This window comes from Chrysemys picta, chromosome 11, assembly GCF_011386835.1.
Source record: "Chrysemys picta bellii isolate R12L10 chromosome 11, ASM1138683v2, whole genome shotgun sequence".
Taxonomy (NCBI): Eukaryota; Metazoa; Chordata; order Testudines; family Emydidae; genus Chrysemys; species Chrysemys picta.
In genome coordinates this window covers 26,900,752-27,189,109 of record NC_088801.1, presented here as the reverse complement: position 1 = coordinate 27,189,109, position 288,358 = coordinate 26,900,752, and the positions used below count along the sequence as shown (strand labels likewise).

General features: G+C 40.8%; 1 long non-coding RNA gene across 1 annotated transcript; it reads left to right on the top strand.

The window, feature by feature from the left end:
- Positions 1 to 58,958: 58,958 nt before the first annotated feature.
- On the top strand, positions 58,959 to 69,885 carry LOC135974246 (uncharacterized). The gene is made up of 3 exons (XR_010591471.1): positions 58,959 to 59,023; positions 67,197 to 67,239; positions 68,909 to 69,885. It is a non-coding gene; the product is annotated as an uncharacterized LOC135974246 (long non-coding RNA).
- Positions 69,886 to 288,358: the final 218,473 nt, after the last annotated feature.

Genomic DNA, 288,358 nt, shown 5'->3' with positions numbered 1-288,358 from the left:
AACAAATCCAGAGGCTTTCATATCTAGTACTGAGCCCCAAGGAAAGCCCTTTCAGAATTTCTGCCAGGCCATGGGCTCGGCATGTACTGCCCTGTCCACTCCAAGCCAATGTGCCAAAAAATAAACGCTTCACAACTAGGTGCCTGTAAATCATTGGAAAAAAGAAGAGGAATAAACACACTTACTGGTATAACACTTAAAATATGGATTGTAAAGAGGGTAGCTGGAACTCCTGGGTGATATTCCATGGCTTATTGTTATTAATCCAGTGTTATGCAGTGCTCAATGCAGGTACAGAGCATTGCATGTATAGGCACAAGGCAAAAAGTGATGGGCAAGGCAGGGGGGTGCAAGGGAACCCAATCCTGCACTAAGGTGAGTGCTGCTGCATGATCACCAACTGTCTTCTGCTTAGGCGCAGGAGTAAGGCCTAAGAAGGAAATGCATAGCTAAGCATTATGAGGCTTATGCTCAACCCATACCCTCAGACACGGCCATCTCTGCCCATTTTTGACCTGCACACCTGTTAGTCAGGGAGCGAGCAGTAGATTTCCTGCTGCTCCAGTGCTCAGGACTATTCTGAGCATTAAACCTATTTGTGCTAACTCACATCCTGGTCTTCCTCTAACTATCCTCCACTCAAACTTACTCTGGAGCACATCAGCCTTGTTCACTATGCTGAGCACTTCACAGGGACTTTTGGAATCAAGACCCAGTTTTAATAATCAGGTAGCATGTCTAGGAACTTAACTATTCTTAGTTTCTACTGGCAGTATAACATGCCAGAGCCACATCCACAGCTGGTGTAAGTTGGTATAGTTCTGATGAAGTAAACTGGCATGACTCCACTGACATCAGCTGCAGCTCTGCCTTTAGTTCAAAATACAGTTTAAAAGAAAAAAAGATGAGATGCATTTGGATAAAAAACATGGAGCTGTCTGAAAGAATGCCAGACTGCCATTCCACCTAACCCAGTGTTTTTCCCCACCCTCCCGGCCCCCTCCTCTCCCTAATCATATGTGTACAACTTCTTCTATTTTACTACTTTAATCCCCACCCTAACGTGTTCTGTTTTTGTTGCATTGTCTGGTTTGTATTGTCTGGTCGTGCAGCTTTGACAAGTTGTAAAACTGCATCATTCTATTTGAGACCCCATGAAGCATGCAGTATTTGGAAACACATGCAAGCTGTAAGTCATTTACCTTTTTGTACTTTTCATTATTGGTTTCTTTATTAAGGAAAAATAAATAAATGCTTGTCTTCCAGCACTTTTACTGAAGCATGGATTTCAGGACCGGTGCAACCCATTAGGCGACCTAGGTGGTCGCCTAGGGCGCTAGCATTTGGGGGGCGGCATTTTGGGTCCTTAGGCGGCGGCCGGATCTTCGGCCGCCCCGGTCGTTGTCGGTATTTAGACGGAGGGAGTTGGGGCAGGAGGGCGCGGGGAGGGCTGCCTGCAGCAAGTAAGGGGAGGGGCAGCACGCAGGGGAACTCCCCGCCCCAGTTCACCTCTGCTCCGCCTCCTCCCCTGAGCACACCGCCCCGCTCTGCTTCTCTCTCTCCCAGGCGTGCGGTGCCAAACAGCTGATTGGTGCCACAAGCCTGGGAGGCGGGAGAAGTGGAGTGGCAACGGCGTGCTTGGGGAGGAGGCGGAGCAGAGGTGAGCTGCGGTGGGGAGCTGCCGCATGGCTCCCCGGGCTGGGGGAGCTGCTGCGGGGGGCACCCTCAGGGTGAAGGGGGGGAGCTGCTGTGGGGGGGGGGCAGGGAGCTGCCACGGGGGGGGGGGGCGCCTTAGGGCAGGGTGGGGCGGAGAGCTGCCACAGGGCTTGGGGAGAGGGTGGTGCAAGGTGGAAGTTTCGCCTAGGGCGCGAAACATCCTTGCACCCGCCCTGATGGATTTTGATGTGCCCTATATACTTCAGCCTTCCTGATACTATTGTGAAGGCAACAACAGTCTGTGGTGTTGTGACTACAAATGCATGACTACTGAAAATCAAGTGAGGCGTCACTAGATTAAATACTACACAGTCCAGACATATTTTTGCAGCTATGGTTTGGCATAGATCCTGCTGTTTGATAGAGCAGAGATAATTGTGTGAACACATCCAATGTTTCAATTTCTGACCCTTACATCCAACATATAACACTCTTCCAAAGTAGCTGAGCAGTCCCTTCCCCTCCCCCATCAATTAATAAGAACTTACATTTCTGTCAGTCAGACTCCCTGTTTCCCAGAACTTTCTGAATAACGCACACTTGAGAGATTTAAGCACCTACACTGCCAAAGCAAATGAGAGAAGTAACAATTTTATGGCCTCATTTATGTATAGTGTTGACAGCCCGGTAGGGTTGTGGTGTTATTTACATACAGAATAGACAGGCCTTAAGGAGAGTAGTATTATTTACATACAGAGGAGACATCCCTTTAGGGGTGTGGTCTCACTTGTATGCAAAAACTACAGGGGCTTCTGGGTGTGGGCTTATGTATGTACAATTCCTTCTATATTCTCAAAAGCATATTTGCCTTTTTGATGCTCCTCCTCCTCCCAACAGTAAATTCTACTGCTGCTAACAGCAGGTGTAATTTCTTCACTCAGAATAACTGTTTAAGACTTGAGCTATATCTTCTTTCCCATTTTTACAATATATGTTTTCCTTCAGATCTACGTTTGGTATATTCTAGGTGTTTGGCACCTACAATGATACTGCACAAACACTCAATAATGATGGATCTTACACCATGAAATGAACCTTTTAATGCAGATTAAAATATGCATCTAGTACCTGAACAGCTATAAAGACAGTGCATTGTCTGCTATCCTGTCATATTTTATATGGGGAACCATGTGAGAAAAAATGTGGAGAGCCCCCAAACCTGTTTATAAATGTTGTACTGTATATCCAGTGAAATTTGCATAGATCTTAAGACTTGTGAACATGGATAATAGATCCACCCATCTGGTATAGCATATACATGCTAATAGGAGTTACATGGTATTGGCTAAGACTTTTTGCATGTGGGCCTAGAAGAGTCTGAAAATCTACTTAATTTCTCTTTATTTATTGCTTCCCTTTTCTGTTACAGTCCCTGTTTTATTTATTTATTTATTTATTCTTACATGTAAAATGATCCTCCACTTTTGCTGCATTCCAATAATAGCCCCTGGTCCTTATGCACAGACATTGCCAAAGAAATACAGAAGTTACAAATGGGAAAGATCTGTTAGGTCATTAGTCAATCTCATTGTCATTGCAGGATTGTTTCAATAGATTTTTAGATTATTGTGTCAATAGATTTTTGACTGGTTTTGTCCAGTTTAATTTTAAATGAAAAAGGCCATGGAACTGTGATCATTTTCTTTGGGAGACTATTCCATCTCCGGCCTAATACATAGATATCATTGTCAGATCAAGAAGTTTTCCTTGATATTCAGCCTAAATTTCTCCTTATTAAATTTCATCTAGTTAGTCCTTGTTTCCATTAATTCTGCTAAGGCCATGTCTACACCTTCAGCTGTGCTGGTGCAGCGCAAGTGGTGAAGATGCTCTATGTCAACAGGAAAGAGCTCTCTCATCGGCATAAAAGAAACACCCCTGTGAGTGACATAAGCTACGTCGGTAGGAGGAGCTCTCCTGCTGACATTGCGCTGTGCAAATTAGAGCTTATTTCACTATAACTTATATCACTCTCGGGGGTGTGTGGAATATTCACACTCCTGAGCGACATAAGTTTTGCCAACAAAGGCGGTAATGTAGACATAGCATAAGTCAGGGTGTGACAAAGTGAGTCATTAGCCAGTGCATTCCCTCATGGCTGGGTGCAGCATTGTAAGGTTTTTTCCTCTCTGTAGCCCCACACACTGACCATTCAGGTCTGCTGGTGGTCCCCTTTGTTTTGTGACTCAGCCCCCCAGCCAGGTCATGTTTAGTTTCACCCTTTTCAGGGTAAGTCAGAGTCCAGTCCAAAAACAGTCTGGCAGCCTTGTGCCAGGTCAACTCTAGGACCACTACTCCATAAAACCTTTGTTTGGGGCCTTAAGCAGACCTTTCCTGGATGTTTTTAGGGGAACCTAGTTCCTCCTCTCTAGGTTCCAAGCCTAGGGCCCCCATGTAGCAGGTGATTAAGGTTTGCTATTTTCAGATCTCCTGCTTCTTCCCTAGACTTCTGACTATCATAGCCTATCTCTAGAACTTCTTCCCCAACCCTCTTCAGGCCTCAGAGGAAAGGCAACAAAGGAAAGGCATAACACAAAATATAATCCATATACATCCCTAGCTTTCTTTCTTTCATGAGATACCTGACGAGCCATAGCCCAGCGTAGTGTCCCAAGGACTATCACACAGCATTCTCTAGAACCCAGGCAGTTTTGCTCTCCATAGTGTCGCTTTCTAAGACATAATGGGGAGAGGTCAACCCACCACACATGCTCTTCTGAACTGGGGCTCTCCCTTCTAAGGCTCCTCTTCCAAACCTGGTGTGCCTTACAGGTGCAGTGGGGATCCAAAGCTGTTCTTTAACTCCTTCCTGTCTGTGGTGGGGTTTGTATACCCCAGCACAGAGGGGTTCTCACACTTTTCTGTGGTGTGGACCACATCCAGGAGAGAGATTGGTTTGTGGATCACCTCTGCTCCAATCTGTTACTGTGAAACCTACTTCCCTCCCACCTGTCATTGCAAAACTTTTAGAAGATGATAGAGCACTCACTGTTTTGTACTTTATGAAATAAAGTCAATTCAATTTTTTTTCTTGGTTTCATATCCCTGTCAGACTGAAGCAATGAGGAGGGCTATATGACCAGTCAACTCTCCACAGACTACCAACAAATGGTCTGCATTGGTCTTTTTTTAATGTCTAGGTCAGGGATCGGCAACCTTTGGCACGCAACTCTCCAGGGTAAGCACCCTGGCAGGCCGGCTGGTTTATTTACTGGCAGGTTCCCATTGGCCGCGGTTCGCTGCTCCAGGCCAATGGGGGCGGCAGGAAGCCGCGGCCAGCACATCCCTCATCCCGCGTCGCTTCCCACAGCCCCCATTGGCCTCGAGCCACGAACCGCAGCAGTGGGAGCCGCGATCAGCCGAACCTGCAGATGTGACAGGTAAACAAACTGACCAGGCCCGCCAGGGTAAGCACCCTGGCGAGCCGCGTGCCAAAGGTTGCCGATCCCTGGTCTAGGTCATGACACATGCATTAAAGAATCAGTGTTGCAAGTCATACATATTACTTTTGTTTTTAAATAATGTGAATAATGTTACTCTGTGGAACATATTTCAGTATTTATAATTTTTAAAGCAGTATATTTACTATGATCCCAGACTGACTAGAAGAGAATGTGTTGCCCTAGAATTCCCTCTAATCCTTTTAAAGAAATAAGATAAAATCCTCTACATTTTGCTCAATATTTTTGCAGATTTCCTTTGACATCGGTGAAATGTGTATCTGTGGTGCTTAAGAGATGCACCAGTGACTAAAGTTTCCCTAGGTTACCAGGAGCCTGAGGATTGCAGTTGCCCTCACTTTTAATTTGGATCTTTCTGGTGCGAAGTCCACTGGTCTTTTGCTTGGCTCAGGACAGAATAATTCATGCTGAGAGAGTCACTGTCTACACGACCATGTTAAAGAGGAGTGTGCCATGAACTGCACTGTGGAACTCTGTGGGCTGTGTTTGGCTTGTCTGCCACATTAATTTTAAGTGTAGAGATCTTTGGTTGACATCAGCTGATGTGTATATTTTTTTCTGCATCAATCAGTTCTAGTGCACATTCAGTACTCCCACCAGACTTAGCACCAAAAATAAATAAATAATTTGATTCCTAGTACCAAAGAGTTAGAAACCTCTGCACTTTCCCCCTTTGCCCCACCAGGTGTTAGCTTAATACAATTTGTGATGCTTGCCATTTACTTCCAAACAGTAACTAAAATTACCCTCACTAAGTCAATATTATATCAAGAGTCTGACAATTTCCCTGAGAAGGCTGCTGTATTCCACTAATGAGCCTCAAGATGGGCAAATTGCATTGACTTCTTGTGGTTGCTGGCAAATGAAATATAAAGTTCCTTTGATAGCCCCTACTAGTGTTTCTTAGAAGTTTTCATACTTCCTACAACTTTACGCCACCTTGCACAGCATTGTTCTTCATGCAGTGTGATTCTTCTTTTTAAAATCTTTACCTTGGGCAGTCACTGTAATCCAGTTAAATTACAGTGGCATATTGATTTGTTTATGTCAGGAGAAGTTAAATCAGGGCAAATTAACCTTGATCAAAGCAGGAAAAATCCCATAATCCTGTAAAGTTCCAATTTAGGCAACAAAGAAAAAAGAATTTCAAAATCATCTAATTCACCGAAAAGTATTTTTTTTTTTTTTTTTTTACACAGGATGAATTTATCTTAACAGATCTGGACATGGCAAAAGAGTTTTCAAGAAAATAGTTCTATCCAGTTTAATTGGAACATTCAATTTTGCACAAAAATATTTATTTGTCCAATAATTTACTGTCTCCAAATTGTAAATCTGGGTAAAGTAAAACTGGGTAGACAAATACTGATGCTAAATGCTCATTTCAATATTTTTCACCTCTTAACCATGTCCCTAAAATTCTGGTGACGTCTAAAAAATAGTAGGTAAAATTAACACTATAGCCTCCTCCACATCACCACTGAAACCATGTTAGCAGGTTGATAATAGGATTATCGGGGGTAAACAGTGAGGTGGCAAAATTTTCAGAAAATACAAAATGACTCAAGATAGTTAAGTCCAAAGCAGACTGCGAAGAGTTACAAAGGGATCTCACAAAACTGGGTGACTGAGCAACAAAATAGCAGATGAAATTCAATGTTGATAAATGCAAAGTAATGCACATTGGACAACATAAGCCCACCAATACAAACAAAAGGATGGGTTCTAAATTAGCTGCTACCACTCAAGAAAAACATCTTGGTGTCATTGTGGATAATTCTCTGAAAACATCTGCTCAATATACAGTGGCAGTCAAAAACGCTAATAGAATATTAGGAACCATTAGGAAAGGGAAAAAATAATAAGACAGAAAATATCATAATGCCACTATATAAATCCATGGTATGTCCATAACTTGAATACTGCATAGTTCTGGTCACTCTATCTCAAAAAAGATATATTAGATTTGGAAAAGGTACAGAGAAGGGCAACAAAAATGATTAAGGATCTGGAACAGCTTCCATGTGAGGAGAGATTTAAAAACTGGGAATTTTCAGCTTGGAAAAGAGATGATTAAGAGGTGATATGATAGAGGTCTATAACGTTGTGACTGGTGTGGAGAAAATGAATAAGGAAGAGTTATTTGCTCCTTCACATAACACAAGAACCGGGGGCAGCAGGTTTAAAACAAACAAAAGGAAATACTTCTTCACACAACGCAGAGTCAACCTGTGGAACTCATTGCCAGGGGATACTGTGAAGGCCAAAACTATAATGGGTCTCAAAAAAGAACTAGATAAGGTCATGGAAGATAGCTGAGAGGATAATTCTTGGGGTCATGGAGGATAGCTATTAGCCAAGATAGTCAGCAACCTCATGCTCTGGGTATCCCTAGCCTCTGATTGCCAGAAGAGGACAGGAGGGGATAGATCACTCAGTGATTGTCTATTGTGTTCATTCCCTCTGAAGCACTTGGCATTGGCCATTGTCAGAAGACAGGATACTGGGCTAGACAGATCATTGGCTTGACCCTGTATGGCCGTTCTTATGTTCTTATGATTGCTGCTGACATATTTAAACATGGTTTGCTTGTTCATGCATGCCATTAGTAAAAGCACATTTAAAAAACATATTCTAGACCTAGCCTAGAACCTAAAACACTGTCTTCTTATCTGAGTATAGCTGTGTTCAGAGCCAGTTTACAGCAGCAAATTAAAAAAAAAATCATATTACTTGACTCAAGATAGGTTAGGTTAACCAGCCTTGTAAAATTCTAATTGGCCACTTGTACAAGGGAATTACTCAGCTTTGCCCTAGTATCTGGTGTTTTGCAAGGATGGACTAAGACTATCCTGAGGAGCCGCCATAGGCCATTTATTCACTTTTATTCCTCTCTCTACTCCAAGTTTCCATGACCTGCCCTCTAGCCAAGGTGGGCTGGATGTGATTCTACTGAGCCAATCGCTGCTGTTTACAATGGCTACAGTGTTACATGGTAATCTCTCCTCTTCATGGGCAGGATGTGCTGCCTCTTAGTGCTGACACCCACAGTTTATCTATCAGTCCCAACCACTGTTGCTGTGCTCATGGGAGTGGTAAAGCTGCTACCCAACTCCTTCCCCAGGGGCTCATAGCACCCCAAATTGGGCAGGTGAGAGAAAGACCATAGCTCCATGCTCCCTGTGTTTTGGCTGCCTCCCTGCAAGGGAACAAGATGCACTACATCAAGTGAGACAGCAGCGAACACACTGTGTGAAATCCTGGCCTCACGGAAGTCAATGGGAGTTTTGTCATTGATGTCAAAGGAACGAGGGATGTCAACCTGTGCATGCCTGGGAGCTTCAGCAGGCATCCTGAGGCAGAATGCCTCTCGGGGCTTCTCCTCTTGAATGGCCCCACACTGCCCCTAACACAAGGCTGTGTCTTCCATGCACTGCTGAGACCTTTGCTTCTTAAAAATGTGTTAAAATGTGACACATGAAAGCTGTACTTGAGTTTTACTAAGCCACTTATTATAAAGAGCTATTTCCTTTACTGTTTGTGGAACACATTACTTAATAAAGAATTTGGCTAGACATGAATAGCTAATGTCATTCTACGATTTGTGCATCAAGTTCAAATCAAATAAAGCCATCTGATTAACTGAAGATTAGAGAAGTGCGTGCAAATATACAAATAGTTCAGAACACAGCTAATGATGTCCATCCAAGACTCTTTAATGTTTGTTTTTTCCAGTACTCAAAAGCATTTTTTTGGTGTTGGTGGTGGAAATAACACAAATAATCCATGTATAGGGTGGGGGGAAGAGACACTGGTTCGTTTACAAGACTGGCAAGGTATGGAACCTGCCATCTTTAGGGTCCTGCTCTAATACAGCTCTGGTTAGTATGGGTCTGAGTTATTACTATGTAACATATGTTCAGTGGCCTATGAGAATAGAGTTTCATGAAGCAAGTGTCCAAGCTACAGTTACCCTTTCACACTATATGTGAGTCTCAATAGAAAGGCCAAGACTGAGTGTGAACACTGAAATCCAACTATCACAGCATGGACTCTTCCACCACAGAGCTGCTTACATGCAGACAAAACAGATGAAAAGGCCAATTTTCCACAAACTGCTATAAGTCCATTGATTTTAAAGGAGTTAACAACAATTCACACTAGTGTAAGGGAGGGGAGAATCAGGATCTAAGCAGCATAGATTCAACAATCCCTTTTGGCACTCAAAGAGAAGCACAACATCCCATCCACCCTCAAGTGTGGTCTACCCCCATCAAACTGCTCCCTCTTCCTCTTTTTATATCTAGCAACTGAACCTGATAGATTAGTGAGGCCAGTTGCACCACACTCCTCAGCAGCTGCTTTTAGACCCATATAGGGATGGGGCTGGCCATGTGGAGACATGGCCCAATCACCTAGGGGTCTCATGGAATTCTGATTGGTCATCCCTACTGGTGGCCCTTCAAGGAGAGTGTTGAGGCACATTGACAGAGCACCAGAAGTGGGGAGGTTTGCACTACTGCAGTGTGAGAGGAACATTTTCTTTAGACAGAGGACTTCAGTTTCCTGTGTCAATAGCCTGGCAGCATTCACAAGAATTCAGTAAAAGGGAAAACAATTACTTATGTATTAATTGAGCCGACATTTTAAAAATTAAAGACATCTATCTATCATTTACATCTATCATATATGTAAATGAATTTGTGGTATCAGGCACTTTTCAGTGGATGAAACTTTAAAAATGTCTATATTCTTTGGTTCATTTGGGCCTATGTGATAATAATATAATTTGGTCTCCCTTGAGCAGATGGAACTGAACCATGTTTTGATCATGTTATTGAAACGTGGTATGGGCTAGCGCTGCAAAGTTTGGTCCTGTCTATCATCAATGTAGTGTCATAGCAGGTTCCCAGCAATTCTATGTGCCTTTCAAGATGGGCTGTTGTTAAATCTGTTAAAAATAAAATTTGGGGTTACTTCACACATCTTGGGAACCTGGCATTTTGGTAATGAGAGAATAATACATGTTTATATAAATATGGGCATGATTGCTGTAAGGATTAATTAATGTTTGTACAATGAATTAATTTTCACAACATCCCCATTTTATGTTTATTTTATAGACTAGGAAATTGAGGCAAAGAAGTTAAGTACTTGCCTGAGGCCACACACCGAGCCTGATTCACACACCATGCTTTCAGCCCCAAGCATCCAAAAATCATGAGTCCAGTCTCCAAAATATGAGACTGGCTTAAAATCATGAGATTTTAAAAATTAATTTGCAGTTCTTTTAATTTGCCTTCTAGGTGCACACTTTCAATCTTTTTTCTGCAACCATGAGGAACAAATTTTTTTTTAAAAGGGTTCTTATTATTCACATTAATCCAGAAGCTGGGGCTTTAAGAACAACCTCAAATGTTGGTGTAACCTTTGGGTGAGCTAGAGTTTACTTCATTGCCCTTCTCCAGTGCCTAAAAAAACCCACTCAACTCTCATAGAAAAACACCTGGAGACTCAGAATTTAGTCATTAAGGATTTTCAGCAAGGATTGCACAGGGCCAACCTCCTCACAATCAAGTCCAAAAGAACAAAAGGAAAGAACTTAAGAATTAAGTATTGACTTTATAAAATCTTATGATAAAGAAACATAAATAATAACTTAATTTCTACAACATAACATGGCTACTTTATAAGATACATACATTATCTTCAGTTATACATAAACATACCTAAAGAAAACAAATTAAATCTAAACAGGTCAGTCTCCACAGAAACACAGTGAGAAGAAACTCAGAGTTCCCAAAAGCTTAGGTTGAGTTCACATGAGTCTCAGTTAGAGTCTTTGATCACTAAATCTATAAAGTCCGCTGAGTCAAAAGCACTTGCTTGTATAAATTTTCAGCTGGAATTCATGCAGTCTTCCTTTTCCTTTGCTGAAATCACTCAGTTAGCTAGTCAGCTAACCAATTAACCAACCACTCAGTTAAGTATGTGGATTTAAAAAAAAGCCTGCTGCAAAATGCTTCAGAGTTAGTGAAAGCAGCCTGCTTGCTTTCTGCTCCTGGGCTCAGCCCCTCCCAACCCACATGGCCCTTTGTAAACCAACCGGCTTGCCTTCATGGAGTCTGAGTCCAAACAGGGAACCTATTGCATACCCAAAACTATCACACTCAATTCCAGAAACTTTTGAGTTGTGGAGAGCTAATTGTGCATTTGCCTAGCAACAATGACCCAGACACAATTTGTTCCTACCCGCCCCCATAGATTTCTTAAAGAAATATTTCTCTATTAGGCCAGTGGGTTAGTTACATTGGCAACACTCAAGTTTTACACTGGTTAAATCTACTGAAGTCAAACTGAGGTAACACCATGGTGAATCAGTTCCACTCTCCTTAGTATTTTAGGATCCAAATACACTCTGGCAGCCAATCAAAACAATGGGGGGACCTCCAGCCATGTACACATACTAGTACACATCTCAATCACTTTGCACCCAAACACAAGTCATGACCCTGAAAACTCTGACTCACCTCAGTATTCCTTACTTATGCCAGTAGTGCTTACTCCCCCGATAGCAGGGGTCTGCAACCTTTGGCACGCGGTCTATCAGGGTAATTCGCTGATGGGCAGCGAGACATTTTGTTTACATTGAACATCCGTAGGCATGGCCCCCACAGCTCCCAGTGGCTGCGGTTTGCCGTTCCCGGCCACTGGGAGCTGCAGGAAGCAGTGGCCAGCACATCCCTGCGGCCTGTGGCTTCTCGCAGCTCCCATTGGCTGGGAATGGCAAACTGTGGCCACTGGGAGCTGCAGGGGGCCATGCCTGTGCATGGTCAATGTAAACAAAATGTCTCGCGGCCAGCCAGTGGATTACTCTGATGGGCCGTGTGCTGAAGGTTGCTGACTCCTACCCTATAGTCTTCAATGACAGTGCACTAACATACATAAAGGATACTCATATGAATACAGGTTTGTATAACTAGGCCCATGGTTTTCATAACAAACATTTATAAATGGGCTTCTAAATAGTGAAACCTCAAACAACCTTTGTGATAACAGACAGTCCCATTCCCTTCACTGTAGGAGACCTATAATAAGTTTCCTTGTATAAATCTATCTATATATACCCCATTCACTGCCTTCATTAATTTTCAATTGCTGGCCCACTGTTTTTGAATTTTCTTGCTCTGTTGCTACCCGTGACACTTGCAGCACCATACATCCTTTCAACACTCTGCACTGCATTAGCCTCAGAAATATCAGTTGCCCAGCTGGTGTAATATAGTGACAGACAAAATGTGAGAAATTTTCTTCCTAATGACTCGCAGTGAAAATTCTCTGTGGTAGCAAACTAATCACTTCTGATTAATGGACAAACAAGTGTAAGTTTGTTAATAGCGAGATAGTAGTTTATATCGCTGTATAAATCAGGCATGGTGATGTTTTAGTGCAGAGTTTGCACTGTAGAATAGTCAGATGGAATTAGAATAAGGGATTCAAAGTTATAAAGTGAACATTGAAAACCAATCAATACCTCCATTTCCTATGAGAACAAGGGCTCATTCAAGGGAATTAATGGTTGGTAAACTTAAAATACATACAACAAAATGTTTCTTCCAAATCGGCATCCCAGCACCTTGCTCAAGGAGCTATAGTGGGTGTTAAGCAGATTCACAGTGGAAGCTCATATGGAACAGGGGAACACGTAGGTGGGGCGCAATACATCTTGTGAGGTCAGCTCAGACCCAGCTCCACCTTGAGCTTCCTCATCTGTGGAGGAGAGGGCTCAGTTTGCCCCATAATGAATAGTCAGCCTGTGGAATTCACTGTCACAGGGAATGTTAAAGTTTTAGGCTTAAATTTTCAAAACTGCCTAGGGGATTTAGACATCCAGTCCCCATTAAGGTTAATGGTAATTGGTAATCCAAATAACCCGCTGACTTTGGAAACCTCTACCATAAATCATTAATTGCTATAATGGTTTTTGCTGCAAAAAGTTGTGGCATTTTTTAAAGCCTGTTTTTGATCATTTGGGTCAGATTTTCAAAAGCAGCCTCTAAATCTACATATCCAAGTTCAGACTTGCTGCAACATTTGTCCATCTCAAAACTCAGATTTGTTCCTGCAGATAGCTCTGGTGGGTTCAACCTGAACTTTGGGGAATTCAGAAACCTAGATACCCAAAATTGTTCTCCCATTGCAAAGCTGCAATAATGATACCAGTTTGAAAATTTTTGACAGGCTGCTAAGCAAATTTTTCTCCTCATGTTAAGAAATAACACTTTTAATGTAGAGAAAGTGACATTGTGAATGAAACTTTATTGGCGTTCTGACAAAAATACATCGCTGAGATGCCCGACACACTCCTTTTTGGAAACTTTCTGTTATTCAGCACACTGTGTCTCATTTTCATAACTTGCTTATTTTGTAGCTATACCACATTAGCCTTACTCTGCAGGTTGCTCTGTGTAATAAACCATATTGCGGTCTTAGTCACATAAATGGGAATTAACATCATAAAAGAAAACAAGGAAATTAAATATAAAACATGGAGGTGTGAAAACTTATGGGCATGGGAATAATTATAAATATTATACTACCCACTGCTGCATAACTTGGACTACATTCTACACATATACCATCTAAATTCTCTCTCCAACTATAGGCATTTCTACAGTATCTAGCACTGTAGTAACTATAAGAGAAATTATTATGTGAATCATTTATATGAGAGGATGAATCAGAGAGACTGGTTAACCTCTAAAAAGGTACCCAATAGGAGTTGGATAATGCAGGGAAATGGTGATGGAATAGGTTGGCTTTTCACTGCTAGGTTAATGATTTAAGTCCAGCTCAGCCTAATAGGGACTGAAAGAGTAACTGTTACCAGATGTGGGCCCAAACTGAAACGTAGGATCTGAAAATGCCACAGACTTCTGTCTAATCAGTTTATCTTAGCTCTTATGTTGTACCTCTCACTGAGTTATCTTTGGACACCTCAGTACAAGGCTATCCTTTCTTGCTATGGGGCAGCATTGCACCTCTTGCTATCTGTAGACTCTAGCCTCAGTGACCCTCTCTTGCAGGAGGAGGCTGAGGAAATGTAAGGTTGTCATAATTATAAAGGGAAGGGTAACAGCTCTCCTGTGTACAGTGCCATAAAATCTCTCCTGGCCAGAGACTCCAAAATCCTTTTACCTGTAAAGGGTTAAGAAGCTTGGGTAACCTGGCTGACACCTGACCCAAAGGACCAATAAGGGGACAAGATACTTTCAAATCTGGGTGGGGGGGGGGGAAGACTTTTGTTTGTGCTCTTTGTTTGGGAGTTCGTTCGCTCTTGGGACTGAGAGGGACCAGACATCAATCCAGGTTCTCCACATCATTCTAAACAAGTCTGTCCTATTTCAAACTTGTAAGTAAATAGCCAGGCAAGGTGTGTTAGTTTTCCTTTGTTTTCTCAACTTGTAAATGTACCTTTTACTAGAGTGTTTATCTTTGTTTGCTATACTTTGAACCTGAGGCTAGAGGGAGGTCCTCTGAGCTCTTTAAGTTTGATTACCCTGTAAAGTTATTTTCCATACTGATTTTACAGAGATGATTTTTACCTTTTTCTTTAATTAAAAGCCTTCTTTTAAAGAACCTGATTGATTTTTCCTTGTTTTTAGATCCAAGGGGGTTGGATCTGTATTCACCAGGAGTTGGTGAAAGGAAGGAGGGGGGATGGTTCATTTCTCCTTGTTTTAAGATCCCAGGGGGGTTGGAACTGTATTCACCAGGGAATTGGTGAAAGGTTTCTCAAGACTACCCAGGGAAGGGAATTAGCATTGGGAATGGTTGCAGCGGACCAGATCTAAGCTGGTAGTTAAGCTTAGAAGTCTTCATGCAGGCCCCCACATTTGTACCCTAAAGTTCAAAGTGGGGAAGCAGCCTTGACAAAGGTTCTTGCAGGTCATTGCATTGGGATGTGCCTCTCCCCACAACAGGAGACTCCTCAGGATCTGACCACAAACATGGGGGAATCCCAAGGGATCAGCAAGAGGCCACAGCCATGTGCACGTAAGCCCAATGCCTCCACAATGGTCCATTGTCCCAGTGGAGCCATGCAGGTCAGGCTACTGCAGCTGGCAACTTCCCCAGAGAACCTTTGTTAAGTGGGGTCGCCACCAGGGGATGCAGGAAGAAAATAGAGCCTTGGGCTGTATTTTCTTTCTCCTCTTAGTTTCGCTGGACTCGAGGGAAGAGGGAGGGATGATTGGATGAAATGTGTGTTCTCAAGTCTTAACCCCAGCCAACTCACTCCTCCCCTAGCCCACCCGTTCCCTCTGTGGATCCCCAGTGCCATGGAACTGTGGAGATATAGGAAGAAGGGGACACACATCAGGGCCCAAATGGGGCTCTGGGTGATCGCTACTTCCCACCACCCAACACAGACAGAATAGGAAAAGAAAAATTAAAGACCAGCATTGAATAAGGATTAATATAAATGACAAATTATATTGCAAACAAGCACAAGTACAAGTAAACTTTTACTACTATTTTTAATACTGCAGCATTAATATAACCTGAGATCAAATTATCCCAACACTACCATTCTTAATATTATAGTGTCAGCACAACTTCAGATCAAAACAGCTCGAGCAACCCAGACTTCTTTACTCCATTACCTTATTTTGCATGTAACCTGACTTTTTCTTTAAAACCTTACCCTGCCAAGATACATTACCCTTTAGTCGACCGCTCTTTGCATTGGCCAGGTGCAGATAGTTGGTGCAGTTCAGGTTTCCTCGGTTCAGGGGGTGCGGGTCAGACCGATCAAAGAGAATAACTTCTTAGTCCAAGACACACACACACACACACACCGTCCTGAGGTTCTACACATTTAATCTCATCTGCCCGCCGTGCTTTGAAGCAGGTCAACCTGGTTAGGCCAAATTTAGTGTTCTCGCTTTGGCTGTATAATTCATGCTTACTTATTTTCTTGTAGCCAATTATTGTTTTAATGTTATAAGTTATGCTCAAGGAGATAGCTTATTTCTATATAGCCCACTGTCTCGACTGTGGTTTCCCTTAGTTTTCTAGGTAACTTACCTCTAAATGGGCTATTGGCTTGATTGTGGGTAAGGTTATCTTGATGACCTATGCCTAAAGGCCTAGCCCATCAAACCCACATAGGAATCAGTTCTTTGGCTGCAGCGTCTCTTGACCACAAGTTGTAGCTTCATTTTGCAAAGCTTGCTTTTTAAAGATAATTTTGCAAAGCTCATTTTATAAAGCTTCCGGAAGTTTTAGGCCTAACGCTGGCAATATTGGTGTTCATCTTAAGCTTGACAACAATCTTGCTCAAATTAATCACAGGAACATCTACCAAGGAATTTGGAGGAAAACAGGGGTGCTGCTGTGGAGGCGGTTAAAGCCCCCTCCATTCTGTGCATGATGTGTGTGACCTGAGAATGGATCAGGCAGCTATGACTGAACTGGGCCCTCTGTGGGCCTACTTTTCAAACAGAGGCATCTTAACAGGCTGTCCATTTTATGGATTTAGTTAATCAGATCTTCAATTAGGTGTATAGATGACTGCTATTTAAGACTCCTAAGTGCATACTTGAGAACTCAAATGCAGAATCTGGACAGGCTTAAATGCCCATATTAAACTGTGCACCATAAAGTCTACAGAGATAGCAAGGTGTGCAGGGCTGCCCCATTACAGCTCTATAATGTCCATTTTTAATTAGTCTCTTAATTATTTATATTGCTAAATGTGTAACAACTAATCTCTCACCCTTTCCCTCTCTTTTCTATTGGGCATTGGACATTTCATCAACTATTGAGCAATATGAATTTGTAGAGTGGATGAGTAGAAAGCTACATGCCATGGGTATTTCAGAAACTGCCATCATCAGATTAGCTTCCCAGTAGCCCTGGAGCTCACTACATCCTAGTCTAGGGGTCTACTATTAGTTCAGTGAGCTATCATAAAGAATGTTAAGGGCTTTTTTTTACATCCACGTGTCTTTGTTTCTATAACGATAAAAAACAGTTAACTAAAAAGATCAAATCCCAAAGTTTTATGAGGCTGCATCAAACCTGGTAGTCTCCCACACTTTGCCCAGGTACATTTGATTACCTCCAGCAAACACAGACTGTGAGATACCTGTGTGTACCTACTCCCAAGTTATTAGGTGCTCTTCAATGAGTACATGACTATTCTTGGTGCTAGACACTGGAGAATTAGGCCTACAGGTAGCATGCATAGTGTAAAATGGAAGGTTCTAGGCAGTGGAGAATTAGGGCCATATATATCCTAAAATGGATTTGTTTGCTGAATTTTCACTTGTGATATCAGTTATCTGAGTTAGGAGCATAGTGTCTTCATCACTGGAGAGAGACTTGAACCATACTTTCAGATCCAAACCTTTATATCTGTTGAGAGGGTCAAGACCCGGTTCAGGACTATGTGGCTTCTGCCCATATCTACTCTTATCTATCAGAGGAAAAAATTTTCACAGGGTGACATGAGATGGGTGAACACTAAAGAAGGAATGTGCTGATCAAAAGCCTGTTTTAAGGTTGCCATTCTCTGTCCTTCCTGCCATTAGGGAAATAAGCAAATTGCATTGGCTATCGCATTCATGAAAGCATGAGATTTTTTGACCGGGGACTGGAATTTGGTTCAGATACAAAGATTTGACCATTATTTTCCCCCAGGCATGTCAGATTGTTATTTCGTATCTATGCACAAGTAACAAGATGGTCAGTTTTCTGAACATCTTGTCAACTTGGTAAATTCTACATAAAATTAGATAAAGTTGCAAGATGGCACAAAAAAGACAAAAAAAAAAAAAAATCTTTCTACGAGTTATTCCATCCTGTGTTGGAATGACCCTTTATGGCAGACATTGGAACAGTGGGTGATCTTATACACCATACGTGCAGCAATGTAATCAAAGGGATGAGTGAAATGTAATTGCTTTGTTTTTATTGTCTCTTAACTTTATTGTTATTTTGAGAGGAATTTTTTTTTTATAATACATTTGGACTATCTTCTGTAGTGCTTGCTTTCCCCCTTGAGGCTGTTAACTGAGGACAATAGTTGGCAGCAATGTAGCATTTTGAACTCACACGAAGTCCATTAATCTGCACCCAGAGATTATTACCTCCATAGTGAACCACAAAACACATATGCTTAGATAAATAAAACCATTAATGGGATTTTCCAGAGAGCTCCACAATACCAGAAGTATCTCTGGAAAACAGGACCCTGGCTGACAAGTCAAGTTATGTGAATTAGGCTTTTTATTATTATTTCTCAATCTATAATACAGTGCGATCATCTGTCAGATTACTAGGCTAAGCCTGGCTGAATGCCTTGTTAGTATGTGATATAATGTTACCCCCCAAAACCTGTGTTTAAAAGAATTGCATTGTTCAGCTCAGTGCTCTGATATATCACAAGGCAAGGAGCCCTTTCTTCAGTTTATATGTATTAAATGGCATTGATTGTTATTTATATTACAGAAGTGCACAAAATCTCCAAGCAGGATCAAAGACTCATTGTTTCACTTGCTCCACAACCACAGAAGTTGGGGTCCGTGCCCTGGGGAGTTTACAGCCTAATTTCAAAGGAAGCCGATAAGATAAAAATTGCTGGGTTAGGGAGGGTTTTTCTCCCATTACAGCCTAAGTAAGGAGGTGAGTGGTGCTTATGTGGGTATGTCAGGGTGGGAAGGCAGGAACCCTCTGTCTGGCTGCACCCTCTGTATGCCCCAGATATCTCCTACCTTTTCTTTCATTTTTAGCTATAAGACATTCCTGTATCCCAGACATGTTGTCTATGGTGAGTGTCAGCTGAGCTTGTGCACATTTGTAGTTTTCTTTGACAGGAGGCCACACATATGCCCTAGGAACAGTCGCCACTCAATGCAAGGTTTGAATAAATAAAATATCAGTCTTTCATCTAGCACCTTCCTAGGCAATTTGTTCCCGTGCTTAACTACCCTTATAGTTAGGAAGGTTTTCCAAATGTCTAAATCTCCCTTGCTGCAATTTTAACCCATTTCTTCTTGTCCTGGCCTCAGTGGTCAAGGAGAACAATTTATCACCTTCCTCTTTATAACAAACATTTACATACATGAGACTGTTATCATATACCCCCTTAGTCTTTTCCAGGCTAAACAAACCCATTTTCCCCCTATTAGAGGCCAAATGATTTAGGAACCCAAATTCCTTCTGTGTGATCTGCACATGCATGCGTGTTGTTTTTTTTAAGAATCACTGGCACAAAAGGAGATTTAGCCTCTACAGCATTTTGCTAGCATATGAAACCATGGCAACTCTGTGTTCGGAGCATTTGTAAGCAATTTAATTTGGCCTACACCTTTTAGAGGCATTGTTCTGCCAGATATTTTTTGATACTTACTTTTTATATTTCAATACCTTTCAGTAATATTTTATTGACCCCCCCCCCTTCCCCCAACTGCCCAAAAAGGAATCCCTTCGAGCTTTGTGATGTATCATTTGATATTCCTTCTTAAAGAGCCTGTAGGTAGAAAATAGCTTACAATTTACCAGGTCTTCAGAACACTTGCATTGCATGACATTTTGTTTAACCTTTGAAATCAGGCTGAAAGAACTCAAGCTAAGACAGGGACAGGAGCCCACGCTAACTTTTGTAGCAAAAGGGCCTGATCGATTTCAATAGGAGTTTGCAGGATCAGGTCCTTAATCATAATGCAAATTGCACAGTTTCTTTTAAGTGTGGCACAGTGCTGATAGTCAGTTAACTGTCACTATTCAAGGAGGAAGAAAAAAAGCACAAACAGGTAAAACAGGAACTGTTTGCTGACTTTTGCGGAGGCGTTTCTCTCTGTTTTTTAAGGCATTACCTTAAAGAGCCAAGCAAGCCCATTTAATTTCAAGTTTAATGACTTTCCACCGTAGCTAATTTTACCTTTTCCGAGTACATTAACTGAATTATATCCAGATTGCTAGAAGGGTGTCGTCAGGTAACAGACTGAATGTCAGATGTAAAAGCTTAATAAGTAGCATGCTTTACATTCTTGGTGCAATCAGAATTTAAAAGCTTCCACTCAGTTAAAATTACTAGAGGTAATTTCAGCACATCTGTCAAGCCTTTTCCTAGAAATGGAAATTTTCCTTAATGCAATTTTACTCAGATTCAGGTGGAGCCATTTCTGATTTAATTTTCTTCAAGTGTGTGGGCAGGAGTGGGAGGAAGGAAATCCTGACATTTTTGTTGAGAAAATAGTTACCAGGGCAATATTTTCACTTTGTGTGTCTAAAGATAAACCTCTACATTCAAGCTTTATGAATGGAAATAAGAGTGGCCTGATTTTTAGGTGTTAAGCACCTTCATCTACCTATGACTTCTGTGGGAGCTCAGCATCTCTGAAAAACCAGCCACTTTTATTTATATGTCTAATTATTATTTCAGGTGCTTAACTTTAGATGCTCACATGGAGACCATCAGGCTAGGAACTTTTTCAAAGTTTAAATTCCCATTATCTAGGAGGGCCAAGGCACCAAAATCAGCCTTCCACCAGAGAGAGAGGTGATCCTTCTTTCCTTGGAGCAGGATTCACCATTGTTGATACAGAGCTGATACCAATAGACCTTCACTCTCCCCCGCTAGAAAATTCCTTCACCCTCCTCAGGCTAAACAGTTAATAGAATTCTCTTGGCTCTGCCTTGTTCCTCTTCCTGTTGAGGCAGGGGAATGAAGGGGGACTTCCTCCTACTGTCTTTGAAAGCCCCAGTACTGGCTTTTTAAACTAAATGATGTCACTAATCTGAAAGCTATTTTCCAAGCAAGAATAGATGCAAACATGGGGCCCTAAGAGCACACTGCTATTGGATTACGCCAAACCTTTTCTGTCACTGAGGGCATGTCTACACTGCAATATACACCCAGGGTTTGAACTCAGGCTCAAACCAAATCCCCTCTTCTATCTATACACAAATTGCTCGGACCCAGGCTCCCAGGATCCCCTGGGGGTGGAGGGTCCAACCCTGAGTCAAACTGGGACCCAAAGTTCAAGCTCTATGGCTTTGCAGTGTAGACACAGCCACAGTGGACTTGTGCTCTGGGTGTCTACTGAAAATATCCCACAATTACACAGGCTCACTTTCTTTGTCCTCTGGACAGTCAAGGTTTCCCACAATGCCCCACAAACAAAGGGCTATAGTGGCCAAGTTTCGGGATGGTGCAAGGAAGACTTCAGTTTCCTAATGCCCCAAATGAAACCTTTGTTTTATAAATATGTCATTTGATCACAGCCTCAGGATTTATTTTTTAAACTTCAATATGGAATGTAGCAGCCAATCAGCTTGATTCTTTATTGTCCTGCACCTTGTGCGGTCATCTCCCCTATTCATGCATTTTTTATTTTGTCTTTCCATGAAATGTGTAATATCTTCCTCAACCATCTGTGATGGACAAGCTCGAGTCTCTCTTTGTTAGCCGAGTCTGTGCTCTGTACAGTAGCATGCTTATTACAATTGCATGGTATGATCTAACCTAAAGTTTGGTGTGGAGATGTCTGTTTGACCAGATGTTGTTCATCCTTCCACAAGTGGTGCTTGCTTTTCCTAATATCGTATGAATATCTATCACAGTCACCTTCAAATGCCATCACATTCCCCAGACAGCAGAACTCTTCTACCTGTTCAATTTCTTTCCATCCATGTGCACCTTTGCATCTGTTGTCCAGTTTCTTACCTTCATAATCTTGGTATTCTCTGCATTTGTTTTCAATCCAATTTTTGTTGCTTCCTGTTCAGGCCATTCTATGTCACACATGGTAAAACAATGTCGTGGGCAAGTCAAGGTCATGCAAATCATTTCCGCTAACCCATTTCATACAATCCACAATGCTTTTTGTTGCCTGCTTCATCTCTCACTCTATTGTTAATGCAAAGAGGACTGGCGATAACACACACCCTTGTTTCAGAGTAGCAGCCGTGTTAGTCTGTATCCGCAAAAAGAACAGGAGTACTTGTGGCACCTTAGAGATTAACAAACACACCCTTGTCTAATTCCAGTCACAATATCGAATCAATAGTTACATAATGCTGATCTTACACCTCTGCTGGGTGAAACCTTATTAGGTTTGGGAGTAGTTGTGCTGCAGAGGTCAGGCTTAGGGCTCTGCAGATCTACCTATGGATCACCTAAGATCTGTAGAGTTAGCGGGGTCAACCACCTGCCTATTTTGAGAGTGTGTCAGGCCCCACAGGTCTCGAACCTGGGTTTGTGGGAGTCATCACACTCCAGTCCCCTACCCAACAGGTCACAGACAGGAGCTGGGATCAGGGTCCATGAAGCCCAACTGGGGCACAAGCCCCACCCCTACACTCTGATTGGGAGAGCTCCAAGGCTCCTGATTGGGCTGCAGACCCTATTTAAGCCAGAGGAGGAAACAAGAAGTTGTCTGTAGAACTGGGCTTCACCCTACCTGGACTGCTGTTTTTGCCTTCTGATCCTGGTATCCTGACTTGGCCTGACTTTTGGTAATTGACTCTTGATGCCTGCTCTCTGGTTTGTCTCTTGAGTCTGACCTCATGGTATTCCAACCCACCCGGATTTCTGGTAATTGGCTCCTGGACCTTAGGACCACACCCAGTGCTCACCCCTAGGCCAGGCTGCCCATGCCCTGGCATTGACAGAGGGATGCTAAAGCATGTTGTCTGATGGAATGATGTACAGGAAACACATGGCATTTTCTATTGCATACATGAGTGTTTCTTGTTCAGAGCACGATGTGGCCCACGGAGTGCTATTGTAGTAAAACTGTGACATAGACATATTGCTGCAATCAATAAAGTGTTTATTCATGATTCAATGTACTCATCTGTGCACCTACTAATTCCTCCCTAAGCTCTCCTTTCTAAGCACTGGTACTGGCAAGCTTTTTTATAATAAGCAACCCCTATGTTACCTCCAATATGTCAGAGAACTCAACAACCTCTATAACCACATCTTTAATCAGACTACATTTTATTCCTCCCACCTTGCAAAGTCAATAGAGGGGAGGATAACTTCTCTTCAGCAGCATTCAAATGGGTAGATCAGAGTAGACAGAGATACAAATTATTATATCATTGAACCAATTCTCCTGCCCAGGGCTGGCTCCAGGGTTTTGGCCGCCCCAAGCAGCCAAAAAAAAAAAAAAAAAAAGCCGCGATCGTGATCTGCGGCAGCAATTCAGCAGGAGGTCCTTTGCTCCCAGTGGGAGTAAGGGACCGTCCGCCGAATTGCCGCCGAATACCTGGATGTGCCGTCCCTCTCCGGAGCGGCCGCCCCAAGCACCTGCTTGCCAGGCTGGTGCCTGGAGCCGGCCCTGCTCCTGCCACACCAAGATGTAAACCTCAAATAATGAATATATCAGATGTTAAATCCCCAATCTTAGTCAATGTCTTGAGGGAGATCTCTTCTCCCTCCCCCACAAAAAATATCGTGTTCAGGACCCCATACCTAATCCATATTCAACTGAGTCAGACTCCACTTGGGCTTACCTATAAAATTCTCTCCTCTTCTATAACAGACCCATTATGTTCTTGAGGCTGAAAAAACTCCACGTGCACTGCTGGGGCTTTTTTTTTATTGGCTGCCAGAGCCCACCATCAACGGCCAGGATGAAATCATTTTATTTTATTTTTTTACTTCATCGTTGAAAACTCATAATGAGCCTTCACAGTAAATGGAACCTTCACATCCGTAACTTGTTTTCTGAATAGTTGTAAATATTAGCCCAATATATATTAAAAATGAGAGAAAATGCTGTGAAAATATACAAATGTAAGCCATTTCCCACACTCTAAGGAAACCTCCTATCCAAGCACTCTACATTATTCCCTTTATGAGACCCCTGAAGAAAAAGGCTAAAGCAAAAATCAATCCAAATGTAGAATGTTTATAAACCGCTGGGAGCTACAAAGTAAAAGCCTATGTTCTGGCCTACAATTTAGGGGCAGAGAGAAGAAAGGAGAAAAAAGCCATCATAATAAATAGCATTGCCCATTATAATTTAATACAAAGAATGAGTAACGATATCCAGGGGTGCTAGCAATGCCTTTCTTGTAAATACCTGTTAGCTCTCTGCCATCTCAGGGCACCATTTGCCTCCCAGAAAACAGCCCCAAGAGGAGCTCTGGGATTCATTGCGACTCAGTCAAACATGGGCCCTATGGTGTTCCAGGAGCCACCTGGGGAGCACAGCCCATAATATGCCTTGTGCTTTCTTTCATGTTTGGCTGGTGTGGGAGGGAGGGGCTATAGTAAAAGGCCCTCCACACCTACGTTGGAGACAGTAGGGCTGACAGTGGCACACCCTCACGCAGTCTTGTCTTCAAGGCAACAATAGGGGTACCATTGTGCCTGGCCCCCATGGGGGTACCTAGAGAGAAGGAGGTTTTCTGTGTATTCTCCGGGCTATTGTGCATAAGGCCAAGCACAACCTTTTCCTCAGTTTGCAGAGGCCTCAGTAACAACTCAGAATAAGTGGGGTTGAAAAGAGGGGCTTTTAGGTGAAAAACATGTGGCAGCTCTAACTAAAATAAAGCCAGTGATGGTTTGAAAGGGGCTCCACTCCACAGCAAGAGGCCATAGTGTAGTCAGAGCTGCAGTATGTTTTTTACCTGAGTTAAGTAAGGGCTACTGAGATTGATCCTGCTCCTACTTAAATCAAACAAAACAAAACTCTCAGTTTGTAGCACTGGTCCCAGTAAGGCTCTTGAGATATCCAGGAATAACCAGAGCCTATTGTTGCTGTGGCCTGGCCCCCATTGTCATCAGCAAGATGTGGAGTTGGCAGTGTAGAGCTGTTATGCTAGCTTCATACCACCTGGGGATTCCCTTTATGTACAGGAAATTCCCAACTGGCTAGATCCACCAGTTCTATAACCCTTTGTGCCTGCAGAGCAGTACAAAGTCGCCAAGAATTGGGCCTGGAATGTATATTTTACTATAACTTTGCTAATAAATAAAATCCATCTAACACTGAAATTAAGAGGAACAATGCATCCCATTTAATAGTGCCCTATAGATCTCGTCCGTGCTCAGCCAGCACACAAACTGCCAAGTGAGGATGGATATGTTGCAATTTAACATCACACAATTATAACAAAAGCTAGAATGCTTTGCAGTACTGTAAATACAGTTAATATAATGCAGATAGTGCAAGAAGGTAAAACACCAACTGTTTTTTGGAGATTTGGAAAATCAAAGCTGTGGTTTAAATCCAGAGTAGCTGTAATGTGACTTACGTGAGTTGTGTTGATGGTCTCTGTCCAGAACCCAGGATAAATGGTTGCACTTCTACCTCACAAAAACTGCCATTTAATAGGCCTTCCTCTTAGTTGTGGAGTGATCGGGTACAGACAGCAAAAATTTTCCTTTCAGATCAGGTTTGAAACACACTGGTGGGATGGGGGAGGGAGCCTGCAGTGCCACTTCCTAGTCTGTGGATGAACACAGAACTTCAATCTACCGTGCTGTCACCGCCTGAGCACTGAGTGCACTTTAGCGAAGGACAGAGAAAAATTAGCACAATATATCAAGGTTCATTTTTTCCTATCAAAGTACATAGAATAGACGGTAATACTAGAAAATCAGTCTTGGTGCTATTTTAGACAACTGGAAACATCCCCAGTGAAAATGTTCGAATTAAAGAGTTTCCTTTTGAATAGTATGAAGGTACTAAGTTCCTTGGAGGTTCATCTGCTGCAGCTTCTAACAAAAGTAGTAAACATAATCCTCTGGTTTTCAGTTTCCATTCCTTTCTATAGGAGTAAACCATCTAACTATGTGATAAACATAAATATTCACCATCTCATCATCAGTTTCTGGATTTTTTGGTAAACCTTGATAAACTCAACAAATTATTTGCAGTAAGAAGTCTGATCCCTTGTCCAGCCCATTTGATTACATATAGTGGTCCCATACATTGGTCCAATACCATATCAATCAAGTTTGTCTGTATGGTGTGAAATTTCTAAGTAGGGGCCAGATCAGCATCTTCCCATGGAAAAACTCTCAGCATGGGCCTAGTGGCTGAGTGAAGCCTCTGTTAGATTTGGTTTGAAGAATTTTTCACGTTCAAGATGATCAGCAGGAAACAGACTCCGCTTTTCAGTGGAGAGAAGAGCTGTCCTAGTGGAGAAGTGTCTGCTCCACTAGCCCCTTTTCCCTGGGAGTATCGTCATTGTCTGGGACCTCTGTGATTACTAAGGGGACCCAGAAGGACACAATATAGCTCCAAGATATATTATCTCCTGCTGGAAATCCAGGTTCACAGTAGGGGAGGGTGCTGTGGAGAGCAATGCCTCCCCTGATCCACATTCTCTCAGCCCTGAGGGACATCCTGTGAGGACCAGGGTGGGAGCATGAAGCCACTGAAGGGACATGCCTTCCACATGGGAAGGAAGAGTTCCACATTTGGAGAGCTCCTCCCAAGCCTGGATCGCTAGGATATGATCTGGGTCTAGATTAGGTATGTTTAGGTGGAGCATGCCAGCGAGTAGGAGGGCTGGGGATTCAACCCATTAATACTCTGTTTAGCTACCTAATTTCCTTTCATACTGAGGTACACTATATACAGTTTTGTTTAGTGTGGTTTATACAGTACAATTGTAAAAATAATTACATTTGCTGTGGACAGAAAAATTGGATGGATAGGCTCTTCCCTTGGACTTTCATAATTTCCCTGTCTGTCCAAGTGATTTTATAATACAGCTACTTCACATAAATCTTGAGGATAAATCTTCCACTGCAGTCCTTTCATACTTTGCATCTTTTCCATTTTCCATTGCTCCTGACTTACTGCATGCAGCAAGAAAACAGATAGAAATTGCAAAAGAGCAGGGTGCATCTAACACACTTTTCTTGTGCTTGCTCCATTTTTAGATGGTTCAGTTTGCTTTCAGCATAACATGGGTCTCATTTCAAAAGCAATACATAGTGAGTGTCTATTTGCATTCAGAACCTCCCGCATGGGTTTGCTTTATAAAAGTCAATACATGAAATGTAAGTTGTGTGAGCCATTGAGAGTAAAATCTGCCAGAAGCTAATATTGTAGAAAAGATCACAAATCAGAAGAGAAGCTTGCTTGTTTAACACCACACTTCAAACATCTGCCAGGTATCTGACCGGCAGTAGTAAAAAAAAGACAGATAAGGTCTTGAAGTATCTGGGGTTTGGAATATGTCTGCTGAAGTTATACCACTTTATACAACACAAGAGACCTCATTAGGATTATTGTGTGCAGTGCTGTGCAGTATAAGTTAGGAGGGACATTACAAAGATAGGAAAGATGTGGCAGAAGGCATAATGATCAATCCACTGGGGTCAGAGTTATATGAGTGACTAATCAATTCTGGACCCGTAAAGCTCACTAAAAGGGAGACAAAGGCATATCATTAAAATATTAATAAGTAGCACTTTACAGCTTCAAAGTCCGGAACAAAACTTCTTAATTATTAAGATCACTGAATGAATTATTTCCCTCTTACACCCCTGCTAGGTCAATAAATAAATTATAATCCTATTATATGGAGAGGAAAATTTAGATGAAGTTGGGTTAAGGGCCTGATCCAAAACCCACCAAAGTCAATGGAAAGACTTCTATTGACTTGAATGGGCTTTGGATCAGGCTCCATGTGACTTATTCAAGAGAATCCACCCAGGGAATCAGTGGTAGAGATTGGATTAGAACTCAGAAGTTCAGGCTTCTAGTTCCATGATCAGTCCATTAGACCTCATTAAAGTAGTCTAAGATCTTAAAGTGGAAAATACTAGATTTGGGAAACAAGCCATTTGTGATAATAATAACTCAGTTAACAGGAGTGGGGAGGCAGGGACTGAAATCTATCAGAACCCAGAGTCAGAATTTTAGTTTACAAAGTATGCTTACACCATGGAGCAAAATGGACACAATATTAGTGGGGTGGGCTCAGAATGCGAGCTATTTAATATTGTTGTATTTGAATTCTGATATGGCTGGACATTTGTACAAAACACAAGGTCTAGGCCCTGAAGATTTTATGATCTAAATAAGACACTGGGACAGAACCCACCTTAGGTTGAGATATGCTTAGTGCTGGAGAGAAGAGGGGTTAGAGAAGGCTCCTTGATTCTCCCCTTGCCCTAACTCGAGTTTATGATGTAAATTAGAGCAGTCTAGGGGCTGCTGCCTATGGTCCCTAAAAGATAATCATAGAATATCAGGGTTGGAAGGGACCTCAGGAGGTCATCTAGTCCAACCTGCTGCTCAAAGCAGGACCAATCCCCAGACAATTTTTTTGCCCTAGATCCCTAAATGGCCCCCTCAAGGATTGAATTTATAACCCTGTGGTTATACAGGCCAATGCTCAAATCACTGAGCTATTCCTTCCCCCATAATATGTCAACTGGGAATGCCACAGAGCTCCATTCTGCCTCTCCCGTCTCTTTTTTTCTGACTTGCCCCCTTTCTGCTATAATACACACCCTCTATACAACAATTATAAACAAAAGTGTGAATGGACAGCACACAACACATGTGCCTGTTTTAAATTAAAACAAAATAATTATGGAATATACTCAGTATAGGCAAATGGACAAAAAACATTCTCTAGAAACTAATATTAATAATTACATAAGGTGCACCTTGCTGTCTGGGTTTCCATAGAAAAACATTTTTTTTTTAATTTAGATAAATTGATCAGGACATGTCATATGCTAAACAAAAACCTATGATCTGTATGTAAGCAGAGTCAGGATGAGCTCTACCCTGACATCTGGTGGTGAATTATGGCGAGTGTGGAAAAGAACTCCAGGGGCTGATCTTGTTTGCATAGGCACACCCACTCGCCTGGCATGAAACAACAGCAACTCAAAGTGGTTACTTTGGCTGGTGTGGGATCCCCAGTCTTCTCTGTTATTGGGGCAGGAAGAATAAAGTTTTGTTACCCTGATTCTGTGAATCAAGGGCAGTGAAACTGTTGTATGACAGAAGGACTGAGTGAGTCCTTCACCATTACCTAAGTAGCACTTGCTTGACAAGCGGCATGGGTTACAAAACCCAGTTAATAGAGAGAGGATGGGGACAGGTATTTGTACCTGATGGTATGGGCCCCTCTCTGAGGGGTTGAAACACCAATTGCACTACCTTCTCTCTCCACTGTTGAATGTCAGAGCTAACTTTGATTCCATTCAAAGTCTAGTTACAGACTGCTGAGCTGAATTCACTTTGGGCCAATGGTGCACTAGCACTGGGGCTCCCCTACTATGAGCTGAAATTGCTAAGAGCTGAAGTCACAGAAGAGCTGAGATCACTGAGGCTGTGTTAACTAGTGGGGGAGCCTGAAGCTATATTGCTAAGCGGCTGGCGGAGCAGCTAGCAGAGTGGAGCCTTGCGGGACGGTTGGAGTAGAGCTGAGCGACTCACAGGTCGGTGAGCGGAGCGGAGTGGCTGGAGGAGCAGCTAGCAGAGCGGAGCCTTGTAGGAGCGGCCCAAGGGATGGCTGAAGTGGAGCAGAGCTGAGCGGCTCACAGGTCGGTGAGCAGAGTGGAGCAGCTGCCAGAGCAGTTCGTGGGACGGCGGGAGCAGCTCACGGGACAGCTGGTGGAGTGGAGCGGCTCGTGGTGAAGGCTGCGGCGGAACCCCGTCAGCCTTGGATACGTAAGGTGCCCCTTAACACCCTGTGTGCTCCCCCCCCCCCCGAACTCTGGGGCTGCACTGACCAGGGACAGAGACTTTGGGGGGTTGTTGGACTTTTGGGACTTTGGTGATCCTTGGGTTGCTGGTTTCAAGAACCCAAGGGAAAGGACACAGCCCAACTTGCTGGGGGGGGAGGGGGTTTGCTCATGGTTTGTGTTATGAATCCTGTTTGTGGTGTTTTTCCAATTTAATGCTGATGTCGTTTACCTCATGTTATTAAACATTTTCTGTTACACTCAGACTCCGTGCTTGCGAGAGGGGAAGTATTGCCTCTTAGAGGCACGCAGGGGGTGGTATGTAATTGTCCCAGGTCACTGGGTGGGGGCTCGAGCCGGTTTTGCATTGCGATATTGAAACAGAACCCCTAGATACAGAACCCGGCCCTTGTTGCTGCCAACTTAGATGGGCAGAAGGGTTACATGTAGATGTCAAAAATGTCTTCTGTTTTTCAAACCATTTGACTGGTGGCCATCTACTATGACCAGTATTTCATGCAGATATTTTACTGATCAGTTGTTTTACTTTTTGCAACTGACCTGCACACATTTCCTTGCTAAAGTCAGAGGAGCTATCTAAGTGGTATTTAAGAAATGGAGGTTTCATTGATTTCCCCATTCCATTTTCTTCTTTTGGTATAAAGAGATATAATAGTATTTTCTTGAAATGACTATCAGCCAAGAATAACAATTCTCAAAAATCAGAGCCAAGGACGTGGAAATTTGTACAACAAAACATGCAAACATCCTGATCAGTCTGGACAATAAAATAACAGAAATATGATGACAATCAGAATAAACGCACTGGCATATAATGTATTGATGAATGCCTGTCCAGTTATGGCTTCTTAGCTAGTAAATAACAGGACAGCAATAACCTTTCACATCTGAGGTCTGGAATTTGTGTTGCTTGGTTTATTTTGCTTTTAGCACTTGGAAGTATAGGGATACAAATTGCAAATGGCTCATATTGTATTCTCCTGAACTGTTGATGACATTTTTTAGTATATATTCCCCTTCATGACTTAATTAAATGAATTTACATTGAAAGCGAGTGTACACCAAAGAGAAGCTGCTTAGCTTCAGTAAAAGAGGCATTATATACCAAATCCTGCCCTCACTAATACCCGAGTAACCCTACTAGCATTAATGATTCAGTTCTTTGTTTCTTACTTACTTGCGTGGTCGTTCACTTACCACACTACTATAAAGCAGACTGATACAGTTTCATAATATATTAAGTTTCAGAGTAGCAGCCGTGTTAGTCTGTATCCGCAAAAAGAAGAACAGGAGGACTTGTGGCACCTCAGAGACTAACAAATTTATTAGAGCATAAGCTTTCGTGGACTACAGCCCACTTCTTCGGATGCATATAGAATGGAACATATATTGAGGAGATATATATACACACAGACAGAGAGCATAAACAGGTGGGAGTTGTCTTACCACCTCTGAGAGGCCAATTAATTAAGAGAAAACAAACTTTTGAAGTGATAATCAAGCTAGCTCAGTACAGACAGTTAGATAACAAGTGTGAGAATACTTACAAGGGGAGATCCATTACAAACATTGAATCTATCTCCCCTTGTAAGTATTCTCACACTTGTTATCTAACTGTCTGTACTGAGCTAGCTTGATTATCACTTCAAAAGTTTGTTTTCTCTTAATTAATTGGCCTCTCAGAGGTGGTAAGACAACTCCCACCTGTTTATGCTCTCTGTCTGTGTGTATATATATCTCCTCAATATATGTTCCATTCTATATGCATCCGAAGAAGTGGGCTGTAGTCCACGAAAGCTTATGCTCTAATAAATTTGTTAGTCTCTGAGGTGCCACAAGTCCTCCTGTTCTTCTTTTTGCATAATATATTAGTCTACTTTCATAATGCCGGTGTTAGCAGCTTTTATATTTCTCTGTCTCTTTAAAAAAAGGAATGCACGAGTAGGAAGGAAAGATGAGAACTATAGACTTTGCCTGTTTGTGCACTCTTTGCAGTTTGTAAAAACCGTAAGTGGCTGCAGGATCGAGGCCCATGTGTGATGTGCATTATAGTTTTTGTCTTGTTTTTTTCCACTATACTTACAAAAGAACAAAGGAAATGTTTCTTCACATTTCTCAAGGTTTCCATTTGTCTGTCTTTCCTCAATTGATCCAGTGTGGTCCTGAGCACCTGCTGTGAAATGCTGATGCCCCTTTATTGCGGATTGTCTTCATTTGGAGTTGAGGGCACTCAGCACTCTCAGCTCAACACTTTGCAGGATTAGGGCTTTAAAGCAGCTACTCCCAGACAACCTACAACCTTACAATGGCTTTCATTTCCCCTATGAACTTTTCACCTAACCTTTCGCTAACCCAAGTATATTCAATGGAGCATGTAATTATTGCACCACATATAAACAGTTTGGAAAAAAAGCAAAAAGCATATGTTTGATCTTTGACTGCATGTCAGCCATAAATGGGCCACAGCGGTGTTCAATTTATTCTTCATTACTTAATAGCTCCATTGTCTTTATTTAAAAGAAAAATTTAAGCACTCTCCTTTCTTGTATAAAAATACTATGAAGGTACAAATGCTATATTCAGGGGATAAGATTCTAGAAAATTGAAAGTGTTCATATTAAAAAAAAAAAATAGGGAAGGAATAAAAAGAAATCCAGGATTTTGTTCCAATGTTTCAGATATCTGATCAAGGTTCTGAATAATGGAACGTGTGAAGTACAGCATCTCTGAAACACCTCCCATTTTTTTCATCTCATGGAGGGAAAGCAACACATAGATCCCAGCCCTCCTAGTATATTGAGATAAAAGCAAGGGCAGGGGGCAGCGGGAGGGAGGAAGTCTTATTGGGATTTCAATTCTGATCTCACTAGCAATCCTGCTGGATTGAATCTAATGATGTAGGAACAAGAAACCATCATCTTTGTGATAGAAGGATATTGCTAGTCTTTACTATTTATGTCACTTCAGGATAACTGTTTCCACCTGGCCTCTCAGAGATTAATGCTATAGGTACCAGCAGAAAAAGCCCAAATGACAAGCCAATTTTACTACAAATATATACAGGAAAAAACAACCTAAGAAGTGATTTAGCATTTACGCTAGGTTATAATATTCAGTAATGAATCCCAACATTTAAAGCCCAGCCATATATCTTCAATGCCTCTATCCCGATGCAAGGAGTATGGGGAACAAGCAGAATGAACTGGAAGTCATGGTATATGAAGAAAATTATGACTTAATTGGCATTACGAAGTGGGATAACTCCCATGATTGGAGTACCAGCATTGAGGGATATAGCTTGTTCTGGAAGGATAGGTGTGGGAAAAAAGGAAGAGGTGTTGCATGGTACATCCAGAATGTATGCACTTGCTTCAAGGTCCAAGAGGAAGTGAGTGACAGACCTTACTGAGAGGCTCTGGGTGAGGATAAAAAGGTAAAAGAATAGTAGCGATGTTATGGCAGGGGGCTATTAAAGTTGGTGGCTACACTTTGAGGCCACCAAAAATTTGTTGTACTAGAGCAATGTATAAAAATACAGTTTGTGAATACCTGGAGGGCCTTGCTGAAGTCCAGGCATATTATACAAGGCTTTTGATACAGTCCCACATGACATTCTGATAAATAAGCTGTAGCACTGTGTGCTTGGCAGAACTACCATTAAGTGGATACATAATTGGTTAAACAACCACAAACAAAGAGTAATTATTAATGGAATGGTGTCAGATTGGAGGGAGGTCTCAAGTGGGGTTCCACAGGGATCTGTTCTGGGTTTGTTGTTGTTTATATCTTTATTAATGACCTGGATGTAGGCACAGAGAGCATACTGATCAAATTTGCAGATGACACAAAGCTAGAGGGGGTTGCCAACGCTTTGGAGGATAGAGCTAAAATTCAGAGGGATCTTGATAAATTGGAGAACTGGGCTATAGACAACAAAATGAAATTCAACCGAGACAAATGTAAGGTGCTACTGTTAGGGAAGAAAAATCAAATGCATAAATACAGAATGGGGGATAACTGGCTTGGCAGCTGCACTGCTAAGAAGGATCTGGGAGTTGTGGTGGATCACAACCTCAACATGGGTCATCAGTGTGATGCTGTTGCAGAGAAAGGAAATGTAATTTTAGGTTACATTAACAAAAGCATAGCATGCAAGTCATGGGAGGTGATCGTACCGCTCTACTCAGCAGTGGTTAGGCTCAGCTGGAGTACTGTGTCCAATTTTGGTCACCGATGTGGAGAAAGTGAAAAGGATCCAGAGGTGAGTGACAAAGGTGATCAAAGGGATGGAACAGAAGCCATAGGAGCAAAAGAGGAACGAAGGAACTGGGTATGTTTAGTTTGGAAAAGAGGAGGTTGAGGGGGGACATGATAGTGGTCTTCAAATACTTGAAAAAAGTTGGAGAAAAGTTGTTCTCTGTTGCCACAGAGGGCAGGACAAGAGGCAATGGATTCAAACTACAGCACAGCAGATTTAGATTAAATCTCAGGGAAACCTTCCTAACTATAAGAACAGTAGGACAGTGGAACAGACTGCCTGGGAGGTTGTGGAAATTCCTTCACTGGATGTTTTCAAAAGGAGGCTGGATGGTTTAGACACAACAAATCCTGCATCTTGGCAGGGAATTAGGCTATATGACCCTTGTGGTCCCTCCTAACCTTATTGTTCTATGATTCTATCTCAGCTTGCCAAAGTCCAAAGGATGTTGCATGTTCCAAAGACCCCAAATGAGGGACTCAAAAACCATTTAAAACAGGAAGGATACAAAGCTGTGGGATTTGTTCCCTTAATGTTAATGACTCTTTCCAAAAGCTGAGTTTCATGGCTTTTCAATTCTGATGTAAATAATTTACATCAATAAAAATGAGGTTCCACTGTGTGAAACAGGCAAATTTGAGAGTAAAAAAAAAAAATGAGGTCCCTGACAGACAAAACTGGGTGAATAACTGAATTTTCAGTTCACTGGCAGTTAAAATATAAATAATTTAAAAAACAGTGTTAAACCGAATCTGAAAATTCGATGTTGGAGAGTTCTGGTTTCTTTCCCTCAACTGGGGGAGCAGGGAAGGGAAACCATAGATAACTCTCTTGGCCTGGGGGAGCAGCCATGGGGAGGAATTGTGGGGGATGGGGGTATTTGTATGGGAGGGAGAGATGGAGAGTACAGATAGCTGTACTTTCCTTGCCCCCCAGGTATATCACTTAGGGGAATGTGCCCCATTCCCCTCCTCCCCCCTCCCTCCATGGTTCTTCTATGTCAGTTCCTCTGAGCTCCTAGAGAGCAAAGGCCCCTTGCATTAATTGTGCCAGAGCACAGTCCTGAGGGGTGAAGGTTGGCAAAGGGGCAGATACCCCACCCTGTGCCCTCCCACTTCCCCCCTTGCACTGCTGCAACAGCCCCCACATTCCCTTGTCACTGCGCTGACCCCTTCCCATATTCCCTGCTTCTGCACCAAAAAAGTTGTAAGAATCTGAAAGTGTTACGAGCAACTCATATTAGAGGAGCTGTGTATCAGGAACCCTTGACCAAATGATCCAGTGACTTTCTTTTCTTTGATCATGCTCTGTTCCATTGTTCAGAAAACCTGTGAAGAGTAAGAGTCATGATAACATTAAGCTAACTGCTTAGTAGAGCCTTTCATCTTCTCTCTATTTAATTAATGCTAATTTCCCTTACAATACTTCTACAGTAAAATCAGAGTCTGCATGTGGGTTTATAGAGCAATTTAAAATATTGCTCTTCAGCCAGAAATTTTAGTCTCAGGGAAAAACTTCCAAAACAAGCTTTGCAGAATGTAGGCAGAGGACCAGCTACAGGCATAAAAATGTATTATTTGAAAGCTGCCAAGGGGAGGGCTCAAATTCTCAGTGTAGGGATATAGACAAGGTTCAGTGACTAGCAGATCATCACAGGCCACGTAGCTTCTACAAAAAGAGGCTTCCTGCAAACCATCTGGCTTCAACAGAGTACTAGTCTTGCCACACATGTGCATTTCACTCTTTGGTTTGTCAGTTAGGCTCGAGTAGACCTCCTGTTTAAACTTTGCCCTCAATCTCTTTTCAGTATTTCTTCCCCACAGGGGAAAATCCTGAGCACCTGAGATCCACTGGGGTAAGATTGGAGCCAGAGTTTGAGCACAAAATAATATTATAAGTACCTGGTGATTTTGTAAACATGTGATTCTTTAGGGAAGCTATATTTTGGAACCCCATGCACAAATGACTCCAGATTTGGTCCACTAACCCCCACTCCACAATTCATTGAGACACAGCAAATTTCAAGACAACTTGATTCTGCATGTGGCTTTTAGAGCAGTTAGAATAGTCATCTTTAAACAGTCAATGACTGAACCTTAATTACAGCAGAGCACTCTCCTGTAATGCCAGGCCAATGTGAACGGCAGAACAGATATTTTATTGTATGGGCTCAACCCAAATCCTTCTATGTAGGTGCTCATTCAGAAACTATAGTGATGAGTACAATTTAAAAACCCAGATAGATCACACGTGTGTGAAAAATGCACCAGGGGCCTTAAGACATTTTTCTGACATTTATTTCTCTACATCTTGACATGATGTGTGCCCGGAAAACTCCTACTTTAATCTATTGGTTTTCTCTTACAACCACGAACTTCCCACTACAAGGTTTTAGTGTCCAATTGTTGGTCTAGCTTTCTTTCTATGGCACTCAGGGTGTGACAATGCGGTTCTGGCGGAACCCAACTGAGAGTGCCAACTCAGGACAAATTGCTCAAATAGGGCAGTTATAACCCAAGGCTGGGGTTTTTCCACCTCTAAGGCAACCCAAACCAGCCAGACTAAGACTTCGGTCTCCCCCACTGGCTAACCACAAGTCTCACAAGCAATCTCCTTAGACACTCCAGTTTCCCAGTATTACCACCAGTGCCACACGTTATGGGGACAAATAGTTATAAAAACCAATACCCCAGTAAAAGAAAAAGGTTCTCCTGATCCCAAAGGACCAAGCCCCAGACCCAGGTCAATGTACAAGTCAGACCTTACCCACAAATCACGCTACTGCCAATCCTTTAGAATCTAAAATCTAAAGGTTTATTCATAAAAGGAAAAAGATAGAGATGAGAGTTAGAATTGGTTAAATGGAATCAATTACATACAGTAATGGCAAAGTTCTTGGTTCAGGCTTGCAGCAGCAATGGAATAAACTGCAGGTTCAAATCAAGTCTCTGGAATACATCCCCAGCTGGGATGGGTCCTCAGTCCTTTGTTCAAAGCTTCAGCTTGTAGCAAAGTTCCTCCAGAGGTAAGAAGCAGGATTGAAGACAAGATGGAGATCAGGCATCAGCCTTATATAGTCTTTTCCAGGTGTAAGAACACCTCTTTGTTCTTAAATTACAGCAACATGGAGTCTGGAGTCACATGGGCCAGTCCCTGCATACTTTGCTGAGGTACAAGGCGTATCTGCCTTCTCTCAATGGGTCCATTGTATAGCTGATGGTCCTTAATGGGCCATCAAGCAGGCTAGGCAGAGCTAATCTCAGCTTGTCTGGGATGTCACCCAGAAGCATAGCATAAGTTTGCCATACAGACAGTATAGAGCCAATATTCATAACTTCGACTACAAAACTGATACACACATATAGACAGCATAATCATAACCAGTAAACCATAACCTTGTCCTAGACACCCCATTTGACCCCCTTTATACAAGATTTGGGTGCCACTACAGGACTTTGGTTGCAACAATGATCTATATGGTCCCAGTTTATGTCAATAACGTCACACCCCCAACGCAAAATTGATGCAGGAAGGGATGACACAAACATCACTGACTGCATCCCAAGAGCTCCCCATCCTGGGTTCTGTCCCACTACAGCTAGTATTGGGTTAGAAGCCATACCAGTGTATAACAGAAATGGTTTATCAAAATTATGTTCAACCACATGATTGAACCTCTTTACAAACTCAAGGTAACACTTAGTTAGAAAAATAGTGGATTGGATCTGCTCTGGCAGCATGGTTCCTGTATGTGTCATGTGATCTTGCCAAGAGCCAAAGAAAACTGCTACCTTATCCATACAAGCCCGGGCCAATGTCCGGAACCCAATTAACATCGAATAAATGCAGATATCAATGTTCTTCATAGTCCAGGACTCTTGGCATTTAGCCATGAAAGCAATATGGTAGTGTGCCTCAGTCTTCCTTTTCATACAGCACATTAGGTCTGGACTGTCCTTTCCCCTGTGAAAAGTTCCCATATTGTTTATATGCATTGCCTGTGAAACCCCAGTGTAACAAGGCCTTTTAACATAACGTGTGTTTTCATGTATTCCTTTTAACATGTTTAAGGAATTCTCCAAAAGATTAGGCACATTGTATATTTTTACAGTTTGTGGCAATAGCAACACATTAATTACAAAATCTAGCAATAACAACAAGTTCATTGCAAGTGTCCATCTACAGTCATGTTTGTCATGCCACCCCTTTGGCTCAATACCATTGGAGTTTGGGCATTTTAGGGTTAACCTGCGGCTTCCCTTTGCAAAATTCAGTTTTCTCTTTCCTCCTTGTCCTGCAGGATCAAACCCTGATTTCTCTTGCTTAACAGAATTCACTGGCTGATGGGGTGGGCCCTCTTTGCTAACAGCTATTAGCAAGTCCTTCCTTTCCCAGCCAGGCAAGTAATTTACACTACCCCAGACCAGAGCCAGTCCACCAGTTTTCATATTCGTAACTGCTATCATCTCCAAGGCTGGATTCTGTCTTAAAGAGATACCACACAAATCCAAAGAGTCTGCGGGTGAGAGTTTGCTTCCTCTCCCCCGCATCCTCAAGCATTTAGCCATAAAACTGCTCTGCTCTGACACATCAGTAACCAAATCTGTCCTCAAACCCTGAAGCACAAACTGCTCATTTAAAGAATCAGAAAGGAGACATTCCTGTTCCAACACCATTGTCTCCCCAACAAGTTGGCCCCACACAGCCACTTGGTTATAGGGATGCCTCAATTCCTTAACAACTTTTACTTCCTCTGAGACCTTCTCAAAGCTACCCACACTGGATCTTTTACAAGGAAAGTTAGTGGATCCCTTCACAACAGACAATTTTTGGCTGCTAGGAACTGAAACTTCCTTGATTAAATCACTCTCACACCCTTCAATTGCAGGGAACTGCTTGCACCGAGTACCATGAGGATTCCTTTCTCCAGGAGCTTTTCTAAGCAGCAATTCACCCCTCACAGAAATTCTGCCCTTACCCTCTTCACCTAGGGCTTGCTCTAAAGGCACACTTTCCTGAGCAACAACAGACTCTGTCTGGGTCTTACTTACATTCAGGATCACCTTTGGCCCATCAGGCAGATCTCTACACAATCCCCTTTCAGGCGAACCCATAGACTTCCTAGATAAAAGGTTAGAAATACTTCCCTTCTCTTTGCCACACACAAGCTTAGGAATTTTTTCCTTTTTGCTACAAGTTGTTAAACTGTCGGTAGGTAACACAACCAAATGACCTTTCTGCTCTCCTTGTGCCCTGGCTAGGGTATCACCCTGATCAGACAGAGTTGTTACACCCTTCTCCAACCACACATGAGCAACAGGCAAAATACAAGCACCAGAATTGTTTGGTCTCTGGGATTTTGCTAAGCCACTAACTGGATGCAACCTAGTTACGGGGCCATTCTCCCCAGCAGATGCAAACTTAGGACCATTCCCTTCCTGGGCTTTAGTTGAATCCAGAACCAACTCTGAGACAACTAAATTACTCTCAACCATCACAGGCCGAAAGGCACCTTCTGTCTGCTCCACAGACAAAAAAGAGTTGGAGACGCATTTTCCTTTACTAGACATACTGTTTGGGATTTCATTTCCCTTGTCCCAGCACACCGGGCTGTTCACAGACAACTGCTTGGAGACTGGGGTAGCTTCCTCCATAGGCAAGTCAATACCCCTGACAGACACAGGCACATTTCCTTCACTGTCACTATTCTTCGCACAGGAAACAGATAAGGTATAGGGACACTCATCTTCCACTTTCCTTGCCTTCCCAAACTGCTGACTAGATAAAGCCATCAGCTCACAAGACTGCCTAGGCTCATCCAAAATTTCCTGGTTCTCCTCTCCCTTCGCTTGATCTAATTCCAGATTTACTTCTGAGACATTAGATAGACATTCAGAAACTTCATTCACAGCCGAACAGCTACTTTCCAAAGACAAACTTTTGGAGAAACCCTCCATAGGCACAACCTTAGGATCAATCCTCTCTTGTGCCTGGTTTGTATTAACTTGACTGACCATAGCTTTAATATCATTTCCAATCATAATATCCTTAGGGATTATGTCTTTTACTCCCACAACCATGGTGCCCTCCAATCCCTTCCATTTCAGGTGGATTTTAGCCAAAGGCACCCTGACAAAATACTTAGATAAGGCTACAACAGTTACATCTTCACCTGGCAAATAATCTTCCTTCCTGACAAGACTTGCTTTAACCAGAGTAATATCTGCTGCGGTGTCCCTCCATGCCATACACCTCACTCCATTCACTTCTGCACTGCTAATAAACTCTGCGTTATTTCCCCCATATTTAGCTTTAATGTGAGTTTTAAGGTCAAATCCTTCAGAGACAACAGAAACAGCATTTGCACACAGGGCACCAATGCTGGGCTCTGTGTGGCTTGCCTGTGAGTTTACAACAACAGGGTTGGCATTGGCCGTGGCATTTGGGGTTGCTGGTTTTGGGCTGCCCTTCAGTGTCGGGCAGTCTGGTCTCATGTGGCCCAGCCTACCACAGCGATAGCATGTAACCTGCTGGGGATGTGAGTTCCTACCCTCCGGGCCCCCTTGAACTCCTTTAGAAGAGTCAGGTTTATTTTTAAATCCTTCCCTCCTCTTGAACTGGGGAGAATGGTGATCAGTTTTCCCCGGGGTTTTACACCCTTCTCGAGCCCTGTTTTGGGTATGGGCATCCGCAATCTCCGCCGCCCGTAGGACTGACTCAGGGTCCCTGTCACACACCGCTGCTCTCACATTGTCAGGCACAATGTCTAAGAACTGTTCCAAAGTTATTAAATCCAGCAGTTTTTCAAAACTCCCATGAACCTTGGCTCCCATAACCCACTTTTTAACAAAACCCATCAGCTTATGAGCACATTCTACAAAAGTACAATCCTTAGACATTTTAAACTCTCTAAACTTAACTCTGTAAGATTCAGGAGTAACCTTGAATCGCCTTAACACAGAATCCTTAAACCGCTCATAATTTAATGCTTCTTGTTCCCCCAAGTCATTAAACACCTCCCTGGCTTTTCCAGTCAGTCTGGTTAGCAGGACAGGCATTCGCTGACCCTCAGGGATCTGGTACAGATTGCAGAGGCGTTCAAAGGTAGACAAAAACTCCTCTATATCCTCAGTATCATTGTAAATGGGACACATCCTTTCCCAGTTTTTCTCATGGCGGGGGGGAAGTGGAGTACCAGGTGGGGATGACTTTCTCCGCTCTTCCATTACTTGGAGCTGAAGTCTGGCCGTCTCCTGTTCAGCAACGAGCAGCTCTAGACGTCCCTTACGAGCTCTCTCTTCTCTCTCATCAGCCTCCTTCTTTCTTTGATCAGCTTCTTTCTCTCTCTCAGCAGCCTCTTTCTCTCTCTCAGCAGCCTCTTTCTCTCTCTCTCTTTCTAACTCTGCTATTTTTTGCTTCTCCAGCAATCGAAGATCTGCTAGCTTCTGTTCATGCTCAAATTGCAGTTGACTTGTCACCCTTTGCATCCTAATTTTTTCTGCATCTTCTGCAGCCTCAGGTAAGGGCTGTGCTCTTGCCCCCTGATCACTGGCTATTAGCAGATTTCTCAATTCTTCCTTTGTAGCTTTCTTTCTAAAGCTTATCCTCTTTTCTGAACACAAATTTTCCAGGGCTTTTTTGCCAAGTCCCTCATATGCTCTTTGCTCAGCCATTGCAGCAGCTCTTTAACCAACAAAACTCTCAATCCCAAAATTCAAATTTGGATAGCGTGGGGTTCTGACCCAAAGCTTAATTGACCTGGTTCTGTGGATCCAAGCACGACTACGCCACTGTGACAATGCGGTTCTGGCGGAACCCAACTGAGAGTGCCAACTCAGGACAAATTGCTCAAATAGGGCAGTTATAACCCAAGGCTGGGGTTTTTCCACCTCTAAGGCAACCCAAACCAGCCAGACTAAGACTTCGGTCTCCCCCACTGGCTAACCACAAGTCTCACAAGCAATCTCCTTAGACACTCCAGTTTCCCAGTATTACCACCAGTGCCACACGTTATGGGGACAAATAGTTATAAAAACCAATACCCCAGTAAAAGAAAAAGGTTCTCCTGATCCCAAAGGACCAAGCCCCAGACCCAGGTCAATGTACAAGTCAGACCTTACCCACAAATCACGCTACTGCCAATCCTTTAGAATCTAAAATCTAAAGGTTTATTCATAAAAGGAAAAAGATAGAGATGAGAGTTAGAATTGGTTAAATGGAATCAATTACATACAGTAATGGCAAAGTTCTTGGTTCAGGCTTGCAGCAGCAATGGAATAAACTGCAGGTTCAAATCAAGTCTCTGGAATACATCCCCAGCTGGGATGGGTCCTCAGTCCTTTGTTCAAAGCTTCAGCTTGTAGCAAAGTTCCTCCAGAGGTAAGAAGCAGGATTGAAGACAAGATGGAGATCAGGCATCAGCCTTATATAGTCTTTTCCAGGTGTAAGAACACCTCTTTGTTCTTAAATTACAGCAACATGGAGTCTGGAGTCACATGGGCCAGTCCCTGCATACTTTGCTGAGGTACAAGGCGTATCTGCCTTCTCTCAATGGGTCCATTGTATAGCTGATGGTCCTTAATGGGCCATCAAGCAGGCTAGGCAGAGCTAATCTCAGCTTGTCTGGGATGTCACCCAGAAGCATAGCATAAGTTTGCCATACAGACAGTATAGAGCCAATATTCATAACTTCGACTACAAAACTGATACACACATATAGACAGCATAATCATAACCAGTAAACCATAACCTTGTCCTAGACACCCCATTTGACCCCCTTTATACAAGATTTGGGTGCCACTACAGGACTTTGGTTGCAACAATGATCTATATGGTCCCAGTTTATGTCAATAACGTCACACAGGGCCATAGCCTGTGCCCTATGAAATCTCTGCTTTGCACCACTCGGGGCATGTAAAGCAAACAAAATCAGCTTAGGTGGCCAGCTGATTCCCCATGCACAGGAGCACTGCATCAGCCACTTCAGAGTCCTTGGGGTAGGGACCCTGGCTGAGGAAAATGGATCTGGCTGAAATTCCCCAGCTCTCTGGTAATTTCCAGTTACCAGAAGACTTCCTTAAGGGCTAATGCAACTGGTACAACTTAAACCCCCTGTGAAGCAGCTCTAAGTTGCACCTTTCAACTGAACTGGTGGTGACCCCCGAGCTCTGCAGGAGCAAATGGCTGGTCCTGAGGATCTGGCCATTAGTATTCACCAAAGGCAGCACATTCGAATCCTGACTCTTTTCTCATCGTGCTGCCTTCCAGGCCCACATTTGGTCACATAGAAATAGGCCAAATTAATGCTTATAATGAGCCCAACGTGGTGCTAAGTGACACATCTCATTGCTTCTAAGCATATACACCTCTACCCTGATATAACACGACCTGATATAACACGAATTCGGATATAACGCGATAAAGCAGTGCTCTGGGGAGGGGGCAGGGCGGGGCTGCGCACTCTGGCGGATCAAAGCAAGTTCGATATAATGCGGTTTCACCTATAACACGGTAAGATTTTTTGGCTCCCGAGGACAGCGTTATATTGGGGTAGAGGTGTATTACTTTCCGTAAGCATTTTGGCACCAGCCTGTCTCACTGTTTTTCTTCAAAAGTAGCAGGATAATTACATTCTTGTCATATTTTCTCTGTGTTTGGAGAGGATTCACATCTTTACGGAAAATAGGTTTGCAAGCCCTGTTTTGATTTAGAAGTGACATTTGGACTTGGCTCCAACTTTCAAAATATTCCAGCAAAATGAAGAAACCCAGCACTGTTTTACTGCATGAAAAAATATGAACTAGAAGCTTCCACAGTCTTCTTTCCCACAGGCATTTTACTGCTTTTGGATAAAGAACTAACACCCACAATGCAAATGGTCTGAACTGAATTATGAAAGGAAAATTGTCCAGATATAATTAAAATACCCATTTGTGCAAAAAGTAACAGCTGTAAAGAATGGTAATCAGCTGAAATATAGGAAATCTCATTAAATATATTGTAGAGGAAAATATAGACTGTAAGGAACAAACCTGCTCTGGTAGTGGGAAGATAAAGATGTATTAATAGGTCTTTGCCACCTCTGGGTTCTATTATACCATGAAAAATTATTATATCCTGGATCAGGTTGAACTAATTATTAATACAATGTCCTATAGTTTTTGATAATTCTGAGGTAAAACTAATGATATTTTATGCACTTATTAAAATTTATTCACCTTGGGCCATCTATGGCCAAATCCTGAGCTGGTGTAAATCAGCACAGCTCCATTGAAGTTGATGGAGATATGCTAGCTAGAAGCTAAGTCTCTGCATATGTTGAGAGATAGAAGTCTCATCTGCACTACAGAATTTTGGCTAGACAAGCACAGCTGCAAGCCTCTGTTATGCTTATAATACACGTCACGTCAGCACAAACAATTTTGTGTGATGATGGACTGACATTGGCAGCACCATGGCAAATGCTGTCTCTGAGAGGAGACTCAGCACCCCCTGTCCAACTCGCTGGCATAAACGGCATGCTGGGGCTTGGAAGGGGTCATCCCCCTGCTGAAAGAATGATCCCTAGAGACCTTTTTCTGTCAGTGTTACTTAGGAGAGCTCTCAATTTGGTTTAAAGTACACTGGGGGCCTAGTTACCCCCCAGCTGTCCCCAGAATTGAGGGAACTTCTCGTCCCTCTTCCCCTCAGGTTCTGTGCAGAACTGGATAAAGGCGAAGGGTCCTGGAGTCATATGATTGTGCCAGAATCTCAGCTTTCAGTTAAAAGATAAAAGTAAGTTTCTAATTCTCATAGACAAAAGCTTGAAAACGTGTCCTGAATGTAACCACGGCAGAGACACCTGTGTGAAACAACAGCTTTGAGGGGTGTGTGTGTGAACTGCTCTCATGTATCTCAATATGGTGTTAACTCAAAGACCCACCACTTTCATGGGCCATACCCACATCACCACAACAGAGGACTCTGTGTAGCTAATTGTGACAAATGGTGGTCTTTGCCAGTAATCCCAAGGGAGTGTCACCACCCCGTCTCTCCAAAATGGGAGAAAGGCCTCTGCTTCTGCTATGGGGACTCCTTGTTATGCTGTACCTTGGACCTGGATTGTCTTAATCTGACTCTAGTCCTGGTTGAGCATAATTTGGCTGCAATCAAGGATTTGGCCAAACATGTCTCTGTACCATTCTCCACCAGAGGTTCCCTTGCCCTGAAAAATGTAGAAATGGGAGAGAATATTGGCATTTATATTGGTACAAAGGTTTGAACTTTGACTCTGCGTTCCTGGTAGAGTGACCAGATATCCCGATTTTATAGGGACAGTCCTGATTTTTGGGTCTTTTTCTTATATAGGCTTCTATTATCCCCCACCCGCATCCCAATTTTTCACATTTGCTGTCTGGGCACCCTAGTTCTTGGCATAATAAAAATTCCAACTCAAACCAAGGGGAAGTTTGGTTGCACTAGCATGGAGAAGCAGGCTCTTCACAGGTGTGAGTTTGGCATAGACATATTATTCACAAGTGGCCAAGCCACAAGTACATATAAATGCTAGTCAGCTCTAATGATATTACCCTTTGATTTCCCCCCATATGTTATAAAGATAAAATGTTTGAAATACCTATCAATTCATCTCTTAGAATATGTAAATAACACCAGAAATATTGTCATCCTCCTGAACAATTAAAAATAACAGGTGTTTTCAGCAGATTTACTGACCATATTGAATGGAGATTTAGCGATTTATGGATGGTAGCAGAACTCCACATTGTATTATGGACACAGAATTTAAACCCAGAGTGTATAATAGATCATTAGAATCCCTTTGCCATTGTGAGGCTCTTTACTTTGCAAGGAGTTGTTAGTTAGCCATTAGAAAATAGAAGCTAAAAATCAGGGCAATTGGGGAGTTTGACAGACTACTTTACATAGCGTAGGATGAGAAGTGTGTGAGGCTTAGGAGAGGGATTAATGTGTGTATACCACACACTGTAGGTGGACACCAATGACTGGAAAATTACATTTTCCAGGAGATCATGATAGTCATTTTAACCCATATTACCACTGTGATTTGAAATATTATGATTGTTACAAAAAGGAGCATTTTAACAGTGAAGAAAATACAAAGTCAAAAGAGTTTGAGGTCTCAGTAAAACCATTATTACCGTAATGCTGTAAATAGCTTCATGGTAAGTGTAATAAATGTCAACTCTAAAATGGCCAGAATTGGATTGGAAAGCTCAGAGTGGGGAAGAGGCAACTAAAGTTTAGAACTGAACATATGGCTGCTTTTGTTAGGCAAGAGAAGTGTTGCTTCTAAAATTCATACATGCAAAGGTTTTAGGGCACGACTGAATGTTGTTGTTGGCTTCTGTGTTCAGAGGGAATTGCATTGGCTACAGATGAAGCTAGAGGTAAAAATTATATCAGGCAACTGCAGAAGATGCACAAAGGTGAACAAAAAGTTGCAAGATGAGCCAAAATAAGGGGTAGTGGATAAAGTGGTATTTAATAATTAAATGGAGCATTCTGTAAACTGAAAAGTGAAGCCAAAATTAATCTGTCAGCTAGTTTAACCATGCTAAACTGAAGCTGGGAAGCACTATATTTAGCAAAGATTAATTACATGATGAATTACAAAGATGAAACATGAATTACAGGGCCACTAAGGGTTTTGTTGGCCTGGTATACCAAGAGAATGAGTGACTGGGCTGTGTGGAGGGACGGAATAGAACGGGTCAGGGTCACCCTGCAGTTAGAAGTTTTGTTTGATTATTTAACATGAAAAATTCTGCCAAGCTTCTGAAGCTAGGGAAAGAGCTATTCATCTTCTCAGTGGACGCACATAACAGCAGCACCATGCTGCCTTCACCTTCAAGACAAGAAGAGAATGGGAGAGCTACTTGCTATGACACCTTTATTGGGAGAAAGAGCATATCAGGCAGAATTTGCTTTTCTTCCCCAGGAATTAAGTGCAGGCATGGTGCTCACGTGATGGACATTTCAATTTACCACAACATTCCAGGTATTGCATATTTTGTGACATATTAATTCTCACATTCTTTCTATACCTAACTTGTTCCACAGCCAGTCAACATGAAGTAGAAAAAGAGCCAAAGAATTTTCATTTAGTCTTAAAGGCTTTGTGGGTAATGAGGTTCAGGGTACTTTATTTCCACTTGCAATGCTCTACATTCATTCTTGAATTAACTAAAACAAACCAGAGTTTTCCTTGTTTGCTGTCAGCAGAGCCTGTTCTCTAAGTAGCCTTTCCCAAACTCCCATCTTATTCCTTTTCTAAAAGGGATTTGAATACAGTAGGTCAAAACCTTAAGCTTAATACATTGCAAATGTGGTTGCTGAGCAACCAGTCCACTTTCCTATAGTGCAACTTCGGCAAATAATCTGTTATCTCTTTGACACAGAATCAGTTATGGAAACGCAGACAAATAAGAGCCCTAGCACAAGAGTTACAAGGCATACACAACAACGTATAGAAAAGGGAAAGGGCAAGGGCAGACCACTGTGCAGTCTCACCTTTGGTTCTTATTGGCGGTGGGTCAAAGGAGACTGCCCCAGAAGGGAAAGCAACAATGTTAATGCCATGACCTTCCTATTACTAGCCTTATAAAATGATCTTTTTTAATATGGGTCTAAGCTGAACTTTCTATTCCCAGCAATAAGTGCTGCAATATTACAAGGTTCTGATGGTCTCCCGTTCATTTAGTGGCACCATCTAAAGCATGAACATGTTATAAAGGTAAGGAAGTCATTTTTTCCCCTTGGTGTTATTTGATTTTCTTGTGGAGTGATGAATTTGGCTCAAGTAGTTTGAATGCCATTGTATTAGTTTAATTGTAAATGATTACAGGGACAAAGTTCATGGGGAGGAATATACAAGGCATAAAATGGCTTTTTGTGAATAAACATCAGAGTGAAACTGTAGCATCTGATTGCTAGAAGAGTGATTTGCTGCAAGTATATTTCCCTCTGTGAACATTAAGAGGAGAAGAAAGGTTCCAGTTATATGACAAGAAGAAAGATTAAACAAGCCACTGTATAAAAATGTTAAGCATGCCTTTCTTGCTGTTGGAGCTTTGAAAGATCTGTGTGCAGTCTGGAAAGTTCTCTTTGCATTGATGTCACTTTTGCAGGGTAGGGTTTGGGTCTGAGGGTTGGAAAGAGCAAAGATGAATGGTTTTAGTGAGTGTTAAAAAGGATGATTCTTTGGGATACACCCCAAATTTAACAGACTAATTTTCAATAAAAAGCATGTGGCTTTGAGGATCTTAATCTGTCTTCCAGCTTCCTGATGCATACATGAAGACCATTTGATGCTTCCTTTCAATCCCAGCGATTGGTTTACATCAGTTTATGTTTCCAGGGATCTCTTCACAAGGAAAAGGGCCCAAACCTTATTTTGTAAATAATGAAAGCTGAGATTCTCCTCTAAATGTCTACTTCTGCCATATCAGAGGGGCCCACAGCAATGGATTAGGTCTATGTTCATCTTTCAGTATTGAACAGCAAATACTTTGAGTGTGGAAAAGGAGTAATTCAACCAGAGACATGTTATCATCAGAGGGCCATTGTGTGAGGCACTGTACAAACATATGCTAAGAGACAATCCCTGCACCAGAAAGTTTACAATCTAAATAGATAAGACAGACAAAGGGAAGAGGGAAGTTTACCTATCACTCATTTGACAGATGGGGAACTGAAGCAAAGAGATTAAATTATTCACAGTTCCACAGGAGGTCTGAACTAGAACCACAAACTGAACCCAGCTCTTCAAAGTTCCAATCCAACGCTTTAGCCACAAGAACCAAACTTTCAAAGGGGATTCAATTCAACCACCAATTTTACAGGTAGTTTTACGGGTGCACATTAGTTTTTCTATGGTGGGGATTTAGCCGTGGAATCAACTTCCTGAGGAAATCAGAGTAATCCAGAATCTGATCACTTTCACAGCATGCTGCAAGACCCTCCTCTTGGACAAGGCATTTCCACTCTCACTGACATAATGATGATTTTAAAACAATATTGCTCCACAAGCAGAATTAGGAGAGAAGAGAAAAAAATTCCCTGAAATTCAATAGGGACCTCACCACGCCGATTTGATTTATCAGGAAGCACTCAGTGACGGGCATTATAGAACCATAAGAACATAAGAATGACCATACTTGGTCAGACCAAAGGTCCATCTAGCCCAGTATCCTGTCTTCAGACAGTGGTCAATGCCAGGTGTTCCAGAGGGAATGAACAGAACAGGTAATCATCAAGTGATCCATGCCCTGTCGCCCATTCCCAGCTTCTGGCAAACAGAGGCTAGGGACACCATCCCTGCCCATCTTGGCTAATAGCCATTGATGGACCTATCCTCCATGAACATATCTAGTTCTTTTTTGAACCCTGTTGTAGTCTTGGCCTTCATAAAGCCCAAAGATAAAGAGGGATAGAGGGAGATCTACATGTTACCTGACTGTAATGATAAATAGCTTTCCAAAATGGGGCACTATATTATGATAGCATGTTTATGCATAGGGTAATGTCTAGGAATTAAGAAAAGTGCTTGATGAGAGAGGACAGTATACATGGAGGAAGGAATAAAGCCTGAATGTTGCTCTGGCTTTCTCACTTATTATACTTGAACACTGAAGATGATGTAAGAAGTGAGACAGCTCCTGCAGGTATGTGAAATCAGAAACTACAAATATTGGGGGGAAAAACACACCCACACCCACAAAGAGAAAACAATAATCATGGCAGCATACCAGATTTCAGCCCCTGAGCAGATGAACCTAAAAGAGGTTGTTTTTAGCAATTGAACATACTTTATTTTACATTGGGGAAACTACAAAACTGCAACAGGGCAAGATTAAAAGGAGACCAAAATAAGAGCAGCTACACTATTAGTTGTAATGGGTTCATGTCATATGGTCCAACAGCATCTGGATATGTCAGCAGTAGACTGGGAAGGCCCATGTAAAATCCTAGAAACTCTCCAAAAGTATTTTCAACCACTAATTTTACAGGCAGTTTTGCTGGTGCACACATTAATCTTTCTGTGGTGGGGATTTAGTTGTTATATTTGAAAGGTACCTTTTCAAGAACTGGAATTAAGAACTGGAGAAACAAGAGATCAGCATTTTGCCAAACTTTACAAAATGGCTGACTCTCATGATTATCAAATATTAAAAGATGAACTAATTTGTGATAGATTTGGAAGGGGAACAAAAGATGCAGGAACTCATCTGATAATTCTCAGAGAGCCCCCACTAGCTCTACTAAGAGCTATAGGGCTGTACAAAGCTAATAAACAAGCCCATGCTCTGAATTTGGATATAAGTGGAGCAGACAGAGATAATTCACATATGAAACACAGGGAAAGCATGAAAATACAAGGAAAACACACCAACATTTGTGCCAAAGCAAATGCACAAATGCAAAGCAGAGGAGATAAACAACATGCAAATGAAGATGAATGGGTACTGTGGAGAAAAAACATAATAGAAAATTCTCTGCAAATAGGATCATATGCAATCACTGGGGAAAGAAAAATCATTAAACCACATTTGCCGACATGAAAAACAAAAAGGTGGGAGTATCCACCATATACAGAAAGCAAGCAGGAGATTTTGCATGTATATGACATTAATGCAATGCAAAACAACAAAATAAATTGTTTGTGACATTCTGACTGACATCAGATACAAAGACAATGCAGCCGCACACAAGCAAATAGGACATTCAATGCCAAATAGAGAGGCATTAGTGAACATGCTCCATTACAAAGACGTCCTTAGCATTATGCAAGAGAAGGAAGCGAAATTGCTAAGGATAAGTACAAAAGAATAGCCCAAATATTGAGAGCAAAATCAGAAAGGGTAAGGCACAAAATGAGTTACACTTAGCAAGAGACATAAAAGGCATTAGAAGAGTTTCTTTAAATACATTAGGAGCAAGAGAAAGGTGAAGGAAAATATAGGTCCTCTACTTATCAGGGAAGGAGAGCTAATAATTGATAACATCAAAAAGGCTGAGGTGTGTAATGCCTATTTTCGTTCAGTCTTCACTAAAAAGGTTAATGGTGACCAACTATTTAACATAATATTAACAACAAGAGTGAAGGAACACAAGCCAAAATAAGAAAAGAGCAGGTTAAAGAATATTTAGATAAGTTGGATGTATTCAGTTTGGCAGGGCCTGATGAAATTCATCCTAGGATACTTAAGGAACTAGCTGAAACAATTTTGGAATCATTAGCAATTATCTTTGAGAACTTGTGGAGGATGGGTGAGGTCCCAGAGGATTGGAGAAGGACAAACATAGCACCTATCTTTAAAAAGGGGAACAAAGAGGACCCCGGGAATTATAGACCAGTCAGCCTAACTTCAGTACCCGGACATGTACTGGAACAAATTATTAAACAATCAATTTGAAAGTGCCTAGAGGATAATAGGTTTATAAGGAATAGCCAGTGTGGATTTGTCAAGAACAAATCATGCCAAACCAGCCTCATTTCCTTCTTTATTGGCCTAGTGGCTAAGACAGAAGCAGTAGAGGTGATTATCTTAATGTTAGTAAGTCTCCTGACACTGTCCAGTATGATATTCTCATGAGCAAACTAGGGAAATGTGGCCTAGATGAAATCACTATAACATGGATGCATAACTGGTTGAAATACTATATTCAAAGAGTAGTTATGAATGAGTTATCAAAGAGTAGCTGTCAAAATAGGAGGGCATATCTAGTGGAGTGCTGCAGGGGTCAGTCCTGTGTCCAGTACTATTCAAAATTTTCATTAATGTCTTGGATAATGGAGTGGAGAGTATTTTTATAAAATTGATGGATGACACCAGGCTGGGAGGGGTTGCAAGCACTTTGCAGAACAGGATTAGAATTCAAAACAACTTTGGAAAACTAGGGAATTGGTCTGAATCAACAAGATGAAATTCAATAAAGTCAAGTGAAAAGTAGGAAGACAAAAATCAAATGCACAACTACAAAATGGGGAATAACTGGCTAGCTGGTAGTAATGTTGAAAAGGATCTTTGAGTGATAGTGGATCACAAACTAAATATGAGTAAAAAATGTGATGCAGTTGCAAATGCAATGTGATGCAGTTGGGGCCGCACCACCTGCCCTCCTGGCACTCCGCGGCTGGGCCCACTCTGGGGCTGGAGGCACTAGCCTAGGGTGGGGGCAGGGACCGGCAGCCGCAGTGTGGGGCTCTGGACTGTGGCAGGGGGGTGGAAAGGGTGGGGCCGGGGGGCTAGCCTCCCCAAGCCGGCGGGCCATGTGCCACCCATGAAGAGGATGGTGACTGATAGTTCTCCACATCCACTGAAGGTAGGATAAGAAGGAATGGGCTTAATCTGTGGCGAGGGGTGGTTTAAGTTAGATATTAGGAAAATCTTTCTAACTACAAGGGTAGTTACATTCTGGAATAGGTTTCCAAGGGAGGTTGTGGAATCCCCATCATTGGAGATTTTTAAAAACAGGTTGGACAAACACACGTCAGGGAGGGTCTAGCTTTACTTAGTCCTGCCTCAACACTGTGGGCTTGCCTTGATGACCTCTTGAGGTCCCTTCCAGCCGTACATTTCTATGATTGTATGAAAATCAAATAAAAAATTATACAATGGCATGATCATAATGCAACTAGGACAACATGGAAATACCAAGGAAAAGTATGCAGGCTGAAATTTCAAGTAGTACAGACAAAATTGAAGCCTCTGCTTTCAGCTAAAACAAGTGAATTCATGAACTTTGTGACACTAAACCTGGCAGAAAAGATTCATACAATAGACACACAAGCAAAATGAAAAACATCCAGAGCATACAGTGTATTGTGGCATCCTTGCAGCAAAGCTGTTAAAAGATTACCATGATATTTTTGATGGACTGCAATATCTTCCAGGCATGTTACACCTGGATATAGATAAAATGATTCTGCCAGTACAGCACCTATCTCACAGAGAACCCATTGCCATAAGAGAAACAATAATGGGAGCAATAAAGTAAATGGAAAGTGGCATCATGCTAAAATCACAGAACCAAGAATAGCTGGGAACTGATGAGCAGATGTGTTCCACATGGGGAAAGCTAGGCCAAACGCCAAAGAGAGATAATGAAACTACACAGCATCCCCAACAGACTTTGAAGCAAAGGAGCAATGGACCTTTTCACTAGAAACCACACAAACCACTCATTTCTTTAGACTACTATTCAGACTTCTGGGAACTAGATGAACTATCAGACACTACTGCAGGGACCATCATAGACAAGGTAATCCAGCATTTCAGCAGGTATGGTATCCCAAATTGTGTAGCTTCAGACACCGGACCAGTAGTGAGTTTGTGCAATTTACCTGGGAATAGAAGTTCAGTCACATCACATCATCACCATATCACAGCCAGTTAAATGACAAAGCTGCACTGGCAGTTAAAATTGCTACTAAAGAAATCTGCAAAAAACAAAGAAACTATATGGCAAGACATTCTTGAAAGGACTAACATTCCCACAGAAGGCCTTAATAGCAGCCCAGTACAACACTTGACGTCAGGATGCATACCTTGGCGCTTATAGCCCCAGCATTAGAACAGCTGGAAGTGGTGGAAGGAGTAACAGACAAAAAGGAAGAGAGACTTTAAAGGCCAAAGCCTACTATGATTGACTAGCTAAAGATCTCCGAGAACTACCATCCAGAGACCACGTCCGATCAAATTATTTCCTCAGGACAAATCATGCACTTGAAAACAAATGATGTGTTGAACAGATAAATGTATGTTCATATAATGGATGGGTATATATTTCTCTGAAACTGCAAATACATGATGAACACAAGACATAAACATAGACATGGAGGATGGTGAAAAACATTCTAGTGAGACTTGATCAGCAGGACATGGAAAGAACTGGCAAACAATTGATATTGGAAACAGACTTTCAAAACACCACACCACCAGAAGAACCAAGTGAAAGGCAGTCTCTTGTCATCACAAGAAAGACTTGCACTTGTTCCAACATCAAACTGCCTGCAAGGTATACACTAAACTTGGTACAATACTAAAGTATGAAAGAACAGCTCTATCAAATCCAGAGGAGAATAACTTAGTTCCCAAGCAAGTTACAAGTGAGTTAAAAAAAAGTAGCTGGTACATTATCTATATGGTGATATTGATTTTAAGGTAGTGTAATAAATGTTAAATATATAAGCAGGTTATGTTATGATAGATTGCATCCAATAGGGAGCATTATCATTTGATAGTATGTTTATGCATAGATTAATGTCTAGGAACTTAGAGAACTCTGTGTTCAGGAGGTACTTGATGAGAGGAAAGTACATGTGGAGGAAGGAATAACGTGAATGTTGCATTGCTTTGGCTTTCTGGCTCTCTCACTTATTATGCTTGAATACTATGCTTGACTGTGTAAGCAAATCAGGCAGCTACAGATCTAAGTACCAGGCATGTCTACTCACAGACTGGAGGCCCTTTAAAAAATCTAGCCTAGTTTTAAGAAGAATTCTAGTGCAGCTTGCAAGAGGCTAACTCTTGACATTGCTAGGATGTGATTGGCTGGAATTCTGAAATCCTCCTATGTTGTACCATTCTTATAAATGTTTCTATTGCTTATCCTGCACAAATGCAGTATACATGGCCTGCTGGGAATTTCCTGTCTTTTGAAATTGTGTTTCTTTTGCAAGCTTTACTGTGTATAAACATGTCATTCTTTAAAATAGCTTTGCAAGCTAGCATATGAACTGTTACAATTTATTGCTGCTCTGAAGACTACTTCTAGCATTTTTTCTAAGAGCATTTGGCCCTTTTCTGCAAATTCCAGTAGTTGTTTATGGTAGTGGAACTCACGGATGGATGGTCTATAGTCTCTTGGACATTTTCTAATCATATATTCCTTTACAGCGTCCCTGCCAGCATCCATGTTGCACTGGTACTCTATCAGCATTGCATGCTATGTGTTTAATTTTCTTCATCTTAACTTCCAGCAGTAAAATTAGAATGAGACCAGTTTGAAAAGCAGGATTCAATGTCCGGGCAAGGGGGAGAGGCATGGACTATGGACCAGAGTCTTCTCTAAGGCTAGGTCCACACTGCACACCATAGGTGGTAGCATGTACGTGCCTCTTTACGCAGACTGTTTTTCACTGAGGCATACACTACATGACTGTCAGTGAAAAGCTCTGGCGGGGGGAGGCAGCAAGGAAAGGGTCATTAATGGGGAGCTGCCTGAGCCTTTCCCCATTGCCAGAATCTATCACTACAGTGGAGAAAGGCCTGGGCAGCTCCCTGTAGTGCAAGTCTTTCCCTGGGGCACAGAAAGGCCCCTACAGCTCCCCACTGCCTGAGTCTTTTCATGCTGCAGGAGCCTTTCCCTGCAGCAGGGAAAGACGCCCTCAGCCAAGAGGCAGCTTTTCAGGGGACGCATTGCTGGGGGGAGTAGGGTACATATCCACCGGGTTCAGGCATGTCCTTAATCAGTGTTTATGCTGCTATTTATACTCATGCTAAGGGGGCACATAGCATATGTATGTAGTGGTATGTATGTATGTATGTATATAATCTGCAGACATAACTTAAATGGGAAAAATCTGGTTAGGGAGCAGGAAACACTATGAGTTGAAACTCCACAGAGTTTCCTCCTAATTATTCTGTAGAGGGGAAAGATGTTTGCTGCCCCTGTGGAATTGGCAGGGGATTTGGCCTCTTAAATCAGCAGCTGTTCTGAAAATGGAAGTTACTATCTCCATTTTAACAGGAAGAAAAAGGAGTGCTTCTAACTGGAGGGCCCCCCAAAAATGAAAATTGTGAACTCCAATAAAGTCCTACAGATTCCATTTGGTCTTTCCAAATGCTTCAGTTCCATCTCAGGTATTAACCATCACCTTGGAACACATCCAACTATTTAGGGACAGAGAGTGCTTGGGCCTCACCCTAAAATTCATACTAAATATGTGTAGCAAGTGGACTTGGGATGACACTCTGTGAGATGCATGTGTGGAGTGGAGATAATGGGCCAGTTTCTGTCTTCAGTAATATCGCTATAACCACAATGGATTTAAACTGATATAACTTAGTGCAAAATTTGACTTAGTTCTTTTTTCCCCCTTAGAAAAAGTTGTCATGATGGACCTCATCTTTTGTTAGTATCATTACATGAGCAATGCAATATTAATAAAATATAGCACTGTGGATTAATGTAATCATTGCAAAACCGTAGAAGCACTTATAAAAACACCAAGGTTGACTGCCACCACACTTGTGCCTGTTTTACATCAGTGTAACACTTCTGACTTTAATTAAATTACTCCATATTTACACTGGTTGAGATCAGATCCAGTCATATAGGGAACAAAATTTCAAATGTGGATTAATAAATAAGGCAACTACATTGTGTGTTGGGTCACTCATATTGGAATCTAGTTGCCTAAATGACCATTTTATATGCCTAAATGCAGATCTGAGTGTCTATATGTGGTTTGAATTCAGCTATGATCCTGTGAAGTGAAACAATAGAAGCTGTCTGTAAAGAGGTGTATGGAAGTAGCAGGATTATCTCCAATAAAATGCAATGTATGATAATGGTAAATTGGTAACACCCTTTGATTTGCTAGGCTAATCACACGTGTGTATTTCCTAGAAATCGTGAAATTTGTTAGAAGGCAATATTGTCATGTCAACACGCATATGAAATGGATTATCTCATTCTCATATTAAGAGGCGGTTAGGAAGTCTGACGTATTTGAGGGCTAGATGGAAGGTTAAGTTATGTTACTTTTGGCTGTTTCTATAATATTATATAGTTCTCTTTTATGTATATGCACTTCATCAAATGTGGTGTTCAGTAGGTTTATGCATGACATTTTGTGAAGGAGTTGTTTCATGGAAAAAAATGAAATATCAAACTTTTTGTAGCTGGTGTATGAACATGCTGGAGTTCCATATGGAAAGAGATTATATTAGCAAGAAGAATTACAACTGGTAACAATTGATTTTCTTGAGGAAGAGAGTTGTCTTAGGCACACAGTACTTGACTTTGGCACTTATTTGCACTTTTTTTCCCTACAGTGAACATTATATAGGGAGTTAGAAGATACATGTTCTGTATTGTATTTCAAGCTAATTGAATATGAAGATTTGTGGAAAGACTTGCAAAACATAGTTCATTGATTTCCAAATGTACTGGGATTCCCTTTGTGTGACATAGGTAAAAGCCAGATTCTGCTCTTTTTTACACCAGTGCAATTTCACCAAAGAGCTGGGTGTTTCATGATTTACTTGTATAATCCACTGTTCTATGTGTGCTACATTTTCCTTGCTGCACCTAGGGTTGCCAGTTTTGGTTGGACTTATTCTCGGAGGTTTCATCACATAACCATCTTTAATTAAAGAATCATCTTTAATTCCTGGAGACCTGCACCCAATCCACTGACGATGTGAGTCTGTTACAGAATCTAGCCTGTCAAATGTAAAAGCTCTTGCTTTCAGCTCTGCAGGTCCCTGGTCTATTGGCCAAGATACTGGGCCCACATAAGTGAGGCTCATCTGGGATTTGAGCTGCTGCAGGCCTCAGGATGAGTTTCTTCTCTCTGTTCATGTAACCCACAGCCAGTGTGTGTTATGTGACCCCTTTTGTGCCTGATTGACAAAGGAAGTGAGTCTCCTACTGCTCCCACTCTGAAATCCTGGCTCTTTATTTCAACTGTACAAACTCCTACTTTCACCTCTAAAGGTCATCGGTTCAGTCCCTGCTCCCTGCCAGGATGCTAGCCCTCACATTTATGTGTATGGCCAGACCTAGCCTGATGCTTGTGCCAAATAAAAGGGAAACATCCCAATTTACAAGTCTTCAGGGTTATTTATGATACTGTACATGGCTGTCAAGTATCAGAGGGGTAGCCGTGTTAGTCTGAATCTGTAAAAAGCAACAGAGGGTCCTGTGGCACCTTTGAGACTAACAGAAGTACTGGGAGCATAAGCTTTCGTGGGTAAGAGCCTCACTTCTTCAGATGCAAGTGTACATGGCTGCTTTAGTTTAGCTTCTAAGTCTTGTGAGGAAGAGACACCTAAATATGTTTAAAAAAAAATCTAACACATGGTACTTTCAGAGCAGAGTTGGGGCACTTTCAAGACTACCACTACCAGCCTGTTATAAGATCAGTACCAAAGAAAGAACTGCTTTTGCTCACAAAGTGCCCCGTTTACACTCATATTGCATTTTATACACTTTATGATATTACCAAAATTAACATCTTTTCCCATATAAAACAATAATGAGTTTCTATGGCTATAGCATTCAGTCTCATTTTAAACTATACAATTCAATCTAGATTTAACTTAAGTTAAATGGTAAGGCCTTCCTGCAGATGAAGTTTGCTTGTACTTTTAAGATTTCCTTTTGTGGTGCTTCAAAAATACCTGCCTTGACCAGGGCCACCCATAAATAGTTAACTGAAACACCTGTGTTTGTTCTTTTAATCAAATATTTCGTTTGATTGGGCAGCAATTAGCTTGAAGCAATATCTGTATCTATCTATATGAAGCATTTTAAACACCTGATTTAGCTAAGTTCCTGCATGTTTCTGATAATTACATTTAGGTAAAAAATAATCAACTCATAAACTGGACTGTTGTATATGAGTTACACATAATCACATAGCTACTTTGTCAGTATTTGGTATTTACCCTATGTGACAGGGTGCTGAGCAGGAGGACTGCAGAATCACTGATTCTAAATCAGCCCCCTGCCACACCAGCCCTATTTAAGTGAATAAAGTGGAGCTGGCTGGAAAGAACCTGCTCTAATTGGGGAATGAGAGCCAGCTGCCAGCCCAGGGCTATGTAGGAGGCTGGGAAGATGGTGGTAAGCAGACAGAAAGTCTTTCCTTCCTGGGTTCAGACTCAAGGAATCATTGGAAGAGTAGGAAGAAAGGGAAAAGGCAGGGAGTGGAAGTAGGGAGGTAGCTCCCTCTCCTGCCTGCAGATGGTAAAGGGCTGCTTGTATGGTGAAAAGGTGGTGGGAGCACAACCTGTAAATAAAGTGCACCGGTAGTTACTGAACCCAGCGTCTCCGAGTGATGGTATCTGAGCCTAGCGGAGCCAGGAGGGCCAGTTGTGTTCTTATACCCTGGTATATCTGAACAGTACAGGGTGCTTTCTTTGTAACTGAGTAAGTACTCAATGGTTGCCATGTAAGCAAAATGTAGTAGTTACCCTTTCCCAGTTGTAACTCACCACTTGGAGTTTCCCAGCACCTGAAACGTTGCTCTTAGCCTCTAGGGGAGCTACCAGAGACCTCAGATGCCATTTCCCAGCTGCTTGGAGTCAGGGGTGGATAGAGGTAGGCTGTGGAAGAATTCTGCTGGTGCAGACACAGCATAGGCCTGCAAGCCCCAGGGGTCAGAAGAAGTTTGTAGGGGGTGCTATGGAGATTCTAGTCTGCTCTAGACTGAACAGTAGCCTATACAGCACCACAGCTTCCTGAAGACTATTTATTTATTAGAGAGTATAACTTATATGTTTCAGCCATTGCAGCAGCCCAGAATATTGGGGGAAGACAAGTGGCTTAATACCACCTCTGTGGTCCCCTTTGGACTTCGTGTGCTGCTCCTGCTGTAGCCATAGTACAGAATTTCAAACTGAATGTGAAGTGGATTAGTTACTACAGAGCATATAGATTCTGCTGTTTGTTTCTACTGGTGTGAAGTCAGAACAATTGCTCTCTCTCCTCAGTTTAGTTGTCAGCTTTATGCTGGTGTAACTGTAAAACAGTAACAATGGGAAAACTTCAATGGGAGCTGGATTGGGCAATGAGAACAAAATGTGGCCCCATGAATTTATGGTGAAAAACAGAGATGAACAAAAGAAAAACAAACGAGAGGGTACTAGAAGAAAGCTGCATGGAAAGATGGCTTGTAATAGTGATCAGGTCTTCTTGAAAAATATGTGTTAACGAACATTGTCTGCAGCAATTTTTATAGTGTTCTCTATAGCATAGGAAAGGGATTTTTATCTTAACTACAGTACTTGGCAAAGAAATAAACATGGGGAAAATAAGATTTGTTCAATATCATTGATGTGGATGGAAATGCATTTTGTCAACCACAGAGTGTTAAAATACACTAAAGTATTTCAAAATAAATAGAATTAATGACTTTTAAAGTTTCCCCCAATCCCATATTCATAGTTTCATTTGAACTCAAGAAAAGTTTTTATTCTTTGATTAATATTGTAATTAAATGTACATAAAGACACGAGAGTAGAGAATTAATGGAAAAAGGTAGAATTCCATAAAAGAATGGATAAGAGAAATTGAAGCAGGAGACGGTCACATAGTCCACCCAGCTGTTAGTGCATGATTTTTCTTTATAGTACATTTTATCATACTTTGTGCACTCTGAAGCGTTGCTGGTGATGGTGCCTCTACATGTTCCTTTGAGAGAAATGTTGTTCTCTGTTTATGAAGGACACCTATTGGTGTCCTTCATATAGTAATCACCAAGTTGCGGAGGTGGTTTCATGAATAAATGCCCACGCCTGTGAACAAAGGCTCTACAATCTGGCCCATAAGCATTTGGTTGAAAACAAGCTGATGATGGTTCCATGCAACAAACAGGCTAGAATAATAAACTTTGTGATCTCTTGTTCATTGGCAGCCAAGACAAATTTGGTTGTCTCACCACATGAGCTGTAACCTCATTGTCGCTGGTAAATTAAAATGAAACTTGTTGCAGCTGTTACGTTTCTGAAGGTCATTTCTCTGCATTCTGCTTGGTTTTGGTATGCTTGACTCTTGTTCAGTTGCTGTAATATAAATGAAATACTACAGCCACCACCCATCCGAGATTGAGACCACATAATTTATTTCACATTAGAAGTTTTACTCAAATGCCTAGAGGATAAGGGAGGTATTTTCAAAGGCATAAATTGAAGTTAGGTGTCAAATTCCCATTGATCTTCTATCAGACCTGGATTTTTAACTACCTTTTGTGCCTGTGAAAATCTCTCACGGTATGGGTCATGTTTATCTCATTTGAAAAAACTAGTCCAGTTAAACTGGAAAAAACTGTAATGCTGCCTGCTGTTGAGTGCTTAATGTGACTCTCTCCACAACTGCATTTCCCCACTCGGAGAGAGAGAAAACATTTGGGCCATTTGCTTGTATTTGCATCCCATCCTGATTTTGACAATGCTGCATATATAGATGCATGGGCTTGTTCTGATTGTGGGAAAACACACATTTTGCCACTGCCATGCTACAGGACAATGAGAACAGTATTTCCACCAAGATCACTATATGCAGAAAGGCTTATTGTTTATGCTTAAAGCTTTATGGTTAACCACTAGATGGTTAACAGCTTTCTTAAACGTGTGCGCACTGTCATTTGTATTGGAGTCAATGGCACAGAAGTGTTATTTTAGATTGATGTAAAGGACTCCCCTTCTCCTCCCTCCATACCCACATCAAGTGGTCTAGCAGAGTGTCATTTTGTACACTGCCATAACAGGCCAGTTCTTTCTATTACCAGGCCACTGTGCAGAGTCAAAGCATTCAAACCATGTGAATAGAGATTGTTGTAGCCTGGTGAATCTGGCATTCATATGTTCAATGACAGCTTTAAGTATATAGGACTCATTTTATGAGCTGCCTTACATGCCTATGCAAGGGAGTAAAGAGGGTATCCATAGTCTCTTTCCTCCCCTGCCTAAATCACCTATGTAATCAGTCTATGTGTGGGTATAGAGCAGCCACAACAGGCCCACTGCTCCCCCAGCTTGTGTATCTTGTGCACCAGCCAGCATGGCTGAGTTTGGCCTAGAGAAGGAAGCAGTCTGTCAGACATAGGGCTGGTACAGCTTACTTCCCTCCTGGAACAAGTTGGAAGCCAGGACCCAACTGTCACTCTGAATCACAACTGGAGCCCTGGCCTGCTTCTGACAGTCCAGTTATGCACTGGCCCTCTCTCAGGACTTATGGTAACTCCACAATCTAGCTCAGAGATTGGATTTTTCTGCCACTTTGCCTTTAAATATAAGGAAATGTTTACACCTTCAAAAGCTGCCATCCCTTTAGGACAGGGGTTCTCAGTGGTGACCCCTTTCACATACCAAGCCTCTGAGTGTGACCCCCCCCTTATACATTAAAAACACTTTTTTATATATTTAACACCATTATAAATGCTGGAGGCAAAGCGGGGTTTGGGGTGGAGGCTGACAGCTCGTGACCTCCCCCCCCATGTAATAACCTCGCGACCCCCTGAGGGGTCCTGACTCCCAGTTTGAGAACCCCTGCTTTAGGACATAAGGCCCCCAAAGTGAGTTTGCCCAGTATGTTAGGCCCAAGCTCCTCCATTGGGCCATCAACAGTGTACTCTGTACTTGCAAAGATTAACTGGGAGATGGCCCCATTGCTCAGGTTCATTTTCTCCTCCCTCCATTTTCTAAGAGTGAAATAAAGAACTAATATGCCAGTGTGAGTAAGGTTACTGATGTGAGTAAGGCTTTGTAGGGTTCAGGCCCTAATTATAATCTGCATAATTTTCCATCTTTTTAAATTTGCACTCATCTCTATTGTTATCGGTATAAGTCAATCTCATTATTTGTGGCTTTACCTGTAACAAACACATTATTAAAAAAGCCTTGCTGTGAAAGCAGACTTTATGAAAAGCCACCCTTAATTGTTCATGCAGTTTGGAGAGTGTTGAACATCTAGTGCTGAACAATGGCCCCTTGATTTTAAATGGCTTGTTAATGTACACTTGCGGGTAATCTGAATGGAGATTCAAAATTATGAGATTCCTATTTCAAAGAAATCAGAACATGTCCCTGCTCAAAAGCCCCTCAAAGTACTCTTGGAAAGCTCACATGGAGTTATTACCCCCTAACTTAAAACAATTTCTGGTAGTTGTGCACCAGACCTGGAGGTGAGATTCTGAAATAAGAAGACTCTGACTCAGCAGGCTGTTAAAAAGGTATTGAAACATCATAGCTAAGGAAAAGAAGCTGAGATTTGGTCAGGGTCTGCTAACTCTGCAAGATAATCTGACATAGGCATACATTTTTCCCTACTGTGGATGTACTTCAATTTTGTCGCTCGAGGTTGACCCCAGTGGGAAGCCTAGAATTGACTTCAGCCAGCCAAATATTGAGATAATAGATGTAAACCTATGTCTACACTTGGGAAAAGGTTGTGGTTAGTTTAGGGTTATTTTTCCTAATCTAGACAAACCGTGTAAGAAAACAAGGAAAATGAGTTATTTTTGCACTATCATAAGGAATTGATTATTTTCCAGTCACCAATTTTATATGCTACCTTTTACTTGACTTATTATTCTCTAGATAGATCTGATTATATTAAGTTTAGGATATTTGAACAAGTAATTAATGGCTTCATGTTCTCATCAGCCTCAGTTTCCTGCTTTTATTCCACTGGTAAATGAATCTAGAATTATTGCTGTAATTTGTCTGGAGAAAGTGTTATTCATTTTTATTAACCCCCTTAAAAACGCTCACTGATTTTTTTGGGGCCAATCTCAAACAACATGTTAATATGCATTTGCTATTTTTTTTTCTCACCATGTTGTTTAAAATATAATTCAGGCCCCTATCCTGTAAACACGTAAGCATGTGTATAATCTGACTCACATGAATAGTCTCATTGAGTTCAGGGAAAGCAATGGAGCTATGCTGACTTGCATGAGGCTGTGGCCTTAAATGTCCAAACCAAAGAGAGAGAGGGAAAGAAAAAGAATCTCTGTCAGACAAATACTTGCTAAAGGCACAGACCTATTTAAGGACTATATTTTTGATGCAATTAGGTTTACTCAATGAGCAACAGGTTTATAGTTTTTTAAACCAGAATAAAGTAAGTCCTGTGAAATCTTACCTATACATTATATATTATGGGCTCTCCATTTTACACATACTTGATTTTGAAAAGTGTGTGTGAGAGAGAATGGGTGACTTTGCTCCTTACACATGTGGTGTACAGTATTTTCCCCTTATCCTTTGACTTATTCAGTCCTCTGAGTGTTACTGTGAAAGACCAGCTCTTTTGTGTTTAGATAAAGTGCTTTCATAAGAAATTAAACAGCAGATTTGACTGTTAGTAATAAGAATTCTTAGATTTTGTTGCAAACAAATGGAGAGACAGGTTTTTGTCAGCAGAGGGAGCTACTGTAGAAACAATAAAAGAAAGAAGGTGTGCTAATTAAACAGAAAAGAAAATAAGTGATCATAGGAAAGAAATTTTGGGTTAAAAAGGTCAAGAAGAGATCAGGCAAGATCTCTTTTACACTGGTGTAAATCAGGAATAAATACATTGAAGGCAGCATGAAACCAACATGAGATCTGAATCAGACCCTTCACGAGAGGAGAGAAGGAACAAAAGGAAAGCAGAAAGAGTGCACAGAATTAAGAAGGCTAATAAGACCAAAAAGGTGAAGATGGAAAAAAAATAAAAGGAACAATGAAAAATACAAAGAATTGATTCCATACTACCATTATTCAAGGCATGATCTTGCTCTGATACTGACTTCAGTGAAGCCTGGATTTCACCCAGAGGGTCAGATTTCCAAGTGCTTGAGACCCACATCTAGGGTCAGATTTTCAAAACAGCTCAGCTCGCATTTAGGCAGCCAAATAAATGACAACACTCCCACCGACTTCCAATGGTGTGGAATAAGGGCTTAAGAGAGTTTAACTGGTTTTATGCATGATAGTCACAGGTCATTCCAAGATTTATATTTTGCTTTTGAGCGCCCACTCCAGGAATACATCTAACTTTAAAGGAAGCACCAATGGGTTGAACTCCCCCAACTTACAGGTTTTTCATATCACCAACTTTGTTTTTGGAGCTAACAAAATGTGAAATACTGTCTGTCATATGTGTTTATAGCATTGAACCCTAGAGTAGCCCATCTCAGTCTTCATGTTCATTTGTCCCTGGGAAAGAATAGAGAAATTCCACCATATATAGACAGCTCCAGAATTATGGATCTCTATCAGCAACGGGAACTCAGTTTAGAGCTCATGAAAAATGAAGGAACAAATGGCGAAGTCACATTGCCATCAGTGGGCTTGCACAGGTGTAACTGGGTGGCTCTGTAACTGGAACTTAGTAAACAATTGTGAAGGTGATGCATAAGGAATAGAATGCAACTCTCTTTCCCATAGTTGTATTGGCTCTGATGTGCTAATAGGAGTAGAAAGATGCAATAGCACATTATAGTCAGCAATAGACACTGCCAAGCAGATCTATCCACAAAAAAAAGGCATCATTTTTTGCCTAGTCATTTTTCACACAAGACCTACAGCGGTGAGATTCCTTAGCTGATGTCAACAAGCAGGGGTGCTCAAACTTCATTGCACTGTGACCCTCTTCTAATAACAAAAATTACTACATGACCCTAGGAGGGGGGACCTAAGCCTGAGCCCATCCAAGCCCCACAGCTCTGGATGGGGCAAAGCCAAAGACCGAGCCCCCACCTTGGGCAGGGGGCCAAAGCCCAGGGCTTCAGTTCCAAGTGGGGGGCCTGTAACCTGAGCCCCACCACCCAGGGCAGAAGCCTTTGAGCTCTGGCTTCAGCCCCAGGTTGTGGGGCTTGGGCTTGGGCTTCAGTCCCAGACCCCAGCAAGTCTAATGCCAGCCCTGGCGACCCCATTAAAATGTGGTCCTGACCCACAGTTTGAGAACTGCTGCAATAGAGCTATACTGATTTGCACCATTTGAGGCTATGGTCCCTGAGTTTCTGTCATTCAGTTCCCTCTCTTCTCCCTTGTGAACAATTTCAAAAATAAATTTATTTAGGTTGCTATTAATGTCATGACTATATTGTTACTATTTTTACAAAGGGCAATAAAATAAATTTATGCCTTTTATAGCAGCAGAATTGTTTGGAGCCAAACGTTCTAGGGGTATTAAAGAGGAGTTATAAAAAAGGCATACCTGTCTACTGTACTGAATTTCTGGCTCTGGGTCTGCTGTACAATAACGCTATACTGCTTTTTTTTTAATCTAAAGCTTCTTGCTAAGGTTGCTGTTGCTTATGTCACTGACCTGCTGGTCTCCTGCTCTGCTGAGTTAGCACCACATTGCCTGCTGTCAGGCACTGACAGGAAATACCAGCTTCTGGAGGTGTATCTCAGCTGTGGCTAAGGAGGGGTGAATGATATCTTTGGAATTGATTCTGCATAGTTTACTGAGGCAAAACCCTTAGTAAGGTAAGGTGTGCAGGATCTGGTCATCAGTATAAAATGTTTACAGGATTGAATAAAGCAGAAGGGTAGGGAAATGTGGAGTACAGAGAAGACATACATGGGAGAAAAAGAGGCATAGAGGAGGGAGGGGCAGATATTGAGGAGGAAAATGAACACACTTCATCTATTTTCGTTCTCTCTGCCCTTTTCCATCATATTCTCTTCTTACGCCCCTTCATGCTTTTCTCAATTGCACCCACTCATGGGACTCAGCTGGGAGATTGGATGGAACCTAGAATCCTCTCTGGAACCACTGAGTCTCTTGACAAATTAGCAGGTGGACTTCAATGCATGGAGTTTAGTGCACTTGGCAGCCAGTGTAAACCATGAAGAGAATTAGAACTAAAGAAGGGCCCAGACCAAAAGCCTGGATCTGGACATAGATCAGCATTTGCAGAAAGAGCCTCTCTCTAAAGTGGACCAAATATGAACACCCCAGAACTTTGAGAAGTTCAGATTTGGACTGAAATTGTGAAGCCCTATGCTATGGAGTACTCAGATCCAGAGTTTGGGTGTTGCCCTTCACATAGATGTGAAACTAGGATTTGGATCTGGATCCATCCTTAGCGATAAGAAAGAACTCTGAAAACATTCTAGATGATATTTTAAAGCAAGAGAGTTTCCTCACCCTGAAAATTATTTCTGAGGGAATAAGTGGCTAAGAAATAAGGAGAGGAGACAGAACAGAGTGGACACGAAAAAAGAATATAAAATAATGAATGGCATAGAGAAAGTCAATTTGACCTTCAGAGTATTCTGTAAACCCTTCTGTTTTTCAGGCATTTGAGGCAGGTGAAGACCGAGTGAGACTCAAACTTTGAGGTATTTTGTGATCTGTCACCTTGATTATCTGAGTTGCTTTGTAATATGAGCTTGGGCTGTCTAGATGGGGCTGGCTTTTTGTATTTTCTTGGTATAGTTGTGATACTTTAAATGTCAGGGGGCCTATATCTAGTATAGATATTTTTTGTAATTAAATAATCAAAATAATTAAATAAACTCAGTACTTCTATCTACTTTTCCCTATCAACCATGAGGACCTAAAATGAAGCTGGAAAGGCAACACATTTAAAATGGGGAAGAGAAAATACTTCCTTTAAAGCAAAGCATATAGAACCTGCGGAACACCATGCCATATGATTTTACTGAGATAAAGAGCTAAGTAGGCATTTATATGAGTAACAGTATCACATACATTTATACTAATTAAAAATATATAACATGCGCCATTCTTTACCACTGATTAAACTTCCCCTATAGATATGTTATTACTCATTATAGGGAATTTACATTTTCCTCTGAAACACGAGACAGACTACCAAGTTCCCAACTAGATGGAGTATTGGTTTGAAATGACACCAGGTATAGTAATTCCTGTTTAAGAAACTGTGCCAGCTGTTGTTTGAGGAAAAGGTTACTGATCTTGAGGGCTGGAATAATACTTTGTTCTACCATCACGTGGGGATGAGGAAAATATCCCTAAAACCATTTATGGTTCAGCATTTAAAAACACTCCCAATTTTGAACCAGACACACTGCCAGCAATGCACTGGATATTTCAGTGAGCTTGTTTTTCCCAAATATATTGCAAAGATAGAATTCAGAACTCCCACAGCATATATACCAACACTAACAATGTCATCTAGTGCTTTTTACTTTCACTCAGGCCTGTGCAAATGTTCATCAGAGAGAAAACTTAGTTTTCTACCAGTTACGGTGATTGAATTAAAAAATCAAATCAAAGTCCATCACCTAATGAAATAGAAACAGAGGCCAGAGTCAAACAGAGCAGGACAACCAAGTAACATTTTCCCTCCTTTTCATTGCTTGTTTCCCACAGTGGGGAAAAAAGCGTAACTTGCATGCAAGCAGCATACATACCTTAGGGATGGTTTCAATTTTTTGCAATCAGATTATTTTCCTTAAATCCAGGCTCTGCATATGTTGATTTTATAAGAACATTTTTGCTCAACAGCAGAGCCAACAACCTCCGAGTGCTCTTACTCCCTCTGTTTGTGTTAAATAATTATCCATTTATGTAGGAAACACTTCCAGACATAGAATAGAAAAAATATTTTTGTGTAGCATGTCTCTAAAATGTAACTTAGCAGCCTATATACCATGTGACTAAAAATTTAGGACCATTTCATTGCCCAAGCGGGGAAACTAGAGCTAGGAAACTGCACGCCTCAACTCATGGACTTTCCTACAGAGTTGTATCAGGGATGTGTGCAGAGGATTTGTGGCCCTTCCATAGAGCAGGCAGGGCCAACACCCACTTAACCCCTGGATGTCCCAATATCTTCAAGAAAACCTTGAGAACATATGGATGGCATGAAGGTCCAGTGCCTGTCTATTACATTCCAAGCCATCCCTGCTCTATGGGGAACTATAGTTACATGTGTCTGTGCAGTCTGCAGATGCATCTCTCCCAAGTAGTGTTTCAATCTGTGTACAGAAATCCCTTCGATATATTTCTTTTTTTGGACAGGGTCCATCCCCTGATCTCACTCCCTCCCAACCCATGGACTTTGAAGTGCAGGAGTTTCTGTGGGATTGAAGCATGCAGAAGATCTGATGCTACCTTTTCCTTAACTTGCTGACTGCTTTCGATTGGGTTTTGCGCCTCTGCCCTCATGTTAAAGGAGAAGAGACTACGGGCCCTAGAAATTAAGAACAACTTCTTTTCCAAGAGGCAGTTGTACAAGCAGTATTTAACTTTTTGCTCCATTGATTTCCCTATTGCTTTACTATAGCTTTGCATAGTATAAAAGCATGGGGATCATAGAACAGCTCATTGGTGCAGGATGTGAAATAACTTTATTATCATATGCTAGAAATAACGGTGTGAAATCAATATAACAACATGAAATAAACTATGGTTCAACTATCAATGGCCCCTTCCTATATCCCCCATTTACTTTCTTTTGGTGCTTGTATATCAGAGACTTGGGACCAGATTGTGATACCTTTACTCACATTGAATAGTACCTTATTACATATATAGTCTCACTGATTTCAGTGGAACTACTCCTGGAGTAAGATACTACACTTGGTGTGATAGACAATATCCTGGACAAACCTCTTGGAATCCAGATAAAATTTACACTTTATTGAATTAGGTTTGAGACCTTTGGGGTCCATTGTATTAAAAATGCAATTGTGTCTGTGTTATTGTACGCAACTTCTCTAGTAGGAGGGGATGATAATGTAATTCCTCAGCCATTTGAAACCACACCCCTAGAGAAGTTCATATATATTAGATCAAACTGGATTCTCCAGGGACCAGCAAACAAAGACAGGATTTTGGGATAGGCTGGTTTTAAACTGGCTCAGAGCCTATTTCCTGATCCAGCAAACAGACAGGACCCCTGGTCCACAGACAGACCGACTCCTTAGGGAAGGGTTGGAAGCGCTGGGCCTATTGAGACCCCATATGACTGTGCTTGTTCTGAGCTGAAGCTCAGATGAACCTCAACCCACAAGGAAATCCCCCTGGGTGTGGTTTGAAAGGACTGCTCCTGCTAGAGCCAATGTTAGAGTCGGGGTGATCTCTGGTAAGCTGATTAGCATGTGTGTTTATTCCTTTTATTGTTTTTAATATGTTTTCTCTCTAATGCTTTTCACCATAAGAATAAAATAGAGCTGTGTGTGGGAAGTTGCAACAGTGGGCAGTCACACTGTTAGCTGTCTCTGAAGAGAAGCAAACAGGTACGCATAGGAAGTTTATCTTTGCTGGAGATAACACAATGAAGGCAAGGAACTATTCGGCTTGGAGATACCGCAGTCAGAAGGGAGTGAGATGTGGGTCTTCACCCAAGAAAGGCAACGGCTGGGTAGCTGGAAACCTGAGTGAGCTGACCTTGTTGGTCCATAGAGGGGGAATACAAGTATAATTGCCCTGAACTGTGATACCTTACTACATATGCAGTCTGACTGAATTCAGTGGAGCTACTTCGGGAGTAAGATAGCTTTACTCATACCAAGTGTATTATCTCTGTCTGGCCCTTCTCTTGGCCCATTGTGCTTCACCCTAGTTTATCTCACAGTCAAACTCTGCCTTTAAATTACACTGCTTGTATTTCCAGTGATTTCACGATTGTGGCATTGTGTTCTTTACTGTGGGTCTCACTCAGCTGACATTTAAGCTAATGGATAAACAAGCAGATAAAATCATGTTCTTGCAGGGCAGCATTGCGGTGACGTGTTTCCAGTACATCCTGAGAGGAGAACTCACACACACAAAATATTCAAAACCATGTAATGCAGGGGCAAAAAGGGACACATTTCAAAGGAGACACTTACTTTCTTCAGAGCTGAGACAGTAGTTGGCATTGGCACAAATCTGAATCATCCTTTTCATTAAAGTGGGCTAATGCATAATATTAATAAATGTAGAGAACACTCATACTTCACCGGGTCACGCTATTAAATTGTGTCCGTCCCTTGTCTCCTGAAGTTATGTTTTAAATACTAGTTTTCCTCAACAGTCTCATCTGACTAATCTTTTCATGCCCTGGTAGCCTTAACACCAGTTTCCTAACTCTGCTGTTTATTGATGTGCGGCACCTGCAGTACAGCACCAATAACTGAGAATTATTTAGCTTGTCAGGTTTTTTATAGCTTTATGAGAAATTTTTTTTCTGTACTCATAACTGCAGAGACTTGGCTAATGTTTTGTATTATACATGTAAATGGTGTCATATTTATTACACTGCCTCTCTTTTCAATTCATAAGAGTCTCAGGAACTTTCAGAAACACACATTAGTAGCATTATTATTTTCTTACTATAGCAACAATATCTCTCTCTATATATATAAAGCACCCCAAGTAACTTAAGATTCCTTAGTGATATTATTTCAATTAATGGACCTATGGAGTCAGGGTTAGGTTTCTATAATGTATTATGGGGAAAAAAAAGTCAAACCATGTGGCTCATTTTCTTGCTCATGAATATATCAGCAAACATGTGATCTCATCCTGCAAGTTGGGAGCTGCCTCATCTTCCATGGTGCTCAGCACTTTGCAGGATTGATTCCATAAAGATGTATCATAATAGGGCATCTTAGTTTATTATCTATATTACAGCAGCAGCCCCAACTGAGATCAAAGCCCTATTGTGCTTGGCACTGTATAGCCACATAGTAAGAGACGATCCCTGCCCTGTTAAGTTTATAGTCTGAATAGACTGGACTGACAAAGGTGGGCTGGGAAACCGGCACAGACAAGTGAAATGACTTGCCTAAGGTCAGTGACAGAACTGGGAGAGACAGTGACAGAACCCAGTTCTCACGGATTCTAATCTAGTTTTTTACCCACTGCACCATCCTGCCTTCGAAAGAACTGAAGCTATAAACCTGATTTGACCAGGTAAAATGAACCATATTGCCACTGTAAAAAAGAAAACATAGCATGTCTGACTACGTCTGGTATATTACAGGTAACATTTTGACAAAGTAATATAAATCCACAGGATTTTGTGTGTATTTTTAGCTTCCTAACAGGGTGAACTAGGAATATATCACATTCACAGAATCTAAACTTTCATCAGTGTAGCTCTCAGGATTTTTGTCAAAATAAATGCAGAGGGTAACAAATCACAGAATTTTCAAGGGATTTTATGTTTCTGGTGTGGGTAGCTCAAGCTTCTTAATGCTTGAAAATCTATAAATGTGATTTTTTTTTTTTCTAGCCTTTCATTTTTTTAAATCTTGCGAGCAATAAGCACTCAGAACAAATATGATAGCCATTGCTCATGGCTCTTGGCTGTCCCACGTACCTAGTCAGTTCAAGATTAAGGCCTTTTACAGCTGTGCTGACCACAATCCTTAAAATATTGCTGACTGGTTATTATCCCAAAAAATCTATGTGCTAAAGATGGAGTTTCCCTTTGAAGAGGCTCAACGTTTATTGAAAAAATAATTCTAGTGTCAATGTGGATCTGTTGATAGACTGGGTGACATGCAGTGGCATTGTTTAATCACTTCTGCCTGCTGATCTTTGGGTTTTCTTCTTCTAGCACAGTAAAATAGAGAGAGCTTTGTGCAGTCACAGTGAACACCTCATTATAGCTAGGAAAGCACAAATTAAATATCAGATAAAACAAAGAGTACTGTTTTTAGCCTGTTAGGTTACATATATTGGAGAAATTCTGTACCTCTATATTAAGGACATTACTGATGTGGGGAGTTCAAAGTGAACAAGGTGGCACAAAGGGTGGAATGGGTAAAAGGATATTCATAGAATATAAGGCCAAAATCTAATCTGACCTGTAAAACACAAGCCATAGGACATCTCTGAATTAATTCCTGTTTGAACTAGAGCATGTTTCTTAGAAAAACATCCAATCTTGATTTAAAGGTTTCCAGGGATGGAGAATCCACCACAACCCCTGGTAAATTGTTCCAATGGCTGTTAAAAATGGGCTTGTGACGGGGATTGTGCTGCCTAGTGGTTAGATCATGGGGGTTCCAGGTATCCCCCCTGTATGGCCGCAACCACAGCACTGCTGTGACAATCCCCCTTGTGGTAGGTAGTGATTCAGCCTTCTAGCCAGGTCACCAATTGTGTTCACCCCCTTATGGGCAAACAGAGTCCACCAAAATATATGTAGTTCAATGGCCCCACAAAAGAAAGGGTCAACAAGCCATCTCCTGGCCCGGATGGTTGGTGTGCCCTTGACTCAGAGCTTACATTGTCTCTATCCCCGCCAGATTTCCAACGGAGAGGAGAAGAGCATTGTGCCCTCCTCACAAAGTGGGGTTGGTAGGGGGAGCCCAGGCCCTCCATCTCCATTGGGCTCCACCCCAGGTCCCTACAAGAAGCCATGCTAACAAACACCCCAGAGTGCTTCAGGGCTGCCTCCCTGGGCCACTTCCTACCACTTACTTCCCTAGTCCAAAGCATGGTCAAAAGCCTCACAAATGATCCACCCAAAGGCTAGTCCCTTCTCTAGGACCTGGATTAGCTGCCACTTGCAGATCTCTGCCCTGCAGCCTGGACTGCTACTGTTTCCATACTCAGGTGCTCCCAAGATAGGTCTCTCCTGTCTGTCCCCTACTGAGCTGTCTGTGTCTGGTTATCTTTTTAAGCTCCTCCTCCAGCTGGAGCAGGCTCTGCAGGTGTGGCAGGGTGGAGGCACCTAGGCCCAGTACACCTCCTTAACCTCTTCTGTCACAGTTTATAGACCCCATCAGAGGGCATCTTATTTGTAGTCTGAATTTATCTAGCTTCAGCTTCCAGCCAGGGATCTTGTTATACCTTTGTCTGCTAGACTGAAGTGCCCTGTATTATCAAATGTCTGTTCCCATGTAAGTATATATAGACTGTGATCAAATCACCCCTTACCTTCTCTTTGTTAAGCTAAACAGACTGATCTGTAGTTTTCACCAATCCTTTAATCATTACTATGGTTCTTCTCTGAACCCTCTCCAATTTATCAACATCCTTCTTGAACTGTGGGCACCAGGTCTGGACACAGTATTCCAGTAATGGTTGCACCAGCGTCAAGTACAGAGGTAATACAGCCTCCCTACTCCTACTTGATATTCCCCTGTTTACACATCCAAGGATTGCATTAGCTCTTTTGGCCACAGCATCACACCAGGACCTCATGTTCCGCAGATTATCCACATGAATCCACTCCTTCTCCAATCCAAAAGCCTTAACTGCTGATTGAGTGCCAAAATGCAAAACGCCTTCCGAGGTCATTCTGTGTGCCAAAAGATATAGTTGTCCTCTCTCCAGCTCAAAACTTACAGCTTCCCCCTAATTTCAATACAAAAGTTGGTGGCACACTGAAATTTATAGGCAGTGTACAATATATTTAATTTAACTTCAAAATCAATACAGCTCATAAGGAATACTGTACAGACAGTACTGAATTATATGCCAATGCCATATCAATCACACATAATTGCCAATCTGCCGAAGTCTCTGCAATATAATTTAATAATAATAGTATCCAGCTCTTATATGGTGCTTTTTATCCATAGATCTCAATGGGCTTTTAGAAAAAAGGTCAGCATCATTGTCACCATTTTACAGATGGGGAAACTGAGGAACAGAGACATGGATGCACATGTGAGTGTTCTAATCACTAAGCTATGGTATAGTCTGATGTGGGGCTCCCCCAGTCTCTCCTACTGAAGCTGTTTCACTGGGTAAATAATTGGAGTCATTGGAGCAGAGGGACTGAATTCTGGGTCTCTTAAGGTAAGTGCCTTAATCAGCAGCTACAGTGTCATTCTCATGCTTGTGCTCTCTCGCTCTGGACCAAATTACACTTTGGGTACCTCTTCAATACCCGCCGTATCGGCGGGTAGCAATCGATTTATCTGGGATCGATATATCGCATCTCATTAAGACGCGATATATCGATCCCCGAACGCGCTCACCGTTGACTCCGGAACTCCACCAGAGTGAGCGGTGGTAGCGCAGTCGATGGGGGAGCCACGGCCGTCGATCCTGCGCCATGTGGACCCCAGGTAATTCGATCTTAGATACTTCGACTTCAGCTACGCTATTTGCATAGCTGAAGTTGCGTATCTTAGATAGATTCCCCCCCCCCCCCCCCAGTGTAGACCAGCCCTTTGAGAGCAAGCGAGAGAGAATGACTCTATAGCGGGAGTTTGGAGCACTCCCCCAGGATCCAGTCCCCCTGCTCCAATGACTATTTAAAAAATATTTATTCACAATGGAACAGCTTCACCAGGAAAGACTGAAGGAGCCCCACATCAGAATCTCTCATAGCCCAGAGGCTACAGCACTCACCTGAGAGGTGGCAGATCATTACCCAAATCCCTTCTCCCCTCACGTGGATTTTGATTTACAGGTAAACTGAGTAACATGCAGTCATACTGTTTATGCTCTTCTGCCTGCTCGTCTTTGAATTTATGTAAGTACCTTGAACAGGATTTCTAATTGACACTGACCTCCTATTCATGCTGCGTTCAGCGATTCACACTGCATACTGTGCTTCAAGGTCACATAGCAGAAGAATTGGAAGAATGTACAGGAAGACTGTGCCCTAGGTATGTGCATATGCTCCAAAAATACTGAATAGGTAAAAGATAAATGACTGAAGGCTGTATCATTGTTTTGAGACAAATGTCATTACCTTTGTAGGTTGGAAAACAAAAATTGCTGACATCTATGCATACTAGCTCACACATCTGGTGGTCAGCATCAGACATGACTTGGTTCAAAATGATAATTTCAAGTGAAATCAGTTGATTTTTGCAAGAACTGAAAAGGCCCCATAGGTAAGGCTATGATTTTGTCATGGATATTTTTAGTAAAAGTCATGGACAGGTCATGGGCAAAAAACAAAAAATCATGGAAGCCGTGACCTGTTTCTGACTTTTACTGAAAACATCCCTGACAAAATGGGGAGAGAGGCGGATGCAGCATTCTGCCCCTCCCCATTGGCTGGGAGCTGCAGGGACCTCATTGCCCTGTGGCTGGGAGGGGTCCCCCTGCCACCCTGTGGGACTGGAGCCGGGGGGTTCCCCTAACTGCCCTGCTGGGCTGGGAGCTGCAGGGTGTGTGTGTCCCCTGCTGCCCGTGGAGGCTGGAGAACTGCTGCTGAACAGCTCTGGCATCTGGGAGCTGCAGGGGACCCCCCCACCCACGGCTGCTCAGCAGCTCCGGGGTCCCTCTGCCACCACTGCTGACAAATGGGAGCTGCAGTGGGGCCCTGGCTGCTTGCAGCAGCTGAGCAGCTGCAGGGGGGACCCCTGCGAGCAGCAGTGGCTGGGCAGCTCAGGGTTGCCGCTGGTGGTGGCAGCTGGTCAGTTGCAGGGCGTCCCGCCACCCTCAGCTGCAGGAGAGTCCCCTGCTGCCCGCAGTGGCTGGGCTGCTGCAGGGCCCCCAATGTCATGGAGGTCACTGGAAGTCATGGATTCCATGACTTCCGTGACATAATTTTAGCCTTACCCATAGGTAGCCAGAAATAAAAAGTACATTCAGTAAAACTGAAAAATCAAACCAAACCCCCTAGTCCCTGTTCTATTTATTGTTGCATATAGGGTTAAAGAGCTGAAACAGTTTGCCATGATCTGAAGTTTACTAAGACTAAGATGAATTATAGACAATGTAATTCAGAGCAATCTCTGCTGGATATAATAAAATAGAAAATTTCTTGCTGTAAGACTTTTTTGTGTGTCATCCTGGCAACTTTTGTTATAGCAAAAAAAATATTTGAGTACATCAGAAGCAGGAAGCCTGTAAAATAACCAGTGGGGCCACTGGACGACTGAGATGATAAAGGAGCACTCAACGATGATAAGGCCATTGCAGGGGAAACTAAATGAATTCTTTGCATCGGTCTTCACAGTTGAGGATGTGAGGAAGATTCCCAAACCTGAGCCATGCTTTTTAGGTGACAAATCTGAGGAACTGTCTCAGATTGAAGTGTAATTAAAGGACGTTGTGGAACAAATTGATAAACTAAACAGTAATAAGTTACCAGGACCAGATGGTATTCACCCAAGAGTTCTGAAGGAACTCAAATGTGAAATTGTAGCACTACTAACTATAGTCTGTAACCTATCATTTAAATCAGCTTCTGTACCAAATGATTGGAGGATAGCTAATGTGATGCCAATTTTTAAAAAGGGCTCCAGAGGAGACCCCGGAAATTGCAGGCTGGTAAGCCTGACTTCAATATGGGGCAAACTAGTTGAAACTATAGTAAAGAACAAAATTGTCAGACACATAGATAAACATAATTTGTTGGGGAATAATCAACATGGTTTTTGTAAAGGGAAATCATGCCTAGAATTCTTTGAGGGGGTCAACAAGCGTGTGGACAAGGGGGATCCAGAGGATATAGTGTATTTAGATTTTCAGAAAGCCTTTGACAAGGTCCCTCACCAAAGGCTCTGAAGCAAAGTAAGCAGTCATGGGATAAGAGGGAAGGTTCTCTCCCGGATCAGTAACTGGTTAAAAGATAGGAAACAAAGTGTAGGAATAAATGACTAGTTTTCAGAATGGAGAGAGGTAAATAGTGGTGTCCCCCAGAAGTCTGTACTGGGGTCAGTCCTATTTAATATATTTATAAGTGATCTGGAAAAAGGGGTAAACAGTGGGGTGGAAAAATTTGCAGATGATACAAAACTGCTCAGGATAGGCAGGCAGACTGCAAAGAGCTACAAAAGGATCTCTCAAAACTGGGTGATTGGACAATAAAATGTCAGATGAAATTCAATGTTGATAAATTCAAAGTAATGCACATTGGAAAACATAATCCCAACTATACATATAAAATGATGGGGTCTAAATTAGCTGTTACCACACAAGAAAGATCTTGGAGTCATTGTGGATAGTTCTCTGAAAACATCCACTCAATGTGCAGCGGCATTCAAAAAAGCGAACAGAATGTTGGGAATCATTGAGAAAGGGATAGATAATAAGACAGAAAATATCATATTGCCTCTATATAAAGCCATAGTATGCCCACATCTTGAATACTGCGTGCAGATGTGGTCGCCCCATCTCAAAAAAGATATATTGGACTTGGAAAAGGTTCAGAAAAGGGCAACAAAAATGATTAGGGATATGGAACGGCTGCCGTATGAGGGGAGATTAAAAAGATGGGACTTTTCAGCTTGGAGAAGAGACGGCTAAGGGGGAGATATGATAGAGGTCTATAAAATCATGACTGGTGTGGAGAAAGTAAATAAGGAAGTGTTATTTACTCCTTCTCAATACACAAGAATTAAGGGCCACCAAATGAAATTAGTAGGCAGCAGGTTTAAAACAAACAAAAGGAAGTATTTTTTCACACAACACACAGTCAACCTGTGGAATTCCTTGCCAGAGGATGTTCTGAAGGCCAAGACTATAACAGGGTTCAAAAAAGCACTAGATAAATGCATGGAGGATAGGTCCATCAATGGCTATTAGCCAGGATGGGCAGGGATGGTGTCCCTAGCCTCTGTTTGCCAGAAGCTGGGAATGGGCAATAGGGGATGGATCACTTGATGATTACCTGTTCTGTTCATTCCCTCTGGAGCACCTGGCATTGGCCACTGTTGGATACTGGGCTAGATGGACCTTTGGTCTGACCCAGTATGGCCATTCTTATGTAGAAATGACTGAAAGCCAATCTCTGTGGCTGTTGAGTGACCTGTGAAGATACATAGTTTGTATGTGTTTATACTGAACAGCTTTAACATTTTTCAGATGATTCAAAGGCTGTCATGGTCAAAGATCCTTTTTAACAGATCTCATGAGTGACATCTGCAAGACACCTGATTCACAAATGATTACAAATTGCCAAGTTCTATTGAAGGAAAGTGCAATGGAACCAAGGAGACATTTTATAAGACTCAGAAACTAGGGCTCACTAGTAACCTTCTATATCAGTCAAACTTTTTATGTCACGCCTTCCTCTTACCCATAATGGAATCTGTCTGTTCTCCCCCCACTTGGGAGCTGCAGTTGGGAGCCAGGGCCAGAGTTGGGGCCAGAGCTGCAGCTGGGCACCAGGGGCTGGGCCGCGGTTGGAGCCGGGGGCCAAGGTTGGAGTTGGAACTGCAGTTGGGGCTGTGACCGAGAGTAGACTTGGGGCCGGAGCCGGGAGTTGCGGTCGGGGCCAGAGCTGCAGCTGGGGATGGGGCCAGAGTGGAACTGGGGGCAGAGCAGGGCTGGGTGGTGCTCCCTCCCTGCCCCCTGTGGAGGCTGGCCTAGGTCCTACTGCACTCCCCCCCAAGTTCCTCTGCGTGCCCCTAGGAGGGTGTGCCCCACAGTTTGGGGACCACTGTTCTAGGTGCTGAAAGATCATGACAAATCAACCAATTTTGAAATTTGCCTATGAAACTTGGTAAAAGCACACCTATTAGTGTACTAAAAATAGTACATTGTGTTGGTAAGTAGTAATGTTAAAGACAAATGTAAAGTCAAGGCAAAATGTACAAAAGAAGGAATAATCAAGTGCACAGGTAGAGATCAGGGTAATAGTGGCTGCATAGAAGGATTTGAGTTTGAGTGGGTGATAAATTAAATAGAAGTTAGTGTGGCATTGCAAAACCCACAGATACTATATTGTGTTGTGCTAATACAAGCAAACGTGTAAAACAAACACGTTTATTATTTTACTCTTCTCCGTAATGGTTAGGCCTCACTTGGAGTAATGCTTTCAGTTCTTTAAACTATAATTTATTGAAGAGTTAGAAAAATATCAGAGTTTAGAAGAGAGTATAAGGTATGATAAGAACTTTGGGAGATAAGCCATGTGAGGAAAGGTTTAGAGAACTGGGGATGTTCAGACTGCTGAAAATAAGGGTGAAAAGAGATATTACTATTGTCTACAAATTATTTCTGGGCCTGAATCGAACACTGGATCTGAACACTCCCAAACTTTGGTAACCTTCTGATCCAGATCCAAACGTCATAGCTGATCCTTGTTTTTATAATGAACCAAACCAAAATCCTTCATCCAAACATCCTTGACCTTAGGAAGAATTCCAAGATAAAATCCAGGTCCTACTGAAAACAAAGCTTCCATTGACTTCAGTGGGACTAGGATTTCACCTCAGATCCTTATTCAGATCTACATCCAAATTTTGGAATTCAAATCCCTCTCTGATAGAAATAGGTAAAATGGATGATATAATGAGGACAAGGACAAATTTTCCTTATTAGGCAGTGAGAAAGAGCAAGAAATACAGGAAAGGGTAAAATAATGGTTTGGTATTAGACAGGGAGTCAAGCAAAGATGAAATCTAGGTGCAAAACTAGATTTGACATACCTCTATCAGGGTAAACTAGCCCTATTACAATTCAATGGGACAGATAATGACCACAAGAGGTCACAGCCATCTCAAATGCTTCCATGGCTTACTGGGCAGATAGCAGATATCATTTGCACTACTGCCTGGGAACAACTATTTTGACCACTGATTTTCAAAGCCATTTATTTTATTGAATTTGGTTTGGTTTCTTTGTATAAGTTTGGTATTTGATTTTGGTATGGTTTCCTTGGAAAGCAGATGTAGAGGGAGACATTCACTGCTGACAGTTCTTTAGGAGAAAATGTAATTCAAATAGCTCATCAAGTAAAACATAGCTTTGAAATATGTCCTTCCAACAGTATTCAGTATGTAATGTACAGCCTGTGTAACAACAACCAAAGATGGGTTTTCAGTTCATACAATTTTTCAGTAGAACATAACTTCAGAGTTAGCTTTCAGCAATGCAGACAATGCCAACTGTAGATGATTTTCAACAGTCAGCTTATTTCCAAACCTGCAATAGAGATGAAATTTTTATTACAATAAAAGATGAAGATTTTCTCCAAATTCTGTTATATTTGTGAAAATAATAGATCTCAGAATATTTCCCTCAACTAATTTCAAAATCAGCATCTTCCCATTGCAAAGGCTTATGATCTATGTGACCTGAGGTGCTGGCTTCATTGTGCATGGCAGCAATATAATGTTATACAATTGCAGGTTTGTGCAGTGTTGTCATAGAGACTCTGTAATTACAGTTCTCCAAAGAAGCATATAATGTATATTGTGTTAGGAACATTACACAGATTTGCTTGAGTTCATTTGAGAGAAAATTTGAAAGCTGTAAAGTCACTTGCGATTTCAGCTGCAGATGGCATTATTACAAACAAAAATAACTCAAAAATAAGGGAAGTCACATTAATACGAAGCAGATTATCACTCAAAATGTGCTTTGATTAATATTGTGATACCAAATGAATTTAGATTACACTGACAGCTAAACATTTTGGATTTCTAAGCCTTAGGGATAGATCCTCAGCTGGTGTAAATCAGCTTCACTGTAGTTACGTTGATGTACACCAGCCGAGGACCTGGCCCTTAGTTTACATTCATGTCATTGACAATGTTTGCGAAGGTAAGTGTCACATCCGACCCAAGATGTGATCATAGAAAATGTGAATAGCAGCAAATGTCATTTCTGCAATGTGTTTTTGCCTTCACTGTACCTTTGTATTTAGCACCCAGGTAGGTCAGCCTAAAACTAGCTTTTCTAAGTAAATAATTGCCATTAATATATATTTAATCTTTGTACAGTGCCTATTCATTACTTAGAAGTACTATTGTGACTTGTTAACCAGTGATATTTCATTTCATTCTCTTAGAATGCTTTTAATGGCTGGCAAGTTCACATCCTGGACAATGTCACCAGATGCATACTTTATAGTCTCACTTAGAGTCAAATAATACTTGGCATTGAATTTCTAAGTTCTAAATTTTCATGTGTGACTGAAGGATATTATGAGCATGCTCGTCTATAGAACTATTTTGCATAGATGCTACATAGTCTACAGGCCTGATACTGTGAGGTGTCAAATACTTCTGAGACGTCCTGAGCACCCTTATCTCTTATTGACCTATTGGTGTGCAGCAGTTCTTGGCATGGGTCAACACCTTGCAGGATTGGGCCCTCAGGGCAAATTCTGCCTTGTATTGCATTAGTGAACTCTATGTGTATGAGGGGATAGGTAGAGGAAAGAGAGTACAGGAAACTCTTTCTATTAGTGCCTCTACAAAGGAATGGGATTGGAGCATGGATCAGCATTCACATCGCACTCCATATCCGTACCTGGCCCAAGCCAGGGAAGCTGATGATCCAATCGTCACACCATATTGATAATGATGTATCCTGGTCATGTGCCACCTGGGGCACATTGCACATGCACTAAGAAGACAGGAACAGGAAAGGATATGGCACTAGTGCATCGTGGAGCACTTGGGTAGTGGAATGGTTAATAGCCCAATGGCATTTAATGCCGGGAGTGGAGGGTGTCTGCCAACTTTTGTGCCTGGCCAAATCCCCAACACCTGCTGAGTGTGCTGCACTCATGCACTCCCGAGAACTGGCAGAATGGCTCTAGAATCTTGCACTTGGTTGCTGCATTGTTGCTCCTCTACCCCATATGTGGCTCAGAGGGTCATGTGCAGAATTTTGCTCTAATTGTGAATGCAGCAGACACTAGTCGGCATAATAATCCATTAATATTTTGGGATCCGTTTTGGTTGTCGTGACCTAAACCACTATCGTCACTTTCAATCCAGGTATATTAAAGCACTTTACAACTTCACTTTATGAAGCCCAATAACAGTCCCATTAAGTAGGTAATTACCCTCACCTTGCGGTGGAAAAACCAAGGCACAGAGAATTTAAGAACAAAATTTTAAAATACAACTCTAATTTTGGTTCCCTCCATTTTAGGTGCCAGATTTTAGACTCCCACCACTGAAAATCAGGCCCTGGGTTTCTAAAGTGTTTAAATATTGGCCCCTTAGTGCCAGATTTGGCAAGAAATAATATAATATTTTTATAGTCCCAAGCAAAACAAGGAAAGAAGGATGTTGTTCAATGTCTGCTAGCAAAGGAACATAGAAGGAGAACACAAAACAAGTACAATACATGTCAGTCATCTGTCATGCAAACCACACCCCAAAATTCAAACAATGTAGAACAGGCAACATTTCACCATTGTTTTCTATAACATATGTTAACAAACAAATTGCGCTAAATGCTGCTCTCAATCACTGCAGTTGAGATGGTTGTGAATCATAACCCTGGATCTGAGCAATAAGGATCTTTGTGGAATTTTGTATCTAAATTTGTATCCTGTCACAATTTGGGCCCATTTCTATAATGGACTGAATGGCAGCTTCAAATTTGAACACTCCAGAATCTGGAGTATTTCAGATCCAATTTAGGCTCTGATTGTCACAAGTAGGACCCATCTCTATTATACACAGACACACACACACTCACATGCCTTAGGCCAGGAGCTGGCTCATTGTATGGTGAATAAATTAAAGCATTAAGTCAGTAGGCTAATAACAGAGGAAGAAAGAAATTAAAAGGCATAAGCAAGGGACAAAAGGAGATGGTGAGGCAGATAGTTACAAAGATGCTATTCCAGATGGCAAGAGCTGCAAAGGAGAGAGCACAATGGGAATGGTAATTACCCCCATGTTGAAAAACTATCATTCAGCAGCGTAGAGGAGCATCAAGTTCAGCAGACACAGCTGTACCATGAACAGAGGAGCAATAATTGAGCTGCTGACCCTTGAGAGAAAGCTCAGTCTCCAGCAGGAATCTACAGAGAAAGAAAAAAGACAAAATGGGGCTCTCACATTTACCTGGCAGTCTGCAGATCTCTGCCCTCTGAAACAGGCTTGAGAGCCCCTATGCCTTGGCTGGGAGGTGTATAAGAGAATGACTGGAGAGGGGGGTTGTGTGAGTGCCGTTAATATGATCGGTTGGGATTTCTTGACAGTAAATCAATGATTCTGTTTGACATAAATTCTCAAATCATAGGAAAAAAAAGGAAATTTTAATGGAATACTGAGATAGTTGCTAATATTAGCTAGAGACTGACTGGAATAATCTAAACCTTATGATTGTGGCTAATTGGACTGAAATCTTATTCAGACAGGGAGAAAGTGGGCTTAATTCAGTCCAGATAAATATTCTGGCTTCCCACGTATAGGATCCCTGAGACAGACAGACAGATGGTCCACAGAAGGAGAGGAAGTTGAGGTGACAGAAATGGGGTGTCATCTTTCTTCTGGCAGATATGACTGGAGGAAGGCAGCTTAGCCTAAAAAACTGGGATGCACTGAAGAGGAAAGAAGGTTGACCTGGACATCCAGAAAAAGAATGTTTCATCCATCACCTCAGAAGTCTCCGTGAATGGGCTCCTACAGAGACTCATCCATAAATTACTGATGCTGGCCTCTCCCCGCAAGAATATAACTTGAGAGTGTGCAGTGGCAGCAGTATTTTCTCCCATGTGGTGAATCCCCTTGGCGCCATGCTGGTAAAGAGGGAGTGTAACTTGTACCTATCTCTACCAACCAGCAGGAAGCGAAGACTTTTGTGGTGGACCCACAGACATAAAGATCAAAACCATACATGTTCTGTATCAGTGGCCTCTTCTGTAGGATTAATATGCCAACGTTGACTGAGAGAGATAGGTGCATACTGGGTTCTTGGAAGTGGGTAGAGCTAAAGAGCAGAGATTGCTGAAAGGCTGGAGATGAACATTTAGTTTGAACATAACCTACGAATGGCCATGCTGGGTCAGACCAATGGTCCCTCTAGTCCAGTACCTTTTCTTCTGACAGTGGCCAGAGCCAGATGCTTCAGAGGGAGTGAACAGAACAGGCAATTTATCTAGGGATCTATCCCATTGTTCAGTCCCAGCTTCTAGCAGTTGGAGGTTTAGGGACATCCAGACCATCGGGTTGCATCCCTGACTATCTTGGCTAATAGACATTAATGGATCTATCCTCCATTAACATATCTAATTCTATTTTGAACCCAATCATACTTTTGGCCTTCACAACATCCCCTGGCAACAAGTTCCACAGGTTAACTATGTGTAGTGTGAAGAAGTACTTCCTTTTGTTTGTTTTAAATCTGCTGCCTATTAATTTAATTGGGTGACCCCTGGTTCATGTGTTATATGAAGGGTTAGATCTGCAAATGAGGCAAGGTGGAGAGGGAGATAAGTAATTACAGAAGTGTACACTTCATAAAAATAAACCAATTGCATTCTCTACATCTGAAGTGGAAGCACATCTAAAAAGGAATACCTTTGCTTATTCACAGAAACTTGGGATAGTTCTCTTATACATAGATTTTCCTTTCCTAGTAGACCTACCTTTCTTTTCATTCAACAGAATTTTAATTAAATGTAGTAATTACAGGGTGAGGAGAGGTTTCATGATTTTGTGAGCCTTGCCAACCTAATCTGCTGTTTTATTTGTGCATTTAGGCCACAATCTTTACAGTGTGCATTGACGAATATCGGTATGTCTATCCTGGAGTCCAATCTTCCCTCTAGGTGTTTTGCTATCGATTTCAGTCACAGCAGGATCAGGTCCTTGTTATCTGCATTGTCAGGAGTGTATAGCAAGTGGTATTCTCACAGTGCCCCTAACACAGTACACACACATTGGGTATTGTCCAATGTATCCCCTCTCCTTTGTAGTTAACTCATATGAGAACAAATAAACCTCAGCCAGAGCTTCCTCTTGATCTGCTTCATCCTCGGATTTCTCCCTTTAAGAACCCGCTATTCTTGCCTCAGGGAGACTTTCAACTTTCTGTACTCCTGGGTTGAAACTACTGGCTACCAGAATGAGTCACCAGAGTGGTTATATATCCTTATGCAAGGTCCTCCTAACATCAGACACCAGGGTGAGTTAGCAGAATAGCTCTGCATCTCCACACAGGGTACTTGAACATAATGAGCTATCACATGGTTGCATCAGTTAAATGAAAGAAGACTGTGGCCCATTGTTTATAATGGTTAAAGTTAGCTAAATAAATAGTTATGTGCTTTTAAAAAAAAATAAAGAAAATAAATTATATTACCCACCCCCAAAAGCATATTATATTACCCACACCCTCAAGCATAATTTTTACCAAAAAGGGAGAAGCACCAGAGACTCCATGAAATCCACTAGGGATATAGACTTTACAGGAAAAGGCTCACATACTATGGTGATTGGAGGCATTATAAAACCCTAAGATAGATTTAATGTTTCTTATCTCTGTATAAATTAGAACACTCTAAGAGCACAATTTTTATGCGGTTTTAGAGCAAATTTCCTCATCTCAGCAATGCAGAAGTAATTTAAATTACATTAAAATCAAAATAGCATTAATTAACAGTTATTAAATGGTTAATAGAAATATCTTTCCCTGCCCAAATAAATACCTATAACATGGTGATTTAACAGCCCATGCCGAAATGGATATAATACTTTAAAATACCTAATGGACAATGTTTTAATAAGCTGTTTCAAAGCTCTTATAAACTGAAATGCATAATATTATTTATATTGTACATGTTGCTACAGCATATTACACCACAATTTATAATAATTTATTAGGGGGAAAGCTATTTTTATTAATAATTGATGCATTATAAATAATGCATTAAGAAATGTTGCTTTAATTTTAAAACCTGTTTGATTAATGTATGTTAAATACTAATGTAGTTGATGGCAATGAATCTGAGGAAAACCCAGGCATTTAAGGACATCCATAAAATAAAAATCCTATCTTTTCAGAGCTAAACAGATCTGGGATTATGACTGTGTGACCTATAAAAGACTTGATTCTAAAACTAGGTCCAAATCTGGCCGCTACTTTTTTACACTCATAAATAACTGCACCTATTTTTCTATGGCCACAACCAATTACTGGTATAAATATTAATAATCAGGGCCCTGATCTTCAAGTCTGGCTGAGCTGCAATTGGTAAAAGGCCTGGCTAGGTGTGGAAGGTGAGTATATGCTACCTTTACACCCTTCCAGTCCTTGGAGCTGCGTGGAGTAGTTAGGTACAGCTACCCTAGCTTTTTGGCCACCTGAAGATTTCCCTACACTGGGGAAATTCCCAGCTGTCTGATTTGGAGCAACTTAAACACACTGTTTTATGGCTGAAGACCTAGGCCTAGATGTTCAATTGTCTGATTTGTGAGCTCAAACAGAAAGATGGCTGTCTAAGACTAATATTTGCTCCATAATTACGTGTGGGTGCAAAATGGAAGCCTTTTCTGAAAATCTGAGTCAAAAGGTTTTTTATGTTAGGATTTCTAGTTTAAGAGCAGGCTGCTTCTTTTGACAACACAATGCTTCCAACCCCACCAACCTGCACCTGTCACTCCCAACTTCATTCTTACAACAATGTGGAGAACATAAGAACACTCATACTGGGTCAGACCAAAGGTCCATCTAGCCCAGTATCTTCCAACAGTGGCCAATGCCAGGTGCTTCTGAGGGAATGAACAGAACAGATAATTATCAAGTGCTCCATCCCCTGTTGCACATTCCTAGCTTCTGGCAAACAGAGGCTAGGGACATTATCCATACCCATCCTGGCTAATAGCCATTGATGGACCTATCCTCCATGAATTTATCTAGTTCTTTTTTGACCCTGTTATAGTTATGGCCTTTACAACATTCTCTGGCAAAGAGTTCCACAGGTTGACTGTGTGTTGTGTGAAGAGGCCGTGATTTTATTCAAGCACAGTATTGTGAAAAAACCACTTCTAATGATTTCCAGAAATGGCGGCACCCAAATTTACTGGGCCTTGGGTAGTGCTTAGCTAACTGACAGACTTTAGCTGTAACCCTTTTTTGGTCATGATTTTCCCATATCAATCCAATTCCTAAATCAATACCTCTAGTGCATTTCCAGATTTCAAAGATAAATGAATCACTTTTAATCCTTGCTCTCCTTTGTGTCCTTCACACTCACTGCATGCTTCCTTCCGGCTTATTAGAATATTTTATTAGATAAATCGATGTCTTTTTATGCCACAAATCTGTAACACCTTGGAAAGCTTTGAGTTGCAGAAGGTATTTCTCCTCCTCTTTGTTGTTGGTGCATTCCAAGACAGCCAGGTTCTTTTACCCTATTCTTGACTCTGGACCATAAATTTGGTTCTGACAGTATGTAGAATAATCTGTAACTCTTATCCCTCTGCGTCAGTATGAATGTCAGCTTTCCCATTTTGAATAGGGGAGAGCTTTTTTTATCTTCTTATCCTGCAAGGGCAAGCGTAGAAGTTTAAATTGTACTACTTTTTTGGGGGGGGGCACCAGTGTGGGATGCAGAACTCCTTTGTGGGGAAAAGCAAACTCCTCCCGCCCTGGGGCCCCAATGATGGGCGCAGAACTCCTCCTGCCCTGGGCTGTGGTGGGGAGAGAGCGAGAGTTCTCCTCTCCCCTGTGGCTGGCCGGGGCTGGAGAAGTTCGTTGTCCCCACCACAGCCACGAGGCTGGAGAAGTTCGCTCTCCCCGCCGCAGCCAAGGAGCAGGAGGAATTCTGAGCCCCTTGCTGGGGTCCCTGGGCTTGGAGGAGTTCTGCATCTCCTAACAATTATTGGGGGGGGGGCATGTCCCTGCTTGTCTCCCGCTTGCGCACGCCCCTGTATCCTGCAATAGCCATTCTGCACAGCTACTGCTCATATGACAGATAAAGAATATAAACCAAACTATGTGTTCCTTTGCTACTGACTTCCACCAGTTCAGAAAGATGTCAATTTGTAAATGCCCTTTTCATAAACCCTTCATTGATGGGGGTGCTGATTTAACATAATGAGATACTAGCACTTAACAGACAAGAAAATAAAATAAAATAAATCATCCCTCTAGGATTACATGAGCTAATCCTCATTTAATGCCAGCAACCTGAAACAGGATGCTGAATATGAAACACTTAGTCATTCTGTAACTTTTTAAAAGGTAGCTACATTAAGGGCAAACATCTTGGAAAAAACAACTCTCAGATTGCTTACACTTGGGCCTGGTTTTGCTTTCATTGATAAATCTCCCCTTCATCTTAAAGGGAAGCAAGCCCCGTAAACATAGTTATTTATTCTTAAAGTAAAATAGGTGAGTAGATATGTGTAAATTCCTAAATTTACCAGTAAGATGCTGTTCAGAGAGTTACTAGGGACTGCTCACTGTTCTTGTGGCCACATCAGTTTTAATTTTTGGAGGAGCTCATAAACCAAAAGATGCACACTGTTAACACTAGGGTTACCATACGTCCGGTTTTTCCCGGACATGTCCGGCTTTTCGGCAATCAAACCCCCGTCCGGGGGGAATTGCCAAAAAGCCGAACATGTCCGGGAAAAATACCGTCCGGGCACTTCCCCTCCCACGGCTGCTCTGCGAGTCCTCCCCTCTCAGACTTCGTCTCTGTTTAAGAGCCAAGCTGCCCGAGCCAGCGCTACCGGCTTCGGGCAGCCCCCTTTGCCTCCGGACCCCAGCCGCCAGCCGGGCACTTCTCCTCCCCGGCTCCAGCTGCCTCTGTTCCTCCCCTCTCAGACTTCGGCTCTGTTTAAGAGCCAAGCTGCCCGAGCCAGCGCTACCGGCTTCGGGCAGCCCCCTTTGCCTCCGGACCCCAGCCGCCAGCCGGGCACTTCTCCTCCACGGCTCCAGCTGCTCTGCTCCGGCGGCTGGGGTCCGGAGGCAAGGGGAGCTGCCCGAAGCCGGTAGCGCTGGCTCGGGCAGCTTGGCTCTTAAACAGAGCCGAAGCCTGAGAGGGGAGGAACAGAGGCAGGTGGAGCCGGGGAGGAGAAGTGCCCGGCCGGCGGCACAGGGTCCGGAGGCAAGGGGGCTGCCTGAAGCCGGTAGCGCTCGGGCAGCTCAGCTCTTAAACAGAGCCGAAGAGTCAGGGGAGGAGCAGAGCCTCCAGCCGCGGCGGCTCTGCTCCTCCCCTGACTCTTCGGCTCTGTTTAAGAGCCGAGCGCTACGGGCTTCGGGCAGCCCCCATGCCTCCGGACCCTGCGCTGCCGGAGCCCGGGAGGGGAAGTGCCCGGCTGGGGGCGCAGGGTCCGGAGGCATGGGGGCTGCCCGAAGCCCGAGCGCTGCCGGCTTCACGGTTTGCCGGGCAGCCTCCAGACCCTGCGCCCCCGGCTGGGCGCTTCCCCTCCTGGGCTCCAGCTGCGCTGGGGAAGTGCCGGCCGGGGGCGCAGGGTCTGGGGGCTACCTGGCAAACCGTGAAGCCGGTAGCGATCGGGCAGCCCTTTCCGCGTGGCTGGGAGTGGGAGGGAGGAGGGGGCGGAGTTAGGGTGGTGTTGGGGCGGGGAAGGGGCGGAGTTGGGGCGGGGCTGGGGGTGGGGAATGGGTGGGGCCAGGGCCCGTGGAGGGTCCTCTTTTTTTATTTGTTACATATGGTAATCCTAGTTAACACTTCACTTTGCCGATACAACCATCTCTGTGTGGGCTGAATGAGAGTGGCTTCATGCACACTTTAAATAATCTAACCCCTGTGCATATGTTAGCGAGAGAGTTTACACCCACAAAAAACTTCGGGGCATTAATACATGCACAGGGGTTGATTATTTAAACAGCACATGTGGGTATTAGTAATGCACTTTGCACATGCAAATACCTACAAACAAACTGCAAGTTTATGTGCATGTGCAATTTTGCTGATGAATTGATGGAGGCTTGACTAAAAATGTCCCTTTTTATGTGCTTTTCAAGAAAAACACAAAGTGCATAGAGACAGTTCCTACAGTTTGCCCAAAAAGCTTTTGCAAAAGAAAAACAAACCTCATTTTAGCTCATCTGCATCTGAAATGGAAATGGATCATAGCAATATTCATCAGAATGCTCCTGAACTTTGGGGTTTGGGTAAAATGGGCCCCCATGAACCTCATATGAACCACTCCCATTTTTATTCTGAAATGTCAAAACTCAATTTACAAGATTTTGCAGAACTAAAATCCACACCAATCTCCATAATTTTCCAATTTCTGATGTTAGTGTTTTAGTTTTCCAGTGTTGCTCGCATAAGAATTATGCAGATAGTGTAGAAATGTATTGGAGACTGTGATAAAATGTGTTACACTTTTCCAGATGCTCACTGAAAGCAGCTTCCCCATAAAAGCAGATACTTTAAACACTGCAGATCTCTAGATATGTCAGTAAATATTGACAGAAATTTGTCAGCAGAGATTATGAGTCATCTTTGGACTTGAATTTATCAAGAAACTTCATTCATTTATTAAAAAAATAAAATACAATTCCAAGTTACTGTATAAAGCACAGTCACATTGCAAGCTGGAAGAGCAGATGGAGTAATTTAATTCCTTTTAAACTATTGGATTGGTGACAAGTATTATGTAGCGTCAGAGCAGAAAGTTCCATCTGGTATGCACATTGGCTGCTACAATGATACTTAGCATGGTAAAATGATGTCAAAACAGATGCAATAGCCAAGGCATGAAATTAACGTATTTTTCTGCATACTTTCATGGGAATAGGGTCTCATTCTTTGCCCACTGGAGTCAAAGGGAATATTTCCACTGACTATAATGAGAATTGGATCAGGCCCTAAAAGTGCAAAGACCTGAGTTGCATAGCAATAAAGGGACTGTTTTGTGAATGAGATCAGTTTTGCATTAGTAGGCATCATGAAGTTCGGTATGAAGAGACCAGGAGGTGTGGGGGTTTATTCTGCTTGTTTTTTAACTTAAATATATCAAGCATGTCATGTCTAATCTTGCCTGATTTTCTCTAAAAGATCCCTTGGTGTTCTCAGATGTGTATTGTCAGCTGTAACACATTAACGGAAGGTACTGGAGTGTCAAAATTTTTACTAACACATTCTTTCTCTCAAGTGTTTAATAGGCATTGGAGTTTAATTAAACAGAGTTTTAAACCATCTGACTAAAATCCCTTCCTCTTTTAGCAGTCTCAGCTGTGAGGTCATAATTTCACTAGTTCTCCAGTTGCTACAGTCTTCCAGGGTAGATAGATCTGAATTTCTAATGTAAAATCAAGGAGAAAGCAGGGCCACCCAGAGGATTCAGGGGGTCTGGGGCAAAGCGGGGGAGCTGCGGTGCTTGTACTCACCCGGCGGCGGTCCGGAAGATGCGGAGCAACTGAAGGGCCCCCCGCCACCGAAATGCCACCGAAGATCTGGACCGCCGCCGGGCCAGGGCTCGTGGGGCCCGGGGAAAATTGCCCCACTTGCCCCCCCCTCCCCGGGCGGCCCCTGGGAGAAAGCCTTGGTTGTTGTTTGGTTCCCTCCCCCTCCCACCCCAAATTCTTTCATGCCTTCTTTACACATCATAAAGAAACAAAAAGGGCATAAGTGCATTTTTCCTTTCCAAGCTATTTTAATGCAAGGGGACATTTCTATATCAGTTAATGCTACCTCCAGTGTTATGAAAGAAACCGAATTCTTAGCTAAACCAAAACAATTTGCAAATGTCATTTTGAATTCACTGGGTTTTTGCTGTGAATGGCTCTATTTCAGGACTGCTTGCTCATACCTTAGCAACATGACACAATCTTCATTGGCAGATGACTTCACCTTTGCTTTAAGGATCATTTAAATTTTATTTTAGCTAGATGAAGGAATTTTCATTCCCATGACTTATGCTCGCAGACATGTGCTATTAAAAACTTAAGCCAAGAGCTTCCTAGCAGAGATAAACCTTACTGTGCCTTTTTTTCAAGTCAGTGAAATTTGCAATTTTTTGTCCTTATTCAGATGAAGTAATTAAACAAAACCTGTTGTTTTCATTGCATTAATGTGTTTTACAGTCTTGGATATTGGAAGTCAGCATTTTCAGATTTGATCTAAGAGACACCAGAATCTGCAAATCTTTATTGTACAGGAGACTATAATTTATTAGGGCCTAACAAAGTCTACTTTTAAAAAAAGACTTCATAATAGATACAAAGTTACTAATAAATAATAAAACACCTCTACTAATATTTAACACTTACATAATGTTTTTTTTTATCAGCAAGTATCAAAATGCTTTCAGGTGGAGAACTGGGATTATTGTCTTAATTTTACAATGGGAAACAGAGGCACAGGCAGGCACTTAATGGCAAAATCTGATTCAGAAAGAAAATTTTCTTTTAGGAGTTAAATTGCTAATACTGGGTTATAAGGGCAGTAAGTATCAATTAGTAAATTTACTACCACTGTTCAAAATTCTGCTTGTACACTGGTTGATACTACAAAGAAATTTGGCATGCTAGCCAAACCTGTTAAAGCAAAGACAGCTCCTATTGGGATATCATGCTAACTCATTTAGCCTTCACTGACAACTCTTCTTGCAGGATCATTGATTTAGCTGGTGAACTACAATGTCTGTTACTGTTGTATTGTTCTGCCAAGGTGCTGGAATTGGCTGTTTTGAGAACCAACTAATACTGGACGAAGAAAAAATATAAAAAGGACTATAACTCCATTTGGTGTTTTCAACAGACAAGTAAGGTACAGGAGTCTGACTTTCCTCCTGTCTTCAGAAATATATTGAGAGATCTGAAACTAGATGAGCTGGTATCGATAACCTTTTTGTTACATCTGCAGTTCCATACAAACCTGTTGTATACAGTATAATACAAGCTTAGTTTAAGTACCAAAGGGCAAATGCATGAATAAAAGTGTCTTATGTATGGGGACAAACAATTAGAAGGAAAGAGTAGCTGCAGCAGGGAGTGGGGATGTAATATCTCCACAGTATTATTTGCAGCCCATTGGTCCAGGGATAGAATCTTAATTAAAGATCTCTGTAACTTAGAGTCTACAGCAAAGTGAAAATGTTCAAATGCTAAGTTCAGAAATTAAAGGATCTTAGCTACCATAATGTAGCAAACTAATGTGTCTTTCTCCCATTATGTATAAAGACAGATTGACTTTGAATTACTGTCTAGGCTAATTACTCAAAAGCATCATTCTTAAGACTGACAGAATATTTTCCCTTCCAAACTTGTTTTTGATGGAAAATTGGGTTTCAATCAAACAAAAATGTTTGTGGAAAGTGTTTGTTTTCCTCAAAATGTTTTGATTTTTCATCAGAAAACTAAAAAATGTTTTGTTTGCTGGCTGAACATTTTTAAATTTTTGGTAGTTTTCATCTGAAAATTTTCATTTTTGGTTGTTGAAAACCAAAAAATGTAGATTTCATTTTTGTTCAATGAAAAGTTGAAATTTTGTGTGGAAAAAATTTCTGATAATGTTTAATAATTTTTACCATTCCACCCGGATTTATCCAGTAACACAATCTTGTTGCTTATGTACATGTAAGTCAGCATCCAGCAATCGTTACTTCCTTGAGGAAAATGATGATGCAGTCAGAGAGTTGTGGCATCAGGACGGATTCTTAGGAAGATAAGATGTACTTATTTTTCTTGTAGGGTTCAGAGATTTTTATCCATGGACCTATTTGCAATTCAAATTTGAATATAGGTTTTGAAGTTTAATTTTACTTTATCATGTTAACTATGGTTAGGGTGACCAGATGTCCCGATTTTATAGGGACAGTCCCAATTTTTGCGTCTTTTTCTTATATAGGCTCCTGTTACCCCCCAACCCCGTCCCGATTTTTCACACTTGCTCTCTGGTCACCCTAACTATGGTAGTTACATCAGTCATGGGTCAGGTCCATTGTGTTTTAGAGGGCACTTGGGATTTGTTTTGTGTATCAGTCCAGAACAAAATTCTTTAACATCATTTATTTATTGGTAGGGGAATTTAAACTTTTGGCATGTGGGATCCTTTGGCCCTCAACTTATAACTCTAAAAGACAGTGGTGAATAGCTATATTATCACGATTACCCTTAGACAGGGCCTGATCCAACTCTCACTGAAGGCAATGGGGCCTTTCTCTTGATTTCAATGGAAGGTAGATCAGGCATGTAAATAAAATGATCAGTTCTTAAAATCTAAAGTGATTTGTTTTGTTCATTTCATGCTGAAAGCTGACTCACCAGGGCTATTGCCCTTTCAGTCATTGTATTATATTGGGGACTACACGGATAAATCCTAGTCCCCATTATAGTTTTTTGCTGTTGATTTCACTAGAAACAGGCTTTGGCCCACTGTCTGTTAGCCTCTAGCTTTAGCTGTCATGGTTGTATGACTGGAATGGTTTGGGGATGCTAGAGGTTAGTTGAAGGCCTGCCCCCAATATATAGACTAATAGCCAAAACAAAACTCATTGCTGCTTCAGGTTGAAACAAACCCCCCCAGAGGTTTATACACGTTCCCCTCCCCACACCACCTGTGAGAAGAATAAAACCCTTATTCCACCATAGGGAGTTAAGAACGGCAGAGTGTATGTGTGTGTTTATATATATATATATATATAAGCTTCTTTCAGAGGAAGTTTTAGAATGCTCCAGCACAGAATCATTCTCCATACAGGTATCTCTATAAATAATGAGATATATAATATTTCCACAGCTGTGCACTGCCAGATGGTTCTGCTTTTTTAAGCTTAAAGTAACTTCCTTCCTTTGCAGTGAGAAAAGCCAACGCTGTCAAGATCTATAAATTCATCCTTTAAGGAGTAGACAAGTTCTGAGAGACCTGGATTTGAACTTAGAAATTCAGAGAAACTTCAGATATGGGAGTTACAACAAAATGAGTCACAAGCTAGAGTCAGGTAGTTGTGTTTGAAATACCCAACTTCTCAACTGGGTTGTTTGTGGATAATGATGACACCGATATAAAAGAGGTGTAAATAGTCATGCTGCTTGCAGGATCCAGGCTGCAAGAATGGAGCCTGGATCCTGACTGGGGCCTTTGAGTGCTACCACAATATAAATAGTAAATAGTAACAATAATAGTAATGCTGATGCAAACAGGGAAAAAGGACTAAATTTGCCATAAAAATGTTCATAATAATTGTTAACAGAACTGTACTCAGGATATTTGAAATAATTTGTACTCATATACAATGCAACTACTCTAAACCTAGGCACTCAGGTTTGACCAGCAAAATATTTAAGAACATGCTTAATTTTAAGCATGTGAATAATCCCATTGAAGTCTTTCCTTTGTTTCCTTTAGTGCCATTGCTTTGCTGGAACGGAGCCTAAGACACTATGGTGTTGGGCACCAATATAAGAATCTAGATGGATAAGTATAATTTTACGGCATCATATGAAGCAATATAAGTATATGACATGATTTTGGGGGAAGGTTTAGGGTATGTTCCCAAAGGTGGGAGGGGAGATGTATGTGAAAAAGGGCTTTTTTATTGCTTTGATTTACTGTCTGGCTATGGTCATTTGTTACCATTCATGACTGTGAAAAGTGGCTGCTGAGCTGAATTTTCAAATGGCATTGAATGGTCATTATTATGCTGTTGTAAGACTATTTAAGCTAAGGGAGTTAGGAACCCAAATCTCATTGCATTTCAGGGGTGTTTGGACACTGAACTCCATATGCTCCTTTAAAACTTCCAGCCTTGACTGTCAGAATGCCAAGAACTTTTCATCTAGGTGGGCTTTTTTTTTTTTTACACTATTGATTAAATCTAAGTAAGTACATATTTTCAGTTTCTAAGCTGATCTATTTTATGCTCCTCAAACCTCTCACAGGTGTTTGCATGAGCATATTTTTCATTTCCAGAGATGTCAGAGTGCTGTAGAGTAGCTATATAAATGACATCTACCAAAGTGAATGGAAGGTGACTTCCTCTTCATGTTCTCTCTGGGTAAAATTCAAAAATGTGCCTAGTGCCCACACAAGGCCCCATGCACCACTTCAGCTCTGCACTAAGGGCTTAAGTGGAACTTAATGCGAATTGCCGCCTCTGCACTGAGGTAAATTATGTCCTGTCGGCACAATAGCAGCAATAGAATTATTGTGCCATAGAGTCTTTTCAATAATGCCTTACGCACTTGTAGATAGAATTTCAGTTGCTATTGAATGTTCAGGTACAGGTTTCTAAAGGATTCCCCCCCCAGTATATCTATTGTAGCACAAAATGTTTGGCCTTGTATCTAATGCAAACACTTGCATAATGTGCCTGTTGCTATGGCTGCTGTATCTGACCCATCCGTCTGACTCATGCCCTTGAATTATCTTGTTTTCAGAGTTTACATGATCTAAATTTTATGAAAGGGACAGCTAAAAATGGACCAAACTATTCTGATCAACTTTGTATGCTTTAGGGCCTGTAGTGTCCTAACAAGGCGGGTGACTGCTTTTTGCTTCAGTGTTGCCAAAAATCATGTGGGATATGACACAGAGCCACTGAGGTTAATGAGAATTCTTTTCTTTACTTCAGCGAGTTTGTCCGTAGAGAGCATAGCAAGAGGGAGATACTTAATGCGCTAGTAACTCCTGATGAAAAAATATGATTAGTTTCATAGCACTGGAGAACGGTTTGAGAAGCATTGAGTATTTTCCCATCTCTCCTCAAGAACACTCTGTAGAATTACTGGATTTGCATGCCTAATAAGAAGCATATATTTCCACATCTGAATAAGAGACATGCTTTGACTCTGGTATTTCTGGCTGCAGTTTTGGATTCTTAGGGGAAATCAGGAGGGTATCTCTGCTATAGTGCAGTGTGTTAAAATTGTATTTAAATAAATCTGAATGTACTGCCCAGGCAATATATTTAAAAAAAAAAACAACCCACAAGAGATCTTCAGCATAGTACATCAGTTATTTATAGGATATCTGAAAGTGCCATACCTAGATTATAGAGCATTCGAACAGAGATAAGAAGCAAGAATTCTGAGGGCTTTTGAACACCCTGGAGATTTTTGCATTGGACAATTTATTACACAGCTGTGTTTGAGTGAAGGTAATACATTAGGGAAAACTCATATCTGTTCTGGGATATGAAATCCCACTTGCTGTGTGGTGTAGAGGTTTAATTTTGGTATCCTGATCTGTAATATACATTAGAAATGTACAAAAACTCATACGAGACGTAGTAGAGAGTTTTTCTTATGTTGTCTGGTATAGTCTGTATATCTACATTTGCACTACCATATTGAAAATAGGTTAAAATAGGCCAATAGGCTAAGAACATAATTATAGGAGCACCCAAAAGTGATTTAAACATTGACAGAAAAGCTTACTTAAGTTGCGCAATACGAGCATGTCAAGTATTTACATGACTAATTTACAGAATCTGTACTTGTTTGACTATATACCTCAGTATTTTATTTACCAGTATTCTAGAGATATTTTAACAGGTACATACCTGAAAAGCTACAGATAAGATTCTGCCATCACATACATGCATACAACTCCCTTCGCAATCAATGAAAGTTTCATTTTTTTTTGTGAGGCAAGAATGCACCGCCATACAGTTTACTAAAACAAGGCTGTGAGGTGGCCAACAATGATATGAATATGTTTCATCAGAGGTACAGCACTCTGCATTCTAAGAGGTACCTAAACGTCATCACCACATCTGAGGACAGATTGATATTCTCCAGTTTCCAAAGAAAAATCTTGCCTATAGGATGACAATATATTTTGCTGCAGCCAATCACACATGACTGACTTCAATTAAGCTTTACGAAGTAAGTAAGAAGTAAATCACCCTACAAATATAATGAGTTCTATTCCAGCATAGAACTAACGGAGTCATTAGTAGTCATTTTCTGCAAAATTACATTCCTAAATCAGTCTGGAATATCCTGCATTGATTTTAAGGTATTTTTTGTTGTTGTTGTTTTAAAATAAATAGTGTTCTCATTGCCCAAGAATCAGGACAATTCATTTTTCCCATCAGCAGAATAATCATGGAGATGAACTGTTAATTTCTTGCCAAGTTTATATCACACAGCAATAAATTTTGATCACCTCATGGATTTTTAATTGTCTATTCCATCTAAAGTTTGCAGTCTTGTTGTAGCTGTGTTGGTCCCCTCGCTCATATTCCATTTAAGGTAATTTAAAAAAGTGATAGAACTAGCTCTTCATTTTTAATTTAGCATGACATATTCTCTTACTGATTTATAGAGTTAACTAAGGTTATCATAATATACACACTGTTTTCTTTGATGCCTTTTAGAAGGTGTTTCCAGATGAATATATTTAGCATTAGAAGGCTAAGGGTAGGTCTACACAGCACAAGCTGAGCAGATAGCTCAGGTAGGGCTTGCTGATACAGTTTTTGCTGTGTAGATGTACCTCAGTCAATCAACTAATAAATGTTAGCCTCTTGCCTGAGCTGTATTTAGCCAAATAGTACCAATGTCTATTGGTGCAAAGCTTGATTTTGAAAGATGAGCACTTTTTGTGTACCACTATAAAAAACAGCAACTATACACAGTGGTCCAGTTTCTGCCCTCAGATAGAGCTCTGAAGATCTGAGGCATAAGCTTCAGAGTGGGGTGGGTGGGTGGGAGAGGATTTTACAACTTTTACACTTGTTGAATGGTGCTAACTCGTGGAGTCAGTGGGACCACTCACATAAGTAACCACTAATTACTAAGTGAGGGCTGCAGAATCTGGCACAGAGTGTATCAGAGATTTAAGCTAAAATAGAGGAATAACTTTTATTCTAGTTAGAAACATTAACAGCAATAATTCCAAAACTTAGGTCCATGAGTTAGGGGTGGGAAATTTATGGCCTCACAGGATTTGCCGCTCACAGTGTTAGCATAGCCGTTCAGAATGTCCAGGAACTATTACCATAATCCTCCTGGTAACAAGTTGCCCTCTAGCTCCCCCTACAGGATTATTACTAGAACTGATTTGTATGTGTTTTTTTGATAAAACCAGAAATTTTTCCATGAAAATTTTCTGGTAGTCAATAACCATTTTCATATAAAGAAGTTTCAACTGAAATTTTTTGGCCAACTCTAGTTATTATACTACACAACTTCCATTGACATCAGTTGCAGTTTTGTGTATGTATCTGAGGACAGAGTCTGGTTTATTGGATATATCTTAGTGTTTATGATGTGCAAGAACTCATGTGTATATCGGATACTAGCATCTGGCAGGAATTTTTACAATTAAATATAGTTTGCATATTCAGTAATAAACCTTATTTCCAAGAAACAGCAGCCTCTTGCTTCTGTTAACACTTCGGTCACATCTTTTTCCTTTGCAAGGCTCTGCAGATTTGAAAGAGAAGTTAAGATGTACACCCTTTTCATGTGCTGTTCCCAACTTACTGTCAGTATTATGGACATCTGCCAAGAAATTACAGATGAGCAAACTAAAGCCACGGGAGACGTTTAGTATCATGTAACATTTTACTCCACATTACACTTGAACGAGAATACACTTACTCTGAAGGGTCTTGTGCATGAAAACAGGATGGGACTTTAATGACAACATTGCATCACAGTTTAAAACTCCCTAATGGTTGGAAACTGAGCACCAACCTGAACACAATTGGGAAGTTTAGATGTCAACTGGAATTTAATCTCTAAGTTTGGATATCTGTATTTTGGTTCTGACACCTTTGGGGATTATTGGTCTGATTATCTCGTTTACACTGATGTAAATCAGTCAAGAGCGTAACACTGATGTAAAACCAGTGAGAGAGGAAAATCAGGTCCAATATGTCTGCATAGATCCAGGTTTTTGATCTTAGCCCATTTCTTGAATCTGTTGAACCTTACTGTACAAAATAAACAATTTTGGCTGTATAAAAATGAGAATGGCAGTTTGATTTTCTAAACTAAGACATAACGTGGTTTGAACTGAAAACACTTGAGCCAGCTAGCTAGCTTTGGCTACTCCTAAATATACTACTTGCAAACAGGTATTTTGGTTTTGGGTGGAGGGAGAAGGAACTAATTTTTAATATCATTCCCACAGTATGGCTTTCCACAGGGTTACTTACTGGAAATTACTTAAACTGGCATTGTTCAATGTGACACTTTGGGGGACAACATTTCCAGGTATAGTAGCATCCACATTAACACTGCCCACTGGTTCTGAGGCAGGAGAAGTAAGCAAATTGTCTCACCAACCTGCAGGTGTTTGAACATTCTCACCTCCCCTACCTAGATTATATCACGATCTTGCTCCTATCACCTTGTTTTGGAAGCTGTATCTGTTCCTTAGATTATAAATCACACTTTTCAAATGAATGACTGCTTCCTGTCACAGCAGCATAATTAGATATAATCCCCAGGAAACCTGCTTCCAGCTGCTGAAATTAAACTGCTGAATGCAGCCCCAAACCCTTTTCATTGGCTCATATTTTAACATAAACTCTTCTTTATTAATCTGACACAGCAGCTACCAAGAGAATCCCACCTGATTCTAGTTATCAGGGTATCATTTATCCAATATTCAAGAAAGATAAAGCTACAAATTTCCCACTACTAGATTTTGTTCCACAGTCTATGTTGTAAAAGAACTGTCCAAAATTCTGCCACAGAGCTTAAATCCAGCCTTTCCTATGTTATACATTTTGAGCTGATGTGCTTTATTACATAAAACACTCCTGTAATTCAAGTATCAGAGGGGTAGCTGTGTTAGTCTGAATCTGTAAAAAGCAACAGAGGGTCCTGTGGCACCTTTAAGACTAACCTCTGTTAGTCTTAAAGGTGCCACACGACCCTCTGTTCCTGTAATTCAATAATTCACGTGGGGAGGCTCAGTAAACAGGCCACAGTTCCAGTGAAAACTTTTGCATGCCATAGTGTGTTTGGTAAAATCTATTTTAGGTTATTATTTCATACGTTCTTCAATTATTTCCTTTTAATCCTGCTTTGGTTTTTTTTAAGTTGATGTGGCAGGCTGAAAAAAAATGGATTTCCTCTTTAGCTGTGTGCTAACAAATTAGGCCTATACCTTTGTAGTATTATAGTTTGTTTCTGGGTCACAGAGACTAGGCCTCTTATCTAATGACCCAAACTCTACTAGGGCAACATTGTGAATGTGCTGTAGTGAATCTTTAGGTTTAATAATTTACTCTTTCCTCTTCAGGAAATCTCCCAGTACACATATCTGAAAACCCATTTATGGTCTGATTAGGAAACTGGAAAAGTATGAAAACTGTTGCAATTTTTATAAAATCAGTCTTATCTCTTTATCCTGAGTTCTGTATTTTTCCCCAGGGCTCAGATCAAATACAAACTAGGAAAGCAATCAAAATATTTTATATTAATGGTTTTAGAGCATTAAGTATAATAGTCTTTAAGATTTGTTTGACTTTAAGCAACTAGGAAATATATCAATAGCAAACATCTCACTGTTTTAAAACTAGACATTTTATTCAATTCTGTTTTGTATCCAGCCCCGGTGAATCAAATGTACAAAATCCAAAAGACAGGATACCTTGGGGTATGAAGCATAAAAATGTTTTTTTTTGAATTTATAATACAAAGGCTGCTCAAACAACAAAATATCTTTCAAAAACACATACCAAAAATACAAAGACTACAGTTTTGTCTAAGCAATAGGAAAGGAATGTGCGAAAAATCACAGAGCAGCTGCAGCAACCCCTGTAAACTACTGTATAAAACTCTTGTAAACTTTGCTCAGAGGCTGGTACAAAAGCCCACTGAATCCACAGGGGGGAGTCTTTGAAATTTTTGTTTTTACAAAAGAACATTAAATGTGCATCTGTTAGAAGTATTGCTATTATGCAAAACTACCACCAAACATGTCTAGCAAAAAAATGACACAGGGATACAGAGACACAGACAATTGGATCAGCGCAGGAAAGAATTCATTAAAATACTTTTGCATAGTAAGAACACAAGATTCATCCTAAGCCTTCTCCGATGTTTATTTTTATTATTGTGTCTGACTTCATTCACCAAGGGCCTGATCCTGTGCTCAGTGAAGTTTATGGCAAGAAACCTAGAGGAGCATAAAACAGGTGCATCTTGACCTATGATCCACAAAACTCCCACTCAGCTGCTGCCTAACCCTGTAGGTGCCTAAATTCATTCAGCATCTAAGTTTTCAGAGTAAAAGTTCCATAAGCACCTATGTTTCCACCTCACTCTTCATGCTGGATGTTGATCTCCTACCTAACCTCACAGCAATCCACAAACTGGGGAAAGGTAGGCAGTAGTCCACCTATCTTTCCTGCTGGGCCTAAAGCAGTGGGTTTGCTCAGAAGCTGCCTACCAGACTGGGCCCCATTCAAAATCCAACCAGAGGAGGAGGTGTCACCACCCACCTTATAACTTTGAACTCAAAGTGGTAAGAACAGTCAGCTGGGACGTGGGCCTGGGGTGGGGACTAAGCGTCTCACCTTAGGAGAGTGCTCTAAAGACTGAGCTATGGGATATTCTGATATGGGATTCCCTCACTCCTGTTAAAGCTGTTCCATTTTGGCTTAAATAATGATCTGGCTTAAGAGAATGACTCTATAGCCTGGTGGTTAGGGCAGCCCTCTGGGAGGTGGGAGACCCAGGGTCCAGTCTCCCTGCTCCTCTGACTTTTTAATTATCCAAAGTGGAACAACTTCAACTGGTGAGACTGAGGAAGCCCCACTTGTGTCTATCCCACAGCTCAGTGGTTATAGCACTTTCCGTGTGTGTGTGTGTGTGTGTGTGTGAATTGAACTTGGCTTGCCCACCTTCTAGTGAAATGCTCTACCCACTGGGCTAATAGATAAAAGGTGGTATGTTCCCCCTCCTCTGGTGGGTTAGTGTGGAGCGAGGCAGGCACTTAACTCAATCTCACAAAAAATGACTTAGCTGCCTGATTCCAGGAGAGGTTCCTGGATGTGGAGGGCAAGCAGAAATAGCCCTGCAACCTGGACTTAGGTGCCTAACTCTGTAATGGGCAGGGCTTATGATACAGCCCTGTTCTCAGCATCCCCCATTGGCTAGTGTAGTCAGTTCCCTGCCTAACTTGCTGTTTTTTGTGGTTGGTATAGGGGAGTCATTGTATAGGGAGTCTAGACACCTAACTCAGGCTTTGTGGATCTCACTGCTGTTCTTGTGATTTTTTTAGACTCCTGAGAATTAGACCTTGTCATGCTCAGCATCACGATGTCCAAGTCTCTTTGTGGATCCAGGCCCCACTGATTTCAGTTGGCACTAGATCAGGCCTCAACAGAATTGGCCTTACACCAGGGCTCTATACTTATGTATAGGGCTCTACACTTTCAAGAGTCCCATACCAAGCATCCAAAATGGCAGCCAAAGTGTTCTCTCAAGATCCCTGTAACAGGTAACAGGGTAACGACTGAGTGAGAATAAATCAAGTCTTCTCTTCTTGGGGTTTTTCTCAAAGTGTGGGCCAAATTTTAACCTCCAACTTCTATCCAGAGCTTCAAGAACATCTGAAAGTAAATGTGGTCAATTTCATCTTCTTATCTATCATGGATGCAGTGTAGTTGCAGCCGTGTCAGTCCAGGATATCAGAGCGACAAAGTGGCTGAGGCAATATCTTTTATTGGACCAATTTTTGTTAATGAGAGAGAGACAAGCTTTCAAGCTATCCAGACCTGAAGAACTCTGGGTGGCTTGAAAGCTTGTCTCTGTCACCAACAGTAGTTGGTCCAATAAAAGATATTACCTCACCCACCTTGTTTCGCTATCATCATGGAAGTTTTCCCTGTGTGAGGACGGAAGAGCTGATCATATCATCCCACTGAAAGGGCCTATGAGGAGGAAAACGGAAATAATTTGAATAAGATTCTCAGTGACCCTCTCTATCTATGCTACCTCCAATGTATAAGGAACTACTATTGCAATGGAATGTATCCTGCTAACAGTACTGATATCCTCTCTCATCTAGTAATTTAGGTTAACAAGGTGAAGTTTCCTCTCTGGTAAATGTTATTTTCAACCCTCACTTAGTCTTCGTATTCCATGCTGCAAATTATAACCTGTAGACTTCATATAACATCCCACCAGACAGTACCTCGACACTAGTGGGACTAACTGTACATGGCCTTGGGATTCTAATAGACACTTCCCTGCCTAGGACTAATGAAGTCTCCTGGGTTTACTATTTTTTGCTTTCCGTTCTATCCTGTCATTAAATAATTTAACCCTTACTGGCAACAGAAGATGTTGTGATGGAGGTAATTTATTGTACCCTTCACTTTTCAGTCATCAGAGTCCTATAATGCTATGCTGACTATGAGACTGACTGTGGTTGCCCAAAAGCTAGGTGTTCTTAACGTCTGCAGCTGGTCCAATTTTAGCTCTCCTGCCAAATTCAATTTTCAAGTAGGAATTCATCTGACATCTCCTGAGGCCTTAGCTTGTCTGATTGTAATTCAAGTTTTATACAGTTGCGCAGCAGGCCTGTCAGCAAAATGTGAAAAAACAGCTCCCAGCTGTGGACTGGTACATATCTGAACCCCAAATATCCTTCCTAAGATGCAAGCAAAGGTTGTTTTAAAAATGAATACCAAAGTCTTTCACTGATGATTTTGGTTCTTGTATCAAAGTGTTCAGTACAATATCATATCTAAAAAGAGACTTTAATGCTGGGAGGACTTTCAAATGTATCAGTCCAAATATAGAAATCCATTTAGCTTTCAGTATATACTTCAGATTTTTTTCTTAGAATATTTTCTAATTACATTCTGCTGATATGAAGAAAGACTTCCTCAAAACCCCTCTTTGTTTCCTGTACTATCCTGCAGGGAAGTCGTAAATATGAGCATCTGACATTATCATTTTCATAAGAGTAGAGTAGGATATATAATCAAAGGATCATGATTGCACTGCGGCTGCTAGCAGAAGACAATCTGAGAGGGGACTTCTGATCATGTCTAAACCTGTCATGTGGTGGTCCCCTGAGAGTCCTCTCCAATCTCAGTCACGGACCACAACCACTCCAGGTCTTCTTAACTACCACTGTGCTTTATGATATGTTATGTTTACAATCAGTAGCCAGCTTCCCCACTTGCTTTTGGGGAAGAGGAAGGGAAACAACAACAGTAGCAGCCAGGCCTGCCTACTTCTGCTTTCTTTCAGGCTCCCTACTCTCCTACCAGCACTTCCTTCCTGTTTGCTTGTATAGTCCTAGCTGCTGGGACCCAATTAGCCCCTCAGGTGGACCTCCACTCAGTTAATTGGCCTTCCCTGCTAACTGCCTGTCTTTCAGTCAGAGCTCAGTTAATATAAACTGGTGGGAATTGGAGTGACAGAATGCTGAGTCAGCAGCTGACACCCTATTACAAAACCCCAGATATTTTCCATACAATCAAAGGATGTGAAGAAAAATACGGGCTAAGTAACTTCTTTTTGTTTTCCTTCTCCAAGTTTAGCCCAAAGTGAAAGTTCTCGAAATATAATGTCCCAAACTCTTTTTAATTATGTTTTTATAACCACATTCTCAGTTGACAAGAAAGTATTTTGTTTACAAGAGAAAACAATGGGAAAAAATCCTTAATAACATAGCCAAGAGGAGAGAAAGGCTTTGATATATTACCTAGCTCTTAATAGAAAAAGAATAAAATTTCCATTAACAAATCCTAGAGGGCTTTCCTAGACAAATTTAACTTCTATGCTTTAAAGAAATAAGACTGAACAGACAAAAAAGGAAGAGCAAATGTTAAGAAGTGTTTGTGAACAAGGTCAAATGTCCAGTGTGTCTGGAATACCAGGTGTCCAATGTCTGACTACCCGGGTGATCTCTACACATCTTTCCCACAGAGATCTGTACTTGTGATGAGTTCTCCCTAATGTGTTTTCCTTGAAAGATGGCAACAATCCCAGCTTGGAGACTTGTATTTAACTTGTCCAACAAAGTCACATATATATATTTGGATGTTTTCAAATGAATGCCAGAGTCAGTATTCTATATAGTGGACCATTTACCTCCACTATAACAGTTTCAAAGACAACAAATAAACCAGGAAAATGAAAAAACAAGCATCACATTAAAAAAAAAACCACCACCATAATTGAGGCTCAGATTCACCAGGGTTCGTAAAATATATGCCTAACTGTAAGCATGTAAGTAATCCCTTAAAGCCAATGGAGCTACTCACATGCTTAAAGTTAGACATCTACTCCAGTGGTTATTTGAATTGAGGCCTGAAAGAACATTCTAGCTTTGGTTACATTCCTGGAAATGAAAAGATCTTATGATTTTTATTAGCCAAACTTTTCTTTTTCAAGCAGCGTACAGATCTAAGGGTATGTCTACACAGCAGCTAGACCCTCGTGGCTGGCCCGGCCCAGCTGACTCAGGCTGTATAGACATCTGGGCCGCTGTATAGACATCACCGCTGTATAGACATCTGGGCTCGAGCTGGAGCCTGGGCTTAAGGACCCTATCAGGTGGGAGGGTTCCGGAGCTCAGACTCCAGCCCGAGCCTGGAAGTCTAAACAGCAGTGAAACAGCTCCACAGCCTGAGCCCTGCAAGCCCGAGTAGCTGGCGTGGGCCAGCTGTGGGTGTCTAGTTGTTGTTAGACGTATCCTATATCTCTAAATATATTTGCTGAAAATATTACTTGCCTCATAGCTGGTTTAAAATACTTGCCATTTATTTCTGCTTGATTCTGATCTTAGATACAAAGTTGTAAAGTTGGAGTAATATCATTAGCTATAGTATCACTGCCCTAAATCCAGTTTAGGGTCAGATTATGATCTCATTTACAACTGTAAAGCTAAGGTAACTTTAGTGACTTCAATAGAGCTACTCCAGATTTACAGCCATGAAACGGAGAGCAAAATGTTTCCCTAAATTGGGTCTAGGGCAGGTGATGTGATAGTGGCTTTAAAAAATATGTCCCACAAGAACATAAAAACAGACATTTTCATACTAGATAAGATCAATGGTCCATCTAGTTCAGCATCTTGTTTCTCAAACTAGCCAATATCAGATGATGCAAGAAACATAAAATGGACAATAATGCAATAGCATGCATATAAAGAAGTTTCTTCCTAACTTGACATATGTCCAGAAAGAACTCACAGTCTTTAGACCAAAATATAAAAAGTGCTTATTTGACTTAGATTCAAACAGAGAGAAAAGGTGAGTGTGGTATCTTTTATGGACCAGTTTCTGTTGGTGAGAGAGACAAGGTTTCAGGCTTCACAAAGCTCTTCTTCAGGCCCTGAAGATATTATCTCACCCACCTTTTCTCTCTAATATACTGGGACCAACATGGATAAAACAATACTGCATACAACAATGGAAGATATTAGAATCATACAGGGAATTAAAAACTCATACAGTGAGATGGAGAGAGAGAAATATTTATCCTTATGATTTTTGGTAAAATTTGTTAGTCTCTCAAGTAAAGTGGGCCAGATCGCCAGTGAGAATTGGCATAGTTCCAGAGACTTCAGCACAGCTCTACCAATTAACAGCAGCTGATGATATAGTCCATCGTGTTGTAGAACAAGAGATTTGATATCCCTTATACATATTTTTATTATAAAGGATGAGATAAATTTTACCAATCCAATAGAAAACAATTATCATAAAAAATTCTTCAGGGCTATCTCCTTCAGATGGCACTGATACAACATATGAGATATGGTTGATTCTTAAGATTTTCCAAACCATGCTGCATCCAGATGTGATGCTTTACTGCTACTTTTGACCAGGCTTCTACGCAACTCCCTCCTCATTCTCTCTGGACAAGTTCCAAATTATTTCTAGTTTTCTTTCGCTAACCCATCATCCCTTCTTGGCTTTGGTAGTTGATAGCATATGCAATGTCATTCTATTTTTAAAAACCTCTTGCCTTTATTGCTTGTAACATTAATATTTCTTCAGGATTTCAATGAGATTCTACCCAAGCTTCTGTTCCCACCACACATTTTGCAGCTTCAGGTCTTAGTGTGAGGGGCATAAGCCTTTAGCTAGAAATTCCAGTAGCTGGGTCCTAACATTCTCATCCTTCGGCATCCAAATTGTCTTTAGGAAGTTGATATTCTTCTATGCAGTGTGGATCCTTCCATCTCTGATCACTATGTGGCTGATGGAGCTTTGTGAAATCTTTGACTGAAAACACAAGACAGCTTGGATTTTCTAGTGACAACAGCACATGCTTATGTATGCATGACGTGTTGCAACAAAACAGCACTGTGACTCACTCGTTTAGTCCCCTAAACCCTCCAGGAGAGGAATGTCTTTTAAATGTTAGCATTCCATTTCCATCTGCCTTCCAGAACACCCTCATTTGTAAATGTTCTCTTGATTACATTTCATTGGTGGTTTTACTGAAGTTGTCTTCTAGGGGCATCAGCTGTCTCCCCATGAAGCTGCTTGAATAGAATGTGTTTGGGAGATTTTCAAGGGGCTTTGAATTTAAGTATAACCCTTTACAAAAATGGTTTATTTATTTTTTTGTTTTAGTAGGAGCAAGCCACTGAGCTGAGCTAACATGCAAGTCTGTGCTTTGTCCCATGCATAAGCACATTTCAATCACACATATCATCATGTTTGCGTTTGCTGTTTGGGTTCTGGTTGCTCTGCCAATAACTCAGGATTTTATCCTTTTCCTTTTAATAGGCTAGACAGTATTGACTGTGGTTTTAAAAGGTCTGGCAGATATCTCTAGCTAATGACATTTTGCTTTGCAAAATCTCCACTTTGCTGTGCCAATTAAGAACAGAACAAAAACTGCTCAACCTTCTTTAAAATGACTAAGATCATCAAACAAAATGGACCTTGCATAGAGGAACTTGTTCTCAGTGCATTTAACAAACTGCCATGCTAGTTTCTGGCTGATCCTTATAACCAGGAACTGGCTGTTAGCCAGAAAGGACGGCATATCAGAGCAATGAGCTGTGGAAATAAGAACCTTATTATTACAGATCATTAAGAGACCATGGAAATCACTTTTCTTGATGTCCTTTCCTATTCTGAACAATAAGTAAATGAGACAACAGGCCAAAATCAGACCTGAGTTACTTGGTCACAGCTCCATTGAAGTCAATGGAATTATGCGGCTTACAACAGACATAACTTTGCCCTGCAGTGTTTAAAACTGTTTTAGGCCACACCGAAGCTCCAGTTTACAATGCTACCGTCAAGCAGGCAGCTATTTTTAAAATGTTCCGTTTGCAGAGAGTACATTTGAGCCACGCTCAAGGAGCCAGCAATGCTGATAACTACAGTGTACATTAAAATACGATTTTCCATTTCATATTATATAAAATGTAAAATAGGCACATTAATTCGGTGCCTTTGTTTTTGTCTTCTCTAGATATATAAGCATGCCTTAAAATGGACTTAATGTAAACCAAATGCTTACATTTCTAGTAACAGGCTACTTTAGTTCAAAATCTTGACATTTGTTTTTGCACATTATCTCCTTGTGTTTTGAACATAGCAGTAATATCTGTAGTTCTCTCATGCAGTGCACCTGGGTCTGTATGTCTGAGTCTGCTTTTGAGGTCCTGAAACAGATATGTGAACTGCCTATTTTCAAATTAATAGCACATGCACTCAGTCTTTAGGCTATTAAGCATATGTTCAAAAATATAGGGATATAAAAGTTGCATGATTTACTGGACCTTTCATAGACTGAAGTGATTGTCTGATTTACTAGTTCCTCTTTTCATGCTGAAACCAATATAAAAAGAAATTAAGGGAAAGGGAAAGAAAATGGTTATTCAAAATGCATTCACATTTTTGCTAACTACAAAAGTGATATTGTAATGAAGTGATTTTAAATGTTAGCCTTTTGGTTCATTGTGTGTGAATATAGTTATATATTAAATTGCATATCTAACTACCTTATGGCGGACTGACTTACATCTATATATTAAGAGGAACTGATTTTAAAAAAATGGTTACCCACATTTGAATTTTATGCAAATATCACTCTTGATGACCAGAAGTGTTTTTAGCTGCTCACAGAACCTGGAGAAAGGAGATGGAAGGTGATATGACTACAGTTATAAAACTGCTATGACATAAGTGACCAATTAGACAGCAAAGTAATCATCTGCATTTCATTATTTGACATATTGGCCAAAATTTTACTTAAAGAGCTGTTAACATTAATGAGAGTCCTGGGTCCCAATCCTTATACATCGGCCAGAAAGTCTGCATGGCAAGGCAATTAGTACTCAAGTTCTTGCTGGCAGAATGGATGAAACCATTGATGCTAATAACCAAATAGCAGAACAATGAATGCCAGGTTTGGAAATAAGATACTAATCATTTTACTGTAGCTAACTGAGAAAGAGAGGATAATTAAAAGCAAATTCCACTGTAATTGCTTTTGCAGCCCTTACTTAGTTCAGACCAATGTCAAATAGCTTGCCCAGGGCTAGTGAAAGAATGTCTTGTAAGATCGAATAAATGTCAAGAGTGAAGGAATTCTTTTGAAACCCTAGGAACATACCCAGTCAGAGAGACAGTAATGAAGGCTGGCTCTATGGTCTAATGCTACTGCTTCTGGATCAGAATTTAAGTACTCATCTACCTTGTAGAGAGCACCTTATGTTGATTTCAAGTAACCCCATTAACTGAGACTATAAGTGGCATTAATTAATACCGGAGGCAACAGCAGCTTGGGTGGAGAAAAGAAATAAAGTCAAGGAAAAAAGAGACCCACTTAGCCCTTATATGTGGGTGGCTAAATTTGGCTTTAGGTGCTTTACTTTAGACACTCAAGTCTGAACATTTTGGCCATTAAACTGTAATGTTGTAAAAAGAATGGCAGATACTGAGGCTTTGGCCAGTCAAAATTAAATTTGCTTAATGGAAAATATAAGAAGTACGAGACCCAATAATAAAAGAAGAGTCAATTCTTAATTAATCCCATTTTGAGCAAACACTTTACCAGACAGCTAACGTGCCATTCACCACTGGAACTAAAATGATAGGGATTGAAATTTGTGGGACAGGGACTGACTGGTCTTTGAAAATGAAAAACAAGTTGCAAGCGGCAGCATTTTTGAAGGGCTTCATATTGTTGCAGATCGTACATCTATGATTCCTTTCAAAAGGATCATTTATTTAGCAATAGATGTATTTATGTAACTTACAGTGCTATATGTCCTTGCACCAATATACAGTAATGGAAGTCAGATTGTTATTCATTTACATTCACACAATGAAGCAGGAACTGCTGTGAGATGGGCAGGATTTCACTGGGGCCTATATAAAGGCACATTGTGTTAATTCTCTAAAATGAATGTTTTAGGGACTGTGGAAATGTTAAAAGTACAATTTTATTGTTACCATTTCAGAGAACCTTATGTTCATTCCTAATTGTATTAATGAAGTGAAGAACTAGCAAGAATTGAGACATAGGTCAGATCTGCGCTGCAGACCTCAGCTGTTATAGCTACATTGGTCAGAGTGTGATGAGGTCTGACCCCTGACTGACAAAGCTGTGCCAGCAAAAGGCCCCAGTGTGTATCCCCCTATACCAGTAAGTCTGCACTTTTACTGGGATAGCTTGTTTCATTCATAGGGATGGTTTTATTATACCTGCGCATAGCCAGTACAGCTACTTCCACACTGGGAATGCTTTGCCAGTATAGTATACTGGGATACCTGTACTGGCAAAGTGCTCCTAGTGTAGATGTGGCTATAGTTACTTTTGAAAATCTTGGCCTCAATCTTTAAGGAAATCTCTCTATTTCTGAAACAGTTTTTAAAAACTGATCTGGCAAGTCTGTGCCAGGCAGTATGAATGTAGAGAGCATTTTTTATGGTTGGTCTCAAAAATGTTTTGCAGAAACTGTTTTAAAAACATTGTCCTATTCAAATTGGTTGGCACCAACCAATACCATAAAACCATTGCAATATTGCTTCTTGTAAACTGACACAGCTAATTTTCTTGAGTAGAGGGAGTCAATATCTACATATTTTAGCTAATGTTTGGAGTCATGTGACAGATCTAGGGGTATGAGTCTGAAGAGTGCAGAAACCCTACAAGCCCTTCATCTTGCCAGCACTATTCTCCTCTCTGTATGCATGTATAGTCTGCACTGAAAGCAAGATTCTGCATCTGAGATTTTCATTTGAATACCTGGATCTGATTTAATGCATTAATACCGCCAGATCATATTAACCACACAGCTTGGCCAGCACTTCTACACTGGGCAGTGGAATTCTGGAATAAAGGAAATGGTTCATTTTATGGTGGTGCTGTGGCTTTAGCTTATTCAGAATATGTAACAGGGGAGAGAGGGTTCACCCCATGTGACTCTTCAGCTCTGTACAAGACTCTTTCTGTCCATGGAGTGATGGGCTTTCTGAGTGCTGTTGGGTGGAAATTGACTAACTCATTAAGGATTGTTATCTTTACCAGTGATGCATTAACCCTCTTATGCTATGAAGCAGCTACCATAGGCAAGATATCCTTTTCAATGTAACTCCTGTTTACATGGGCTCTAGCAATATTTGGTTTCCCATGAGGTATACCAAGCTTTTTCATGCTCTTTGAAGCATAGCTATTTGCACTCCAAAGAAGTTAGGAATTTTAGAATAAATGCAGTGAACATTTCTTTAAACTAGTTTTTTTCCCCTCCAAGAATGAGAAACCTGGTTTTGAACTCTCAGTTTATTGATCCATAAGATTTATTCTCTATGGCTCTGGTGTATCGAGCTTTCGAGATGCATAGTAATTACTGACTAAAATGTCAGCACCTCCTCAGCCCATAGTCTCTGGGTTGTTTTTGTATGATTTGACTATGGCTTGCAACATTTTGTGGAGATATGTTGAAAACAGAATATAGATATTTTGTCATCCTTTGTGCTTTCTATTCCTGATCTTTCTTTAAGTGCTAACAAATGTATTTGTCTCCATTCAGGACATTAGCACTATTATACAGAGACAATTTGTTTTTCTTTTACTGCAGTACGACAAAACAAAGGGAAGTATATAGCTAGGAATAAGTTTGCCCTCTAACATTTTATAAGGCGTTTTACAGTATATTTACTAGCATAAAGAATGAGATGCAATTCTTAAACAAAATACTCATATGTCGGATGGCCAGTGAATAGGCAGGCAAAAGAATAATGGGTTAGGTGTACACGCTGGTCTCTTCTAGAAGAAGCTAGCTAAAAGGGTCACATTTTCAGACACACATATGAAATTAACACATATATTTGTGTGTGCGCAGGGCTGGCAGCCAAATATCTTGATATGCTGTGCATAAGCTGTTCTATGTTGTGCTATGTGAATACATGAACTTCTGAAAATTTGTAAAAAAGCAACAGAGGGTCCTGTGGCACCTTTAAGACTAACAGAAGTATTCCTCTGTTGCTTTTTACAGATTCAGACTAACACGGCTATCCCTCTGATTCTGAAAATTTGACCTCTAATTTCTTTTATAGAAATTGCACATAAGTTATATGCTAAGTGAAAATACCGCACAGGGTTTCTAAGGTACTTCCATAGTTACATACGGACCCAGATACTATGAATTAATTTTTACATGAATGTTAAGGTCCTTTACTTGGCACCTTCTACACCTCTACCTCGATATAAGGCTATCCTTGGGAGCCAAAAAATCTTACCGCGTTATAGGTGAAACCGCATTATATTGAACTTGCTTTGATCCACCGGAGTGCACAGCCCCACCCCCCGGAGCACTGCTTTACCGCGTTATATCCAAATTCATGTTATATCGGGTAGCGTTATATCGAGGTAGAGGTGTATTTGTTTAGCATGTGTATAATTATTGTATGTAACCTTCTTCTAGAACAATTAAGAGACTGATAAGCATAAAGCATTGCCGGAGTCTGTTGTAGGGACATAGGAACCATATAAAGTCACATCTGGACATCTTTGCTTAGGGTGCACGCTCTGCAGCTGCAATAGTGGGGCTAGGAGTTATGGCAATAAAGAATTTATTTGTCAAATAAAAAGAGAATCTAAGAGGAAACAGAAGTAGGAGTCTCATGGGGAGGAGACTGAGCAATGAGATAGGAGAAAGAAGGACTGAAGAAACTGACACATATAGGCATAAGAGCCTAGACTTCCCCTAAAAGGCGTAAGACTTCCTTTAAAACACATCCAGTGCTGGGCACTGCAGAATTGAAGAGTTATACATCTGTTCTTATGTCAGTTCTGGAAAAAGGCAGAAAATAGGGTGTAAAGGAGACTGGCTTACCAAAAGACTAAGAAAACTGCTTATGCATACATAATGGCCAGGTAAGCATCTTACAGGGATTGTTTGCTGTAAACATTACACTGTAGCATGGATATGGCCTGGTGCAAGGATGATTTGAAGCCCATTCTGAAGTTATGGCAGGATCTGTTACCTTCCATTGGGTTAAAAATCCTCATTTCAAAAAGCCCCTCATGTCATCTAATTGGGCTTAGTTTTGCCCAAATATGGGAGATTTGTGCCTTAATTGTATTTTTTTCCATATTTCTCTGGGTTTACATTTGCAATAATAATTTATTTTAAAGCAGTTATTTTCTATGCAGAAAATACATAAATTGTTCTTGGAAGCTCCTTCCATATTGTTCTTCCAAGCCACCTAACTTGTTTGCAGTTACCACAGGACTCCAAATCTTCTTCCCTTACTCACTCCATAAATCCTTAAAAGCAAAACCATAGTCTCTAACACAAAATGATAAAAAATGTGGGTTGTTAAATTGGTTAAAGTTTGGACTGACTGTTAAAAAACAAGTTTCCAAATAGTTCCTGGTATAGATTTTGAACCTACGTTGTTGTTTTTTAATAAACTCACATTTACGAGTTGACAAGGGAACTAAATAATGGTAATAACTGCATAAAAATATGCCCTCCCAGTTTGAGAACTACTAAGATGCCAAGTAGCAACCAACTTGGAGTTCTTACACTGGAGTTACACATCTTTGGAAATATAGGGCTTATTAAAGAGAATGCTGACAGAATCCAATTGATTTACCTCAGCAATGCTATGAAATAACAGTGCTTGCTAGAGAAGTATTTTTAATCTTTATGGAATGAGTCCATCACTGGGAAGACTTGCCCCGAGTGTGAGGATTTACTAAGTTGCCTGATTATACAGTGTGCTCCTTATGTAATCTAATTGTCTCCTCACTCAGCCACTCTGATGTCCAGCCACCTTCCCTTTGACCTTAAATTTAGTTCATACCACGTGCATAACAATTCTTCTCCATTTTTATATATATATATCCAAAAGATGTTAACCCTTTAAAACTGCATCTCATGCTTCCTCTCTCCTGCCCCATTAAAGAGAGTATCCCCATCTATCTAAGGTCTTTCTACAGTGCCTATCACTTTGGTATCTAAGTGCCAAACCTCCTTTTTATCTGGTGTTAAGATCCTCTCCTCTGTCATCTCATTTCTCATTTTCCCTCCCCATCATATCAGTGAAAACATATTGTGCTACCTTTTCTCTGATATTTTAAAAAGGTTGTAAAGTTTGCAAAGCACTTTCAGATTCATTTGCTTTATAAAGGTAAAAACATTATCCATTTTCTTTGTCCAATAAGTCAGAAATATTTTTGGTCTATGTTTGTCCATTATTTTGTGTCTACTGGTAACTAAATAAAAAGAAGAACAGGAGGACTTGTGGCACCTTAGAGACTAACAAATTTATTAGAGCATAAGCTTTCGTGGACTACAGCCCACTTCTTCGGATGCATATAGAATGGAACATATATTGAGGAGATATATATACACACATACAGAGAGCATAAACAGGTGGGAGTTGTCTTACCACCTCTGAGAGGCCAATTAATTAAGAGAAAAAAAACTTTTGAAGTGATAATCAAGCTAGCCGAGTACAGACAGACAGTTAGATAACAAGTGTGAGAGATTCAATGTTTGTAATGGCTCAACCATTCCCAGTCCTTATTCAAACCGGAGTTGATTGTGTCTAGTTTGCATATCAATTCTAGCTCAGCAGTTTCTCGTTGGAGTCTGTTTTTGAAGTTTTTCTGTTGTAATATAGCCACCCGCAGGTCTGTCACTGAATGACCAGACAGGTTAAAGTGTTCTCCCACTGGTTTTTGAGTATTTTGATTCCTGATGTCAGATTTGTGTCCATTAATTCTTTTGCGTAGAGACTGTCCGGTTTGGCCAATGTACATGGCAGAGGGGCATTGCTGGCACATGATGGCATATATCACATTGGTAGATGTGCAGGTGAACGAGCCCCTGATGGTATGGCTGATGTGATTAGGTCCTATGATGATGTCACTGGAATAGATATGTGGACAGAGTTGACTCTGAGATATGTCAACTCTGTCCACATATCTATTCCAGTGACATCATCATAGGACCTAATCACATCAGCCATACCATCAGGGGCTCGTTCACCTGCACATCTACCAATGTGATATATGCCATCATGTGCCAGCAATGCCCCTCTGCCATGTACATTGGCCAAACCGGACAGTCTCTACGCAAAAGAATTAATGGACACAAATCTGACATCAGGAATCAAAATACTCAAAAACCAGTGGGAGAACACTTTAACCTGTCTGGTCATTCAGTGACAGACCTGCGGGTGGCTATATTACAACAGAAAAACTTCAAAAACAGACTCCAACGAGAAACTGCTGAGCTAGAATTGATATGCAAACTAGACACAATCAACTCCGGTTTGAATAAGGACTGGGAATGGTTGAGCCATTACAAACATTGAATCTCTCACACTTGTTATCTAACTGTCTGTCTGTACTCGGCTAGCTTGATTATCACTTCAAAAGTTTTTTTTCTCTTAATTAATTGGCCTCTCAGAGGTGGTAAGACAACTCCCACCTGTTTATGCTCTCTGTATGTGTGTATATATATCTCCTCAATATATGTTCCATTCTATATGCATCCGAAGAAGTGGGCTGTAGTCCACGAAAGCTTATGCTCTAATAAATTTGTTAGTCTCTAAGGTGCCACAAGTCCTCCTGTTCTTCTTTTTGCGGATACAGACTAACACGGCTGCTACTCTGGTAACTAAATGTATCTGTCAAGATAATTTGCTTAGATATTATACTGTATAAGCACTATAGCTACCAATAGATTGGACAGATAATTCATCTACCTTTCAGTAAAATCATCCTCCACCCTATTCTGTGTCAAGCAATCCAGACAGTTAAAGAAGGCTTCAATTATTTAAAACTAGAGAGAGAATTTGGATTTAGATTCAGCACTGCACTATTCCAGAGTTTAAGGTTCTTTGCATCCAGGGTTTTGATTTGGACTCATCTCTATTTAAAATAATGTTGACAGTCAAACAACAACAATAATAATGATGTCACCTAAATAAACACTAAACTTGTCAACACAGTTTGACTTCATCCAAAGTAACTTTAAATTTTACTAAAAAACTATCCTGCTCCATTATGACTCCTTAGAACTGCAAACACACAGATGTATTACAAATACTAGAGTGTTTTACAGTACTGGCACAAAACATTACACTTTTCAATAGTGTTACTGCACTATTTCACACTCTTTGAAATATACTGTATTTTTTAAAATGTAAGGGATTCAGGATTATGCTTTGCCATACATATCATTCTTTATATTATCAAGCAATGTTTTAAATTCAGTGATCGCCAAGGGAGTTGCTTGGACAACACAAAAAAGAAATCCCAGACAGCAAGCATATTTCCTTACTTTTATGTATTAAATATAAACAGCTGAGTGGATTTTCATGACAGTCTATACAGTCCAGATGCAGACACGAGCTTTCTGAGAAAATCTGTTTCCAGATGCCTCATTCTTATAGTGTCTAAGATATAAACACTTGAAAAGTTGACATTTGCATTTAAAGCCTAAGCCAGGACAGGGGAACATTAAAATGCGGTGATTACTGCCACATATAATATATGCGTTACAATAGGATATTAAAAATGAATGTGTGCGCAGCCAGGTCAGGTTTATGTTCTACTTAATCTCAGAGAAGACCAGGTAATTGAGGACTATTGATTTTCAGGACAAAGTAAAAAAATAATCTACTCAGTTAAAAATATGCCACATGCACATCTGTATTTTGGAGGTAAGTAATCATCAGATGATCACTTAGTATATTTTAAAAAGATAAATCAGTTTAACTTATGTTGACTTATTAAATCCCTGGACTTTATTTCTGCTAGAACTAATTACAAGTCTGGTTTTGGTATGAGATATATCTTAGCTTCTGAGTCTGTACAAAACTTTTTCTGTGCATCTGGGGCCAAATTATGAAATCCTCTTTCATGTGCAGTCATGACATGTTTTTCTCTCCCCCTACCCAACTTTCACAGGTTTTCTCTTGGGATGTTAAGTTATAATCATGCGGTTTCCTTCAAGTTCTTTCTGCGGGTATGTGGCAGAGTTCTCTGCTCCTCTTCCCTGTGGAAGTAACAGGAGTTCAGACCCTACAGGACTCAGAAGGCCCATCTGCATGGAAGCCCTGTGCCTATGCACTGGCTCTTTCTCTGCAATGAAATTAAAACAAATGCTCTAAAGTGAAAAATAAATCAAGCCCACAGGGTACATCGACAGAGATTGGTTCCTGTAATTAAGGTTTGTCAGTTCTTCCTGTGTTCTTATTAAGGCACAGAGAGTTTGTAAAACATTACACAACACAGCAGTGAGAGCCTAATGTAAGCTTCCGCCAGCTAAAGCCTGTTCTGCTCCCCACAGTCCAGATTCACACCTTCCAAAATGGAGGCTGTACTTTCAGCCACATGCATTTCCTGACACAACATTGACAGCTACTCCACACACTCCCCTCTACCAGACTGAGCCCCTACTCATACATTCTGATTTATACCCTGGAGAAGGTTCCCATCATGCTCAGCTCTTAAAGAGACACTGCCCCCGAGACAGACTTAACTTCCCTTTCCTCTCTATAGAATCTGGAAAAAAGGGGAAGGAAAAACAGAGTGGTAGAGAAGTGTGTTGTTCATTGTTTAAATAGATCAAGAAAAGGGAGGAGAGTGATTATAAGCTTTTGGGGGGCAGTAACTGTCTTTTTGTTTTGTGTTTGTGTGGTGCCTGGTCCATGACTGGGGCTCCCAAGTGCTACCAGAATCAATCAAGTAAAATAAAATAAAAAAGTAGTGTTTATTGAAGCAGCCAATCAGATGCCAAGTCAGATATCCATAGCTGTAGCAGGGGCACATACTACAAAAATGTCTACTGACTCCCACTACCCTGACCCCCTTACTTTGTCCCAATGGTCTCCAAAAGCAGAAGAGACTCAAACCCATGGAGCTCCAGCAAGAGAGTCTGGCTAGATCCCAATACAGTGGGAAGTGTTTCATGGAGCCAGAGCTCCTTCTTCCACATACTTAGGCTTGGTTCCTTTGAATCAGAAGGGATAATATTGCCTGTCAGTAATTAAATTCCATACTTCATAAGCTTATTGCCTGAAGTGGAGTCAGGAAGGAATTTTTACCCATTCACACAATATATCGTATTGTAAAATTGGTTATGTGCATTAAGGAAGACATGTCAGAAACATCCAGAGAAGTATCACATATGGGCCTGGCTGGATATTAGAACAGATGGACCTATAGTGTGATCTGCTATGGCAGTTTCTGTGTATTGAAATACCTTCGTCCCTTAATCTGATTATATTGTAGAGTGAGGCACTTTCAAAAAAATTTTGAATCCTTCTTGGCTCATTTTAGTCATATTTTGAAAGCAATCAGTATCTGTGTGAGGATCTGTCATTCTGTTTGAGATAATATTTATATATCATTGACTTTGTTTCTCCACTGTTGATTTGGAAAATTTCATAACTATTAGCATTGATGGTTTTCTGTGCTTTATAAATTGCTTCTATGTTAAACCACTTCAGAGTTCTCACAAGTGTCCAAATGAGGAGTTCATCTAGGAATAAGCCTATTAAAAACAACAGCTTAAATGTTTCCTACAGCACATACACAAAGATGTTAGGACAGCATGCAGATGTAGTAGATATAAACACTGAAGGCATAGACATTGCATGTTTCAGAAATGACCGACATAACTTTGAAATGCTTGATCTCTTATTCACTGTCATTTTACAATTCAAGGTTCTTTATTCCCAAGTACATTTCTGAGGGCATGGTGCACATTTTGCAAACAGACCTGCTCCGCCCCCAGTTGCTGAGCTAGAGCATTGATTTAGAATACAAATTTGTAGATACTGGGCTAGATCCTTAGCTAGTTTAAATGGTGTAGCTCCATTACAGTTAATTGAATTCTGCTGATAATGCACCAGCTGAGAATTTTATCCAGTGTGTCTCACTGGTCAGGAATTACAGTGGTAACTAAACCAGAACCCCAGCATGCACTCAAATAGCATGGCAATGGGACTCCTTTGCAGTTTTTATCTCATCCAGCTCCTGTGCCGTAGTTTAAATTATGTGTCCTGCCTATAGGAATTGTTTGAACTTGAGCAACTTTTTATTTTCATATCTGATGGGCAAACTAGACAAGAAGAGCAGAATTCTTGGTGAGACATGTAAAAAGAGTTTTGATCACTCAGCAATCATTTAAAAAGCAACTAAATAAACTAAAGCAATGGTCAAAAGCCAAATAGCAAATTGAATTAGTTGTTACATATCATTAGATCCTTATCAGTATTAGCCCGTGGTCCAGATAGCATAAATTGGGTTTCTTTTGTCACAACAGGATGTTTAGACATCAGTGAACATGTTCTCTGGTTTTATCTGTTGCAGATTAAAGCAAATCTCATATCAGTTAACCATTCAGTGGCAATAGCAGAATCTTGTCTCTGCATGCGGCTCTTTTAAGGTGCAAAATAGCAGTGTCAGCATGTCAGTACTTATGCTAGATATGTATCTCCTAAGGTTGCTGTGGCAAATATGGAACCAGAGCTTCCCTAACGAGTCACAGCTATCTCCATCTGTCAGCCTAAGCTGTATCAGGCATTTCCTGTTAGCTCTCTTGTACCTTTCCACTCTGTTGTTGAGTCAGATAGGAAGGCAATTGCTTACATTTCTGGCAGCAGATCTGTATTGTGGGGTGCAGTTGTAGCCAATGATGAAATGTCACTTAAGAATCTGACAGCGGAATTTCTGGGTCAGAAACCTATCTAGCCCAGCAGGACACCAGGGAAATACATTAAACTAGACCACTGTACTTGACAGTTTTATTATGTACCCCCCTCTAAACAGCTACAGAGGGGAGCACATGTTGGTTTACAGCAATATTTTTGGTAACAAGAAAAATATGAAGGTAAGGGCTGAGACAAACCAGAACTGAGATGGGACAAAGAGATACTTCTGATTGATGTTAAGCCTGGGAAATGTAAATTATATTAGTTTACAGGGGGAAAATGATAACTTTTTGCCACAGCACAATCTGATCTTATGTAGGGAATGTCCATTTTTGATGAATGCTGCTGAAACAGCTTAGCAGTCAAACTGGTGAAAATAGCTTGCCTATACACTACCTACCTAAGGTGCTTATACTTGCTTCATTACTGAAGTATCTGAGTGCCTCACAATCTTTAATTTATCGTCACACAGTTCCTGTGAGATAGGGAAGTGCTATTATCCCCAATTTACAGACGGGGAACTGAGGCACAGAAAGACAACGGGACTTGCCCAAGCTCATACTAGATGTCTTTGGTGGAGCATGGAACTGAATCCAATCTCATGAGTTCCCTAACCATTGGCCCACCCTTTTTCTCTGTTCCCTGGCTATACAGCTCTCTGATTTATGATTATATACATCACTACACAGTTACTTATGCAGTTTAGAAGGCTTAGACCTTTGGAAAAATATCACCTTATTTGGCTTGTGATGGGGATAACAATGAAACAATATTTTTAAAGAAAGATTCATGTTAAAGTTAATTACTAGTGAGAGTCAAGAGGACAAGCTGTATTTTTCTTAATTCATTTATTCTCCCCTGCCCCCAATTATGTTTACATAATTAAGTCCAGAGGGGTTTTAGGAATGAGACACCATAAGTCTGGCTGCTGGTTTATAGGATTTGGGAATAAAAGTGTAATAAGAACAATTAATAATCCACCTAGAAGCAAAAACCCCAACCCTATTTGTAACCTTTTATTTATTTCATTGGGAAGGTGTGGGAGCCCTGGAGAATGATAACCTCTCTCCAGCTATAGAACAGCTACAGCACGACCAGGGGCAGTGTAACATTCCCCACTATGCTGTCAACGTGCTTCAACTCTGAACTGGAGGGACACATCTAGGAGCAAGAGGCCAGCTAGGTTCCAGGCCCATTGAGGACTTGCTCTTAGAGTGTCTTCCTGTGAGTTGCTAAGGGTCCTCATCTTCCACTGAGTGGGAGACAAAGCTGCTTGGCACCTCACAGGAGTACTCAGAACCTTGCAGAATTGAGCCCCTCCATCCTTAGCTTCTCTAACGAGACTGTCAGCAATTGTGATATAGACACGTCCTATGGAACCAAACTGAAGACACCATCTTATTTCAATAGGCTAATGAACAGATAGTAACAGCTTCTGGTCACTATTCATTACTGAACTGGATCAAATCTGAACTGGCAACAAAGAGATGAAAGGCTCCATATTCTATCACTAATACTCTGAGACATCCAGGTTTCTATTCTTTAGGTCTTTTCTCCTTAGCATCACAACAGTCATTCCATCAATCAAAACTGTCATTTTGAATTAGCAATAGATAATCCATAAAATAAGAAGATAAATGAAATGTCTCATAACATATAATATAGCAAAAAAATTACCAAACCTTCTATAGAAATTGCTGTACTCAAAGCTATTATTGGCTTATTATGGGGCTATTTTCACTGAGATATAATTTTGTAAGAAATCTCTGCTTGACTTTAAACTATTTTGCTATATATGTTATTGTTTTTGTAACGTTTACTAGTCACTGCTAATTTAATTATTTATTGAACAAGATTGTGTTCAAAGGAAGGATTTTTCTAATCGTACCAAAGAAACTTTTTGATCGTATCAGGAATTCAATCTTTTGTTCCTGGTATGCAACTATGATTTTTTTCTTGAAAAGCTATACAATGATTTGTGTGTCTGTATGCATTAAAAAGCGCTAACACACCTGTATATCTTAGAGTTTAAGCACAACAAAATATATAATACTTTTTTTGGACTATAGTGCGAAATTATTTGTGTGAGGGAAACACATGAATGTTAATTTTTGGTATTGCGTTGAATGCAAAAAGTAAGCAATTCGAAGAAATAACTTTGAAACAATACAGTGTTTGATGCTAGTTCTAGGGTGATTATGTCCAAGTGAATGTAAAACTATGCTACAAAAACAGCACTTTGCCTTTGCCTTATGATAGTGGGACATGATCTTAATGAGCCTGATTTTTCTCCTATTTACCTCAGTGAAAGCTTTGCTATTGACTTCAGTGGGAAGTGTATCAGAGGCCTGATCCAAAGCCCACTAGACTGCCATGGAGCTCAATGGGCTTGGAGCAGACGCGCTTAGTTGAACAAAGAAAGCTGTTTTATTGGTCTGTATTGCAGTTTGAATAGCAAATGCTAACTAATACAACAATTCTACTTGAGCACACTGCCTGTCTGTCCTGAATAGACAAACAATACCCTCAGTCTGATACTATAGTCAGACAAAGAGAGTTTCAATGGAAACCCAAGAAAGAGCTAATTTTCTAAAATTGGAGCATTATCTGTCATGTGTTACTACTCTGTAATTATGACTGTTTTTCAGCTTTCACAGAAAAAGATTTTTATAAGAGCCTTTTAATCTAAATGGCCAATTATATTAAAACACTGACTTCCATACTTAGATACTATTGTGTTCAGTATAAATATAGCAAATTACATGGATTTGCTTCTTTAGTGGAAACTTAAAATATGATTACTACCTGCTTAAGTGTAGAACATGAATAGTCTCGAGAACATTCATGTTGTTTATCATTAGTGATACAATACTTCTGCCATGTATCTGAGATTGTGCACCAGAGATAATGCCTTTTAGACAGTGGACGTCTGTATGGTTTTGCAAAGAGAACAATAAATAAATAAATGACTCGTCTCCTATTATCAGAAAAAGAAAAGTGAGTTTAAGTTGATGGAAAGTTTTTTGTGGCCTGATGGGTTGCTCTTCAGAGGGACATGCAGAAGCAGATGAGATGGTTGGAAAAAATCAAGCACAACTTGTCTTAAGTATCATATGAAAAGTTCAGTGATCAGCTGAAAATATCCATAAGGTTTTCAGGCCATTGAAATACCAAAAGGTTCCAGAATCCTCTGCAGGAAACTGACCTATTCATACCGCACTTTTATTAAATAAAAATGAAATGGCCACACCACAGCTAAAAGTAATGGAGTCACTGTGGAGATCATGCTGATGTTCCACAGCTCTAGTCCAGTGTAAGTGGAATTTTGTTCAGTAAATCTCCAGTTTGTGTATGAAAGGGTGGGAAGATAAATAGGTTTGAAAGATCATCTTGAAATGATACAAGTTTAATAACTTTTAAAATAGAAATTTAGGTCCCAGTTCAGGAAGATACTTAAGCATGTGCCCAACTTTTAAGTATGTGACTAGACCCACTCAACAAAATGGGACTACTCATGTGCTTAAATCTCTGCACATACCTTGCTGAATCAGGGCCATAGCATTGAAATGCTGGGGGACCCACTTATAGGAGCTTTTGCTATTTTTGTTAAATCTTTGGGCCATGATGAGTTCAGAGGTTCCTGAAATTTGCCATATTGTTTAGGGCCCAATTCTGCAATCCTTTCTTACACTGAGAAGTACCCTTCTCCTTAAGTAGTCCAATGTCAATCATTGGTAGCATTTGCAGAGTAAGTTATTACTCAATATGAGTAAAGATGGAGGAATCTAACATTTAGTTCTTACCTACAAATTAGACATTATTTGACATTCATTGAAAAGTCAGGAACACCTTTGTTACTGTTAATAAGATTTTCTTCAGCCTCAAAGCTTCACAACGAGATCAGATTGCTTATTGTTCTTGCTCTAGTGAAATTAAACGTTTGTTTTTATTTTCTTACTTGGTGTCAGGAGAAGGTTTGCCCTGTAGAGACATTTACTCAGATTTTTTCTGTTCTGGATGAAAATATTTGGTCCTCCTAAATTAATTTAGACAAATAAAGACACGTAGCTAGAAAAGAATTCCAAAAACTGCAAGTAGATGATCCTTTCTAATTAAATGAAGTTATTCATTTCTAGATTTAAGACAAATAGAATTTAATTGACCGAGAGTCTTAAAAATGGAATAAATATTTAAATAAAAAAATAAAATCTTTGAATGTCAATTCTCTTTGAGAACTCCACATTGGATTGACACAGATGATTCTTTTTGTTAATTTCCATATCCTGTTATTCTATCGCAAAAGATTTTAATTATTGTGGACTCTATTTAACAGAAATTTGAAAGTATCTTCCTTTCATATAGGACTAAAGGACATTGTTTCTTACTTTGTCTAACTAGTAATCCAAAATTTGGCCATCTAACGGGTGCTAGCAATTTTCGAGTCAATCCCAGGTGTGGGAAATGTTTTCTAGCTGAATGCCAGGAACTGTGTAGACTCAGTGATTGCCAGTCTTTATTTATCACTATTGAACAGAAAAACCTATCTTCCATGTACAGGGACGCAGATTTTTATTTTATGGGAACCAGATCCTCAGCTGATTTTTAAAATCATGATAACACTTCAGAAATTGGAATTACTACAAAATGTTGAGTTCCTCAGTATGGTTAATGCAATTGAAGGGCTATATCTTCAGCTGATGTAAATCAGCATAATTCCATTGTCTTAATTTTCTTAAAGGGAGCTATGCATAATTACACCAGCTGAAGATGTAGCACTTTAATGGCACTAACCACATTGAGGAACTCAACATTTTAGAAATAAGCCATGGACTACTACTAAATGTTACCATGATTTTAAAAATTGTCAGTAAATACAGTTCTTTGTTAATTTAAACATATCCCTGAAATATGGGAAACCCAGAGACAATATCACTGTTTGAATGCATGAGAATCAGGAAATGAAACTGAGCAATCTTTTTGTTGACCAAACTAAATTAATTGCAAAAAATAAATAAACATCATAAACAGTGAAAAGTGAATTTAGTTTGTAAAATATTTTAATTTTAATAACCAGAGGTGGTATTAATAACACATGTAAGAAATAATTAAGAAAATATTATCTTTACAGCATTCTTTTAAATTAATAACAATATCTATCTGCCATCAGAACTCATGAATCCAACTGAATTCAATGTGATGAATTGATTAGTGTGTTTTTACCATGGCCCAGTATTGGAAGGGCTTCAAATTGCTCAGATGCATTATTTAGGCCATACTAGAACTAAGGGAGTTCTGCTTTACCTCTAGTGGGGAAAGGGCCTGTACTTTTGGAGGTGGAGGATGTCAATTCTATTCCTGCCATTGCCACAATATGACAGCAGTGAAGATGCTACATGGTCAGAGGTTAGTTACATTGTAAGTCTGGTACTTCAGTGATCATTTTATGTCATTATTTACTGTTGTTATTAATTTATATTTGGGTATAGTTTGTAATTCCATATTCTTATGATCCTTGAAAGCAGTGAGAAGCCCTCAACACACTGCAAAGAAGAGTAGCAGATTACGCTGTTGCTGAGCATAGACAACAGCTTGGGGGTGATGTTCACTCTCTATAAAGAACAAAGTGTTAACCAAAACAGCAGCACTATAATAAATTAGAACACCACTGTGGGAGAAACACCAATCCAATCCAATTACTGCAGTATGTTTTGTATATCAATGTATTGAGGCATGCAAACCAAAGTAATTATAAAACCAGTAATTGGTCTATGGTGAAATCTTATGTAGGTAACACATGCTGAAAAAGTCATGAATGGCCTGAATCATACTTTTCACTCTTCTTTTACTATTTGTAAGAAGAAATATTTTCTTTATAATAAAATAACTTTGCTTTCCATTAAGCATGTTCTACAATTGAAACAAACAGCCAGAAATGAGGGCTCACATGGATGTGCAGTGGAGAAAGCTGTAACATTTTATGAACTTCAAGTCTGTATTTGATTCAGCTACAAAAGTTTTTTTGTGTGTGATTAAATTATTGGGGAATGCTTGTGGTTATGGGATGCACTTTCAATTTCTTAACTGCAGAGTGGGGACGTCAGATTTACAGAAAATTAAAAAAGAAATCACACAGCCAGGGTCATTTTGGCACTGTTTTATAATCAATTATTTAAAAAAAAAATCATAATCTGACATTCTCTTAATGTTGTTAAAACAATAACTGTGTTGTAATAAGGCCAGCGATATCATATAATGATAAAAATGGACTTAGTTTGCCTTGTTTAACATTCTGTCCTATAAACTTTAATTGACTGACTGATTAATGTACAGTGAACAAGAGAAGCCTGTTCATGTAGCTGTTGGCAACATCCTTAAATAGTCAGGCTGACATTATTGTGAGAAAATTGCATTGTCAGGGATGGGTCTGAAAAAGCACATTCACTCTGGTGAATTGTTGCTATTGCAGAGCAGGCCAATGCATCTTTTCGATAGTTTTATCAATCTCTTTCTTTATAACACCCATACAGTTTATACTAAAGGGACACTGTCTGGTCAATTTCAGCTCCAAACTCAGGGTTACTGAAAAAGCCAAGACCAATAAAAATTATTCTATGAATATTTTTTGAAAAATCCAATAAAACCAATATCTTGGTTGGATTTAAATGTTCCTCGGCAATGTTTGTAAGCCTCGTATTGTACTAGCTTTTCACCAGCAGGTGAAACTAACTAGTTTTTTTTTTCCTAAGATGAGGGAAATGCAAAAAGGAAACTATCAACATTAATGATGAAATGTAAATTTGATTTTAATGATTAGTTAAGAAAGGATCATCTACTGCAGTTTTTGGAATTCTTTTCCAACTCATGTCTTCATTTGTCTAAATTAATTTAGGAGGACAAAATATTTTCATCCAGAACAGAAAAACTCAAAGTAAATATCTGTGCATGGCAAAACTTTTAAAACATTTTGGGTATTATTTAGTGGAAAAAATTGGGTGGATTTAAGTATATGTATACATTGAGATTGGATGTCTTTTTAAGAGATGTGCTTTAGCTCATCCATAAATCATGGGCTTGATATGGCATAGGAATCACTTGGTGACATTCTCTGGCCTGTGGCATGCAGGTCAGATTTAATGATCATAATTGTCCTGCCTAGCCTTAAAATCAATTACTCTGTATGTATGGGTGTTTTACTTGACCACATCCCTTTAAAAGGGAGCTGTCTCTTAAAATCCCACACTACCTGAATATGCTACTGAGACCCCAGGGGAGTGGGACATTTTTGCAGCAACTCCTCCACAATCCTGCAGCTAAACTCTGGGGTGCTCACCTGTTTATCTGAATAAATAAGTGGGCCCTATTGACGCCCTCTGCTTCCATAAATGGAGGGATCCCAGATTGAGTGTGTATATATTGGGTTGCTTAAAAGCAGGGAGTGAGCGTCTCCACATGCGTCCCCATTCTGATGGAAGGCCCTTCTTGCAGCCGTATCACAGGAATTAGACTCTGAGGTCAGAGGGGAATATCACGTCCCCTTAATCTGTGGGAATTTCCAAGATTTTTATGAGAATTCCTCCGGCCCCGGAATAAAACCCAGTCTGGCTTGGCTGGCTTACAGAGACTACATCGCTCCTATAAGAGTCATGGAGTTGGAAGGTGGGGTGGAGACAGAATATGTGTGCATGTTTGAGGGCCAAATTTCCCAACCATTACTCGCCCACAGCTTTCTTATGCTTTTGTCTTCTTTTTTTCCTTTTTGTCTGCTTCTTCCCACATTTCCCGCCGTTCTCGTTCCCTTCCTCACTCTCACCTTCACCTCCCCCCCTCTGCTATGCATTTATTCTGTGACCTCTGTTCACAGGATCCCAAAACAAGAGAGAACAGTACTGAAGCCTCCGTGAGAAGGAACACAATGTGCATCTTCTCTCTATCAAGTTGCTTCTGAATTGAACCCCAAACCAGATGCTCGACCACACCAGCTCTCGTTTTTCTCCATTTCAAAGCACTTGTTATTCTGAAGGAATTTTATCTTTTTCTTTAAATGACCACATTTTCCAGGGAGGCAGATTGTGTGGAGACACAAAGGATTCACATTTTATCTATGATCCAAGGGGAGATCCGAACAAGGCTCTAACATTCACTAAACATGTTTTTTCATCTCAGCTTCTCATCAGTGGCATATGTCCTCTAGCAAAATCACTGGATCTTGTCACAGGCTCGCTCACCTTGAACTGATATATCGCTAAAGAGAATCAATGTGGAAGACTGAAAATGTTTACACTGTGACTTAAGCCTTTTATCACTTGTGTGTGCTTGGAGGATTGTCTTTAAAAAAAAAAAAGAAAGACTGGCACTGAATCTTCACTCACTCAAATTCAGAATAATACTAAAAATACAGATGAATATTTTCAAAAATAGAAGCCTAAAATTAGGAGCCTAAGGCTGGGATTTTCATAAGACCCCAAGGAGTTAGATGGCCATATCCCACTAATATGGATTTAGGCTACAATTTTCTGCCTTGAATTTATCAGACACCTACATGACTTTTAAAGTCATTTTCCTATTTTTGAAAATCTTGGGCACAAGTATAATCAGCACAGAGAATATTAGGCATATGATTTCATCTTTGCAGGTTGGAGTTATTATGCAGAGAGGGAAGATGAGGCAAAAGCAACAATAGCACTTACAGAAGCTATAATTTCTGTGCAAACATCCACTCTTCTGACCTCATAGTGCAAGCCTACTTCTATCACTGTTTTTAGTGTAGATGTTTTTCCCTTAGAAAAAAAAGACTGCCTTGATGGTGCATGCAGTTGGCTTTCATAGGCTGAATAACACAGTGTCTGCCTCTTGACATGCTCCACTACCTCCTTCTAAGGTTTGCTGCAATGGAAAATTTTGTTATGGCTTGTTCTGTGAGGGTACCCTAGAAACTCAAGTTAGCCTCAAACTTCAAAGCTGTCAGTCTTCATTAGATCATGTAATTTTCCCTGGGGGGTTATTGTGAGTATTTGTGTTAATGTTAGGAGCTGCTAGATTCAGTGTGAACTTCTCCACACTGGACTGTGCTGTTAATAACCTTTCTTTTTGCCTTCAGGGGGAAGGGGTTTCCATGCTTTTCTCTCTTTCCAGGGACAGAAAATTTTGCCTGCTTATTTGCATAGTCTTAGACTTTCCCTAAATTAATTGCTGGATTGCTGAATGGTGTTAGATTCAAGGTGCCCACTTTATTCAGTGGGTTACTGATGGCAGATGAACTGAGATTTCCAGACTATTATAATGGTGAGGTTCTCCAATATAAGTGTTATGTTCCTTGCATGGGAACAGACCGGCCTGGACTGATTCAGAATCTTTGTCTCTTGCTCCTTGGTCAGACAAGGGGTGGGCATGCTGGAAATCTAGGACCAGGGGTTGGTTATCTGACTTGTGCATTGGTGTGCTGCCACTACTTTTCTGGTGTGGCTGTCATCTTGTGCCCTTGGATCTAAACTTTCATTTAAAACAATTAAGTCTCTAATTACTATGGTTGTGAAGATATCCTTCAGGATAGAATGAAATGTAACCTGATGTACTGATGTATCCATTAATCTGCAGAATGCCTGAAACAATAGCTCTGAACTACTCCCATTCATCTCAGTTGTTAATTCCGAGGCCTAATAATGGCAACTGACAAAGGGCACATTGTTAACTATTTCTCTGCTGATTGGTGAGCAAACAAAAGAAATGTATCAGTGGGATATGCAATATAAAAACTGCACAATCTACTGAGAGTGCCATCTTATCTTAGGAAAAGAGAAAGGCAAAGCTTCGGTTGTGGGAGAAGTTTGAAAGAGGACCATATCTTTTTTTCCCACTGGCATGAGTATCAGGGGTGGAGCCAGCTAATGAGAGTGGATTAAGGTAAGGAGTGTGGCCAACTTGTACACCCAGGTTAGGGACAGTGTGAGGTTTTGGGCTCAGACTGGTTTTAGGGCAAAAAGTTAAGACCACATCTAAACAAGGAGTGCTTTGACGGTATAGCTGCACTGGTATACTACACTAGCAAAGCGCTCCTAGTGTGGCCACAGCTTGTATGGGCAAAACTGCCTTTTCCATATAGCTTATCCAGCACCCCAGAATGAAATACGTGATACCTGAAAAAGTGCAGCTCTGCTGGTATAATTGCATTTACTTCAGGGGCTTTTGCTGGCACAGTATGTCACTCTGGGATCACACCTCTTCTTATCCCTGACTGACATCGCTATCCTGACAAAAGTCTGTAGTGTAGATCTGGCCTAAGGGCATGTCTGCATGAACAATTAGATCATAGCAAGCCAAGGTGTGAATCTACCTTGCACTGCTGTGTCTAACTGTCCCTGTGAACTTGCTCACTGGTGTTAGCTCGTTGGAACTCTTTGATCTCATCCTCTTTAAAATGTGACTTGCTCAAATGAACAGTTAACATGTATCATCAGGGTCCACATGGGCAGTTGGACCGCGGCAGACTAGTGTGGGGCAGACCCCAGCTTGCCATGGTCTAGTTGTTCATGTAGACAAGCCTTAAGTGTCTAGATCTTCTGGTTGTAAAGAATCCTTTCAGAGTATGACCTGAATGTGCACCAATGCAAAGCTGTCTGAAGACAATCTGAAACAATAGCTCTGACAGTGGTGTCAATTGCCCCACTCAATTTAATTGGATATTGACTCTGAAGCCTAATGATGACAATGCACATTACAACCCTTTCACATAAGAAAGGAAAGGCATGATTGACCAGTGAATAACTACACAATCTGTTATGAATAGTATTTCATTTTGATAACACAAGTTTCAGTGTGGGTGGATTTTGGGATAGCAACATCACCTTATCCACCTCCCAATCTACACAGTCAGACCCCTTTATTAGACACAAGGGAAGTATCCGAATTTTTTTTAAGCACAAATTTACTGCCAAATCCCATTGGCAAAAAATGGTAGAGAACATAGGAGTTCCCTTCCTTCTTTAGTGGCTCAAGTGTCTTTGGGTTTTCAAAGGCACCCAAATATCAGTGAAAACCATTGAGAATTGGACACTTACCTTACTTTAGCTGCTTTGACCATCCCAACCTTAATAACTGGGTCAGTATGAATAAGTTTTCTTGGAAGCAAAGAGACTTTGGTATTGAGGATTGTGCCTTTAAAGGCTGAGCTTCCCAGGCAGAGAGTCTGGGCCTTGCGCTCTGAAGCTCTTGTTGTTATACACAGGCAATTGGAACCAGGTATGGCATAAAGCAGCTCTCTTGTAAGCACCTTAAAAACTGAGTAATCAGTGAACAGCACAAGGTCATGGGAATGCATTTAATTGAATATCGCTGAATTAAGGTATTATGGGCCCAATCCCTCAGGTCTTTCCCATTCACTCTCATTGAATAAATGGGAATTGGGGGTACACAAAGTTCAGTCCCTTCGATCTTTTAATTATATATGTATTTAATCTTATCTCACAAAGACAGGTGTGTTAAGATAAAAAAAATCCTTTTTCAAAAACTATGATAAATATTGATGCGGTATTTCAAAGAGCGCAACTTCTCTCCTAGGACTAGCCTTTTCCTGTACCCGTTCTTTAATCAAAAAGTGATACGCACGCTACAAAGGGTGAGGAGGAATACTGATGTTAATGAATATGTTGGAACACTGGGTCTGGATCATGTTGCTTGCATGAATGGCTGGCAATTTTTCAATTAGATGTCATTAAAATGTTTGATGCAAAGTCCTATTAGGCTTTATGAAATTTCCAATGAATTTCATTTACAAGGTCGACAGTAAAAAATGAAAAAAGAAAGATGTCATAGTTTCAATACCTTCTGGCTCAAAGCTTTTGTTTCTTATAAATGGACATGGTCCTTTAAGCCCTGTGATTAATCTGATGGATCTTTTCAATTTTATCAGCCCCTTCTGTGACATTATTCTCTAATCTGTATGGCTCTAGCTTTCATTTAAAAAAACAACCCCAATGACAACCAGGTAATGCTGCTCAAAATTCTATTGCTAATCTCCGCTGCATGGACATTTTTCTATAATTGCTTTTCACAGTGTTTTTGTGCTACTTGTTTTGTGAAGTATCTATGGCAGCATTATAGCTCCTGGATACCATAATCATAGGGTTTATAAGTTCATACAAATATTGTATTAGGAAAGAACAAATTGTTGATGGTTAGGATTTGTAAGAAGCATCTGTCTTTCTTCCAGCTTTTGTTGCCACATTAAATTGTGGCCTTGAGGAACGGGGACTCTAAATTCTTTACTGCTGCCTGGAAAGCATATTCAAGTAATTTTTTTTTTTAAATGCCGAAGTCCTTATTTTTCCTGTCAGTGGTTGGCACCTTGATGAAGACAGCTGTCAACTCAAGACAAATCATATTTCTTTCAGAATGGACAGGCAAATCTGACTTACGGAATATCAGTCTGTTGCCAGATCTGTCAGTATAAAGTTCAGATCATAATTAACTAGCACCAGTATAGTTAACTACCTGACAAAAAGACACATAATATGCCACAAAGAATGATTTTCTTTGGAAAATAAACTACACAAAGAGTTAATGTTGCTGAGAGAACTGACACTGGCCCTTTAAAACCTGTCTTGATTGCACAAACATTATTGATCAATAGAAGCCTGACCTTGAAATAAGCTGAAGTCTGAAACTGCTATGTCTCTATTTCTTGGTAATTATCTCTCAACATTACACAAGTTATAAACTGATCGACATGGCTGTGACATACATATTTTTCCTGTATGAAGAGTAGTTGCTTTATATTCTTTCCAGGTAGACCCCAGTGATGAGAAAAACCTCCAGAAGCTTGAAGTCCAGGTTCTTAGCTAAAATTCATCTGAACGTTTTAAGGTCACCTCTCCTTCTGCCTTAGAACAGCCTTTGAACGTTTGCTCTTCCTACTGCTGGCCCTACTCTCCAGAGCACTAGCACTGAGCTTACCATTGCCCTCTGACACCCAGGAGATTTTCAGTGTACAAATCACCAGACCCTGTGGGCCTGATTCTCCACTGCCTTAAATCTTGTATGGTCATTTATACATGTAGCACACAGGAGTAAAATGCTACCAAATAGAATGGAGGGTGTTAGGTTTCAGGTCCTCCTCTTCTTGTTGTCCTATGAGACCATTTCAGCTATGGAATGATCTTCTCTGGAAAATAAGAGAATACTTGTTTGCAGTGGGAGCTGCATGTTTTGTGATTGAATGACAGCATCCTGGGTTTATGAAGTTATTTTTGGCCAGGAAAATGTGGACATGACTTCACATCCTCTGTGGCAGAGGATAAGGAGGCTCCCTTTGTGTCCTTCACAGGTGATGATGAGAGCTAACGCTCTGATGTCACACTGTGAGGTTTCTGTGGCACAGAACTGATCATGCGACTCATCAGCGATATGATAGTGGAGGGGGAAGGGCTTATTGACCACAGATCTTGCACTGATCAGCTAGGAAGTGTAGCAGCACCATTCTCCTGCTATGCCCTAGGCAACTCTAGGAGGTATTGAGTCTTGCTGCAGAACAATGCCTCCAGCAAATGAATCTCCCTCTGCTCCCAACACAGGCCAGAGCCTTAGAGGCACAAATGAACCCTATATATATTTATAGGATATCAGATCTGCTTTGACAATATGTAATTCATCACTCACCACACATTTTATATAAATGTAATTAAAAACTAAATATGAGAAAAATGCTAATGTGGTCACATATTGCTATATGATTTGGAAGGCAAGTAAATGAAAATACATGCACAGATTTTAGGCTTTATGATGTCCAACTGACCAAGTAGCATAATTTAATTTCAGCTCATAGTTAGCTACTAAGAGGATAATAGAAGTCTGAAATACATAATCTCAAATTGCCTCTTGAGCAGAATTTATTGCTTTTTTCTATGAAGGAAGCTGTAAAATAAAAAAAGTGATGGTTAAGTTATTCATGCTACGCAGTTCCAATTTGATAAAAAAAAATAAGATTTATCATTTTCTCTACGTTATCATCTTAGCTCAGATGTGGGCTGCAAGCTAAATGAGGTTATAGTGCATATGGAAAACTTGCAAGCTTAATATGTATTTAGCATGCAATGGTTGCCTGTTAAAATTATTTCTGTTATGTCTGTTTTTGCCTTTGCACTGCACACCATCATGAGATCATTTCAGCCATACTAAGAATCTATAGCAATAGACAGTTTAATGTTTCATTAATAGACTTGGAACCCTGCTGGTTCATTCCCTGCAGATTTGTTCAGCTTTCTTATGCCACCAAGCAAATGCTCCCATCGTGTTTCAAAACTGTAACAGGCAAAGGGCTATGAGGATGGTTTTGAAATGTAGAGCATTTCAAGCCCCCAGCTCAGTGGCCTGAGCTCAGCCCTGGTGGATATTGTTTAGGGCGGTGTTAGGGTGACCAGATCACCAAAGACAAATATCGGGACGGGGGGGGTGACGTGGGGGGGGGCGGGGCGGGGGGCGGGGCCAAAAAAAAAAAAAAAAAAAAAAAACTTCCTCCGCAAGTGCTGGAGGGAGGCCCGGGAGACTCAGGGGAAGCGCGGGGCCGGGGTGAGTAAGAGTCCGGCCTGGTCCCGAGCAGGCAGGACTCAGTCGGGTGGTAAGGAGAGGAGGGGGGCGGCCCGCGGGGCCAGGCGGCGGCTGTTGTTGTCCCCCCGGGCAGCGGGACTCGGGAGCAGCCGCTGCTGCAGCTCCCACTGCCGCGGGGGAGGAAGCGGCCATGGCGCTCCGCGGCTGCGGCTCTGGCGCCCCCGAACCCCCCGAGCCGGGGCCTGCTGCGGGGACCCAGCAGCGCGTACGCTGCGCCCAGCCCCTGGCCAGTGTCTGGGCTGCTGCCCAGCTGGTGCTATCGCGCGGCGGCCCCGGAGTGGGGGCAGCAGGCCCCAGCCCCCCCGTCCCGCAGGGGAACGAACGGGGCTGGGCTGCCGATGCCTCCGCCCCGGGGCCGCCGCGGGATAGCACCAGCTGGGCAGCCCAGACGTGCCTAGCCAGGGGCTGGGCCCAGCGTACGCGCTGCTGCAGGCCCCGGCTCGGGGGGTTCGGGGGCGCCAGAGCCGCCGAGCGCCATGGACGCTTCCTCCCCCGTCGCCTGGCCCCGCGGGTCGCCCCCCTCCTCTCCCAACCACCCGACTGAGTCCTGCCTGCACTGGGCCAGGCCGGACTGTTACTCACCCCGGCCCCGCGCTTCCCCTGCGTCTCCCGGGCCTCCCTCCAGCGCTTGCGGAGGGAGGGGGAATGGTGAGCCCGGGGAAGAGGCGGGGATTCGGGGAGGGAGCCAATCAGGGGAGGAGGGGGCGGAGTCGGGGCGGGGGGGGGGGGTGCGAGGACTTCCGAGCTCGAGGCTCGGGGCATTTCCTTGTTTGTCCGGTTGTCCCGACCGCACGTCGGTCGGGACGCGGGACAAACAAGGAAATATCGGGACGGTCCCGATAAAATCGGGACGTCTGGTCACCCTAGGCGGTGTCTACAGTAGATATTTTTCCTTTAAAATTCCCACGGTTGCTACCACCAATGCAACTCCACCAGTGGTAGCGAAGGTGGGAGCACTTCTATAGACCAGCTATCAGCATTATGATCACTATAACACCTAATCCTGCTTAGTCCAAGGCTCGTGGTTAAAATGCTAATGGGCACCTGCGTGCCCTGTTTGCACAAGTCCTCCCACCATTGCTCCAATCACTGGACCTGCACTGGTGGCAAGTTTTAAGAAAAAAATCAGTATGGAGGAGACCCAGAAGTCATCATCACCCAGTGTTCTATGGCTTGTATGAAATGGCTCAGGGGACTCAGTCTAGTTCTTCATGGAGAGGAGTCTACAGAAAAAATCTTTTCACAACTAGTAATAATTGAGACCCTTGTTGCAGTGGTAGCTCTCAGTCAAAATTTTAGCTGTGTATATTTGCACCCTTTGAGCTGGCTGTGTAAACGAGCCCTTTCCATTACTACTTGCTTCTTCACTGCCTGTGCACTCATCAATTCAGGACACATTTGAAAAGGCCCTTTGGTTGGCTGCTGAAGCTGTTCAATGGGGTGTAGGTGACCCTTTCAAGTTCTGATGCTTCTGCTTTGGACTCCCCTATGGGCAACACAACTTAGCTCACTGGGATGAAGATAAATTCTAACTTTGAGTTTATTTTCTGTGTTTTCTTAGTGAGACCGTGCCTCCTGTGCACCCTGGCAGTAGTGCCACTGTCTGCTTGAACGTTTTGGTGAAGAAGTCAGGGATTGAATAGGCATAGAGAGCTGTAGAGTTGACCCTTTCTGGTTAGGGTTAAAGAACATTGCACAGTAGTGTGGAGAAGCTGGACAGGGCCAGGCTGTGCTGTATCTGATCTCTTAAAAATAGAGAATTTAAGATCGGAGTACTGACAATTGACACTGCTTATGGATATTATTTAGAAAGAAAGGAGAAAGAAAATACTGCACTGACTGGCCAATTGAATACCGGAGGGTGGAATTAGTAATTGGTTTCCTAGAAGAACACAAGAATGACATACTTGGTCAGACCAATGGTCCATCTAACCTAGTATCCTGTCTTTTGATGATGGTCAATGTCAGATGCTTCAAAGGGAATGAACAGAACAGGGCAATTTAATGAGCGATCCATCCACTGTCATCCAGTCCCAGCATCTGGCAGTCAGAGGCTTAGGGACACCCAGAGCATGGGATTGCATCCCTGACCATCTTGGCTAATAGCCATTGATGGATCTATCCTCCATGAACTTATCTAATTATTTTTGAACTCAGTTATAGTCTTGGCCTTCACAGCATCTCCTGGCAATGAGTTTCACAGGTTGACTGTACATTGTGTGAAGAAGTACTTCCTTTTTATTGTTTGTTTAAAACCTGCTGCCTATTAATTTCATTGGGTGATCCCTGATTCTTGTCCTATATGAAGGGGTAAACAAAACTTCCTTATTCACTTCCTCCACACCATTCATAATTGTATAGCTATCTAATATATCCACCCTTACTTGTCTCTTTTCCAAGCTCAACAGTCCCACTCTTTTTAATCTCGCCTTGCATGGAAGCTGCTCCATAGCCTTATTAATTTTCTGTACCTTTTCCATTTCTAATATTTTTTTTTTGAGATGGGGCGACCAGAACTTCCTGCAGCATTCAAGATGTGGGTGTACCATGGATTTATATAGTGACATTATGATATTTAATGTCTTATTAGCTATCCCTTTCCTAATGGTTCCTAACATTATTGGCTTTTTAGACTGCCACGGCACATAGAGATTCTGGAGTCATTGTGGATACTTCTTTGAAAATATCTGCTCAATCTTGAGTGGTTACAGCTAATTTAGACCCCATCATTTTGTATGTACATTTTTACATATGATTGTGTGAATAGTTAGATGTAAAGACTGGACTATGTAAATGGCTGAATGGACAACTGATTAAGCAGACTGTGCTCAGGCAATGGGCACATATTTTTATGACTCTGAATAACAAATATTCAGAGCACCATTTTCATAAGCTTAAGTTTTGATAAACCTGATTCAGCTGAAGTTTTATGATTCAGACCAAAAAAGCTCAGTCACAATTCGAGCCTTGTTTTCACCAACATGAGGGTGACCATATTTCCCTGTGCTGAATATGGGATACCCGGTAAAATTACTCATATCGTATTCGAGCAAGTTCAACGACAATCAATCAGAACAATGCAGTACAAACGTTCAAATTAACATAAAGTTGACTGAACCCCTGTTAAAAATAAATACCATGTAGTTGGATTCTTTTTATTTACCTTCTTATCTTTCAGAGTAGCAGCCGTGTTAGTCTGTATCCGCAAAAAGAAGAACAGGAGTACTTGTGGCACCTTAGAGACTAACAAATTTATTAGAGCATAAGCTTTCGTGGACTACAGCCCACTTCTTGGGCTGTTGTCCAAGAAAGCTTATGCTCTAATAAATTTGTTAGTCTCTAAGGTGCCACAAGTACTCCTGTTCTTCTTCTTATCTTTAAGGCTCTAGGGTTCACATACACACTCCCATACACCTCTGTCACACGGGGTAATCGACCAACCTGACCCTCCCTGCCCAGTGCTCTCTGCCTTCCATGCCTGGCTGGGCCTCCAGGATGGACCCCCCTCTCCTGGTACCTGGCACCACGTCTTCCCAAGGCAACATGTTGCGGGGCTCGCAGGGTCACATTCCCTCTCCCCCCCACCCGACAGATTTCTGCCAGGATTCACACCACGATGTGGCCAGCAGCAGCCTTTCGGCACTGTGCAGGAGGGAAGGGACAGGAGCTGCTTCCAGCTGCGTGTGTGTGTGTGGGGGGGAGGGATGACCTGGCCCGTGTCTTTGCAGAGCTCATCTCCTCCCCCCACCCTGCTCCCCTGTGTCTGGAAGCAGCTTGTCCCTTCCTGCCCGCACAGTGTCGCAAGGCAGCTAATACCTCCTGGCTGCTGCTGGCTTCCAACATAACCCAGCCACCTCCTGTCCCCCGGCTACCACGTGGGCAGGAAGGGGTTAAGCCCTAAGATGCATTGTGGACCAGGGCCCAGGGAACCTGACTGCAGGGGCTTCAGCGAACCAGCCAGAGAGGTGGCCCAGCAGGGGAAGGTGCCTAGGGAATGGAGCAGCCCCGCACTTCCTGGGGGCAGGACCCTGGGCAGGTGGTGGTGAAAAGGGTGTTAAGGCTCTGCCCGGCAGGCTGCTGTGGAGCCTGCATTGTTGGGGCGAGAACAGGCTGGAAATTGCTTTCTCCCTCCCTCCCCCCGCCACTCCAGAGCTTAGCTGAGGGGTGGAGAGGCTTCTCCATGCCAGCGCTGTGCAGGGCTTTGGCACATGCTGGGCTCGGCTCCTCCCGGCCAGGCTGTTGGTGAGCTGAGTGCTCTGACCAGGGGCTGGTTCTCCGCACAGCACTGGGAGTGGGACATGCCCCGCCAGGGGGATATGGAGTAGCAGCGGGGCTTGGGGAGGTGAAGGGGCAAAGCAGGGAGAGGACAGTGAGAGGGGGAGCACATAAAGGGCCGATGGGTGGGCAGCAGAGGTGACATATCAGGTGTCTGCCTGCACTCACCAGCCACAGTAACGTGCAACCAGTGCTGGTCGGAAACACAACAGGGAATGGGGTGGGAGTTGTGCTGATGGACCAGCAGGGGAAGCAGTCAGCCCTATACACTGAAACTTTGCCCCGCCCCCAGCCTTGCACACCCACCCCCATCCTCGGCCACTGAAACCTCCCCTCCCCCACTCACTGCTGGTGAGCGGGCAGCTGGCAAGCAGGGATCTGGCCTGCAGCAGGACCAACCAGTACTGATGCGGGGGAGGGGGTGGAGCACGGGAAGAGAGAAAATATGGGACAATTTGCCCATTTTTAAGAAAAAGTTGGGACACTTGCAGGAGGGCTTAAATAGGGGACTGTCCCTTTAAAAGCAGGACGTCTGGTCATCCTAACCAACATAATAATTGCTGTTTCACCAAATAAACCTTCATCCCTTTATCTAACTGGATTCACTTGCAGTTTCAGGCTGTTTGTTCTCATAAATATTAGGCTGGAAACCCTATATTCAAAAGTGCAAACACAGCAAATACAAATCCATTGTCAGTAGCAGAATGGGACGGTTTTCATTGGGGCACCTCTCGGTAATAGACAGACCTTTCCCTTCTCTCCCTCTCTATCGGGAGATACATTCTGAAAGTGGTGCAGGTGAATTTAGCTACAAGATTCCATTCAATATCAATGAGAAATATGCAGCTAAATGCCTCTTCTCAATAGACCACACAGATCATTAGTGTCCAGACTCTCACTTTTCTGGGGTTTGGCTTCACTGGTAACTCAAATAATAATGCAACATAAAGCTTACCCTAAGCTTCCTGCCTGATCTTGGCTGTCTCTAGGGTTTCCTTTTTCTTCTAACCACCCCCCCCCACACACACACTTGTATCTCAATTGACATTAATAATGAGTTTAACAGCTTTATGCTACAGTTGATAACACTTGATAACAGGTTGGGTTGAGCCCCACCATCATGTTGCATTCCTTCCTTCTCCAGAGCAACACCGAAAAGCATGCTCACCTTTCTGTTCCTCAGTGCAGTCCAGGTGGAGCCCAATTCCAAAAGTTGCATAGAAGACTGTCTCCTTACTGGTTCATGACCCCCTTGGCATTCTGCTCTCCAGTCATTTCAGGACTTTTCCTATTTTTCTCTTTTTATCCAGAGACCCACATTCCTCGTGTGTTTGGTGCCAATTGTGAATAATCTGACTCCAAATAGTTCAAATTTTAAATAAAGTGATATTGTTTTGTTAATCGAAAGGTTGACACCTCTATGGATATCATATCAAATAATTGCAAATAGCCAGTATAAAAAAGTGAAAGGCTTATTTATTTCATTTGACATTTTTTCAGTAGCTCATATTTTAATAATCAATTACTTTTTCTCTCTTTTCCAAAGGTAACTTTTCTTTCTTTTTCTTTCTTTCTTTTTGGACAGGAAGTTTCTTGATGCATTATTTAACATTATGGTCTTAAGGGACTTTGCATGATTGAAGACAGGAGCTTCATTTTGACAGCTTAATGCATTTTATGTTATGATGCCACTGCATCCTTCTATTTGTGTCGAGAAATCTGACATTAGATCTGCCTTTTAAATCCTCAATATGACATAAAAATGATGCCCCTTTACCTCCTGACCCAATCTCTTTTGGTATATGAGATTCTGGTCCTCTGAAATCTTTTAGGATTTCGGTTAATGTAATCTGGTGATAAAGAGGAGAAGAAAACAGGCATTTGGCTTTCACTGATAACTACTTTTTTGACATATGGTTACTGGATTATTGTGAAAAGCGCATTTAACTGAAGTAGATTACACCTAAGCTTGTGCCTTTGATATCTAGTAAAGGCAGCAAATCTTTCATAGGATACCTTTTTAATATTCTGGTCAAATTATTTTAAGCTGTTGAATAAATAATAGCTAGCACATTTGGGAATCATAATTATGTTATGAAAGGAAATGCTGTGCTGTAATGACTACAGGCACTTGCAAAATATTTGGTAAGTTAGTTATAGAGAGCAGAAAGGAAAGCTAATAACATTTTTAGCTCTATAATGAGAACATATTGCATTTGGAATATTTTGATGTCATTAATAAGGGCTTCAGGACTAGAGGTTGCATATATAATGGCTTACCTGTCAGCACAAAATAATATGTGCACCAGCAAAAATATTTCATGACATTTATGATGCATCATGAAAAAGAGATAGCAAAGCACCTATTTTTTTGTATCGTTATTTACCTTAGCAGCTGTTTGGGATAGAATATTAAATAGTTTACCTTAGTATGATCAAACTAACCCTTCTGTAAGAGCAGAGTTTGGCATGCAGCCTGAAAGAGAAAATCTGAGCTGCAGATTTTGAGGAATTGTGCTGCAAGGGGGACCAAAGACGAAAAGGAATATTGGGGCACATCATCCTTTCATTTCAAAAGAGTGAATTTAGCACTCATGAAAGTCTATGGATGGTGACTCAAGTCCGTTGTTTGTCCACCGACAAATCCACTGAAATCCAGTTGAATTCAATTTGATTTGCAGCGTTTTCATATTCCTCAATATTTGGTCCACTTAGAACAAGTACAGTGCAGGCAGGGGAAGTGCTGGTTTTCCCATATTACCCTGCAAAATGTGCCTGAACCCTGATGTGGAGGGACCACCATTAGGGTGAGAGGATAGCTCAGTCTCCATTCCCTGTCATTCCTTGGTCTCTCTGCTGAAGGTGCCACTAATTGGTATTCTTAACAGTTTTCGTGGAGTTTTATGTAGCAGAGAATTATACATCAGGAAATGGACTGAAGCCACCAATTCATTTCACACATGCCATGTTTACAATGACTTTTGGTCAACCCTTGGCAGAATTTGAATTGGTGTCAGAGATGAAAGGCTCCATAATCCATTTCCGGAGTCACCCACAACTCTCTGATTTAAAAGCAAAGAATTCCTGCCCCAAGTGAATCTCAAGAAGTTCAGAGGTTCATTATGAGTAAGCACCCAAAAGTGAATAAATAGCAGAACTTACAAAATTTATACACATCTCTTTGGCTTGGAAATCACAAGAGGAAGCTCTCTGCACTATCTCAAAACATTTTCTGTTTCCATTCATCTGCTCGGCAATGACTGTGCATTGCTTATTCTATTTATCTAGGGCCAAATCAAACCCCATCCTCTGTGGTCACTGACCCAGGGGGACTGGTGTGGTTCAGAAAGGTATGGATTTGGATACATCTATTACATGCTTGTGCTCCAGAAAGTAGGGGAAGACTAGAGGCAGAGTAGATGGACCTGCTTATGCACCATCTCTTCTTCACCAAGGAGGTTGCAGAAAACCCCCAGGGAGGGAAACAAAAATTGCATGTTTCCTCAGCTACTGTGGAGCTCCACAGCACTTGTGTTCAAAGATTTAGCCCTTGTTCCTGCAATAACTTTTGCCTCCCAGCATCATCTCCACAACAGTCAGATCTTTAGAAGCCAAATTTATGGTAGTGAAAATGCCTCTTTGGAACCAAACCACTCTCCCCTTTTGGAAATGTATATGTCCCAAAGGGGATGTGTAGAGCTCGGAAACATGGTACAGATCCTTCCTTTCTGCCATGCCAGTCTGATGAGAGGACGTAGGCCTCTATTTAGGGAGTGAGTCTGAATGAAAGGTATGTTTCTTGTTTTGATCTGAACTATACTGCACATGGTGTATGATCTGCTAAAAAAGGAGATGAGTGAATATGATCAACAAAAAACTTCCTTCTTACACCTAGAAAATCTCTCTTCCTAGGTCTGATTCAGGACTCTAGTAGATATGAAGATCCGATCCTGCTTTAATAGGTAAGATGCAGTCCATATTCAGACAACAATAAACTATACACTCTGTATATAGATCTCTCTGTTAGCTTGTACATAGGTAGCTTTGGCAGATAGGCTGTTCTATTTGTGCTATCGTAGGAGTTACAATATTAAATGCTTTTTAAACATCTCTAGATTATAGGTTTTTCATTCCAGCTGCAAAAACTTCAGCAAATATTCTAGGATTGTATTTTTAGTCTTAAACTAATTTTTAATTACCAAAAGCACATTGTGCCTTTTGCAGAAATATTTTTGTTTAATTCAAAAGCAGTAATTGGAAAAGGCAACTCACATTTTCCTATATTTGTTTCTATGTGAGTTGAATGATTAATTAATCATGCAATAGTTTATGCGCTGTTCAGATTAAAGGACCTGGAAGTGTACTAGAAACATACCTGGTTTATTAGGAAGTTCAGCAAGTAGGGGAATAAGCCTCACTTTCTCTAACTAAACATTTAAAATGTATTTTTCCTTCATAACCTTTAAAAAGAAGCACCTCAGAGACTTGCAAGCTAGTCGAGCCAGGAAAAATACCCTGTGCGATTAGAAGATTTATGACCAAATCATGGTGAAAGGAGAGTTTGCTGAGGAGAGAAATAGCTTCTTCTGGATGACTGGAAAAAGGCTAATGTAGTACCCATCTTTAAAAAAGGGAAGAAGGAGGATCTGGGAAACTACAGGCCAGTGAGCCTCACCTCAGTCCCTGGAAAAATCATGGAGCAGGTCCTCAAGGAATCAATTCTGAAGGACTTAGAGGAGAGGAAAGTGATCAGGAGCAGTCAGCATGGATTCACCAAGGCTAGTCATGCCTGACTAACCTAATTGCCTTCTATGACAAGATAACTGACTCTGTGGATGAGGGGAAAGCAGTGGACGTGTTATTCCTTGACTTTAGCAAAGCTTTTGATAGTCTCCCACAGTATTCTTGCCAGCAAGTTAAAGAAGTATGGGCTCGATGAATGGACTATAAGGTGGATAGGAAGCTGGCTAGATCGTCGGGCTCAGCGGGTAGTGATCAATGGCTCCATTTCTAGTTGGCAGCCGGTATCAAGCGGAGTGCCCCAAGGGTCGGTCCTGGGGCCGGTTTTGTTCAATATCTTCATTAATGATCTGTAGGCGTGAACTGCACCCTCAGCAAGTTTGCAGATGACACTAAACTGGGAGGAGTGGTAGATACTCTGGAGGGTAGGGATAGGATACAGAGGGACTTAGACAAATTAGAGGATTGGGCCAAAAGAAATCTGATGAGGTTCAACAAGGACAAGTGCAGAGTCCTGCACTTAGAATGGAAGAATCCCATGCACTGCTACGGACTAGGGACCGAATGGCTAGGCAGCAGTTCTGCAGAAAAGGACCTAGGGGTTACAGTGGACGAGAAGCTGGATATGAGTCAACAATGTGCCCTTGCTGCCAAGAAGGCTAACGGCATTTTGGGCTGTATAAGTAGGGCATTGCCAGCAGATCGAGGGACGTGATCATTTCCCTCTATTCGAAATTGGTGAGGCCTCATCTGGAGTACTGTGTCCAGTTTTGGGCTCCACACTACAAGAAGGATATGGAAAAATTGGAATGAGGGCAACAAAAATTATTAGGGAGCTGGAGCACATGACTTATGAGGAGAGGCTGAGAGAACTGGGATTTTTTAGTCTGCAGAAGAGAAGAGTGAGAGGGGATTTGATAGCTGCTTTCAACTACCTGAAAGGGGGTTCCAAAGAGGATGGATCTAGACTGTTCTCAGTGGTACCAGATGACAGAACAAGGAGTAATGGTCTCAAGTTGCAGTGGGGGAGATTTAGGTTGGATATTAGGAAAAAAAATTTCACTAGGAGGGTGGTGAAGCACTGGAATGGGTTATCTAGGGAGGTGGTGGAATCTCCTTCCATAGAGGTTTTTAAGGTCAGGCTTGACAAAGCCCTGGCTGGGATGATTTAGTTGGGGATTGGTCCTGTTTTGAGCAGGGGGTTGGACTAGATGACCTCCTGAGGTCCCTTCCAACCCTGATATTCTATGATTCTATGATTATCCAGTAGAGACCTCCCACATCCATCAGCTGTTCAAGCCCTCCATTGTATGGGTGATCCCTTCCCCAAAAGTCTTGCTGTCAGGAATTCTTTATGGTTTTCATAATTTTCCTTCAGAAAATGGGTGGCTAGAGCCCATCCACAGTTACCCAGAAGAGGCACATCAGTTTTTGACTGGGAAAACATTAAGATCTTTCAAACTGACTGAAGAAGCCAGTAGGGAGAGATGAGATCCCCCTTTCCCTCCCCTTCACCTGAGTCGATTGCAACTTCTCACAAGTTTGGTGCTGCACAATATATTTTTTAAACAAAAGTTTCTGTAACAAGCTGACCTCTCTGCTGAATAGATTGGCTTGCCTCAAAGCGAGACTCTGTGATAATCCATGGTTGGAATGATAACTCATAAATCAAACCTAGGTTTAATTAAATGGAAGTCAAAACAATGAAAAAAGCTTGTAAGTTTTTACAGAATATGTGTAACATATTGTACTGCAGTCCAGGTCAAAATGAGATGCTGTCACAGACATTAGTGTTGGTCCATGCAAAATCATTAAGCTGACTGTCCTTTCAAACATGGGGTATACAACTTTAAGGTCTGAAGTTGGATCAGGATGAGGTTTGAGGTAGACTGTTCTACGAAGACTAATGTGAGAACACCAGTATTATCAGCCCAAGTCAGAACACCATAATGCAAATGTTAAATCTCATTGGTATGTAGTGAGTGTCAAATGGTGGCTGCCTCCAGGGTGTCCCCTTGTGGTCTCAAGGTGGCCTTGAAAGCAGACACTAGCCTCATTTTCCCTCTTCCAGTCACTTGCAAATCCCTTCTTCCCAGAGGTTGATCATTCACCCACAGTCTCCACCATATGTGATAAGGCACTCCTGCCCGGAATGCCGTCCCATGGCAGACTGCAGCACAACCTGTGCATCTGCCTCTGTTTCCCTCCTTCGAAGTCCCCTATGAAAACTTATCCTCTAGTCCATCAACATGGCTCATTAACACATAAGAACAGCCATACTGGGTCAGACCAATGGTCCATCTAGCGCAGTATCCTGTCTTCTGACAGTGGCCAATGCCAGATGCTTCAGAGGGAATGAACAGAACAAGCAAATACCATGTGTGACAGACCCAGACCAGTGGGGTAGAGGAGTCTGGTAGAGGGCAAATATACTGGTCACTGGATGAGTAGTTTTCTGTTCCCTGAGTGACCAGAGCAGGGGCTGCACTAGAGTAATCAGGAACCTGTTAGAACCCGTGCAGGCAGGCTAATTAGGACACCTGGAGCCAATTAAGAAGAAGCTGCTAGAATCAATTAAGGCAGGCTAATCAGGGCACCTGGGTTTTAAAAGGAGCTCACTTCAGTTTGTGGTGGGAGTGCGAGGAGCTGGGAGCAAGAGGCGCAAGGAGCTGAGAGTGAGAGGGTGTGCTGCTGGAGGACTGAGGAGCACAAGCGTTATCAGACACCAGGAGGAAGGTCCTGTGGTGAGAATAAGGAAGGTGTTTGGAGGAGGCCAGGGAAGTAGCTCAGGGAGTTGTAGCTGTCATGCAGCTGTTACAGGAGGCACTATAGACAGCTGCAGTCCACAGGGCCCAGGGCTGGAACCCGGAGTAGAGGGCAGGCCCGAGTTCCCCCCAAACCTCCCAATTGACCTGGACTGTGGGTTCTCCCAGAGGGGAAGGTCTCTGGACTGTTCCCCAACCCACATGGTGAATCTCTGAGGCAAGAAAATCCACCAATAAGCGCAGGACCCACCAAGATGGAGTAGGAACTTTGTCACACATGTGATCCATCCCCTATCATCCACTCCCAACTTCTGGCACCCAGAGGCTAGGGACATGCAGAATATGGGGTTGCATCCCTGATCGTCTTGGCTAATAGCCATTGATGGGCTTATCCTCCATTAATTTATTTAATTATTTTTTGAATCGCGATGTACTTTTGGCCTTCACAACATCCTCTGGCAACAAGTTCCACAGGTGGACTGTGCGTTGTGTGAAGAAGTACTTCCTTTTGTTTGTTTTAAACCTGTTGCCTATTAATTTCATTGACCTCTGGTTTGTGTGTTTTATTCACTTTCTCCACACCAATCATGATTTTATAGCCTCTGTCATATTCCCCCTTAGTCGTCTCTTTTCTAAGTAGAACAGTCCCAGTCTTTTTAATTTCTACTCATATGGAATCTGTTCTATACTCTTAATCATTTTTGTTGCCCTTCTTTGTACCTTTTCTATTTCTAATTTATATTATTTGAGATAGGCTGACCAGAACTGCATGCAGTATTCCAAGTGTGGGTGTATTACAATATTTTCTGTCTTATTATCTATTCCTTTCCTAATGGTTCCTAACATTCTGTTAGCTTTTTTGATTACCGCTGCACATTGAGCAAATGTTTTTCGAGAACTATCCACAATGACTTCAAGATCTCTCTCTTGAGTGGTAACAGCTAATATAGACCCCATTATTACCAAAACATAGTTTAAACAATCCACAAAAGTCTGAAACATAGTCCTTCTCACATCCCAATGCATACATAGTCTTTAAAATCCCATTATATGATACCCTACCTACCACACTCCAGCCGTACCTAGGCTTCTTGTCAGTCCTTCTCTGACTCTCTGCCAGGACAGACACTCCAGCCCTTCCAGCGGGAGTGCAAAGCCTCTCTTCCCAGCAGAAACCCACACAACCTCTCTTCTGGGAGTATCCTCACCAGGGTAACATCCCTTACTCCTCTGGCCCACTCATTGTTCTCCTGGGTCCAGGGGGGAGTACAGGTAAGCCTCTCTGCTGCTCCCCTGCCTACAGCCCTCTCCAGCTTGGTTTTGGCTCTCCAGCTTAGACATCAGCAGGCAACTCCCTCTGTTGCTCTCTGGCCTTCAGCCCTCTGGCCCTGCTTTGATGGCTTAGAGAAATCAGCCAGCAAACCCTTCTTAATGCTCTCCTGCCTTCAGCCTTCCCCCAGAACCCTCTTGGCTCTGGCAGTTCTCACCTGCCCCTCCTTGAATCTTTCAGTTAGTGCTCTCAGGCAGCTCTAATTCAGCAAGCCTCTTCCAGATGTCTGACTCACCTGATCTCCTTCCCCTTTTATATAGACCAAGGCCTGGTCTACACTAACCCCCCAATTCGAACTAAGGTATGCAACTTCAGCTACGTGAATAACGTAGCTGAAGTCGACGTACCTTAGTTCGAACTTACCGCGGTCCAGACGTGGCAGGCAGGCTCCCCCGTTGACTCCGCGTACTCCTCGCGCCGAGCAGGATTACCGGAGTCGACGGGGAGCACTTCTGGGTTCGATTTATCGCGTCCAGACAAGATGCAATAAATTGAACCCAGAAGTTCGATTGCCTGCCGCCGAACCAGCACGTAAGTATAGAGAAACCCCAAGTGTCTTCCTTTAAAACCCAATTTGGAGGTAACTGATGAGTCACAGGTGCACTGGGTTCTTCCCTCTTAAAAGGCCAATGCCACCTTGTAGGTAAAAATGAGTATCATCATTTTGTGACTTTGAAATGTTTTCCAAGAGACTCATGTTTGATATCATGCACGAAAATGCACCAAGTGGATATGATTGGAGACAGACAGTTGGTTCAGATTTAGATTAAGTTCCGAGCAAACTGGGGGAATGTGAGTCTGTCTGACCCAATATTATGTTGATTCCAAAGTAATTACGTTTGTTATTTGTAGGATCTGTAGTAGATTGAGTTGTGGCAGTTATGTGGCTGTTTCGCAGAAGCAATTTCAGAGATCATTAAATGTATCTTATGTTGGCTACACATTACATGAACCCCTCCAGTACCTCAAGACATATGACATACATTCAGTGGATAGGCAATTTTATGGACCTAGATGCAAAAGGCAATACAATGAAGATAAATTCAGGAAATGTATGACTTTACTACACAGGTCTGTTGTGCACTATAAAAACATGAGGATTAAAAAGTCCATGTAAGGCTCATAGGAAAATAAGAACTGCTCTAATGGAACAGACCAATAGTCCATCTATTCCAGCATCCTGCCTTATATATCTTATAAAGTGGCCAATGCCAGATGCTTCAGAGGAACAGAAGAAACCCATAACGCATATTAATGTGCAATACTATACCACAGGGGGAAATTTCTTCTTGTGCTCAGTTGGTGACCAGGTCATGCCATGAAGCACAAAGCTTGATGGGCTTTTAAAATGTATGCTAGCTAGTGCAACTGCTGGTGCTAGTTTTATGCATGTGAATGACTAATCCTTATTTTTGAAAATTACTTAGCTATTTGCTTCATGGTTAGAGAAAAAAGATATATCACAAGCCTATCGAATGATGGCTTTGCCATCCTAGAATCTGTGCGCTTTATGAGGGATAGTTCTGCAGCTGATGCACGCATATAATTCCAAGAAACATTTGTCCTCTAAAATATCATGATTCAGGTTGGAAAGAAAAGAAACAAGTTTCCCAGGAGGTTCAGTACAGGTCCGTGCCAGAAAGAGAAGAAACTGAGATGAGGGGTCTCAATAAATCGAAACAAGAGAGTCTGATACACTCAAAACATAAGGAGTGCTTGAGATTTATCAGTTAACGTAGGATTGCGCTTTTACGCACTGCTCCGTATTAGGGTGTGGCAAAGCTACAACCCCCGTTGGGAGGCATTACGTCTCAGTCAGCCTAACTTCAGTATCTGTTTAATAATTTATTCCTGTATCTTAACCAATCAATTTGTAAGCACCTAGAGGATAACAGGTCATAAGTAATAACCAACATGGATTTGTCAAGAACTTGGTCTGTATATTTAGCACAGACACTGTGTTCAATGCAGCATTGCCTGGTAAAATGAAACACCTGCCTTCCCAAACATGGTCTACCCATCTGGGCCCACTCTGAAGACTGCAGAGTGCAAAGTTCTAAAATTAAGGGCCAGATTCTTAACTGCTGTAAAATGGCATAGCTTCGTGGCTGTCAATGGAGTGATGCTGATATCCATGAGCTGAGGATCTAGCCCCAAGTAACATCCGAACAGCCAGAATCTGACTGAACCTGCCTTACAGAGCTGACAGCCAGAATCTGAATCAACTCGTTGCCGGTCAGGGCTCTTGTCCGGCAGCACTGGGAGACTAGAGGGAAGTTTGCAGTATGGCATTTTTAAGTCCAAGGACAGATGATAGAACAGAGGAGTGGGTTGAAAAGTGGAGGGAGAAAGAACAGATGGAAGAAGAGAAGGGAAAAAAGAACCAAAATGGGGAACACAAGGGAAAGAAAACACAATGGGAAGTACAGAGGGAAAAGAAGGGAAGAGAATATTACTCTATGTGCAATCAGATTTGTCCAGTGTGGCACAATATTGGCTGAATGGACATTTCTGCCTCCTTGGTTTCTTGCATGGCAAATGAAAGGGAATGAGATACTACATGGCTGTGAGCAGAGGTTCTAGGAAGACAACAGTTGTGAATGCAAATTGAAATGGCTTTTTTACAATAAGAATGTATTCTGTGTGTTTTCAGTCCCTACAGAGGGCATTTTCTCTTTCCAACATGCGAGAGTCATATGAAGAGAGAGATGAATATCATGAGGACCACAGACTGGCTGAAGATTATCATCTGCTGAAAAAAGATATATTTTAATTAAATGACAAAAGTTGTGGCCAAGTCATCCGACTGGGATAATACTGCTGACTTGCTCCGAATGAAAAGGTGCACAATGCGATAGAATAGGCATAACTATATTTCACATGGTAAAATTCTATTAGCATATGTTGGTAAAAGGAAAGTGTCAAGGGTCAGAAGGCTATAGTTTGATAATCCAGCCAAAAGAGTGACTGTGACTGTCCATTTTGGCAATGAAAAGGAAATGAAAAGAAAGGCAGTGCAATTTTAGGCCAAAGGAGGAAGGATGGCTCTCTGGTTAGGGTGCTAGCCTGGGACTTAGGAGGCCAAGGTCCAATTCCATGCTCCACTATATACTTCCTAAGTCCAATTTGCAAAAATGATTTAGGAGCTTAAGTCTCATATGTGCCTAAATCATTTAATAATGGAGCTTTGGGGCCTAAATGATTACTGGCTTATATACATGGTAGGGTAATGGGCTTTAAGGGGGAATAATTTCTAAAGCACACTAATGTATTGTGTATTAATTGTTCAGTTGTTGTTGCTGGTGCATGATGTAAGAACCTGTGGGACCAAAACCTTGGAGATTCTAGGCTGCTGATGCATCCATATCACCACTGGAAGCTTAGGCTGGGTTTCCACTGGAGGACCTTTTGGAGCTAGGCTGTGCAGGATGTATTGCCCAGTGGAGCCTGAATGGTGGCCCTGCACAGCCCACTCACTGGCTGATACTAGTATTTAAATCAGGAAGCCAGCATGGGGAGCTGCCTGAGCAACAATGCAGATTGCCTGCTTGCTTCCGCTGCAGATCCTGCTTGCTGTAGACCCTAGACCTTGCTTGCTTCTGACCCTGATTTGTCCTCGACTCTGCCATTTGCTTGCTGTCTATAACTTGGCATCTGATCCTGACTCTCTGATATCCTAACCTGGCTCGACCTCAACTCTGCTGTTCACCTGCCACTTTGTGCCTGACCATGACCATCCACCCAGCTCGACCCTGGCTCTACAATCTGCTTGCTACCCACAACTTGGTGCCTGACCCTGACTTCCTGGCATTCAGACCCAGCTTGTTCCTGACCCTGCTACTTGTCTCCTGCCAGCAACTTAGCAACTGACCAGTGCACACAGGCTACCCACGGCCCAGCCCTGACATGCACTAAAGGTTCCCTGGTGTGTTGTTTTAGTAACAGTACTATGTTAAAGACCACCAGCAGAGTTGGCATGGGACCACCTGAGTGTGCTTTAGAACTCGCACTTCCGTAGAGTGCATTAGCCCACTGTATAGACAAGCCTTAGTGTCTCTGTGCCTCAGTTCCCCCTTTGTAAAATGGGGATCATAGCCCTTCCCTACCTTAGAAGGGCATTATGAGAATAAATATGTTAAAGTTTGAGAGGTGCTGAGATACTATGGTAATGGGGGTCATATAAACACCTAAGATAGGTACCCAAGATGTATGTAGAAGCCTTACATCATGGATCAGAGAGATGGAACTTTCTTCATATACAGCATTGCTAAAACTACAGTTCAGTAACAGAAAGATGCCAGTGAACTGAGGGTAATTTGGAAAAGTCCTGTAAACATATGACTTATTGACCTGGGTCAGTTAGACTACTTTTGATATGTGTATCCTGGCTCCAAGCAATGATTAAGGAGATTATCATCATTCTCCACCAATCTGCTCACTCCAAGTATTTCAAGAGTGCACTATATACAGAGAGGGATTTGTCACGGGGGAAAGCTAGGATATAAATGAGTAAAGAAAACCGTTGGATGAGACTTATTAGATCGTGGAAGAATGTTCCAAATGAGATGGTGGAAGACTGAGTTAATAACAGTTGGGGCTGGGTAAAGAACTATATTGAGGGAGCAATCCTGCATTGGCAGGGGATGGACAAAGAGAACTTTTCCCAATCTACTTTCTGTAAGGCTACTTGTTATTCTTTGCCTGGCACTTCTGGAACTTCACACTTAACGAGGGTGAGTTACATGTAAAACACAGAATGGTAACGAATAAGAAGAGCAGAATCACATACTGAAAAATCACATCCACTTTATCTTCTGAATAATACGTAGTGCAGTGACTTACTCACAGCCTGGCTTAATGCTCTTGTACAAAATAGATACACAGCTACTTCTTTAAGCACATACCTAAGAGTATCAAGGGGATCTAAGGGAGTTAGGCACCAAACTCTCATTGAGGTTCAATCCCAGCCATATTGTTCAATTGTTTTTATTAAAGAAAGTTTAATTCATGGCATGCTTTCTTTCTCTTTTCAATGTGAAAGGGAAAGTAATGAGAATATGGCTACATTGGTCAAATTTTGCTTGAATTATCCCAGTGCTAATACAAAGTAACTGTAGAGCAACTATGGAATTGCTTTGGATTTACACTGATATAAACTGAGAGCAGGACTTGACCTATTACTCCCATGCCTGACAAAGAGGAAAATAAAGAGTTTTGAAAGATTAGCTCCTTCAAGTTACATTACAGCCATCAGCAATGAAGGTCACATGAGGATTTCCATCTTGCAGAAGCATCAGAGAAATGTTCACCATCCTGTTAGCATGAAATCCTGAGAGATGCATTAGCAAAATAGGATTAATGGTATCAGGCCAGATGATGATGATGGCAGATATGACAATCCTAGGCAGTCTGCCAATGTGGTCTTTTTGCATCTGTTGAGAAGTAAACTGTTACAAACACAGTTCATGCAGGTAGATGTTGAATTTTACATTTAATCTTTGTTGCATAGCATGAAGTGTTCAGTTTTTCTATTTCACTCATTAGCCAGAACTTAGCAGCTGCAGACTGCATAATTCCAATGCACTGTCCTGCTGGTTTTTGCTAGGCGACCGAGAAGCAAGGGTATTATCATTTGGAGAAAGAGGATTTGAGGTGATAGTTGGAAATACAAACTGTCACTGTTGCTAAATAATTGGTTCTGGTGAAACATCCTTTAACTGAGAAGGATGTGTGGGATGCACCCCATCCTGACTGACTGATATAACATGTGGCACTGTGAGGAATGCTCAACTTGTGTGTCAGAGTTTTCTTCAACATTAGTGTGCATGTGTGAATGAATGTGCTATTCTACCTGACTGTGCTTAAATACTTTTATACCTGTGTGGCAAATACTCATCAGAACAAAGCAAATGATACACTACCAGCCTGGCTTATTGCCAAAAGAAAATACCTTATGTCCTTTGCAGGGGTTGGGCAAAGTCAGGGTCAGAATAAGATGGGAGCAATGCTTCAGTGAGCAACTTTATCTAATCCTTAAAAAGAGTTTTGGATTTTCTTGGTGGAAGCTAGGGTTGCTAGGTGTCTGGTTTTTGACCGGAACGCCTGGTCTAAAAGCGACCCTGGTGGCTCCGGTCAGCACTGCTGACTGGGCCGTTAAAAGTCCGATGGGCGGTGCAGCAGGGCTAAGGCAGCTCCCTGCCTGCCATGGCTCTGTGTGGCTCCAGGAAGCAGTGGCATGTCCCCGCACCCGCTCCTAGGCATAGGGGCAGCCAGGGGGCTCCATGCGCTGCCCCTGGCACAAGCACCAGCTCCACAGCTCCCATTGGCCAGGAACCACGGCCAATGGGAGCTGCGGGGGTGGTACCTGCAGGCAGGACAGTGTGCAGAGCCACCTGGCCATGACTCCGCGTAGAAGCCGGAGTTGGGACATGCTGCTGCTTCCGGGTGCTGCTTGAGGTAAGCGCTGCCTGGAGCCTGCCCCTTCCTGTGCCCCAACTCCCTGCCCCAGCCCTGATCCCCCTCAGTCCCATCCCAGAGCACCCCAAACCCTTCATCCCCAGCCCCACCGTAGCACCTGCACCCCCAGATGGATCCCTCACTGCCTCAATCCCCTCAGCCAGCCCGGTGAAAATGAGCAAGTGAGTGAGGGTGGGGAGAGCGAATGACAGAGGGAGGGGGGATAGAGTGAGCGTGGGGTAGGGCCTTGGAGAATGGGTGGGGTCTCAGAGGAGAGGTGGGGAAAGTGGTGGGGCAAGGGTGTTCGGTTTTGTGCAAGTAGAAAGTTGGCAACCCTAGCGGAAGCAAACCTTTTTGAGAACATAAGAATGCCATACTGGGTCAGACCAATGGTTCATCTAGCTCAGTATCCTGTCTTCTGACAGTGGCCAATACCAGGTGCTTCTGAGGGAATGAACAGACGGGATCATTAAGTGATCCAGATTTTGAGTAAATTGACTGTTCCCTGAACTCTCAGTGTAATTGGAATAAATCCTTACATAAATTTCAATAATGTGTATATTAATCTGCTTTTCAGTTTGATCTTCCCCACTGACTGTTCCTTACAGCAGACATCTCCATACAAAAGGGCTCATCAGAAATAAAAACTGTAAAGGGTGAAGTTACCAGGAACAGACTAAAACTTGGTCACAGAAGAACACTGCTAATCTGCATTTTGCTAATCCACACACACCGTAATTCACACTCAAACGCTGACAGCCTCACCACACTTCTCGGCAGTGCTTTAATAGCAGAGCGTGTTAGCTAGGACTCATATTGCCAGGATTTCATTAATTTTACTAAATATTAAAGCAGAATGAAAATTTGTTAAGGAACAATTTATCTGAAAAACCGCTTCCACTTTTTTCTGCTTGTGGCATGCCTGCACACAGGTAGATTCGCTCACATTTTTAATCATTCTAATTTATTCAATAAAATATGTTGTGAATTTGGTTTGCTCTTTGGCTCCCTGCTCTATGAGTGGGGATGCTATTTGTGATTGGTCACATAAGGACATGGTATTATTTCTATTCCCCATTTGGATGAGTAACTCTCGTAAGTACGATCATTTACAAGTACCAAGTGCTGACCATGTGCTTGTTACAGCTTGTGACACCAAAATAAAGAGAGCCCTTTGCCCCAAAAGCCTGCAGTCTAAGGCCCCAGTCCCACATATACTATGCATGTGCTTAACTTTGCACATGTGAATAGCTCTATTAAACTCAATGAGTGAAATCAGGGATCTGTTGAAGTCAATGGAAGTTTTGCTGGTGGGGTGAGGATGAGGATTTCACCCAATGACACTACTCGTGTTAAAGTTAGGGTCCTGTGTAAGTATTTGCATATTTAGGGCCTAAAAGACAGATAGACAGGAGACAGAATGCACTGAAAACTACAGAGGAGACGCTTATCTTATTTTTTTTTTGTAGCCTGATCTAATTCACCTCCTTTCCAATGTAATATTTAATGTTGTAATTTGATTTTTGCCAGTATGCAAAACTGCACACATGTTTGAAAGATTTGATTTGCCTGGAGGGAGTCATTTTTATTGTTGAGCAAGTAAAATATATGCATTTTTTCCCCACTATCATCGATCATTATGGTAAAGGGTGGGCAAGTATTTCTTGTGTCTGGCCTAGAACCTCTCCATGACAATTGTGCAATGCAGTATGGCTGCTAAAATTTGCTTCCTGCAAGCTTCTATGCTAGTAAAACTTGTCTCAAGCATATTCATGGAAAGCAAACACAAAATGGCAGCGAACGCAACAAAACTGAAGTCATTAAAAGATTTGCATGAATATTCATGGACAAACATTTGCAGTCTCTGACCATCTCTCCTCTAATATTAAATAGACTACAACACATTTACTAATGTACTAGGCAGTGAGTAGCTTTTTTGAGTAATTAAACCCAAACTAACCATATCAAGGTAAAAAAAAAATTGTTTTTGACCCTGCTCCAAAGCCTAATGGAGTCAAAGGCACATTTCCATTGACTCAGGCCCTCTGTAAAAGGCAACTTTCTTGTTTGTCATTCTGCCCCCCCAGTTCCATTCCCACTTTCTTGCTAGTTTGAAAAATTCAATAATTCACAATTGGTCTCCCAGTCATTAGTGCAAATTAGCACAGTTATGCTGTATTCCTTTATCAAAGCCATCCAACTACTGTATTAGCTAGTGCTCTGCCTGGCAGGCTTTTCACATGCTTCCTTTCACTACTCTTTGCAAACAGCTTTCTAAGCTGTTCTTTCAGGACATTCAGTTAGGGAAAAACCTTCACTCTTAGGAGCTTATGTGGTTTTCGTATAAAAAGATAGCAAATTGAATACAAACATTTCTCAGTTTAGGAGGGAAATGTTTTGTTAGAATAAGCAACCCCATTCTCAGAACGAATCTTCCATGATAAATTAGTCTTTAAAAGTCTGTAAAGGGGGTAAAGCCCCAAACAATAACAACAACAAGGAATTTCAGTGCTTGAAAACCACCATGTTACATGGATCCTGTATATGCTCATTGATAACTGGATATTTTTGAGGAATACTTGATTTTTATTTGACAATTTGCAATTTAATTCCTAGACACACTTCCAAATCTTAATCTGTAGAGAGATGTTCAATTTTTATTAATGCCTTGACAATAGTTGGTAAATAAATAAGTCTTTCCATCAGTGACAATAGCCCATCAAGAACAATACAGTCGCATAATACAATATTCATGAATGTGTCTGAAAGGTTACTCTAATTATTCCTTGTAGATCTCTACAAAATGTAAGTCTCAGAATGATTTGGCACAAAAATACTTAAAGGGCAAATTAAATGTCACTCCAGCTATTCACTCTTTATTCAGACATAAAGGGCCAAATCTTAAGTCCTTTTTGAGGCAAGAAATTCTGTTGAAGTCAATGAGCCAGGATTTCAGGATTTGGCCCACTGTATTTATTATAAGGATCTACAAATTATCTAAATTGTAGGACAACATGCATATATCAATGTGATACATTATTTGCAGGATTGAAAAAGAACTCTATTTTCTCTACATAATGGGGTTCTCAATATAACAACTGCTAACCTATTGACTTACTCCTTTTGAAAGTTCCTTGCTTTCTTTCTTGGTGTAATTTTCCTTGTAGATTTATTAGATTATTTTATGCTGCGAAGTATTTATATGGTCTTTGGGTCCTTTCAGACACTTTCCAGGATAGGGGTACAAAAGCACCCTGCACCAGAGGTGGCTATTTGAGGCTTTGTGCTAGATTCTGATCGCACATTAGTGTAAACCAGGGTTACCTCCACTGAAGGAAATGTTAAACCCAGATGAAATCTGAATAATGCACATGGCACACAATAAGTCAGATCCTGGCCCCACAAAATTCACTTGCAAAACTTCTATTGACTTCAGTAAGGCCAGGATTTCACCCAAAGCCTTTGGGATCCCGGGGCAGCATTGGTTAAAGTAGTCACCACTATGGCCTTTGAAAGCTTTCTATGTACTGGTCTCACCTCACTGCTTGGTGTAGAGGGACGTGTGACAATATTCCTGCCCTTGCCCCAGCACCACTGGCTAATCTAGCCTCAAGCAGTCCTTGCATCCTGGGAGTGTGACTGTAACTAGCCCTCTCCCGGGGCACAAGGCTGGGTGAAGGCTGCTTGCTCCTGCTCTTGCACACCTGAACAAAGCTAGTCTCTGTCTTGCTGCCGTGACCTTTCTCCTGAAATCACAGCTTCACTGTAATCAGCTGACATTAGATACCTATCGTCCCACCTTATGGAAAGGAAGACAGAAGCACAAAGTAATAAATGAAATAAATGCATGAAAACATTGCAGGGGGGGCTAACCTTGTTGCATGGGAGATTCGTTATTGGCTCCTGCAGGTAACCAATGGACTTCTGAGACACAAAACAGACAAGTTTGCTTTGCCACTGCGCTGTGGTATCATATTAAAATGCAGGGAGCAAGTGCCAGAACAGTGTGATGAATACACTGGTGGATTTGGGAATCAGCCTCTCTGTATGCTGTTTTGCAGGTTTGTTGTTGCATTTTCCCCTACATTTTCCATCATCTCTGTTCTGTCTCAATAGTCACCTGTTAGAACTGCCTTGCCTCCTGTACAGGGAGAAAAGTAGAAGTAATGCCTCTGAATCAGGGATCTGACATTATGTCAGCTACATTAGGTCTATAATAATATGTAGCCATAGCACTTGCATATTGCTTTATATCCTGCAGCCTCTGTACAAACATTAAATATTCAACCCCACAACACTCCTTTCAGCTCGGTAAGTAAATGCTACTGTCCCCACATGACAGACTGGGTAACATAGACAACAGGATTCAATGACTTGCCCAAGACCCCCCAGCAAGGCTAGCTCCTGACTGCTAGTCCTATGTTCAATCCACTAAGGTTATGGCACTGAGAGACACTCAAGCCCATATATACACTTGGAATACTGCCAAAAGGTTCTCAAAAATAATTATTGTCAACTCGTCTCTTGAGGCACTACTAAAGGAACTATGTCTCCCAGTGTGATATTCTCAGCAACTAATTCAATGGGGCAATGATCCCAATTGGGGCTTTTCACAACACCAATAACAGTAACAAGATCCTCTCAGGGTTCTTGTTTACAGATTAGCAATGCACAAAAATTTCAGTTTCTGCTCATGAGAATGTGCCCCTCTGATCAGTTGGGGCCAGATTTTCAAACGTCAGCTTCCATTTTTGAAAGTGTAAGTAACTGCAGACATACTTTTGTGTCTATTGTTATTTGTGCTCTATGGTATAAGCCCCTTAGCTGTCAAATTTCTTAACATGTGGGTGCAATCAGCAGTATTGTCAACCCCCAAAATCATGAGATTGGCTGAAAAATCAAGACATTTTACAAAAACAATAGATGTGCAGTTCTTTTTTCTTTGCTTTTCATTTTCTGACCATTTAGAGAGCACTCAGGTCATATTTTCTCTGCACCACAGGGCTAGAAACTTTTTTTTAAAATGAAAGCTGAGATTCTCATACAATCACTTATCACCAGGAACTGGGTGTGTAAGTGTTCTGAGACTTTTGATAAAATGACAAGAGTGAGTAACAACAAATCTGGAACTTGGCTGTCTAAGTGGTCCAAGTTCAGGTCATAAGATCAGCCCTACAGACATGGAGACCCACTTAAGGCTGGACTAAAAAAATGCTCTTTTGTATAAGTGGTTTCTTTCATCACCGTTAAAATGTGCTCCTATGTTATTATCATCATGCACATCACAGTGCAGTTGCAAACATTTACTGGATGTAGCAAATGTTGTTTCCAGCAATCAGCTGCAATGGATCATCTGTCTGAACTAAAGTAGATCTAACCAACTCCACAGCATTTAAAAAAGTTTTTAGGTTGGTAAATAAACTTTCCACAAGAATTTGCATTGTCAGTGCTAGAGACAGATTGCCTTCCCCCATCACTTATCTGCCAGGCTGAAGGGCAGTTCATAAAATGACTTGGATTTAAGGAGCAATACAATTGGCTGACACTTTTCTATGTTGTGTATCTCTATGGATATCTTTTCACAAGTCAAAATGAGACAACCAAATGAATTAAAATAGCAATTTCATAAGCACAATAATATATTCATGTGTTTGCTGTTAAACCACACATTTTCCCAGGCAATCAGCCTTCAACCTAAAGAAAAAGCATGTGTTTATACACACTCTGCCATCAGTTATCACTGAGATTACTTACGGAAACATTCAAACACCTGTTTAGTTAGCAGCCTCTGATTTACTAGTAGAGAGACAAAGAGGAGGCCAACCACTGGGAACAGTATTTTATTGGTAGCTCTTGAAGGGTGGGATGGACTGTGAAAGAAATAGCTGGAATGACCTCTGACTTTGTGTACTGTAGCCAGCATATTTCCCAACATTTTTGGAATTGTACAGAATCACATTACTGCGGTCACTCACCTTTGTCAGACAGCCATACTAAAAGCCCAGCAAACCCTGAAATCTTAAGATCAAAAGGAAAAGAGAACAGATTGCCTTTAAGCTTCCCATATTTCTTTTAAAAGTTCTCCCCACCCCATATTTTAAGGTCCTTGTACAGCAAAGCACTGAAGCACATGTTTAAATCCATCTCTATTTGGCAAAGCACTTAAGTATGTGATTAAGTCACATTGACTTTATTGGTACTAAGCTCTTTGTTGAATCAGGACCTACAATGGCCTCCTTTTTCTCCACTCTCTCAGCTAGTTATGTCCTTTTATGCAAAGAGAGGCAATTCTTTTCTACACAAAATCTTAACAAACCCTTCCTTTGGGAGATTGGTGGAAAGCACTGCACACATATATGCAAACACACACATGCTATGCGCGAAGTGTTTTAAAAAATGGGGGCCTAAAGTTAGCCTGTATTTAGGCATTTAAATAAGGGCCAGGTGCTCAGCACTTTTGAAATTCAGGCACTTATTTAGTTGCCTAAATATGCATTTAGGAACTTAACTTTAGGCCCCCATTTTCTATAATTTTGTCATACTATATGTTCTTCCATATATGCTGTGTTCATGCATGTGCACACACACGTTATTTGTGCCCATGTGTGGTATAAGGGAATAGGGCTAAAAAAAAATCCATATGGTTGCTATTTGCTGTAAGTGTTGTTGGAAAAGGCACTTGAATTACAAATCCCTCCCTTCCTCCCCACTGGCAACGGGATTCAGTGTTTTACAGCCTTTTAAAGACCTAAGCAAACTAAGCATGTGTCTGCTGTATGCCAGAAAGAACACATTTTGGGCATTATGGGACATTCCTTATTTCTATGCTCAGGACTTGTATTCTTCTACTTTTGTGCTGTTTTAATGAGGCTTTTTTAATATCTTCTTTCCTGAGCCAGCATGCTAAATAACTGTGGTGTTTTGTAGCAGTCTTTTTAGTAGCAAATTCAGTGTCAGAGAAATCCTGACACATTTCAGTGGATGCACTGGGTAATTCTGACACCCAACTCACTATACACATGTAGGATTGAGTTTCATCTAGTTTAGCAGCAAATGCATTAAGTGAATTTATATAAAGCAAAAAAGAAAAAAGTGCTTCCTCAATACAGAATTGCAACATAAGTTGGAAAAAATATCAATGAGGCCTGGCATGCTATACAATATGAAAAAAAAGGAAACGGAATACAAAATATATTTTATATGCCTTCTTTGGCAAACCTTTGGGTATCTCACACCTACAGAGTTGAGGTATTGCCAGTCTTCGGGCTGTAAAGATATTCCCTTAACCTGGCAAATTTTGCCATCTACAGCTTTGGGTCATGAAGGCTTGGAGGCAGAGTGAAGCTGGATATAAACCAAGCAATAAGAATAATAAGTTTTTTTCCCCCTTAAACCACATCTGTTTTTCGTTTCCTCAACTGACACATCCTTTGAGATACATTCCTCTTAGCTACATTAGTCATATTGAAAGATAAATTTTTTTTTTAGTATGTTCTCGGTTTAAATCAGTAGTTTTCAAATAGAAAAGCTCTGAAATGTTTGACTATAAAACCAATTTTTAAAAATATTACGCCTGACAATTATCACTTGTTACATAATTCATGGAAGAAGACCTAGAGGCAAATGTTGTTTACTAGAGAAGGCAGCAATCAGGGATTCTGGGTCCCCACTCATAAAACTCATCTGGGAGCTGTCTGCTCCAAATAACATTTTGGAGATCTGTCAGATGCATAGAAATAAGGTACAATTTTTAACAATGAGAGTGATTAACCATTGCAACAAACTATCCAGGGAAATGGTGAATTCTCCATATCTTGATGTCTTCAAATCATGACTGCATGCCTTTCTGGAAATTATGTATTAGCCCAATTCAAGTTCACTGGGCTCAACGTAAGATTACCTGGGTAAAATTATTTTGGCTTGTGTTATACAGGATGTCCCGAGTAGATGATCAATGGTTCCTTCTAGCCTTAAAATCTAATAGTCCATGCATGACAAAACAACCGTGACATGTGTAACCGTAGCACCCTTACCTTAATCTATAAGAGAAAAATGGCTCTTGACACAGTAGAACTTTTTGAAAGAGAATCAGAATACTGCTACTCCAGCTGAATACTTCAGCAAAGGGCACACTGAACAAACCTCTTCTGCCCAGGTTGCTTCCACTACAATGAACATATGCTTGTTAACACTTTTGAGCCACATAGGGAGATCCAAGAGAAGGAGTGCCTAAAACTGGAGGTCAGCTTCATGTATACAGAATATGAAGAATTACTCAATGAGAGAATGTTAAGTATTGATGTTGCCCCATTTATTATCCTCAGCCCAGTGGGGAAATGGTATGTTTTAATCAAGTTTTAAAAGACTGCTTGAAAACTGCTGAACTAGAAGGAAAATCCCAGGAATAATTTGTCACTGACTTCTTACAGAGCGACCAGCATAATTGTTGCATGGCAGATGTGTGAAGATCAAATTAATTAATTTTGGGGCTATAGATCCACATGTGGTGAGAGCAGGATTAGGGCCCTGTTGTACTGGATAATGTACAAACATAGATGAGGATGCAGTCCCTGCCCTGGAGGGATTATTACAATCTAAAAGATTAGTAACTTTGAACATGAAAAGAAATCAATAGATATACTGGTAGCAGTAGTTATTACATTAGTATTCAGCTAGAAGTCTGTCGGAACTGCTCTGTTTTGAGTTAATAGCAAACCCGTCTGGGGTGGATGCCAATGGATTCAGTGAAAAACGGAGCAAGAAGTATAGTGTGGTATCAGTGCTAAATGTCACAATTATGAGGTATTTGCTACTTTGACACTTGAAACCACAGGCTTGACCCTTAGCTGGTATTAAAGTGGCACAGCACCTTGAAGTTAATAGTACAAAGCTGATTTACACCAGATGACGACCTGACTCCAGGTAGTACCCTCTTGAGCAGACTGGCTGCTGCTTTTTGCACAGGAGCTCAACAAGGACAAATACCTGCCAGCTAAATGCTATCTCAATTTCCTATAGAAGTAGCAGTACTAACATACAAGCTATATTAAATCTACTCCTATCTATAGTAATTTGCTCCCACTCATAAAAGGAAGTAACGTTCCCTGGTTTGGGTGCTAGCCTGGTATTTGGCAGACCTAGATTCAGTTCCCTGTTCTGCTACAGATTTCCTATGTGACACTTGGTCAGCCCCTTAGTCTCTCTGTGCCTCAGTTCCCCACCTGGAAAATGTGGATAATAGCATTTCTCTACTTCACAGTAGGATAAATACATGAATAAGGCATTCAGATAGTAAGGTTACAGGGGTCATGTAAATACTTCATAGAGATCAGTTAGAGATCTACTCTGATATATTATGATAGGCTAGATTGTGCCTCACAATGCTCTGTGTGGAGGGGAGTGCAGAGTCACACCCTTCTAAGGGCTTCAGGAAGGCCCAATCCCAACCCAACGTGCAATGGGGTGGGTAAGCCAACCCATCTTTTAGGATGATGCAGCCTGCTCCTCCTTGGTGCTCCCAGGCAACTCTGCAGGTACATACAAAGGTGTTGTGGGGTTGAACCATAGTCTTTGCCCCCTTCAGCAGCCCTACCTCCTTTGGATTGATATGTTCATCTCTAGGGCCACTTGGAGGGATCAATCATTGAGCAGGGACATGTGGCTCTGACACATGTTCAGGGTACACAATGTCTGAGGGAAAAGTATATATCATGGAGCACAAAGTTATAATTAGAGCTATTATTTCATCTCGTGCTTAATCCTGTACAGCTCAGGTGCACAAAAGCATGAGATAAGACTCAATGGGCAAGACAGTGAGCACAGAGGGCCAGATCCTGCAGTTAGAAAGGTGCAGCTGCACAGCACCAAATTGATTTCCATCTAGCAGAAAATTAAGGGTGAAGAGGGCAGTGTGGAGCACTTCAGCAGCAAGAGATCCACATTCAGCTCATGTCGCCTCAGTCATGCATACACTGTGCTGATGCCCTCTTCTTTTCACCCCACACAAAGGGAGCAGGTGCACAGGGAGGCCTTCCTATCCTATCATAACATGATCCATCTCCCTGAAATTCTAATTCCTGAGTGTGGGAGCTGATCTTTCTTTTCCTCTGAGCCTTCATCTGAGTGAAGCTCCATTACCTGCATGTGTGTGGCAAGCAGGGCAAGCATTGGTGCTGTGTATTCATTTTAAATGTAAACTAATTGCCAGGCTCTAATGGGAGAGGTGGACTGAATATATCAGCCAGACCCCAGATTTATTCCTCACTCTCTCTCTCTCTCTCTCTCCTTTTTTTTAAAAAAAATATTCATCCTATGAGAACATATTTTCTACAATATTTTCTGCAGAAAGCACTTGATGATTTAGTAGTTTCTGTGTAAAATGCCTGCTGCTGCTGCATATGCTGTTTGATTTCCATCTGAATTTGTACCTATGATGTATGTTAGTCATACTGTAAATTTTATTTAAAGAGAAAAATGATGCTTATTTTCGATTTTAAAAAAGCTAATGTTTATGTGCCATCACGAGAAATAAACTATTGCTATATTTTATGACTATTTTGATTTCATCAGAAAGCAAGTTGAAATTATTCAAACCATAGAAGCCCTTTCAGATATATGAATGGAATAAAACAGGGAGACACACAGGCCTGGTCCAAAGGCCAATGAAATCAATAGGAGTCTTTCCTTTGACTTCCATCAGTTTTAGAGCAGGCCCACAGACAAATAAACTAGGCTAGATTCTGTTGTCTATTACCCTGGTTTAAGTGCAGAGTAATTACAATGAATTTGTTCAAGTTATTCCATTTTTACACTAGTATAAATTAGATTAGAATTTGGCTCACTGAGTATGTAGAATATTGGAGTTTCCATACCAAAATAATGTCTCACCTAGTCCAATATCCCACTTCTGGTAATACCCACAATGCACCTTTTCAATCAAGTATTCATTAGCAAGCGGGCAATGCTCTCTTGCCTCACCTGGTGATCAGTTTATCCCCTTATGCCTAAAAATGAAGATCATATGTACATTTTTGAGCTAGCTTGTTTAAATGCAAATGTTATCCTTAATCATATAAATGTCTAATTTTTCATTTAAAATCTTTGTAAGCTATTCACCTTAATACTGTATCTTACCAGGAATTAGTATCACAGGGGATCAAACATTATTAAAAGGTATTTCCAACATCCATTTTAATGATGTCACCTTTTGATGACAATGCAAAACTTGTGAAAGGTACCAGATAAACTAACTGCCTTGGAGAGTGAAGCCCTTTTTTAGAGGTACAGCATGGATAGCAGTAGTAAAATTTCAACACTATGCCTCAGTCCTCATCCAGAAGGTCTGCCCATGGGGTGAATAGGTCACTGAGTCTCCATGCCTATTCCTGCTTTGGCCTCTCTGTTGAGTCCCAACAAGGGTTTTCCAGTTTTGATTGTGAGTTTTGAAACGTAGACCTCTCTCCAGCAAGAATAGATTAAGATCATTAGCACATATTATATATTGCCTTTTAATTTTGAAAGGCAACTTTTGTCTAGTATGGGGGTGAGCTTCTGGGAAGCTCAGCCCTCAAAACACAGTCCCCAACACCCCATCAACTTGCTTTCACTGCATTAGCTACTTGTCATGAAATGACAGTGGTTAGTCACATTACTTATATCTTTTCTGACAATTGGGAAACAGTCAAACATTCCATATGAATTTCAGAATGAGAAGTTGCACCAATCTGCATGCTCTCATTAATACGCAATTCTTATTTTTGGTTCAGCCTGTTTAAGGGTGAGTGTAGTTTGGCTCTGGAAGTTTAAAGATGATGTTGATTGGTTGCAGCAGATTAATCGTGAACCTCTTCTGGTGCCAACTATTGCTAATCAAGGAAGATTTTTTTTGAATCATGAACCCTCGTGCACTAGAGGTTAGACTGAGACTGCCAAATTCACTTCAATCAGACTGGATTTGAACACATTTTCCAAGTGTACCAATGCAGTTCCCAAACCTTTCATTTTTATCTACAGTCTGAATATTGTGCATTATTAGATTATTTCAACAAAAAATTATTGAAGTTTTCAGAGCCAGCTAGCTTTTCATTTTCCATTTCTCCTGGAATCTGCTCATTCATCCCTGCCTTTATATAGCCCCTCATCTGTACAGCGTATCAGAGAGTTGATTCAAACATCCTGTGTGATAGAGATATTTCTGGCACAAGCACTAAGTAGTGAGGCAGACTCAGAAGTCAGCATGGAAGCAAAAAAAACCCCTAACCTGCTGACCAAAAAGAACAAAGAGTCTGAAAGTATTAGTGCGCTGGGACAGAATTCCATCAAGTCACTTGAATGAGTATTTTACTAGGAGAGTTGGTACAGTAAGTACTGCAGGTCCTTTCATTGCAAAAATAAGAAATGTTCTGCAGTGCTCAGAAGCATTTTCTTCACTCTTCAGTTACATCTCTTTATATCCCAGTATATGGTTCTTTCACACAGTTTTCTTTGTAAGTGAGAAATAAACGCCACAGCAGCCTCTCTGCCATCCAATAAAACTTTAGTTTGTAGTGCTCAGGCGTATAATGAGCTTCTTTGAAAACAGGACATTGCATCTCTCCTTCAATGGATTTTTTGTAAGCTTTCGGCCACATGAATCATGAAAATACATAGACTACTGTGGCCATCAGGCTGGATCATGAGACTATGAAAACAGAACAATGCATTGTAAGTATCTTTTTCTTTTGTCTCAAGAAATCTTTCCCAGTAAAAAGCCTCCTGTGACTGAGAAATTCTGCATAGAGAGAACACTAGGTTACAAAATCCAGAGATTACCAGGATAGTAATTAGTATACATTCTGCCATGTAAAGAAGTAAGGTGCCTAATTAAAAGATTTGGAAGGAAAAATTCAATAATTGTATTGTAAATGTTGATTGCGGTCTGTTGAAATGATGCCTGACTAGTGTGCATTTGAAAACAGAGTATTTCGATTAGGTAGTCTTGGAGATATCGAGCACTGTTTGTTAAGGTCACTATGAGGCATGGTGATTTGAAAGTATCTGAACATGACAGCAAAGGGAAGTTGCCAAATCATGCATTACCAGTGAAAACTATCTGAGTTTAGAGTTTTAGCATGGGCCCCAAGTCACTGCCCTTGCATCTTTGGAAGGGGAGGGTACCAATAACACTCAAGATTGGAGATGGGTGATAGTATTGGCAGGGAGCCCCAGAGGTCCCTGTGTCATGGTGTGCCTAGGGCCACAGGAAGCCTTAATCCAGCCCTGGCCATAACAGAAGCCGGTCCCAGTATTAGACATACACATATTTGCTATTAAATAGGCCAAATCCATGATTAGTATTCTCCACTTTGCTCATGTATATGATCTATTAGCCTTCCTCTGTAAGGTATAGGGCAATGAGAACATTGTATTTGACCTTTTCTTGATGATTTGAGCATGTTTACTCATACCTGTAAAAACAACCATACAAGGTGGTGATCCTGGTTTATATATTCAGGCTAGAAGTGCCACAGACTTCATCTAGCAGCACAGTGTTAGTATCACTGAAAGGCAGACACTTCTAGAGTAGATTGGCAGCCAGGCAGAATGTTGGCCAAGGAGGCTGTGACAAACTCTAATTCTTACAAAAAGTCTCACAGGATCTTTAAAGTTGATGCTGACTGGACATAGATCCAGTTTATAAAATCACACCTGAAAGACTCTTACGTGGTAAATAGCATGGAGTTCAATTTGTCTCATCAGGAATGATGAAAGAATCTGAATTCAGACCAATAATTTCAGGCAGTGTAAGTATTTCAGACCCAATGATCAGAGAGCCAAGCCACTTCCATTCCCATCGCTTGCAGCTCTTGTGGCTACAAGAGCTAAGAAATAAAAACAACCAAAGTACAACAATGGGAGGAAAAAGAGAGATAACAGGTGAGAAAACTGGGCTAAAATAATTACATTCAAATTCTGACTGAGCTAATTACTCACATAACACTCCAAGGCAGACTTCTCTCCTCTCCATGGCCTCCCTCCCCCGAGAATATGATTTGGGGTATATACAAAGATTTCCAATCAAAATATTTTTATTTGCTCTGAAAACTAATTTGGAAAGCCTGCAAATCTACACTGCAGAGCAGCATGGAAAATGAGCTCACTCTCACCTGGCTTTTAAGGGATTGGCTGCTGAGTCCAAATGAAATGAAAATGTCACTTCAGCCCTGGAGCTCTGTAAATCTCCAGAAAGAAGACAATACGGAAAGGCCCAACTAACACAACTGTAACTGCTTCTCCAGCAGGTATTAAACATTAATGGCAATTTCTATACTAAGGGACAGAAAACATCTCCGTGCAGAGCAGCAATCCTATCATTTTAGTAAAATGGTTTCTCAAAAATGGGACTAATTGGCATTGCCGCCAAGTCTTTCCTTTCTTCTAGTTTAAAGATTTAAAAATACTAAAGGCTTTTTAAGACATTCATTTTCACTGAAAAGTCTCTCTCATTATCATTTTTGAGAAACAATAATTACTGTAACCACAACAACTGTATCCTAGCATGGCAAACAAACTGCAGGAGAGGCGAATATAGGGTGGATGCGTAGGAAAGCTATTATAGCTGAAAGTCAGATTCTGATTGCATTTGTGCAAGTGAGCAATTGCAGGGAGAGAGAACTAGGGTATCTTTTCCTCTTTCACACTTTTGCAAGAAGTGACAAAATCCTGGTGTTCTCCCTCCATGAACACAAGATCATAGTGCCAACAACCACACTAGCAATACCAAAGGAGGTCTGGTTGGGCAGAAGAGCCTCATCCCTTTCTCCGCTGGCTGGGAGGAACATATGCTGTTCCACTGTACTTCTGTGTGTTCAGCTCAGCACACATGGAAGCACTCTGTCTCCCTTTGACCTCAGCAGGCAGAATGCCCCTGGGAACTCTTACAGCCCTTTGCTGGCTATAGTTCTTAGAGCAACAATATAGTCCATTAGAGCTCCTGTAAATCACAGCATTGTGCAATATTCTGTAGTAAATGGCTCCAGGGTAACACATTGGGTGGATTAAGATGTTGCAAAAGAGAACCAGTTCCTATACTGGACTTGACTATTACCCGATTTTCTTTATGTTCTATGTTTTAAAAAAATATGGTGACTGCTGGTGGTAGCTGTTCAGAAACTTCAGGCATTTCTTCAACTGATGTAAATTCGCCTCGAGGACAATGGAACTATGCCAATTTACACTAGCTGAAAAGCTGGCCATGAAGTTTGAAATTATTCGGCAATCCTATTAAACTCTACATTGTATAAGGGACACATAGATCAAGCATAAGAAGGCAATTGTTTAACTATGATATTCACAGGGAAATAAATATTGATTATATAAAGTTACCAGTCATTAACATGGGTTAAAAAATGGGCTGAATGCTGGTGAGCTCCCATGCAGCATTTTATATAATAGCTGCTGTCATCTACTCTGTCGCTACTGTGCATAAAAGAAGTGAGTGGCTGTATTAATTTAGATGGAATAAAGGGGTGCAGAGAGTCAAAGGTGTTAACAAGATTCTACCATTGTCCAACATTAAACAGTTTTAAACAAGGTTTGGTATACAGAGACCTCAGCCTGCTTCATACCATGGAAAACACACATTTAAAACCTTTTATTAAAGATACAGAAAAGAAGCGGAGGGGGCAAAAGCATTTGAAATGTAAAGTATTATATAAGGCTTTCATTTTAACCATATCCCATATTCCCTTTCCCTTTAGCTGCAGAGAGTCTTTAGAAAGAACCCCTTCCCCCTTGTTTCACAGTCTCTTAGATGCTATTAGAGATGGTAACAACTGTCTTTTTGGGGAAACAAGAGGAAGTCAGTTGAGATGGGCTGGAGCTGTTGTTAAAATCTGGTCCCATTTCCTAGAGGAAAAAACAACACACACACACACACGAAGAGAAGAGAACAGCAAAGAGAGAACACGCAACTTCTGTCTCTGGTGTTGACTTTGACTCGTAATCTCACCACTTCTTGAAAACAGGCCCAGCAAACAGGGCCGCCTCTAGGATTTTTGCCGCTCCAAGCAAAAACAATTTTGGCTGCCCCCCCCATTTTTTAATTACCCCACCCCCGGCCCCGCCTCAACTCCGCCCCTTCCCCAAATCCCCAGCTCTGCCTCCTCCCCCCAGGCTCTCAAACCTGGGAGAGAGGGGGAGACTCTGAGCGGCTGCGGCGCGCGAAACAGCTGATTCGCGCGCTGCTGCTCCCCCTCCCTCCCAGGTTTGAGAGCCTGGGAGGGAGGGCGAGTAGCGGCGCGCGAGCGGCAGCAGCAGTGGAGGTGAGCTAGGGCGGCCGGGGCACATTTTTAGGGGCGGCAGGGGTGGCATTCTGGCGTCGGCCATGCTGCCCCTAAAAATGTGCCACCCCAAGCACCAGCTTGTTTTGCTGGTGCCTAGAGCCGGCCCTGACAGCACAGGATCTTATCAGTCACTCAAAACCTGGCAAACTTCTACCAGTATCGGGCAGTTTAGGGCATTGCTTTTAGTAGCCTCTCTAATCACAGGTTCACAGCAGTGTTGCAAAATATGCAGCGTTGGCTGGCTAAGCTACACTCTTATTAGATAGAAGGAAAAAAGAAGAGAGAGAGATGGCAAAAAAAAATAAACAAAGTAGGGAAGGAAAAGGACACATTGGGGTGGGGTGAGGGGAGTGGTTGCATGCAACAAAGTCTCACTCCGAGGTGCTATTTGGGATTCAGTCAGAGCCAGCAAAGGTGGTGATATCATCTGGGTCCCTCTCTCTGGCCTGGTCACGACATCCATCAGGATAAGGATGACAAAGATCTGAGGTCCCAGAATATGGGGGGTGCCAGCCATGGTGGTGAAGCTCGCTTTAGTAGCCAGTTTTTCTCCCCAAAGTCTCTTTCTTTAAGCGCCCAAAAGGGAGTGATGGGCGGACTAGCCCATCCCCTCATTATTTTGTCCATCAATAGGCCTAATTTCCAACACACCAATTTTCGTTCATCGATTTCTGGTTCCACACTTTTCTTGTGTGGCCCACACTTACCAAGCATGAGCTTAACACAGTCCTTGAGTTATATCAAGAGACTGTAGCAGAGCATAACATGAAGTGGTCAAGGGCCCATGAGCTGTGGTCCATAGTCGCATGATGTTTTCAGAACTTTTACAAATTTGGCTGTTCATGCTGACATTTTCTATGCCAGGTGGTGTTTACCTCAAGTTGAATATTTTTGGGAAGTTTCAGCATGAATGGTTCAGTCAGTTCTGAGAACATGATTCAGGAGAAAATGTATTGTATTGCTCTTATCACTCTCTCTAATGTGCTGGTGGGCTCTCCACTATCTATCTAATTTCTTTAGAAGATAGAAGTTATAAAAAGATTGAATGTACTTGGAACCAGCCTATTTATTCAATAAATAATCCACTGCCTTTTCAGTTTGAGAGGAAGTAGTTGCAGTAAGAGGAACACTGTGAATATGAATGAGGGACAGAGAGCATCAGCTATAAGAAAATTGCACAACTTTGGTGTGCTGTCTTCTCATTACACTGAGTGATACTTGTATTGAAAATCTATGAAATATCCGTGGAGAAATATTTATGGTAGGAGATATAGAATAGACTAGTAACATATATGGAGAAGTGTGGCACTGAGCATGTTCTCTAACACAGTGGCTCTCAACCTTCCCAGACTACTGTATCCCTTTCAGGAGTCTGATTTGTCTTGCGTACCCCAAGTTTCACCTCGCTTAAAAATTACTTGCTTACAAAATCAGACATAAAAATACAAAAGTGTCACAGCACACTATTACTGAAAAAATGCTTACTTTCTCATTTTTACCATCTAAGTATAAAATAAATCAATTGGAATATAAATATTGTACTTACATTTCAGTGCATAATATATAGAGCAGTATAAACAAGTCATTGTTTGTATGAAATTTTAGTTTGTACTGACTTTGCTAGTGCCTTTTATATAGCTGTTGTAAAATTAGACAAAGATCTAAATGAGTTGATATATCCCCGGGAAGACCTCTGTGTACCCTCAGGGGTACATGTACCCTGGTTGAGAACCGTTGCTCAAACATACAGGATGGAAACACTATTGTTACTGATAATGTCCCATCCTGACTAGTTCAACAATCCCTTATCCTATGCACCCCCACAATACATTCCTTCTCCTTCATTTCCTGATATACCAACCTTATCTCCCACTTTTCTTGCACATTCAGCTTAAGCTCTTCTTCAGTTTTAAGTTCTCTAAAATGCTTCTCTGTCTTTAGCCCTGCCCTTACCTTCTCCACCCAACCCGCTCCCCTCACTGTTCCTTTTGTCTCCTTCACGCAGGACTGGCTTCATACCTTCACTCTGTATCTGACCTATCAGTCCTTTTCCTCAAAGGAGGGTGACCAGATGTCCCGATTTGATAGGGAGAGCCCTGATATTCAGAGCTTTGTCTTATATAGGCACCTATTACTCCCTACCCACTGTTCTGATTTTTCATGCTTGCTATCTGGTCACCCTAAAGGAAACCTGTGCAACACTTTCAAAAGATGAGCCCTGGAGCTTAAATTAATAACTTTGCTAGACACTAAAAATCATGGACTGAATAGAGATAGTAGATTTATGGCTTAGTACAACCATCTACAACACACTAACAACCCCCAACAAACTGCCCCTCCCCCGGTCCTTTCCCCCTATGACAGAAGAGCATTAACTGGTGACTTCACCTAGAATGGTCCCTTGAAATATGTGTTAACTACTTATGCTAAACAATCTGTTCCATCTTGTATCTAGCTGTGACATCCAGAGGGTTATGTTTACATGAGACACTTTACAGCAGCACAGCTGTACTGATGCAGTAAGATCTCCCGTGTAGCTGCTCTATGCCAACAGGAGAGAGCTCGCCCATTGACATAATTAAACTACCCCCTAACAAGTGGTGGTAGCTATGGCAGTTGGGGAAGCTCTTCTGCAGACATAGCGCTGTGCACACTACCACTTATGCCGGCAAAACTTATGTTGCTCTGTAGTGTGTTTTTTCACACCCCCGAGTGACATAAATTTTGCTGATGTAAGTGGTAGTGTAGACATGGCTTTAGTTTCCCAGACCTGAAGAAGAGCAACTTTAAAAGTATGCTCATTGTACATGCCCCAGAAAATTCCATTGTCATATAAACTACATAATATCATTTCAGAATGTTTGTGTATGTGAATAAGACACATTTATGGACTGATTAGTGTCTTATTCACATAGCATGAATCTAGGTATTCACAAACTTTTTCATAGCATGTGGACCACACATTTTAACAGAAAGCTTGTCACATTGACATCTCACCCATTTACAATTGCACTGTGCCATTTGTGATAACATAAGAGCCCTATAGCTGCTAGTCATTATTTTCGAGGAAAAGTACATGTGAATGTATTTCCAGCTGTCTTGTAGTGCAATGTGGCTGATGGAAACAAAGAGGAGAGTCAAAACCCTGTGACCAGACAGTTCTAAATGTACATGTAACCCCCACTTAGAGTTTGCCAGCTTCTGAAACTCTGGATTGAGCTTCTAGGAAGTTGTACTCTATTGATTACAACATTAATGGCTATCAGATCCCTCTGATGCCAATTTCCAGCACTATTGGAGTTGGGGATGGGAGAACAAAATGGACTAGAAACTCCTGTTGAGGCCAATAGGGAAGCTTGGGGTGATATGGACAAGCAGTTTGCTGGGCCAAAGATGATCCAGGGCTCAGTCCTTCAACGGGAGACTGACTCAGAGACAAAGAGACTAGTTTTAGTTTCTGTTTTGAACTTTGAGTTTGGCAACTGAGAGAGAAGCAGAACAGCTCAGGAAGTCGCTGGTTAACTCCCACTCCCCACAAATAGAACCTTGGAATTGCCATGGGATCTAGTGCATGGGTCAGGCTATAGAGAAGAGTGTCCAGAATGGCAGAGAACTGACCCAGGGCTAGCTAGCTGAGACCTCCACAGGACTCCAGGCCAGGAGAGGACCCTGCGTCATCCATGGGTGAAGACATGGTAAGGGGGTTCTTTTTTGTTAAAGCCAGCCAATGTCACAGCACTGCAGTACTCATCTCCAGAGTCATTGTCAACATACTGAGTGCCTGGCAAGGTGACAGGCAGGGGCTGGAAGTTGAGAAAAGTTGGGAGTGTTGAAAGGTGGGAAATGTGTTGATTTTATAGTACTTATTATTTAAACCTAACCCTTTCATTCCCCAGATCCTATTTTTCTGCTCCCAATGATGCCCCACTTTATTATATTATTATTTTTGGGTGTGCCATTTCTTTGCTGGGGTTTATATTGATGTATTGTATGGTTTCATATGTACTGCGGTTTATACTTCTTGTCAGCAGTGATGGCACTGTTCATTTGCCCAACATCCTTCATGTCTCAGGCACAGTGAAGAGACACCCTTGGGTTGTGGCAGGAGGCATCACAAAAAAAGAGCCCAGGACCCAAGCCATGGAAGGAGAGAGGGAAACCACTCCAAGTACGAAGCATCAGAGAGTAGGCTGGAGTGACACCTCAGAGGAAGGGATATATACAGTATGGGAACCACTGAGCTAAACTAATATATTGTCATCAACGTCTCCTTATTCCATCACCAAAGCTGGCTAGGGTTGGTTTATGAGCAGATTCCATCCACATCTGTTTTGAGTCATCATCTGTTTTGAGTTAAAGCCTGTTTGGGTGTTGCTTGGATGGTTTTATATACTGTGTTATACCACACTTTCCTTGGATATGTACAGCCTCTCCATACACTCTTCCATAAAGAACAATTCTAGGCAATGGGGATGGGGTCATTCTAGCAACAAGGCAAAACCATTGTAGTTGGTACCTTTTGATGATTGTAGTCACACACGGCACCTTCAGTCTTCTATGGATGTTGTCATTTCTTAGTCTATCTAGCTTTGTCACACCTAGGATATGGCGCAGGCACCTTATTTCAAACGTTTGCAGCTTTTGCTCCAGACACTTTGTCAGTAGCTACATTTCACAACCAGAACGTAATGTGGGTGCAATAAGAGTTGCATATAAATTGGTTTTAGCTGTCATGGACACTGATTTAAAGTTCCAAATATTTTTATTCAGGCACATGAATGTTCTGCTCACATCAGCTATCTGCTGGTCGATGTCATCTTTACAGCTGTTGTCATATGTTATAATGGAACCCAAGTTGAAGAAACTGTCTACTTGTTCAGTGTCTACACCATTAATGACTAGTTTAGTCTGTTTCTTGATGTTGATGTTACCATTAGTTTGGATTTCTGTTCATTCATTTTTAATCCCCATTCTCTGGCTATTGTGTACAAGTTAGTTGTTGCTTTTTGATTGTATTCCTTCACAGGCATTATTATTATTATTATTACAATATCGTCTGCAAAGTCAAGGTGATAGAAAATAGCTTGTCCAGCTCCCTTAGTAACACTGGTGGAGGCTGCAGGATACTGGGCAAATTATCCAAGTATAGCACAAAAAGTATTGGGCTAAGTATGCATTCCTGATTGACTCCAATCTTCACTTCAAACCATTCTGTCAGCTCACCACTGACTCATCCTGCGTCCCAAGCTATGCTATACAGACTCTGCAATATTTGAATCAGCTTGCTGCTAAAATTGTACCACTTGAGCACTTTCCACAGAGACTCTCTGTTAATGGAGTCAAATGCTTTCTTAAAGTCAGCAGATATGCAAAACTGGGGTTTGCTGAACTCTGTGTCTCTCTCCAAAATTGGAGAGGAAAAAAAAGGTCAATAGTGATAGGGTGTATACCCCACACAGAGTCTAAACGAGCTAATGCAGGCCTGAGAGGCCAGTTGTACCACTTGGCAGTACCTGGGGGAGAGAGCCAGGCTTCATTAGAGATGAAGCCCACCTTGAGAAGGGGCTGAGTAGTGATTATAAAGGTAGGAAGCTGAGAACAGAAAAGAGGCTACAGGGAGAAAATCTGCAATTTTCTCTGGGACTAGAAAGTGGAGAGACCAGGAAGGTCAAGGAAGAAGCCCAGGGAGAGAGTTGGCCCGGGGATCCTCTCATGAGTGGCATAAGAGCTGTATTGTTATGTTTGCATGAACAATATGAAGTAGGCCCCTATCCTGCAATGAGTGGTGTTCCATTGAAGTGCATAGACTCTGTGGGGAGCAGCAGTCCACCGATACAGAGCTCACTGCAGGATTGAGGAATCAGAGGGAGAGAGAGAGAGAGAGAGAGGTTTAAAATATTTCTAGTGCAATCATAGGAACACAGTTATTAGACTGAAATCAGACATATACTCTAGTGTTTTGCTAGACCTAAAGGTGATCTTTCACTCCTCGCCCGCAAGACAAAGTTGGCTTTGCACTAAGCCAATCAATACAGAGCCTGTGGTATTAGACAATAGACTCATGCTAATTAATATTTAATAGGCTTATAGATTTTTTCTCAGCAGCTGGGGTGTTAAATAAAGATCAATTTGCAAACGTGTTAATTAACTCTAATTACACATCACATTGTAGTTTCTCAGAGGATTTCCTTTTCGGGGGATTACATGAAAATGTTCAGCCACTCATCTTGATCACACCATGCCATTAATTATTTCAGAAACTATTTTTTTACATGTTTTTAAATCAAAATTATCTGAATCTATTTTAGCTATTAGACTGTGCTACAGAATGGTCATATTAAAGGCAGATGCCAAGATCTCTCTCCCTCTCTCTCTAATATTATATATAAACCGTATGTAATGAATTCTTAAAATCTGGTCTCTTTCTGCAGCCCAGAGCTCTGTTGGAAGCCAAAGCAGGCATGTTTAGAGCTACTGTATACCGAAATTTGAATCTGCATAAGATGCCTGAACAATAAGAACTTTTTAAATTAACAGTACTCTTCTGGGGATTAACATGCCAGTTATGTGAGGCGATTCTAGGGACTGTGTGGTCACTGCCTGTGGGGAGGGGAAACGCGGGTGGAAAGAAATGATGCAGACAGCAGTCCTGCACATGCACTGGCACATGTCACTAGACTAAAGGCCAGCACTGACAGAGCTCTGCTCTAGGGAAGCCTGCAGCATTGGCAGTGTCTTACTGCCAGAAGATGCTGCTCAAAGCATTTGTAGCCAAACGCTCCAGCAGTAGCTGGGAAAGTGCTAGATTTAAAAGTGCTCATAAAAAGTTAATCCCCCACCTCTTTGGATTTCTACAATAACATTCAAAAAAACACCCCAAAACCCTTTTACCAACAGGGATCATAGTTCAGTTTCCTGCCCATTAAATACCTATCAAAGGCAAGTTACGTCTCTGAGTTGTTTGGACAAAAAACACACAGTCGCAATAGTGAAGCTGCAGGATTTCTATTAACTCTCCACATCAGATAACGGTGGCAATCCAGCATCAACTTAACAAACCAGTTCTTCAATAAGCAGGAGCAGCACTTGCACTCAGACTGTTAGTAGAAACTCAGGCCAACATTTCCAAGAGTAGCCACTAATTTGGGGAGTCTCCGTTTTTGGGTGGCCAGGTTGTCCCAGCGATATGTGGTTGTGATCCTGATCCAGGAGCAGTGCTCCATCCAGCAAACATCCCCTTTAGAGTAACTCACAGGCCCAGTTAACCTGGAAGTGGACAATGAAGTCCCGATCAGTGAATTGCAGCATAAAACCCATTAACTATTGTACTTGCTTTCCACACGTATTCCTGTAATACTCTGCTGGTGCTCGAAGCATTTTTGTGACACTTTGCCATCCCCAAAATAGAGCTAGTCCTGAAAGTGCATTGCCAAAATGTCTGTGTTATTCAGGGAGTTATGAGAATGACCTACTCCCACAATTTCCTTTACTCCCAGAATTCCTTTCAAAATTTCCCACAAGCTACTGCTTCAAGAAGTGGTGCCAGACTTGCTGGGATAGGCACCCAGATGACAGTGCAAATGCAATGTTTGACTAGTAGGCTGTGTGTGGGCATTGGGTGGAATTGTACCCAGATCAGGGCATCTACTGTGAACACTGTTCTGCTGCTATTTACACCAGGACACTGCCTCCAGTTCAGTTAGCAATAGCACATTTCTTGGGTGTAGATCCACGCTAAGGGTAGAATTGAGCCTTGAGTATAATATAATATAATTCCAGAGACCAGCTTCACAAAAACTAAGCGCAATGCAGAACAGGAAAATGGATACATTTAAATTTAAGACAGGTTATGCTCAGGCAATATACCTTTGCGTTTCTTTTACGTGACTCATTTAAGTTATTTTAAATTAACTGCAGCAGATTGCAAAATAATCTATAGAATTTGAAATGCCCTACGCCAGTAAGAGCTCAAGCACAGAATGTGCATACTGAAAATATAGCCCAGGAGAAGCATAATAGCTGTAATGAGTAGAAAATCAATTAGGAATTTTGACACAGTGATGGGCTCAAGCAATTAGCCTTGTCCCTAGCTAGGAGGCTATGGTTTTAATATGACAATGAAATTGATTGTCACTTAAAACTTTTTAAGTGGCTTGCAGTGGCGCCACTCATACTGATGACAAATATTTGTTTCCTCCCTCTAGAAAACAGACATATATGCTCTTTCCTTTGTATATTGTTGATCAACAATAATTATGTCTGGGTACTTGTCCTGTTTTTTAGCATCTTTTAAAAGATGGCCACCAAAGACAATGTGGATTTTCAATACACTATCGGTAGGTTCTAGGGCTAACCTCCTTACTGAGATGAAGGAGGAACACCACACCTGTCTGAGAGCACGTTGTGCAAAATTCTCGTAACAGATACGCCTTACTTTTATGCTGTGCCTGTCAAGCAGATATTGGTAGCACTCAGGCTAGGAGGGACCAGAGCCTACACTCCCCCAGTCACACTACACTCCAATAAAAGACCCAAAGCCTGGCTGTGGCTGGCTCGGGTCAGCTGACTTGGGCTCGTTGGGCTCAGGCTGTAGGGCCATAAAATTGCAGTGTAGACGTTGAGGCTCAGGCAGGAGCCTGGGCTCTGGAGACTTCGAGGAGGGAGGATCTCCATGCCCAAGCCCAAACAGCTCCCCTGCAATTTTTAGCTCCGCTGCCTGAGCCCAAGTCAACTGACCTGGGCTCAGAGACGTGATGCCGCAGGTTTTTTATTGCTGTGTAGATATACCCACTGTGGCTGAGGAGTACAAGAGGGGGTTAGAGAGAAAGAGAGAGAGTCGTTCTACCATATATTCCTCCAACACACTTGCTCCCTGAGGAAATTGTGGGTAAGTGCACCTCATCTGATCAATTCTTAAATGAATCATTAATCTCATTAATATAATCTGTGATTTACAGCATTGGTAGCAAAGCCAAACTGCAGCTCAGGCTAAAGGTAGCATTTCCATTATAAACTCCAATGATCAAGCTTTAAATACAATGACAAATCTAGAACGCATCTTTCTCAAACTTAATAAGTAGTGCATGTTTTTTCACTCCACTACCCAATTATTTTAAAGGGTAACAGAAAAATTTAGATTTAGATTTTTGTGTGTGTGGAAAGTACAGTCTATACAAAAAGTACTACAATTTTACAAAAGTGAGTGTTGCACAGAAACTCCTTAATGTGCTCAAGTATCTATATGATTTTTTTTGCAATTAATAGATGTATTATTATTATTATTATTATTATATATTCCGGTAGTTCCTACAGGCCAGTCAAGATCAGGGCCTCAGTGTACGAGGCACTGTAAAAACAGAGCAAGAGAAAGTCCCTGCCCAGAAGAGTTCACAATCTAATTAGACAAGACAGACAAAGGATGGGGAGAAAGCGGTGTAACAGAAGAAGGGAGATGGTTTGGAAATGTCATGCTAGATCCCTTTTTAATGTGTGTGTGTGTCGGGGGGCAGGGTTGTTTTGGGTGTTTTTTAAGAGCCTGAGCCTCTAACTTTTACTCACATGACTAATCCTTACTCAAGTGAGTAGTCCCATGAAATGATTGGATTTCCCATGATTTCTTTTGTTCTTGAAGAGGCGATATGGCATAAAGTAATAAATACAATCACAAATGTTCCTTGGGATATTGTGACTGGAGATAAAAGTGTGTGTTTCAAAAGTTATCCATACATCGCCTTTAGCATTGTGGGATTGGCAGTAATTTAGTCCGTTGGTTTCATTACAAGGACAGGACTTCTATGAAACACTTGCTACTTAAAATACATGGCAAAGGGAATTTTACAGTGTTAACTTAAAACAAAACATTAGTGTATTAATAATTATCAATCATGGAGGAAATGAAGGAGTTTCCTATTGAATCACATCCTGCAATAGAGACTACATTATCACAGCTGGAAATAGCACTGGTTCACTCTTAAATCCAAGCACAGAGACATGTTGAAGTCAGTGGGTAGGACTTTCATTGATACTGTGCGTGGCACAGCTATTCATTAGGTGATTTTTAAAAGCCTCTTTGGTAAAAATGCATGCACTCCTTTTCAACGTTCAAGAAGCAATTCATGAATTGAAAACCTGGCAGATTAATAATAATAAGCTAATTTCCATGCCATCTGCTAAACAATTTCCTGAGCAGAGCCTTGTTTCAACAGAAGGCTTTCCCACTCTCCTTCTATCTGCCAACAGGAAACAATGATATTCATCTAAAGTGATTTAGAAGACAGTATGTTAATGTATTTTTATTGCCACATCAGCCCAGACTTGTTGCACAATCTGTGGCTGGCTTTTCTGTTCCTTAAGAGTAGTGAAAAAATCTGTCACCAAAAAACAGGTACAAGGAACAGCTGTTGAGGGTTTGCAAATCACATGCTGCTCCGTTAAAAAAAAAAGCACCAATGCTATTTTTACAATGTCCCAAAACATCCTAGTGATTTATACCATTTTGGGGAGGGGAGAGGGAATTCCATGGCTTTAGTCTGGATTTATACTGTTGTAAACAACAGCTGAATTGGTCCACTGACTGCAATCTACAGCTGTATATATCGAGAGAGAGAGAGATATGTATATTTTTATAGTTCATTAAGAGGAATGAGGAAATTCATTTTCCTGTTGATGCAATTGTCTCAAGGGCGAAGATTTGCATGCGTGACTCCAATTGACCTGCTAACAATTTGCTGATATAACAAGAGCAGTATCAGATCCAGAACATGGGCAGGGATGGTGTCCCTAGCCTCTGTTTGCCAGAAGCTGGGAATGAGCGACAGGGGATGGATCACTTGATGATTCCCTGTTCTGTTCATTTCCTCTGAAGCACCTGGCATTGGCCACTGTTGGAAGACAGAATACTGGGCTAGTTGGACCTTTGGTCTGACCCAGTATGGCCGTTCTTATGTTCTTATATAGTGAGGATGGGGAAAACATTAAAAACAAGTGACATAGTTATCAGGGAGCCAAAACACAAAAGATTTTGCACATATTTCAGGACTTTAAATTTTATTCTCATGATTTGACTCAATAATGGAGTTGCCCAATATTAGCTTAAAATAGCCTACATGCAGTGAATCTAGCATGATAATGTTCCAAGGCTGTTGCATACTTCTGGAGACTTTCTAACTGCTATACAGACATCTAAACATTAATATTTTTTCTTTAAGACTATTGTTTTTATTGGGGTGGACTTCGGTAACCATATGAGTGGATACTTACAAAATATAAGTACTAATAAGGCACACCATGTTCTAAGAAAATCAGTGCATAGGTTGCCAGGGATAACTGACTAAATAAAGGTGTAGAATTGGATTTATGAGGCATGCAGACTGAAATAATAAATACCACCCATTGTTTGTTAGAGCAAGTCAACTTTGTTTTCCTGTCTTTTGAAAGGTCAAAGTCATCAGGATGCAGAACACAGAGTTATTCTGAGGCATGAACTATCTTATCTCTGAAAATCACACAAGTCATACAGCCCAGGGGGTTGTAATTACCCTTAGCACCAAATAGGGATGTGTCTTTTCATAGTGCTCTTTGAAGCTTCTACACTGCTGTGATAATGTAGCCTCAATTGGAGGATTTGTATTGAGAGGGTTCCTCTTGATTTCCTCTCTGGCTGATGCCCGATGTATGTGGCTACCTCAGAACTCAATTGCAGTCAATGAGTGCATGGGGCACCCCAGGTGGAGTCTTTGCAAAGGTGGCTTTTAGTTACCTTTGCATTGCCCTGATCCTGGGATTTCTAACTGACACCATCTGCCCACAGGGCGGTGATACTCCCATGGATGGTAAAATGAATGAAGGGACACTTTGCATTGTTAGTGCAGTATAAAGTGGCCTTATTGTAGCTGAAGATCAGGGCCGCCCAGAGGATTCAGGGGGCCTGGGGTCTTCAGGGCATTTCGGCGGCGGGTCCCGGAGCGAGTGAAGGACCTGACGCTGAACTGCCGCTGAAGACCCAGAGCGGAAGAAGCCCTCGCCACCAAATTGCCGCCAAAGACCCAGAGCGGAAGAAGCCCTTGCCGCCGAATTGCTGCCGAAGACCCGGAGCGGAAGAAGCTCCGGGTCTTCGGCAGCGGGTCCTTCACTCGCTCCGGCTGTGTTCGGTGGCACTGAAGGACCTGACACCGAAGACCCGCAGAAAACTCTTGTGGGGGCCCCTGTGGGGCCCAGGGCAAATTGCCCCACTTGCCCCCCCCCCTCTGGGCGGCCCTGCTGAAGATCTGGGCCCAATTGTTTTACTGTGTATTGGTAATGGACCCAACTTGGTAGCTGCTGTGTGTGTGTAAAATAAATATATGGAGATATACCTATCTCCTAGAACTGGAAGGGACCCTGAAAGGGCATTGAGTCCAGGCCCCTGCCTTCACTAGCAGGACCAAGTACTGATTTTGCTCCAGATCCCTAGGTGGCTCCCTCAAGGATTGAGCTTACAACCCTGGGTTTAGCAGGCCAATGCTCAAACCATTGAGCTATCCCTCCCCCTATCCCTTTGTAGGGAGTAGGAATTCTACATGTGGAATCAGGCCCCCGGGCTAGAAATTTCATATTTGTAAGTAAAAACTTAGATTCTGGAAAACACAGAGATCAGCAATTTCATCCCCTTGCTAGAGTTCAGCAGTTCCGAATGCCTAGCCCTTTTGATTAATTTCTCAGTGAATTTGGTGAATGAGAATAAATACGCAGATAAATAAAGGTTGATAAATGCAATTGAAACTGATATTGAAATCATAATAGTGCCTAGTGTTCATGAGAGAACCAATCTTGGACCAAATCCTGAGTAAATGGGTTTTGCACAGGTTGGTGCGAATGGAATCTTTCATGCCTTTGCCATGGAACACCAGTGCATCTACTATGGACTCTGAAGTCACTACTACAGTCTATGAGCTGTAGTAGCAGCTAGTGCCCCATACTGCTGCCGGTGGAGATTTTGGATAGATATGGACCCAATGACCCTGCCAATCTCAGTATACTCAGCTCACCGCACTCCTGTGTGCTGACACAAAACATGATTCTGGAGCATGGCGGGAGTATGAAGTCACTATTCACCGCCTCTCTAGGTAATGCAAATAAAACAGTTTGGGAAAATATAAGGGCCTGACATCTCTGCAGGAGTTGAGGAATGGCACATGATTTGGCCCATGGGCAGCGGGTATCAAGGCTGGGGAAGGTTGTGCCTTTCTGAACAGCCAGGGTTGGCTCTGCCCACACTCCGCCCCCGGGCCCTCTTCTCCTTCCCGCTCTGGCCCACACTTCCCAATTCCCGTGTGCAGTGGCCCCTGCTCGGGCTGGGGCTGGCGCTAGGGCTGCATGCGCCACCCAGCTGCCCAACGCTCCAGGGCCAGGGCTGCGCCACCCGCCTGGCACTCCGGGGCCAGAGCCTCATCGCCTGCCCTCCCAGCACTCTGGGGCTGGAGTGGCAGGGGCTGTTTCAGGGCTGGGGGCGCTAGCCTAGGACGGGGACCGGCGGCTGTGGTGATGGGCGCTGGGGTGCAGCGAGGGGGCAGAAGGGGTTGGGCCTCGTCTGGAAGGGGTGGGGCTGGGGGCTAGCTGGCCTCGGCTGGAAGGGGTGGGGCTGGGGGCTAGCCTCCCCCAGCTGGTGGTCCATGTGCCGCCCATGATTTGGCCTCCTGAGAGATTTTAGGAACTTATTCTGATCTCACATTGGTATAAATCAGGAGTAATACTACTGAAGTCAATGGAGTTTTTACAGCAAAGTAAGGTGAGAATTAGGCCATATTTATCCAAATGTGCAAAGCGAGTGTTAATGTCACATTAGCTAGAAACAGAATATGTCATTTAACCTCATAGGTCCAATCTGTGTCTTTGAATTCTTGTTGTACATATTAGGAATATGGTTCAAAATAATTAACAAAGCCAAAACCAATGTGCTGATTGAATAAAATTGGTCAAACTATGTAAATAATTTTTGCAGCGTTCACTGAATATAGTAACTCAGCAAATCATGTAATACTCAAATGTCTTTCTGTATAGCTCACTGGTTTATCAGTTTTTCCCCCCTTATTACTTTTCTCTCACAGCTGCTAGTTAATAGAAAGCAGCAATATGATTGTTTCCTACTTTTTGACTTATTGTGTGTGTATTTGTAGACTCAGGATATTACGCTGGGGATCTATGGATTGTTTTATTCAGTTTATTTGGAATTCAGGAGAGCAGGAAACACATTTAACTCTAATCATCATTGGAATAGGTCACATAACTCACACAGCCATGAACCTTTCATAACAAATAAATATAGGCAGGTGTGAGAGAAAATGAAGTCCATATGTTTAAAGTGAATTGGGCAGGTAGAATTTTACTAAAATTGCATAAATGGAATGTGTATCTACTTTTGCCTGATCATATAATAAAATTACGAGCGTGCAGAAACAGAAGCTTTTGTACAAGTTTAATGTTTTCATACTACATTTTTATATTATCTTTCCTTATGATTTTCAATTACCCAGACTCATGCATGGATACCAGTGTAAAATTCCCATTAAATTCAATGGGATTTGTGTGTGCATTTCTGAGAGCAGAAATTTTGATCATGATCATTACTATCTAAAGTTTATAAAGTGCAAAAAGATCGGAAAACACATTATAATCTTTACAAATAGAGGAATCACTTCACTCCTTGGTAAAATGCAACCACAGTTAAATGTTTAACAGTATATAGTGGCACCACAGAACAGTTTAAGACAGGAAATAAATATTGTATCTAGTTGAAATCCAAATTAATGTGTCTCTCAACATTATTCTTCCATTGCTTCCTTTTCCAATATGCAGTCAAAGATTAAATAGAATAGTGGAAGACACTTATCTGGATATCTGATTTATAGTTTTGCACTGCACTTCTGAAATGTTTGTAATTTCTGAATGGATAAATTATACGTATATTCTTGGGCCAACAGCTCATACTGGGGTTGGAAGAAGCAGCTCAGGTGTGATTCTCTATTAGGTGCATATTGAGAAAATGTTAAGGGCTGAGTCTGCCATCCTCATTCATGTTGAGAACAACCTTACTCCACAAGTACTCCCACTAAAACCACCAAGACTGCTTACTAGAGATGGGTGAAAGCTTTCAAGCTACACAGAGGTCGTTTGAAACTTGTGGAATGAAAATCACTTCAATATGTTCATATTTTTCATGATTTCTCTCTCCCTTCATTTTCTGACCAGCGCTAATACCTACTTAGTAAGGTACTATTCTAGGTGAATAAAGATGGCAGAATCAAAAGTGGTGTCAAAGATGGTAACAGCTCATTATGTGAATGGCTATCAAAGGGAGCCAGCATTGGTCCTCTTTGTGGACGTATTGAGCAACAGAAGGAATCTTCTAAAAATCTGACAAAGCATACCAGAGATAGGTCCTTTGGAGAAAGACAAAACAACTGTTTTCTTATAAAACAGGTGCTTCCCAGAACAAGGGAAACAGACCCTTGCCTGGTTATGAGACCTGAGCAGACAGGGAAAAGGCCATACATGTCAGATATACAGCCATTGAAAGGAAAGATGGCTTTGTAGCTATGATGGAAAGGATCATCTTGCCATGACCTGATCAGCACTCTCTACTTGGTGACATAAGGGTCTTTCTTGCCTAGCAATATTTTAATCAATAATAATTTGAGGGGTGTTTATGTTTCATCTTTATTTTGATAATTCTATTTTTATCTGTAATAAATTGGTTGTTAGACACTCTGAATCGTACTGTGGTGACTGTTACATTGTCAAACATGCCCGAGAGAAAGAAACCTTAACTCAAATCTCGGACAAGGCTGAATAAAGAAATAAAAGCCTGAGCAGTGAGGCAAAGGCATGAGAAATACAAGACTCATCCCTGGTAGGTGCTGAGATAACGTTCTCCTAGATCTGTGTGGGCCCGGGGAAAGCTTCAAGACTGTGGTAGTACTAGGTACAGTTTGAGAACACTGATCCCTAAAGTCCAATATTAGAACTGGTTGGGAAATATTTTTTTCCTGTTGAATTGTTTTTTTGACAAAAATGAAAAAGAATTCCATCGCTAATTATTTTCTTTAAATTGTCATTCCTCCCTTCCCCCTCCAAAAAAAAAACAACCCAGATTTTTTTGGTTGCTGAAAACTGAAAAAAAAATGGTTTTCAGTTTTTTGATGAAAATTTTTGACAGAAACTGACATTTTTTGCTAAAATTTCTTTTTTCTCAATAAGGACATTTTGCACACAGAAAATGTTTTTTATGGAACATTTGTGACCAGCTCTAGCCAACATCCTATTTCAAACAGTGGCCGTCTGGTGAGAGAAAGTCAGCACTGACAGCCTCTCTTCTATCTGTGGGAGGTAGGGAATGGCCAGAACAAGCCAGCTCTGGCCAAAAACTGAACAAATGGCCAGGAAACACCCATTCAGGGCACCCTGAAAGGGCCAATAACAGAATTTGGTCTGTATGTTACAGCTATTTGTAAGGGTAAAATTCACCCCTTCCTTGCATTCCATTCAAAGGGCCTAAACAGGGGCAGAAAGTCTGCCGGGAGGGTGGTTGTAGCAAGCAGCACAAAATCTCTCCAATCTCCCGTCTGCGGGAGGGAATCTATAAGGGGGCAGAACTGTGTAGGAAGGGGTTTGGCCCTGGTGGCCAGGGAGGTGAGGAATCAGTTTGTCTCCACTGCAGCTTTTCTTGATAGGACTCCTCTAAAATCCCCAGTAGAACTTAAAGCAGAGATCTCCTGGCATAACCCCTGGAGGAATGTGGCAGTGGAAATTCCACCTGCCCTCTCTTGGGACCAGATCACTCTTGTATTTGCAAGGCTCTGGTATGGACACAGAGATGCGATGGTGATTGCCAATTTGGTGCAAGTTAAACTACTGTGTCACTTACATCCATATTCTGATCAACATAACCCTATGTTAAGTTACACCTCCACTACATTGCCACTGTATTTAATTCAAAAGCAGTAAGTCCAATACACAGAGAAATGGGCATATTATTACATTTCTCAGACATTTATTTTTGCAGTGGTACCAAAACAGGTACATTGTTCTTGCAAACTCAATCTGTGTAGACCAAACCTTGCCACCAAACCTCAAGTGCAGTTTCAATCTCAATTTGGCAGGTCACAGTACCTGGGCTGCCAAAAATGTGGCTGAAGAATGGAAGCTTTAGCACATGCACATGTAAATGTAATGGCACCTTTTCTAATTCCAAGGAAAGTCCAGCCAAATCAATGGCTATTGATTTAGTTGGTGTTGGTCCTGCTTTGAGCAGGGGATTGGACTAGATGACTTCCTGAGGTCTCTTCCAACCCTAATCTTCTATGATTCTATAGTGTAAGATTTGATTTCATTAGGCGGAGGGGATTTGGTTTTTAACATGTCTTCTGCATCCACTTGTGCATGTGTCCTTGTGCTTAAGGAAAGTGTGAGTACAGTAGCAGTTCTCCTGGGCTTATGGGCCTTCTCTGCTGTATGACTCCTGCTGTATGACAGTTCATCGTTAGGGAGAGTGGGAGCAAATGAGCTTCCTACCAGAAAATCACCAGATTAGGAGGACAGAAACTGCCAGGTTGTTTTCACTGTTGCATGATATTATTGAGGGGCAAATGGATTAGTAAGATTCAAAGTTGGATTAGACAGTTACGTGGATAATATTGTCTGTAGTTCTACTGGCATGGGTAAAAATTACAAGGGTTATCAGTCTTGGTGCTTCAGGGCACAGAGTACTCACCAGCTGGGCTCAGGAACAAGCTCCCTGTCCCTGGCCAAAGGACAATATTTCACAGTGGATTGTCTTTACCTTTCCTGGAAGTGTCAGGCATAGGCCACTGCCTGAGGCAGGCTTTTGGGCTTTGATGGACCTTTGGTCTGATCTTGTGTGGCAGTTTGAATACGAATAAAAAATTCATGGATTCATGGATCACCACTTGGCCATCACCAGTAAGGAGGAATGACCTTGTAGTTTAACAAATTGCATGTGACATTTCAGGGTTGCACATCACGTGTACATAACTCAGAGAGCGCCCACAATCCTGAAGGTACACTGTGGGCCAAATGCAGTTCTCAGCTGCTCCCGTGCAATGCCACTGCACTCAAAATGTCTTGTTAAAAATCACAAACTGATGTTCATGGCAAGCTCCCTGGTAGTAACTCAGCTCTAAAATCAAAGTATGTAAGTGCAATTACCCAGTAGAGAGCTCATGTTCTGAACACTGGCCACGGACAGACACCAGACAGGTGCACATTATTACTGTTAGGAGAGACAACTCCTAACCCAACACACATCTTCACAGAGAGGCATTTTGAAATGGTTAATAAGTGTTAATGGTGATGAGCAGTGGTCCTTTTATGTCACAAGCCCTATTTCCACCTGTCACAGAAATGATCATTTGTCAGTATCAAAGACAACTAGGAGGTCAGAATTGTGTGTGTGACATACACTTAGAGAAATGTAAAACTTGATGCACGTTCAAGCTGTGTCCACTATCCAGTTGTGCTTCTCTTGGACTGTGTTGAGCTTTTTTGTTAAAGCAATATATGAATTTGTTTTGCTCTAACTAGGGATTCATGAACACTGGAAAACTTCTGTTCATGGAGATGTTTCAAGTATCAACCATGACTACTGGGAAAAATCAATTGGGGGAAAAAATCACATGGCATTTTCCAATATGGGAAATTATGCCACTTCCATGTCCAACAAACTCCTGGATAACTTGACAACTCTATGCTTGTCTTCAGGTTTGCAATGAGATTTGAACGTAGAGGATCATTCAAACCTTTTCAAACTTCAATACCTGAGAACCCCATGAATTGATTCAGACACACACAAAATGACAATCCTGCGTTCAGCCAGTTTGGCAAGACTCAATGAGCTCTAAGTACACTTCCTGCCCCTCCCTCGTCCGTTCTAGCAAAGTGAAGCACCTGCATTGGGTTGCTCGGGTTTTGTACAGAACAGCTCATTCAGCTCAGTCAGTAGCTGTTGCGTAGGAGAAGGTCAGAGCACTACTGAGAGTGGCCCCAGAAAAATGAAAAAAAACCCCTAACCTCCTGAAGGAGATTTGCAGTGCCAGAGGTGACTTGCTGCGTGGACAAAAACAGTCAAGATACTTGATAGGGAAGCAAGGAAGAAAGCTAAAAATAGGGGTTGATGTTGTTTCAAATACTTTAAAAGTAAGGCATGCATGCACACGTGTCTCTTCTCTTTTGCTAATCCCATAGGGCTTCATAAACTTTAGAAACTATACACATAGCGGTTGCAAAAACAAAACAAGGCAAAGAAAGATGTGTTTATTTTAAAAGTACATAACTGGCAAGTGGAGAGCTTGGATTTTTATATAGGCATAATAGAGGGAGAATTTATAAATAAACTATGGCATTTGGGGATTACTTTAATCTTTCAATCTCTAACCTTTGGTTCTCTTATTATAATATAGTACCTGGAAAATCCCACATGAAGAAAATATTGTTATGAATTTTAAACTGTGAGAACTGGAAGCTAATAGATGGTCCAAACTAAGCCACAATGCATCCCATAGCACAATATATTTGTTTATCAAAGCTTCTGTCTGCAGTGCAAAGAGAAGACAGATACTAAATTTAAGGAGCTTTTATATTCTTTTGTTTGCGTTCAGTTGTGCTAGTGGCTATCGAGTACTTCTAAAAACATTTTCCTGCTTTCTGATTAGGCCTCCTCACATCTAATTGTAATACAAACACAGATGTTAAAATATTAATAGAAATTTCTTATTGCTTCTTTTATCTGCATTTTGATAAAACTGAGAACCACATGATTTAATAGCATGATTTGGACTGACCTCGTTACATATGTGCTAGTCGTAAAGTTTAGGAAATTTCCTTTGGGAAAGAAGGAACTGTGCCAGAAAAAAAATTGTTAAATATAAAGTGGTTTCAGGAAAAGATTATTAACTCACAATCGCCCTACAGACATCTATAACTATTGAGGAAGTCGGAATTCCATTGAGATTTTCATCACTTAGTCTGTACTGTTAGCAACGCAGCCTGAGATCTCTCCATTAGCCTCCAGAGTGGCTACAAAGGAAATGTAAAACAGATGAGGTATGTTTCCTCAGACCATGAGCTGAAACAGTCCGTGAGGTCCTGTACTCAGGGGGAACTGAGCACATGCAGCAACACTTAGATCAGTCTAAACTTACAAAGCTTTGACACTAAGAAAAATGAGTGTTATTTACACTGGCGACCATTTGGCTGACAGAATTTATAAGGTCAACCAGCTGGGCTGGAAACCTAATTTAGTATCTTCTATAGCCACATTACATTTATTCAAGAACAAATACTGTTATTTATTTCTTTAAGAGCTCTTTATTTTCCGATATACAATTAGATCAGAATGAAACCTGGGAACCTAGTAAATAGGCATCAATTACTATGTGATTGTGTGGATCTATTACAGGGCTGAGATTTAGTTGTTAATTGTGGTAGCTGGTCAGATTAGGGCAAAATGTGCAGAATATAAAGCAGGTGTCGGTTTGCAGTGTAGTTCCTGCTCCAAAACTCTTATGTAAGGAAGAGAGAAAACGACATGAGGGAAAAGGGACAGGAACCAGAGATGTTTGCTTAAGAAGTGTTTCAATTCAAAATGATAAATGTTTCAATCCCTTGCAGGGAGCTTTCTGATGCAATGCATTAAAGGCCCTCTTAAAAAGAAAGCAGGGTAAATTATGGTATCTCAATCAAGGTGCACTATACAGCTGTGTCATAGCAGATGTCAGAAGGGCACTGCTATAAAATACCCTCCAAGGGCATTTGTAAATGCTTGATGTGCTCATGCTTACACAGATGTCAGTCATTCAACATGCTTCCACAGAGAGATGGAAGTACGCACAGGATTTTGAAGAGAAAGGTAGAGATGATAAGGTAATTTTCCAATGTGGTACATGGTTAAACACATATATACACATTCAGATCTCCAATTTTTGAGAATAAAAGGTGCCAGCCATGAGTAATCTCAAGGATTGGCAAAGGGGTATGGCTTTTTCATGTCTAGGTCACTCATCTGAATCTAAATCAAGCCCAAAAGCTGTTGCCACATGCCAATTTTTTGGTGATTTTGATGTAAAATGTTTGTGTTTTCAGGCCATATCCTACTGGACAAGTCTCTACATCACAAAAGCTACTATTCCTTGGTGTTAGTCTCAGTGGAGAGGCCAAGGACTCAATTAGCATGAAGTCTGATCTACCTTTCTAGCTTGTAGTCATGGTGTTTCCAGGTCAGAATTATGGAACACTGATAGGCTAATGTGAGAAAACTTACACTGCTTATAAGCCTACCATACCTGTTCTATGAGAGGACAGAACCTTCAGTCTCCACAACAACCCTCGTCCATGAACAACAAATTCACTGAACATTGAGAGAGAGAGAGAGAGAGAGAGAGCGCACATGTAGCTCGGTGCCCAAAGCAGAAAATTTACAAAATATGAAGTAAAAAAAGCTGGTGTTGCCATGTTAATATTATGCTGTAACTCAAAATCTCCCTTTAGATAGTAATAACAAAAATAATTATAAATAATACTGTTCCTTAACACAGCAATTTTCATCTTTTGGTCTCAAAGTACTTTACAAAGGCGGATAGGCATCATTACCCTAATTTTACAGATGAGGAAACTGAGGCAGAAAGAGTTTAAGTGACTTGTCCATGGTCAGACAATGAATCAGTGACACAGCTGGGCAGAGAACTACATTACCAATAAGATTCACAAGACAAACATGAGAGATTGCACTTCTTTTGGGAAAAGGATTATTACATGTATAAAAAAACGAATTGGCTTGGGCACGTTCTCCTAGGTATATCTTCCATCAGCATTGGCGTGTATGTTCATATTTCTTCGACAGCAGCATTATCAGTGTAAAGAAGTTCAATCTGTTCCAGGCATATTTAGAACTCAATATCTTTCATAGGAGTTATAAGTATTTTTAATAGGGGGATGGACTCCTACTGTGATCACAAAAAGAACACAACTGTGCCACACACAAGCACTGACAGAATAAGAAAGAACTGCTACATTGCGTGCTTGGACACCAAGCTGAAACTGGTTGACACAAGGAAAAAGAGATCTGAGCACATTCCTATTATGAATCACATAGCAAAAGGGGTGCCTGGGTAGACTGTGGCATTGGTCTAGCATTCATGTTAAATATCCAGGAGGCTTTTTTGGAAAAAACAAAAACAAAAAATGAAACACAAGCTGAACAACAAGTAAGGTCATGAAGTTGGAGTTTGTCCTGCTTTGACCAGGGGGTTGGACTAGATGACCTCCTGAGATCTCTTCCAACCCTAATCTTCTATGATTCTATGAATAATGAACTGAAAATTTAAAAGTATCTAGCCCTGATCCCACCCACAGCTTGGGATTTCCTGTTGACCCCATAAAAGTGGGAATATTAAATTAGCACAAATGACAGCCTGTAGCCCAGATGACAAGTCAAATCCCAAGTCGCGGGCATGTACAACAAAAAGCTTTAGGGTGACTGTGGCAAACAACACTGGCACAGACACTTGAGCACCCAAGTAGAGCAAAATATATATAGTCACAAAGTCAGACGTATGGGAAACAACTATCACTCCACCAAATGGAACGTGGTACCGGGGGAAATAAATCACAAACAGCTGTATTCTGTTTTACAGAAATGTGGAGCACAAAACCCCTGGGAGGCATTGTTCATGCAGTGGCCCAGCAGACCAAACGCAGCTACAGTCTTCTTTTGGCTCCAAGCTAGTCTCTCTGCTAGCTGCCAGCAAGTCACTACTAAGCAATTAAGAATATAACCCTGAGAAATATACAATCTTGTTTTGCCTCATTGGAAAAAAAAACACTTAAAAAGAATTAAGATTTTGTTCAACAATTATTCAGAGCTTTCTGCACAGCTTTCTTCTGTCTATACTCTGAACAGACCTGGCTGAAACTTTTGGCTCTTAGAAAGCACAAATAAGCTGTGCAAAGAAGCCAAGCCATGTAACCTAAATGCAACAAAAAAGAGAGGGATGATAAATGCCTGGCAGAGAGTAAAGATTTTCCTATTCCACCATGTGATAGCTCTCTGTTTGGGCAACACCATGTCTCTCATAGCTTCCCATATGGGCAGATTCTCATTTACACTAAACCCTCTTCCTTTATGCCACCCAGGGAGTATAAAGGGCCTTCAGGGACTTTAAGGCTGCCCCACCTTAGTACAATGAAAATCTGGCACATAAAATTTGCTTTTACAAAACAATAAATGTCTGGACTGATGCTGCAGAGACAGATTCTGAGTTGCTCAAGAGCATCCATCATTCCCAGAAGTGCTATGTTCCTCAGGCAGTGTTTCCAGCAATGTCTGTGCAGCACATTTGGAGGGGGTATGTGAATATCTGCACATTCTCCTAACACAAGAGAAGTTTTCTAATTTAGTCACCTCGAGCACAGAGAAACCTGTGCACATGAATGTTATGCTCAAAACAACCAAGAACATGTGCACATTTGGCTGGTTGAAATAAAAGTAATCTATTCTGCAGAGTTTCTCGACACTGCCATAAGGAAGCTGGAAGGCTCAGCATCCCAAGAGAGGCCAAAAATGGAGAGCTGTACCGGAGCCCAAACTGAAGCAGAAACCCGTAAGCCTTCTAAGTTAAAAGGAGTAAGCCGTGGGGGAGGCTAACACACATTCCGGACTAGCAATAATGAACGATCTCAAAAATCACTTAAAATCATTCAAAATACCAAGCCCCATAAGCTTTGTTCAGCCAACAGCAATTGTGAAGCACTTCAGCAGCTCTGCTTTACTGGATAGCATTAATTTCTGGAATCAGATTCCAAGAGATAGCAACGATGTTTAAAAACACTTTTAGACCACGTTTTAGCCATTAACAAATTAATTCTTAAAATATCCTGAGAGGTAGGTAAGTATTATTGTCCCTCCTTTTCCAGAGGACACTGAGAGAGACAGACATCAACTAACTTGCCTAATGCTATAGAGGAAAATCTCGTGAGAGTTTAGGAATGGTACTGACGAGCGTACTAGAGAAAGACATGTAATGATAGATGGAGAGTGGGGATTGGAATTTAGAAGCTTCTGGCTCCACTGTAGATCACTAGACCACGCTTCTCTCTCAATAAATTTTGCTTTCAGTCAAGAGCAATGAGCTATAGAAGAACTGCATTTTTCATGAAGCACATGCTTTGCTGATTGTTACCTTCTGACAGTGGATTATGAAGACTGTGAAACTCCCCCATATAGTAGAGTCCTTTTGACTTTTTCCAGTGGAACTGTATATTGTTGCCATAGGCAATCAGTTTAATAAGCTGTTTTCTAGGATTTCCCTAGGGAGAAGGACTGAGGGAGGTTAAAAAAAATATATTTTGGGGAAAATTGTGTGGGAGGCGATAAAGCAGCTTTAATGGGGTCTGAAATATGCTATTCCGTTACATATTAAGATTCATGGCATGAAAGAGTCTGTGCTGGGTCTGGGCAGGTTTGGGGGAGCTTTGTTTGTTAAGATAAATGTGTTGGATTTTGTTAACCTTTGTGCTGTTTGTGACAGGTTTGTTCACAGAGACCCCCTTGGGACTGTCACCTGATGTGCTGAAACTACCTCTGAGCCCATTTTCCCTGCCAGCTTGGGACTCCAGAACCCTGTCTTATTGAGCCAGACATGCTACTGTGCTACAACAAAGACCCAGGTCTGGTCCACGCCCCCAAAGCTGCAGGCTTTAACTGAAAACTACTTAGCAGGTAGACACCCAGCTCCCAATGGGATCCAAACCCCAAATAAATTTGTTTTACTCTGTATAAAGCTTATACAGGGTAAACTCATAAATTGTCCACCCTCTATACCACTGATAGAGAGATATGCACAGCTGTTTTCTCCCCCAGGCATTAATCACTTACTCTGGATTAATTAATAAACAAAAGTGATTTTATTAAGTATAAAAAGTAGGATTTAAGTGGTTTCAAGTAATAACAGACAGAACAAAGTAAGTTACCAAGCAAAATAAAACAAAACACGCAAGTCTAAGCCTAATACATTTAAGAAACTGAATACAGGTAAATCTCACCCTCAGAGATGTTCTAATAAGCTTCTTTCACAGAATAGACACCTTCTTAGTTTGGGCCAAATCCTTTCCCCTGGTACAGTCTTTGTTCCAGCTCAGGTGGTCACAAAGGGGATTTCTCATGACTGACGCCCTCTTTGTTCTGTTCCACCCCCTTTTATAGCTTTGGCACAAGGCAGGAATCCTTTGTCTCTCTCTGGGTTCCCACCTTTCCTTCTAAATGGAAAAGCACCAGGTTTAAGATGTATCCCAGTACAAGGTGACATGATCACATATCACTGTAAGACCTCATTCTCCATTCTTTCAGGGTTGGCCTGCATGTACTCAGGAAGGTTTGCAAATAAACAGAGCCATTTACAACCAATTGTCCTGGTTAATGGGAGCCATCAAGATTCCAAACCATTATTAATGGCCCACACTTTGCATAATTACAATAGGACCTCAGAGTAAGGGCAGGTCTTCACTATGGGGGGGGGGGGTCGATTTAAGATACGCAAATTCAGCTACGCAAATAGCGTAGCTGAATTCGATCTATCGGAGCCGACTTACCCCTCTGTGAGGACGACAGCAAAATCACCTCTGCGGCTCCCCGTCGATGGCGCTTACTCCCACCTCTGCTGGTGGAGTAAGAGCGTCGATTCGGGGATCAATTGTCGCGTCCCGACGAGACGCGATAATTCAATCCCCGAGAGATTGATTTCTACCCGCTGATTCAGGCGGGTAGTGTAGACCTAGCCTAATACTTCATCTTTTTAGTTTCAGATACAAGAATGATACATAGTTACAAATAGGACAAACACACTCAGTAGATTATAAGCTTTGTAACAATAACTTACAAGAGACCTTTTGCATAAAGCATATTCCAGTAACATTATATTCACACTCATAAGCATATTTCCATAAACATTTGGAGTGCAACATCACACTATTAAAACAGATATCTGCTTAGACCTGCCTTGTGAAAACCGCATCAAAGTTTAAATAAATGAGTATTTACATCACATGTGTCAAACTCAAGGCCCGCGGGCCACATCCGGCCCGCCATACAATTATATCCGGCCCGCGAAATCGTTTTATATATCTGTTTTTAATGGCCCTGTGATATGACGCCCCAATAACACACACTACAAATCCCATGATGCAGTGCAATTGCCGCCAACGGCAAGCCGCGGTTCAAGTTCGCGGTCTGTTGATGTATACAACGCTAATATCAAATCAAAGCTAGACCCCAACAATGGCCAAGAGAAAACTTGATTCTGAAAACCGAGGCTTTCAAAGCCGGTGGGAGAATGAGTATATGTTTACTGAAATTGCAGGTAAACCAGTGTGTCTCCTTTGCGGGAGTAATGTCGCTGTAATGAAGGAGTATAACCTAAGACGGCACTACGAGACGAAACATGAGAACAAATTCAAAAACCTGAGCGCAGGACAGAAGCTACAAAAGGTAGAGGAGTTGAAGAAGAATTTGACATCCCAGCAGACGTTTTTCACCAAAGCAAAATCACAAAGTGAAGCTGCTGTGAAAGCAAGTTTCATTGTGGCCGAAGAGATCGCCAAATCAGGACGGCCGTTTACCGAGGGGGAATTCGTAAAGAATTGTATGATGAAAGTGTGCGACGTCCTTTGTCCAGATAAAACGCGAGCGTTTGCAAATGTAAGCCTCAGCAGAAACACTGTTGCTAATCGGGTTTGTGAGATGGCGACTGATTTGAAAACACAGTTGATTGAAAGAGCAAAAGATTTTGTTGCATACTCCCTTGCCGTGGATGAAACTACTGACGCGACTGACACTGCACAGCTGGCGATATTTATCCGTGGTGTGGATTCCAATTTGTGCGTAACAGAGGAAATACTGGACATTAAATCGATGCACGGGACAACGAAAGGAGAAGACATCTTTGGAAATGTATTTCAAAGTGTAACCGACATGAAACTGCCGTGGGAAAAACTCGTTGGACTTACAACAGATGGCGCACCTGCTATGTGTGGTGAAAAAAATGGACTGGTGGGAAGGATGCGCTCAAAGATGCGGGAGGAGAACTGTGCCGGTGAGTTGACAGTGTATCACTGCATCATACACCAGGAATCGCTGAGTGCTAAAGTCCTAAAAATGGATCATGTGATGAACACTGTAACACAAACCGTCAACTTTATCAGAGCCCACGGTTTAAATCACCGCCAATTCCAGTCTTTTCTGCGGGAAATAGATAGCGAGTTTGGCGATATGCCATATCATACGGAGGTCCGGTGGCTAAGTCGGGGAAAAGTTCTCAAAAGACACTTTGAGCTGCGAGAGGAAATCTGCCAGTTCATGGACAGTAAGGGGAAAGACTGCACAGTTCTGCGGGATGAAAAGTGGAAATGTGAGTTGGCGTTCCTGGCTGACATAACGTCGCATCTTAGCGCTTTAAACCTTCAACTCCAGGGACGGGAGCACATAATAACCGATATGCATGATGCAGTGAAGGCATTTCAAGTGAAGCTGCGCTTATGGGAGACACAAATGCACCAATGCAACTTGTCTCACTTTCCCTGTTGCCAAGTAATACGGAACCAAGAAAGTGCCACAGTTTTCCTAAATGCCACCTTTGCTGAAAAACTCAGCGCGCTGCGCACTGAGTTCGCACGGCGCTTCAGTGACTTTGAGGCACAGAAAAGTAACTTCGAGCTGCTTCGCAACCCATTTGCAGTCGATGTGGAAACCGCACCTGTAGAAATGCAGATGGAGCTGATAGAACTGCAATGTAACGGGACACTGAAGGCAAAGTACGACACTGCGGGGCCAGCACAGTTCACTCGCTTCATTCCTGAAGCGATGCCGCAGCTCCGCCAACATGCGGCTCGAATCCTGTCCATGTTTGGCAGCGCATATCTGTGCGAGCAGCTGTTCTCTGTGATGAAAATTAACAAAACGTCACACAGGAGTCGCCTCACTGATGAACACCTGCAATCGATCCTGAGAATCTTCACAACACAGAACCTAACCCCAAACATAAACGAACTTGTTGCAAAGAAAAGACTCCAAGTATCAGGCTCTGACTAAATAGGACAAGAAAATGGAATGTTATGATTTGTTATGATTATACTTTTGCTTTAAATTCAATTTTTTATTTATATTTTCAGATTTTTTAATATTCCAGCATGTACAGATTTTGAATGTATTGTATTGACAGGATATTTTTTTATGAAGAGCAAAATATTTTAAGTTGAAATGTATTTATTTTGGAATGATATCCTGTATTTTGGTTCATATTAATGGTTAAAAAACATAAATATTTAGTCTGTTAAATAAATGGTTATACTGTTCGGCCCGCGAGTTTTGAGTTTTGGCCCCCTGTGCAATTGAGTTTGACACCCCTGATTTACATGATGCTAAAAAATGGGGTGATGCTTGCAAGATTACCCTGGACTTCAACATTTACTCTGTTAATAATCTTCTCCATGGCTAGGCAGGTGGCAAGTGGCATTTACTGTGACTACTACTGCTGCTAACTGATTTATGTCACCTACAATTTGTGTATGTATCTATCTATACTAAATTATCTTATTTTTACTGTTATCCCTTCTCCCTCCCGTCTCTGCCTTTGCTTTGTTTCATCCAACAATTACATCCTGCATTTTAGATGTTAGACGGAGACGGTCATTTACTCTATGTGCATATTGCCAACAGCATGGAGGCTCTGAGTTCATTGAAGTCTCTAGATCCTGCTACAATAAAAATAAATAATAACAACAACAACAACAACAACAATAAAATGAGTAGACATTTAAGCCTGGGAGCAAGGGAGCCTAAGGGTGTTTGGCTCTTAAACCGGCCTCCATTACCAGTCAATGGGAATTGGGTTCCTAACTCAGTTAGACTTTTCAAAAATCCCAGTCTCAAATAATAAACAGATGTTCAAAAAAGAGAGAGCTGTTTTCAAGACTATCTTGGGCTTCAGCATTAGACCTTTTGGGACATTTTTTGATTGGAAGAGTTTTCTCTCTGAAATTGTAGTTTTGTCAAAATCTAAGTGCTTTGCAGGAATGTTTTGATTTCAATGCAATTGGAAACAGGAAAAAGTCAAGACAAATAATTGGTACTTTCGTGTTTTGATTAATTCCATTTTGATTTTTCTATTATATTAAAATATTATTTAGATATATCAAATAAACATGCATTATATGTGAAGTGTATGTATTATATTTTATTATGTTTTGACATTATCAAAATAAAATGTTTTGATAGTTCTGAATAAAAAAATTGGAATTTTTGTTCTGAAGGAACTCTGGACTTTGCATTCCGATTCAGAATGAAAACAAAATTTGAAATATTGGAATTTCCCACTCAACGGAAATTCTGGTTTCCAACCAGTTCTGTATAGCATTTCCCCTGTGCCGCATTCCCCATCCAATTTAGCTTTAATAATGTGAATACCATGATTTTACCCAACAGCCCTCTTCATCCATTTTAGCCAGTCTGTAACACACACAAACCAAAGCAGTTAATATATAACTGAGGGTTATAGAATGTTTTGGGGTGAACGCAACATACTATGGGAACAGGATGAAGGCCATCTCAATCTATGAGCCATATTAATGCTCATGATTTTAAAATATGCTTGTGGTATTTTGTTCAAAAATAGTTATAACTTTGGCCATTGCATGCAAGCAAAATTACACACCCGACTGTACTTATATTATCCATTTTTATTGCTCAAATACCACAACAGTTCCCACAACTGCAACTTGTTTGAAGTAAGTATTTCCTGAGCACTGCCGGGCAGTTTGTGTGTGGGACGCATGCCTGTGTGTGGTCATGGGGAAAGTCTGCTTTGAATGAGAAGGTAGATTTCCCCTAGACACATGTGAATTTTGATTGCTTGTAAAGAAGAAACATTTGAGAGACTCTTTCTGGTCACATATTCCATTGAACAGGGGTCAGAGGAGGGTAAAAGTTCTCAGAGATTTCACTGTATAATTCCTTTTGTCTTTAAAAATGCATTCCCATTGATTGTCAGCAGATTCTCCTTGTGTTTTTGGAGCCCAGTCTTCCCCCCAGATTGGAAGATAACAATATTCTCTTTATTTGAAGGAACCCATTCATCTTCACATCCAAGATGCACTCGAGAGATGGTAATTGAAAGGTTTACAGACTAAGTCCCACTGACATGGAACTTTCTTTTAATTAACATGGGGATGAACGAAAAATTCGTGCTTTTCTCAAGCTCATCCTTTAATGGAATTCTGAACTTGATGTGACTTTAGAAAAATCAATAGCAGGAAGCTGATTATTAAAAAAAACATGCAAAAACAATTTTCAGAGAAATACAGTTTGATGCAACATAATTTCACATGACAACTGACATTACAAATATAATGATATATTGTTATTTCAGTGTGTAGGGTTATGTATTCATTGTGGTGAGAATATAAAACCAACAATTCAGCTTTTTTTGGTTCTCTATGCCCTGCCCCTCATTGTCTGCCTATCAGAGTTGGTGGGGGGGATTTGGGACTTCTGCTCTGAGGCAGGGTGATGAGGCTGGAGCTTCTGCCAGAGATGACTGGTCCCTGCTGAGAGTGGGGTGGCACAATTTAAATGTTCGGGTGCCCCCCCAACAGCTTGACTCTTGCCCCCCTCTTACCATCAGCAGCCCCTCCCTGCAGCTCCCAGGTTTTAGCTCCGCATGGGGAGGCAGTGGCAAACAGCTGGGAGATGCCGGGAGGGGTCGCTGCTTTAGCTCCACAGGAGAGGCAGCAGCAAAAGCAGCAGCTCTCCCTGCAACTCCCAGTTGTTTGCTGCTGTCTCTACCCATGGCCACAGTTCCCAGCTTGCCGGCTCCAGTAGGGTTACCATATTTAGTGCCTCCGAAAGGAGGACACTCCACGGGGCCACGGCCCCGCCCCCAGCCCCGCCCCCGCCCCTCCCCAACTCCGCCCCCTCCCCAAAGTCTCCGCCCCCTCCCCTGCTTCCCGCGAACATTTGAGTCGCGGGAAGCCTGAAGCAGGTAAGGGGGGCTGTGGGGGGAGGAGGCGCGGCCCACCCCCGGCCCCCGGCACCGCAGGTCCCCGTCCCGGCCCCCGTCCCGGCCCCCGAGCCCCCGTCCCGGCACCGCTGGCAGAGCCCCCGGCCCGGCCCCGCTCCGCCGGCCCGGCACCGCATGTCCGATTTTCCCGGACATGTCCGGCTTTTTGGGATTTCCCCCCGGACGGGGATTTGGAGCCCAAAAAGCCGGACATGTCCGGGAAAATCCGGACGTATGGTAACCCTAGGCTCCAGCAGCTGCAGTGCAGGGAGTGGGCCTGGTGGAACCATGTGACTGAGAGGGGCCAGCAAACCCCAGCAAAAATCTGGGGGGACACATGACCGCATGTGCTCCCTCTCCCATGTGTCGCCTCTGGCTTCTGCCTAATGAGGAGGAGTGTCTCGGGGCTTCAACCTCCTTCAGCCTCCTGCAAGTCTGAAACTCTGAGCCCCCAGTCCCTGCAGGGACAAAGTCCCGAGCCTGGGCAGGCGTGCCTCCCGGGACTGAAGCCCAGAGCCCTGGCTCTCAAACTTCTGAAGATTGTTATATGTGGCTCAGAGGGTCAGTAAGTTTGGCCACCACTGAATTGCATCATCATTTAACCATATAAGGACTTTTAAAAAGTGTGCTCTACACACCAAATAGAACTTGACAATTGCTTTGGAGCTGTTACGATTCAATGCAATAATGGTAAAAAAGGGATTTTATAAGTGTTGAGTACTTATTGATCCATCATAATGGCTCTCAATAAACCCTTATATTTTATTGTATCAATGAGTACTTAAGGACTCTTCAATCTATGGGTTAATCACAAACTAAATACTAAAACTGCCTGGAAAAATCAGGATGAAAATTCTCAATGAAAAAAATTAGTGCAGAAAAGAAGTTATTGAAAATGCAAGCCTGAAAAAGAATGTCAGCTACCTGAAGAAACATGACCATATTATATATTAAAGATTTCTAAAATCTTCACAGCACACATTTGAGTACGTTCAGAATCATCATGAATAGAAAACTGAAATAACTGTTCAACAGATGTATACCTCACAGTTAGAAATGACCAAAAGTATAATATATTTTGGAAATCAGGTTTTTCCCCGCCTCCAAAAAAATCCTTCTGAGCAGAGAGCTTATGTAAATTCTCTGAATATCACAAATTGTCACCATGATTCCTGCTCTGCCTTAATGGCCAGAAATACTGAGGAAGTAGATCGACCCTGTGGAATATATGAGAGCTTTGCCCTGCATTGGTGCCAGTATGGGGGAGATGGAGAAAGATAGGGAGTGAAGGGGAAGATGGAGAATGAATGACATGAAAGGAGCAAGAAGCACCCCAACATCCTAAATGAATAATTCCTACCTTGACTTTCCTAATCTGAAACCTGATCAAAAGCCCATTGTAGTCAACGGGAGCTATTCTGTTAACTTAAATGGCTTTGGGCCTAGGCCTGGGACAAGCATACTGAAAACAGCTGAGGGGCATGGTATTCAGTCCATCTTACTGAGCTCCTGTATGTCTCAACTTGAGTGTTTTAAGGCACCTAGCTATGATGCTTGTGGATGCCAAATAAAATGCAAAAAGTAATAAGAAGTTAATAATACATAAATGCCAAGTGGTGTCTCTTCAACTGAAGAATTTAACAATGACCTTATTATAAAAGACCTATTTATCCTCTTTGTTCTATGGGTTGGAAGACTCAGTAATTAAGAGCTGTTAAACACGGATTGTGATGACTACTACCTGACCTTTCAACTAATAACACAGTGATATTTTTTAAAGGAAAAAAGATCGAGAATTCAGCTAAACTTCAATTACTTGGGAAAGGATTTCAGCAGAATCAAGCTAAAAAAGCTAAATGGTTTGTTGTTGCTTTTCAGACAAATCCTGACCACACATTCCATGTAGAACGTTGTCAGCTGCTAAGTATTTTGTGGTTGCTTTGTCATGGCCAGTTCGTGGGTGATTGGGTTAGACAGTGGCAACTTGCCAATGAAGGCTGCAAAGTGAAGAAGTGAGTTTGTCTTATGAGAACTCGGATGCCTTCAGAGGGCTATTGAAATGCATGAAGCCATTTTTGTTAGTGAATGTACAGATTAGTTAAGGTTTGTTGCTGTGTTAGGGTGTTGTACTTGCCTTTATGCTCAGCTAAAGAAGATAAATGAACAAAGTAGAGTAGATTGAGGCTATTTCCATACCTTTGCAGCCACCCATATACCAGCCACAGAGGGGAGTGACTACCATAAGAGACACCCTGGATCCCAGGAGCCATCTTGGGAAATTGTCATTATCTTAATAATATCCCATGCTAGATTTGGAGGGCATGATGAGTAAAACCAATCCCAATACACAATGTTCACTCTTTCACTCAAAGCAATTCACATTGAAGGAATTATTCTTGGAAATTGACCATAGCCAAATCCTAACAGGATATGATGTCTTTACTGTGACAAAACTCCCATTGTTCTCAAGGGAGTTTTGCCTCAGTGAGGAATGTAGGATGTAGCCCACTACAACGGGCTATTAGCACAAAACACTGTAACTAGTTCTTTATAACCAGGAGTGCAAGTAGGGCGGTAGCCTCCAGTACGCAGTACCAGCAGGAAATGTTTAGTGGGTATGGGGTACCAGAAAGACTTGGAGCTAGCTCTCCCTCTCCAGTGGGGCAGGGAATGCAAATACGGCTAGTGAGGGCATTCATTCTTTATATGGCTTTAACAGCACAATACCTATGCTAACAAACTTAAACAAAGGCTTTGTTTAAATTTGTTAGCATAGGTATTGCTGTTACATTGGTTAGGAGTCCTCAAGAGGGGAGGGGTGGTGGGGGGACGGAAGGTGTTTAAACAGTGGTTTTGATTCTGTTTTTCCCCCTTGGTCTGAATTATCCATGACATCCAAACTGCATCACATCAAGTCCAAATCATTAGAGGAATGCCTCTGCTTGCACTGACCAGATGATGTTTGGATTCTGATGTCAGCCCAGTTCTGCAGCCTGATGGGAATCAGGTGAGTGTACATGGAATTCTTCTTTGCAACCGAACTAGTCTAACATATATTTTGTTAACTGAAACTGGAGCAGCAAAACAAAGAAAACAAATGCCTCATTTTCTAGCTTTATGGGTGAGAGAACTATAAGTGAAGATTATAATGCTGGACACTGACTGACTTAAACCAGCTGCCTCAGGAATCTGCCAAGAACTTTGCTGAAAATATGTTCCTCAACTTAGCAACAGAGCTAAGACTTATCATGCATCTGCTCACCTTTATTCGAATGAAGCTCCTTCTGATCTGACAGCTCAGGCATTGTCAGTTTCATCTAGAACAATTTACAAACTTGGAGGGTCACCTGGGGAGGTCACGTCCCCCTCAACCCCCTTTGTGTCTCTCCCATGAGTGCAGTACCAGCAAGAAATTATTTCTACCTGCACCACTGTTTATAACTGTCCAGCACTTCTTCTCTGTGATGCTGAATCTTTTTGGAAAGCTGGTTCTGCGTACCCTTATCTAATCCCTATGGGATCTCTCAAACGAAGTTGGGGTTAAACCATTTGAACTGCAGAAAATCTGTGTTGCACAGCTACTCGAATTCAACTTGTGATTCAGAGCTGAAAATGTCACTGCACTATGCTTAGAGAGCTCTTACTGTTTTCATGGTGTACTCTCAGAGTTATAAATCATATATGTGATGCAACTTCCATACACTCTGTGATCACAGAGGAGATATTCTCTGCATGTCTGTGGAACAGAGTCATCTCTCCCTCATCACTACAGAATATATAGAAGTTATATTACACTTATGAGGAATCCATCACTGATCAGAGTGTACACCAATGGTGCTGACTATTTTAGGTGGAATGTCTAAGACTGCATGGCACCCTATCCCCAGGCACACCACTGTTAAATGAAAACACATATTCACTTGCATATGTCCTGTTAACAGGCAATACCAGGCTCTGGGTGCTCTAACTCAGCCTAACTATGCAATGTTGTTGTAGGTCAAGAAGTGTTGTTGGATCTGCAGAAGAGCTCTGTATAAGCACAAAAGCTTGTTTCTCTCACCAACAGAAGTTGGTCCAATAAAAGATATAGTCTTTCAGCCTATGTCAAACCACAATATGAGCGTCCACATACTGAGAGAAAGTGGGAGTCAATTACCTTCATCAACTGTCCACTGATGATTAGACTGCCAGCCTGTCACACAGAGTGAAATGAGTTTATTCTTCTTGTTCTAGTTTCTAAAACATGTGTCCACCACACAATTTGGCAAAATTTGTATTCTCTGTCTAAGAGTGGAGCAGGACTGGAATAGCAGAGAGATGAGTTTGGTTAGAATTGTGGAATATGAGGGAGTATGCTATTTGCCAGTCTTCAACTCTAGTTGGTACTTTTTTCTTTAGGTACTCATTCTTGCATACAGTATATATTATGGTAAATTATTTTGATGAGACTTGTACTCAGGACTTTAGTAATATCCTGCTTGATTATCTTATAATCCATCCTGCACATATGTAGAAGCTATTGTAGTTAAGATTGCTCAGATATTCACTACCAGAGCTGGTTGGGAATTAGAATTTCCATTCTATGGGAAATGCCAACATTTCAAATTAAAAATTGTTCCAAATTGGAACAAAAATTTTGAAATTTTTCATAAAACCAAAATTCTGAATAATTTCATTTTGGGACCACTGAAATGTTTTGTTTTTATACTGGCCCAATATTTTATTTTTAATTTATTTTGTTTAGACTTTTATATTGTATTAAATGCAGAGGTCTATCCACATATTATATACATAACTAATATAGTATTACAATGTTTTAATATAATACAACAATGTAAAATATTTTGTTTTGACTTTTGAAATAAAATCATTCACTTTTTCCCATCAAAAGTTTAATCAGAATCTACACATTCCCACAAAATTTAGCTATTTCCTCTAATCTAACACTTTAGGGAACAGCCATAAAATTCAAAGACCCCTCCTACAAATTAGTTTTAAATAATGAAACCCTTTCCAGGGTTACATTGATGCTATAATATAATCAGCACACTTTTCAGGAATGGGACAAATATTTCCAGTAATGAGTTAATTTGTCAAGTGGAGTAACCTCCTTTCTTGTTTATGGTTATAAGAAAGAATACTTGTTTACATGGGGAAAAAAGGAGTGTCCCTAATGTCTCAGACCTCCTTGACCCCTATGCTTTGAAAGACCCATATTTCCTTCCCATCATAGTCATTAGCTACTCCAGGCCAACATTTATTTCCAAAGAGAAAAAAATATTTATATTGGTATTCTAGCTTTTTCCAGCAGGAACAATATTTTCCTATATGTTTACACAATGCATAAGAACTGCCAGACTGGGTCAGGCCAGTGGTATATCTAGCTCAATATCCTGTCTTCTGACAGTGGCTGGTGCCAGATCCTTCAAAAGGAATGAACAGATCAGGCCAATTTCAGGTGATCCATTCCTTGTCATCCAGTCCCAGCTTCTGGCAGACAGTTTTAGGGATACTCAGAGCATGGGATTACATCTCTGACTATCTGGGCTAATAGCCACTGATGGGCCTATCCTACATGAATTTAATTAATTCTTTTTTTGAACCTAGTTATACTTTTGGTCTTCCCAACATCCCATGGCAACAAGTTCCACATGTTCACTGTGTGCTGTTTGAAGAAGTGCCTCCTTTTGTTTGTTTTAAAACTGCTGCCTATTAATTTCATTGGGTGTGTTATGTAAAGGGGTAATGAACACTTCTCTATTGATTTTCTCCACACCATTTGTGATTTTATAGATCTCTATCATATTCCTTCCACCCCTCTGGCATCTTTTTTCTAAGCTGAACAGAACCAGTCTTGTTAATCTTTCCTCATATGGAAACTGTTCCATATCCCTAATAATTTTTGTTGCCCTTCACTGTATCTTTTTCAATTCTAATATATCTTTCTAAAGATGGGGCAACTAGAAATGCACTCAGCACTCAAAAAGTGCAGTCATACCATGAATTTATAGAGTAGCATTGTGATATTTTCTGTTTTATTCTCTTTCTCTTTCCTAACGCTCCTAACATTTTGCCAGCATTTTTGATTGCTACTCACATTGAGCTGATGTTTTCAGAGAATTATCCACAATGACTCCAAAATCTCTTTCTTGAGCGGCAACAGCTAATTTAGACCCCATGATTTTGTATGTATAACTGGGCTCATATTTTCCAATGTGCAATTCTTTGCACTTATCAACATTGAATTTCATTTTCCAATTGTTATAGTCACCCAATTTAGTGAGATCCCTTTATAACTCTCCACAGTTACATCCAAAGCTGACTATCTTGAGTAATTTTCAATCATCTGCAAATTTTGCCACCTCACTGTTTCCCCCCTTTTCTAAATCATTTATGAATATGTTGAACAGCACAGGTCCCAGTACAGCTCTTTTGGGGGGGACCATGATACTTATCTCTTTCCATTGTGAAAACTGACCATTTATTCCTACCTTTTAACCAGTTACTGATTCATGACAGAACCCTCCCTCTTTTCCCATGATTGCCTCGTTTGCTTAAGATCCTTTGATGAGGGATCTTGTCAAGGTTTTCTGAAAGTCCAAATACACTAAATCCACTGGATCATCCTTTTCTACATGCTTGTTGACCCCCTCAAAGAATTCTAATAGATTGGTGAGAAATGATTTCTCTTTACAAAGGCTGTGTTGAATTTTCTCCAATATTGTGTTTATCTATGTGTCTGATAATTCTGTTCTTTACTATAGTTTCAATCAATTTGTCTGGTACTGAAGTTAGGCTTACTGGCCTGTAAACATCAGGGTTGCCTCAGGAGCCTCTTTTAAAAAAGTGACATTACATTAGCATCAGTCATCTGGTAGAGAGGCTGTTTTAAGAAATAGGTTACATATGCCAATTAGGAGTTCTGAAATTTCGTGAGTTCCTTTAGAACTCTTGGGTGAATACCATCTGGTCTGGGTGACTTATTATTGTTTAATTTATCCATTTCTTCCAAAATCTCCTCTATGAACATCTCAATCTGGGACAGTTCCTCCGATCTGTCATCTAAAAAAGATGACTCAAGTTGTGGGGGGATCTTCCCCACATCCTCTGCAGGGAAAACTGACACAAAAATTAATTTAGCTTCTCTGCAATGGCCTTGCCTCCCAGAGTGCTCCTTTAGCACCTTCATGGTCCTATGGTCCCATTGACTCTTTGGCAGACTTCCTGATGCTGATGTACTTAAAACAATGCTGTTAATTTGTGTGTTTTTAGTTAATTGCGCTTCAAATTTTTTCTTGGATGGCCTTGTTATACCTAGCACAAATGAGCCCCAATCCTGAGTGAGCCCTCTGGGCACTATTTTAATGCAAATGAATAATAATGATACATAACATACTGGACTATTCACAAACTAATAGCTAACGACAATGACACACACGTAAACATGACTGATTTCTTTAGGACTATATCATTTATGACAGATCTGAAGCGGTCTTAACAATTTGGTTCCTTTTATTCACTTTTTCGTTGGCACTATAATATAATTTTTCAGAAGCAATGGATGGCATGTGTTTCTTCACTGGGCTACTCTTTGACTAAATAAAATATTTATTAGAACTTACAACTACAAACATTTTATATCCCGCTTTTTCATTTTCTTAGGGAGTTTTGGAGGGCTGTTTTTCTACAGAAAAAGGAAAATTTAGAATAACTGATTATGGTAAAAGAGAAAAGGAAATTATTTAGCTCAAGAAGAAGAATTATAGAGATAATGTGCCAAGTAATTGGAACATACTTAAATTACTGAGCCAGATGTGCAGGCAACGTATCCAATCCTACTTCCAATTTACTCAATATTAGTTTTCATAATGACTTCAATGGGAGCAGTATCAGGCCCAACTAATTGTTTTTTCCATGTATTTTCAATGGCTCTCACTTAGGAAATGGATTGATATTGTTCCTTTTCAACCAGTTCTCCTTCATCTGACCCCACTGTGCACTTAGACCCTGTTGTGCAACACAAACATACACAGATTCTGATCTGATTCAGATTCTGATACCAGTGTAAACCTGGTAGAACACTACTGAAATCACCACTGAAAAAAATACCTGGAGGCGTTTTACACTGGTATACGTGAGAACACAGTTCAGTCCCTAGTCCTTTTAAAAATCCAAGTCATGTGAGCAAGATAAAATGCATTAAAATATTTTGAAGTTGAGTTCTAATCTGATCAGTGTGAAAGTACTGCTCTCGCTCAGTACATGTAGTGCGTACTCTCTGTGAATTTTTGCTGATTGATGTGACAAACTACTTTTACCTCTTTTTACTCTTGTTAGCACTCCAGAGCCAACACAGCTTCTCTGTGCTGCTCCTCTTCAGCTCTGGCCAGCCCCAGGCTTGGGGTATTGTAAAGGTAACTTTAAAGGCACCTGTTCTTCCCATTTCTGGTTTTATACAACACATGTTGACCACTGCCTTCATAGTAAACAAAATCTCAGATGATGAAATTAATGTGATAGTCCTTCCCTTGAGTGATTTAGCCATGATGACTTGGCGAGGTAAGGAGCAGGTAAGGCTCCGCTCCCAGTGTTCTCTCCCTGCCAATCCATGTTAACCAAGGGTGGTGAAGGCAGATCCTTGTATGATGGCACATTAGCACAGCGCAAGAATGGACTGCTGGTTGCCCCGCACATTCCATGTGACTGCTGTATCTCTCTCTCTGGGTAAGTCCTAGAATACAGTTTTCTGACAGGGGAACGCACAAATCCACTTGCTAAGGACAAGTGCACTTTGTAGCCACTTCCAGCCCTGTATTTTGAAGCATATTTAATGGAATTATAAATGATGGTGAACTATGACAAATTACAGTGCAGTGTTTAAGAGATGTATTGCTGACAATGCAAAGATTTTTAGGCTAGTAGTAGTTTCAAGTTGATTATTATTAATCACTGCCTAGAGTAAATGTAAGCTGAAAAGCTATAAGAAATTAAAAATCCACCAACTGTAGTTGGCATGTTAGGCTGAAAACAAATCTACTTGGTAGTGATGAAGAATTAAAATACGGTGCAATTTGAAGTAAAATTTAGAGACTGCATAGTAATACTGACTAATACTAATGTAGTGTTTTCCATTTTCAGACTCTTATGCAACAGTGGCCTAATTCATGATTTACTTCTTAAGACATCAGTTTGATTTCTTTTTAGGTTTCTTACCTTGATTGTGCTGGAGTTACTGGGCCTAGGAAAGTGTGGTGACTTCATTGAGGATTATTCTCCTGGACTCACTCATCATGAAGCACAGACACTTCAACAAAAGCCCCAGATCTGGTTCTGTTATTACTCCCTACTTGGATCTCCATCAGCCTACTGCATACCCAGTATTTGAGCTGAGGAAAGGATTTTTCCTGTGAATATATTGTGTAGAACATAACTCCAACACTGTCAATGAGCAACATATGTCTACTTTGTGGTTATTGTTTTATAGTGTTCTATTTCCAAAGAATTTCTAATACAACGATAAAAATGTAGCTGTCATACCAGTCTCTGGGTAATGGTTATCCAAGCAATGGATGTTAAGAATCTATGAACAAGGTGTAAATCAGTCGCAAATGTATCCTGCAGTCTCTAAATTACCATGTAGTCAGTCAAAGGCAGTTAGTGCTGTGAACCACATGTGGTACCATTGTAATAGCCATAACTTGCAAATAAATTCCTCCTAGAACTGAAGAAATGAAGACTAAGAGGGGTGTTGTTGCATGACATAATCTGAATCCAGTCAAGTTAATTGTACACAGAATTTCAGATCATCTGAGCAGAAAATATGCAGAGTTATTATTACCTGATATTTCTGACTTTGATATGAACATTTGGAAATGTTACTGCAGGTCATGGATATGCAAAATGATGAAAGCGAAAGAATGAATTACAACAAATCAAACATTATGCTGATTAGACAAAGGAGGATATGTTTGCTAAACAAGATTTGCACTCCACTTCAAACAGTTGTTGAAGTTAAACAGAAATCAGAGGGATTGAAACCGCAAAAGGAGAATGTAGCTGATCCGAGTTTCTTTGGAAAATATAGAGCAACATAAACGAGCTGAGTAATAATGATGTATACTTTGGGCCTGGACCACTCTAAAGGAAATGAAGTAAAATCTTGCCACCTTCCTTATAAATATGGAGAAGGCTGTGCTGGTAATTTTCTGAGGTATGCAATTAAATCTGTCTGTCACAGCAAATCTCATCTTAGACATTAAAAAGAAATGAATGTTTATTGATCAAGAGGTTGTAGAACCAGGCCAAATCTCTACCAGACTATGCTCAGTGGTACAGAGTTTCCCACAGAGTTTAGCTATGCTGCCACTGAGTCTACTCACATCCTGCAGGTATCCCACAACTGGGACAAACACAAAGAGTTTAAATGGCTATCTGACATCATGGGAGGATCCAGGACTGTACTCCTAGACATCTTTGCATAGCTGCTGTACACAAGGAGTTATGTGAGAAGAGACAATGACTCCCTCAATTTTCCACAAGGTGTGGAGGTAGTTTTCTTCTGGACTGAGTGGGTGGTGGCCTTTGGGGGTGATTGAATGCATCATATGACCCACAGAAAGAATTCTGACTAAGTTCTTAACTCAAAATGCTTGCTGGAGAAAGTCTCTTTCCCTTCTTCAACTCCTGACTGCTTTGAGCCCAACCATGTGGTGGCAGCACTTGTAGCATTAAGGGACTCATGTGGTTCTTATACAGAAACAATGCCTGGATTTGACACAAAGGCTGCTATTCCCAATACAGTACCAAACATTGCTCTAGATACTGGCTAACCAAGTCTGACTGTCAGCCTGCAGTTTGTACAATTGTTACTTTCCTACCTGAAATGCAGATTTTTTTAAATAAAATCATTATAGATGCCAAACATGCGGCTGCAAAACTTGTTCACGGGGAGCAGTCAAAACAATTATTAACACAAATTTCTGACTCATTATCTCACAATGTGACATGTCATGTCACGTACGGTAATGTCATAACAGAACGTAACCAGATGCAGCGTAATACAATATGGCAGAATGTGCACAAGGTTTGGGAGAAAACTGCCAATATAAAATGCATTTAAACTGCTAATATAAAGATCAACCACTGTCAAACCTCAGGACGGGTGTTTCATGCCTAAAGCATTTTAGAGAAATGTTGAAAATGAAAACTCCCCAGCTGACTTCTAAACGCTAAGTATTTTCTGGTATATGTAGTGTTGTTGTAGCCATGTCAGTCCCAGGATATTAGAGGCATGGTGGGTGAGGTAATATCTTTTATTAGACCTACTTTCTTTGGTGAGAGAGACAAGCTTTTCTGCTACACAGAGTTCTTCTTCAGGGCTGGGAAAGGTACTAAGAGTGTCACAGCTAAAAACAAGATCAAACAGATTGGATATATGCTAACTACTTATGCTAAACTGTCTGTTTCATCTTGTATTTAGCTGTGACACTATTAGTACCCTACCCAGACTTGAAGAAGAGCCCTGTAGCTCGAAAACTTCTCTCTCTCACCAAAAAAAGTTGGTCCAATAAAAGATATTACCTCCTTGTCTCTCTTATTTTCTGGTATTAGAGTTTTTCTTTCATTGCACTTCTGTATTTCTAATCTTCATTCACAGGCACTTGTGACAAGATTTTTATATATGTATATAAATTAATTGGAAACCATGGACAATATTTCTCTGTTTTCTGTTTGTTAGGGGGTTTTTTTTTGGTAAGTGTGGTGCGATTCCAGTCATCAATCTAGAGGCATGTTTTGAGAGGCATGTGTGTTCAAAATGCATCTTGCAGGATTGCTGTTCAACCCACTTGAGTACTGAGAAACATAAGCAATCAGCAAGGCTGTCATTGTTCGGAGTGCTGAATTTTATTATTTTTTATTAGCTATGCAGTCACTGAGTCTACTCACATCCTGTGGGGGTATCCCACAGCAGGGGCAGACACAAAGAGCTTCAGTGGCTGTCTGCAAGCCATTTTTTGAAGAAACCTAGCTCTGATATCTAGGGCCTGATCCTGGTAGTTGAGGTCTGGCTTGACATGAGTAATTAAACACACGGAGGGAGGCCTCATTTTTTGGAAGATAGAATTAGGGAAGTAAATGAATCATTAGATTGAAAACAGAATGTTTTTTGCTAAATAAGATAAGTAAATAGGTCAGTAGGCTAAGATGACAGAGTGCCTGAGCCAACTAAGATAAGAGGGAGAACACCCAGGGAACTATTTACTATGGACTAGATAACAAGGGACAAAATACATTAGGAATGTAGAGATGAGCTAAAGAGGAAGTCGAACCATGGACAGTGCATGCTGCACACGGCTTGGTTCCTGCAAAGAAACCAAGCCAATCCAAAAATGTGTAATTCAATGTATAGTAAATGCAATGAAATGTGTAATGTATATAAAGGGAGAGGATTTCTGTCTAACTTTGACATATCCTGAATCCATCCCCCCTCTCCTGAATATGAGTCTGATCAACTCAGTGTAGTACTGCTGTATGTCAGATAAAGACACCTGAGTGATGAAGGTTGGAGTCAAACTGAGTTCTTAGGAAGTGGAAAGTGGTCTGAAAGGGAATCCCAATGATCCTCCATTTATGTGACATCGGGAGAAGGGGGGAGATGGGAGTAGGCTGATTTGCACCAGCTGAGAATCTAGCACCTAATATTTATAGGTGACAGCAATATATAAAACTGTGGGTAAACGTTTCAAAAGTGCTTATGTGAATTAGGAGCTTAAATCCCATTTTTAAAGTGATTTAGGCACCTGTGAGTTTAAGGGCCAGATTTTCAGAAGAGCCCATCTACTTTAGGCACTTACATCTGTGATAATGAGTGAGGCAATGGGCGCTGCTGGGTGATAAATGCTTTTGAAAGTCTGACCCTTATTTAGCTGCCAAAATGGCCGGCAAGCTCTTTTGACAAATCTGGTCCCAACTGTGAATGCCCTTGAAAAATCTGGCCCTAAATCTCACGGAAATCAAGGAGTCTTAGGCTCTTAAGTGCCTAAATCACTTTTGAAAATAAAACTTAGAATCCAAAGTTACTTAGACACTTATGAAAAAGCTACCTTATATACATGGCTTCAACCACCCCCCGCAACAGAATTAACAATGGAGCTATGTGAAACTGCAGTTTTGATTAATAGAGCTTTGTGCAATCCCTTGACTTCAATTTTGATCCACATGGTTTCTGATCCTCTGACTTTTGAATGTTAACAACAGATATTTTTGGCTTGCTAGCAATTAAAAAAAAACAACCAAAATTCTGGGTCAAACCAAAAACTATTTTTTTCCTGACATTTTCAGCGCATCAAAAAGTTGGGGGAAAATAATTTTAGGTCAAGTGAAATATTTTGTTTGACCCAAAATGAAATGTTCTGTTCTGTTTGTGCATTTTTAATTTAAAATTAAAAAATATATAATTAAAGGAAATTTTGAAATAAAATGTTGTTTCAAAATGAAAATCAAAATGTTTCATTTAAAAACGTTGACACAAAATGTTTTGATTGTTAGGGATTTTTTGTTTGTCTGTTTGTTGACTAAAACAATTTGGTGAAACTGACAGACATTTTCAAAATGTTTTGGTATCACTGAATCCACATGGTTGCCCCCGAAAAAGCTTTGGTCAAAAAATGTCACCAACTGCATTCCCAATGGCATTTTATAATATTTCTGTTTTGCTATCATTTGGATTTAAAAAGCTTTGCCCTTATTAGCCAAAAATACTGGAAATCACTTTTCTTTGTTTTAAATATGAAAACTTTTGTGCAAAACATTCCTAAATCCTGACAGCCAGTTAGGGCTGCTGCGGCGGTGCTTTAATGTGGCTTGTGTGGTCGCAGCGCAGCGCTGGGAGAGAGCTTTCGCGGTGCAGCGCTGGGAGAGAGCTTTCCCAGCGCTCTAAAAAAACCACCTCAATGAGGGCATAGCTCCCAGCGCTGGGGCACTGTCTATGCTGGCACTTTACAGTGCTGAAACTTGCTGCGCTCAGGGGGATGTTTTTTCACACCCCTGAGTGAGAAAGTTGCAGTGCTATAAATTGCCAGTGTAGACAAGTCCTAAGTCTGTAAGGTTAATTCAGCGTCTTTGAATCCCAAATAAACCATCCTTGGGCGGGATATGCATTAGTAAACATCTAGGACTAGATTCTGAGCACATTACAGTCCATGGAAAGACTTCTACTGGCATAGTGGCTTTTGAATCAGGCCCTAGACTTCAGTCTCTATCACGTTTTCCTTTTACTTGAAGATGGATGTGTAAAATAAAGGGTAAAGTGTTTTCTTTCCTTTACGAATAGTAACATTATACTGTTGCAAGCCTGTACAAATGATTAATACAAGCAGTTTTCATACACTAATAATGTCCAAAGGGACACTCAAACAGCTAAGACGCATACAAGTGCTGCCATTTGCCTTTGCAAATGCATAGAAAAAATAGGTATATTCATCACAGATGTTTTGAGTTTTTTGGATGGAAAATATCAGCTGCTTACCTACATGGAAGCAAAGCAATGTGTGACTTTTGTAAAGGCACGGCTCAGTGCACAACAAATACTTTATTTACAAAACTGCAGGCTAGGAACATTCTGATTTATTCATCTATATACAGAGTAAGGGAAACACACACGCAAACCAACAGGAAGCCAGGGAGGGGTGGAGCATGGCTCCAAACCATAATCCTTGGGGTAACCCAGTTAACTCCTTGATGACCACTTTACAACATACCTCCCCTCTTAATTTACAGTCTGGGTGTATTTTTTTAAATAACTTGGGGCTCTTCTATCTTTTATGGGTTAGCACCTCTCTGTGGCAGCCAGGGCTGTCTCCAGGGGAAAAGACCCACTTCCTCCAGTCTCCTGGTTCAGCAATTCTATAGTTATCCCTATCTCAGGCATTCCTGGCAAAACTACTTCCCCTTTGAAGTAGGCTCCTCCAGGGCAAAGGCTCTGGTTCTTACACATCACTCCACAAGTGGACATGATCCTGATACCATCTTATGACTTGCCCATCACTTAAATGGGCTTTAAAAGACAAGGATCCAGTTTGCTACTCTAGGATAGTACCCAGAATCCATGTTGCCTGGTGAGTATTGAAACTAGGCCTAAAGCTGGTACTTCGGGCCCAACTCTGTTTTGAGTATGATAGTCAGTTTTCGTTTTGAAAAACTTGTTTCCTTAACACTTCCCCCTCCATACTGGGATGGAGTAAGTCCAAATGAGTTCTTATCTTCCTTCCCATCAACCACTGGGTTGAACTCATTCCTATCACAGTTTGACAAGTGATTCTGTATTTCAAAAGAAATTGAGCCAGCTTCATTTCCAAGCTCCCATTAAATCATCTTTATTGCTTCTTTGCAAGTTCACACAGCTCTCTCTGATAGACCATTGGTGGCTGGATGATATAGGAAAGTTTGAATATGTTTAATCCCATTTTTGCTCAGAAAGTCTTTAAACTCCATGCTCATGAAACTTGGTCTGCTGTCTGTGAAAAGTGCTGCCAATAGTCTGTGTGTGGCACAGGTCTGTCTGAATTTTTCACAAGTGCAGTTGACGTCATCACATGCACTTCTAGCCATTTCAGATGAGCATCCACTGTGATTAGAAACATTTCCCCTGCATATGAGCTGCAAAGTTTGGGGGTCCTGGCCAGTCCCAGGGCCAGTGCTGGTGTCTGCTGGTATACCTGACATTAGTGACATTCCATTACTACTTTTTCCAGTTCCTCATCCATTTTTGGCCACTATAAATAACTCGGAGCCAAAGATTTCATGTGGAAATCCCAAGATGTTCTTCATGTAACTCAGTCAGGAGTTGATCTGGTCCTTGTAGGGGAATAACAACTTGTGCCTCACAATACATGTCCATTCTTTATGCTCAATTCCATACTCCTGGACCTAACTGGGCAGAACTTTCCCCCCATCACACTCCAGCTTTATCTGCTGGTCTGTTTGAGACATGTCCAGCTTACTTAATGTTTGACCCCACCTAAAACTACCAGCAACACCTCCATCCATAGAATGGGGCAATTACCCAACTCAGAGACCTGATTCACAATGACTTTATAATCCCCACAGATGCAGATGGTCTTGTCTGGTTTAACCATGGGCACGATTCAGAAAACTGCACTGGTGAAACGATGCCCTCCTTTTCCAGCCTGTGTCTCAGTCTTTTCACTGAGGGCATAAGGAATTATTGCTTGAAAGTATTTTGACTGGACCCTATCCTCAAATGTAAATTTTGGCTGTTAAATCTTCCAGGGTCCCTAACCCATCTTTAGAAATGGCTGGGTGAGCATCCAGAACTTCCTGCAGTGCTGGGCCTTTGCCAGGCTTTAATTTCCACCCAATTCAGTTTTAGAGCTTTCAACACACAGTGCCAGAGTCTGCTTTCACTTATACCCATGCGACCTCTCTGTCACACTCCTAGAACACTGTATACTCATAGACGTTTACTCCACTTCCACATTGCTGATCCCATAAGCCTTTGAGACTCCTAAATTCTAGAAAAGCATCTGAAATTACATGACTGACTAATTAATGGGATCATACCACAGCACTCTGAGATGATGTAAGCAGTAATCCCTGTTGCCCCAACATGAAACAGTTGGATTAAATCAGCACAGTGTGAAGGAGAGAGGTTTGCCAAAGTAGGCAAACAGCAATGAACGTGGTAGCCTAAGCTTGCGAGACAGAATCTCTGGTGAACAATTTACTGTAACTTTACTATTGGTTTGGCAATTTGTTCTGGCTTAGCAGCCCAACGTTATGAAGGTTTACCCTTCATGCTTTCCATGCCTGCTGTGTTCAAGGTCAGGTGTCCTAATGAGTTTTTTCTTTCTTGGTCTGTTACACTCTAAAATCGTACTGGGGGTAGAATTCCTGACTTACTCAATAGTGTTGGAAATGAGCTATTAAGGGCAACAGAATCAACACACCAGTCCTTGAGTTCACTGAACCCTTACTCAGGCACATGCCTTGACATTTATGATACTAGAATAATGATGTTGCATTTTAAGAACTGATTAATGGACTTAAAAAAAAACCTGTCCTGTTCTAATTTTCACCACATGGTCAGATGAATTTATTGCACCTGTCCAAACAAGAGTGTGCCTCTATTCTATCTGCATTATTGTCTGTCTTGGAGCATGATCTACTGTATTAGGTATGCATACGCTTGAAATAACCTCAGTGTATGCTGAACTTTCACCCTGGTTTGCTCACATTGTTGTTTTCCCATGCCTAGTGTGACACACACCTGGCTTTGGCCTTCCTTGTGGCCCTTTCCCAATGGGGCATGTAACTCACGCTGAGAAAAACAAAGTGAAAACATGTATTTATATTTATTTCACTCATGGAGAGCTCAGCTGGGCAATTTCAAGGATCATTCACTTTAAGACCAGAGAAAGAGCCCCCTCTATTCCAGACCATGACTTCGGAGAAAAGTAGAATCAGTCTGTGAAAAATTCATCCCAGGTTTTATACAAGACTCTGTGCAATGGAGAAAAGACACTGGGAATTTTAGTCATGTTTGTGTAGACCTCCAGCCAGAATTAACGTACTCTATAAAGTTGCTAGTTCTTCATATTAACACTGCGTACTAGTGTATTAATTTCAAAAATATCTGAGCACAATAGAAAATTAAATTGCTCAGATCAGAGAATCTAAACTAGGGAAGAGTCTGGAGGATTCCTATTACACAGGAAAATTTAAATGAGCAGCAAGTTATTACCTGAGATTTAAATTTGAAAGTGTTCCCTTAGCAAAGCTGTTCACAGTTTCTTAATGGCAGAGGAATGATTCAGTGTGAAATATCTTAACATAACTCACTATATGTTGTAGAAATTAAGGGACCAATTTCCCGCCCTGGATTGGCACACACGGTTTTTACTGAAGCAAATAGGAGCAAGATACATGAATCTGAGGGAAGAATTTTTTTCACCCACTCACTTTTCTGCAGTTCTTACTGAGTTCTGTGGGATTTTTGCCTCAGTAAAGACCGCATAGCTGGACCAGAGTTTTAGTTTTAACTCTGATTTGACTGGTCTTTGTATAGCAGGCATGTTACACTTAACCTAGGTTTTGTGGGGGAAAACCCACTTTCTTTTCATTGTGGAGCTTTTCTTTTTAAAAGAAAATCTTACTTGAGCCTCCTGAGTCACAGGAGGGGAGATATGCTGGGCCAGATTCTGATTTTTAATTGATTTTAATCTGGAATAATCCTATCAGTTTCCGTCAGGCTACTCAATATTTATAGCACTGCAATTGAGATCAGAAACTGGCTCACTGCAGCCAATCCCTGGATGAGAGCTGAGTTTTCTAGCTCTATAAAAATATGATTATCTCTGTTTTGGTAATAGATTATCAGAGTGCCGTGTTGATCTCTGCTCTGTATTATCACTCTTGCTTTCAAGTAAAAGATGAAAGGTTAGGTCCTCAGGTCTGGTTGAACTCTGCTCACCACAGGCCCTGAAGGGGTACAAAGGTACTTTATGCTAACTTTGTATTCGTCCTGATACAGGAGCCAGTTTTGGGGAATGGTTTTGCTCCCAGTGCAATTATGTTCAGCTGAAAGGTCTTAAAATAGCTGTGCTGGAGGTTCCTAGAGTGCAGCAGCATTCCAACCACATCCCCTTTACCCAGTCCCAGCCATGCCCCCATTTTGCTTCTTAGGCCAGTGGCTGCTAGGGGTGGTGGTGTAGGGCTAGCTATGCAGGCTTTACACTATTGAAGAATTTCATTATATAAAGAGACTCATCACCTGCCTATTTAGATCAACTTTAAGTCTGGTTTGGGCCTATTTAGATCAACATTAAGTCTGGTTTGGGCTACCAGTGTGGTACAAAGCAGATTTAATGTGGCGCAGAAACAGACAAGTTTAAAACAAAATAACTCCTAGAAACTTGAGTCCAGAAATGTATGAGAATTCTTTTTGCTAATAATTTTGTCATACTTTTCACAGCTCTTTGTGATCGCGCACAGAAATAATAATTTTGAAGCAAAATGAGATCAGAAAGGTGGTGAATTAACTTTGTACTTGAAGATCAAATATTCCTCCACAAAGCAGAAAATGAATGAGGTCCCTTTGCATTATATTCAGGCTCAGTTAAAACATCTGGAAGCCAATGGGAAAATTATAAAACCTCCGAGGTGAGGTCTCCGATCAAAAATACTTTTGAAGGAAAAAAAAAAACCTGCGATGGAAATTGAAAATTTAGAAAATTAAACATCTTGAATAAAAGCTATATCACAGTGAGACATCAAATGAGGGGCTGATGGAACTTTGGAAAGTTGAAATATGATCATAATTAAATTTATAACATGAAAGCAGAGCAGGGCTTGTTTACACTACAACGAAGCAAAAGCATTATGAATATGGCAATGAGGTTGGCAAACTATTCGTTCGCCAGGTCAAGAAATTAGCAAGTTCAACTGGAATTTCAAATTTAGAAGCAGTTACAGGAATGCAAACTTCTGACCCTACAATAATAAATGAAATCTCTGAGGCCCCTTGTAAGAAGTACTATAAATGTGATCTTCTTAACAGCAAAGATAAGTATGAGCTATTTGTCTCAAAAATCACATTAGCAAAATTATTAGGAAATAATACAAATAGCCTGGAGCATCTGATGAAATGACGGAAGCTATAAAGTGTCTAATGGTAAATCTTCTGGCAAAGTAAGCCTACTGGGAAATAGTGTAAAATATAGTGATTTATTACTGTCATCCCATACATAAAATATTATTTCAATAAAATCATTATGAAAGGAGAAGTGCCTCAAACCATGAATAGGACAATAGTATACATGGTCCCCAAATCTGGCTAGGACTCAGCAAACTGTAGATGGTGTCTGTTAAATGTTCACTATGAAACATCAACACACTCCCTGAAGTAGTGTAGCACCCCCAACTCTATTTGAAGATAGTGGGAGCTGCAGGTTTGCAACACCAATGAAAATCAGGCACTAAGACTCAAGCATTAGCCTGATTGACCAGTCTTATAGTAAACCCATAGAAGGGAATCTGCAGGAAAAGAGAATTCTCCTTGTTGAATTCTCAGACTATTTTGCCCCGGGGTTCTCCCTACTCTCCAGGAAACAAGCAATTGTTTGGCCCCAAGAAACTGTAGATCTGCCAGAATGTGAGGCTCTGGGCCTCTGCCCTGGCTCCAGGGTTCCCGATCATCCCCCAGCTCCTTGACATTGTGGTTCCATTGGAGCAATGAACTACTCTACCTGCTGATACCATGGAAATACTAATGCAGTGTCACATTTTCAACAGCTCCCCAATGGGTTGGTGAGTGGAATGATGCACATCCCACTACTTCTTCTTGCAGGAAAGCCCTGACACTCTGAGGCAAGAGGCACCATCACTACCCTCCATGGAGAAAGGGGGGAAATAATACGGGTAGAGGGGATCCTATGCACATTTAGCTTTCAAGGGATGATCCAACCCACTCATCTAAATACGACGACTACTAACATTATACATACTGATCATGTTGGTTTCATGTTGAGCACAGTAGAGAGACAGGACTTTAAAACTGGAGTCATCTACCAAACTAAGCATATGCTGATGACCTTCTTCAGTGCCTATATCTCAGATTTATTCTTGCACCAGGAAATGTATCTTCTGCTCAGAAACAACAAACTAAAACCAAATTTGGATACAGAAGACAGCTGTCTATAGATCCCACAATAAGCTGCATGTCCAAAAGACTCTAATATAGGAGTGGCCTTTAAAATAATCCCCCTGAAATCACATTGTATATCTCAGAAGTACAACTTGAAATGAGACTTTGAGATCAAAACTCCTCATGATGGGGACTGGACTAGATGATCTCTTGAGGTCCCTTCTGGGCCTAAGATTCTATGATATGAAAAGGTCCTTGGTGCAAGAATAAAATATTAGCTGTAAAGAACAGGTCTGGAATAATAAGTGGGTTTTAAAATACAAATCAGTAAGGGATGCCAGCCAAAAGCAAACCCAGAACAAGTTTTACAGGACCTCCAAAAAAAAAGAGAAGGCATTATAGGTTGGGCATCTGGGATTCTAACCTATTTGGTTTTTTTTTCAAAAAGCTAATAGATTCTCCTAGTAGAATGTTATCACATTGATATTCCTGAGTCTTTCAAATAAAATGCAGTTAATATTTTTCAGTCAATAGCTTTTCACCTACACATGTTTGGGATTGTCTACAGGTGAAAGGAAGATAAACATACCTTTGAATAAAATGATATCAACATGACACAGCTCTGGGCACTGACTATCTGCAGGTTAAAATCCTCAAGGAATATAACTCTCTACAACTCAGATGCTTGAGAGTTGATCCATGACTTTCTCAATCGCATTCTCTTTTTCTGGTGGTAATATGAGTTCTGCCTGAGTCTGAACATAGATGGTAGTGTCACAGTTCAGGGCAACTGCACTCGTATTTGCCCCTGTAGATTAGCCTGGGCACCTGTTCTAGGCTCCTGGATCCTCAGCCATCACTCTCCTGGGTGAAGACATGCATCTCTCTCCCTCCTAACCAGGGTATTTTCAGGTTTTACAGTTCCCTGACTATGCTGTGATATCCCCAGAAAAAGACAGTCTGCCTAAGTAGGCCTGCTTTGCTTCTTTCCTCAGAGATGGTACACAGTGTAATTGCCACAGTTAAGTTCCCAACATAGCTCTTTCTAAGCAAGCTCATTTATTCTTAAAGTGAAAGCATTACAGAGAAAACAATAAAAGAGCCTACACATATGCTAGCAAGCTTACCAGAGATCACCCCCTTACTCCAGGAAGGCCTTTGGTTGGTGATTAGTCCTTGAAGCCCACAGAGGGTTTTTTCCTGTGGACATAAGTTCATTACAGCTTCAGCTCAGAAAAAGCCCACAGCCTGGGCTAAGTCCTTCTAAACCTTTCCAGGAAGGATTGGGGCCCTCTTTGAGCAGAAGGTCCTGTTCATTTGTTGGATCAGAAAGAAGACCCTGAGTCAGTTTACACTCAAGCTATTTATCCAAAAATCCTTTCTTTGTCAGTTGGTCTCTGGAGAATCGAGTTTGAGCAAGTTGAGTTCTTGAGACAGAAAGAACACAATGTTTTATACATCATCTTGCTCGTTAGAAAATGAAAGCAAACACCATGTCCTAAATACAGTTGCAGCAAGGAGAGTTGTTTCTGCTTTTTCTAACAGAAAAGTATAGACCAAATCTAGTCAATGCTCAAACTACAGATTATATCCATTAAATAATATAATTTTGACATGTTACTTTTTACTATGGGCTATATAACAAAAGAAGCACAACAAACAAGAGATGGCTAGAGTACAGTAGAGCAGAGCTCACTGTGGAAGGAATTCAAAGAAGAAGGGAATCAAGGTGTGCTAAGACAGACGTCAAGGTGACAAGGTGCACCGCTGATGCTAAGGTAGATGAGAGACAGGAATAGGGAGGTTGCAGAGAAGGCTGAGGAGCTAAGAGGTCAAATCAAAGCAGAGTGATTCTGGGAGAGATGTGGTCTTATTATAAAAACAAAATAGGGGACGGGGTGCAACTCTCATGCACCTTCCCAGAAAAAAAGCTTTCTTAATGCAAGATGTGGCCTTCTCAGAATTGCTAATATTAAGGTTGGGAATTCTTTGAGAAGCAAATGGAGAGAGAGAGAGAGAGAGAGAGAGAGAGAGAGAGAGAGAGAGAACATGAAACAAAGAATTTTGTTTACTTCATAATGTAAATCTTTTTTTTAAAAAAGCTCACAAGCAGCATTGTTTCTTATTTGTACCTTATGATAGCATCTAAGGTGGACATTTTAAAATAAGTTGCTTCAGCTGTGATGTAAATATGACTGAAAACTAAGCCTTTTAATCAACTGCCAAGGCTATTCACCAGAAATACACTAAAAGGCAATAGAGATTGCTATTAAACAACTTGTCATAGTGTAGCTTTCTGACAAACTGTATCTCACTGGAGGAAACAGCAGCCAGTGGAATCTCTGCAGAAGAAAACCACAAAAAATAACAGTTTCTGTGTCTTGCTTTCTACATTCTTCTTCCCCCAAAGCTTTCTCTTAACTATTCCTTGAGTTCCAGTCTGAGTCTCGTACAATATTCCCACTCTATTAAGTATTAGTATTAAGTACAACACAACAAATATTTAAAGATATGAGGCAACTTTGTCTTTGGTCTAACTCCATCTACTTCAGTCAAACAACACCAGGGATGAATCTGGTTTATACAGTGTTATCACAGTCTTGCCACTGATTTCAGTCAGAGCAAGACTGATCCCGTGAATTCTAATATTATTGCATGCCCATGACATACATTTAGTCTTGCAAAATTTTTTTTGCTTCAGACTGAACACAGAAAAACCATGTTAATCAAAGTTCTATGAATGCATAATTTTATACTTGCATAACATTCTGTATGACCCTTTTTTTGTTTGATATAACATTGGTAATGTCTGCAAATCCATGACCTGATCTGAGACAAAATCAACTGACATGAGATTTGAGACATAACATATGGGCAGAAATACCATGTCTCATCTTGTAGCTTTAGTTACCACTGAAAAGAACAACTGAATGTGCAAGCTTGTGGGAACTATGTCATGATTATGGATCATATCAAGTTATACTATCCCTTACTCCTAACTTAATGTACTTTGTATTCAGTGTTAAACTGAGGTTGCTTTATAACTAGAAGAACCTTAGCATTACAAGCATTTGTGACATTCTCAGGCACATGTATTTCTTTTTTATTTTGTGTTGTTTATCAGTGAGATTAAGATTCCTGGCTGTAGAATAAAGGAATCTCTCACATTTATTTGTTTCAGAACATGTGGAGTACATTTGTTTCCTAGCAGGCAACTAAATTGTTCATGTGCTTAATGTAAGTCTTAGAGCCAAGAGAATGTAGCAAGATTCAGATCTCTTGGCATAATTTTTGCTGTAACGCTATTGCAAGGAATAATAATATTTTTTCCAACATTTTATTCCTATATTTTGTCTGAAAGACTCTTCCTGTTTGTTTTTCCAAACTTGTTAGCTAATTTCTCTACTTAAATATCTTGCAGTCTTGGAATAATGGATACATTTCAAAAACCTGGGGCCAGATCCTCCACTGGTATAAATCAGCTTGACTGGGTATCTGGTTCATGGTCTGGACAAAATTTCAGTTTGAATACCAAAACATTTGCCCATATCTAGTCATCACCATATTTGTTTTTTGAAGTGTTTGTTGTCCCAGGTTATGACGGAGTCAAGGTGGGTGAGGTAATATCTTTTATTGGACCAACTTATGGTGCATTCAGCTTTTCTTTTGTTGCACCTTGTATTTAGCTGTGACACTCTCTTTCCCAGATGTGAAGAAGAGTTCTGTGGAGCTCGAAAGTTTGTCTCTTCACCAACAGAAGTTAGTCCAATAAAAGATATTACCTCACCCACCTTCACACTCATCCCCATATCTGTCATACCAAATTACCCAGTAGGAAATTTAACAGCCTTCAACATACTGAGAATCTGGAAGATCCAAACCTGTGAAATGGCATAAAAATGTATATGTGATGGATGCCACCATTGGTACAGTCACTACGATTTGCTTATTCACACTACTTCACCCTGACACCAACTCTGTTTCTGGCATTCACTATAAAAATACATTTCTGTCCCTTCAGTGGAAGCAACAGCATGATCAATAATATATTTCCAAATCCTAAAATTTTGTGATGAATTCAATTTTGTCATGGACCCTGACAAACCATTTCCTCTGCCATTTTTAAACCTTGCCTCCAACTTTCCAGCTATATCTTGAAATCTAGAGAACTTGTAAAGTATCTAATTTTTGTAGGTGGAGCCTGTGTAATCCTCCCATTAAAGTTGGCCTGAAGTGGAAGCCAAGGTCTTATCTGATAGTCAGTGTGTGAACTCCACTTGGGGAAAGAGCAGCTCAGGAGGCCTAATTCTCCTCTTTGTTTGACTGATTTGAGACTAGTGTAACTCCAGTGACCAGGGAGATTTCTCCTGATATAGAATTATTCACACATCACGGGGTTGGTGAGGACTATCAAGTCCCATACTTTCAGAAAGTATTTTTTTTAAACAATTGAATTCCTACTCCAAGTGAGTTAAGCAGAACATTATTGTTTTGCCCTAAAATAGGTATAAGGTTCATGAGCCAACAAGATAACATTTCTAAACCTTGCCAAATTACAACAAAGCTGCTTTCGAGCAAGAACAGCTGAAAAATACATTAGTTCCCTTAAGCACCAGATTCTGTCCTCTTAACATTATCTGACTGAGGCTTATAATCCTGAAATATTTCTCCTATTTCTGTACATGGAGGGCCTGATCCAAAGCCCATTGAAGTCCACAGAATGATTCAAAGTGCACCAGTGCCAAGGAGAGTCTGTTACATTCTGTGCCCCCATTTAGGCACAGATAGTGCTTAGCCCCTGAGAGTGTGCATGAGGGAAGGAATCATCAGGGACCAGACCAGCTAGGACCAGCTGTTGGCCTGTTCCTTAATTTCATTGCTAGGCAATCATTGAGCCCAGTTGCTCTGCCTTAGAACTGACTGTGGTTGCAGCCCAGTTCATCAGATAAACTGGAGTGCCCAAGGGAACAGTCTGACTCCATGGCAAGACTGATATAATTCTTCAGGAGTTCACAGTTGTTACTGGGTTGGTGAATTCTAATTATAGAACAAACAATCAGTTTGGGGTCTCTGCCCGGAGGTTTGCACTCATGGTCATGAACCACTCCAGACAGCGTGACACCTCAGGACAGAATACAGAAAGAAGCTTTCTAGACACCGTTATTGACTGCTTCTTGGAGCAGCTTGTCCTGGAACCCATAAAGGAAGAAACAATTCTGGATTTAGTCCTAAATAGAGGACTTGGTCTAAAACGTGAATATAGCTGAACTGTTTAGTAATAAATGTAATTACGCTATGGTTTCTAATATCCTGGGGGTGAGGGGTGGAGGAGGGACGACACACGTAGGAATACCACAGAAATCCACCACAGTAACATTTAACTTCAAAAATGGGAACTGTACAAAAATGAGTACTCTCGTTAAACGGAAATTAAAAGGAAAATCACACGAATTATGCCTGCAAATTTCATGGATATTCAAAAACACCATAGTAAAGGCTCAAACTAATTGTGTCCCTCAAATTAAAAAACAAACAAAAAAACCCAAAACAGTAAGAGGACCAAAAATGCCATCTTGCCTAAACAGGAGCGTAAGAGGCAGTTAAAAGCAAAAAGGCATCCTATATTAATTGGAAGTCAAATCCTACTGAGGAAAATAGAAAGGAACAAACTCCGGTAAGTCCAGTGCAAAAGTATAATTGGGATGGCCAAAAAGGAATTCAAACTCGCAAATAGAAAGGAACAAACTCCGGTAAGTCCAGTGCAAAAGTATAATTGGGATGGCCAAAAAGGAATTCAAACTTGCAAAAGATACACACTAACAGCAAGTATCTTTTTAAAGTACATCAGAAGCAGGAACCCTGCCAAACAATCAGTGGGGCCACTGGACGATCGAGATGCTAAAGGAGCACTCCATGATAAAAACAAGGTCAAAACAGAGAAACGAAATGAATTCGTTGCATCAGTCTTCACTGCAGAGGATGTGAAGAAGATTCCTGTGTTTGTCCCATTCTTTTTAGGTGACAAATATGAGAAACTGTCCCAGACTGAGGTGTCAGAGGAGTTTTTGGTACAAATTGATAAATTAAACAGTAATAAGTCATCAGGACCAGATAGTATTCGCTCAAGAGTTCTGAAGGAACTCAGATATGAAATTGCAGAACTGCTGTGGTATGTAAGCTATTGCTTAACTCAGCCACTGTACCAGATAATTGGTAGTTAGCTAATATGATGTCAATTTTTAAAAAAGACTCCAGAGGTGATCCTGACAGTTTCAGGCTAGTAAGCCTAACTTCAGTACTAGGCAGACTGGTTCAAACCATAGTAAAGAACAGAATTATCAGACATATAGAAGAAAATGTATTGGGGATGAGTCAAGAAGGCTTTTATAAAGGGAAATCATGCCTCATCAATCTGTTAGAATTCTCTGAGGGTGTCAATCATGTGGACAAGGGCAATCAAATTGATACAGTGTACTGGGACTTTCAGAAAGCCATTGACAAGGTCCCACACCAAAGGCCCTTAAGCAAAGTAAGCAGTTATGGAATAAGAGGGGAGGTTCTCTCATGCACCAGTAAGTGGATACAAGATACGAAACAAAAGGTAGGAATAAATGCTCAGTTTTCATAATGAAGAGAGGTAAATAGCAGCATCCCGCAAGGATCTGTACTGGGACTCATGCTATTCAACATGTTTATAGATGTTCTGAAAAAGGAGGTGAACAGTGAGGTCACAAAATATGCAGATGATTCAAAATTACTCAAGATAGTTAAGTCCAAAGCTGACTGAAGAGTTACAAAGGGATCTCACAAAACTGGGTGACTGGGTGACAAAATGGCAGATGAAATTCAGTGTTGATAAGTGCAAAGTAATGCACATTGGAAAACATAATCCCAACTACGCATACAAAATGATGGGGTTTAAATTAGCTGATACCTCTCAAGAAAGATCTTGGAGTCATCGTGGATAGTACGCTGGAAACATCTGCTCAATGTGCAGCAGCAGTTTAAAAAGTGAACACTGTTCGAAACAATGAGAAAAGTGATAGATAATAAGACAGTAAACATCATAATGCCACTATGTAAATCCATTGTCTGCCCACACCTTGAATACTGCATGCAGTCCTCCCCATCTGAAAAAAATCCAGGGGTCACCCAATGAAATTAATAGGCAGCTGGTTTAAAAACAAACAAAAGGAAGTACTTCTTCATGCAGTGCAACCTGTGGAACTTGTTGCCAGGAGATGTAGTGAAGGGCACAAGTGTAACTGGATTAAAAAAAGAATTAGCCATTGATGGACCAATCATCTGTGAATTTATCTATTAGCCAAGATGGATAGGGATGCAACCCCATATTCTGGGTCTCCCTAAGCCTCAGGCAGCCAGAAACTAGATCTTGATGACAGAGGATTGATCACTCTATATTTGCCCTGTTCTGTCCATTCCCTCTGAAGCATCTGGCATTGGCCACTGTCAGAAGATTAGGACACTGGGCTAAACTCGTCATTAGTCGGACTCAGTATGGCAGTTTTTATGTTCTTAAGCCTTAGTGCATAATCTATTACTGCAAGAATATCAAAAATATGAAAGAAACAAGTTATCTCTGCAGTATAATTAAAGTTTTCCCCAAAGGGAAACTCATTCTAATTTTTCTGAATATAACTCGTGTTTCTGAAAATAATGTAAGCTTAAAAGAACATTTCAACAAAGAAAACAGAACTTTGTTGAACAGAGAGACCATGTAGTCAATATAGCAACTCTTAATTGTTAAGCGTATGCTTGTAATAAAAGAAGCATAGTAAACTCAGAGTTGAGTAATGTAGCTATGGCAACTGAAATTTCCAGTCAATACTCTTTGATCTTGAACATTAGATGGTCATGTCAGATTGCTGCTTACAATCTTTTGCCAAAAAGAGGTTAATATGTTCTTGCTGAAGCACTTCAAAGTCTTGGAGGCCTTAGAAATGCCGAAGGGTCCCAATATTAGCAACTCCCATCTTTGATCAAACTGAACAATCCCGGCTGCTTGCAAAGTTACTTAACTAAAGCTCTCTTGATGTCTTGTTGCTAAAGTAATGTCACTTGAGCCACTGTAATGAAGAATGCGTCAGATTTTCTATCATAAACCTCTCTCAGGAGGTTTAACTTTCAGAATTCACCCTAAACTGCAACAAGGCATACAAAGGCATTAGGTTTGTATATTTGGATCAGAGGCTTTTGTTGCTTCTTAACAAAATTTGTGACAGATATACTTGGGGGGGGGGGGGGGGGAGAGGAGGTGTTCCTATCTGTACATCCCTGCCCCTCTGTACTGGCAAATCACATATATATTTTTTATTTAATGTTTGTATTATAGCAGCATGTAGAGGTCCCAGTCAGACACAATCCTTGCTCTGTAGAGCTTATGATGTAAACATACAAGACAAAAAGTGGTATTAAAAAGGAATATTATCCCCATTTTACAGATGGGAATCTGAGGCACCAAATAATTAAATGACTTGCCAAAGGTTACAAGAAAGTTGTGACACATCCAGGAATTCAACCCAGATCTCCTGAATTCCAGTCCAGTATTTTAGCCACAAGGCAATCCTTGATCTCATGAATGATTTTTATGTGAAACTCTTACCAACCTGCTCTACTTTTTCTTTTGAAAAGAAACTATAATATACCAGAGTTTATCAGTTGTCTCCCATACTAATTAAACTATTCAAGACCTTTTCTGCATATAGCATAAAAATATCACAGTTCCTGTTCCAGGACTGAGTTCTGAAGCTTCAACCTGTTATTCTGAACCTACCCATGTATTACATTCATACAGTTAATGTGGACATCAAAGCCACATCCTGTGACTAAGTGACAGCTTGTCTTGTCAATTTGAATACATTCTATTCCCTCCAATATATTTGAATCTAGACATCACAGTTCCATATCTCTACTACAGTTTACATAAGAAGAAAAAAGGCTATTTTGCATATTAAAAAGTTCACAATCCACTAGTCTTTATGGCAACAATTTCAGTAGATCCTCAGTATGGGCCATAGCTATTGTTTGTCTAGATAGGATGGCTTAGTTCTTCCTGTAGAACGTAGTACTTGGGTTATGTAACAAGGAAACCAACTGTCACCACTAGAGGTAGCTTTTGTGCTCATAATATAGAACACTACTTATAGCATGAAGCAAGAGCTGCAAATTTGACTGACTGAGCAGGTTAACTTGTATTCTAGACTTTAACCAATATTTGGTCTGATAAGATAATATACACTGGAAAAATGGGACAATAGACATTATTTTCTTAATATGTATATCATTTAACCTAAGAAAATGATCTCAAAATAAAAATGGTATAAAACAGCCCTGAATTAGTTATAGGTAGGAATAGTTAATTTTTAAATTTGCCATTTGTCAGAAAACAGTCACACAGTTAAAAACAAACTCCAAAAGCCAATTTTTTAAAATTTGAGATTAGGTTATTTAGGCCCATAAATGAGAATGGTCTGATGTTTAGTAATCAGTCTCTCAATTGAAGCAATCCTCGTTTGAATAATCAGATTTTTAATTTGGTAGTGTTACTGTCTTCAAGGCCTGAGGGGAGGGAAGGAAGACACAAAAGCCATATCCTGTCCTGTGGGAGGTCAGTGACAAGAAGAGTCCTATTGACTTCAGTAAGAGCAGGGTAGGAAGGATTAATCCAGAGGATTATTTAAAATCTTAAAAACAAACATTTCCCCTTTTTAGCAGTTTCATTTCCCTGTTTCTTTTGTGTTGGGTTTTCCTGCTTCCTTGTAAATTCTGGAGTGTTTCTGCTTCAGCAGCAAGGAGTGTGACGCTCAGATGGCACCTTTGTACTGGGACGCAGCTTGAAAATTCTGACTGCAGAAACAATCCAAGGCAAGAGTAGCTAGAGTAGAGAGATTTGCATATTTGCAGGAAAGTCATTGAGAAATTCCTGTGCAGTATTTCCCCCCTCCCTCAGATTGGCTGATAACTATTATTAGCCAACCTCCTGAAATGGTCCTCTCCTGCCTTCTCTACTACTATTACTGCTGTTGATAAACAAAAGGAGATTAAATACAAAAAAGCAATTACAGTTCATACTGCTCAGTTGATAAGAACAGAGTGTTAAGGTACTTCCACCACAGAATTCTGGGAAAGCTGTATAAAGCCACACAAAGATTGCCAATTCTTCAGTTCTGAACAACACACAGAGATGCAGCAGTGATTGCACAGCACTTTGAGCCCTGAGGTTATTCCATGTCCTACATCATGCATAACTTGCAGTTTTGTCTCAAGGAAGTCAGCACATATCTATCAAAGGAAGTAAAATTTACACTTCTGTGATCCCTTTCCTAATGTGGCTTTTCCCAGCTAACCAGGAAGTGCATCAAACACCTATAAGCCACATATGTACAAAAATATTTTTTTTAAACTTTAAAGTATTTAAATTAGTTCATCTACCTCTGTATAGGTTTCTTTGTTAAGTTATTTAATCATTTCATGAATTGCTTAGTAATACACTTGTCTTAAACTTATACAAAGTGGGCCATATTCTGAAGTGAAAGATGACGATGGTTAGAATTGCTAGCACTAATTTGGCCTTTTCTTCATACAAACTTGAACCAGTTTAACTAAAAGTGTGTTTTAAAACTGATTTAGTTACCAATGAACTTTGAAGTATGTCTACACAATCTGAAACAGATCTACTAACTAGAGCTGTAGGGAAACAATATTTCCCGACCAAAAAAAAAAAAAAAAAAAAAGAACTCGACCATTTTTTTTTAATTTGCCAAAAAAATTCTTTAAAATGTTGGTTTTCATAAAAATGGAAAAAAAGAGTATGGTTTTCGGCAACCAAAAAGTAAATAAATTTCAGCAATCCAAAACTGAAATGATCAGTTTCTGTGTTTTCAGGAATTGCATGAAAATGGAATTTTTTTGCAAAAGTTTCTGTTTAATCAAAAAACCATTTTCCTTGGACGAGATGTTTTTATGGAATGCTTTCTGTATGCTCAAATACTTACTCCTACTCACTCATGTAAAGCCTAAGTTAGAGTAGACCACTTCCTACCTTAATTTACATCATCGTATACTCACTGGTTAGTTGCTTGCTACACGTTTCTGGCTCTTGGCATGCGAGTTACATCACCTTACATTTCCTTTGCTCTTTTAGAGTCAGGGTAGCCATATTCAGAAGGAGGATGAGTTTTTAAGGTACACGTTTCATAAGTGAGAGAGTCTAAGACTGCAGTCCTGAAAGCAATTCAGTGAAAGCAAACCCATACATCTACACATTGAAGTCAATGGGGCTTCAGGCAGGCACAAGGGCCTGCTAGGTCTCATTGCAGGTTCATGGCTTAAGTGAGTCTAATGTCTTGTCTGCATGGCGCTGCAGTTTGGATTATGCAGCTGTGAATTGCAGCATGCACTAGTGTGCTGAAATGTAATTCCCCCATGTGGATGCTGCTGGTGCGAGGCAAACGGTGCCTAGTTTGCGTTAATAAGTCCTGGTTAACATGAGCAAGGCACCTTTTAGTTTGCACCAGCAGTGTCTACACAGGGGAGTTACAGTGCAGACTGCTAGTGCATGCAGCAATTCTCACTCCCCACCCACCCATACTCCTAACTGTGGGCACAGGGGGACACAGCTAAGTAAGAGTAAATGCAGCTAAGGGAATTTAAGTTGATGACGTGTGTGTGTGTGTAACTCAGCCTCATTTGTTCTGCATATAGCCCACATTTTTTTGATTGACAATATGATCACCTTTCTTCTCAATAAACAACCACATTTAACAAGAGCAAAATCAGCACTCTCTCTGAAGCTGTATCATCAAATGAGCTGCTACTTTTGAAAGCAAATATACTGTGTGTCTACATCAAGAATAATTAATAAAGAATACATCAAAATACCATATTAGAAGTAACTGGGTTACTAAGACCAATATCTGTAGATAATCTTAATTACTTTTAATTTTCTTACTATGGACTTTGAAATTAGGTCCTCAGTTTAAACATTTATCTCACATAATTTGTTAAAAAGTAGTCACCATTAAAGCTGACAAAATTTATTGAGATAAATCTCAAGGAACGAAGTTTATTTTTAGTGGAGAAGAAACATGTATTTGGTTTCTATCATAAGGCTGCATCATCCAGGAGCACTGGTAAGAGAAATGTATTTCCTGGTCCCTGTCTCCTGTCCTGGCTCAGGATTTCAAAGGCTAATCTGTCACACGACAGGAGTCAATCAGTATCCACTGGATTCTAGTGGCTTCTGCAACATTCTTAACACTTGACAAATGATTGGAAATACTAAGGCTACCGTAGAGTGCTTTAATTGGCAAGAACATTTAAACTGCAAAATACCTCAGTTCTGCATAGCCCTAAGATACTTTCAGTTAATTGATTAGATTTTTTAAATCTTGTAGAATAGAGAGACTTTTAAAAAAAATGAATACTCTTTGCAAGATCTTTTTCACAAATAGCATTCTGTATTGCTGACGAATCAAACGAGATGCTAGATAACTTGCTCTGGTTCAATAATCAAGCTAATAACATTACAGTACATTTTTGAGATATGGACAATCTTTTAATATGAGAATTTCAGGTTGTACCATGAAGTCAGATTTTAAAGGGGTCAGTGAATTAAAAGAAAGCTTTCTCCTCATAGAGGCTATAGAAAAGTTGGAAGAGAATTCCCTTAAATCTTTCTTTATAGAATACCAGGATGAGATGCATGGCATTGCTAGTTTCTTAGGGCAGATAGGTTGAGAAACTTGTCAAAGTTGGTATTTCTCCACTAATTTGTTAAGGACCAAAATTGATAGCATGCAGAAGGTGCACAAAAGACCTATAAGGGAGTGGAACTAGCACAATTCTTCTGTGGGTCTGGGGTCTGTTCTCTGAACTTTGCACAGAAAAGCACCAAGCAGTGGCATTCTCTGGGTTACCAGTATGCAGGGGGATTTAAGCATGTACCTAGAGATAAGTAGACTTGCCTATCCCACATTAAAGATCATCATTTCCACCCTTTTCCAATCCCATACTAAATGGGTCCACTTCCCAAAGAGACAATTCCTTCAAGCCACTCTTCTCCATTCCCATTAATTTTAATTGATTCTTTCCATCCTTTGGCTTTGATGACCTCTAGCCAAGGAACTCCATCCTCTGCAATGCATAACTTTTGTGATCACCTGTAGTAATGATTTACTTGGACTTGCAATAAAATCCAAGTCAATTTTACATAGGGGAAAAGCCCTGGAGTGCTGGACCACTATCAGGGCCAGCTCTGGCTTTTTGGCCGCCCCAAGCAAAAAAAAAAACCCGGGGCGGCCAGAACGTCAAAGCAAAATAAAAAAACAAAAAAAAATGTGGCGTGGCCGGAGCGCGGGTGCAGGGGGACCAGCTGGGGGGGACAGGGGGAGGGAGCGGGTGGGAGAGAGAGAGAAGGGGGCGGCTAGGGCTACAGCAGGGGCGCTGCCACGCGGCCCTCCCGCTGCGCCGCCTCCTGCCGCCTACCGCGAGGGCTCTGCTCTGGTCAGCGGGGAGGGAAGGAAGAGGACTGCCCTGCAGGGTGCTCTGGTTCTCTGCGCTGCCGCCCCCTACAGGGCGGCCGGAGCGGAACAAGAACAAAAAACAAACAAAAAAAAGCGGCTGTGCCACCCTAGGATTGGGCAGAATGCCGCCTCCAACAATCTGCCGCCCCAAGCACCAGCTTGCTTAGCTGGTGCCTGGAGCCGGCCCTGACCACTATACTGTAAACTCGAGAAACTTGCACTGAGGCAGCAGGATAGTCATGAAAGATAGGATCAGAGGAAGACACCAGGAAAGGGAAATTCAGCTAAGATAGTGAGGACAGGGAAAGGAGATGAGTGGCTCAACAACTGATATAACTATAATATTAATCTCAGTAACAAATGATTTTAAAAGTCAGCAGATGCTGAAAGTAAAGTGAATTTGGGGAATGTTTTATGGAGGCATTAACTCTGCATAAGTCAAGACCTTTAACCAATGCAGGTTAGTTTTGAGGTTCACGGTTACTTGTTGCATTCAAAAGTTCTATGGTTATCAGATTTTTTATTGTTTTTTAAATGAAGATAAACATAGAAGAGCCAGATATTGTTACTCATACTCACTAGTAGAACCTTACTGCAAAAGAGAGGTCCCATTAGAGCAGGGGTCGGCAGCCTTTCAGAAGTGGTGTGCCGAGTCTTCATTTATTCATTCTAATTTAAAGTTTTGCGTGCCAGTAATACATTTTAACATTTTTAGAACGTCTCTTTCTATAAGTCTATAATATATAACTAAACTTTTGTTGTATGTAAAGTAAATAAGATTTTTAAAATTTTTAAGAAGCTTCATTTAAAATTAAATTAAAATGCAGAGCTCCCCGGACCGGTGGCCAGGACCCAGGCAGTGTGAGTGCCACTGAAAATCAGCTTGTGTGCCATAGGTTGCCTATCCTTGCATTAGAGCATAAGAGCTGCCACAATTGGTCAGAACACAATGGGTCCATCTTTCCCAGTGTCCTGCCTCTGACAGTGGCCCATACCAGAGCTTCAAGGGGATTGTACAGAATAGGCCAGTTATGGAGTGATCCACCCCATCTTTCATCCTGGCTCCTGGAAGTTGGAGGTTTAGAGTAGCCTAGAGCATGGGATTGCATCCCTGACCTTCTTGGCTAATAGCAATTGATGGATCTATTCTCCATGAACTTATCCAGTTCTTTTTTGAACCCTGTTATACTTTTGGTCATTACAACATCCTACGGCAATGAGTCCCACAGGTTAGTTGAGCATTGTATGAAACAGTAATTCATCTAGCTTGTATTAAAACCTTCTACCTATTAATTTCATTGGTTGACCCTTGGTGTTTACCCTTTCACACAACACAAAAACTACTTCCCCCTTCCACCATTCATGATTTTATAGATATCTATCATATCTACTCTTCGTCGACTCTTCTCTAAGTTGAACAGCCCTAATCGTTTTAGTCTCGTCTCATATGGAAGCCACTCCATACCTGTGATCATCTTTGTTGCCCTTTCTCTGAATCTTTTCCAGTTCTACTATATCTTTTTTTGAGATGGGGTAATCAAAACTGGAGAGAGTATTCAATGTTTCGGTGCACCATGGATTTACTGAGCGTCATTAAGATTTTTGGTCTTATTTTCTATCCCTTTACTAATAGTTTCTAACATACTGTTAGTCCTTTTGGTTACTACTGGGCATTGAGCAGAAGTTTTCAGAGAACTATCCATGGTGACTCCAAGATTCTTTTTATTGAGTGGTAACAGCTACTTTAGATCTAATCATTCTATATGAATAGTTGGGATGATGTTTTCCAATGTGCATTACTTTGCACTTATCAACATTGAGTTTCACCTACCAATTGTTGCCCAGTCACCCTGTTTTGTGAAATCCCTTTGCAACTCTTTGCAATCTTCGTTGGACTTAACTATCTTGAATGATTTTGTATTGTCTGCAGACTTTTGCCCCTTCACTGTTCATCCCTTTTCCAGATCATTAATGAATAGCTTGAACAGCACAGGTCCCTTAGGGGAACCTGCTGTTCATCTCCCTCCATTGTGAAAATTAAGCATTTATTCCTACACTTTGCTTCCTATCTTTCAACCAGTTATTGATCCATGAGAGGACCTTGCCTCTTATTCCATGGCTACTTACTTTGCTTAAGAATTTTTAGTGAGGGACCTTGTCATAGACTTTCTGAACGTCCAAGTACACTATATCAACTTTCTTTGCTGTACTTTGAACCTAAGACTAGAGGGGAGTCCTCTGAGCTCTTTAAGTTTGATTACCCTGTAAGGTTAATTTCCATACTGATTTTACAGAGATGATTTTTACCTTTTTCTTTAATTAAAAGCCTTCTTTTTAAGAACCTGATTGATTTTTCATTGTTTTAAGATCCAAGGGGTTTGGATCTTGATTCACCAGGAGTTGGTGGGAGGAAGAAGAGGAATGGTTAATTTCTCCTTGTTTTAGATCCAAGGGGGTTGGATCTGTATTCACCAGGAGTTGGTGGGAGGAAGAAGAGGAATGGTTAATTTCTCCTTGTTTTAGATCCAAGGGGGTTGGATCTGTATTCACCAGGAGTTGGTGGGAGGAAGGAGGGGGGATGGTTAATTTCTCCTTGTTTTAAGATCCAAGGGGTTTGGATCTGTATTCACCAGGGAATTGGTGAAGGTTTCTCAAGGCTTCCCAGGGACGGAATCCATTGGGAATGGTGGCAGCGGGACCAGAGCTAAGCTGGTAGTTACGCTTACAAGTTTTCATGCAGGCCCCTACATTTGTACCCTAAAGCATCCGAAGAAGTGGGCTGTAGTCCACGAAAGCTTATGCTCTAATAAATTTGTTAGTCTCTAAGGTGCCACAAGTACTCCTGTTCTTTATATCAACTGGATCATCCTTATCCGCATGCTTGATAACTCTGTCAGAGTTTTCTAATAGATTGGTGAGGCATGACTTCCCTTTGCCAAAATCACATTGACTCTTCCCCAACAAATCATGTTTCTCTATATGTCTGATAGTTCTGTTCTTTATTATAGTTTCGACCAATTTTCCTAGTACTGAAGTTAGGCACTTATAGACCAGTGAACCAGGATCTTCTCTGGAGCCCTTTTAAAAAATTTACAGTAGTTCTCATCTGGTTCAGAAGCTGATTTCAGTGATAAATTACATACCACAGTTAGTAGTTCTGCATTTTCATATTTAAATTCCTTCAGAACTCTTGAGTGAATACCATCTGGTCCTGGTGACATATTACTGCTTAGGTTATCAGTTTATTCTAAAACCTCTTCCACTGACGCATCAATTTGGGACAGTGCTTCAGATTTGTTACTCAAAAAATAAAATTTCACTTTGCAGCTTGAGAGACTTATCCCTGTCAAATTCCCGCTGCCTGATAACTGCAACCAAAAGGTCCCATTTGTTTAAAGAACTTAATTCACCCCAATCAAATAAGATGTAAGAACCCTGGGATGCCTAACTAGGCAGCCTTTTTGTCATTTTGTACCATCATGCTAGTTTAACTCCACACATATTATAAAATACATATATAAAAATTGGAACTGGGATACGAACACATCCAAGGAAGTGTAGGTGTCTGCAGACTGTAATCCTTTAAAGAATTCCAAATGTTTCCATGCTCTCATTTTGAAGAAGTACTAGGATCAGAATCATGCCTCAAGTCTGAAATATGCCTGTCTAATTTGTTTAAGAACCTGTGGAATCTGAGTCACAGCCACTGGCCAGACCAAATATCTCTTCATTCTTACTCTTGTGCAGCAATTTTCCCTACATCATCTTCATCCCAGAATACATAATGCTTTGCTTGGAAATAGGCACTAATTTGTCAGAACTGAAGGGCAACAGTACATATTTAGATGACAAAGAGAAGTTACCTCAGAATGAAGAGAATGTAAATAGTGAAGACGCTACCAATGTTAATGCAGAAGGCTCAGAAAATAGTAATGAAAACACTTCTAATATTGTAAATGCATCAGCAAAAATAAGCGATTATCTGACATAATGCCAAATTGAGATTATTTATAAGCAAACAGGACAAATGCTGAACAGATACTATATGCCAAATGTTAGTTAATGACATGAGGGAGTTTAAGCAGACTGTGAATCAGGGAGAACTCAGTGAACAACTTACTGAATTTAATATTACAGAACCAAGAAGTTATTGCTCAATCTCTGGGTTGTGTATTTAACATCTGGGCTGCTTAGAGAGACAGCTGTAAAAACAGCAACATATGTTGAAAGAAATGCAGCAAAATATCTTACCCCCAAAAGTTCGTTGAAAAAAAAAATTCCTGTAATATTTATGAAGTGGCAAGCTGCCGAGAGGACATGGTCTGCAAATTGCATTTGCCTTAAAAAAACTAAAATAGCTACAAACTATTTGCAAATGCAGGGGCCTACTTGATACAATGTAAGCAAAGGGAATGATTTTCTTGCAATGCTAATCTCTGTCTAATGATATGGGCAAAAATAGTATTTCCGAGGAGGTTGCATCATTTGTATCTTGAAATCCTGCTTTGAATTTTTGCAGGTAAGTAATAGGGTCTGAAACAGGTCATATGTTATGATTCGCATTTGGGGTAGCAAGTCTGTACCTCCAACATATTGCCCATCTCTCTCTCTCTCTTTTAATCTCTTTTGGCACCTATTGCTGGTCCTTTCACCACCATAACAGATTTTATTCTTAGGATCCATGAGACATTAGTAAGCACATCATGGATGTGTATTATAATAACCCTTTAGAAATCATTAGGCTAGCTTATTACCAGAGAATTCCCTCCCACACTCATGAGGATTTGCTTTTTTACACTAATCAGTGTAATCAAGGGTGGGGTGTATTGCCATGTCAGCTGGGCTTTCTGATAACTCATTATACAGCTGGCAGTTAATTCCAAATGCAGCTGGCTGGCTCCCAACGCTGACTAATAATGATCAGCAAATTACTTGTATGGAAGCCTCTTTATACTAGACCTACATTATTATATTTAGAATAAATAATATGCCCTTGTTTTTAAACTTACAAACTATTGACTGTGTTAGTCTCATTGTATCTCAGTTAACTGTTCTTATATCAAAGCATGTTTCTAGTTATAGTCTAATCATTTCTGATGCACTTTTTTAATCCTTAAGAAAGCTGTGTTACAACTCTAAGCAAGAAATGTGCTGACGTGTTCGGTAGAGCCCCTTATTCACTATATTTGCAAATGTATTTTGTATAGTGAATTTCACAAAAACATTACCCCAAATGTTTTACAGAATTAAAAAAAAAATTAGCAATAATCACACAAGGAAAGAGAAGCCAGGATGTATAGGCAGGGGAGGAAAGACAAGATTTCAGATAAGATGGTTAGGCAGAAAAAAATACAAGATCTGCAGAGGGAAGGCTGTAACACAGCCATCAGGATGTAGAAGGGCAAAGAGAAGGTAAGTATGTGTTTAGGATTATAAGCTCCTTGGGACACAGACCATCTTTTTGTGATGTGTTTGCACACTTAATCGCACAACGAGATCCCAGTCTATGGTTGGAACTTCTAGGTGCCATAACAATACAATTAAATAATAAGTGCTAGCTGAATGGCAGAAACCAGGATGAGATGCAGAGGGACACAAAGTCTTTGAAATCTGTTGCACAAAGTGTATGGATGGTTCTGAAAACAAGGGGTTTGGTTTTGTAATCCTTACACAGTGAAAATGCACATTAGTGTCATAGTGAGGGTTGCTTCTCACAGTACTGGGTCTAGGATAGCACATTCTGAACTGGATCCTGCAGTGAATAATGAACAGTGAAGTACATTATAGCAGGAGTATTTGCAATGTGGAAGATGGGTTATGCAGTCTAGATAAGATTTGCAGCATTCCTTCCTAGTAAAGTAGTTTTCTTTCAGAGCAGTTTCAGAAGTGAAGGTCTTAAATTTCAGACTGAGGTACTGTGTGGTGTAACATCCTCATTACTCATTTGCTGAAATTTACTTTTAAGGAGGGGGGGGGGAGATGATCTTTAAAGTACTAATGGGAAGTCTTAGTCACAGAACTGGGGCTTGGAGTTATCTTCCTGGCGCAGACTTTCTACATGACCTCAGGCACAAAGAGGTAGAAGCAGATATAAGACCAACTTACTCCCTTTCCTGATCTCTGCAGGTGCATGCCCAGTATTTCCTCTCCCTTCATGTAGGTGGGCAGAGACTGGGCCTGCATAGGTACAATCTATGGTCCCATTCTGACACACTCACATGGGGTGCTGTGCTCACTTGGGGAGCAACTACTTGTGGCCACAGCTGTGGACTATCTCTGCCAGTCTGATGCCTCATCCTGCAGGTGCTCACATGATCAGGACTTGACTACTTCCTCTTTGTGGCTTGGCCCTCTGGCCAGCTCACCGTAGTTTTCCCATTCCAGGGCTATGTGTACCAAAGTCTCTCTGTACCAGTCATCCCAGGAACTCTTCAAATTCACTGCTCCTCTAGGGTGCCACTTCCTCAGTGGCTGGTAGGGGAACCCAGGCCCACCCTCTTCTCGAGTTCCAGCCCACAGACCCTACAACTAACAGTTAAGGTCTGCATTGTTCCCCACTTTACAGCTGCTTACACTGTCTCTATCAGGCTCCTTCTCTACCTTCCTCCAGGTATGCACGTCCCTTCACACCAAGCACCCCTCTCTTCCTAACCTTAGAGAGAGTGACTACCGCCTCTTTCTGCTCTGAGCTACCTGGCTTTATACAAGCCTTGCCTGTTCCTGTCCAGGTAAGCTTCATCCTTTAATTAGTCCTCATTGTGCCCTGGCTTCTCCTCCAGGTGCAGCCTAGGCAGTTAATTGGCCCCTTACCTCCTTGAGGGGCCAGTGTAGGGTGAACACCCCTTCACACATGCCTTTATATGGGTGCACAGGAGAGCAGAAAGAGCCTTTTTCTCCTGTGTGCCTCATGCAGGTGCCTGTCAGAAATGGAGAAAGGAATGCTGGGACTTCTCCCTTGAGCACTCCCAGAGGTATGTAGCTCTACATAGAGCAGGGAGAAGAGAAGCTCTCATCTTTCCCTCCAGCATGTGTACACACATACAGCTTGTGGAGCAGAGCTGGTTTATGGAGGGGAAGTAAAATGTATCCAGTAAAGGGTTGGAGCATGGGATGCACTTCCCTGTACCGAGCACTGATAACTCTTTCCCATAATGTGTTTATGTTGATGTTCATATATAGCAATGGATACCAAATCTTTCACATCTGGCAGATTTTTTTACTCCAGAACTACTTAAACATGGCAGGAAGGCAAACTGGCTGGCTGTAAATTTTGTATGTTTAGCAGTAAGACTGTTACTAGTTTGTGATTTGGTTCATTTTCATTTCCTTTCTTGTATGGAGCAGTATGGCAATGGTCATTAGTTTTCATTCAACAGAGAAACTCCTCATATCATGCAATTAGCATTCTCCTGCAATAGCAGAAGTACACTATACACTTGGGGCTAAATTTCTACCATCTGGCAAGACAATTGTATTTGCCAAAATATGAATGCACTAAGAGATTCCAGAAACATTCACACTTGCTCCTGCATTGAGCATTCATGTGTTTAAATGATTTAACTACTTGATATGTCAATTTAGATATGGAAATTAGGGGTTTAGTATATTTGCATACTTTTGCAGAGTGTTGCCTACTGTGGCTAAAGGAGTAATAAAACAGACAATACCAGACATATTTTGTTATCACTGATTGCCCTTTAAACACTTTCCAATATTGCCCCAGATGAGTAAATTACTCCAGGTGTTTGCTGAGGTATAGCACAGGGTATAGCACAAATACAGAGGTATTATTATTTAGTTATCAAAGGCAATTAAAAAGTGTATACTGTATCCATAAACTCCTGGTGGGTAGTTTGTATCCCATACGTTTTATTTAGGCGAGAGGAGAAAATAAATTTGTCTTTACTGTTGCATCTAAGGTTGCACTACACATACATTTTTTAGGAAACAAAATCTGCTAAAATTCCACTGTGTTTGCAAATTTTAATATAGCTGAGCAAGGAAGTTGAAGTCACTTGTGGAGACTCGGGCAAGGAAGGTTATGTAAATGTTATTTTTAGATGTGATCAAATATGTTATTTAAAACTATAGCTATCAGATTTCCCCCACTAGTTTTTTCAAGATGAAAGGCCATTTTGTAGACAAAGATTTCATTTTGCCAGTGACATAAATTTACATCTGGCCTAATTGTGTATGTGTTAATGCCCATCCTAGTTACTGATATTACTAATAAGAACAAGACTCATAGAAATGAAGGATTGAAAGGGACCTCGAAAGTTCATCTTCTAGTGTGGTCCCCTGCACTGAGGCAGGACTAGACATTATCTACCCCAACAGGTGTTTGTTTAACCTTTTCTTAAAAACCTCCAGTGATGGAGTTCCACAATCTCCCTAGCTTATTTGTTCCAGTGCTTAACTACCCTGACAGGAAGTTTTTCCTAATGTCTAACCTAAATCTCCACTGCTGCAATTTAAGCCCATCATTTCTTGTTGTGTCTTCAGTGGACAAGGAGAACAATTTAATCACACTTGTCTTTATAACAACATTTTACATATTTGAAGACAGCTATGTCCTCCCTCAGTCTTCTCTTCTCCAGACTACCCCAAGCTAATTTTTTTCAGTCTTTCCTCATAGGTCATGTTTTCTAGACCTTTAATTGTTTTTGTTGCTCTCCACTGGACTTTCCCCAATTTGTCCACATCTTTCCTGAAGTGTGGTGACCAAAATGGGGCACAATACTCCAGTTGAGACCTTTTTTGTACTGGGCAGAGTTGAAGAATTACTCCTCATGTCTTACTTACAACATTCCTGCTAATACATCCCAGAATGATGTTTGGGTTTTTTTGCAACAGTGTTACATTATTGACTTATATTTAATTTGTGATCCACTATTACCCTCAGTCCTTTTCTGCAGTGCTCCTTCCTAGGCAGTCATTTTCTATTATTCTTTCTTAAGTGTATTACTTTGTGTTTGTCTTTATTTAATTTCATCTTATTTATTTCAGACCATTTCTGCAGTTTGTCAAAATCATTTTGAATTCTAATCCTGTCCTCCAAAGTGTTTGCAACCCCTTCCAGCTTGATATTATCCACAAACTTGATAAGTGTACTCTCAATGCCATTATCTAAATTATTTATGAAGACATTGAATAGAACTGGACCAAGGGCACATACCTGGAGGACCCCACTTGATATGCCCTTCCAGCTTGACTGTGAACCATTGATAATTACTTTTAGTATATTTTCCAATTAGTCTTGCACCCACTTTATAGTAGATTGGTCTAGCTTATATTTCCCTACTTTGCTTATGAAAATGTTGTGTGAAACAGTATGAAAAGCCTTACTAACATTGAGATATATCACATCTTTGACTTTCCCCCATCCACAAGCCTTGTTACTGTCAAAGAAGGATATTAGGTTTGTTTGACATGATTTGTTCAAGACAAATCTAAGTCGACTGTTACTTATCACCTTATTATCTTCTAGGTGATTGATTATTTGCTCCATTATTTTTTCGGGTACTGAAGTTAAGCTGACTGGTCTATAATTTCCTGGGTTGTCCTTATTCTCTTTTTCATAGATAGGTTCTATAATTGCACTTTTCTAGTCCTCTGGGATCTCTCCTGTCCTCCACGACTTCTCAGATAATTACCAGATAGTAAACTCTGGCCAACAATAATTTGATTTTCTACCACATAATCTCTGTGATCACATGTACCCTCTATATTCACATCCTACACATGACTATAATAAACTTTGTAAAAAATATGCCTTGTGAGGTATCATTTGATAACTAAACTCACTGGTCAATAATATCATGGTGAAACGCATTTAGCAACATTATATGTAAAGTTATGAACATAAGTGGAAGTAACTACTGAAATGTGTTTACCAGACAAATCTGGGGAGTGGGTAAACCCATTTCTCAAAGACAAAGGACAAGCTGACACCTCTTGCCAGATGTTATCATTGTTGATTGGCAATCATCTGTCAAGTGGCCATTCTTTGGCAGTGAAGGGGGGCAGGAACAGATCAGTTTGCATTTTAAGAACCACCAACATGGAACCTCTTTCACCATCCTCACAGCTGATAGGAACTTTATCTAGGGGTAACCCTCAGGAAAATACATTTCAATGGGTGATTGAACTATAAAGGGGAGGGACAAAACACTCTCTCTCTTTCTTTTTCTTTCTCTTTCTCCTGAGAAGATAAAGGAACCAGCGTTTGGACTTCGGGAAGGGTTCTCGCCTGAGAATTTGGTTAGCCCTGTTGCTGGGAACATGTGGTAAGGATTTCACCTTTAACCAAATCTAGCTTATTATGTTTTAGCTACTAGAAAATGTTTTCTCTTTATTTCTCTTGTAACATTTCTGACTATAATGCCTTACACTTGTACTCACTTAAAGCCTCTCTTTTTGTAGTTAAATAAACCTGTTTTATTCTTTAATAAAAATGAATCCAGTGTTGTGTTTAAACTGAATTGTTTGGTAACTCCTATTAAGGTAGCAAACTGTTGTACACTGACCCCTTATAGGGGCAGTAGACCTATAATAACTGGGCTGTTCAGGAGAGGGATGAACAGTGCAGAATACATGTTTTTAGAGGAATATCTGGGACTGGGAGTGTGTTGGGGTCACCCTGCAAGTGGTATTGAAGACTGGTGGAAGCCAGAGTGACTGGAGGGTGCTGGCAGGCTGTAACTATACACAGACTAGGGTGACCAGATGTCCCGATTTTATAGGGACAGTCCCAATTTTTGAATCTTTTTCTTATATAGGCTCCTATTACCTCCCACCCCCGTCCCGATTTTTCACATTTGCTGTCTGGTCACCCTAACACAGGCACTTGGGGTGTGACCTTCATACTGTTTGGCTGTTTGTGAGGGGCCCAGGTTGGGAGTTACAGCAGTAATGCATTGTGAGGCACCCAAGTTTGCAGGGCAGGCAGTGACACAGCCTCTGAATAGTCTGGATTGCACCTAGTCACCATTATGCTACATGCGTATACACTTACTGCAAGTAGATCTGCGTGGGCTCTACTCAGGCATTGGGGTCTGCCTGTGCAAAGTCAATTCCAGGATCCAGGAAAAATCAAGGCTTACAAATTTGTTATTATTTTTGGGAAATAAAATGCTTAGTTTGGAACATTTAATCCCATCTCACATGCAATGGGAACAAACAGTAAATGATAGTTCATTGGGTAGTTACAGCCCTTCTTATTGCAATGTATTAAAAGAGTCACAGCTCTGAGTGTCCCATAAATTTTTATAAAATTGCCAAAGTCCTGGCTCCCCATTCAGCTGCATGTTATGCTATAGAAGACTTTTTCTAGAGATGTCTAGCTGGCTCCACTTCCAACATTGGGTTTGGGACATGGCTCTGAGATGTTGAGTCTCTTTCATATTTTTCACCTGAACTGACCAGCAGGCGTATGGGATAACAACTCAGCAAGGATCTGGCTTAGCATACCCTTCTTCTGTGAGTGCCTGCAGTAATCAGCAAATACAGCTCGTGGTTATTAATTTTCTAGTGTGATATCATAACAAACCCCTGCAGGTTACGATCTGAATTTAGAAATCTTTGTTTTAGATTACACTTCGTAGAATGTGCACTAATTACTGTGATTGCTGTTGACCTTATACCCTGTGGTTAAAGTTTGTGTGTCAAAATTCTCCTCCAATTTACATGGTCCAAATCTGGAGCAACTTCACTGAAAAAAAGAGAAGAATTTCTCCAGGTTACTGACACCATTCAGAATAATGTGGGCCAACTTTTCACAAAAGAGGACTCCCATTTGGTCATGACAGCAAATCCCTGTCCCAACAATCTACATGCTATCTACTGTTATGTGTGTTGGTGTAACACTGACAGACTCTGGTAATTGGCAGGCAGGATCAAACCTGGGACCTCTGGAGCTAATGCATGAGCCTCTACTGCATGAGCTAAAAGCCAGATGGCTGTTAGCTAAGCCTGTAGAACAGACTCATTAATCTCTCTCTCTAGTGGTCTCAGTGCCACTAGATGGGACAGAACACCACAGCCAGAAGGTGTGTGGGTTACATTAGTATAATACCTCCCAGAACTCCCATGTAGAGAACATCCACTGACACACCTTGGGAACTCCATGAAGACCCAGGGGAAAGTGCAAGGTTTGCTCAAGTGTCTGACTTGTGCATATACACAGATTTCTTGTATCCTCTATTTGCCTTGCATACCCATACAGGAACCAGGCACATCCTGTCCCTAAAATGGCACTTGCAATAGCAAAAAATGAATACCTCTTTTTCGTGCAGAGCCTTAAATAAATAACTTGCTTATGGGCTTCATTCAGGGTATTTGAATTATTCTGACATATTATTCCACTTCCTTGCACTTAATGTAGAATACCCATCAGTGTTAAAATATCTAATTTCTAATTTTTATTAATTTTGACAGATTGAGTAAAATCCCTGTTTTAAATCAAAAGCAAATATCTCAGTTAGATTCAAAGATCATATATTGAGAGAGTTGCCAGCTGGCTGAACTGTAGCATGCTTGTCTGCCTGGTTCTCCCCAGTGCTATCTTTCAGTTCCAGGAGAACTACAATGTACTACAGAATCATTTACAAGTTGTACAGTTTTGAATTTATAAAAGGATATTCAAGGAGGAATCAGTATAACTCTAGTTCTTGCTTTAAATGAAAAGAATATTGTCTGGGGCCTTTATTATACATTTTCTATATTTCTTCTCACTCCTTTCATAAAAGGTTCCTAAGCATTAAACTATCTTCTTTTCTCATTCTGATTATTTTCTTATCTCTCTAGGCGGGATATTAATTTCATTTTGAAACAGTGCAGGTAAAAGTGAATACATACTATATTTGGGAAGCAAAGCCTATATAAAGAAATAATTTAGTGCCTATAAATACACTCCCAAAGCAGAATGAGAGTCATTACCTACCAAACAAGATTGCCCTCTGGAATCTGATTGCCATACCATCTTGGCTAATAGCCATTGATGGACATATTCTCTCTGAATTTATCCAGATCTGTTTTGAACCCCGTTATATTTCTGGCCTTCACAACATCCCTGGTAGTAAGTTCTACAGATTGGCTGTGCATCTTGTGAAGAAGTACTTCCTTATGTTTGTTTTAAACCTGCTGCCTATTAATTTCATTGGGTGACACTTAGTTCTTGTGTTATGTGAAGGGGTCAATTACACTTCCCTATTCACTTTCTCTACACCGTTTGTGATTTTATAAACCTCTATCATATCCCTCCTTTGTCATCTGCTTTCTAAGCTGACCATCCTTGTCTTTTTAAATCTCTCTTTGTATGGAAGCCATTCCATAACCCTTAATCATTTTTATTGCCTTGTTGGTACCTTTTCCAATTCTATTGGACCTTTTTTGAGATGAGGTGACCAAAAATGCATACAGTATTCAAGGTATGTGTGTACCATGGATTTATATAGAGGCAATATAATATTTTCTTTCTTATTATCTATTCCTTTTCTAATAATTCCTAACAGTGTTAGCTTTTTTACTGCTGCTACACATTGAGCAGATGTTTTCAGAGAACTATCCATGACTATTCCAAGATCTTTCTGGAGTGGTATCAGCTAATATAGAGTCCCATCATTTTGTCTGTAGAGCTGGGATTATGTTTTATGTTTTCCAAGGTGTATTACTTTGCACTATCAGCACTGAATTTCATCTGCCAATTGTTGCCCAGTCACCCAGTTTAGTAAGATCCCTTTGTAACTCTTTGCAGTTAGCTTTGGACTTAACTATCTTGAGTAATTTTCAAATTTTGCCACTCCACTATTCACCCCATTTTCCAGATTGTTTAGGAATACGTTTAATAGCACAGGTCCTAGTATAGCTCCTCGGGGGATCCTACTGTTCATCCCTCTCCATTGTGAAAACTGAGCATTTATTCCTTCCCCTTTGTTTCCTATCTTTTAAATTACTGATCCGTGAGAGAACCTTCCCTCTTTTCCCATGACTGTTTACTTTGCTTAAGAGCTTTTGGTGTGGGACCTTATCAAAGGCTTTCTGAAAGTCCAAGTTTACTATATCAAATGGATCACCTTTGTCCAAATGATTGTTGAGACCCTCAAATAATTCTCATAGATTGGTGAGGCATGATTTCCCTATACAAAAGCTGAGTTGACTGTACCCCAAAATGTTGTGTTCATCTATAATTCTGTTCTTTACTATAGTTTCAACCAGTTTGTCTGGTATTAAAGTTAGGCTTATTGACCTATAATTGCCAGGATCACCTCTGAAGACTTTAAAAATGAATTGGTGTTACAGTAGCTATCCTCCAGTCATCTGGTACATACCACACTTAGTAGTTCTGCAGTTTCATATTTGAGTTCCTTTAGAATACATGGGTGAATACCATCTGGTTCTGGTGATTTATTACTTTTGAATTTATCAATTTGTTCCCAAACCTCCCCTATTGAAATCTGGGATGGTTCCTTCCTAAAAAGAATGGCTCGCGTGTGATAATCTCCCTCACATCCTCTGTAGTGAAGACCGCTGCAAACAATTAATTTAGTTTCTCCATGACATCCTTGTCTTCCTTGAGTGCTCCTTTAGCATCTTGTTTGTCCAGTAGCCCCACTGTTTTTTTTTTTTTTTTTATAGGCTTCTTGCTTTTGGTGTACATTAAAAAAAAAGTGTGCTGTTATTTTTTGTATCTTTTGCCAGTTGCTCTTCACATTCTTTTCTGGACTGCCTAATTATAATTTTACACTTAATATGCCAGATCTTATATTCCTTTCGATTTTCCTCAGTAGCATTTGACTTCCAATTTTTAAAGGATGCTTTTTTGCCTCTGACTGCTGTTTACCCAAGGTGGCTTTTTATTTTAAATCATATTTTTCCTTTTGATTTCGGATATACATTTATTTTGACCCTCTATTATGACATTTTTAAATAGTTTCCACACAGCTTGCAGGCATTTCATTCTAGTGATTATTCCTTTTAATCTCAATTTAACTAGCTTCCTCATTTTTGTGTAGTTCCCCCTTTTTAAGTTAAATGTTACTGTGGTATGTTTCTTGGCATTCCCCCCCTACAAGGATGTTAAATTTAATTACATTATGGTTGTTATTACTGAGTGGTTCAGATATATTCACCTCTTGGACAAGATCCTGTTCTCCACTTAGGACTAAATCAAGAATTGCCGCTTGTGGATTCCAAGACTGGCTGCGCCAAGAAGCAGTCATTAATGGTGTCTAGAATTTTTATATCATTGTTACCCCAAGTTTCTGTGATGCCTGTTGTATCAATATCCTCATTTAATATCAGGCAGTCTAGTTCACCCATCTTAGTATTTAGACATCTAGCATGTCTGCACAAGCATTTATAAATTTTGTCAATATTTAATTGTCTGCCTTCATCTGATGAAATTGAATGGAACTTTTTTGTTTGACTGTTTCTCCTCAGTTCCTACCTGTACTTTATCAACTTCTATCCTCTCCTCTTTAGTAGGTTATAGAGTATCTCCTTTAATAAATTCTCCCGTAAGCAATGTCTCTGTTTGAAGTGTGCTTCTGTGCACCTGTCAGCTTTCCCCCCAGCCCTTACTTTTAAAAACTCCTCTATGACCTTTTTAATTTTACATGCCTGAAATCTGATTCCATTTTGGTTTAAGTGGAGCCCATCCTTCCTGTGTAGGTTGCTCCTTTCCCAAATGTTCCGCAGTTCCTAATAAACCTAAGTCCTTTCTCCCAGCACCATCATCTCATCCATGCAGTAAGACCCTGCAGTTCTGCCTAACTGGCCCTGTGCTTGGAACTAGAAGCAATTCAGAGAATGCTATCATGGAGGCACTGGACTGTAATCTCTTACTAGCAGGCTAAATTTGGCCTCCTGGAACTTTTCTCTTCCTTTCCCTATGTCATTGGTACCTACACGTATCACCACCACCAGCTCCTTCTTGGGACACCTAGGTAGACCTAAGTCTATCTAGAGGTCTTGATAGGTCCGCAACCTTCGCACCTGGCACACTGTGTGGTTCTCCCAGTAATCCCCCATTACTATTACCTGCCTCTACTGAATAATTGGGGTTCCCTTCCCAACGGGGTGGGGGGCCTCAGTGTGTGAGGATACCATGACATCATCCATCTGAGACAGACAAATAATCCCTCCAATTCTCCTTTCCCTTAGTCAGGATCTGGTTCAGGCCTGTCTGGAGGAGGAGAAGATGAAAAAGCAGCTGCTTTTCCTCATGAAGCTCACTTTTCTCTGTTTCCACCTTCGTGGGAGTATCTGCTTCCTTTGTATTACTTCCCCCACATAGTTATAACAACCCCCAATTCTACCTCCCAACAGCCTAACAAGCCACAGCTGCCAGTTTCTCTTGTAACGTCTGGCAACTCAGTCTTAAAGGATTAGTTCTGTCTTTCTACCCTTGAATTCTACAATTTTGAAATTTGATTTTGTTTTGAATGAGAATGAAAACACGGAATTTCAAAATGTCCTGGAAAATTTTCTTTCAAAATAAAATTGTTAAATTAACACTTCCCTTGGAAAGTAAAAATCTTCACCAGCTCTACTTTAAACACTTTCTGCCTTACACAGGGACATACAATAAATGGAAATGATATATTTATTTCCCTTGAAAGTTGCTTTTTGTATTTTGTTTATGTAAAAAAGGGGAAGAAAACTTGTAAATATGGATTATAGGTGAAAACTTATTTACATGGTATTGACAGTATTTTACCACAAAATGTAAATGACTGTGCTGTCCACACACATAATGTATTAAATAAATACACTACATTAAAATTATAGCTGGTTGGACAATTAATAAAACAAATTTTAAAAATGCAGTTTTATTTAAAAAGATGCAGAGATATTTTCCTGGTTTTACGTTTATTTTTTAAAAAAGAAGAAAATTGTGATGAAAACAAATTTTCCATGAAACATTTTCTATAAAAGTTTTTTATTAGAAAAAAACAATTTTTCACCAAAAAGAAAGTTTTGTGGAAATGTTTTGACCAACACTAATTAAAATATAGATAATTATGATTAATTTTAGAGCAAGTTTGTGGTACCCTGATTTGCACAGAAATATCTTATCCATGAGCAGTCCCGCTGAAGTCAATGGGACTACTTAGGGAGTAACGTACTACTTGATGTGCGTAAGGGTATTACAAACTGATGCTTAGTTCTTTTTAATATCAATTTTATTTTCTACTTTTATATTTACTTATTGCTTTCCTATATATGCTCTTGGAAGACAAATGTTAAAATTACTCTGTTTTTCTGGATACCAACACTTTTCTTTTAAGATTATCTCCATGTGTGCACAGGGCAAACAAATGGATTTTACAGTTGTTAAATAAGCTTAATGAGGTGTCAAGAGCCAAAAAATATTCTCATCACAGCAAGGTTTTCAACTAATGAAACATTGATTTTTTCCCCCCCACTAAAGACATTTCTCTTACTCTAAGGGTAGTCAATGAAAAAAAGTTATTCGTTTCTAAGAGCATAATCCATTGTCTGCAACTTAATTTAGTATTTAAAAAAATCTTTGAGATTAGTACATTTGTTAGTACTGGTATTGTGTTTTGTGTGTGTACAGTATGCATAATCTACACAAATTTCCTGGCAGAAAAAAAAAATCATGTAAGGAGTATGGGCTGTAATGTAAATAGCTTCAAAACAACTTAAACAGAACATTATAGTTATTTAAAAACAAACAAAAAACATTTGAACATCAAGACATTTGAGGTTACGGTTAAAATGCAAGTGTGTGAAAATAGAATTAAAGAAACGTAAAGGTTCCCAAAATCTGGAAATGCTCAGCTTCCAACCAGTGGTTAAAGTGGATTGAAAAAGAAGCAGGAACCCTTACCACACCAGCTGAGGTAGGGTGGTGGTGGGGATGCAGAGATACTTCCCAAGGCAGAGGAGTGGAAGCTGTGCTCCCTACTGCTCCCACTTCCTCCAATGCCATCCTTAACTTTGCTCTCTCACTTTTACTATCATCCCCTGTCTAATAATCTAACATTCCACTACAGGCCTCAGGCCTCCACTAACCCAAAGAAAACTGTACATGCTGTGAATCTGAAACCACTGATACTGACATCCTTTCTCATGTAAAGTAGTACCTTAACTCCAGCTTGGAACTAACTCAAGCACTAAAGTACTATTCAATGAGTGAAGGAAAGGTGTTAGAAACTGGCCCCGATCTAATTAGAAGCTAGAGATTGGATGGTTTCCTGTCCTCACAGCATGGACTGGAGACCACAACTTCTCATGTACAGTAGAACCTCAGAGTTACAAACACCTTGGGAATGGAGGTTGTTCATAACTCTGAAATGTTCATAACTCTGAACAAAATGTTACGGTTGTTCTTACAAAAGTTTACAACTGAACATTGACTTAATACAGCTTTAAAACTTTACTATGCAGAAGAAAAATGCTGCTTCCCCTCCTCTCCCCCTTTTTTTTGTAGTTTACATTTAACACAGTACTGTACTATATTTGGGGGTTTTTTGTTTTTGTTTTTTTGTCTCTGCTGCTGCCTGATTGCATACTTTTGCTTCTAAATGTGAAGTGTGGTTGACTGGTCAGTTTGTAACTCCGGTGTTTGTAACTCTGAGGTTCTACTGTATTACTCAAGGCATATGGTCCACAAAAGCCACCGTTCCCCTCCACCCCTTTCTACCTCATTCACTCAACCAGTGTTGGTGCCATGCCATGATACAGATCCAGATTTATTTAACAAAAAAATTACCTTTTCCCCCCCATTTCCCATTGCACATTTTGGTACATCTCCCACATAACATAGGGCATCTTGCAAGATGCCCTCAGATACCACTGTGCCTAACATGGACCAGAAAGGAAGGTGCAAGAGAGAACATGATACAACATACTACTATAAATCATTCATGCAACATGGAAGTTGTCATGTGACAACTAGTATAGTCTGATTATCCCACCAGAAGGTGGAAGATAAGTGAGTAAACTGAGAGTAAGGGAGTAGAAGGAAGGTTGCTGTGGAGGAGGCTTTGAATTACTTTATGTCAAAGTTTCAGACGCTATCTGAAGCCTGCATCCCAAAGCAAGGGGAAACAATTCATAGGGAAAGGTTGCAGATCAAGCTGGATGAGCAAACATCTCAGACAGGTGATTAAGAGAAAGCAGAAAGCCTACAAGGAATGTCAGAAGGGAGGGATCAGCAAGGAAAGCTACCTCTTGGAGGTCAGAAAGTATAGGGATAATGTGGGAATTGCCAAAAGCCAAGCAGAGCTGGACCTTGCAAAAGGAATTAAAACCAATGGTAAAATATTCTATCGCCATATAAGAAGACAACAAGGAATGAAGACGTGGAGATTAAGGATGATCTAGGCATGGCCTAACACCTAAACAAATACTTTGCCTCAGTTTTAGTGAGGTTAATGAAGATCTTAGGGGTAGTGGCAGCGTAGCTAATGTCAATGAGGATATGGAGGTAGAAATTACCACATCTGAGGTAGAAGTCAAACTCAAACAGCTTAATGGAGCTAAATCGGAGGGTCTGGATAATCTCCATCCTGGAATATTAAAGGAACTGGCATATGAGATTGCAAACCCAATAGCAAGGATTGTTAATGAATCTGAAAACTTGAGATTTGTACCCTATGACTGGAGAATTGCTAATATAATTCCTATTTTTAAGAAAGGGAAAAAACGTGATTCAGAAATCTATAGGCCTGTTAGTTTGACCTCAATTGTATGCAGGGTTTTAGGGAAAGTTTTGAAAGAGAAAGTAGTTAAGGACATAAAGATGAACAGTAATTGGGATAAAAGACAACATGGTTTTACAAAAGGAAGATCGTGCCAGACCAACCTGATCTTTTTAGAGACGATAACTGATTTTTTAGACAGATCTAATTTATGTGGATTTCAGTACGGCATTTAATACAGTTACACATTGGAAATTATTAGCTAAATTGGAGAAGATAGGGATTAATATGAGAATTGAAGGGGATAAAGAATTGGTTAAAGGGGTGACTAAAATGGGTGGTACTGAAAGGTGAACTGTCAGGCTGGAGGGAGGTGACTAGTGGAGTTCCTCAGGGATTGGTTTTGGGGCCAATCTTATTTAACATTTTTATTACTGACCCGGGCACAAAAAGTGAGAGTGTGTTAATAAAATTTACAGATGACACAAAGTTGGGAGTATTGCCAATACAGAGGAGGACTGGAAATTTCATACAAGAAGATCTGGATGTAAACTGGAATAATAGAAATGGGGTGAAATTTAATAGAGCAATGTGCAAGGTCATGCATTTAGGGACTAACAACAAGAATTTTTGAGATAAGCTGGGAACTTATCTGTTGGAATGTATCTGTTGGAGAAAGACCTGGGTGTATTGGTTGATCACAGAATGACTATGAGCCGTCAATGTGATGCATCCATGAAAAGGGCTAGTGCAGTCCTGGGATGCATCAGGTGAGGTATTTCCAGTAGAGAGAGGGAAGTTTAGGCTCAAAATTAGGTCAAGGTTTCTAACCATCAGAAGTTCTGAAACAGCCTTCCAAGGGGAGAAGTGGGGGCAAAAATGTTAACTGGCTTCAAGACTGAGTTTGATAAGTTTGCCTACAATGACATGTGGCTGCCAGTAGCAAAAATCCCCAAATGCTGGAGATGGGACATTAGATGGAGAGGGGTCCAAATTACTACAGAAAATTCTTCCCCAGGTGTCTGGCTAGTGGGTCTTGCCAATATGCTCAGGGTCTAACTGATCACCATATTTGGGGTGGGGTAGGAATTTTCCCCCAGGTCAGATTGGCTGAGACCATGGGGGTTTTTCACCTTCCTCTGCAGCATGGGGTCTGGGTCACTTGCAGGTTTAAACTAGTGTAAATGGTGGATACTCTGTAACTTGAAGTCTTTAAACCATGACTTGAGAACTTCAGTAACTCAGCCAGAGGTTAGGGGTTTATTTCAGGAGTGGGTGAGGTTCTGTGGCCTGCAATGTGCAGGAGGTCAGGGTAGATGATCATGATGGTCCTTTCTGACCTTAAAGTCTATGAATCTATGAGACAACTAGTCTAGTCTGATTATCCCACCAGAAAGTGGAGTATAAGTGAGTAAGCAGAGAGTAAGGGAGCAGAATTAAGGCTGATGTTGGAACTTTCTCAAAGTATCTCCAGACTTTCTGATAATTAGGGTTTCTTGAAGTACAAAAATCTGACTGTTTTTTATGAATATTTGAGTTCTAGGCAAACAAAAACACCATAACCACCACAACAAAAGCCTATAATGCTAGATGTGGTTTTAATTAATAGATATCTATTTGTACCTTCACTCTTTATGAAATTTTTGTTTGGATCTAAAGATATAATTTTCACAAGCTATTTAGGGCTCCATTGTGCTTTTGGGTAAAGCTCAAGGACAATGCAAGTGTAAAAATGTGAAATTAAACAGCCAATCCATGGCTTTGGTCAGCTACTGTAATGCAGTTATTGACCTAAGAGGAATTACTCTAGATACACACTGGGATAACAAAGCAAATTTGGCCCACAGATTTTTAAAGTGGTTACTCTTTACCCAAGAAGATTCAGGTAAATATTTACCCGGGATATTGGAATAGCTTCTGGTCTCATATGAACGTAGGTATTTAAAAAAGTAAATGAAATACCTATTATACGTTAGATAAAATGAAACAAGTCTAAAGGGACGACTCCGAACTTTCAGGTGCATAGTATTTTATTTTAAAAGAATTTGATTCAAATACATTTAGAATGGCTTTTCAGCATGTATGATTTTACTTTTATTTCATTGAGAGATTTATCCAATAGATTGGATGTTTTAGTGCTCTGTGCAAATAGAGATTTAAAATGCATTTAAGTGGGTCAAGTTCTGAAATCCCTATTCAATCAGTACTCCCACTGATTCTATCCTGTTCTGCAGACTACTCTACTGCACCTAGCGCTACGCTATCTGAGCGCCTGAAGTCAGTGGGAGTTTTGATGTCAACGAGAGTTTTGTCTGTGTAAAACCACTGGCCTATGGGATGGTCTCTAAGGGTCCTCAGGACTGTGGGTCCTTTCATTACCCCTCCTGCCTCAGTGAGAGAGATTTGCTGGTGCTAAACTGGGCATCAGCTCCCTGACACCATCTGTCTGCTAGCCACCCAAACAATCTCCTCAGGCCTCCTGCCAGCCCTCACTTTGCCTTGCAAATTAACAATAGGTGTACCCCAGCCCTCAAGCCCCTCTGAAAGTATGACAGGTAAATCAGCTTTCTTTGCCTTAAAACCTGCTTGTCATCCTGCCTTTATTTAGAGTTTAAATCATATATTTAGTACATATACACATACAGCTGCTTAAATATCATCTGGCCATACGGATCACAATGATTATGAAGATCAGTATGACATAAGTTTTTATTAGACATCTCCCATGATGCTTTTGGGATAAATACTATGAAAGCAGCATATTAGGTGTAATACATTTGTCAGGCCTGATAGGAGTAGCTGTTACAGAACAGTGAACTCTTTGCCAGTTGGTTTTTAGGGTCACAGTCTAATTCTTCAGCTCTTACTTTAGATAGCATTATATACACTGCAACACATGTAAGTGCTACTTTAACATGAGAAAGTTAATTTGCTTGGCAAATATCATTTATATTGGAGATGGACCCATACGCATAGTGTAGATCCAAATCTTCTCAAATTTAGCAGCCCATACTCATTTCTGTAAGATAGATCCAAATCCCCTAAGAAGAAAATCAAAACTTTTTGACTTGGTCCAATCTCAACATTTAATCTTTCATGTATATTATTTTGATGTTAGGCCATGGCATAGATGCCTATATATTCAGTATTCTATGTTTTTACATACATACAAACATGTGGTCCTGGCTGGGGCTGAGAGCTCAACCCTGGCCAGGGCCGAGCACTCAGCCACCCCTGTCCCAGCCAGGGCCACCGGGGGGCAGGGGGGCGGAGAGAGAAGGGCTGAGAGCAGTGAATGGGGGTGTGGCCTCCAAGGGGAAGCTTCATCCGCCGCCCATAAAAATGCTATATCAGAACTAGTCTTAGGGCTGGTCCACACTAACCCCCCATTGCGAACTAAGGTACGCAAATTCAGCTACGTTAATAACGTAGCTGAATTCGAAGTACCTTAGTTCGAACTTACCGCGGGTCCAGACGCGGCATTCAGGTTCCCCCGTCAATGCCGCGTACTCCTCTCGCCGAGCTGGAGTACCGGCGTCGATGGTGAGCACTTCTGGGATCGATCCCAGAAGATCGATTGCTTACCGCCGGAGGTAAGTGTAGACCTACCCTTATTTTGTGTATTTGTGCATGTGCCGGTCTCCTTTGACAATCTTCATTGAATTCAGGGAACAAAATGGCTGCTGGACCTTGCATGCAAGGAGAGTATATATAGAAACTTGTAAGGAACAGTAACAGAGTCTCATGACAGTTACATTCTACTGATTGCACTGATAAAAAGTTTTATAATAAACTAAAATTTCCCCAAAGTAAGTCATATTTAAATGACGAGACCATGATATTAACAACTCTGTGTCCAGAGGAACTTTTTAAACTACTAGGTTGTAGGCATGTGAAAACAAGGAGTTTTTAAGTTGCATAACAGAAAGAACCTGAAGGACAATAGCATAATATGCCATGATAGCAAACAAAGAGCCATTGCTCATAATTGAGCTGCAATAGTGCTGTGAGCTCAGAATCCAACTCTTCAACTGCCAGGCTGAAATATGTCCAATCTTAATCTCAGCTGTGATTAATTGTGAGAAATTATTTTTATTCATGCTGTCTCTGAAACATTTATTGCCAGCCTACGTGGGTTCATGCTCAGTTAAAGGAGGCTGTTCGTGTTTAATTGCTCCAGTGTTAATGTCGTCCCTCAATAGAAGTAAATATATGGGAAGTTTTACATAAATCAGTTTTCAAACAATAAACCGTATTTACAGTTTAAACACAAAATATGCTGTACAGCTACTTTGCCCTACCATGTGATCAAACCTCATGGAAAAATAAGACACAATGCCCTTGGAAGTTATGGGTTTGATCTTACAGTGTGCTGAACACCCTTAGATATTGTTGCCTCAATGGCACTCAGCATCTTGGCAGGTTGGGCCTGACATTATCGAGACCTCTTAATAGTATAATTCTAATTCATAGATGTTCGTATCATATTAAAATTATCCTGACACTATCCTCTCAAGGTCACCTTTTATACATAAAGTAATTTTCCCATATGCTTGGGATTACCTGGTATCCACAGTAATTCATTTAACTATTCTGATTGTTACTTTTTCTTCTTTTGTTATCTGGGTTACATGCAGATTACTAATGTGTAATAAACTTGATGGGAGTGTTTGATTTGTACTTGCCTAAATGATACCTTTCATCAATGCATCAGTTTCTGTTGCACCAGTATTTTATGTAGCGTGATGAGGTGTATAAACACCGCACTGGACACAAGGGGATTAAGGAGGTGCTCTGGGCTGAGGTGGGACTACCCCCACCACACCTGCAAGTCACGTCAAGAATGGAGGGAGAGCTCAAGCAGGGGAAGCTCAGCTCAGTTGCAGGCAGTTCTGGAAGGAGAGCAGCATGCTGGGCTTCCCAGCTCCCAGGGAGTGGCAGGGCCTGATGGAGGGTAGAGCCTGCTCAATTGATTAAAAAGAATGTTTAAGTCCCCTGAGCTGAAGGAGGCAGTACCATACTCCATCACTGGTTAACCAGCACACTTGGAGCCAGACTGCAGCCCGTCCAGTCCCCCCATGAAGAAAGAGAGGCCTGTGGCCCAGCTGAGATTGACGGTATATTTTCTTCATTTATTTTCCTGCTCCTCAGTTGTTTTCTCTCCTGTGACCCAGCACAGAGTAAGCATCCAGAGGGACTCAGCCAGAAGGTTGAGACTACGTCCCTGCACAGTGCTACTGAGTGCCCTCACAGAAATGACTAGATGTGGAGTGAGCATGCAACCCTGGCAACACTCGGAGGGGCGCTGTTGAAGGACCAGAACCTTGACACATGTTTTGACAATGTAGTAGTAAAACAAAGAGAAATAATTATCTTGACAGGAGTGAGAACAACATTGATTCTGATCTGAATTAGTATTTCATCCTTATTAAAAACCACCATCATAAATTCAAATTTTTAGATTTTTATAAATAAAATTGGATGTACTCAGGCTTAACTTGGTTTTGAGCAAAGTTACAAAGGAGGGGCTTTTAAGAAAAGAATGTCCTAGACATACTGGTATAAAATGTTTGCAAACCTGAAGGCACAGAGACCCTGACCCAAACCCCATTTAGTCACTCCATTATTTTCACTGAGCTTTGGATCAGGCCTAGAAAGTTAATCTGGTCTCAGGCTTCATTAAAACTTGAAATTCAGAACCAGATTAATCAAAATGTTGACTGAATTTCACAAGTCTTTCAAAGGAAACTTAGGTTAGGGTTAGAGGGAAACTTAGTTTTTTGAAAACCTAAGGAAACCCCCATCCCACAACTGAAGAAAATGTACAGATGATCTCTGGCTAAACAAAAACTGGTGTGCTTCACAGCCCCAGTTATTCAGAATTCGTCAATACATGCACCATGCTTGTTTTAAAACCATGCATGTCCTGTAACGAGGAACAGGGTTGTTTAGATAGCTGGGCAAATAAAGATCAGTCGAGGCATACGATCAATCAGATTCTGCCCTGGAAGGTCAATGGGAGCAGTCTGTACACATCTGAGGACAGAATTTGGCCCCAAATAATTAGTGTTGGAGCAAGGCACTAACCATGCTTGGGAAAACTCACCCAGCATACTGATAAGAAAAAGGGATTAGGCTGTTATTGTGGAGAAATTAAGCTATTAGCCCAGTGCACAGCTGCAGTAAAGAAGGCAAAGATGATAATAGGTTGTGCTAGGAGTGGGATAGAACACTCAACACGGAAATGATACTGCTGATGTATAAGGTACTTATTAGGTTGTCCTCTGAAATACTGAGTCCAGTACTAGGCACTACATCACAGAAGGATAGTGTTGCCTTGGAGAAAGTACTGGGTAGAGCAGCAAAGATGGTACAAGGTCACCTGAACCTAGATCATGAAAACAGTTTAAGAAAACTGGTCATGGGGGAAAAATTTGATTTTGAAGTTACCCAATATAGAATTTAAAAAATGATGAAAGGGACCAAGATAGCACAAGGAGAATAATTAGTCTCTCTCAGAGGCAGGGGGAGGCCTAAAAAGTTTAGGGGGTACAATTTACAGATTAGGCAAAACTATTTGATGCAAGGGATAACAAACACATGGAACAAATTAATAGAGAAAAAAGCTAAAGCAAATAAGACCTTGGAGAAGGGGAAAAAAGGAAGAATATGGCAAACAAACAAACAGACACCAAATGGTGGAATTAAGATCAACTAAACAAGGAAAGAGCAAGTAAACTGAGCCAGAGGCACATTTCCAGTTCTTAACATTTCTTATATTTTCTTAACCACAGTCACAAAATAATACACATTTCAGCATGTTATATCCATACTCCTAAAGATATACAAGCACTTGTGCAGCTGCCAAAGCAAACTATTCAAAGACTATCAAAACGATCCAATTTTTGTGGTTAAACTCAGCAAGTGAGTAACTGTCCTCAAAAATTTTGTTTCAAATGTCTGATAATTAGAAGTTTGTTGCTCATGGAAAACATCTGGCAGCAGCATTTTACTTTAGGTGACCAGGAAATGGGTTAGAAATTAATAAATACAACTGAAAAACATCAAAACGGGTATGTTTGTAACTTTCATTAATTAGGAATGACTTCAACCAGCAAGTCTAATGACACTGGGAAAATGAAGAAAAGATACAAATGTGACAAAGAGAAATAGAAAAATTCCTGAGGGCCCAAGCCAAACTACTTCTTACTCACCTTTAAGGCCTTCTACAATTCTACTCCATCAAGGCACATTGTGCTCAGCCAACTTGGTACTGTATGGCACTTCCTCAGGCATCTCCTCTGGTAGGCCACTCTGTGACATTAAACCTCATCCACTTTGCCTGACTCTGTGCCATGACATCTTACTTGTTTCTTTCAGATCCCTGCTCAAAACTCATTTTTTTTTTGGATTAGCTTCCCATAGCACGCTGCTACTCCTGCCCTGATCCTCAACTTTGTTCCCTCAAATTATAATAGTCATTTATAAATTACAAAAATGAAAGGCACTAACAAGGTATGTATTGGAGCTAGTCAAAGAGATAAGCATATGTTGTGGGGTGGGGTTTTTTTGTTTTTGTTTTTAAAAGAAAGTTTCATTCCTTTTTAAAAATTACCCTTTTCTGATTTGTTTTTTGACAAAAAATTTTCATTTTGGTAGGAAAAGATACCACTTTCCTTTAATTAAAAATAAATGCCACTGGAGAAAGCTGTGTGTGGGAGATTATAAAGTGAGAGAAAGTGGAGAGAAAACACTTTCTTTCAAAGCATTTACTTTTTCCACTGGGGGGAGGGGAGAGGAGTGGAGTGGGGAAGTTTTTTAAAAAAAGAAGAAAAAAGTTCAATTCAAAACAAAATAAAATTAAACCATTGTCAATATTTTTCTTTTTTCAAAATTTCAGGTATAAAACGGAGTATTTTTGTAGTCCATGAAACCTCATTTTTGACAAAAATATCACTTGCAATGATTTTGATCAGCTGTAATGTGCATGTAACAAAAGGATCTTTCCATCTCTTACTGTTGTACTGTTCTTCCCATAATCCCTCATCTTTTGTCATCTCTTACAACTGTAACATCTTTGGGGACAGAGATCTGCTTTCTTTTAATGCTCTTGCTCCTCCTCCCTGGAGTGAGGGGCTTTAACATGGTGCCTCTGGGAGGTAAGCAGCTGCTGCAACACACAAGGCTGGATTAAGGCTGCTGGAGAGATGGTGCCACAGAGTAGTGCCCCCCAGTGTCCAGGCATTAGGCTCAAGCTGGCTTGTTCTTTTCTTGCCTATGTGGCTGCTCCATGAATTGCTCTTAGAAATCATTAGTGTTTTCTTCCCAAAGTATTGCAGGCATTTCCTTTTTAAAGTAGTGTGTGGATGGCTCCAAAGGGGATTTTAAGTTTAACTGAGCTGGAAATTAGATTTCTAGTCTTTTCATGTTTGCACAGCTCCACTCTGTAGAAATGTAGGATGTGTCAGCAGATGAACTGGAAATATATTTTAGTCAGTTACTTACATTTAAATACAAGTCTTCAAAATATCTAGCTCTTGCCTTTCTTTTTATACTTGATGAAAAGATTTCTATATAATTAATAAGGAAATGGCTCCGGTGAGTAAGGGTTGCATGGATGCCTATTGAACTAAATGGGACTTCTCACATGAGTAAGATTAAGTCTGCAGAATCAGACCCTGTATCTTGAAAAATATGTATGTCCCATAGAGAGACTCCAGCTGTCCTATCTAAGCACGTGGTCAGAAATGGCAGAAATTGGCCAGAATTAATTTAAAGGCAATCTCTCTCTAAACATTCCTAAGAGCATCTGTCACTGTATTATCTAGAATATTAGCTTCTAGTTACATCATAAAAGCCTCTTAAAGTAAATTAATGTATCAATACATATATAAGAAAGGCATGCCAAGGTGTAGCGTCTGCGTTTTCTCCCTGTAGTTTGTTGACATACTGTATAGCTGAGGAAATCAGTGAACATTGCAATGATTTTGGCAGCAGTTTACAAAAGGAGTTAATTTGTGTAACAGTCACTATTTCGAGAGACAGATGAAGTTTAAAATTAAGTAAAAACAAACATTTATTGTATTTCTGCCCTCTTTGTCTGGGCCACAGAATTAATTGTTTGGTTATTCAGTTTGTAAATGCAAATTTACCTGAGGGACAAAATTAGGAGTTATTTTCTGCATGAAACCTGTACAAGCATTCATAACCTATTTCAATGAATATTTTTCTCCAAAAAGTTCTAGCTTTTCAAATCTCTTCTGCCAGAGCTTTCTCATAATGGTTCATTTTCTACCTGTTTCCACCTCCCATGAGATCAGCATTAGACATTGCTGTCACTTGGTACTTCCTACCAAGGACCAAAAGTTTAAGACATTAAGCAAACGTAGGGGTTTGTGTGGGTCTTATGATGCAATGGGGTCTATAGGAATCTTTTTTTAATTTTCATTCCCTTCTTATATGGAATAACATTTGATCATTACTACTGCATAGTCTTGTTGTTACCTAATAGGAGAGATTCTGTGATACATTCAGATATTATGTTCTCATATCTCAAAAGGAATCGGTGCAGCACAAATCACAATGAGAAGATCTTGCCTCCCTTCTGATTACCTGGTCCAAAGTTCATTAATTTCAATGGAAACATACCATTGACTTTGATTCAGGCCCTGATTCTGCACACTAGATTTCTGTCCATGCTATGGCTTATACTTTGTAATGCCTTTTAAGTTCTTATCAAGCTTGGTTTACCAGTGCAGTATAAGTAGAGCATTAATGTGGACACAGTGGCAAAATAAGGACAGAGGCATGCATGGAATTAAGTGGCAGGCTGCAACTTTTATTAAACATTAACACAGGGGAGGGGCACTACTCGCCCATCACCCATACTCTCCTACATTTAATTGGTTCCAGGGCTCCTTACCATATAACCTGTACCAAGCACCAGGCTTACAAGGCTCCTTACCATATAACCCATAACATGGGTAGGATCGCCTCAGCCTACCCCTCAGGTCTCAGCTAATTTGCGTTGATAGGGTGGGCTGCTGGAATGGAGCTGCAAGAGGCTCCATATGGCTCCTATGCTGGGCTAAATCCTGGGAGCCGAGGAATGCTGACCAATCAGCATGTCTTTCCCTCAGTGGCCAATGGATGCCACTGCCAGAGACTCCCAGAGAGAGGAGCTACCTATTGTCCCTCCCTTGCTACTGGGACTGTCCCCCTTTTACCGCCAGCCCCATCAAGTTTCCCCACCATTGACACAGGAGGGTGGCATTTATTTGTGCGAGTTTGAACACCATGTCAGACAACAAAACCATTCCACAGATAAGCACTCCACAAGGAGTCTGTAGCATGCTTTCTAAAATGTTTATATAGCACTAACCAGTGTAGGTACAGACCAAGTTAGGCTGTAGCCATGTTTGACTATTTACTTCAAACTTGACCTCAGAGACATGGTGGGCCTATCAATATCCAGCGAGGAAGTCACTATGGAGACACTTTGCATGAAATGGTTCAGTTGTCTCATTTGTCTTTTCAATGGTTTAATGAGTTTACACAATAGACTTGGTTGCCAGAGCTGCTCTGGGGAGTGCACACACAGCACATTTTACAACCATTGTTATACCACTCGATTCTGGGATACCTCAGAACTCATACCATAGTGCCCAGTCCTGTTTCTGGAAGCAGGGGTTTTCAGATATTTCCAGATGTGAGGCAGTGCATTGTGGGACTGAGTTTGGATGAGTATCTCTAAAGCTTGGGGTTTCGTTTCCAGAATTGGGAGAAACCAACCATTATAACCAGTGCATATAACATACCTAGCATGACTTATGTTTGGACTCAAGAATACTTACAAGTGTGATGGGTTCAAGGCTTTCCAAGCAATAGTTTTTTGCAATGCATTTTCATTCAGAGGGGACAGAGTCATTGTGGAAAGGGCTTCAAAGGATACCTGAAGCTCAATGAGATGGGCAGATGAATATTAGGTACTGTATTATTGTGAATATTGTAGATTTTATCCAGTGTTAGGCCCCCCCCGGAGCTCTCTCCCCTCCTCCCATATTATACTACATATGAGCAGGGTTGTGCCTGGTCTTTGGCAGATGCATAAGGATAGAGAGAAGACACAAGATGATCTTCTCTCCTCCTCTTTCTTCTTCATCCTATGCGTGTGTACAATCTCATTGGAGAGTATACGCACTGCTCTCTGCTAGTGTTTACGCAGGTACCAGCAAGCTGCTCAAGCAAAAACAGACATTCAATACTGCACGCCTGAAATGGGTGGCAGAATTGTCAATGCGACATGCACTTGCTGAGTCAGTCAGAATTCCTCCTGAGGGCTCTCACTGAAGCACAGACTCCCTGCACCCTTTCTAGTGTGGGCCAGGTCTACAATATGCAATATATTAAAATTATATATTTGCCTTGTGATTCATACTCCGGGGCTGAACTTGTTTTTCATTCATACTGTAGTTTGGGAACTCACAACTTAGACAACTTGAAATTTCAGGAGTCCTGACAGGAAATGAACTGTGATTACTTAAGTGTTGTACTCTGTATGCTATGCCCCTAGTGCAGCATGCTATTAAGTCAGCTATATTATTTGCCTTATTACCTTGCACCCACTTTCTCCCAAGTCAGCTGACTCAGTCTCTTCATTTATAGCACCATCAATGTTTTGTAAGCATCATTCTTTCACTAAACTGAAACATGGTGTTTGTCTTATGCACTTGCTGAGAGCAAGGTTTTGAAAATGTCTATTTTGTTTTTCCACTTGCTTTCTCATTATGATATCAGCAGTTTTTTTACAAAGTAAATTCCCAAATAAACAGCGTATGACATGAACCCGTATAAATAATTTACTTAGCTTCATTTTGTGCAGAGCAGTTATCTATAATTCAGCAAATTAGAATGTGGGGTAATGTAGCAGAGCCATTTATATAATCAACCTGGCAAATTATTTTACAGTAGATGCCATTTTTTTTACTCAATGGATTCATCACAATAATGTGGAACTATTACAAGTAGCACGACTAATGGTTACTTACAAATGTTATAAGCACAAAAGCAGAGATTTACAAAGAAACCTCTAATTGAAAGATTCATGGTTAACGGTGAGACTGAGCTTGTTGTAGGATGCCAAAAATATTTCACACACAAGCTGCATTGACAGTAAACAATGGCTGCACCTTGCTGCTGAGCTCCAATAGTAGCCTAATTGTTGCTGTTTATTTTGACATTTCCTGCAAACCTGTTAGCTGCACCAATAAGGTAATCTGAAAAATTTGTACACACATTAATCTGTAATAGAGCATGCTTTGTAAGACAAACTCATTTGCTAGAGAAAGAAAATATTTGGCACAGGGACACTTATTTTATCATATCTGCATAATGTGTTTAGATAAGCATTTATCTGAATAGCCGTCAATGCCAACAAATAAACCCATGTGTGCAGGTCAGAACAATAGCAGATTCCAAAAGACAGAGAGGAAATGGCTCTTAGGTTATAGACATGCTTAAGAACTAAACATAGACTTGGGAACCACAAGTATTTTGAAAGAGGAGTTCTATGGAGCTAAGATATTATTTTCCACAGTGTTTGAAAGGTGTGTAGCACATTTTGGGCATTATAATATATTAATGTTAATAAAAATGCCTCTAAATTTGGTTCTAAATGTACCAATTCAAATTGTTTGCAATGCAACCATATTTAACTTACCTTGGGTTTCATTCTAAGCTCAGAGCTTAGCTCAGATTCACCCAAAGTTTTTCAAAAGTTCAAGATTGAATAAATCTGGGGCAATTTAATCTTTTTTTGCTTTGAAATCATAGACTCATCAAATACTGTAAAACCAGGTGAAACTTTCCCTCTCCTCAGGCTCTTATCCCTTCCTCATAGCAGAGGTATCTGGGCACCTGAGGATTAAATAGCTTCAACTGAGTTTCATATTGAAATTGTGGTTTCATTAATAAAATAACACTCATAAAAAAGATACATAAATCCCTTTGAATAGGCTCTTCTCAGTGCATTAGTGTCTCATTTAATTGTTAATAGAGCTCTTTATGTTCATTTACAAAAGAAAATGAGTGTCTTTTACTCATTTTTAGAGACTGATCTACCTGTTTCAACATTCAATGTCTGGGGAAATGAACATGTGCATACCCACACATACATATACACACACACACACACATACATAACCCAAGTTATCCATACTTGTATTTTTTAAAAACATTTCTTTATGTGTTAAGTTTGCATAACTTTGCCTAGTATAAATAAATATGGCAGCTGTCATTCCACTGTTTTAAAATCTGTTTCTTTGTAGAAAAGAATCACAATAAAATAAGGCTTTTTGCTGACTTACTACTCATGTATCTTTTACTGAGTCAGTTTAAGTTCCTAACATGTTTCGTGTAATTTATCAATTGCATTTTTAAGTGTTTGCATGTGAATGAATGAGTCGAGTCAGAAATTTACTATTGTGATGGCTGACTAGGATATATCAGTCACAATATGAATCTGTGGGAAAATATAAGAGTCACTGGGGGACCTCAAGAATTCTGTTAACTCTGTGTGGTTGTTTAAGCAGGGATAAGTAAATGGATTGCCAAAGGAGACATTCCAAAGGCATCGAAGTCCCCAAGCACACTGTAATCACTGGGTTCAAGCTAAACAATGAACAGAAAACTTCCTGGTGTTGCATCCCATATTTACTCTTCCAAAGGAAAAATAAGAAAAGCAACAGAGAAATCCTAACATTTTGTACTCTCACAAAAGAGGCCCCCGGGTGCAAAAGCAAACATAAGATGTAACCAAAGGAAATCATATGCTGATTATATTGAACTTGCATGTTTATCAAAATGGTTCCACCTAAACACAAGAGCCTGTGTCCTGTGCAGCTCACTGGATGTTAGTTATATAGCAGGGACCCCTATGCCGTATGGCAGAAATCTTGGGATTATGCACACTGCTTTCCCCCTGCCCAGTACAGGTCAATGAACACATTAACCCTTTGTAATTTATTCTGAGCTTTAACTCAGTTTAGCTAATGCTGGTCCAGATGTCTAATCTGATACTGATTTTTGTATTGAGAGACTGCACTGTAGAAATTGTCAAGGGGAACGAGAGGTTTTGGCAACTGGGTGAAGGGCATTTGTGGCTTTGGCATCCTGGAAGGTGTGGGATTCAGTTTTAGCAATTGTTTTCTGAGACTGGAGGCATCTTCTCTTTATCTCCCTGTTTTGAGCATGGGCAAAAGTGAAGCAACCAACTTCTCCACTTTGCTCCCACCCCACTAACTCCTTCTATTGCCAATGACCGAGAAGAACTTTAAAATGGATGTTTCTGTTAAGATGATCAGCAGTGAAATAATGACACTGGCGTTTAAAGCATCATCAACACTGTATTGACATGAAGGAGTGATCCATACTTCGCTCAGAACTATTGTTTCAGGCTGTCAGCAGACTCAGGTAGATATCACTGCATGAATTTCACTCCAAAATGTTAATTTAATTCATCTTCATAAAAATGAGGGTTAAAGATAATTGATTAAATGGAAGCTTAGATTCAGGAACAAAATTCAGAAAGAAAAGCAATTGCGGCAATTGGCTTTGCCTCATTATTGCATTATACACAGGGGCCTGCCACAAGCATTCATTTAGTGTATCCAAAGGCACTTGCTTAAACGAAATCAGTAAAACTCACTAAAATCATAAATCAGGACTTTGGATTTTGATGAGCTTTCTTTCACTTTTTTTTTCTTCAGAAGACATATTGCTCCTGACAGGTGTTGGCTTGACAATCCTGGATACTAACATCCTCTCTGTAGACAACTGGTGCAGTAATAGCGCAAGTTACTTTGTCTTAACCTGAATGGTGAGAAGGTAGTTTGGTCTCCATCACTCTCAATCCTTAGTCATTCTACTGAGGCTGCCTACAATTAGTCTGAAGATGGTGGTGACTTTTATGATATGGACATCGGGCCACAAGGCACTAGATTTTCATTGATGGTTTGTTTGTTTGTTTGGAACCATAACCTATAAGAAGCTCTGGTGTTTTGGCAATGAGCCAGTCACCACATAAGGTTAGAAGTGCAAACCAATCTCAGCAAAAGGCTTTGCTTGGTTACAGTCTGAGCTTTAATAATCTTTGGCATTTTTCCAATCTCAGTGTGATAACCTCCATAGTTACACATAAAGAATACATTTTCCAAAGAGATTAAAGGATGTTTGTCTGTAGCTACTGTAAAAAAAAGCAACACCCTGATCTACATTTACAAAACAATACATTAGTGTCAGGGTTTTATGGTCATTTTGAAAATCCACTCCTCCCTTAAGATTATTTAGGGAAGAATGGGGCATTCAGAACTTGAGGCAATTACTTTTGAAGTCAGTGGGAATCTTCCCATTGACTTCAGTGAGGGATGATGCATCAGGCCTTTTTTTTTAAAAAAAAAGAAGAAACTGCTGTCAAAGCACTTAATGTAAACAAGGACAGGAAGAAGCATCAGCATGCACAGCTAAAAGCAGTAGCTGGGCGGCTAATGAATATCAGACAAAGAATTACAAACAACAGCTATAAATACAGTGGAAATAAAACAGTCCACTGCTGGAGGTGGTCATATAGGAAAACCAGCGCTACAGTCTGAATGGGCAAGGGAGGAATTGTGCTGTATTTATACTAAGCTATATAAAATTCAAAGGCTTTAGAAGCAGTGACACATATTCTATGTATTGTGACACGTATTTTATGCCTGATTCTATGCTAAGGGTAAATGACAACTCACTGAAGTAGGGGTAAAGTGCTACCAAATCAGAATTTTCAGTTCGGTCAAACTCACTTTGCACACATGGAAATTATTACACAAGAGGCAAAGTGGAGAATCAGGATGTAAGGTCTTATTTTCAGAAGAGCTGAGCATCCACACTTCCAGTTGAAGGCAATGGGAGCTGCATGCTCATCACCTTTGAAGATCATGTCCTAAGTGTGTTAGCCTATGACATTCCCGCAAGAACATACAGAGGCAATAATAAGGTGGATGGGTAGCAGTAGGAAGCAAACTCTCACCAGTAAAATACGGGAGTATCAGCTCTAGTGCAGCATGCCCTGCAGCTGTTTCCACCAATGCAATTCAACTTGCATCTCAGAACTGTTCTCTAGTTACCAGAGATATCCTTCTCCACCATGCCCACCCACAGATAAGAACAATTAGACTGCACCTCGAGTTGCTTCACTAAACCATGTACAAACACGCATTGTGAGGTTCAGATTTGAATTTTTTCCAAGCCCAGTTTTAATTAATATTTGTAAAGCACTTTGAGATCCTTGGATGAGGCGTACTGTATGCAAACAAATACTGCTCTAGGGATAGCTGTTTATCGTAGGTAAGTAAAGAACAAACAAGTGAAGTATATGTAGATAGGTTATCTCTTATTATAAACCCAATACATATCTGATTGTTTCCTTGTCTGTCTGGAAATTTTAGACCCCCACAGGGCTCACTGCGGACATTTAAAAAGTTTTCTAAAGTATCATGAGAGATTATGACATTTCCATTAGAAAACATCTAGCATTTATACCTCTAGAGTTTGGCAAAGAGGAAAATGCCTTGTTTTTATCAGTGTAATCTATTTTACCTCAGAATAATAGCTCATGTCAGAAGCTTGTCTTTCACAGACACCCAATATCAGTAATGTCTTTGTGTGTGATGGCCTTGCCAACTTCTTTGGAGTAAAGGTTTTTCATAGAACTGGGAAAGGGAATCACCCTTAATGACACTTGATTGCTTGCAATATAGAAACAGCCCTACTGTTATCCTTCCTACTTTGTATTCCATGGCGATTTTCTCCTGATGTACTTTTTAAGGAGAGTTGCTTAGTGGTTAGAAGAGAGGACAGTGAGTCTGGACTCTTGGGTTTTATTACCACGTCTGATGATGGCAAGTTTAATAAAACTGCTGATCATGGGTTAGTCTTGGTTTATGAGAGTAAGGGCTTCAGGAGAGGGCACACTGTGTGTGTGTGTGTCTTCTACTTAGCAAGCTACATCTGGACACAAAATAACAGCTGCCCTTGAAGCAGAGAAGAAACTTCTCTGTACTTAAAGGTGCAGTACAACTAATAGACACAAACAACACACACTAGTTTATAAATGCATTGAAGATCTAATCCTCAGTTTGTTTTGTAAATGTCCAACCCTAGGTTCTGCAAGCCACATTGAGAAAATGGATGGTTTGCCTGCAGTATTATTGTTGCATTTTTTTGTTTTAGGAATAGTTGTTTAATGACTATGTGGAACAAAGGGAACATCTGACTCATCTCTTCAGACAATTTTTGGATGAGGCAGAGTGGATGTCTGTAGTCTAACTACAGTGAAAGTTGTTTCTGAAATAGAAGTTTCCCTCAACTACATGGGGCACTTTGCATTTCATATTAAAACTGCAATATATTGTTATTTTAATTATTTTTGTTAACCTCATCAAAATTGTTCCAGAAAATGATTGTAAGTTAAATCCATGTGATTTATCCTCTTAGGTGCTAGCTTTGACAAATCTAATCTTTGAGAAATGTTTGAGCAATCAAACTGTCTGGGGCTCACATGCCTTTTAGTCTCAAAACCTTTTAGATTTCCAGCTGCTGCCAGTAGTATCTGGGCCAATTGGACTGAGTTAAAGAAAAAACTGTCTATGTCTAGGTCATTTATTGTTTATTTTATCTTTTTTTAAGCTAGTGATGTTTGGGTCACTGGAATATCTGGTTCACTAACAGGCTTCACTGCCTGTAGTATTTACACATTTGAAATTGATATTGTTTCATCTACAGAAAGCTAACCCCCTGTAAACCAAGCTCAAAATTTGGTGTTACCTGTTTATGATGTTACAAAGGCTGCTATGGCCAGGATCAAGAAAGTTATTTGCTGCTTGAGTGAAAACAAACCTATCTATTCATAGAAAATCCACTTAAAATGTTCCATACTAAAGTCTCTGCTTAAGCTGTACTCCAGGAAGACACTACATGATGGTCTGCAGTTTTCCCTAATAAGATAAAGGCAGAAGAAAAACAATGAAAAATCACTTTGCTAATGTCTAGAAGAAATGTCTTTCTGGTCAAGTTTCCTCTGGTAAAAAATAGTCATTTCAATCCCACTTAAACTATTTTAGCACTCACATATCATAGCATAATTTTTGTCCCCTAACAAGCTACTCTAAAATTGGCTATTTATCCCAAACTGTAGCACATTTGTTCTGTTTTTCCTCCATACTACTCTCTAACCTGCTACACTTTCCACAAATACCTTGCCTCTAAATCAGTAGAGGAAATGAAAAATAGCTGTTTAAATAGTAGCCAAGTCCCTCCCCTCTCTTCCAGCTGTATGCATTTTACTCTACTTAGGGTTCTAGCTTTCTCTAGTGTGTGCCCTTTCTAATGAGCTTCAGCTGGTTCACATCACTAGTCAGGCGCTTGCATCAATAGTCAGGCCCATCCCTTTCTCTGAATCCGTTGGAAACTATGCACTCCATATACATAGAAACTGCTGTATATAAGGGATGAGGACACTCTTTAATCTACTTTTGATAGCATATAAATATTGTGGTTTTGAAAGTTTGATGTAGACATGAACATGTTCATATTTCTGTTCCAGCTAGGAGAGAAATGAAATGTGAAAATGAAGAACAAAGAGCAAAAATCCTAAGAAAAACAAGAACAGGGGAAAGGGCCCTAAGTACTGGACTACAGAGTCCGTATCTTTCTCTCTCTGGCTCCATGATCTATTTAAACATTTATCCAAAGTAGAACAATCATGGGGCCAGAGAGAGAGAAGGAATGACTCTGTAGTGCAGACCCAGGGTCCAGTCCCCCTGGTCTAATCAAGTATCCCAGTGGTTAGGGCCCTGATCAAACCCTTTTTTCCTCTCACACAGGGAAATTGAACCTGGGTCTCCCACATCCCAGGTGAGTGCTCTAACTACTGGGCTAAAAGTAATAAGTCATTTTGTAGGGAGTGAGGAAGGCGCCTAATTCATTCCAGCAGGAAATGGCTTAGGCACCTAGCCACCTGACTCCAGGCAGGAGGTTTTCATTCATGGATCCCTGAGCAGAGATAGGTGCCTCCCTGCTCCCTGGACTTAGATACATATCTCCAGGAGAGGGGCAGGGCTTAGCACGAGCCCCTGTTGTCACCATTGGGTAGCTTAGACAACTTCCCACCTAGCATGCTGGCCTTTGTGAATCGCAGTCTCAGGTGCCTCTCTCTCCCCAGTCATTGTATAGGGAGAAAAGGCACCTAACTCAGGCTTTATGTATCACAGTGGGTTCCCGTGGTTTTTGTTAGGCACTGTGACGCTCAGCATTGCAACACCTTAGTCTCTTTGTAGATCAGGGTCACTGCCCGCCTCACTATTCTCCACTCACCTCCTCTTTAAAAGCCTGTGAAAAAATGTTCCGCTCTTTAGCATGTTAAAAGAAATCAGATTAAGACCAAGGAATCGGGGAAGTACCTTCACTTTGAAGCAAGGGGGTTAATAACCTTAAAACCTTGTAGAGTTCTCTGCTGCCTAGTATTTTATCCCAGCCACAAACCAAACCAAACCAAACCAAACAAAAAAAGAGATTTAAAAATGCCCCCCCCCATTTTTTTCTTTAAAGGGCAAAAACCTTATTATCCGTAGTTCCTCATAATCCAGTTCTGAAAAGAACAAGCAAACCAAGACTGAGGCGTTTTGCGTGGGCTGAAGGAATGAGGCGTTTGTGATTCTTAACAAAGGAAGCACTACAGTGGAGGCACAAGAGGCTGTTTTTGAAAGTGAAGGGGTAGTTTTCACTGAACCATAAATCTGTTGGCCCTTTTGCTAAGGTCTCTGGATAATAAGAGCACAGGAAATTGTTTCTGTTAGTGTTCCAATGAAAAATGTCAACTTTTTGTCTTTTAGCTTATTTGTTTGACTACAGTGAAAGTGAACATAATTTCTGCACATTGGTAGAAAATAAGAAACAGACATCGACATCTCATTTCTCCCTTCTAGCCATTCATTTCATATATTCTGGGAAAAGATTAGTAGACCATGCAATGTCCATTATAACCCAAGTTTACACCCACCATACCCATTCCAGAAGAGTACTGAATCTGACACATTCAGGTCTGTAAAGCAATAGACAATACTAGATGTACACTCCAATAGCGAGTATATCATAACCCAAGCACACTTTCCCTTTGTACTGTTTAATTCATTCTGAGGGTTAATTCACTCTGACGTTCCAGGCCAGAAGAAAGTAAGGAAGCCTCTGGCAGTACATCTCCACAGTGAGGAGTTGAATGGAGGGTGGCTTCAGGAAGATTGCATAGGCATAGGGTCTTCAAGCATGAGGCTCTCCCAAAATCCATGCTGGCCTCAGGAACTGGCAGGTTTTATGGGGGCTAAGATGTTCTTGCCACAAATGGGCAAATCCCATCTCACCGCGTATGTGATTCGAAGGAAAAGCTTTGAGGAAAATTTCATGGAGTTTCCAGAATTTCAGATTTCCCTTATGGGTTTATCCTGCATACATCTGCACGGACAATCTAAGCCAATACTATAATAATAGGTAGCACATAAAGGATGGGGTTTTCTAAAGGATTCAGCATTGACCTAACTCTGCTCCACTTGATTTACACCCATAGTATCTTAAAGTTTTAAGGACTGAACAAACATTAGTTAATTCAACTTGACAACACCCATGTGAAGTACATTATTGTTTGAGAGCTAAATTATGTTTGCCTTACTTTTGTAAAACCCCCAACAAAGTCAACTGTGCAGGGAGGGAGTTGCATGAGAAAAGTGAGCAGAGAAGTTAAGTGACTTGTTCAAGGCCACACATTGAGCAGTACTGGGATTAGAATTCAGGAATTCTATGAATATGTATTGTATAAATAAAGCAGTAGATCCATAGGGTACAGATGCTAATAATGGAAAAAAGTATTATTAGAAATGAATATGTATTGAAAGATCTTCCGCCCTTGGGCTTCCCAAGAATACTCTTGGGCTGTTACATCATGAACTGACATCACTCTGAGGAATGTCAATTTTCAAAATAAGGATTTCTACACAAGTGCCAATGAATACATTTTTTTTGGATCAGTGTTGACATTCCCAGAAGTATCATCTTCCAGAAAAAGTATGATTTACTAGTGACTGGGTAGCCTGAAACTCGTAAGGCAATTTTGGAAATATCTCATATTTTGTGCATAGAATTCATGTGTGTTTATCATTCCTAAATAACCCTAATCTTTATAGATGCACAAATTCTGGAAAAAAATACTTGTGAACTATTAGCTAGTAGAAACAATACCAGGTAACTTTGAGTAGATGCACAAAAAATACCAAAGAGTAAAGACATGGTAGAAGTGAATAACTCATATACAACCCATATGTTGAAATATGTTTACATAAATGTACGTTACACAACTCTGAATAATGAATATATTTACAATAGTCAAAGTCTGTTCATGGTTGTCTGGTGCACAGAATAAAATGGCTACATCCATTAAATAGAAGCTTTCCTACCTATAGTTTTTCCTGCTCTAGTACTAACATTATCATTTGCACACAGCATCTTTTCATGTGAGTATGTCAGAGCACTTTATAGATATTAATTAATTTATCCTAATAAGACATCTGTGAAGTAGATAATGAATATATAAAGATCATTTTACCCACTAATGAAATGCAGTCACCTCTGAGGTGAATAATGGAATCCGCACAGGAAACAAAGAAGAATATTTCAGCATATCCAACTAAAACTGTAAAGCTGGATTTTAGCTAGGACAAGATGTAATTTAATTACCCAAATTGTAATATGGACGAGGTACTGGAGTTAACAACACCTTTATTCTTCTAAAAGTGCCCTGTGATCTTTACTGGCCACAGTTGGCCAAGACCTTGGCTTTACATTTCAGCTTAAAGATAGCACCTACTGTAGCATAGTAACTCCTAATAGTATGCTGGGGTATTGACTCAGAGGCAAAATTGACACAGTGTTTTCAATGGTCCATAATATGGTCTGGATTAAGGGTCAGTTTACTTGATAATACTAATTTATTTATATCTTCAGTCTGCTTCTCTGTCCACATGCCAAAGTATGGATGGCCTGGACTGTGTTTTTTGTTGTTGATATGGCACTGAAATATAATTATTCAGAGCACTAGTGTACGAACATTATTTGGGCAGATGCCTCACCTTTGAAATTACACTTTTCTAGAACTTTTAATGTGCGGAAATCAATACTAAGATATTTAAGAGAAAAGGAAATGTATTTGTAGGTTTGACACCTTAAATGAAAATATCCACGTCCCCTCGAGTAAGTAAAGGTGTATCAAAACATTTGCCCCAACACAGTATTTCATTTTGGAGTACAAATTCTTTGGTCCTTGAAGAAATCTGCATAATCTACTCTGGGGCCTGATCCAGCTCCCACTGAAGTGGATGAAAAAATTCCCACTGACTTCACTAATAGTTGGATAGAGACCTTCTGGCTTAATCCTTCAAGGGGCAAAGGACCCTCAAACATGCATTGCAATCAGTGTGAGTTGACAGTGCTCAGCACCTTGCAGAAGTGTTCAGCTTCTTACCACAGTTGAGCCTTTATTGAGCAAGAGAAGATTCAGCTAACATTACAGGCAAGATCCTCAGCGAGTGTAAATCAACATAACTGCATTGACTTCAATGCAGCTATGCTGATTAACACCAGATGAGGATCTCGTCTTCCATCCTAACCTCTGCCCATGCCACATTGCCTCTCTTCAATAGATATGGTTAAACATACATGGTTAAAAATTCACTTATGCTACCAAAAAATGAAAATCCCCACATATCCCCAAAGAAACACACACAGCTTTTTAGTCCACTCTGGAGGCTTCCCACACTGGTGAAGAATACCATTAGTCAAAAAGACAACATCTGTAATTCATAATTATGTCAAACATAGATTTCAGCTGTGGGATTTTTGTCCATTCTGCCAGTTGTATGAACATAATGACTTCCTATTAAAAAAGAAAAAAAAGTTAGTTAAGGTCAAATCCAAGCAAACCGGTTTTACTTAAAAAATAAATAAAAACTGTTCTGAAATCTGATAAAGGTCATTGTTTTACTTCTCTGTAAACAAATATTATCCATTTAAGGAATGGAGCTGAAAGCAGCTAACAGAACAGTAAAAACAACAGCAATAGCAGTGAAGAGATCATTCTGAAAACTGTTTAGAATAGAACTGACAGGATGTAGGTCCCATTTTCATTGAATTTTTGGGTGGTTACCAGATTGCAACACTAGATGGAAGATAGCTCATTGTGCAATGCTTTCTGTACATGAGACTTTTCAGATATGCTTTGGAAATAGTATATTATACAGCTTTCTTTTCACTAATTAGCTGGTTTGGACTCTATATTCTGGGAAGGAAAACTGACTCCTAGGAGTCTGAGGAGGGATTTTTATGGAATATTCTGATCACCAATTTAGTGGCTGTGCTCAGTTCAAAAGCTTTTTTTTTAATCCTTAGGAGTCAGATTCTGTCACACTAATATAAGTAGGGCTACCTGTGGTGTAAGGTGCTACTCAACATGATTAAGGCCCCGATTCAGGAAAACACCTTCTTCAGGAAAGCACATGTTTAAGTGCTTTCCTGAACAGGATGTACTTCACATATGCTGAAGAGCAGGGCCCAAAGGCTGACTGTAAACTTCTGCTGAAAAAGCACTGATCAGTTCATAGGCAACAGTTAGCATTGTTCCTTAATTTTCTGACTTGCTGGTTGTACATATGTCAGCTGATTTACAGTCAGCCCTGTCAAGATAATCAGCATGTGTATTGATGTGGATAGCAGTCATGTCCTTGAGCCTGCTGATTCCACTAGTTTTTAACACTTTCTAATGCAGCTATCTACAAAAAGAGAGGATCAATATTGCAAGGTGTCCTGCTTATGTTTTCCATTTTATAGTATATTTTCCTTTTGTATCCATATTTCATAACAGTGTATCTAAATCACATGCTTAAATGATGGTTAAAATAAATAAAAAGGTATATAGAAGGATAAATTAACAGGTTTAGGAAAGGGAGGAAAGACACCTTTACTGATGAAATTTGGAAACAGATGGGAGAATTGGCAAGGTGAAGAAATACAAAAAGCTGTTCTAAATGTCAGGAGCTGTAGAGAAGATTCTCACACCAATAGTGGCCAGATGGTGTGACGAGACAGAGAAGAGGTCAACAACTGCCAAGCAGAGGGAATCAAACCAAGTTATAAAGAGAAAGAAGATCCACCTTCAATGGCCCTATTATCATAATATCTGAGCACCTCAGACTCTTTAATATATTTATTCTCATAAGGTAAGGAAGATAAGGTACTGTTATCCCCATTTCACAGATGAGGGACAGAGAAGGAGGCAGCAGCGTATCATCGCCTAGGCCAACAAGGCCTAGGCCTAAGGCGGCAAATTTTCAGGGGCGGCAAATTTAAAATAGCATGTTGATCAATTGGCTTTTATACTGAGATATGTAAACGATGATGGCATACCAGTAGAGAGGTTTCTTTGTTTTTTTACCAAATACTGGCCACAAATCAGAACAGTTAGCTGATGCTGTACTTTCAACTTTGAAGTGTTATGGATTAGATATCGCAAACTGCCGTGGCCAGTCGTACAACAATGCCACTAACATGTCTGGTGTATATAGCGGGTTGCAAGCAAGAATTAAGAATATAAATCCTTATGCTGTGTATGTGCCTTGTTCTGCGCATTCTTTAAATCTGGTTGGAGTATGTGCAGCAGAAAGTTGTCAAGAAGCATGTTCATTTTTCTCAACTGTCCAACATCTTTATTCATGTTTTTCTGCCTCTACTCACTGGTGGGATATTTTACTATCTAATTTGAAGCCAGGCAATAAAGTAATAAAAAGACTTTCTGAGACTCGCTGGTCATCTCGAGTGGAAGCTTGTCATAATTTGAGTGAAAACTGGAATGCTATAATTAAAGCCTTAAAAACAATGAAGGAAGATGCTACTGAGAAACCTGTTACACGTAATGAAGCTGCAGGCCTGCAGCGAAAACTCGATCGACTTGAGGCCGCTTTTATGGCTGTATTTTGGAGCTCACTCTTGGAAAGATTTCATATAACTATCCAAAAACTGCAAAATGTTTATATTGATATACAGACAGTTTTAGAACTCTACAACTCACTAATAGGATACATTAACTCTATACGGGACTTGTTTGATATGTACGAAGAGAAAGCCAAAGAAAAATCTGAAATTGAAGACTATGAATTTGACACAAAATAAAAAAGAAAGCGTAAACTGCAAGTTGAGGAGACACGCGAAGTTGAAGTGGAAATGTATGGTAGAGATAAATTTAAAGTAGATACCTTTTTAACAATACTAGACCTTGTATGTTCTGAATTGAAATGCAGAAGTAATGCGTATCAAGAAATTTATAGCAGATTTCAGTTTCTCTCTAACATTACCAATACTTCAACAGCTGATATAACAGTTCATGCTAAAAAATTACAGCTGTGCTACCAAGGAGATTTAGAAGAATCATTTGTGAATGAGTGTCTACATTTTCGATCGTATTTGGAAGGTGTCGAAATTCCTGAAAATGAAAAGAAGTCAATTATAAGATATTGCAGCCTTCTTCGAAATCGAAACATTCATTCAGTATATCGAAATCTTGATATTGCCTTCCGAATGTTTGTTTGCACACCTGCTACAAACTGTTCAGCAGAACGATCATTTTCGGCTTTAAAAAGGGTGAAAAAGTACTTGAGGGCCAATATCAGTGAAGAAAAATTAAACTCCCTTTCTCTCCTGACAATTGAAAAGGATCTAACAACTTCTCTGGATTATACAGAATTAATTAATAAGTTTGCCGCTCAAAGGTGTAGGCGTAAACAAATGTAATTACTTACTATTCAAATACTTTTATTTCTTTCATTGTATCTACATAAAATAAAAAAATAAAAATTTGATATACACTGGACCCCCGCTTGAACGCGGCGTTTTGAATCCATGTGTGTGGTCCCGCATGGTAACCAAAATCGCGCTATACAGACTAAAACTAAAAAAACTAAAACAAGTTCATACGGGTCCAGCCACCAGAGGCGGCAATTATTTCAGGGCCTAGGGGCGGCAAAATCATTAATCCGCCACTGGATGGAGGGTTGGATTTTTAAAGGGATTTAGACACCTAAACATACAGATGGCCACCTAGTAGGATTTTCAAAGCTCCTAGACACCTCTTCACACTGAAATCAAACACCAGGCTAACACCCCAACCTCTGGACCATCCGTGTCCATGAAGACTATGCAAGACTATGAAAGATTTTGAAAACAAGAGGGGCAATTTGAACTGAATGGCAGGGCAGGCTCCAGGGTTTTGGCCGCCCCAAGCAGCCAAAACCAAAAAAAAAAAAAAAAAAAAAAAAGCCGCGGCTGCGATCGTGATCTGCAGCGGCAATTCGGCGGGAGGTCCTTCACTCCAAGCCGGAGTGAGGGACCGTCCGCCGAATTGCCGCCGAATACCTGGACCTGCCGCCCCTCTCCCGAGCGGCCGCCCCAAGCACCTGCTTGAGAAGCTGGTGCCTGGAGCCGGTCCTGCTGAATGGAAAGCCAAGAGCATCATTTGAGGAAAAGAGTGATGTGCTCACGGGTTGTGGGGTTGTTATTCTTGTATGGGTAAAAAGGCATCCTGAATATGATGTAGTCTGGAGAACTGAGGCAAGACATTCCATCAGGGATGGTCTAGATAATAATTAGTCCCTTCCAGTCCTGATTCTGTAATAAGGGAGTTGCAGTGTCCAGGCAAAAGCAAATGAAGGGTGAAGGTTTTGGTAATGGAGAGGTGACATGTGGCAATTCTGTTTTGAAATGTGGATTTCTAGAGATATATGTGAGTAGAAGAAAGTTGATGCTCAGTAATGATAATAAGTTTATTTTCCCTCTGAGGTGCCGGAACTGGGCCATGGTCCTTTTTTTTAGTGACTCATTATCAGAAATGGGAACACTGGGGACTCATCTTTGCTACCATGAAGATACATATGTTATAAAAGCAAAGGTGCATGTGCATTCTTCCTTTTGAAAGACACTGAATCCTGCACCTGATAAGTAAATATCTGTACTGTTATACTTTCATAATCTTCCCACAGCTTTTCCTCTATTTTTTTTACCATTTGTTATTAGAATTTTAAGAAAAACTTATTCAGATACATTTGTGCTGCCAAGATAAACTCATAGAAAAGTCACTTTGATTCATCCCCTCGGGCTTACAAGATTGGATCCACAATATGCTTATGTAAATTAATACCTCATTGGATTATAAATTGCAAAGAATTTTCTTAAATATTCAACATCTGCTTTTTGCCACAACAGCCTTTTACGCATTACGTGTTTTAAATCACAAAGCATCTGCTCTGTTTATGAACTGAAAAATTGTCTCTCGTTTTTTTTAAAGCATATATTTAGGGCAAACCTTGTAGCACATCATGTGGAAGCAGAGTTTAATTTATGGTCTTCCACAGTTTAACAGTATAAAACTAATGGTTGCTATCAGCAAGGTCATTCAGTATTTCAGGAAGGTATAAATCATCTCAAACCCATTTTCAGATATAATATAGAATAGCATTTCACATTTGGCTGCACTGCAGGCTGTAGATAGGAAGATATTCCTAATATCGTTTTATAGTGTGTGTTACACAGTATATACATCAGTTTTATGTATGTGTGTAAAAGTATATATCATATTAGTGGGAAATAAAGCACATCAGTGACTTGTTATTTTTTCAGCATTACTAGTAACGTGAACAATTAGAGCTATAATCAAAAGTAAACATGCCCATGGATAGATTGAGACTCCTCAGAGCAACCAGGGGAGATTAAGGGAGCAGGCAGCATGCAGGTATGTAACAAGATGAAATTTAATATAAATAAATGCACAGTAATAAATCTGGGAGGGAAAAATAACCCACATAAAGACAAAATGACGAATGGCTATTTGGAAAGCAGTGAGTTAGAAACAGACTTTTGAGGGATTGTACATTAATTATGAGTTCACAATATGATAGTGAAAAATTTCAAGGACATTCATTTTGGGTGTATGTGAATCTGTGAGACCGTGGGCAACTCACTCAGCCTTTCTGTTTCTCAGTTTCTCCAAGTATAAAAGAAGGATAATAATACCTGCCCTATTGAGGTCCTGATCCAAAGCTCACAGAAGTCACTGGGCGCCTTTCCAGTGAAGGGCTTTGGCTTCCCAATGGGCTTTTTAGGTAAGACTATGAGAGTTCTGCAAGATTCGGTTCACAAAGATCTTAACTTCCCAGGGGAAAATTCCACAGCTGCTCCCTCACTTCTTCTCATCACACTCTCTCCTTTCAACCTCCCATTCAACATACAGGAGTCTCTCTTTATCATTCCCCCTGTATTTTGCAGTCTTGAAGATACCTTGGCAACAGAGCCTGACCCCTCCTCTAAGGTGGGAAGGAAGTTCCATTCTTGTGGGGAGATTGAGAAGGAGTGAAGGAGGCCAGCTGTGGCTTCCCATCTATATAAACAAGCTGAAGAGATGGTGACAGAACTTTTGTGAATATAGTCTGAGGTTCAGCGGCACATCAAACCTTGAACTCAAGGCTCAATTCAAGGCTCAGTTTGAGGTGTGATGTGAATATCACACAACACTCTACTTGCAGGTGTACATGGGACAATAGCTAAATCACATAGAATTCAACATTTACCACTGGCCACAGTTGACTTGTCACTTGTAATGGATCATATGCGGACATGGTGTCTGCAGACCTTCCATCCTAGAAATACTCCATTGTGAAGGCAGATGGTCTTTGATTTAATATAGAGTCACACCCGGGATTTATGTGCGTAAAAGCCCAAGCCAACCTTTTGCTCAAGTTTATGGAATCATGTTTATTTATTTGTTGCACTGAAATCCATTCATTAATTACTCTGAAATGTATCCCTGGAAAGCCAACCCGCTTCTACCAACATCTGTGACCCCTGTTGCCTACTGAACGTTTCTAGTTGAAAATAATGGGTGAAATCCTGGTCCCATTAAAGTCATTGGTCAAACCCCCATTGACTTCAATGAGGCCGGGATTTCATCCAGATTTCCTAAAACTCTCATCTTCATCTATGCTAGTATGTCACTTTAGATAATGTATATTGCATAATGTTCTATTTGTGCCACTCCATTCTGCTATTTTACTATCTCATCTCTTTTGTCTGTTTAAATATAAACCTCTAGCTGAAGCCCTTTGCTGTCACATGGGTGTGATTCTTAAAGTCATGTGTATAAAAAAAGGCAAAAATGGCTGAGAATTTAAGAAATGGATGAAAACAACTGTGATTAGTGATGATTGAACCTGGTGATATTCTAAACAAAAAGAGATCTCAATCTTGCTTGTAGCTGCTTCTATTGGTTTAGTCTGACTCCACAGACATTGTAGGTATCAGAATGATGTTTGAGGTTATTGTGTGTGCTTGTTGTGTTCTTGTGTGGGTGGTTGTGTTTATTTGTGGGGGGGTTCTGTTCTGCTGGGAGAGTTGTGTGGATTTCTGGTAGGTGACAGTTGGGCCAAGTAATCCACCATCTGTGCCATGTCCCTCATAAAACCAATGAAATGTTTGCATGCAAATTAGCAAGGATGGTAATTGGTTCAGATTCTTGGCATGACACTTACTGTAGTGATATACCATATGGTATATACCAATTTGTAAAGTCACAATGACTGAGAACTTAACAATTGGGTGGTGAAAGATCACGAAACCCAGTGATGATTCAACTTGGTGATATTCTGAACAAAAAGAGCTCTCAGCCATGCTTGAAGCTGCTTCCATCACTGCACACTGACTTAACAGACATTTTAGGCTTTCGAGTGACACTACTGGAATCTTCTTATAGAGATATTCAATAAAATATGTGAATTGGAACACCTATGTTTTAGCAGTTAATATCAATGTGGCTGTTACTATTTCATTGGCCTCTTTTGTGGGATATTCCTGAAGCATGTGTAACATTGGTTTCATCAGCATCATTGGCTGGCAATAGATCATTCACAAGGATGACTATCCATAAGTGTATAGAATTCATGATGCTTTCTTTGTACATAGCTTGCCTTTTTTCCCCTTCTCTCATGATGAGGAGATACCAGATAGGTGACAGCACTAGTGCTGATCTTACATTCTCATCAAATGTCCATTTCATCTGGCTGATAAAATCCCAGTGCATTGACGTGAACACTGCATTTGCCAGGGGTGTCATAGGGCCTGGTAAGGGTCCAGTTGACTTCGATGGGTGTTGGATCTAATCCACATAGAGTCCTTCGTAACTCAAAAAGTTTCTCAAACAGAGTAAACAATAGGTTGGAATTTCCTACTTGCAAAAGTGAGATCAAATTCTTTTCTGGTGTAAATGGGCAAAACTCCACAGGAAAAACTGAAGCTGTATCGATTTACACCGACAATTGACCCATTGTTTTTGTCTCGGAACTCTGTTAAGATTCTTCTGGCATTGACAGGGTGAGAGGAAAGGGCCTACAGATTTCATATCCTGTCCCAACATGTTTTCAGATTCTGGTTAATAGACAGGTGCTAAGGCACAAGATTAACATATCAATATATCATATACTGAAGCCCGCTCTTTTCTGTACAACTTGCAGCAGGCATACAGCACTACATAGCATAATGAATCTGATTTCAGAAACCTATGGGTGAACTGCAGCCCAAATTGGTGCTGCACCTGCTTCTTTATTTTGACACTGTAGGGCAGTCTTTTTCAAAACCTTCAATAATAAGCAGGGATATGGTTCCTGAAAGTGTGTTTGAAGCATGGTAGGGATGAAATATTAGTCTCCAAGACTGCCCAGCATACTGTGACTGATGTGAAATGGACTGGTCAAAATCTCTGTGATAACATGAACACTATCTTCTGTACTTGTCTTGAGATCATGTATCGATCTTTAATATAAAGCTTCAGAAAGTTGTGGAATAACCTTGATGAAGAACAAAGATCAGTGGGTATCAGCTGCAGTCATGAATTTTGATGATTGCATCTCAAGCCTACATATCATGTATACAACTCTCCCACTGTAAGTCTTTGTAGATGATTGAGTTGAATGATAGAGCAAGGGTGAGGAAATGGTCCTGAGTAGAATGAGAATCCACAGTCCCAGTTACCAGACAGTCTGTTAAAAAGCTTTTTGAATAACTCTGGACAAGTTTGGCTCTCTAGACTCCTCTTATGATGAAAATATTGAAAGGAAAAGACTTCAGTGAACTACAGCAGGGGAAAAAAGCCTGTGCCTGTGCTGTGAAAAAAAACCCAACTGTCTGTGCTACAAGTATCATGGAATCAAACTATGCACACAATACTGCT